Source organism: Elephas maximus, chromosome 2 (genome assembly GCF_024166365.1).
Source record: "Elephas maximus indicus isolate mEleMax1 chromosome 2, mEleMax1 primary haplotype, whole genome shotgun sequence".
In the NCBI taxonomy this organism is placed as follows: Eukaryota; Metazoa; Chordata; class Mammalia; order Proboscidea; family Elephantidae; genus Elephas; species Elephas maximus.
In genome coordinates, this window is record NC_064820.1 from 139943184 (window position 1) to 140231541 (window position 288358).

A 288358-nucleotide genomic window follows, 5' to 3' on the forward strand; every position below is an offset into this window, starting at 1 on the left:
ACTGAGTTTCGGTTTACAGCGATGGAAAAACCACACTGAGTACGGGTAGGGTTGCACAGTCGATTAACATAATTGCTATCAGTAAGTTGCACACCTGTAAAAAGTTGAATTGGCAAAAGTCATGGGATAAATATAGTTACCACAATAACAACAACAAAAAATGTTGCTGCTAAGGCTGCTTTTGTAAAACCAAACACAGCATGGGATTTGGTTCCTTGGTTTGAATGTTTAGGGTCATGGTTTCATGAGACATCCCAGTTATTTGGGCTAATAACGTGTTTAGTGTTCGTTTTACCTCCTAGTTCCTTCCATGATGCCTGAGGTCTTAAAAGCTTGCAAGTGGCTACCCAAGGCACAACAATTGGTCTCTATTTACCTGGAGCAACAGAGGAAGAAGGGGAGTCAGGAATAGGAGGAAATGGAATGTGTGGCTAATGGCCTCCATGAACAAGTGCCTCCTCTGCCATGAGACCAGAGCTGAATGGTGCCCTGCTGCCATTATCGAAACATTTTGATAAAAGATTCTATAGAAGAATACTGATCAAAAAAGGAAAATTGCAGAATTTCAAATTCTCATGGTCTCCAGACTTTCTGGAGCCATGGAGGATGGGTACAACACTGAAACTATTCCCTGAGATAACCTTTAAACTTTAAACCAAAAATATCCCTTGAAGTCTCCTTAAAATCAAAGAATAGTTAACTAGTAAAGAATGTCTGCCTTGAGCATTATGCTCTTTTAAGAACTATAGATATGAGATCAAATTGACAACAGCAACTCGAAAGATTAGACAGGAACGTTAGGGAGCAGTAAGTTTTTAACAGGGGAGTAACAACTCAGAAGAGGAGGGTGAATCCATTTTTTAGTCATTACAGCCTTTCTTTTGTTGGCCTGTAACTGTCAAGTACATCAGCTCCTTTACTGACTACGCAGGCACTCACTGTGGGACCTCTATTGGGAAAACAACTGTACCTTAAACTGCTATCCTAAAGCACAAAATACAGTATTTCATTTCATTTTCATTTTTGAAGAGGTGAAATTTAGGGAGTCATATTTTGGTTTGTTACCCGGAACGCTTTCAAGGGAATTCCCTTACCTCTCCCAGTGACGTTACATACAGTCACATGTAGCCCAGCACAGAACGAACTTTTCCCCCTTGTTCAGGCGAAATGGCCTATTGGGCGGGGACCAGTGGGCTCCTTCCCATCCTACAGCGGGGCGGGACCTCGAGCTTAGGCTTCGGACCCGCCCCCCGTACGTGGCGTGCGTGCGTAGCGTTTTGCGAAACGGGCCGGTTTCTCCGGCGCGTGGCGCCCCCCGGCGGCGGTGGGGCCTCAATGCGACGGCCAGACCTGAGAGCCTGCCATGGAGTCGCAGAAAGAGGCCCTAATGGCCGGGGACCCCGTCGCGCGGCCGCCTGGGGACTTGACGTGTCAGACCCCGAACGAGGAGGAAGAGCAGGAGGGATGCGTGGCACCAGCAGTGGCTACCCTGGGCACGGAGGCGGACGGCACCAGTGCGGACGGGCTTTGGGAGCTACCCGTGGAACCGGGCGAGCGGAGGCCCGAGTGCAGTCGCTGCAGGTGACCGCAGGGCCGGGGGCGGGGACTTAGCTGGCGGCGACTTTCGGAGTAGGCTGCGGCGCCCCCTGCCGGGGTGGCGGCCGTGGCGCCGGCCCTGGTAGCTCTGTGCACGGGGCGGTGGGGTCCGCTGGTGGGCATTACAATAAAGAGCCGTTTTTCCAGGGTTATTATTATTTAGTGTTACTTCAAGCAAGACATTGAGCGTGTCATGGCATGAGCGGACATAAGTTTGGTTTTCAAGAAACTTAGAGTCTATGATAATAATACTCGTAATTTACATTTTTTTCTGTGTAAGTTTTGTAGTTATCACACAGAAAAGAAAATGGATTGGAGAAAAGAGACAAGCAAGGCGCCTTTCGTGTTATTTAAGGTTGTATTCTGAATTCATTCTCGAATATTTATTGAGCACCTGCTTTGTGCCAGGCACTGTGCTAGGTACTGGGAATGCAGCGATGAATAAAGCAGACTTAACCCCTGCCCTCATTGGGACACACAGTCTAATGAAGAGAGTTTATTAAAACAAGCAGCAACAGCTAACATTACTGAGTGCTCACAATGTGCCCAGCCGTTTAGGTACTTTTTGGATTACCTTAGTGTACTGGCATACTTCAGGATTGTGAGGGTTGCCTCCCCTGCTTATTTGAATTTTATGCTATTCAGATACCCCGCTGTCTTTACCTACTTGATGTTCAGGATCATTTCTCTGGTAACTGAAGTTCTCCAGGTACTACCTATCTCTCTGTTGCTCTTCACAATTAGCTTAGCTATTAGATAGTGCCTCTGCTTCCTCACCTCAGAATTATTCTGCCATTTGTCATCAATTCCTACAATGCATTGGGTCTTACCGAAGTCACCAGTAACCTCCATGAAACGAAATATAACGGATTCTTTCTTGTTCAGTTTTTACTAGACCTCTTGGCAGCATCTAATAATTGAATGTTCACTTCTTCAAACAGTCTCTTTCTTTGGCTTCTCCTTGATTTATCTAACTGCTGTTTCCTAGTCTCTGCCTTTTTCTATCCTAACTTTTCTAACTTGAAATGTTAGGCTTCCTCTGGTTTTGATCAGAGGTCCTCTTCTCTGCCTGCCCTGCACTCCTCACAGGTGATCTTTCACATCGTCATGGGTAAGTCATCACCTACCCTCCAGTATCTCCAGCCCGTACTTGTATCCTGTGCATCAAACCTATGTATTCCCTTAACAGGTATTTATTGAGTGCTTTGCTAATTTCTGTCCATGCAGTGATACTTAGACAGAGGCCATTTGTTCCTGTATATTTGATTGAACTAAGAAGCATGTTCCTCATTTGTGTTATTTTTTGTTTTACTGGCTTGTCTAATCTTTTTCTGAAAAGTGGGCTTTGGGAATGGTTTCAGTTCTGCTTTGCAGAATGTCCAGGCCATAGTTTTGGAGGTTCCTCCTGTCTCTGTGAGACCAGCAAGTCTGATCTTTTTTTGTGAATTGGGATTCTGTTCTACATTTTTCTCATGCTCTGTTCGAGACCCTCTATTATGATCCCTGTCAGAGTGGTTGTTAATGATAGCCCGGAACCATCTAGTTCTTCTTGTGTTAGGCTGGTGGAGTCTCTGGTTCACATGGTCCTTTAGTCTTCAGGCTAATATTTTCCTTGTGTCTTTGGTTTTCTTCATTCTCCTTTGCTCCAGATGGGATGAGACCAGTAGACACATCTTAGATGGCTGCTCATAAGCTTTTAAGACCCTAGACACTAGTCACCAAAGTGGGATGTAGAACATTTTCTGTATGAAGTATATTATGCCAGTTGACCTAGATGTCCCCTGAGACTGTGGTCCCCAGACCCCAGCTACTTGGTCCCTCAAAGTGTTTGGATGTATCTAAGAAACTTCTATGCTTTTGCTTTGGCCTAGTTGTGCTGACTTCACTTATATTATGTGTTGTCCTTCCCTTCACCGAAGTTGACACTTGTCTCCTATCTAGTTGATGATTTCCCCTCTCTCTCCACCCTCGTAACCATGAAAGAATGCTTTTTACTGTGTTTAAGCCTTTTCTTGAGTTTTTATAATACTGATCTCATGTAATATTTATTCTTTTGTGACTGACTTATTTCATGCAGCATAATGCCCTCCAGATTCGTCCATGTTGTGAGATGTTTTGTGGATTCATCATTGTTCTTTATCACTGTATAGAATTCCTTTGTGTGTATGTACCATAATTTGTTTATCTATTCTTCTGTTGTTGGGCATTTAGGTTGTTTCTATCTTTTTGCTATTGCGAATAGTGCTGCAATGAACATGGGCGTGCATATGTCTGTTCATGTGATGGTTGTTCTCTAGGGTATATTTCTAGGAGTGGAATTGCTGGATCATACAGTATTTCTATGTCTAGCTTTTTGAGGAAGTGCCAGAAAAGGTTTTGCAAAGTGGTTGTACTATTTTACATTCTCACTAGCAGTGCATAAGAGTTCCAGCTTCCTCACACCCTCTCCAACATTTGTTAATTTTGTGTCTTTTGGATTAGTGCTAGTATTGTTGGGTGAGATGGTATCTCAATGTAGTTTTGATTTGCATTTCTCTAATGGCTAATAATCACGAGCATTTCCTCATATGTTTGTTAGCCACCTGAATGTCTTCTTGGGTGAGGTGTCTGTTCATATCCTTTGCCCATTTTTAAATTGGATTATTTGTTTTTTTGTTGTTGAGGTGTTACTGTATCTTGTAGGTTTTAGAGATTAGACCTTTGTTGGATATGTTGTAGCCAGAAGTTTTTTCCCAGTCTGTAGGTTCTCTTTTTACTCTTTTGGTTAAGTCTTTTGATGAGCATAAGTACTTAATTTTTAGGAGCTCAAAGTTATCTGTCTTTCTCCTGGTGTTTGTGCATTGTTAGTTATGGTTTGTATCCTATTTATGCCATGTATTAGGGCTCCTAGAATGCTACCCATTTTTTTCTTCCATGATCATTATCGTTTTAGATTTTATATTTAGGTCTGTGATCCATTTTGAGTTAGTTTTTATGTATGCTGTGAGGTAAGGGCCTTTTTTACAGATAGACATCCAGTCATGTGAGAACCATTAGTTAAAGAGACAGTCTTTTCTCCATTTGACAGACTTTGTCAAATACCAGCTGCTCATAGATGGATAGATTTATTTCTGGGTTCCAAATTCTGTTCCATTGGTCTATGTGTCCATTGTTGTACCAGAACCAGGCTGTTTTGACTGCCGTGGAAGTATAGTACGTTCTAAAATCAGGTAGTGTGTGGCCTCCCACTTTGTTCTCCTTTAGTAATGCTTTGTTTATCTGGGACCTCTCCCCTTTCCGTATGAAGTTGGTGATTGTTTCTCCATCTTGTTAAAGAATGCTGTTGGAATTTGGATTGGGATTGCATTGTATCTGTAGACCACTTTGGATAGAATTGACATCTTCACAATGTTGAGTCTTCCTGTCTGTGAGCATGGTATGTTTTTCCACTTATGTAGTTCTCCTTTGGTTTCTTACAGTAGTGTTTTATATTTTTCTTTGTATAGATCTTTTTTTTTTAATAATTTTCATTGAGCTTTAAGTGAACGTTTATAAATCAAGTCAGTCTGTCACATATAAGCTTATATACACCTTACTCCATACTCCCACTTACTCTCCCCCTAATGAGTCAGCCCTTCCAGTCTATCCTTTTGTGACAATTTTGCCAGTTTCTAACCCTCTACCCTCCTATTTCCCCTCCAGTCAGGCGATGCCAACACAGTCTCAAGTGTCCACCTGATACAAGTAGCTCACTCTTCATCAGCATCTCTCTCCAACCCATTGTCCAGTCCCTTCCATGTCTGATGAGTTGTCTTCAGGAATGGTTCCTGTCCTGGACCAACAGAAGGTTTGGAGATCATGACTGCCGGTATTCCTCTAGTCTCAGTCAGACCATTAAGTCTGGTCTTTTTATGAGAATTTGGGGTCTGCATCCCACTGTTCTCCTGCTCCCTCAGGGGTTCTCTGTTGTGCTCCCTGTCAGGGCAGTCATCGGTTGTGGCCAGGCACCATCTAGTTCTTCTGGTCTCAGGATGATGTAGGTCTCTGGTTCATGTGGCCCTTTCTGTCTCTTGGGCTCATAGTTGTCGTGTGACCTTGGTGTTCTTGTTCTTCATTCTCCTTTGATCCAGGTGGGTTGAGACCCATTGATGCATCTAGATGGCCGGTTGTTAGCATTTAAGACCCCAGACGCCACATTTCAAAGTGGGATGCAGAATGTTTTCATAATAGTATTATTTTGCCAGTTGACTTAGAAGTTCCCTTAAGCCATAGTCCCCAAACCCCCGCCCTTGCTCCACGGACCTTTGAAGCATTCAGTTTATCCAGGAAACTTCTTTGCTTTTGGTCCAGTCCATTTGAGCTGACCTTCCGTGTATTGAGTATTGTCCTTCCCTTCACCTAAAGTAGTTCTTATCTACTATCTAATCAGTAAATAACCCTCTCCCACCCTCCCTCCCTCTCCCTTCTCATAACCACAAAAGTATGTGTTCTTCTCAGTTTATACTATTTCTCAAGATCTTATAATAGTGGTCTTATACAATATTTGTCCTTTTGCCTCTGACTAATTTCACTCAGCATAATGCCTTCCAAGTTCCTCCATGTTATGAAATGTTTCACAGATTCGTCACTGTTCTTTATCGATGCGTAGTATTCCATTGTGTGAATATACCACAATTTATTTACCCATTCATCCGTTGATGGACACCTTGGTTGCTTCCAGCTTTTTGCTATTGTAAACAGTGCTGCAATAAACACGGGTGTGCATATATCTGTTGGTGTGAAGGCTCTTATTTCTCTAGGGTATATTCCAAGGAGTGGGATTTCTGGGTTGTGCGGTAGTTCTATTTCTAACTTTTTAAGAAAATGCCAGATAGGTTTCCAAAGTGGTTGTACCATTTTACATTCCCACCAGCAGTGTATAAGAGTTCCAATCTCTCCACAGCCTCTCCAACATCTATTATTCTGTGTTTTTTGGATTAATGCCAGCCTTTTTTCTTGTTGGAGTGAGATGGAATCTCATCATAGTTTTAATTTGCATTTCTCTAATGGCTAATGATCGAGAGCATTTTCTCATGTATCTGTTAGCTGCCTGAATATCTTCTTTAGTGAGGTGTGTGTTCATATCCTTTGTCCACTTCTTGACTGGGTTGTTTGTCTTTTTGTGGTTGAGTTTTAACAGAATCATATAGATTTTAGAGATCAGGTGCTGGTCAGAGATGTCATAGCTGAAAATTCTTTCCCAATCTGTAGGTGGTCTTTTTACTCTTTTGGTGAAGTCTTTAGATGAGCATAGGTGTTTGATTTTTAGGAGCTCCCAGTTATCTGGTTTCTCTTCGTCATTTTTGGTAATATTTTGTATTCTGTTTATGCCTTGTATTAGGGTTCCTAACGTTGTCCCTATTTTTTCTTCCATGATCTTTATCGTTTTAGTCTTTATGTTTAGGTCTTTGATCCACTTGGAGTTAGTTTTTGTGCATGGTGTGAGGTATGGGTCCTGTTTTCATTTTTTTGCAAATGGATATCCAGTTATGCCAGCACCATTTGTTAAAAAGACTATCTTTTCCCCAATTAATTGACACTGGGACTTTGTCAAATATCAGCTGTTCATATGTGGATGGATTTATATCTGGGTTCTCAATTCTGTTCCATTGGTCTATGTGCCTGTTGTTGTACCAGTACTAGGCTGTTTTGACTACTGTGGCTATATAATAGGTTCTAAAATCAGATAGAGTGGGGCCTCCCACTTTCTTCTTCTTTTTCAGTAATGCTTTACTTATCCGAGGCTTCTTTCCCTTCCATATGAGGTTGGTGATTTGTTTCTCCATCACATTAAAAAATGTCATTGGAATTTGGATCGGAAGTGCGTTGTATGTATAGATGGCTTTTGGTCGAATAGACATTTTTACTGTGTTAAGTCTTCCTATCCATGAGCAAGGTATGTTTTTCCACTTATGGAGGTCCTTTTTAGTTTCTTGCAGTAGTACTTTGTAGTTTTCTTTGTATAGGTCTTTTACATCTTTGGTAAGATTTATTCCTAAGTATTTTATCTTCTTGGGGGCTACTGTGAATGGTATGGATTCGGTGATTTCCTCTTCGATGTTCTTTTTGTTGATGTAGAGGAATCCAAGTGATTTTTGTATGTTTATCTTATAACTTGAGACTCTGCCAAAGTCTTCTATTAGTTTCAGTAGTTTTCTGGAGGATTCCTTAGGGTTTTCTGTGTATAAGATCATGTCATCTGCAAATAGAGGTAATTTTACTTCCTCCTTGCCAATCTGGATGCCCTTTATTTCTTTGTCTAGCCTAATTGCTCTGGCTAGGACCTCTAGCACAATGTTGAATAAGAGCGGTGATAAAGGGCATCCTTGTCTGGTTCCCGTTCTCAAGGGAAATGCTTTCAGGCTCTCTCCATTTGGAGTGATGTTGGCTGTTGGCTTTATATAGATGCCCTTTATTAGGTTGGGAATTTTCCTTTAATTCCGATTTTGCTGAGAGTTTTTATCATGAATGGGTATTGGACTTTGTCAAATGCCTTTTCTGCATCAATTGATAAGATCATGTGGTTTTTGTCTTTTATTTATATGGTTGATTACATTAATTGTTTTTCTAATATTAAACCAGCCTTGCATACCTGGTATAAATCCCACTTGGTTGTGGTCGATTATTTTGTTGATGTGTTGTTGGATTCTATTGGCTAGAATTTTGTTGAGGATTTTTGCATCTGTGTTCATGAGGGATATAGGACAGTAATTTTCTTTTTTGGTGATGTCTTTACCTGGTTTTGGTATCAGGGATATGGTGGCTTCATAGAATGAGTTAGGTAATATTCCGTCATTTTCTATGCTTTGAAATACCTTTAGTAGTAGTGGTGTTAACTCTTCTCTGAATGTTTGGTAGAACTCTGCAGTGAAGCCGTCCGGGCCAGGGCTTTTTTTTGTTGGGAGTTTTTTGATTACCGTTTCAATCTCTTTTTTTGTTATGGGTCTATTTAGTTGTTCTACTTCTGATTGTGTTAGTTTAGGTAGGTAGTGTTTTTCTAGGAATTCATCCATTTCTTTTAGGTTTGCAAATTTGTCAGAGTACAATTTTTCGTAATAATCTGATATGATTCTTTTAATTTCAGTTGGGTCTGTTGTGATGTGGCCCATCTCGTTTCTTATTCGGGTTATTTGTTTCCTTTCCTGTATTTCTTTAGTCAGTCTGGCCAATGGTTTATCAATTTTGTTAATTTTTTCAAAGAACCAACTTTTGGCTTTGTTAATTCTTTCAATTGTTTTTCTGTTCTCTAATTCGTTTAGTTCAGCTCTAATTTTTATTATTTGTTTTCTTCTGGTGCCTGATGGAGTCTTTTGTTGCTTGCTTTCTATTTGTTCAAGTTGTAGGGACAGTACTCTGCTTTTGGCTCTTTCTTCTTTTTGTATGTGTGCATTTATCGATATAAATTGATCTCTGAGCACTGGTTTTGCTGTGTCCCAGAGGTTTTGATAGGAAGTATTTTCATTCTCGTTGCATTATATGAATTTCTTTATTCCCTCCTTAATGTCTTCCATAACCCAGTCTTTTTTGAGCAGGATATTGTTCGGTTTCCAAGTGTTTGATTTCTTTTCCCTAATTTTTCTGTTATTGATTTCCACTTTTATGGCCTTATGGTCTGAGAAGATGCTTTATAATATTTTGATGTTTTGGATTCTGCAAAGGTTTGTTTTATGACCTAATATGTGGTCTATTCTGGAGAATGTTCCATGTGCCCTAGAAAAAAAAGTATACTTTGAAGCAGCTGGGTGGAGTGTTCTGTATAAGTCAACGAGGTCAAGTTGGTTGATTGTTGTAATTAGGTCTTCCGTGTCTCTATTGAGCTTCTTACTGGATGTCCTGTCCATCTCTGAAAGCGGTCTGTTGAAGTCTCCTAGTATAATTGTGGAGGTGTCTATCTCACTTTTCAGTTCTGTTAAAGTTTGTTTTGTGTATCTTGCAGCCCTGTCATTGGGTGCATAAATATTTAATATGGTTATATCTTCCTGGTCAATTGTCCCTTTAATCATTATGTAGTGTCCATCTTTATCCTTTGTGGTGGATTTAAGTTTAAAGTCTATTTTGTCAGAAATTAATATAGCTACTCCTGCTCTTTTTTGCTTATTGTTTGCTTGATATATTTTTTTCCATCCTTTGAGTTTTAGTTTGTTTGTGTCTCTCAGTCTAAGGTGTGTCTCTTGTAGGCAGCATATAGACGGATCGTGTTTCTTTATCCAGTCTGGGACTCTGTCTCTTTATTGGTGCATTTAGACCATTTACATTCAGCGTAATTATAGATAAGTTTATGTGTTTAGTGCTGTCATTTTGATGCCTTTTTATGTGTGTTGTTGACAATTTCATTTTTCCACTTTTTTGTGCTGAGATGTTTTTCTTTGTAAATTGTGTGTTCCTCATTTTCATAGTATTTGACTTTATGTTTGCTGAGTCGTTATGTTTTTCTTGGTTTTTATTTTGAGTTATGTAGTTGTTATACCTCTATGTGGTTACCTTAATATTTACCCCTATTTTTCTAAGTAAAAACCTAACTTGTATGGTCCTATATCGCCTTGTATCTCTCTCCATGTGGCAGTTCTATGCCACTTGTATTTAGTCCCTCTTTTTGATTATTGTGATCTTTTACATGTTGACTTCAATGATTCCCTATTTTGAGCGTTTTTTTCTTTTTAAAATTAATCTTAATTTGTTTTGTGATTTCCCTATTTGAGTTAGTATTAGGATGTTCTGTTCTGTGACCTTGTATTGTGCCGGGTATCTGATGTTATTGGTTTTCTGACCAAACAATTTCCTTTAATATTTCTTGTAGCTTTGGTTTGGTTTTTGCAAATTCTCTAAGCTTGTGTTTATCTGTAAATGTTTTAATTTTGCCTTCATATTTGAGAGAGAGTTTTGTTGGATATATGATCCTTGGCTGGCAGTTTTTCTCCTTCAGTGCTCTATATATGTCATCCCATTGCCTTCTTGCCTGCGTGGTTTCTGCTGAGTGGTCTGAACTTATTCTTATTGATTCGCCTTTGTAGGAGACCTTTCTTTTATCCCTGGCTGCTTTTAAAATTTTCTCTTTATCTTTGGTTTTGGCAAGTTTGATGATAATATGTCTCGGTGATTTTCTTTTTGAATCAGTCTTAAATGGGGTTCAATGAGCATTTTGGATAGATATCCTTTCGTCTTTCATGATGTCAGGGAAGTTTTCTGCCAACAGATCTTCAGCTATTCTCTCTGTGTTTTCTGTTATTCCTTCCTGTTCTGGGACTCCAATCACACGGAAGTTATTCTTCTTCATAGAATCCCACATGATTCTTAGGGTTTCTTCACTTTTTTCAATTCTTTTATCTGATTTTTTTTCAGCTATATTGGTGTCGACTCCCTGGTCCTCCAGATTTCCCACTCTGCATTCCAATTGCTCGAGTCCGCTCCTCTGACTTCCTACTGCATTGTCTAATTCTGTAATTTTATTGTTAATCTTTTGGATTTCTGAATGCAGTCTTTCTATGGATTCTTGCAGCTTATTAATTTCTCCACTATGTTCTTGAATAATCTTTTTGAGTTCTTCAACTGCTTTATCAGTGTGTTCCTTGGCTTTTTCTGTAGATTGCGTTATTTCATTTCTGAGGTCATCCCTGATGTCTTGAAGCATTCTGTAAATTAGTTTTTTATATTCTACATCTGGCAATTCCGGGATTGTATCTTCATTTGGGAAAGATTTTGATTCTTTAGGTTGGGGAGTTGTAGAAGCAATCATGGTCTGCTTCTTTATGTAGTTTGATATCGACTGTTGTCTCCGAGCCATCACTAAGATATTGTAGTGATTTATTCTATATTTGCTCACTGAGTCTTATCTTGTTTTATTTTCTTTCAGTATACGTAAATGGGCTACTAGATTGCCCTGTCTTGACTGTTGTAGCCCTTGAGTCACTTATGTCTTACTACCAGCTGGTTTGGGCTGTTACCAGATATATAAGCCTAAGAGTCCATTCAGTATTCTTGAGTAGAATCTGATTTTGGGTCATCAAGTGTGTGGTGCAGACTGTCAGCTATCCACCTAGAGAAGTAGTGGTGATAGCTGTGTGCACCAGATTCTAGTAGCAGGAGGGGTTCACACTCTAGGGGGGACAGGATGCTCACAGGCTTCCCCCAAGTGCTAGTGAGGTAGGTGTGTCTCTATTCCTAAAGCACTTTGGTGGGTGGGCTCTGCAGCTGTACCTTAGGCCCCCAATGCAAGTACCTCTACAGATTGGTAGGTGTCACCCTCCTTAGACCCCTAAGGCAGAAGGCTAGGTGGTCTGGGGGGAGCTTCAGCCCTCAGTTCCCTGTTGTGGGTCAGTGAGGGCTCTATTAAATACGCAGAGGTATCAGACCTGGGAAACTTGTCTTTCCAGTAATCCACTAAATCATTTACAGTCAGATCCCTATCAGAAATGCCTTTGCATTATAATAGTCACCTTGTTCCTTGTAGGGATGAAAGCCCAAGACTATGGATCACATATGCTTGGCTGGAGCTAGTTCTGTGTTTTTAGTCCAATTCGGGAAGGATTTTTTTCCCTGGGTTTTTTGTAGCTGATTCTCTCAGGTCAGGTGAATGGGTTAGGAAAAGAGAAAAAAAAGAAAGAAAGAAAAACTGCAGAGCAGTTTACTCTCTGGCTCAGGAAATTCCAATGTTAATGAAGCCACCTGGGAAGGGGAGGGGAGGGTTCAGATAAATAGGAGAGAGTAGCACCCTGGAGTATACACAAAGTTACTTTTCTTGCTTGGGATGACTGTTTTATCTGAGATTCCTGTGTGCGCTGGCTGGGTAGAGATTGCCCTTGAAGGTCAAGCCCGCGTCCCATGCTTGTGCTGTCTCAGAAGCTGCGGTTAGTTCCTACGCTCCCAATCCAAAGCCCAGCGCCAAGGGTTCCAAAACCAGTCGCTGCGGTTAGTTCCTACGCTCCCAGTCCAAAGCCCAGCGCCAAGGGCTCCAAAACCAGTCGCTGCGGTTAGTTCCTACGCTCCCAGTCCAAAGCCCAGCGCCAAGGGCTCCAAAACCAGTCGCTGCGGTTAGTTCCTACGCTCCCAGTCCAAAGCCCAGCACTCCGGCTCCAAAACCAGTCGCTGCCTCCCGGTGACTTCTCCTCCTGTCGGCCGTGTCGCTGCGCTCCCTGTGTGCACTGGCTGGGCTTCCCCCGAGGTCAGTTCAGGGAGCTAGGGCTGCGCCCCGTGTTTGTGCTGTCTCAGGGTGCCGTGCTCAGCTCCCCTGCGCCCAGTCCAAAGTCCAGCGCCAAGGTTTCCTGACTGGGACGCTGGCTCCAGGCTCCGAAAACAGACTCTGCTTCCCCGTGGTCGTTCGTTCTCAGTCTCTGTCACTCAGGTCAACTCTTTAGATATGTGTTTGATGGTCAGGGTTTGTAGATTGCCATGTATGTGATCGATTCACTTGTTTTTCTGAGTCTTCGTTGCAAGAGGGATCTGAGGTAGCTTCTACCTAGTCAGCCGTCTTGGCCCCGCTCCTTGTATAGATCTTTTATGTCCCTGGTTAGGTTTATCCCCAAGTACTTTATCTTCTTGCAGGCTATTGTAAACGTTATTGATTTGATGATTTTCAAAGTTATCTTTTTTGGTGTAGAGGAATCCTACTGATTTTTGTATTTTAATCTTGTATCATGCAACTTTGCTGAAATTTTCTGTTAGTTCCAATGGCTTTCTTGTGGATTCTTTGGGGTTTTCTGTGTATAAGATCATATCACCTGCAAATAGGAATAGTTTTACCTCTTTCTCACCGATCTGCATGTCCTTTATTTTTTTCTTGTCTTATTGCTCTAACTAGGACTTCTAGCACAATGCCGAATAAGAGTGGTAATAAAGAACATCCTTGTCTGGTTCCTTTTCTCAAGGGAAATGCCTTCAGTCTCTCTGTTTTGAATGATGTTAGCTGATGTCTTTTCATAAATGCCTTTTATTTTGTTGAGGAATTTCCCTTCTATTTTGCTGAGTTTTTGTCAGGAATGGGTGTTGAACTTTGTCAAATGCCTTTTCTGTGTTGATTGATAAGATCAAGGGGTTCATTTCTTTTGTTTCATTTATGTGGTGGGTTACATTGATTGATTTTCTGATGTTGAACCTTCCCTGTGTGCCTGGTATGAACCCCTCTTGATCATGATGTATTATTTTTTTGATACACTTTTGAATTGTGTTGGCTACAATTTTGCTGAGAATTTTCATATCTTTGTTCATGAGGGATATTGTTCTGTAGTTTTCTTTTTTTGTGGTGTCTTTGCCTGGCTTTGGTATCAGGATTATGCTGACTTCATAGAATCAGTTCAGGAGTGTTGCTTCCTTTTCTGTGCTCTGAAATACCTTTTGTAGTATTGGTGTTAGGGCTTCTCTGAAAGTTTGTAGAATTCTCAAGTAAATGCGTGCAGGCCAGGGCGTTTTTTTGTTGGGAGTTTTTTTTTTTTTTTAATTACCTCTTTAATCCCTTCTTTTATTATGGATCTGTTTAGTTTTTCTACCTCATTTTGTGTTAGTTTAGGTAAGTAGTGTGTTTCTGGAAATATGCCTATTTCCTCTAGGTTTTCAGGTTTGCCGGAGTACAATTTGTCATAGCATTCTTTTTTATGATCCTTTTTATTTTAGTTGCATCTGTTGTAATATCACCCACCTCGTTTCTTATTTGGGTTATTTGCTTCCTCTCCTGTTTTTCTTTTGTCAGTTTGGCCAATGGCTTATTGATTTTGTGGATCTTTTCAAAGGACCAACTTTTGGTCTGGTTGATTTTTTTCAATTGTTTTTCTATTTCATTTATTTCTGCTCTAATTTTTAATATTTCCTTTCTTCTGGTGCGTGAGGGCTTCTTTTGCTGTTCTCTTTCTGTTTAAGTTGTAGTGTTAATGTTTTGATTTTGGCCCTTTCTTTTTGATATGTGAGTTTTTTGCTATAAGTTGACCATCTTAGCACTGCTTTTGCTGTGTCCCAGAGGTTTTGGTAAGTGTGTTTTTATTCTCTCATTTTGCTGTGTCCCAGAGGTTTTGGTAAGTGTGTTTTTATTCTCTCATTTAAACAAGTTGTTTAAAGGGATTGGAAAGCAACATTTGAAAATGTCATGGAGGGGTCTCAATAGGATGCTGAAAGAATAGTGTTTCAAATATAAATCCAAGGCTAAATTATCATGCTAGCTTTATCATATAGTTTTAGTCTATTCAGAACTGGTTATTATAAATAATATTTTATAAGTATATAAATTTTAATTAATCTTCTGTGCTCAGCAAAGTTGGGGACATTGGTTTTTCAGTGGTGAAATTCCTGCCTTCCATGTGAGAGACTCAGGTTCAGTTCTTCACCAATGCACCTCAGGTACAGCTACCACCTGTCTGTCAGTGGAGGCTTGTATGTTGCTATGATGCTAAACAGGTTTCAGTGGAGCTTTCAGACTAAGGCAGATTAGGAAAAAAGATTTACTTCTAAAAATCAGCCAGTGAAATGGTCCTATCAGCAGCCGATTATGGGGATAGTGCAGAATCTGGCAGCTTTTTAGTTACATTGTATGTGAGGTCGCCATGAGTCAGGGATGACTGGCAGCAGCTAACAACACCAACAGTGCTCAGCAAAGATTCATAAATTTTCTCTTTTAAAGATAAAAATGATGTGTTGGATTTTAGCTTTTTGCAGTTACATTTAATTAATACTTTAGGATTATAATCCATTCCACCATTTTTTCACTTATTTCTAGTGAAATATACTACCTTTTAAAAGCTCTTTACTCCTTTAATGTGCTAAGTATTTTATTTTAATTGACTAAAATACAGTTCTAAAAATATGGAGAATAGTTAGATGTTATCAATAAAATATAAAATAATTGATGACTTTTTATATCTTATTTCATCAGGCCGTTAAAGTTTTCTTAGTTCCCTGGGTGACCTTTTATACATCTCTGGTCATAATAATTTTTAAGATGCATTCTTAAATGTGGGTGATTAGTGAGTCACAGTTATTTGGCCATTTACTTAAACAGTTTTAGTTTCTTTTAATACATTACTGTAATTGTCACAATCTAAGGAGTTGCAGAAACTGGTTTTGTTCAGGAAGTACACACTGAATTTAACTCCTCAGCAGAATCTTACTCATTAGTAACACAATAACACTTTTTAAATATGAATGGAATTTTTTTTAAAGAAACCTAAATTTGTAATTTATAACAAGGTATAAAACAAAACAAAACAAAACAAAACAAAAACCTAGAAACTCTGTTGTCATCTAGTCAATTCCAACTCATAGCCACTGTATAGGATGGAGTAGAACTGCCCTGTAGGGTTTCCAAGGAGTGGCTGGTGGATTTGAACTGCTGACCTTTTGATTAGCAGCTGAACTCTTAACCACTGTGTTACCAGGGCTCCATTGCAAGGTTTAAACCTGTTGCCCCCGATTCGATTCTAACTCATGGTGATCCTATAGGACAAAGTAGAACTGCCCCACAGGGTTTCCAGGGAGTGGCTGGTGGATTCGAATTGCTGATCTTTTGGTTAACAGACAAGCTCTTAACCACTACGCCACCAGGGTTTCCATTACAAGGTATAAAGAAAAAAAAAAAAAATTTTTTTTTTTTTTTAATTACAAGGTATAGATTCTATAAATTTATTCTTTCTTTTATGGGTGTCTTGTTACAAAACCTGGCTATATACCATTTACCTCTTGGCTCCATCACTGTTCCCCCATTTGCAAACATAACAAATTAAATTTTTTTTTAGATAAAAACAAAATCTTGCTTGTTCTCCCCAGAGTATGTGTCATTAGAAACTATTTGAGAGGAAACAGAAAGGCTGAGAATCATGGAACATGGTTGATGTTCAAAATATTCAGTGAATAAATTGGCAAAATCCATTCATTCAACAAATATTTTGGAGAACCAACTTACAGATATAATGAGCAAACCCTGGTGGTGCAGTGGTTAAAACACTCAGTTGCTTACCAAAAGGTCAGCAGTTCGAATCCACCAGGCTCACTTTGGAAACCCTCTGGGGCAGTTCTACTCTGTCCTGTAGGGTTGCTATGGGTCGGAATCAACTCGATGGCAATGGGCTTTTTTTTTTTTTAAATATACATTATTGAAGATGGCACAGTGGTTAAGTGCTCGGCTGCTAACCAAAAGATAGGTGGTTGGAACCCACAAATTGCTCTGCAAGAGAAAGATGTGACAGTCTGCTTCCATAAAGATTTACAGCCTTGGAAGCCCTGTGGAAGCCCTACTCTGTCCTATAGTGTCGCTATGAGTCGGAATTGACTCTATGGCAATGGGGTTTTGGATTTATGCTTCATTGAATTTGGTCTGACTGAGCAGCAGGGTACATCAGTCATGGGTTGGTAGGTAAAGATGAAAAATGGTAGTTCCCAGTGTTATTAGTTTAAAATACTTGAGACTGTTGAATTGGTATCACCACTTAGAACTGAGAAACAAACTGTTTTGGTGAATTTAAAATCAACTAGATTATAGATAATTTTAAAGGTGAAAATTTCTAGAAGAAATTTAATTCTTTGTTTCTATCAAAAGTATCATATACCCAAGAGAAAATTCTTCATTTGTTCTTTCCTGTTAGTACAGAAAATATCTGCTTATTCTTTGAAGTAGCTCATTCATAATATACGTGGGAAGCTAACTGATTTATAATTTACTGTGCACAATAATCATATGTTCAAAGTTGAGCAAAGATGATGTATGTTAAGAGGGATTTTTTTTCTTAATTAAGTCCCTACAGAGAGTCACCAGTTTTAAAAACCACATTAGAACTTCCTAAATGTTTATTTTCCCCAAGAAAAATAAGGATTATATTATTACTCTCTATTAGACAGAAGTTTTCTTTAATGAACATCCAAGTGCATTAATTCCTTAAGTTTATTTGTCCCAAATGAATAATTTATAGTTCTGTTAATACTTTTGTAATGTAAAGAAAATATTCAGAAATAGCCTGGTCTAAAATTTTAAAATTTAACAACCTTTATAAGGAGTTCACAAGTTACAAAATGTTTTTATGTATACATTTACATTTAATGTGTAAGATAGCCTTGTGATTTAAATAGTATTATTCTGTTTTATAAGCAAAGACACTTTTTAGGTCAGAGCTGCCTTTAGCTTTCATTGCTGTATTACATATAATGAGCATTGTATGTAAATGAGCAACATCATTACCTTTGTTTTTCTAATACATGTACTAAATACTTGTAGTGAGATGTTTCTTTGCCTTCTAATCCATAGACTCTTTTCTTTTCTCCATTCCACTTTTAGTTATTTTGGGAGGAGCAAGTTTTAATTTTCTTTTTGAACGTCACGCCTGTATGTCCTGAATCCTTTACCACTATCTACATGTGATCAAGTTTTCAGATCTGTTGGTAGCTTCTCACTTTTTACTCAGAAAGGCAGATATGAAGATATTACTAAGAATTTATTTTTTCTCTGCTGTATTTTGTTTTGTCTTCTTTTCTTCTTCCCTTCCTGCCTCTTTTTCTTCCACCCTTCCTTTCTTTTTTCTTTCCGCTGTCTGTCTCTGTCTTTCTATTGGAAGCCTAGTCATATGGTTGTGGGAAAAGAGGAATCAAGTGAAGTAAGTGGACGAAGTTCCAGGATTACCCAAAGAGAAACAATTAAAATGTATGAAATGAGCCTGCTATCCTTGCAAGGGGTTAGAGGTCTGTTTGTTTATGTACACTAGCCATTTTCTTTATACAGTACTGTACAAGTTAATCATAGCATGTAGACTCCAGAGTTTGACTGCCTGGGCTTGAATTCCTGCTCTGTGACATTAAGCAAATTGCTAAATATCTCTGTAACTCAGCTTTACCAGCCATAAAACAGATAATGATGAAGTCCAATTTATCTGTTTTTTTTTTTCTTTGCGTGTGCTTTTAGTGCCATACCTAAGAATCCATTGGGAAAAACAACATTTTGAAGCTTTACCCCCTGTGTTTTCTTCTAAAAGTTTTATGTTTTTAGTTCTTATATTTAGGTGATTGATCCATTTTGAGTTAATTTTTATGTATAGATTGAGGTATGTGTCCAACTTCATTCTTTGCATGTGGAGATCCAGTTGTCTCAGGACCATCTGTTGGAGAGACTAGGTTTTTAATTTGTAATTCTGGAGAACTATTAGGGTTCTCCAGAATTACAAATTACACTAGGTTTTTAATTTGTAGTTCTGGAGAACTATTAGGTTACCTAACATGCTAAGAATTGGACTCTAATAGTGACTACTTTTATTTATTAAATTAATTCAGGTATAGCCCCTGATCAACTTTTCCTTTCATAATTACTTCATTTTTTACTTTGCTTTATATAATGTAATGTAATAAAGATATAAGACTGGCATTGTAACACATCATCATTTAATTTACATAAATAAAGTAATAAGGAAATGTTTATTTTTTCTGTTGAAAAGGTGTGAAAACCATATATTATGGGAGAAACCTTGAGGTGACACCTAGTCAGGCTTTTTCTTTAAAAAAAAAAAAGATTTTGTCTTTTCTGAATACAAAATAGGTAGAAAAAGACACACATTATAGAAATATATAATGAAGCATAACGTTTTCCAGTCTAAGACTAGAAAGAAGGACCTGGCAGTCTACTTCTGAAAAGCATTAGCCAGTGAAAACCTTATGAATAGCAGCAGAACACTGATATAGTGCTGGAAGATGAGCCCCCCAGGTTGGAAGGCACTCAAAAAACGACTGGGGAGGAGCTACCTCCTCAAAGAAGAGTCGACCTTAATGATGTAGATGGAATAAAACTTTTGGGACCTTCATTTGCCCATGTGGCGCAACTCAAAATGAGAAGAAACAGCTGCCAACATCCATTAATAATCGGAACCTGGAATGGACAAAGTATGAATCTAGGAAAATTGGAAATCATCAAAAATGAAATGGAATGCATAAACATCAACTGAAATGGACTGGTATTGGCCATTTTGAATCAGACAATCATATTGTCTACTATGCTGGGAATGACAACTTCAAGAGGAATGGTGTTGCATTCACCGTCAAAGAGAGCATTTCAACATCTACCCTGAAGTACCACGCTCTAAGTGATAGGATAATATCCGTACACCTACAAGGAAGACCAGTTAATACAACTATTATGCAAGTTTGCACACCAACCACTAAGGCTAAAGATGAAGAAATAGAAGATATATATCAGCTGCTGCAGCCTGAAATTGATGGAACATGTAATCAGGATGCATTGATAATTACTGGTGATTGGAACGCGAAAGTTGGAAGCAAAGAAGGATCAGTAGTTGGAAAATATGGCCTTGGTGATAGAAACAATGCTGGAGATCGAGTGATAGAATTTTGCAAGACCAAAGACTTCTGCATTGCAAATACCTTCTTTCACCAACATAAATGGCGACTGTACACATGGACCTCGCCAGATGGAACACACAGAAATCAAATTGACTACATCTAAAAGACTATGGAAAAGCTCAATATCATCGATCAGGACAAGGCTAGGGGGTGACTGTGGAACAGACTATCAATCGCTCATATGCAAGTTCAAGCTGAAACTGAAGAAAATCAGAGCAAGTCCAGAAGAGCCAAAATATGACCTTGAGTATATCCCACCTGAATTTAGAGACCATCTGAAGAATAGATTTGATGCATTGAACACTAGTGACCGAAGACCAGATGAGTAGTGGAATAATATCATACCTGAAGAAAGCAAGAAGTCATTGAAAAGATAGGAAAGAAAGAAAAGACCAAGATGGATGTCAGAGGAGACTCTGAAACTTGCTCTGGAATGTCGAGCAGCTAAAGCAAAAGGAAGAAATGATGAAGTAAAAGGACTGAACAGAAGATTTCAAAGGGCAGCTCGGGAAGACAAAGTAAAGTGTTATAATGACATGTGCAAAGAGCTGAAGATAGAAAACCAAAAGGGAAGAACATACTCAGCATTTCTCAAGCTGAAAGAACTGAAGAAACAATTTAAGCCTCAAGTTGCAATAGTGAAGGATTCCATGGGGAAAATATTAAATGACACAGGAAGCATCAAAAGAAGATGGAAGGAATACACAGTCATTATACCAAAAAGAGTTAGTCGATGTTCAACCATTTTCAAGAGGTAGCATATGATCAGGAACCAATGGTACTGAAGGAAGAAGTCCAAGCTGCTCTGAAGGCATTGACTAAAAACAAGGCTCCAGGAATTGACAGAATATCAATTGAGATGTTTCAGCAAACAGATGCAGTACTGGAAGTGCTCACTTGTCTATGCCAAGAAATATGGAAGTCAGCTTCCTGGCCAACTGACTGGAAGAGATCTATATTTATGCCTGTTCCCAAGAAAGGTTATCCAACCAAATGTGGAAATTATAGAACAATATTATTAATATCACATGCAAACAGAATTTTGCTCAAGATCATTCAAGAACAGGTGCAGCAGTGTATTGATAGGGAGCTGCCAGAAATTCAGGCTGGTTTCACAAGAGGATGTGGAACCAGGGATATCATTGCTGATGTCAGTTGGATCCTGGCTGAAAGCAGAGAATACCAGAAGGATGTTTACCTGTGTTTTATTGACTATGCAAAGGCATTTGACTGTGTGGATCATAACAAATTACGGATAACATTGCAAAGAATGGGAATTCCAGAACACTTAAGTGTGCTCATGAGGAAACTTTACATAGATCAAGAGGCAGTTGTTCAGACGGAACAGGGGAATACCGATTGGTTTAAAGTCAGGAAAGGTGTGCATCAGGGTTGTATCCTTTCACCATACCTATTCAATCTGTGAAGTTGTCAAGGATTTCGTTTTACTTGGATCCACAATCAACAGCCATGGAAGCAGCAGTTAAGAGATCTAGAGACGCAAAAAAAAAAATCAAAAGACACATTGCATTGGGTAAATCTGCTGCAAAGGACCTCTTTAAAGTGTTGAAGAGCAAAGATGTCACCCTGAAGACTAAGGTGCACCTGAACCAAGCCATGGTATTTTCAGTCGCATCATATGTATGTGAAAGCTGGACAATGAATAAGGAAGACCAAAGAAGACTTGACGCCTTTGAATTGTGGTGTTGGCGAAGAATATTGAATATACCATGGACCGCCAAAAGAATGAACAAATCTGTCTTGGAAGAAGTACAACCAGAGTGATCCTTCAAAGCAAGGGTGGTGAGACTGCATCTTACATACTTTGGACGTGTTGTCAGGAGGGATCAGTCCCTGGGGAAGGACATCATGCTTGGCAGAGTACAGGGTTGGTGGAAAAGAGGAAGACCCTCAACGAGGTGGTTTGACACAGTGGCTGCAACAATGAGTTCAAGCATAGCAATGATTGTGAGGATGTCTCAGGACTGGGCAGTGTTTTGTTCTGTTGTGCATTGGGTCGCTATGAGTTGGAACGGAATCAATGGTACCTAACAACAATGATGAAGCATGTGAAGCTCCCTTATAACAATCATGATGACCACCACTGCAGTGTAGTGAATTACTTAACATGGCCCTTCTAGCCATAGTCTTTGTGACTCCCATACAGCAATTGGGTGGGGCCGTGCAAATAGGGCATATGGACCTTAATGAGGTATGGTGGTGGTTGTATGTTGGCTTGGCTAGGCCATGATTCCCAGTATTGTGTGGCTGTCCCCCATTTTGTGATCTGATGTAGTTATCCTAATTATCCTCCATTTTATGTGTTGTAAATCCTAACCTTTGTATGTTAATGAGGCAGGATTGTCGGAGCACGTGACTGAAGTCCCACCCTTACTCAAGTCATCCCTTCCCTAAGGTGTGCCCTAATTACTACATATATATGTATGTATGTATGTGTGTGTGTGTGTGCGTATATATATGTATATACGCACACACACACACACACATATATGTGCTCTGGTAGGCCTCTCTTTCTCTCTGCATGTGGATCCTGTGTCATTGTCTGATGTCCGGTTCTTGGGACTTGAGCCAGTGGCCTGCCTTTTGACCTGCTGTTTCTGGGATTCACCAGCTTCTGCAGCCCCGTGGGCCAGCAGCCTGTCATATGGCCTGCCGATTTAGATTCATTGGCCCCTGCAGCTTTGTGAGTTAGAAGGAGCCTAGGCCTGATCCACAGATTTGGGACTTGCCAGCCTCCACAACTGTGTGAGCCATTTCCTTGATAGGGTTCTTGAGTTCTGTGAGATGTTGCTGCAAATTACAGAACCCCAAAACGGGAGGGAGAGTACTGAGGGGAGGAGTAGTAGTTGATGTTAGAGATGACAGAGTGATACAGCAATTTGGAAAAATTGGACATTTGGGACATCTTTAATCTCTGCCTCATAGGAATGAGCTTTGTGCTGATCCTTACAAAAGAAATTATTCATGTAACCACATACCCTTATTTACCAGATAACTGCCCAGTGTTTTTTAAACTTGAGCATTTACGTCTTTCTTTGAGGCTAAGTCTTATAACTTAACAAAATGGTAGAGAAACAACCTAATCCAGCTTGGTGTATAGGAAACTGATAAATATGCCAGGAATCATTATGGGATTTTGGGAGGACTCAAACCTCCAACCTTTAGGTTAGTAGCTGAGTGCTTAACTGTTTGCAGCACCCAGGAACTAAGATAGCTTGATGATCCAGGGAAAAAGGAATGCTGGTGATTGCTTCCAAACTATGCTGCTAGTTCTGTGAGTTTCCAAAGAGAAACAGTGGTATGTGCACAAGGCACGGTGGCAAGTGAGAATAAAGTGTTGGGATATGCTCCTCTATGAGTCTCTCATACTTCTTCATGTCTTTCTGGGTATGCTAAGAAATCAAGGCCCTGACTGTCCTTTACCTGGACCATTTCTCAGGGCTTTGCTTGCAGTAAGCAACCTGAAGGATATCTTCCCCCCAGTGAAGAGCAGGCTTGCTTACTGCTTATTGTAAAAGTGGTGATTCCCCAAGGTCAGTGTTGCCTCCTGTAACACAACCCACTGCGCATGCAGGCATCTATCTGGGTCTCCCACTTCATCCCTGTGAGACTTGGGAGCATGGGAAACCAATGTAAACATTTGTATTATTTGCGATGCCATGGATAATAGAGTCCTTTGTGTCTGATCCATGAGTCTCGTATTTTCCTACCGGCACCTATGAAATAGACTAACTTATTAGCTTTTATGTGGGGTGAAATGAAATCCCAGTATGTGACAAAAGGTACTACATTGTTTTTAACTTTCCTTGGGACTGTAATCCCTGATACAGAGTTTCTAGAAAGCTGGACCAGAACCTGTGACCTGGGAACATATGATCTAACCTGAGGTCCAAGGGAGGACCTTTCCCTTCTTGCCAACCCCAAATGTTATCACCGGAGACTAATTAGATAGCACCCGAACACAGAATAAAAGAGGGTAAAAGGAATGGTCAGGTCTGTCTCAAGGAGCATCTAGCCATCTGGAAGGAAGAAACAGAAGACAGAGAAGGCCAGCTTCCCCAGTAATGGGCCTATTATTACCATTTAGTGATATCAGTTTCTAGGAAATGCAGCTTAGTCAGTGTTTTGGAATTTAATCAACTCAATTAGATCAGTAGTGCCTCTTCTTGGGGAGGAAATAGGTAGCATGGCTTTTAGTCCAAATGGTGAGATTTAGTACTTTGGCATATGGCTTATGTAAGTATGATTTGGAATGAATCTTGTTCTATAGTCTCAGCTCATTACTGAGTAAACTCATCTCAGACTTTTCATTCTGCACGCATTTATTATATGTCTGCTTTACTGAGCTAGGTACTGCAGGTATTAAAATGAATGAAATTTGGCTATTACCATCAAGGAGTGTTATCTTTTTTTTTTTTTTTAATTTTTATTGTGCTTTAAGTGAAAGTTTCCAAACCAAGTCAGTCTCTCAGACAAAAACTTATATACACCTCACTATATACTCCTAGTTGTTCTCCAATTAGACAGCACACTCCTTCCCTCCACTCTATTTTCATGTTCATTCAGCCAGCTTCTGCCCCCCTCTGCCCTCTCATCTCTTCTCCAGACAGGAGCTGCCCACATAGTCTCGTGTGTCTACTTGATCCAAGGAGCTCAGTCTTCACCAGTATCATTTTCTATCTCAAAGTCCAGTCCAGTCCATGTCTGAAGAGTTGACTTTGGGAATGGTTCCAGTCTTGGACTAACAAAAGGTCTGGGGACCATTACCTCTGGGGTCCTTCTAGTGTTAGTCAGACCATTAAGTCTGGTCTTTTTACAAGAATTTGGGGTCTGCATCCAACTGCTCTCTTGCTCCCTCAGGGGTTCTCTGTTGTAGCCGGCGCCATCTAGTTCTTCTGGTCTCAGGCTGATGTAGTCTCTGGTTTATGTGGCCCTTTCTGTCTCTTGGGCCCACAATTACCTTGTCTTTGGTGTTCTTCATTCTCCTTTGCTCCAGATGGGTCGAGACCAATTGATGCATCTTAGATGGCTGCTTGCTAGCATTTAAGACCTCAGACGCCACTCTCCAAAGTGGGATGCAGAATGTTTTCTTAATAGATTTTATTATGCTAATTGACTTAGATGTCCCCTGAAACCATGATCCCCAAACCCTCACCCCTGCTACGCTGGCCTTCAAAGCGTTCACTTTATCATGAAACTTCTTTGCTTTTGGTTTAGTCCAGTTGTGCTGACGTTGCCTTTATTGTGTGTTGTCTTACCCTTTGCCTAAAATAGTTCTTATCTACTATCTAATTAGCGACAACCCCTCTTTCTCCCTCCCTCCCTGCTATCGTAACCATCAAAGAATATTTTCTTTGTTTAAACTATTTTTCAAGTTGTTATAGTAGTGGTCTAATACAATATTTGTCCTTTTGCAACTGACTGATTTCACTCAGCATAATGCCTTCCAGATTCCTCCATGATATGAAATGTTTCACGGATTCATCATTGTTCTTTATCGGTGTGTAGTATTCCATTGTGTGACTATACCATAATTTATTTATCCGTTCATCTGTTGATGGGCACTTTGGTTGCTTCCATCTTTTTGCTATTGTAAACAACGCTGCAGTGAACATGGATGTGGACATATCTGTTCGTGTAAAGGCTCTCATTTCTCTAGGATATATTCGAAGGAGTGGGATTGCTGGATCGTATGGTAGTTCTAGTTCTAGTTTTTTAAGGAAGTGCCGAATCTATTTCCAAAGTGGTTGTACCATTTTACATTCCCACCAGCAGTGTATAAATGTTTCAGTCTCTCCGCAACCTCTCCAATATTTATTATTTTGTGTTTTTTGGATTAATGCCAGCCTTGTCGGAGTGAGATGAAATCTCATTGTAGTTTTGATTTGCATTTCTCTAATGGCTGATGATCGTGAGCATTTCCTCATGTATCTTTTGGCTACCTGAATGTCTTCTTTAGTGAAGTACCTGTTTCTGTCCTTTGCCCATTTTTTAATTGGGTTATTTGTCTTTTTGTAGTTGAATTTTTGCAGAATCATGTAGATTTTAGATGCTGATCAGAAATGTCATAGCTAAAAGCTTTTTCCCAGTCTGTAGGTAGTCTTTTTACTCTTTTGGTGAAGTCTTTGGATGAGCGTAGGTGTTTGATTTTTAGGAGCTCTCAGTTATCTAGTTTCTCTTCTGCATTGTTAGTAATGTTTTGTATACTGTTTATGCCATGTATTGGGACTCCTAGCATTGTCCCAATTTTTTCTTCCATGATCTTTGTCATTTTAGATTTTATATTTAGGTCTTTGATCCATTTTGAATAAGTTTTTGTGCAAGATGTGAGATATGGGTCTTGTTTCTTTCTTTTTTTTTTGCAGATGGATATCCAGTTATGGTAGCACCATTTGTTAAAGAGGCTGTCTTTTACCCATTTAACAGAATTTGGGCGTTTGTCAAATATCAGCTGCTCATATGTGGATGGATTTATGTCTGGATTCTCAATTCTGTTCCATTGGTCTATGTGTCTGTTGTACCAGTATCAGGCTGTTTTGACTACTGTGGCTGTATAATAGGTTCTAAAATCAGGTAGAGGGAGGCCTCCCACTTTGTTCTTCTTTTTCAGTAATGCTTTACTTATCCGGGGCCTCTTTCCCTTCCATATGAAGTTGGTGATTTGTTTCTCCATCTCATTAAAAAGTGTCATTGGCATTTGGATTGGAATTGCGTTGTATCTGTAGATGGCTTTTGGTAGAATAGATATTTTTACAATGTTAAAGTGTTCATATCCATGAGCAAGGTATGTTTTTCCACTTATATGGACCTCTTTTGATTTCTTGCAGTAGTGTCTTGTAGTTTTCTTGGTATAGGTCTTTTATATCTCTGGTAGAATTTATTCTTAAGTATTTTATCTTTTGGGGGGCTACTGTAAATGGTATTGGTTTGGTGATTTCCTCTTCGATGTTCTTTTTGTTGTAGAGGAATCCAACTGATATTTGTATGTTTATCTTGTATCCTGATACGCTGCTGAACTCTTCTATTAGTTTCAGTAGTTTTCCTGAGGATTCTTTAGGGTATTCTTGTGTATAAGATCATGTCATCTGAAAATAGAGCTATTTTACTACTTCCTTACCAATCTGGATGCTTTTTATTTCTTTATCTAGCCTAATTACTCTGTCTAGGACCTACAGTACAATATTGAATAAGAGTGGTGATAAAGGGCATCCTTGTCTGGTTCCAATCTCAAGGGGAATGCTTTCAGACTCTCTCCATTTAGGATGATATTGGCTTTGTATAAATGCCCTTTACTATGTTGAAGAATTTTCCTTCTATTCCTGTTTTAAGGAGCTTTATCTTTAAGGAGAGACATGCACAGAAGCAATTAATTGCAATATGACGTGAATAGTATGTTTTAAGAGTGCTGAAGCGGGAAGAACCCACTGCCTGGAGCTTCACAAGGGAGTTGGTATTTAAACTACTCCTTGGTACCTGGCTTTTCTCAGTAGCATTGCTTCTGTCTTGAATTTTTACAGCCCTGTACTAACTGAAGTAGTTTTCCAACCTCCATTTTGTCATCTGTCCAATCCCTTTTCAGCAAAGTTCATTATATTCTTTTATTTTAAAATTTCTTTTTAATAGTAATTCATTTTTATTGACTTTATTAAAGTATCATTTCACACCAGGTTGGAAGAACTATTCCTTTCTATAGTTTGAAAAGCATTGTAATAGAAAACTATACAAGGTGAAAAGTGAAGCCCCTTCCCACCTTCCTGTGTTCTCCAATCCTCCACCAAAACTATCTCATTATTGTCTGCAGAGTTAATAGCATGGTGCCTGTCTTTCCAGATATATACACCTGTGTATGTTGTTACCACCACATGTCTGTCAGTTTCTTGTACGTGGTGGCTTGCATGTTGCTGTGATGCTGGAAGCTGTGCCACTGGTATTTCAAATACCTTTTCAAAAGATAGGCTAGTGGAGCTTCCAGACTAAGATGGACTAGAAAGAAAGGCCTAGTGATCTACTTCTGAAAATAAGCCAATGAAAACCCTGTGGATCACAACAGAATATTTTCCCACATCATAGACGATGAGCCCCCTAGACTGGAAGGCACTTAAAATACACAGTGGCTACAGCAGTAGACTCAAGCACACCAGTGATCGCGAAGACGGCACAGGACCAGGCAATGTTTCGTTCTGTTGTATGTTGGCTCACCTTCAGTAGGAGCCAGCTTGATGGCGAATAAAAACAATATGTCCGCCAAATGTCACCATACACCACAGATAGATCCCAAGTAAGCGAGGAGAAAATTACTTTGACTTGGAAATGGGGTATTTTACCAGCACCAGGTGTTTTATGTGAGATGTAAGGTAAAGCACCTGATATTTTAATTGTGTTTTTTTACTGGTAGGCAGAGTGGCAATAATACGGTTTATTCAATTAGTGTAGACTGTCAAACTCCATCTTCAGAGCCAGCAGCAAATATCTTGCATTTTATTGCCTTCTTTACTTTTCTTTTTTAAATTGTATTTTAGGCGAAAGTTTACAGTGCAAATTAGTTTTTCATTAATTGTTTTGGGACATTGGTTGCAATCCCTGCAATGTGTCAGCACTCTCCCTTGTCTATCCTGGGTTGCCTGTGTCCATTTGTCCAGTTTTCCTATCCTTTCCTCCTTTCTTGTCTTCGGTTTTGTACAGGTGTTAAATTTCTTGAGTGTATTAGCTTTAAGCTTCTGCTTTTGGCTCATGTTTTTCAGAATCTCAGGTTTATGTGTTTACCTCCAAGTGTTTTAATTCTAGTGTTGGGCCTTCTGGGGCCTAGGGCAGCTGGGTAGAATTATGTGTTAAAAATTTTCATTGAGCGTTAAATGATTATAACAGAATCAATAGAATATAGTGATTAAGGGCCTACGTTTTGGAGTTAGAACTGGATTCTAGCCACAGCTTTGTTTTCTCTTCGGAAAGTTACTTAACCTTTCTAAGCCTTGTTTCTTCATATGTAAATTAGGACACTAATACTACCCAGTCTTTGTGAGAGTAATGTCTTTGTGTCTGCCCAGAAATCTCATATTTTCTGCCAGACTAATTTGTTAGCTTTTAAGTGGGATGAAATAAAAATAAACTGTGTAATAATACCTAATTTTTGTGAGAATTAAGTGCAGATTAAGTTTTTAGCATAGTGTCTGTAACAAATCTGTGTGTTAAGTTCTTCCTCTTCACCTTCCTTTTTTTTCTGTCCTTCTCTCACTCTTCCCACTCTTTTCTTTCCTCTTCTCCCCTTTATTACCTCCTTCACCTCTATCCTCCCTCTTCCTTTTTTCTCTTCAGTGCTATTATTTATGAAGTTAGTTTATTTTGCTGCTAGCCAGTTTCTCTCCTGGTAGGGTTGTTTTTCTAGATTTAAAGGTTAAGATTGATTGGTTCAGTGCCTTTTTCTGTTTTTTAGTGGCCAAACATCTCAGAACAATACTTTTCTCTAGTTAGACAGTAGTAGAGCTTACAACGCTGGTTTCTGGGGATAGTCCCTGAGGTTTACCTTTTAAGCCTCAAATTTGGGGTAAAAGTATGTCAGAATATAAAATTTTATTATAGAAGAACTTTCTTGAGAAAGTTGAGTCATCACACAGGTAATAGTTGCAGATCTGGTTTTTCTTATTAAAGGTGCAGATTTTACTGTTGCTTTTTTTTTTAAATCTAGAATTTTTTTCAAAGTCAGATCTCAGAAAATTGTACTCTAGTGTCTATCTGTAGAATTGTCAAAATCAGATGATTTTATAGTCTTTAGAGCAAGTATCTGTAGCACAAGTTCTTCAAATATTGATAGATTCATCTTTCTTTCATTTCATGAAAAAATTTAGGATAAAATACAAGTGTCAGAGCCCCCAAATACTTGCCTGTGGGTGATTTTGTTACCGACACAGAAATTATATCCGGTGTTTGGATTGTTACTTGCAAAGCAGAGGACATACTACATAGCAATAGTGATAAATGTGACAAAAGGGACCTCTGGGTCAGCAAATTTTGAAGAAATATTTCTGGTTAGGAATTTTTCCCCCTTTACATATGAGACTGACTACCTAAGCTTCACTAATACTTTACTATTAGTATTAAGATTTTATTGTCCATATCTTTAACATTTTAGCTAAAGAACTAGTAATACTTGGTGGCGCAGTAGTCAAGAACTTGGCTGCTGCCCAAAAGGTTGCCAGTTTAGATCCACTAACCGCTCCTTGGAAATTGCGTGGGACAGTTCTGCTGTGTCCTGTAGGGTCGCAATAAGTTGGAGTCGACTTGACAACAGTGGGTTTGGTTTTTGGAAGGCAGTATAGAAAGATTGGAAACCCTGGTGGCATAGTGGTTAAGAGCTACAGCCGGTAACTAGAAGATCAGCTGTTCGAATCCACCTGCTGCTTCTTGGAAACTGTGGGATAGTTCTACTCTTTCCTATAGGGTTGCTATGATTCAGAATTGACTCGATGGCAACGGTTTTTTTTTTTTTTTTTTTTCAGACTATAGGAAGATCTGAGAGAAGCAGACTTTGAGACAAAGGTTTGAGTGTGAATACTTTATTTGGGAGGTTCAGGGAGCATTGGTTGAGGTGTACAGAAGGGTACTATGAGTTGGAATCAACTCGAAGGCAGGGGGAAAATTCTGAGCTATGTATCATACTAAGCAATTGGAGCTCAATCCTGTAGGGACACATAGGGAAACTCTGGGAAATAGTATAAAACATATGCCTCAGAATTATCCTCATAAGGCATAAGGGAGCCGAGGTTACTATCCACTCATTTCTGAAGTATGTGCATGCAGCACATCCTTTGAGGGTTCTGGAAGAAGTCTTTAGGCACAAAGATGTGGATACTGGCAGTTGGAAGTTAGCAGGGGCACATGGAAATGGTAAATCTGAGTGAGTGGTATGGATGAAGCCCTGCCTGTATCTGTGGTTGCATCCAGAGAAGTTTATCACGAATGTTATTCAGGACCCATTGCTAAAAGTGGAGAGATAACTGTGTGTGTTGATAAAATGTGCTTTAAAAAAGTAGGCATTTAAATTATTACTTTTCTCTTTTTGGCATACAAGCACCAAATTATATATTAAGGAAAAGAATTGAAAAATGAGTTGTGACATAAAAAATCGGTAGCACTATTATTTTCTCTTATGTAGTAAAGTAGCACTAGCCTAAACCTTAATATATTTTCTCTATCTTATGTCAAAGAAAATTCTTATAATTCTTTCTGAGCTTCTTTGAAGAAATAGACATTTATGTAAAATTAGGAGAAAACTGCCCAATAAATCAGGTATTCAAAATATATATTTTAAGTATAGACAGATTTTCATTAAGGGAAAGAGGAAGAAAGAACAAAGAATAGTTGGTCCACTTTAACCTTTTAACCTTGACTCCTTGCTTGTAAGGGTGGACATTTACACTTTAGTTGGCCAGTGGATAAGGAGCATAGAATTCTACCACGTATGGGACTTATAGGTTCAGTTTGATAAATCATGTGGATATTCTTTATTCATTCAATCATTATTTAATATCCAGTAGCCAATAAATGCACAGCTGGTGTCATATAAAAATGATTAAAAAATTGTCTTCTCCAGAATTTATAATGAGTCGAATGAGAGAGAAACATGGGACAAGTAGTCACATAACATATAAGACAGATTATGGAAGTATAAAGCATGAGTGATTAACTTAAGAAAACTATTTGCTATTTTTTCCATTTATTAATATTTCTATAAAAGGGGAGAAAAATAATAGGGTAACTGAATACCAGGTGCTTACTTTATCATTAAGATAAGATGAACACTTTTAGTTGATCTATCCCTTTGTCATCACAGTTTTATTAGGGTGCTCAAGTTGAAATCAACTCAATGGCAGTGGGTTTGGTTCTGGTTTTATAGAGCTATTATAGATAGTCGTGTCTCTGGACAAGAGGCTTTTATTCTCAGGGCATCTGACCCTTTGAAGGCTTCTTCAATTATAATAACATTCACTAATTTTTTTCTTAACTATAGACCTTATTGTAGGAACAAGCTAATCTCTAGGCCAAGGATCTCTAAATTATTTTGATCACTTATCCCAAACAAACAGGGATGCACTTCTGATAGGTATAGTTATTTATTTATAATTACATACATTTATTATATAGTAACATGATGTGCCTTATAAAACACACTTAAGGTATTAAAAAAGAAGGAGATAATGATGAAATATGCTATATTTTTTATTAAGTGTTAATTGTGATAGAGTCATCTTATTGTTATCCATTTTGTATTATTATCACAATATATATGTAGAATTAGGTTCATTGTTAACAATAGTAGATATAAATCTACTGTTCAAATACTCTTTTTGATAATTTCTACTTATTTTTACTTTTTGTCAGATTTGATTAGATTTCCTAACTCTGATGAAGAGTTAGAATACAGGGTAAGAAGCAGCTCTACTATATTCTTGTTGTTCTTTTGTGATTGTGCTGTTAGAATTTCTTCAGTATAGATTCTTAGTGGGTGTATATAGTTTCTTTGAAGGTGTCATTGTCAACTCTGTGTGTGGGTAAGTGCAGAGTATCTAACCTGTAGGAGTTATGGAACTCCTGCTCTTCTCTCAGGATACCATGTATCAGGATGACACATGGCCATCTGATATACTTACCAAGGAGGGAGTGTTAGTCTGTATACTAAATATTAAAACCTACTGCCGTTGAGTCGATTCTGACTCATAGTGATCCCATAAGATTCCCAAGGCTATAAATCTCTATGGAAGCAGACTGCCACATCTTACCCCCATGGAGCTGCTGGTGGTTTTGAATTGCTGACCTTTCTGTTAGCAGTCGATTGCTTTAACTGCTGTGCCACCTAGTAAAGCTTAGTTATAAATGGAAGTAATTATATTTTCTTCTTGCTCCCCATTGGATCATCTTACTTAATCCACTCACCGACTGCCGTCAAGTCGATTCCAACTCATAGTGACCCTATAGGACAGAGTAGAACTACCCCATAGAGTTTCCAAGGAGTGCCTGGTGGATTCGAACTGCCGACCTCTTCGTTAGCAGCTGTAGCACTTAACTACTACGCCACTAGGATTTCGCTTAATCCACTGGGAGACCAATATTGTAGGCTTGCCTCTGGCACAGGTCTCTGAAACTCTTATCTAAACATGTTTCTTCTCTTTTCAGAGTTACTTCCTCTCGTGCAACAGTGACGTTTTTCTAAGTGGATCCTTCTTCCATTCCTAGAGCCAGTATGGTAAAAGAATGTGGTAATAAAAACAGATTTTAAGGGTATAGTAATATTGTTGCTTTTACTTAGACCATTCAGATGTGGAACATATTCCACATTTTTCTTCTGTTTATGAGATGGAAGTTCATTATGGTATTATATTAATAAAGAAAAGTGGTTTCTTCTTTCACTGGTTATGTTAAATGCAGGTTCAGAAATTTCAAAACTATAGCTTACCTTCTAGATTATTTTAGTTTCTTTAAAATGACAGCAGAGGGCACTGTGGTATTTAGCTTTTCAAAACCTATGTTAAAATTAGAAAGTTGTTGACATTTTTATGTGTAATGCAGTATATCTGTTTAAGTAATTCAGTAAGAAGCTATGGTATTCTTTGTTCTTTGTTTTTCACTCTGTTGGGACTGTAAAATTTTGTTGAGTATTAGAAAATTTGAGATGTCCTACTTTTCTGGGCTCTACTTTTTTTTTTCATTTTTCTGGGCTCTACATTTCCTTTTATTTAGTGAGTAAAGGATATCCTTTAAAAATAGTAATTCTTGTAAATCAATTCTCTAATCCTTCAAGTTTGCCTATGTGAGATTATCTTGATTAAAATCAGTACTTTGGGAAAAATAGCTTTCGGTGAATATTGTGTAAGAAATTTATTTAAACTTTGGTGTTTTTTGTAGGTCCTAGCATCTCTAGTCCTGTGTCAGATGTAGTTTTATTAGCCTACCGGCTGTCAGAGATAGCACGCTGAAGGTGACAGATTATCTTGTACTATAGTATTCACTTCAGAAGTGAGTCAATCTTAGTCTGACAGGAAGCCTCCATATTTATTCCTGCATCCTTAATGAGAAAAGATGAAAGAGCTTACTTGATAAAATTCCCTTAAGGAAAATATTTGAAGATTCCATCAGTATCTTAAGAATATAATTAACTTTAATCGATTATACAGATTTTAAAGGAGATAAACACCATTGAGTGGAAAAACAGTATTTATGGTACATTGGTATATGTAGAGAAAGAAAATATCTCAGCTGTTACTTTGGTCATGCTATTTAAGTTCTACTCCTATAGGGTTGCTATGAGTTAGAATCAACTTGACGGCAGTGGGTTTTATAAGTTAGCTGAACACAAAAGCCATAGCATGATTACATTCTCGTGTCGCATTTATCTGCTATTCAGTAGTTATTCCCCAGACTTTCTTCGTGCCTTTTGGTTACCAGCTTTATGAAAGAGAAACTGAAAACCTGTGATGTGCCCAAGGCCACATAGCAAAACAATGGCACTGTCAGTGATAAATCTTAATAGTTATTTCCCAAACTGTGCCCAATTGGTGAGTTTATATTTCTTTAGATATTAATTTTTTTGTCAGATCTGTATAAATTCTAGAAGTAGTTTGATTTTTATATTAAAATGAATGTTCATTATTTATCAGTAATCAGTTTTGATGTATAGTTATCTGTTTTTAACCTGTCAACCATTATACTCTATAGGAAGCAAGGGGCTTTACTTTTAATCTTTCTAACACCAAACCAGTGGGAACGAAAAAAGCTCCGTGAGGGCAGGAATCTTTGTTTTATTGTCCCAAGTGCCTGATGTCTGGCACATGGTGTGTGCAATAAATATTTGAATAAAATTTGTTGAATTTGTAAATTATTTAATCCATTATCAATTTAAAATATTTAAGCCTTCAAGAGTTAGAAGGTTTTTTTGTCCATCGGGCAAAGATTTTAGATCAAGGAGATCAGATACTCTGCACTTACCACTAGTTTGCTGGGAGGTGCTGTGACAGTTGGAAACCTAGTCACCAGCATAATGCATGCGGAGCATTGTAGGGGAGGTAAAAAGTATGAGAAACATTGATGTTAAAGATAATAAGCACAAATTCATCTTAGAAAGTGACTTGCTAAATATAAAGTTGGTCAGTTGGCAAATTGTAAATTTTTTAAGAAAGTATTTTATTAGTTTGAAGTAATTGTAATCAGAATTAGTTCAATAAAGAGGACGTGCTTTAAAATAAATAGATAATGATGTTGTATGAGCATATCAAATCATGAGCCAAAGTAATTAGTTTTAACTGAAATCACAGTAATAGTGTTTGCACATAATATGCTTAGCTGTTTTTCCTTTGGTAAATATTTTCGTTAGTAAATATTTTTGTCTATTCTCTTATGTGCTGCAATTTATCAGAGTGATTGCAAATTATAACAAAGGGAGATCCAAGACTCTGAATTTCATTTATAATACAAACTAATTTCTTAAATATTATAGAGCAAGTAAAGAAAGTTTAAAATTTGATATTAAAGAAAATGAAGGGATGGCATGAGAAATTGTAGGAGAAGGAGAAAGGCATCCCAAGATGGAGGTAAGAGGGAATGTAACGGTATTAATTAATGTATTCAACAGTATTTTTGAGAACCTACTATGCTGGGTGCTGGTGATACAGCAGTGAAAAAGTTAGGCCAATCCTTGCCCCAGTAGCTTACTTACATCCTAGGAAAGGAAACCTACATGTGGATAATATAATGTCAGATAGCGATGCAGTACTCCAAAGAAAAATAAATCAGGTTCTTAAGGTCACTGTGAGTCGGAATCGATTCAATGGCAGTGGGTTTGGTTTTTTTTTTTTTGGAAGAGGATAGAGAGTGATAAAGAAGAGGTGGATTACTTTAGAAAGGGGGATTGGAGCAAAGACCATTATGAAGTGAACGATCAAGCCATGCAGATTATCTGAGAGAAGATACTAGGCAGAGAGCTGGTAATTAGCATACAAGACTCGTAGTCCACCTGAGCTGTACTGCAGTGCTAGACTGCTCCAAGGACTGCAGCTGCAAAGGAACACTTGAGCCTGCTCTAATACAAGCTGTGGCTCCTGGCCTAGATCCTTATGGTATCAAGTGTGGCCTATGGTAGTTAACAGGTTATAAGACTACTGGAGCTAGTTCGTGATCGGAAGGCCAAATTTTCAATTAGAGGGAGTTCGGTTAATCCTTGGTCTACAGCAGTGTTGTTTATTATTCTCTGATTACTTCTCACAAAAGTTCATCAGGGTTTGCCAATTACCAGGTGAAGATAGGATTAGATAATTGGGCAGGATTTAAATATGAATTTAATTCAAGTCACTTGGAAACACATCAGAGTGGACACCAGTAGGGCCTTGGTTCTCAAACTGTGTTCCTCTCCCCATTACCCTCCACCTTCCACCCTCACCCTCTAGCCCCCTCCAGCAGTACTAGCATCACCAGGGAACTTGTTAGAAATTGCAGATTTGCAGGCTCACCTTAGCAATCTGTAGTTTAAGGAGCCCTGCAGGTGATTCTGATGCATGCTGAAGTTTGAAACCATTGTACTAGAGGATAAAAAGTTGAACGGAACACCTGCTCTTAGAGGAGCCACTATCTAGAAGGGAGCGGCAGATGTGAAAATAAAATGTTGTAATATGATGTGGTCAAGTGTTAAAGTAGAAGTGAAAATAGACATATTAAGGAAATATGTAGGAATATAAATGAAAGACAATGAATTCAGCCCTTGGAGTAAGAGAAACTTGAAAACAAGGGAAGAGAGGAAGGTCCTGGAGTATAAACAACATGGTGGTGGTTAGGTACTGTGCTTAAAATAATGTGGTAAGTATTATCCTCCACATACTTGTGACTTAAGTTGGCTTTGTGGACTGGGCTAAGAATCTAACCAGTTCCAGATAACCAACGTTTGGAGCAGAGTTAGTAAATGTTTCTATTGGTTCCTAGATTTGAAGATAGTTTTATTTCTTTAGAGAGTTGTATTCTGTTATTTAGATTTTTAAAGCTGTATTTTAGAAGGCAAAAAATGTTTCAGTTTGATTTATTTTTTAAAATTAGTCTTCTTTGACATTTTCACTGAGCTCATTCACTGAGTCCATTGAGGATAAATTGTTCATTTTTGTAGAGTTTAAAAAGGGCAGTTTGTATAAAAGTTGATTTTATGATACCACTGAGGAGCTACAGTTATATTGAAGTTGTGAATGATTTTAAAAATGCCTCAGATAAATTGGAGTTAAATTCAGTTTAATAAAAATGCTACATAACACATTTATTGAATGGTATCATGTATTATAAAACATATAGTAATAGGTGGTTCATCTACTAAAGGTTAGAAATCAACCTTTTAGGTGAATGCTACTATGGCAGCATAGGCTACTAAGACTTTTGTCTGTAAAAGATTAAAGCAAAGGGTTTTGAACCCACACTTTTTCTTTTGACAAAATTTGAATGGAGTTAATAATAATAATAATAAAATTCCAAGTTGAACTCCATTCCACGTGTAGAAATACTACTAGGTTGTAACTACTCTGTTTAAACTGCCTGGTTATACTGGAGAAACACCAATTTTTACCTGACTTTTTTGTTGCATAATGTATTCAGTCTTTGGATCATTTTAGTTTGTGTTTTTGATAAAAGACAATTCAAGATTTTCAGCATCATTTTTACTAACCATATTCGATATATTTTTTATAGCTTAACTTTTATTATAATAAAATGATTTTTCGTGCTTTTATCAGAATTTGGGCTTTTATCTTCTTCTGGCATAAAGTTTTTATATATGATTCAGGAAAATATGTAGCCTTCTACTCCTTTCTCTCCTTTCTGTAATCATAGTCCTGAAATAGGGAATAGGTAAATATTATCAGTGCTAAAAGTTTTAGTCTAGATTGAAGATGCTGACTTTGACCTGGATGCAGTACAGCTGTTGCCTGAATCCAATGCCTTTTTAGGTATAGCTAGATGCTATGCCTAGTTTCTGATAAAGATCAAAGACCACAGCCTTCAGTATGGGTTACACTTCAACATAAAGGAAACAGAAATCCTCGCAACTGGACCAATAAGCAACATCGCGATAAAGAGAGGAAAATACGGAAGTTGTCAAGGATTTCATTTTACTTAGATCCACAATCAATGCCCATGGAAGCAGCAGTCAAGAAATCAAATGATGTATTGCACTGGGCAAATCTGCTGCAAAGGACGTTTTTAAAGGGTTCAAAAGCAAAGATGTCACTTTACCCGAGCCATGATATTTTCAGTTGCCTCATTTGCACGTGAAAGTTGGACGATGAATAAGGAAGACTGAAGAAGAATTGATGCCGTCAAATTACGGTGTTGGCAAAGAATATCGAATATATCATGGATTTCCAGAAGAACAAATAAATCTGTCTTAGAAGAAGTACAGCCAGAATGCTGCTTAGACGCAAGGTTGGTGAGACCTTGTCTCATGTACTTTGGACATGTTATCAGGAGGGACCAATCTCTGGAGAAAAACATCATGCTTGGTAAAGTAGAGGGTCAACAAAAAAGAGGACGAGACTCAATGAGATGGATTGACACAGTAGCTGCAACACCAGGCTTGAGCATAGCACGATTGTGAGGATGGTGCAGAACTGGGCAGTGTTTTGTTCTGTTGTACATGGGGTTGCTATGAGTCAGAATCAACTTGATGGCACCTGTGATTGTTAAGGTTGTGTATCAACTTGGCTGGGCCACGATTCTTACTGGTTTGGCAGTTATGATGTAGTTTGGCAGTTGTATACTGATGTGATCACCTGTATGATGAGATTTGATATAATGTGATCACCTCCATGATGGGATCTGCTGTGAGTAGCCAATTAGTTAAAAGGGAGTTTCCTTGGGAGTGTGACCTGCATCTGATATAGATGTGGCCTGCATTCAATATGGGTGGGCTTTCTGGCAAGGCTAGTGGGCTGTCACTCACTGTGTGTCCTGAAGCTGGCTCCTGTTTGTCTGACCTCCAGTTCTTAGGACTTGAGCTAGAAGCTTACCTGCCATCTTGAGTTCAGATCTTGGGATTGTCAGTCTTCGCAGCCTTTGAGCCAGAACCCCACTGTCTGACCTGCCAGTCTTGGGTCCACCAGCTCTTGTGGCTGCATGAATCAGGAGAAGCATCTGTCCTGACCCATGGACTTGGGATGTTCCAGCCTCTACAACTGCGTGAGCCATTTCCTTGGTATAAATCTGTCTATATATTTATATGCTTTACTGGTTTTGCTTCTCTAGAGAACCCAACCTAAAACACATCTAGCCACAACGAGATAGCTAGCTAGCTGCTGGCAAGTCGACTCCGACTTTATGTACAACAGAATGAAACATTGCTAGGACTTGCACCAGCCTCATGATTGCTGGCATGTTCAGGTCCATCACTGAGGCTATTATGTCATTCCATCTCATTGAGGGTTTCCGTTGCCCTTGCTGGCCCTCTACCAAACATGATGTCTTCCTCCATTCAGCTGAAGGGAAATGATCCTTCCTGATGACGTGTCCAAAGCAAGCAAGTTGGACAGTGTTCTGTTGTCATGTCATCTATAAGGTTTTCATTGGTTAATTTTTGGAATAGATCCCCGGACCTACCTTTATGTATGTTGTTGTTATTAGCTACTGTTGAGTCAGCCCTGACTCATGTCACCTCTATGCACAAAGGGATCAGACCACTGTGATTCACATGGTTTTCATTGGCTGATTTTTGGAAGTAGATCACGAGGCCTTTCTTTCTAGTCTGGAAGCTCCTCTGAAACATGTTCAACATCACAGCAACATGCAAGCCTCCAGTGACAGGTGAGGGTGGCTGCTCTTGAAGTGCAATAGGCAGAAATTGAACCCAAGTCTCCTGCATGGCAAGTGAGAATTCTTCCACTAACCCAGTACTGCCCTTTGCTTAGCTTTAGTGAAGAGTTAATCTCTAAATATTAATTATTTGATAATTTATTAGAATCATTCTTATTTTAGCATACTAAGGTTTTTTTTTTTTAGTGTTAAATATAGGCAAATATACATTCAGTGAAAGTCAGCAAATGTGAAAAAGAATCTGCATTTCAGTCGTTTCTTAATTTGTCTTCTAAGAACTTTTAAGTTTTTACAGTTTGTTGGGTATACAGTGGTATCTCATGATGGTTTAATTTGCACCTCCCTTACTAATTAGGTTGTATATAATTTTTTCCATTGAATTTTACATTTTTTAAAAAAATAGTAGCTTTATTAAGATATAACTTATATACCATAAGATTTATTCTTTTGAGTAAATACTCAGAGTTGTGCAACCATCACCACTATCTAATTTCAGAACATTTTCATTACCCCAGAAAGAAAGCCTGTACCCATTAATTGTCACTCCCCACTCATCGGTCCTACGAACCCCTGGAAATCACAAATATTCTTTGTCTCTTTGGGTTTGCCTATTCTTGACATTTCTTGTATGAAATCATGGCCTTTTGTGTATGACTTCTCTCATTTAACATAATGTTGTCGAGGTCCATCTATGTCATAGCATGTGTCAATACTTCATTCTTTTTGTTTTCCATACTTTATTTTATTTTTGTCTTTGTTGTTGCTGAACTTCATCCCTTTTTGTGGCTAAATAACATTCCATTGCATGAATATACCTCATTTTATTTATTCATTCATCAGTTAATGGACATTTGGTTTATTTCTACTTTTTTGGTTTTGTGAATGATGCAGCTATTGATATTTGTTTATAAGTTTTTGTGTGGACATGTTTGCAGTTCTCTAGGCTACTTACCTGGGAGTAGAGTTACTGGGGTATATGGTATCTCTATGTTTAACTTTTTGAGGAACTGCCAAAATGTTTTCCAAAGCAGCTACACCATTTTGCTTTCCCACCAGGAATAAATGATGAGTCCAAATTGACATGTTTGAATTGTGGCGTTAGTGAAGAATATTGAATATACCATAGACTGCCAAAAGAATGAACAAATCTGTCTTGGAAGAAGTATGACCAGAATGGTCCTTAGAAGCAAGGATGGTGAGACTATGTTTCACATACCTTGGACATGTTATCAGAAGGGATCATTCCTTGGAGAAGGACATCATGCTTAGTAAAGTAGAGGATCAACAAAAAAGAGGAAGACCCTCAATGACATGATTGACAAATGGCTGCAAAAGTGGGCCCAAGCATAACAACGGTTGTGAGGATGGCGCAGGACCAGGTGGTGTTTCGTTCTGTTGTGCATGGGGTTGCTATGAGTCGGAGCTGACTCAGCGGCACCTAACAACAAATTTCTCTATATCCTCACCTATACTTGTTATTTTTTGTTTAAAAAAAATTAAAAAAATTTTTTTTTAGATTTTATTATAGCCATCCTAGCGGGTGTGATGAAGTGGTATTTTGTTGCAATTTTGATTAACGTTTCCTGAACGACTAATGAACAACTTTTCATGGGCTTATTGGCCAATTGTGTATCTTCTTGGAGAAATGTCTACTCAAATCCTTTGCTGATTTTTAAACTGGGTTAGTTGTCTTTTTATTGTTGAGTTGTAAGAGTTCTTTGTATATTCTGAATACTAGATATTTACCAGATATATGATTCGTAGATATTATCTCCCATTCAATGGGTTATCGTTAAACTTTATTGATCATTTTCTTTGAAGCAAAAAGTTTTTAATTTTGATGAAGTTCGATTTATCTATTTTTTTCTTTGGTTCCAGGCGCTTTTGGTATCATATCTAAGAAACCATGTGTAAGAAATCTAAGATCACTAAGATTTGCTCATCTTCTAAGAGTTTTATAGTTTAGCCCTTACATTTAGGCCTATGATCCATTTTGAGTTAATTTTTATATTTGATGAGTTTTGAGTCCAATTTTATTCTCTTGCATGTAGATAACCAGTTGTCCCAGCACCAACTGTCATAACAGACAATTCTTTCCCCATTGACACCGTTGTCAAATATTAATTACACCATAAATGTATGGGTTTATTTCTAGACTTTCAGTTCTATCCAGTTGATCTATATGTCTATCCCTGTGCCAGTAAAACACAGCTCTGATTATTGTAACTTGGTAGTAAGTTTTGAAATTAAAAATGTGAGTCCTGCAACTTTTTCAGGATTGTTTTGGCTGTTAATGGTTAAGCATTTGGCTGCTAACCAAAAGGTCGGCAGTTTGAATCTACTAGCTGCTCCTTGGAAACCCTGTGGAGCAGTCCTACTCTGCCCTATAGTGTTGCTATGAGTCGGAATCGACTCCATGGGAACAGGTTTTGGGTTTCGCACTTCCATATGAATTTTGGGATAAACTTGTGAATTTCTGCAGAAAAGGCAGGTCTTATTATTTCCTTCTGAAATCTTCTTGTTTTGGGTTTAGTTTGGCTCTTCTTTCTCTAGATTATTAAAGTGAAAGGTTAGGTTATTGATTTGAGGTTTTTTTTTTTTAGTACAAGAATTTACAGCTCTAAATTTTCCTCTAAACACTGCTGCATTTCTTAAGTTTTGATATGTTGTGTCTTCATTTTCATTCATCTCAAAGACTTTTTTTAATTCCCATTGTGATTTCTTCTTAGAACCTTTGATTATTTAGGAGTGTGTTGTTCATACATTTGTGAATTTTCAAAATTTCCCCTGTTATTGGTTTCTAATTTAATTTCATTTTGGTCCAAGAACCTCCTTTGTATGTGTTCAATCTTTTAAAATTTATTAAGGCCTGTGTTCTGCCATATTCTGTGGTCTTAGAGAATGCTACATGTGCACTTGAAAAAAATATGTCTTCTACTGCTTTTTTACTGTTGAGTAGAATGTTCTGTAGATGTCTGTTAGGTCTAGTTGGCTTATGGTGTTGTTCATTTACATTAGTTTGTCAATCCGTTTACATTTAACTTAATTACTGATTAATTCAGGTTTATGTCTGCCATTTTATGTGTGTCTACTGTCATAGGTCTACCCATTTGCCTCTTCTTCCATATTGATATCTCTGATCTTCCAATCTTGCTCCTTCCAGTTTTCTGGCCAACCAGCCAAGCCATTCACCACTGTCCAGGCATTCAAGTATATGCTTAGATCTGACATCTCCCACAAAGTTGATAACTGGGTGAACTACTTGAAGCTCTGCATACAGGGAGGATTTCCCCTCACCATTGTTCTTCAAAGCTACCCACAACTGAAGCTGTAGCATTGTAGCTGTTAATTTTCAGCTTACTCAGGCCCAACTGCTTTCCTCTTTTGACAGCTGGTCAGAGGAAACTCCTTCAGAGGCCATAACTGTGAAGTGAAGGAGTGACATCAGTACACTAGAGATAGGTGGCATGGAGGTCTGGGCCACCTGTTCTTGTGACTTCCTTGTGCTTTGCAAGATCTAAATTATTTCAATTGTATGATGAATTGCTGCTGTGCCTACTCAACTTTATGACTAGTTAGTTTCACAGTCATATGGTGTTTCATGGTCAGGCATTCAGGACCCAGTAGCTGCTTTTTAAATTGTGAATAGTTTCCTGCTTTACATGGCATGTCTTTGCTTCAGAAGCCAGTGGAATATTGCCAGAGACTCAAAATATATAAGGGAAAAATTAAGTTCTTGCAAATTTAAAGTTGTTAGTTCACTAGTAAGTTGACCCTTTTGCCATTTTGCTGTGATCTTCTTTATCCACCCAAATACTTTTTTCCCCTTCATTTTTGTTTTATTTGATATTATTACAGCTATTCAGTTAATAACCTGAGCTGAAGGCCACTACATTTTGACTCTTCTGTGACAAGAGGAAATCATTATGGGTTAAGACAGTTTTTTTTTCCTCAGAAATTAATTTTGGGTTTGTACTAAGACGTTTTTTTTTTTTTTTTTTTACTAAGACATGAGGAAATGCTTAGTTGATACCTTCATTGATAATGACCAAAATTATTGTAGGTAATCAAATACTTACACTATGGCCTTAGAAAAATATCTCAGTCATCACTGAAGAAGATAATTTCCTGGTTTTCTTTCTTAAATTAATTTAAAATATACTCCTGAGTAACTGAATTAGGCTAGTTAAAGTGTGAGTTTATTAACTATAAACTAGTCAAAGCTAGGATGTATTTGCAAAAATACAGTGAAGATAACTTTGACATTGGAATAGCAGACTGATGCCATAATCCAGATGTAGATTTTGGTTACTTTTAATTTTTGAAAATAAAATGAAAAATTTGTCATCCACTTATTTGAACAGCATCCCCCACCTTCAGTATAAAAATCCGCATTCCATAGTGTGGCATTCCATGCTGTCCATAGTCTTTCTTTTCCAAATCACTTCTTACTGCTCCTCTGCTTCAGCTCTCTATGCCAGCCAAACTATTGTGCACAGTACAGACTAATGTATGAAACATATGTACATTTATAGTTATGTATGAAGCATGCAGTCACTATTTATTATGTTCTCTGAACTCTCTTCTGCAGGCCTAAGTCCATTTTTTGAAACTCCTCTCTCAAGTCCTGGCTTCTCATGAGAACTGCTCTGTCTTTGCTCCCCTTAATCATTTCCTTTCCTCTCTCTGTACGTGCATTTATCTGTATACATAGATACTACTTTGTATTATCTATCATTTTTGATATTTTCCCTGATTCACCAACTCAGTTGTAAATCTTTTAAGATTAAAAATTTTTTTTCATGTTTCATTTTATTTCCTGAGTGTGTATTTAGTAAATTTGGAAGAAGTTAAGGATTAATATACCAAAGGAACTCAAAGAAACAATATTCAGGAAGGAGTAGTCAATGGACTAAGAGAAATAAAATTCATGAAAAGTTGCTTGAAGAACATGTGGTTTGTCTGCTCTTCCAGAAATCTAAAACTGTATCTTTGGATCAAGTTAGATCAGTGGAAATCTGGTTATCTATCCATGTTGTATTGCCATTTGAAATATTGCTTTTGCCAGTTGCCTTTTGGTTTTATGCTGTCAGCGTAGATGAGCCTGATGAAACAAATTTCATTGTTGTGGAGGATTTTGTCGTTACATCACATGACGTCTTCTTTACCAAGACCGCCTGGGAGAAATGTCTGTTCTTGGTACCAAACATAGTTAGTAGTGATTTATGATCTTTATCTTATAGAATTTTAAGCTTTATAATTGACCCCACTTTTTATTTTTTCAGGTTAGTTATTGGAAAGCTTAAAGCCAAATATATACTTAACTATAGCAAATGAGGAAGGAGCCCTGGTAGATCAGTGGTTAAAGTGCTTGGGTGCTAGCCAAAAGGTCGATGGTTCGAATCCACCAGCTGTTCTGTGGGAGAAAATGTGGTGGTCTGCTTCTATAAAGACTTACAGCCTTGGAAACCTTATGGGATTGCTATGAGTTGTAGTCGACTTGGCAGTGGGTTTGGTTTTTGGTATAGCAAATGAGGAGTCCCTGGGTAGTGCAGACAGGTAAGGCACTTGGCTGCTCACTGAAAGGTTGGTGGTTTGAGTCTCCCCAGAGGTGCCTTGGAAGAAAGGCCTGATAATCTACTTCCAAAAAATCAGCCATTGAAAATCCTGTGGAGCACAGTTCTACTCTGACAGGAGGGGCTTTCATGAGTCAGAATTGACTTGGTGGCCACTCGTTGGTTATATATCATGATTTAAAAAAGTTAGTTTGTTTACGGAGTTTTCTGCTCCCACAGAAATCTGTAACTTCCATCCAGCTTGTTTATCTGATTGGATTTTTCAGTTCTCTGGTTCTTTTGATATGTGAATGTTTCCGTGCACAGGACTTTTTTTTTTTTTTAATTTTTTAAGTTCTTTCATGATCTTAGAATCATATAATTTACAGACATAGGTTGATATACAGTTGAATTCTACATTTTTTAAATGGCTTTGTCTGATCTACGGTTGCATTTTATAAAAGAAATTACTGATACTTGAGCAAGCATTTTACTCTCATAGCTTTGTATAAAAAAATCAAAATCCTAAGTTTCTAGAATTTAAATGTGCCTCATTCTGTTCATCCTGCCACTGAATGAAGAATCCTTTCTTATATCATCCGTGCTTCTCTCTCTTTGTCATAATGCCCAGTTTTATCTGTCACTGTCTGTTCCTCTTTGTGTTTGCTTGTTCTTATGACCATTGATCTCCAGCCCATAAATCTGCTCACATTCCTGAGAAAGAATCCAGTGAGAGACTGAACAGTCACACAGAATCATCTCAGAGGTCACCTGAAAGTGGGTATATTGGTTTTCCTTGGGTTAATCATCCACTCCATGTTCAGTACAGGTGGGGTGGGTGGTGTTTCTACCTCTGCCTAAGATATTATCAGATCTTTTCTTCAGCAGGAGCATAGACTTAGCAGTTTCTTGAAAGATGAGGCAGTAGATATAGCAGGTATTCAAACCACTTTATCCACACTCTATAGTTTATTAATATAAGCATTTCTAATCTCAGGTTAGAAATCCAAATGAATAAAATTCAGAGAAGAATTGGCAGTGGTCAAACTTGTGGTAGTAAATATGCTATTGGGAATTCTCTTTAATATCATGTTCACTTGTATATCATTGTAATGGCATGTAACACCTGCCTGAAATAGCGATCTGTTGTAAAAATTTGCTTCCATGATATACAGTGTCTGATACGTTTTATCTTACGGAAAAACATGTCAAATATGAGGCTTAATAATAAACCTTATAAGAATATCTGCCTATACACCTACTCCTCACTTATCAATTATCTCATTATCTGACATTTCGCATTTACAACAATATTAAACGATTATCTGAAGATTTTGTGCATTAATCACAGAACGCTGGCTGCGATATTAAGGTTATGTATCAACTTGGGAGGGAGATCCTGGTGGTGTGGTGGTTAAGAGCTACAGCTGCTAATCAAGAGGTCAGCAGTTCGAATCCACCAGGCGCTCCTTGGAAACCGTATGGGGGAGTTCTACTGTGTCCTATAAGGTTGCTATGAGTCGGAATTGACTCGATGGCAGTGGGTTGGGTTTGGTTTGGATCAACTTGGCTGGGCCATGATTATCAGTGGTTTGGTAGTTATGATGTGATTTGACAGTTATGTAATGATGTAATTTGGCAATGATAAAATTTGAGTTATGTAATTATGTAGTTATTTTCTATTGTGATCTGATATGGTCATACTACATTTTTTGCATAATGCCTACTTTTGTGTAACAACCTGGTCTTTGGAACCTAACCACGTTGGTTAAGCAAGGAGTAGGTGTAGTCACACAATATCTCTGAAGGATAGACAAGAAACTGGTAGTTGCTTACCCCTATGGAAGAGAATGTCCCAGATTGGAGTACTGAGGTAGGAGTACCCTTTTATTTCATCTGAATGTTGTACTGAGTATAAGTTCTACCTAAACAATAGTAAGGAACTAAAAAATAAAGCATAAAAATGAAGTAAATAACAACAAAAGGAAAATAAGTAAAGCAGATACTCTGTGGATATAATTCTAGCTTAATATAACTTTTTGTTGATTAATGGAGAAGTTTAATTAGAACTCTCCTGTAGATGATAATTATATTCTAATATTTTATCACCCTATTGTTCAAACTTCAGATGACTTAGAAGAGTTGCCAGGCTTCTCTTTGACATGAGATCTGTTATTGATTTGGAGTGCAAATTAGTAGAAGTATTGCTTCATGAATGAAAGGGCCATAATGACTTATGAGTATTCTTCCACTAAAGATAAATAGGATAGAATTTTTTTTTGGTACTTTTAATCCATATATATGGTAAAAAATTTACTTGAAATTTTTTCCAAATTCTCATTTCTGCAGTCTGATTACATTAATTCTTGATATTTCATTTTTAAAAGAATTCAGCTTTAGCACATATCTTTATACAACCAAATGGGATTATATTCAAGCTTCTGATTATTGTTGTATCATTGTATTTAAAAAATTGAAAGGTTTTCTTTTCTTTTTACCTTTAGCCGGCCTCAGAAAGTGTGTTTATGTCCATTTCTACCAGTGCATCCTCTACACATCTCTACCCACTTGTACATAATTCAGCATCCAGCAGAGGTAAGATTGTGTAAAATATACCATTTAAAATAGACTGAGTACATAAGAGGAAACATATAGATGAACATACTCCTCCTAGCTCTTCAGCATTTCTGAAAGTAATTGATGATGTAATGCTTTCTTTTTGGGAAAAAATATTTTATTTTACATATTATGTGAGAGTATAGGGTCATATACTTTATAGACAAATAACATTTTATAGAAACTGTGTTATTGAATAGTATAGAAATTTAGAACCACAAAAATTTTGTATAGAGACAAAATGAGATTTTGTGAGTAAAGAACTAAAAAGATCATTGTTTTCTTTATTTTGGATATAGCTTATGTTCCTTGATGTATTCTCTTGTTAAAGTAGAAGTATCTCTCAGCATGTAGTGTTATGAAATTAACGTGTAAGAAATTTTAGGTTTCTTTTAGATGACTAGAACAAATATGTATATTTTATAATTTATATATTATCATTAATACCACCACACAGAAGTAAAATTTTGCTGAAGATTGTTCAAAAGCAGTTACAACAGTACATGGAAAACTGAAAAGTACTAGAAATTTAAGCTGTATTCAGAAGAGGATGTGGAACAAGGGATATCATTGCTGACGTCAGATGGATCATGGCTGAAAGCAGAGAATGTTTAGTTGTGTTTTATTAACTATGTAAAGGCATCTGACTGTGTGGATCATAACAAATTATAGACAACTTTGCCAAGACTGAGAATTCTGAAACACTTAACTGTGCTCACAAGAAACCTCTACATAAATCAAGAGGCAGTCGTTCAGACAGAACAGGGGAATACTGCGTGGTTTAAGGCAGGAAAGGTGCACGTCAGGATTGTACCCTTTCACTGTACTTACTCAATCTGTGTGTTGAGCAAGTAATCCAAGAAGCTGGACTATATGAAAAACACAGCAGCAGGTTTGGAGGAAGACTCATTAACAACCCATGATATACAAATGACACAACTTTGCTTGCTGAAAGTGAAGAGGACTTAAAGCACTTATCAATGAAGATCAAAGACCACAGCCTTCAGTATGGATTACACCTCAGCATAATGAAACAAAAATCCTCACAACTGGACCAATAAGCACCATCATGATAAACAGAGAAGAGATTGAAGTTGTCAAGGATTTCCTTTTGCTTGGATCCACAAGCAATGCCATTGGAAGCAGCATTCACATCAGACAATCCATTGCATCGAGCAAATCTACAGCGAGTGATCTCTTTAAAGCGTTAAAAAGCAAAGATGTCAATTTAAAGAGTAAGGTTTACTTGACCCAAGCCAGTGATGTTTTCAGTCATCTCATATGCATGTGAAAGCTGAACAGCGAATAAGGAAGACTGAAGAAAAATTGATGCCTTTGAATTCTGGTGTTGGCGAAGAATATCCAATATACCATGGACTGCCAGAAGAACAAACAAACCTGTCTCGGAAGAAGTGCAGCCAAAATGCACCTTAGAAGCAAAGATGGTGAGTCTTCGTCTCACATACTTTGGGCATGTTATCGGGAGGGACCAGTCCTTGCAGAAGGACATCATGCTTGGTAAAATAGAGGGCTAGTGAAAAAGAGGAAGACCCTTGGTGAAATAAATTCACACAGTGGCTGCAACAGTGAGCTCAAACATAGAAAATAATTGTGAGGATGACGGAGGACTGGGCAGTGTTTTGTTCTGTCTTACATAGGGCCACTGTGAATTGGAATTGACTTAACAGCACCTAACAGCAGCAGTCAGTGCATGGTACAAAATGGATTTAGTGTAAACCAAAGTTAAAACTCATGATTTAGACGATCTTTCCAGTGTTTAAGAACTCAGAACATCATAGATTTCATTAAGCTTTTGAAGAAGGAATTTTTTAAATTTCTGGAACCATACCACTTGATATCAACATAAAGGAAACAAAAATCCTCACAATTGGACCAATAAGCAACATCATGATAAACAGAGAAAAGACTGAAGTTGGCAAGGATTTCATTTTACTTGAATCCACAATCAACACCCATGGAGACAGTCAAAACATGCATTCCATTGGGAAAATCTGCTGCAAAAGACCTCTTTAAAGTGTTGAAAAGCAAAGATATCATCTTGAGGACTAAGGTGCACCAGACCCAAGCCATGGTGTTTTCAGTCACCTCATATGCATGCAAAAGCTGGACAATGAATAAGGAAGACTGAAGAAGAACTGATACGTTTGAATTGTGTTGGTGAAGCATATTGCATATACCATGGACTGCCAAAAGAATGCACAAATCTGTCTCAAAAGAAACCAGAATGCTCCTTAGAAGCAAGGATGGCGAGATTACTTACGTCTCACATACTTTGGACATGTTGTCAGGAGGGATCAGTCCCTAGAGAAGGACATCATGCTTGGTAAAGTAGAGGGTCATTGCAAAAGAGGAATACCCTCCACGAGATGGATTGACACAGTGGCTGCAACAATGGACTTAAACAAAGCATCAATTGTGAGTAAGGCAGGACTGGGCAATGCTTCATTCTGTTGTGCATAGGGCCGCTATGAGTCAGAACCGACTTGATGGCACCTAACAACAACAACAACAACAAAAACAACAACATACCACTTGAAGATTTCACAAAAGTGTAGAAGAATTTAACCTGCCTTTTTCCTTTTTCCAATTCTGAAACATTTGTTTTTTTGTTTTAACTGTTAAATATCCCATTTGTTGGGCAACCATTCCTTTCTTCACTGTTAACAGCATACTCTTGCCAGGATTCTGACAATTTGGTCACTAGCATTATTTTATTGCATTTAAACTTGCAACACTGCTCAGCTCAAACTCATGTAAATAAATTTATATAAATAAATGCCACAGCATTTTTGGGTAACACTTGAATTTTGACAGTGAATACTGGTTTTCATTTACCAGTATACTTCCTATGGTATCATATGGGACCTTTTCATTATTGTGTGGTTCCAGATGTTAGGTGGCCTTTAAAAGGAAAATTGATTTGTGGCAATTTTTATGTTTTCAAATCTTTTGTTTTTCCATGCTGATCGACGGTTTAGATGATCTGTCCCTAATTGTGGGTGCTACAAATGTGTCTTATACATACACAAATACAGCCTTTTTTTTAAGTCCTTTGAGGAACCTCACTAATCTTCATCTAACTCAGTAACAGCGGACTCTGTTGTGCTTAATTTCAACACAGTGTTTTCCATAAAAGGATATGCCAGTTTGATGACTCCACATAAAAAATGATTAAAACCATTTAGGTGACTGGGGAAAGGATGACTTGGTGGAGTGGATGACGTGAAGATGATAAGATGGAACATTTCAGAGAGTAGGCATGGGTGTGGAAAATTGCTAAATGATAACAACAATATCTCAAAGAAACTTCACAAGAAAGGACATATTATCATGTTAAACTACTTGTTCTTTGTGAACAATATGCATGTAGCCATTATGATGTTAATATACTTTTTATTGATTTAACTAAAAATATTAGAAATGAGGGTGAGGTATTATGAGAGGCAGTAGTTATAAAGTACAGTACCTAAGAGTCAAGGCACTGGAGCCAGTCTGACTGAATTTACTACTTAATAACTCTATAAGCTCTGTAACTTCTGACAAGTTAATTTACCTTTCAGTTTCCCCTGCAGTAAAATGGAGATGACAAAAAATATCCTTCTTTTTTTTTTTTACAGTTTTTTTGTGAAAAGTAAATAAATCAACATACTAAAGCACTTAGAATTGTGTTTATTAATGTTAGTTATGATGACAATGATAATTAGTTTATAGATAATAGCTAAAATTGATAAATCAAGAAATAGCAAGACACTTATTATATAGAGGTAATGGAGACCTAGTGGTGCAGTGGTTAAGAGCTTAGGCTGCTAACTAACAGGTCAGCAGTTCGAATGTACCAGCTGCTCCTTGGAAACCTTATGGGGCAGTTCTACTCTGCCATATAGGGTTGTTTTAAGTTGGAATCGAGTGGATGGCAATGGATTTGGTTTTTATGAGTTAACTACAAGAAGAAATGCCTAAAGGAGTTAAAGTGATTGCCTCTGGGAAGTGGTCCTGAGGAGTATATCAGGGAATAGCTGTGGCATTTTTAATCTTTTGACACCATTTAACATATATGTATGTATTATGTTAATAAAAGTAATACAAGTTTGTGTTAGCCTCTTATGATGACAGGGAGGGGAGAATATTACATAAAACACTGAGAAAGTCTTAAAACCCTGCTCTCACCTATCTCCTCCTAGTCCCATTCGTTATATTAGCTGTTCCCAATCACTTTTCAGTCTCACAAGAACTCCAGCCTATTACATGTTCTTTTTAGTTAAAATTTTAACTAATTCCAACTCTACTGTTTCCTTTTTCAACTTTTTATTATGTACATCAGTTTAGCTACTGTTAGTGTCTTTAAATTCTCCTTTTTACGTGTATCATTTAATCAGCATATCAAAGATACAGGGGCAAAACGTATAACCACAAAAATACCCTTAAAAGCTATGTGCGTGTGGCTATTGTATATTGTTATTACATTTTTGTTTCTGTTATAGACATGAATAAATGTAATTACATGAGATATTAAATTCATTTTGAATTGCATTAGTAAATTTATAGATAATATTACCATCATTATTAGTTTGCCAAGTGAATTGGAATTCACCTGTAAGGCTGGGAACCCAGTAAACCAGATACCAAACCAGTTTTCTTTTTATATCTTTTTAACATTGGTTTTATAACATTAAAAAAAAAAAAATTAGTTTCTTGAAAATGGCTTGTTGTAACTGACTAAATGAATGTCATTCTCAAATATGACATTCCAGGTAAGGCTTTGATTTTATGACCAGTATTTCCAATTATGTTCAGTAAAAAGGTAGATTCTTATTGAATATCACTAATTGCCATGAAGAGTATATATTGAGTATAACAAATAACTAATTGCCATGAAAAGTTGGGAGATTTAGTAAGAGTTTTGAATTCTTGGGATGGGGTCAGTGATCAGTGGGAACTAGGTACCATTTTAAAATATTTCATTTTTGTTCACAAAAGCAGAGTCTACTAGATTGGTTTGAGTTAGTAACACATTTACTGTGTGTTGCTAACAATATATATTTATCATCTAGTTATTTTAGAAGAAAGAAAAAGTTCTCTATGTGCCCAGAAAATATTCTATTAAAACAGTATCAATAGTATTACAAACAAGTAACTACAATAAAATTTTCGCCACTAGTTCGTTCAGTCTCATATAATTAATTCCTGTTCTGTTGGATGTTGGGTTAGCAGTCTCCTGAAGTATTCTGCCTCTTAAAAGATTTTTGGAAATTCTGAATCAGCTAACTGGGATGGTCTGCAAGTTGTCTAAGAGATGCCATCAGAAGCCTGTGCCTCAGATTATTCTTCACAGTTAGTGGTTCGAAGTACCTGGTACAGCCTTTTTGCACAGGTCTCTAAGATGGTTCTGCATTGTTGAAGACACAAACTCTATCTAGCCTGTGGCTGCTTTTAGAGCCTTCCTTGGCAGACATCACATCACAGTGAAACAAAAACCATCTGTATATGCGAATTGTAGATGTAGATTGTAAATTTTCAAGTGTCAAAGATCTGATGATAATTCCCAACAAGAGTAATGCAACTGAAAGAAATTTAGTTGTTTCTGTGGCACAAAAAACAAGATAATAAAGCCTTCCAAAAAGAAAGTAGACAAAATGTTTTTAAGAGTAGTGATTAAAACAGTTTTTCAAAGAAGTCAGTGAATGTTATATCTTATTTACAAAAATGGATGAATATAATGTTTATATTAGAAAACATTTGAAATAGAACAATAATAATCCTGAGATTCAATACGCATAATATATCAAGATTTTGGATGTTATACAATAAGGAGCCTTGGTGGTGCAGTGGTTAAATGTTTGTCTTTTAACTGAAGGGTCGGCTTTTTGAATCCATCAGCCGTCCTGCAGGAGAAAGATACGGGAGTCTATTTCCATAAAGATTACAGCCTTGGAAACCCTGTGGGGCAGTTCTGCTCTGTCCTATAGGGTTGCTCTGAGAAAAAAATTTTTTTGGTATGAAAACAATATAATAAGACTAGCAAGACATTCAGTAAATCTGGCATAGGTGCAAGAGGCCTGTATTTTTATAAACCTCCAGTTACATCCCCAATTGAAAACTAGTGATCTAGAATATGTTAGCTTTAAACTGAAGAAGATTGTGACCAAGATAACATTTTGAATAATAACTGAAATTATGATTGAAAACACAATAGTGTCGTTGCCTAATATAAGGCCAAGTACTGCCAGGACACAATTAAATATAAACAAATATAAACATGGACAGTGAGGTCATTGATAAATCTCTATGAACTTCTTATACAGCCTATAATTTATGAGGTATTTCTAGTAATAGCATTTTACCTATACAAATTTAAGTTGGGTAAGGATGCTTATCTTTTCTGATTTGTGAACTCTTTTCTTATGCAACTCATCAATAGTAATATATCCAATAAACCTAATTATTTCTACCACCTTTTTATTTTTTTTTTAAATAAGGTGAAAGAACAAATCTTTGTAATCTTTCAGATGCCCTTTAGGAAACCTCAAAAGATAGTTGTAGGTGTAAAATATAACCAGAACATTGTATTTTATTTTAATTTATAGGGTTGTTTAGTTTTAGGATTTGATTCCGGGAAAGCAAAAATCATGAAGTTATCAGAGATTTGGACATTTCATTAAGATAGGATTGTGTTAAACAGAAGCTAACATGATTGAAAAGAGCTTTAGCATTTTCATAAGGAAGGAACATTTTTTGTATCCTTAAATAATCGAGAACATAATAAAGTTAACATAAAGCACAGAGAATTATCCTGGCAGCAAAGAATCTTTGTTATCTTTAAGTAAGTTACACAGAAGGAAAAGAAAAGAATGACTCTTTATATTGTAGATAAAGGCAATAAGCATAAAGCAAACTAAAACAAAAAACCTTTTGCCTTCGAGTTGATTCTGACTCATAGCGGCCCTATGGGATGAGCAGAATTGCCCCATAGGGTTTCCAAGGAGCAGCTGTTGGATTTGAACTGCTGATCTTTTGGTTAGCAGCTGAGTTCTTAACCACTGCACCACTAGGGCTCCAAACCTAATAAACAAGCCCATAAAAAGAAAGTGAACTTTTATAAGATTGTAATGTATTCCATTGTTCTTAAGACTTGAGTATTACAAATCAAGACAAACAAAATTGACTATTCAAGTTTTGTCTCTCATTATGCTCTTTAATATCCTGGAACAATTTGATACTTTAGGATAGATCTCAGGATGGCCATGAAGCCATAAATAATTTCATAATAATGTGAAGATGTTATTAACCTGCAATACATTTATCATTGCCCTTTTCAAATAAATCAATAAATTAAGCATTTAAAAAAATTTCAGTTTTACCTATGTGGTAAATAGCAATAGTTATGATCCCCCACAATTAGCTGTTTGGGGTCCTCAAAAGTTTTACGAGTGGAAAGGGGTTGGACGACCAAATTTAAAAACCCTAAAGCTGGTTTGGACCCTTTCCTTGAAAAACCAATACATACACATAGTTATATTTCTCTATCACTGTTGGTCCTATGTATAGGCTCAACTCTTTATAGTAATTATAACTTTTAACCAAAGTAATTATTTTCTCTTTCATAGATAAAATTGAGGAGTAGATAATTGAGAACTATTTATGATACGTTAGCATACTAGCAAGGCTCAGGAATACAACTGCCTCATCCCTTAAACAGCATCTCAAAATGCCAAAAATGAACATGTTCATGATGGATTGTGGATAGCATGATCCAAAGACGCTCTCTGTACCATATAAAAATAAGAAGCAAGCACGTATAAACTTAAATTTTGATTTGTAATCAGTGTTTCAATACTCTACCTCATTTAGAAATGATCTAGTTATCTATTAACTCAATTTAATGTCAGGTCAAAATTTAAGTTACCTAAAGTTCTAATTGTTTTCAAGCTACGTACTACAGAAACATAATTACTATTGAATTAAAGGTTTGCTGGAATAAATGACTCAATTTAGTTAGACACAAATTTATGTTTTTCCTAATCTTAAGCATTATATAGATTGCAGGCAGTCCTCAAGTTAAGAATGAGATCCACTCCAAGGATGCTTTAAGTCAAATTTATAGGTAAGTCGGAACAGGCACATGCGGTTCTTATTTAGAATTAATTTAGTGCAGGAGGAGCCCTGGTGGCACAGTGGTTAAAAACGTGGTTGTTAAACAAAAGGTTGGCAGTTCAGCCACTCCTTGTAAACCCTATGGGGTAGTTCTACTCTGTCCTGTAGGGTCACTATGAGTGAGAATTGACTCTGTGGCAGCGGGATTTTTAGTGCAAAAAAAGGCCGAAAGCCTTTTCAGTGATTTAAAAGCTGCACATGCAGAAAGCGAAGGTATTGTGATGAATTTCTTTCAAGTAAGGTTTAGTGTAATCTTTTCAAAGTAAGGGTAAATTTACATAACATTAAAGGGCAAGTACATGTTGCCTGTAAGTCAAACTTTCCCAACCTGGGATTCACTGTAATGTTATTTTCTTTGATGAGTAGCTTGAAAACACACCTGAGTGGAATAAAAATATATGCTTGTATTGTACTTAATACCGATAGATCAGAGAAAACATAAAAAAAAAAAAAAAAATTAAATCCAAATTATTAAACTATTCTCATTTGCCCAAGATTTACTTTAATTATGTCTATTTAGATTCTGAAAATATCGAGTTGTTCCTGTAAAAATAATATTTTTAAAGTATAGTATATTTAAAGAATTAATTCATTTTTCTTGTTTTCTGGAAATTTTAGGAATATTCAACTTATGTAAACACTTATCTCTATAAACTAATATAAGCTAATATATAAACAAATGAACAAAAAAAAAAAGACTAAAGAATCAGATTTTCCATTGTCTTTCACCAGAGAATAGATCTCTATAAACCAAATGGATTATGAAACCAATTCCCAATTATTGCTGCCACCAATGGAGGATACCTTATTATTTATCAATAAACAAGAAACATAAACAAAATACGAAATTTGTGTAGAAGAAAATGAAAATTAAAAAGACAGCGCCAGCAAACTTCTGTTGCTTCTTTGGATTCACTTCTAAGAGCCAAAAAAAGACAGACGTGCCTGACTTAAGCTGTCTGTGCGATGTAGCACACTTGAACCAAGTTTAGCCAGCTCTGCCTTTTGAATCCATTGGGCATCTCAGTGGAGCTTCCAAAGTGCTAAAGGACAATTTTCTTAAAAGGTAAAACCATGAGCTCATGAAAATATAAAATGAAGATGTGTCAAAGATTTTGATTTTTATTAATAATGAGGGATCTGGGAAGATGTTACAACTGGCTTAAAAGGGACTTCAAAGACTGGACACATTTATGGATCAAGAATATGTAATCAGTGTAAAACTGGCTTTTCTACATGGGGAAGGGCTATCACTCCATCAGACAGAGCTTGTTTTACCTGTCTGTAGGTATTATTTGCCATTGCTATTAGTTTTCTATATGTGAATGTTAATTTCTACAGTTATGAAATAGTCTAATGAAGGACAAAGGACCATATCCATATAGGTTCACATAATCTCTGGAGGCTCAAACATTCCATTAAAAACATCCATTAATCTCTCTTTTTCTCTTACAGTTTTTTTTTTTTTTTAGTTAAAAACAATAAACACAAAAAAATCAAACCTGTTGCCATCGAGTTGGTTCGACTCATGACAATCCTATGTGTTTCAGAGTAGAACTGTGCTCCATAGGTAAATGGATAATTTCTTTTGTATCAGCACAAAGCTGATTCATATGAGGCAGAGGTTAAAGATGTCCCAAATGTTCAACTTTTCCAAGCTGCTGTACCACTCTATCATCTTTAACATGAACTACTTACTCCCTTTCCCCTCGATACTCTCCCTATTTGGGTTCTCTAATTTGCTCACAGAGCTCAAGAACTATATAAAGGAAATGGCTCATGTGGTTGTGGGGGCTGGACAGTCCCAAATTAGTGGACCTACGTGGCTGCAGGAGCTGATGACCACAGTCAGACCACAGACTGCAGGCTCACAAGGCTATAGAAGCTGACAAATCAGGTCACACAGTAGGCTGCTGGCCCAAGGGTCTGTGGAGGCTAGCCAATCCCAGAATCGGCAGTTCAGACAGCAGGCCTCTGGGTAGGTCAGTTGATCATGAACAGGGTGTGGGATCCAGATGCAGAGAGAGAGGGCCTCGCTAGGACATACACATGTATCTTAGATGCAGACCACAACCCAGGGAAGGGCATAACTTTAAGGGTGGGGCTTGAGTCATGCCCTCCTGCAAAGCTGCAGCCTCAGACACGCTTAAAGCCATCCTGCCTCATCAACATATAGAGGTCAAGATCCACAACACAAGATGGAGGACAACCACACAATACTGGGAATCATGGCATTGCCAAGTTGACACATAACCCCAACCATCACAAGTTCCATAGGCCTTATTTGCATAGTCCCACTCAGTCATTGTGTGTGAGTCACAGAGACCATGGCTAAAACCCAAAAAACCAAATCCGGTGCCATCGAGTCAATTCCGACTCAGCTAGAAGAGCCATATTAAGTAATTTATTGCATTGCAAAAGGGTTTAAATTAAGACTTTATTTTTTAAAGCACTTTTATTTTTTTAATTATTATACTTTAGATGAAGGTTTACAGACCAAACTAGCTTCTCATTAAACAATTAGTACATTTTTTTTTTTACATGTATTGTTTTGTGACATTGCTTACCAACCCAACGACATGTTGCCACTCTCCCTTCTCTATCTTGGGTTCCCCATTACCAGCTTTCCTGTCCCTCCCTGCCTTAAAGTGCTTGCCCCAGGGCTATTGTTCTCCTTGAGTCTCATTTTGTTTTATGGGCCTATCTAATCTTTGGATGAAGGGTAAACCTTGGAAGTGACTTCATTACTGAGCTAAAGGGTGCCCGGGGGCTGTGGTCTCAGAGGTTTCTCCAGTCTCTGTCAGGCCAGGAAGTCTGGTCTTTTTTGTGAGTTAGAATTTTGTTCTACATTTTTCTCCGGCTTGTTGGGGACCCTCTATTATGATCTTTGTCAGAGCAGTCAGTGGTGGTATCCGGGCACCATCTAGTTGTGCTAGACTCAGTCTGGTGAAAGCAGTGGTAGTTGTGGTCCATTAGTCCTTTGGACTAATCCTTCTCTTGTGTCTTCGGTTTTCTTCATTCTCCCTTGCTCCAAACAGAGTGAGACCAGTGGAGTATTTCAGATGGCCGCTCACAAGCTTTTAAGATCCCAGATCCTACTTGCCAAGGTAGAATGTAGAACATTTTCTTTATAAACTCTGTTATGCCAGTTGAGCTAGATGTTCCATGATACCATGGTCCCCACAGCCCTCAGACCGGTAATTCTGTCCCTCAGGGAGTTTGGATGTGACCATGGAACTTCTATGACCTTGTCTTGGACAAGATGCGCTAGCTTCCCTAGTATTGTGTAGTGTCTTTCCTTTCACCAAAGTTAACCACTTATCTATTGCCTGTTTAGTGTTTTTCCATCACCACTCCTCCACTCCCTCATAACCATCAAAGATTGTTTCTTTTTGTATATAAACCTTTTCATAAGTTTTTATAGTAGTGGTCTGATACAATATTTGTCCTCTTGTGATTGATTTATTTCTCACTCAGCATAATGCACTCCAGATTCATCCATGATTTTAGAGCATTTTTAGGTTTATAGAAAAATTGAGCAGAAAGTGCAGAGAGTTCTCATATACCCTCTATTCCCCCACCCACAGTTTCCCCTCTTAACATCTTGCACTATCGTGGTACATTTGTAGTTGATGAACCAATTGATATTGATACATTATTCTTAACTAAAGTCTGTAGTTTACATTAAGGTTCACTCTTTGTGTTATATAGTTCTGTGCATTTTGACAGTTGCTTACTGTCATGTGTTCACCATTATAGTATCATACGGAATAGCATCCCTGCCGTAAAAATGATGTGCTCTACCTATTAGTCCCTCCCTCTCCCCCAAACCTCCTAGCAACCACTAATCTTTTCACTGTCTCTATAGTTTTGCTTTTTCCAGAATGTCATATACTTGGAATCATACATGATGTAACTTTTTCATACTGGCTTCTTTCACTTAGCAGTACGCATTTAAAGTTCTTCCGTGTCTTTTCATGGCTTCATAGTTCACTTCTTTTTATCACTGGATGCTATCGTATTTATGTACTACGGTTTGTTTATCCATTCAACTATTGAAGCAACTTCATTGCTTCCAATTTTTGCCAATTATGAGTAAAGATACTATAAACATTCATGTGCAGGTTTTTGTGTAGGTATAAGTTTTCAACTCATTTGGATAATTCCCTAGAAGCACAATTGCTAAATCATATGGTAAGCCTGTGTTTAGCTTTGTAAGAAATTACCAGACTGTCTTCCAAAGTGGCTGTACTATTTTGCATTCCCACTGGCAATGAATGAGAGTTCATGTTGCTACATATCCTTGTCAGCATTCGGTGTTGTCAGAGTTTTGGATTTTAGCTATTCTAATAAGTGTAGTCGTATCGCCTTGTTTTGATTACAGTTCCCCTAATGACCTGTGATGTTGAGCATCTTTTCATATACAGTACTTATTTGCCATCTGCATATCTTCTTTGGTGACATGTCTTGTTCAGATGTTTTGCCAATTTTGTAATTGGGTTGTTTGTTTTCTTATGGTTGGGTTTTATGGGTTCTTTGTATAACTTGGATACAAGTCCTTTATCAGATATATGTTTTGCGTATATTTTCTCCCAGACTGTAGCTTGCCTATTCATTTTCCGAACAGTATCTTTCACAGAGCAGAAGTTTTAATTTTAACGAAGTCCCACTCATCAATTTTTTCTCTTACGAATAGTGCTTTTGGTGTTGTATCTAAAAAGTCATCGTCAAACCCAAAGTCACCCAGATTTTCTCCTATGTTATCCTCTAGAACTTTTTATAGTTTTGTGTCTTACATTTAGGTGTATGATCAATTTTGCATTACTTTTTGTGAAAAATGTAAGCTGTGTGTCCAGATTACCTTTTTCTCCTTACATGAGTTTTGATAGGTTGTACTGTCAAGCAATTGGTCATTTCATCTAAGTTATCAATTTTTTTTTTTCAAGGTCTGGATTTGTTTTTTATTTGACATCAGATTATAGCTTCCAAATATTTTCTCCCATTCTGTAGGTTGTCTTTCCCCTTTGTTTTTTTCTTTTATCGTGCTTTAGGTGAAAGTTTACAGCTCAAGTTAATTTTTCATACAAAAGTTTATATACATATTGTTGTGTAGCATTAGTTGCAGTCCTTATAATGTGACAGCACACTCCCCCTTTCCACCCTGCATTTCTTCTGTGTGTTCAACCAGTTCCTGTCCCCTCGTATCTTCTCATTCTGCCTCTGGACAGGAGCCACTTATCTGGTCTCGTGTAGCTGCTTGATCTGAAGCACACTCTTCACGAGTATTATTTTATGTTTTATAGCCCAGTCTAATCTTTCTTTGAAGAGTGGGCTTCGGGAATGTCTTTAATTCTGGGTTAACAGCGCGTCCGAGGGCCGTGGCTTCAGGGGTTCCTCCAGCCTCAGTCAGACCATTAAGTCGTCTTTTTATGTGAATTTGAATTCTGCTGCACACTTTTCTCCTGGTCTGTCAAGGACTCTCTGTTGCGTTCCCTGTCAGAGCGATCATTGTAAGTTATCGAATTTGAGGGCATAGAGTTGTTCATAGTATTCCTTTACTATCCTTTTAATGTCCACGAGATCAGTTGTGATGGTCCATCTTTTAGTTCTAACGTTAGTAATTTGTGCTTTTTTTTTTTTTCTTGGTTAGCTTGGCTATAGGTTTATCACTTTTATTGATCTTTTCAAAGAACTAGGTTTTGGTTTCACTGACTTTTCTTCATTAATTTACTGTCTTCAATTTCATTGATTTTTACTCTAATTTTTCTTTTTTTTTCTGCTTACTTTGGATTTAATTTGTTCTTTTTCAAGTTTTCTAAGGTGAAAGTGTATATTATTGATTTTAGATCATTCTTCTTTTCTGATATATGCATTCAATGCTATGAATTTCCCTGTAAGCACTACTTTGAAACATCTCACAAATTTTAGTAAGTTTGTTTGTGACCTCAAGTTACTGATGAATCTAAATAATTGTTGATTTTCAGTTTGTTCAGCTTTTACCTTTTGAGGATAGGAGGGGCCACTTCCAAGGTCTTTACATGTCTGGTAATCACTTTTTATTTCAAAATCTTAACTTTTTTCGTACATGTGGCTCTCATTTCTGTTGAGCTGTGGTGCATTCTCATTCTTTTTCTTTGTATTCTTTTAGTTTATTTATATAGAGATTAAGTGAGCAATTGTATTCATTTTCTTCTTAGGAAATTTATATATAATTTCCTTAACAGTATAGTGTAGTGCTTTGATTTGACAGAAGTGATACTCTTTCAGAGTCCTTTGCTTAGTTCTGTTCTTCATTTTCCTACTCTGTTGTTGACATGATTTTTTTCCCTCTGTTTTATTAAGTAGGAAACCCTGGTGGTGTAGTGGTTAAGTGCTACGGCTACTAACCAAGAAGTCGGCAGTTCAAATCCACCAGGCAGAAACTCTATGGGGCAGTTCTACTTTGTCTTATAGGGTTGCTGTGAGTTGGAATAGACTCATTGGCAGCAGGTTTTTATTAAGTAATTGCTTCAATCCTTGTGGTAGGCAGAATAATAGCCCTGCAAAGACATTACATCCTGATCCTTAGTACCTGTCAATATGTTAAATTACATGCTACAGGGACTTTGCAGATGTGATGAAGGTTATGGATCTTAAGATGAGGTGATTTTCCCGAATTATCGAGGTGGGCTCAATCTAATCAGAGTCTTTAAAATAGAGAACCCTTCCTACTTTATTTAGAGTGACGTAATGGTGAAAGAAGAGGCAGGAGCGATTCAAAGTGTGGGAGGGAGTGAACTCTCTTTCTGGCTTTGAAAATGGAGGAAGGGGGCCATGAGCCAAGGAATGTGGGTGGCCTTTAGAAGCTGAGAATGACTCTCAGCTTTCAACCAGCAAGGAAACAGAGTACTGAGTCCACAACCACAAGGGTCTGAATTCTGCCAACAACCTGATAAGCAAGGAAATGGATCCTACCCTAGGTCCTCTAGAAAGGAATATAGATAGCCCTGCTAACCCCTAAACTTTAGTCTTCTGACATACAGAAATGTAAAATAATAAATTTATGTTGTATTTACCTCCTAAGTTTATGGTAATTTGTTATGGCAGAGACTGAAAATAGTACACTGCTTCTTTTTTTCTCTTTTTACCTTCAAATTATAAGTGTTCTCCAATGCTTTCTTCTATTTTTATTCCTTCAGAGAATTTGTACAGTTACAGTGTAGTTTTGCTAGACCAAACCAACCCCTAGAAGGTGGTAGAAAATTTGGAATTTGAGGACACTCGTATTAGTCTGCATTCTTTTTTTTTGAACATATTAATTCCATCTTTAGGTTTTGAAATTTCCAGAATAGCAAAGACTTATTAGTTTGCTTTTGTATTCAGTTGCTTGCTCACTGACTTACTCGTTCACTTGTTCATTCCACCAATATAGAACATTTAATATGTGCCAGGCAAAGTGCCTAGAAACATGAAGTTTCATAAGGTAAGATTCTCTGCCCCCAAGGAGCTTACAGTCTAATGGAGAAAAAGAGCTTAGCAAGTCAGCATTTGGTAAATGCTATGAAAGGGATAGCACAAGGTGCAATGGGTGCAGATGTACTATAAAAAAAAAAAAAAATTTTTTTTTTTTACTATACTGGCTGCAAAATCTGGTGAGGTTTTCGGAGGAAGGAGACTGTTAAGATGAGTTGTGAAAGACAAGTAAGAGTTAAAATGTGGTATACTAGATTTTAGGCCAGTTACTTAAAGGGTAAGTTTTAACTGTGTTTTGGGATCACTCCTAAATAATTTTATAGTGGAAAATGAGCTTCTATACATATCATTTCACGAAATCTTGATTGGTATTATTGAAGTTTTTCTTACATTTAATGAAAAGTTAGGAAAATAAGTCTTACCCCTGGTAAAATTTTATGTGAATGTTTGTAAGTCTTGTGGGGATTTTATTTTCTATCATCAGTTTAGATTATATATACGTATATATATATATATACACCATTGCCATTGAGTTGATTCCAACTCCTAGTGACCCTATAGGACAGAGTAGAACTGCCCCATAGAGTTTCCAAGGAGTGCCTGGTGGATTCGGACTGCTGATGTTTTGGTTAGCAGCCATAGCACTTAACGACTACGCCACCAGGGTTTCCTAAATATACGGATGTTTGTAATTGTTTTTTTTTTTTTTAAACATAGAATGAAAAATGTAGGTTGAAATGATAAATATAACAGTTTTATACATTTCCTAAAGGTAGGAAGCTTTGCTTTTGAAATTTAAATAGCAAATAGAAATCTGCAGTGAGTTACAAGGGAGAATCCAAATGTTATAAAAAGGTCATTTTATATGTCTGTTAATAGATTGCTATGAGAGAAATTTTTGAAATGCCAAGATTTCCTTGTTATAAAATAATACATGCTTCGTTATAGCAATTTGTAGAAGAAATACAATATCAAAATAAAACTAACTGTGGTCTGTAGCAGAAGACTTGGGGAAGTTATTACATAAAGTTATGAATCAAGTGTTCATCATAAAAGTTTTAAAACTGTGTTTCAGTAAAAATTGATATAACTTTTTAATTAAAGGAAAACAAAGTGTTGCGGACAGTTCCTCTACTAGCAGCATGCCTTCCCAAGGACAAGTGTAAAGTCAAGATTGGTCGTCGCTTCAGTGAAGAAAGGTAAATTAATGCTAAGGGTGATTTAAAAGAACTCTTTTTCACTCAGATCTTTATAAAGGTTTCCTTCAACTTTGTCATTAGATCCAGAACATAGTTCATTGGAAGTGGTCAGAAAATTAAGCTCTGTTCTTCCCTCCCTTCAAAGAAAATAATGCAAGACAAGCACAACAAAATGGAACAAACATACTGTAGCTGTATAATAGGTTCTAAAATCGGGTAGAGTGAGGCCTCCCACTTTGTTCTTCTTCTTCAGTAATGCTGTACTTATCTGGGATCTCTTCCCCTTCCATATGAAGTTGGTGATTTGCTTCTCTGTCTCATTAAAAAATGTCATTGGAATTTAGATCGAAATTGCATTGTATCTCTAGACCACTTTGGGTAGAATAGACATTTTTACAATGTTAAGTCTTCCTATCCATGAGCAAGGTATGTTTTTCTACTTATGTAGGTCTCTTTTGGTTTCTGCAGAAGTGTCTTGTAGTTTTCTTTTACAGGTCTTTTATATCCCTGGTTAGATTTATTCCTAAGTATATTATCTTCTAGGGGCTATTGTAAATGGTATTGATTTGGTGATTTCCTCCTTGAAGTTCTCTTTGTTGGTGTAGAGGAATCCAACTGATTTTCGTATATTTATCTTGTATCCTGATACTTTGCTGAACTCCTCTATTAGTAGTTTTCTTGTGTATTCTTTGGAGTTTTCTCGTATAGGATCATATCATCTGCAAATAGGGAGACTTTTACTTCTTCATTACCAATTCAAATGCCCTTTCTTTTTCTTGCCTTATTACTCTGACTAGGAGCACCAGCACAATGTTGAATAAGAGTGGTAATAAAAGGCATCCTTGTCTGGTTCCTGTTCTCAAGGGGAATGCTTTTAGACTCTCCATTTAGAATGATGTTAGCTGTTGGCTTTGTATAAATGTCGTTTATTATGTTGAGGAATTTCCCTTCTATTCCTATTTTGCTGAGAGTTTTTTACCATGAATTGATATTGGACTTTGTCAAATGCCTTTTCTGCACCAATTGATAAGATCATGTGGTTCTTATCTTCTGTTTATGTGATGGATTACATTGATTGTTTTTCTAATGTTGAACCATCCCTGCATACCTGGTATGAATCCCACTTGGTCATGGTGAATTATATTTTTGATACGTTGTTGAATTCTACTAGCTAGAATTTTGTTGAGGATTTTTGCATCTAAGTTCATTAGGGATATAAAAAAAAAAATTTAAAGGGATATAGGTCTGTAATTTTCTTTTTTTGTGGTGTCTTTACCTGGTTTTGGTATCAGGGATATGCTGGCTTCATAGAATGAGTTTGGGAGTATTCCCTCCTTTTCTGTGCTCTGAAATACCTTTAGGAGTACTGGTGTTAACTCTTCTCTGAAGTTTTGGTAGAATTCTCCAGTGAAGCTGACAGGGCCGGGCCTTTTTTTGTTGGAAGTTTTTTAATTACCTCTTCAATCTCTTCTTTTGTTATACGTTTGTTTAGTTGCTCTACCTCTGTTAGCTTAGGTAGGTAGTGTGTTTCTAGAAATTCATGTATTTCTTCTAGATTTTCAAATTTGTTGGATTATAGTTTTTTATAGTGTTCTGTTATGATTCTCTTAATTTCATTTGGATTTGTTGTTATATCACCCATTTAGTTTCTTATTTGGGTTATTTGTGTCCTTGCCTGTGCTTCTTTTGTCAGTTTGGCCAGTGGTTTATTGATTTTGTTGATCTCTTGAAAGAACCAGCTGTTGATCGTTTTAACTCTTTCAATTGTTTTTCTATTCCATTTATTTCTGCTCTAATTTTTATTATTTCCTTTCTTCTGGTGCCTGAGGGCTTCTTTTCATTCTCTTTTTCTGTTTGTTGGAGTCATAGGGTTAGTGATTTGATTTTATCCCTTTCTTCTTTTTGGATGTGTGCATTTAGTGGTATAAATTGACTTTCAAGCACTGCTTTTGCTGTGTTTTCATTCTCATTTGATTCAATGAATTTCTTTATTCCGTCCTTGATTTCTTCTGTAACCCAGTAATTTTTGAGCAAGGTGTTATTCAGTTTCCATGTGTTCTGATTTTTCTTTCCTTGCTTTTTCTGATACTGATTTCTACTTTTTTGGCTTCAGGGTCAGAAAAAATGCTTTAAATATTTCGATGTGTTGGATTCTGTTAAGGCTTGCTTTGTGGCCTAATATGTGGTCTATTCTGGAGACTGTTCCGTGTGACTGGAAAAGAAAGTATATTTGACTGCTGTTGGGTAGAGTGTTCTGTATATGCCTGTGAGATCAAGTTGGTTGATTGTGGTATTTAGATCTTCCGCGTCTTTCTAGATGTTCTGTCCTCCACCAAAAGTGGTTTGTTGAAGTCTTCTATTGTGGAGCTGTCTATTTCTCTTTTGAAAGCTGTTGGAGTTTGTTTTATGTATTTTGGAGCCCTGTCAATGGTGCATAAATGTTTATTATGGTTATGTCCTCCTGGTGTATTGACCCTTTAATCATTATATAGTGCCCTTCCTTATCTTTTGTGATTAGTTTTGATTTAAAGTCTATTTTGTCAGAGATTGATATTGTCACTCCTGCTCTTTTTTATTTGGTACTTGCTTGATATATATATTTTTTCCATCCTTTGAGTTTTAGTTTGTTTGCGTCTTTGAGTCTAGGTGCCTCTTGTAGGCAGCATATGGATAGACTGTGTTTTTTTAATCCTTTCTGTCACTTTTTGTCTCTTTATTGGTGCATTTAGTCCATTTACTTTCAGCATAATTATTGATAGGTATAAGTTTAGTGCTGTCATTTTGATGTATTTTTTTGTGTGTTGTTGACAGTTTCTTTGTTCCACTTAATTTTCTGTCCTGATTTGTTTTTCTTAATGTATTTTCATCGTTGTTGATTTTGTATTTGCTGATTTTTTATATTTTTTTCCTTTTTATTTTGGTGTGTAGGATTGTTAGTTTCCTTTGTGGTTACCTTTATATTTATTTCTGTATTTCTAAGTTTAAACCAATTTTTCATTTCTTGATATCGCCTTCACGTCCTCTGTATATGAAAGTTCTAGGACTACATTATTTAGTCTCTCTTTTTTGTTTTAGTGCTGTCGTCTTTTACATTTTGACATCTCTGTTTCCCTATTTTCAGTGTTTTAGCTTTGATTTATTGTTGTGACTTCCCTATCTCGGTAGATATTTGGTTGTTTTGTCCTGTATCCTAGTCTTGGATTGTTATCCGATATTATTGATTTTCTAACTGGAGCACTCCTTTTAGTATTTCTTGTAATTTTGATTTGGTTTTTACAAATTCTCTTCTGTTTATCTGGAAATCTGGAAATGCCCTAATTTCACCATCATATTTGATAGACAGTTTTACTGGATAGATAATTCTTGGCTGCCAGTTTTTTTCCTTCGTGGCTTTATATATGTAATCCCATTGCCTTCTTGCCTGCATGGTTTCTGCTGAGCAGTCAGAGCTTGGTCTTATTGACTGTCCTTTGTAGATGTCCTTTTGTTTATCCTTTGCCGCTCTTAAAATTCTCTCTTTATCTTTGGTTTTGGCAGGTTTGATTATTGTATGTGTTGATGATTTTCTTTTGGGATCTACCCCATGTGGGGTTCAGTGAGCTTCTTGGATAGATATCCTCTCATCTTTCACAATCTCAGGGAAGTTTTCTGTCAAGAAACCTTCAACAGTTCTCTCTGTATTTTCTGTTATCCCCCCCATTCTGGTAGTCCAATCACTTGTAGGTTATTTCTCTTGATAGAGTCCCACAAAATTCTTAGGATTTCTTCATTTTTTTAAATTCTTTTATCTGATTTTTCCTCAAATAAGTTGATGTCAAGTGCTTTATCTTCATTCTCACTAATTCTGACTTCCATTGCCTCAATTTTGATCCTGTGACTTTCTGTTGTTTCATTCTGAAATTTTATTGTTAATCTTTTGGATTTCTGTTTGCTGTCTGTGGATGCTTGCAGCCTCTCAAACTTGTCATTACGCTCTTGTATAACCTTTTTCACTTCCTCTGTTGCATTGCCTGTGTGTTCCTTGGCTTGTTGTGTGTTTTGCCTGATCTTGTCCTGATCTCTTGAAGAGCTCTGTATATTAATCTTTTGAATTCTACCTCTAGTAATTCCAAGACCTTCTCTTCCTGCAGGAGGTTTCTTCGTTCTTTGTTGTAGTCGCTTGCTGAAGCCGTCATTGTCTGCCTTTTATATGATTTGATATTGACTGTTGTCTCCGAGCCATCAGTAAGTTATTATAGTTCTTTATTCTGTTTGTCTATGGTGTCCTAGCTTCTTGTTTTCTTTTGTTTTGATATGCCCAAATAGGCTGGTCATGTGAGCTAGTTTGATTATTGGCATATTTGAAGCTTTCATGTCCTGTCACCAGTTGGTTAGAGCTGCTACTAGGTATGTGAGCCTAGAAGTCCATTTACTTTTCTTGTGTGAATTCAGCTCAGGTGTCCAGGTTGTCGTTTACTGAGTGTGTGGTGCAGGCTCTCACCCACAATCCGAGATAGGCAGGGCTACTTGGGGGGATTGGAGCAGGCACTGGTATCTTGCTGCAGTAGGGGGTCATGTGCTGAGCAAGGTAGGGGGCTGACATCTGTCCCTGAGTGCCTTAAGTAGACAGTGTGTCACTGTTCCGTAGAGCACGTAGGTAGTTGGGTTTTGTAGCGGGACATTGTGCACGGGATGCTGTTGGCTGTAAGGACTGGGAGGTACCACTTATTCTCAGACCCCTATCGTGGGTGGCTAGGTGGAGTGGGTGGAGCCACTAGTCCTCAGGCCCCTGATGTTGATAGGTGAGGATACTTAATGGACAGGGCTATGTCAACTGTCACAAATTTTCAACTCCCCCTTAGCTGTTGCAGTTGAAAAATAGGCTTCAGGTTTATACCCTGTTGTTCTGTGCCAGTGACGGCCTCCACTGCTCAGATGGGTCCACTCAGGTCTAAATGAAAAACCAAAAACCAGAAACCAAACCTGTTGCCATTGAGTCAATTCTGACTCATAGTGACCATATGGGACATCGTAGAACTGCCCCATAGAGTTTCCAAGGAGAACCTCATGGATTCGAACTGCCAACCATTTAGTTAGCAGCTATAGCACTTAACCCCTATGTCACCAGGATTTCCACCCAGTTCTCAGTAAGGGGTGAAAAGTATTCAAAGTCCATTGACCCCTTATGCCTGTGCCCAGGCAAAGGGGCCCCCAAGTGTCTGTCAATTTGTTGTACTGTGGGGCCTTGTGTGTTGCTGTGATGCTGGAAGCTATGCCACCAGTATTCAGATACCAGCAGGGTCACCCATGGAGGACAGGTTTCAGCTGAGCTTCCAAACTAAATCAGACTAGGAAGAAGGACCCTGCAGTCTACTTCTGAAAAGTATTAGCCAGTGAAAACCTTATGAATAGCAGCGGAACATTGTCTGATATAGTGCTGAAAGATGAGCCCCCCCAGGTTGGAAGGCATTCAAAAGATGACTGGGGAAGAGCTGCCTCCTCAAAGTAGAGTCAACCTTAGTGACATGGATGGACTAAAGCTTTCGGGACCTTCATTTGCTGATGTGGCACGACTCAAAATGAGAAGAAACAGCTGCAAACATCCATTAATGATCGGAACCTGGAATGTACGAAGTATGAATCTAGGAAAATTGGAAATTGTCAAAAATGAAATGGAACGCATCAACATTGATATCCTAGGCATTAGTGAGCTGAAATGGACTGGTACTGGCCATTTTGAATCAGACAGTCATATAGTCTACTATGCTGGGATGACAACTTAAAGAGGAATGGTGTTGCATTCATTGTCAAAAAGAATGTTTCAAGATCTATCTGGAAGTACAACGCTGTCAGTGATAGGATAATAGCCATACACCTACAAGGAAGACCAGTTAATACGACTGTTATTCAGATTTACACAGCAACCACTAGGGCCAAAGATAAAGAAATAGAAGATTTTTATCAGCTGCTGCAGTCTGAAATTGATCAAACATGCAATCAAGATGCATTGATAATTACTGGCGATTGCATGGGAAAGTAGGAAACAAAGAAAAAGGATCAGTAGTTGGAAAATACGGCCTTGGTGATAGAAACAATGCCGGAGATTGAATGATAGAATTTTGCAAGACCAACGACTTCTTCATTGCAAATAACTTCTTTCACTAACATAAACAGCGACTATACACGTGGGCCTCACCAGATGGAACACACACAAATCAAATTGACTACATCTGTGGAAAGAGACTATGGAAAAGCTCAATAACATCAGTTAGAACATGGCCAGGGGCCGACTATGGAACAGACCATCAATTGCTCATATGCAAGTTCAAGCTGAAACTGAAGAAAATCAGAGCAAGTCCACGAGAGCCAAAATGCGACCTTGAGTATATCCCACCTGAATTTAGAGACCATCTCAAGAATAGATTTGACACACTGAACACTAGTGACCGAAGAACAGATGAGTTGTGGAATGACATCAAGGACATTATCCATGAAGAAAGCAAGAGGTCACTGAAAACACAGGAAAGAAAGAAAAGACCAAGATGGGTGTCAGAGGAGACTCTGAAACTTGCTCTTGTGCATCGAGCAGCTAAAGCAAAAGGAAGAATTGATGAAGTAAAAGAACTGAACAGAAGATTTCAAAGGGCCTCTCGAGAAGACAAAGTAAAATAATGATATGTGCAAAGAGCTGGAGATGGGAAACCAAAAGGGAAGAACACACTCGACATTTCTAAAGCTGAAAGAACTAAAGAAAAAATTCAAGCCTCAAGTTGCAGTAGTGAAAGATTCTATGGGGAAAATATTAAATGACACAGGAAGCATCAAAAAAGATGGAAGGAATACACAGAGTCATTGTAACAGAAAGAATTAGTCGATATTCAACCATTTCAAGAGGTACCATATGATCAGGAACTGATGGTACTGAAGGAAGAAGTCCAAGCTGCTCTGAAGGCATTGGCGAAAAACAAGGCTCCAGGGATTGATGGAATATCAATTGAGATGTTTCAACAAACAGATGCAGCGCTGGAGGTGCTCACTTGTCTATGCCAAGAAATATGGAAGACGGCTTCCTGGCCAACTGACTGGAAGGGATCCATATTTATGCCTATTCCCAAGAAAGGTGATCCAACTGAATGTGGAAATTATAGAACAATATCATTAATATCACACACAAGCAAAATTTTGCTGAAGATCATTCAAAAACGGCTGCAGCAATATATCAACAGGGAATGCCAGAAATTCAGGCTGGTTTCACAAGAGGATGTGAACCAGGGATATCGTTGCTAATGTCAGATGGATCCTGGCTGAAAGCAGAGACTACCAGAAGGATGTTTACCTGTGTTTTATTGACTATGCAAAGGCATTCGACTGTGTGGATCATAACAAACTATGGATAACATTGCGATGAATGGGAATTCCAGAACACTTAATTGTGCTCATGAGGAACCTTTTCATAGATTAAGAGGTAGTTGTTTGGACAGAACAAGGGGATACTGATTGGTTTAAAGTCAGGAGAGGTGTGAAGTCAGGAAAGGTGCGTCAGGGTTGTATTCTTTTACCATCCCTATTTAATCTGTATGCTGAACAAATAATCCGAGAAGCTGGACTCTATGAAGAAGAACGGGGCATCAGGATTGGAGGAAGACTCATTAACAACCTGCGTTATGCAGGTGACACAACCTTGCTTGCTGAAAGTGAAGAGGACTTGAAGCACTTACTAATGAAGATCAAAGACCATAGCCTTCAGTATGAACTGCACCTCAGCATAAAGAAAACAAAAATCCTCACAACTGGACCAATGAGCAACATCATGATAAACAGAGAAAAGATTGAAGTTGTCAAGGATTTCATTTTACTTGGATCCACAATTAGCACCCATGGAAGCAGCAGTCAAGAAATCAAAAGGCACATTGCATTGGGTAAATCTGCTGCAAAGGACCTCTTCAATTTGTTGAAGAGCAAAGATGTCACCTTGAAGACTAAGGTATGCCTGACCCAAGCCGCGGTATTTTCAGTTGCATCATATGCATGTGAAACCTGGACAATGAATAAGACCGGAGAAGAGTTGACGCCTTTGATTTGTGGTGTTGGCGAAGAATATTGAATATACTATGGACTGCCAAAAGAATGAACAAATCTGTCTTGGAAGAAGTGCGTCCAGAATGCTCCTCAGAGGCAAGGAGGGTGAGACTGTGTCTTATGTACTTTGGACATGTTGCCAGGAGGGATCAGTCCCTGGAGAAGGACATCATGCTTGGCAGAGCACAGGATCAGCGGAAATAGTAGAAGACCCTCAACGAGGTGATTGACACAGTGGCTGCAACAATGAGCTCAAGCATAACAACGATTGTAAGGATGGCGCAGGACCGGGCCGTGTTTCATTCTGTCATGCCTAGGGTCGCTATGATTCAGAACCGACTCAACGGCACCTAACAACAACAGGCAAAGGGGCAGTGCCTGCTGTGAGGTCTTGGTTTAGAGGAACTTGCAGATTATTTTTTTCTCTTTGTTTATTTGTTACTTCTCCAAAGCCAGGAACCTGGCTTGGGTGCACATGAGAGAGGCACGTTCTAGAGGAGGAAGTGTTATTTTGATCCCTTGAGTAAGGTTAGACACTTGCACTTAACTTTGGCTGATTCAGTGCCGTGTCCTTCTGGCTCCGAGGACTGTGCAGGCTCTCCGCCACTTGATTTCTCCTGACATGGAAAACACATCCTGTGCGCTACTCCTTGTTTCAGCCTGTGTGCGCCAGCCGATCCAGTCTGCAGCATGCCATCCAAGTTAGGTCTGGCAAATTCTCGCTGCTAATGAACTGTTTCTCCCTCCCCCTGTCACTCAGCCCGACACCTCAACATTGTCTTTGATGTTCAGGGCTCCTGGATTGTCATATATAATTGATTCACTTGTTTTGGGGGTCTTTGTTGTAAGGGAGACCACAGGAAGTATCTGACCATTCCACCATCATGAGCACCCCTCCTTGGCTCTCTAGGTGTTTTTTAACTTTTCTCCAAAATGTTTGATAATTTTCAGTTAGATGATTTGGAAAATTTTTTTGGGTTTATTCCCAGTTACCTGGTGTTTTTTGGTTCTATTGTGAATGGAATTAAAAATGTTCACTTTCAGTTTTTTGACTCTAGTATCTTAGAGGCCCTGGTGGTGCAACAGGTTAAGTGCTCAACTTCTAAATGAAAGGTTGGTACTTTAAACCCACCCAGGAGCTTTGCAGGAGAAAGACTTGGCAATATGCTTCCGTAAAGATTACAGCCAAGAAAAACCTATAGGACAGTTACACTCGGCCACATGGGATCATTATGAGTTGGAATCGACTTGATGACATCCCATAGGAACAACAGTATATTTAAAAAACGTTGATTTTTGTATATTAACTCTGTATCTAGTGACTTTGCTAAATGTTACCGATTGGCTCTAGATATTGTTTTGTGGATTCAGTAAGTCTTTCTACGTAAACAGCACTATCATTGCAAATAGGGTCAGTTATACTTTTTCCTTTCTGATATTTATTCTTTTTATTCTTTTGTTCATGCTTTATTGCAATAACTAGGATCTCCAGTAATGTCCGTTATTTATGCAAATGTTTTGCACTCGACTGCTAACCTAAAGGTTGGTGTGTCAAACCTACCCAGCAGTAGTATGGAAGAGAGAGCTAGTGATCTGATTTCGTTAAGATTACAGGGTTTATAGAACAGTTTTACTTTGTAACACGTGGAGTTGCTGTGAATTGGAATTTACTTGACAGCAACTAAAAACAGTAACAGGCTTTACAATTCAGTATTTAATAGAAGTGGTGAAAGCGAGCATCCTTACCTTGATCTCAGTCTCAAGGACATTGCTAAATATGGTATTGGCTGCACATTTTTGTAGATGCCATTTATCAGTTTAAGGAGGTTCCCTGTTATCTAAAGTGCTGAAAATTTTTCTTAGGTGTATTTGTTGCCCCCCACTTGTCTGTCAGTTTGCCATACTGTGGTGGCTTGCATGTTGCTGTGGTGCTTGAAGGTATACTACCAGTATTTCAAACACCAGCAGGGTCACCCATGGTGGACAGACTTCAGCAGAGCCTCCAGACTAAGACAGACTGGGAAGAAGGACCTAGCAATCTACTTCTGAAAAAAAATGGCCAGTGAAAACCTTATGGATGGCAGCAAAATATTATCTGATATAGTGCCAGAAGATGAGCTCCTCAGATAGGAAGGCACTCAAAATATGACTGGGGATGAGCTGCCTCTTCACAGTAGAGTCAGCCTTAATGATGTAGATGGAATAAAGCTTTCGGGACCTTCATTTGCTGTTGTGGCATGACTTAAAATGAGGAGAAACAGCTGCAAACATCCATTAACACTCAGAATGTGGAATGTGTGAAGTATGAATCAAGGGAAATTGGAAGTAATCAAAAAAAAAATGAAATAAAATGCATAAAGATTGATATCCTATGCGTAAGTGAGCTAAATGGACTGGCATTGGCCATTTCAGATCAGACATTAATGTGATCTGCTATACCGGGAGTGGCAAGTTGAAGAGAAATGGCATCGCATTCATCATCAAAAAGAACATTTGGAGATCTATCCTGAAGTGCAACGCTGTCAGTGATAGGATAATATCCATACGCCTTACTATTATTCAAATTCATGCACTGTCCACTACTGCCAAAGATAAAAATTTGAAGACTTTTACCAACTTCTGCAGCCTGAAATTGATCAAACATGCAATCAAGGTGCATTGATAATTACTGGTGATTGGAATATGAACATTGGAAACAAAGAAGGATTGGTAGTTGGAAAATAGGGCCTTGGTGATAGAAATTATGCCAAAGATCGCATGATAGAATTTTGCAAGACCAAAGACCTCTTCAGTGCAAATAACTTTTTTCAGCAACATAAACAGCGACTATACACAGGAACCTCACCAGATATAATACACAGGAATCAAATTGACTACATCTGTGTCAACACGGCCAGGGGCCAACTGCATAATAGACCCTCAATTGCTCATATGCAAGTTAAAGTTGAAGCTGAAGGAAATTAAAACAAGTCCACGAGAGCCAAAGTATGACCTTGAGTATATCTCATTTGAATTTAGAGACCATCTCAAGAATAGATTTTACACATTGAACAGTAATGATCGAAGGTCAGATAAGTTGTGGGATGACATCAAGGACATCATACATGAAGAAAGCAAAAGGTCATTAAAAGCAGAGAAGAAAGAAAAGACCAAAATGGATGTCAGAAGAGACTCTGAAACTTGGTCTTGAAAGTAGAGTAGCTAAAGCAGAAGGAAGAAATGATGAAGTAAAAGAGTTGAACAGAAGATTACAATGAGCAGCTCAAGAAGAAAAAGTAAAGTATTATAATGAAATGTCCAAAGACTTGGAGTTAGAAAACCAAAGGGGAAGAACACATTCAGCATTTCTCAAGCTGAAAGAACTGAAGAAAAAATTCAAGCCTCAAGGTGCAATATTGAAGGATTCTTGGGGTAAAAAATTGAATGATGCAGGAAGTATGAAAAGAGGATGGAATGAACATACAGAGCCACTGTCGACATTTGACCATTTCAGGAATTAACATATGATCAAGAACCAGTGGTACTGAAGGAATAAGTGTAGGCTGCACTGAAGGCATTGGCGAAAAACAAAGCTCCAGGAATTGATGAAATACTACTTGAAATGTTTCAACAAATGGATACAAGGCTGGAAGCGCTCACTTGTCTAAGCCAATAAATTTGGAAGTCGGCTACCTAGCCAACTGGTTGGAAGAAATCCATATTTGTGCCCATTCCAAAGAAAGGTGAAATAATAGAATGCAGAAATTATTGAACAATATCACTAATATCACATGCTATTAGAATTATGCTGAAAATAGTTCAAAGATGGTTGCAGCAGCACATCAACAGGGAACTGCTGGAATATCAAGCCACATTCAGAAGAGGATACGGAACTAGGGATATCATTGCTGATGTCAGATGGATCTTGGCCGAAAGCAGAGAATACCAGAAAAGTGTTTATCTGTGTTTTATTTACTATGCAAAGGCATTTGACTGTGTAAATCATAACAAATTATGGATAGCATTGTGAAGAATGAGAATTCTAGAACACCTAATTGTGCTCACGCGGAGCATGTACAGAGGTCAATAGGTCGTCGTTCGAACAGAACAAGGGGATACTGTATGGTTTAAAATCAGGAAACGTGTTTGTCGGGTTTGTATTTTTTCACCATACTTAGTCTGTATGCTGAGCAAGTAATCCGAGGAGCTGGCCTGTATGAAGAAGAATGTGGCATCAGGTTTGGAGGAAGAGTCATTAACTACCTGCATTATGCAGATGACACAACCTTGCCTGCTGAAAATGAAGAGGACTTGAAGCACTAACTGATGAAGATCAAAGACTGCAGCCTTCAGTATGGATTACACCACAATTATAAAAATAAAAATCTTCAAAACTGGACCAATAAGCGACATCATGATAAATGAAGAAAAGACTACAGTTGTCAAGGATTTCATTTTACTTAGATCCACAATCAATGCCCATGGAAGCAGCAGTCGAGAAATCAAACAACATATTGCATTAGTCAAATGTGCTGCAAAGACCTTTTTAAAGTGTTAAAAACAAAGATGTCACCTTGAGGGCTAACGTGTGTCTGGCCCAACCCATAGTAATTTTAATTGCCTCATGTGCATGCAAAGCTGGACAATGACTAAGGAAGACTGAATAGAATTAACGCTTTTGAATTATGGCGTTGGCGAAGAATAGCAAATATAACATGGACTGCCAGAAGAATGAACAAATATATCTTGGCAGAAGTACAGCCAGAATGTTCCTTACAAGTGGGCATAGTGAGACTTCATCTTGCTTACTTTGAATGTTTTATCAAGAGATACCAGTCCCTGGAGAAGGACATCATGCTTGGTAAAGTAGAGGGTCAGTGAAAAAATTAAGATGAGCTGGCACAGCGGCTGCAACAGTGTTCCCAGACACAGTAACAATCGTGAGGATGGAGCACGACCAGGCAGTGTTTTGTTCTGGTGTACATAGGGTAGCTATGAGTAGGAACCTATTTGAATAAGAACAATGTAGTTACTGAGTTTCAACAAACGCTTTGTCTATTTCTATTGAAATGTAGTTCTGTTATCAATTCTGTAATATGGCAGGTTATATTGATTGATTTATGAATTTCAAATCCATTTTTTATTCCTGAGATAAAGCCTACTCGTTCAGAATGATTTAGTACTATTATTATTAATATGTTGTATACTATTGTATGTTACTTGCCAATGTTTTGTTGAGTATTTTGGTTATCTTGTTCGTGAGAGATTTGGAGTTGTTGGTTTTCTGGTAAAACTTATCAGGTTTTTGATTTAGATTTATGCTGGCCTTACAAAATGATTTGGTCATTTTCCTCTCCTCTATTTTCAAAAAGAAGTTATATATATGATTTCAAAAATTTCCTTTAGTATTTGATAGAATTTACCAGTTAAGCCTTCTAATCCTTAAATTTTAATTCGTGGGATGGTTTAGAATTATAAATGTCATTTATTTATTAAACATAATTCATATTTTTAATTTTTTGGGGGTGTCATATTTGGTAATTTGTACCTTTCAAGGAATTTCTACAAGTCATCTTAATTCCTGAATTTATTGTCATAGCATTGTTGGTAGGATTTCTTTGTTCTATTTAATGTCTGTAGAATTTGTAGGCTTTTTTTCCACTGATTTATTTTCAGAACTAGAGTGTCATGCCTTTCTTCCTAGTCTGAGTCTGGAAGCTCTTGTGAAACCTGCCCACCATGGGTGACCCTGCTGGTATTTGAAATCCCACTGGCATAGCTTTCAGCATCATAGTAACACGCAAGCAACCGTACTGTGACAAACTGACAGACATGTAATAGTCTTTTCAGTTACCTCATATGCGTGGGAAAGTTGGGTAATGAAATAGGAAGAATTGATGCCTTTGACACTGTTGTGGCCGCATAGAATATTGAATATACTGCCAAAAGAACAACAAATCAATATTAGAAGAAATACAACCTGAATGTTCTTTAAAAGTGAGATGGTGAGACATCGACTTGCTTACTGTATTTTTACACAGATAACACGTGCCTTCTACGTTTGTTTGCCAATCAGTGTCTCCCCCCATGAGGTGTTTTCATGTTGCTGTAAAAAGAAATTAGCATAGTGTGCTTAGAAAATACCTTGCAGGGTGAGGGAGCAGTTGGCAAAAAAAGGTAGAAGGCACTCATTATTTGCATAAACATGATACTTTGGACCTATTGTGAGGAAAGATCAATCTTTAAAAAAGTATATCATATTTGGTAAAGTGGAGAGCCTGCGAAGGTGAGGGATCCTTCATTAAGAATGAGGTGGATTGACACAATAGCCACAACAATGGACACAAACAGCAAAGATCATGAAGAAGTGCAGAACCAGACAACATTCTCTACTGTTATACGTAAGTTCGCTGTGAGTTGGGACCGACTCAGTGGCAATTGACAATAGGATTTGTAGTGATAGCCTCTTTTTCATTCCTGATTTAGTAAATTTGTGTTTTCTTTCTTTTTTCTTAATCTGTCTTTTGAAGAATGAACATTTGTCTTTGTTTTTCTCTATTATTGACATGTTTTCTGTTTTGTTTATTTCTACTTTTTATTGTTTCCCTTTTCTGCTTTTTTTGCATTTAATTTCTTCTTTTCATAGTTCTTCAAGTGGAAGTTTTAAAGAATTTATTTTAGACTTCTTTGTTCATATAAACATTTAAGGCTATAAACTTCTTTTATGTATGTTTTAGCTCCATTCCACCAACTTTATGTGTTTTTGTTTTCATTCAGTTCAAAATATTTTCTAATTACTCTTGTGATTTCTTGTTTTACCATATCAATTATTTAGAAGTGTGTTGCTTAGTTTCCAGATAGTTGAGAAAGTTTTATGTGCTTTAGTATTACCATTATAACATTATTTTAGTTTCTAATGTAATTATACTACATATGATTTCAGGTTTTAAAATTTTATTGATACCTGTTCTCCGGTTCAGCTTATCGTGTGTATTGGTGAATGTTATATACGTAGCAGAAAAGGCTGTGTATCCTGTAGTTGTTAGATGTAATGTTATACAAATATCAGTTAGGTAAAAATGGTCAATAATGTTCAAACCTGCCACATCTTGACTCAGTTACTGCGTAGTTTTTCCTTTCAATTAACAAGAAAAATGTGTGAAGATCTCCAAGTGTGATTATAGATTTGTGTATTTTTACATTTAATTCTTTCAGTTTTTGCTTCATGTATTTGGAAACATTTTTATTAGGTGAATATATATTTGATATTGTTTTGTCTTGATGAATTCTAGCCTTTTATCATTATGAAATGCTTTTCTTTATTTTTGATAATCCTCCTGGTTTTGACTACTATGTCTGGTGATAGTATTTATATGGTATAGTTTTTTTTCCAAACTTTTGTTTTCAACAGATTTGTGTCTCTATAGTTAAAAGTGTCTTCTTATTAACAGTATATAATTGGGTCTTGGTTTTTAAATCTAGCTTGACCATCAGTATCTTTTAATTGGAGAGTTTATTCCATTTACATTTCATGTATTTATTGTTGTGTTTAGTGTTAAATTACCCATCTTGATATTTGTTTTCTATTATTCTCATTAACCTCTTGGTTCTTTGTTACTCATTTACTTCTTTTGGGTTAATTGACTATTTTTAAAGTATTTCATTCTTTCTCTTTGTTGGTGTTTTAGGTTTGTCCTTTTTGTTTTGGTTAGTCTGTGGATTACAGTATGCATTCTTAATTTATCATGGTCTACCATGAATAAACATTGTATCATTAACTGTATAACTTAAGAACCTTAAAAAATACCTGCTGCTGTTGAGTTGATCCTGACTCGTAGTGAACCTATAGAACAGATAGAACTGCCCATAGAGCTTACAAGGCTGTGAATGTTATGGAAGCTGACTGCCACATCTTTCTCCCATGAAGCAACTGGTAGGTTCACAGTGTCAACCTTTTTTGATCAGCAACCAAGCACTAACCACTGGGTAACCAGAGCTCTTTATCAGAACCTTTCAGAAATGTAATTCCATATAACCCCTCTCATTTTTGTTCTGTTGTTTTCATATATTTTATTTCTAGATTACAGAAGAAACTGGGCGTCAGGTACGTGGGAAATTTTCATACTATCTTTGCAATAGTTCTTTAGATCTAAAACGTTTATTTAGATCTTCCTTAATTTTTTAATCAATGTTTTGTTGTTTTTTGCATATAGACCATGTACGTATTTTGTTAGATTTACACTTAACTATTCATTTTTGGGGATGTGGTTGTAAATGGCAGTTTCTTTTCTTTTCTTGTCCTGTTGCAATAGCTAGTACTTCATATATATGATGTTAAATAAGATTGGGAGAACATCCTTGCCTTGTTCCTGACCTTGGTCCACTTTCTCACTGTTAAATATGTAAGCTGTAGTATTTTGTAGATGATGTTCCGTATCAAAGTGAAAGGGAGTTACCCTCTATTCCTAGTTTGTGGAGAATTTTTTTTTTTTTTTTTTATCCCCCTTCATTGTGAGTGGATGTTGGATTTTGTCAGATGTTCGTTCTGCATTTATCTGATTTGGTCTTTTTTTTTTCTTCAGTTTGTTGATGTGGTAAATTAGGTTTGTTGAGTTTGAATGTGGACCCTGCCTTGCATACCTGCAATAAATTCCACTTGGTCTTGGTATATAATTATTTTTATACATTGTTAAATTCAATTTGCCAATCTTTTGTTGAGGATATTTGTATCTGTGTTTTTGAGCGATGTTGGTCTATAGTTTTACTTCCTTGTAATATCTTTATCTTTTGATGTTAGAGTGATGCTGGCTTTTAAGAATGAGGTAGGAAATATCCTCTCTGCTTTTATTATCTGGAAGACGTTGTAGACAGTTGTTTATCATGTGTTCCTTAAATGTTTGAGAGAATTCGCCTGTGAAACTACCTGGCCCTGGTAAAAAAAAAAAAAATTTAAGGTTACTAATGATTGATTAAATTTTTTAGAAACAGATATAGGACTCTTCATGTTATTTGTTTCTCCTGTGAGTTTTGACAGTTTCTGTTATTCAAAGAATTTATTAATTTCATCTAAATTATTCAATTTGTGGGCAATGAGTTTTTTGTAGTATTGCTTCATTACTGTTTTAATATCTTTGGGTTCAGTGATGTCCTCACTATCATTTTTGTTATTGGTAATTGTGTCTTCTCTCTTTTTTCCTTGGTTAGCTTGACTGGAGTTTTATCAATTTTATTGGTCTTTTCAAAGAATCAACTTTTGCTTTCGTTGGTTTTTTCTTTTGACTTCCTGTTTTCAATTTTATTCATTTCTGCTCTATTTTTTAAAAATTGTTTCCCTTCTTCTGCTTGCTTTAGGCTGTAATTTTCTTCTTTCTCTAGTTTCCTAAGGAAGAAGCCTAGGATATTGATTTTATATTGTTCTTCTAAGTACATGGTAGAGTTAAAATTATGTTACTGGTAGCAACTGGATAAAGGAATTAATGGACGAGAATAGTGAAGATTGGGAAGCCTAGGGAACAGTAGCAGAGTTGTACCTAATGAATGAATGAAGAGTACACAAAATTTTGAGTCTTTTAATTCATACTTTATTAACTAATTAGTGTTTCTATTTGATTAGGCAAGTAACTGCATAGAGGGGAACTTTCATTAGGAAATTCAATAAACATAATGAAACTATTTTTTCCCCACTAGCTAATAAATACCTTTTTTATTTTTTAGGGATCCTGAACTTTCAGCTGTTTGCCAAAAATCTGGTACATTAATATTATATCCAGGGGCTGAAGCTGCTAATTTGGAAGAATTTATATTAGATTCTCCTATTTATCCTTCCACAATCATCATCATTGATGGTACATGGAGCCAGGCCAAGGATATTTTCTATAAGAATTCCTTGTTCCGACTTCCCAAACAGGTAAACTAGTTTTTTTTTGTTTGTTTGTTTGTTTTCTAAACAGAATAAATACAAATGTATAATTATGTGTATTGTATATGTTTTCTATGAGGGGATGTACAGACATTTTTATATATTAATTTGGTGCCATTTATATGTATCTATGGAAACCCTGGTGGCATAGTGGTTAAGTGCTACAGCTGCTAACCAAGAGGTCGGCAGTTCAAATCCACCAGGCGCTCCTTGGAAACTCTATGGGGCAGTTCTACTCTGTCCTATAGGGTCACTATGAGTCAATTGACTCAACGGCAGTGGGTTTGGTTTGTTTTTTTGTATATGTATCGATGTGCGTACATAGATGTATGTGTGTAGAAAATTTTAAATTTGTCAGTTCTCAGTTCCTATTGCTAAACTTTACCATAGTTTAGGCATTTTGTTATATAGAGGGTCTCTCAGCCATTTAATCAGGGAAGTCTAAGGATGCATTATTTATATGTGTATTTTTTTAAGAGGTATATCATATTTTATACTCTTATCTAATTACTGTATTACCTAGTTCTTATTAGGAGTGACTGAATTTTTATGAAATACTCTTTTTGTCATTCATTATTGTCTTATGGTTTATGTTTCAGTTTGTTGATGTAATTAATTATGATGGTACCTTTTCTAATTTTGAACCATTCTTGTGTTCCTGGAATGGATTCTTCTTGGTCATATTATATTATTCTTTTGTATACTGATGAATCTTATATTTTATTTGATGGCATTGCATTATAATTTATATATGTTTTGTAACTTTATTATCAGGTTTGGGTACTAAGGTAATGTTAACTTCATAAAATAAATTGGAAGGATTTTGATAATTTTTCCATGGCCTCAAATATTTTAAATAATATTGGAATTCTTTGCTTCTTAAAAATTACATGGAAATTATTGATGAAATCACCTGGTCCTGGCCTCTCTGTAAATGGTAGCTTTTTATTTATTTATTGTACTTCAGGTGAAGGTTTACAGATCAAACTAGTTTCTCTTTAAACAATACACATATTGTTTTGTAACATTGGTTGCCAACCCCACATGTCAACACTCTGCCCTTCTCAACCTTGGACCCCCTATTACCAGCTTTCCTGTCCACTGCTGTCTTCTCGTCCTTGCCCCTGGGCTAGTGTGCCCAGTTATTCTTGTTTTGTTTTACGGGCCCCTCCAATTTTTGGCTGAAGAGTGAACCTCAGGAGCGACTTCATTACTGAGCTAAAAGGGTGTCCAGGGATCATATTCCTTGGGGTTTCTCCAGTCTCTGTCAAACCAGTAAGTCTGGTCTTTGTTTTTGTATGTGTGAGTTAGAATTTTGTTCTGTGTTTTTATCCATCTCTGTCCGGGACTCTCTATCGTGATCCCTGTCAGAGCAGTCAGTGGTGGTAGCTGGGCACCGTCTAGTTGTGCTGGACTCAGTCTGGTGGAGGCTGTAGTATTTGTGGTTCATTAGTCCTTTGGACTAATCTTTCCCTTGTGTCTTTGGTTTTCTTCATTCTCCTTTGTTCCAGATGGAATAAGACCAGCTGAGTATCTTAGATGGCTGTTCAGAAACCTTTAAGACTCCAGATGCTACTCAAAAATGGTAGCTTTTTAATCCCCTTCAAACTCTTCTATGGAAATTATTCAAGCTTTCTCCTCCTATTTGGGTCAATTTTTAATAACTTTTATGTTTCTCCAAGTAATTACCCTTCTAAGTTACTAATTTGGTTACTGTGTATGAGTACATATTTTTAAATAATTATTTTAATTTCTGAATGTTTTCTTATTTCTAAGCATACATCTAGACACACACACACACACATTGTTTTCCATTGTTGTTGTTGTTGTTAGGTGCCGTTGAGTTGGTTCTGATTCATAGTGATCCTGTATACAACAAAACAAAACACTGCCTGGTCCTGTGCCATCCCTACAATCGTTGTTATGCTTGAGCTCATTGTTGCAGCCACTGTGTGAGTCCACCTCGTTGAGGGTCTTCCTCTTTTCTGCTGACCCTGTACTGTGCCAAGTATGATGTCCTTTTCCTGAAACTGATCCCTCCTGACATGTCCAAAGTATGTAAGATGCAGTCTTGCCATCCTAGCTTCTAAGGAGCATTCTGGTTGTACTTCTTCTAAGACAGATTTGTTCGTTCTTTTGGCAGTCCATGGTATATTCAATATTCTTCTCCAGCACCACAATTCAAAGGCATCAATTCTTCTTCGGTCTTCCCTATTCATTGTCCAGGTTTCACATGCATATGATGTGATTGAAAATACCATGGCTTGGGTCAGGTACACCTTAGTCTTCAAGGTGACATCTTTGCTCTTCAACACGTTAAAGAGGTCCTTTGCAGCAGATTTACCCAATGCAATGCGTCTTTTGATTTCTCGACCAGTGCTTCCATGGCTATTGATTGTGGATCCAAGTAAAATGAAATCCTTGACAACTTCAATCTTTTCTCTGTTTATCATGATGTTGCTCATTGGTCCAGTTGTGGGGATTTTTGTTTTCTTTATGTTGAGGTGCAATCATACTGAAGGCTATGGTCTTTGATCTTCATTAGTAAGTGCTTCAAGTCATTTTCACTTTCAGCAAGCAAGGTTGTGTCATCTGCATAATGCAGGTTGTTAATGAATCTTCCTCCAATCCTGATGCCCCATTCTTCGTCATATAGTCCAGTTATTTGCTCAGCATATAGATTTTTCCATTAACAGACTCTAAAGAATTTTTTGTACTTTACCGGACCTTTAAAAGTACCAGTTTTAGATTGTTTATAATGTATATTGTTTTTTATTTTATTAATTTATGACTTTTTGATAAATTTTTTTTTACCCTTTTTAGTTTTTTTTTTCAGTTCCTTTTTTTATTTTTAAGATTTATACTAAGAGTACTTTCTTTGTTAAATGTACTAAGTTCCTTCTTTAATAATGAAGGAAGAGAAGACTATTATCTCCTCTGAGCCTAACGTTCATTGTACCTTATCGTTTTGAAGGGTTCTTTCATCTGTAGCATTGATATAACTTTAATTTGTTTTGATATCTTCTTCTATTCGTGCACTATCAGTGAGCTCTTAATTCCCAAGTATTATAATATTTTTGGTCACTGTTTTATATCTGGTTTTATTAGATTGTGATAAAAAAACAAAAACCATGACCTGTAATATTTTGAACATGTTTTCGATTTCTGTGTGAATAAGTACATGGTGGATTTTTGTACATGTTTATGAACATAAAAAACATAATTCTATAGGGATATAAGGGTTTATATTATTATCTTTTTAAAAATATGTTAGTTTTTTTTTCTTTTTTCTTTTTGGTGTACTTGGGCTGTTTGATAACTGAAAAAGGTATATGAAAAGCTTCTGTCTGTATACATTTTTTTCTTTGCCTTTTTTTTTTTATTAACTTTTATTAAGCTTCAAGTGAACGTTTACAAATCCAATCAGTCTGTCACATATAAGTTTACATACATCTTTCTCCGTACTCCCACTTGCTCTTCCCCTATTGAGTCAGCACTTTCAGTCTCTCCTTTCGTGACAATTTTGCCAGCTTCCCTCTCTCTCTATCCTCCCATCCCCCCTCCAGACAAGAGTTGCCAACACACTCTCAAGTGTTCACCTGATATAATTAGCTCACTCTTCATCAGCATCTCTCTCCCACCCGCTGACCAGTCCCTTTCATGTCTGTTGAGTTGTCTTCGGGGATGGTTCCTGTCCTGTGCCAACAGAAGGTCTGGGGAGCATGGCCGCCGGGATTCCTCTAGTCTCAGTCAGACCATTAAGTACGGTCTTTTTATGAGAATTTGGGGTCTGCATCCCACTGATCTCCCGCTCCCTCAGAAGTTCTCTGTTGTGCTCCCTGACAGGGCAGTCATCGATTGTGGCCGGGCACCAACTAGTTCTTCTGGTCTCAGGATGATGTAGGTCTCTGGTTCATGTGGCCCTTTCTGTCTCTTGGGCTCTTAGTTGTCGTATGACCTTGGTGTTCTTCATTTTCCTTTGCTCCAGGTGGGTTGAGACCAATTGATGCATCTTAGATGGCCGCTTGTTAGCATTTAAGACCCGAGACGCCACATTTCAAAGTAGGATGCAGAATGTTTTCATAATAGAATTATTTTGCCAATTGACTTAGAAGTCCCCTCAAACCATGTTCCCCAGACCCCCGCCCCTGCTCCGCTGACCTTTGAAGCATTCATTTTATCCCGGAAACTTCTTTGCTTTTGGTCCAGTCCAATTGAGCTGACCTTCCATGTATTGAGTGTTGTCTTTCCCTTCACCCAAAGCAGTTCTTATCTACTAATTAATCAATAAAAAACCCTCTCCCTCCCTCCCTCCCTCCCTCCCTCCCTCCCCCCTTCGTAACCACAAAAGTATGTGTTCTTCTCAGTTTTTACTATTTCTCAAGATCTTATCATAGTGGTCTTATACAATATTTGTCCTTTTGCCTCTGACTAATTTCGCTCAGCATAATGCCTTCCAGGTTCCTCCATGTTATGAAATGTTTCACAGATTCGTCACTGTTCTTTATCGATGCGTAGTATTCCATTGTGTGAATATACCACAATTTATTTACCCATTCATCCGTTGATAGACACCTTGGTTGCTTCCAGCTTTTTGCTATTGTAAACAGAGCTGCAATAAACATGGGTGTGCATATATCTGTTTGTGTGAAGGCCCTTGTATCTCTAGGGTATATTCCCAGGAGTGGGATTTCTGGGTTGTATGGTAGTTCTATTTCTAACTGTTTAAGATAGTGCCAGATAGATTTCCAAAGTGGTTGTACCATTTTACATTCCCACCAGCAGTGTATAAGAGTTCCAATCTCTCCGCAGCCTCTCCAACATTTATTATTTTGTGTTTTTTGGATTAATGCCAGCCTTGTTGGTGTGAGATGGAATCTCATCGTAGTTTTAATTTGCATTTCTCTAATGGCTAATGATGGAGAGCATTTTCTCATGCATCTGTTGGCTGCCTGAATATCTTCTTTAGTGAAATGTGTGTTCATATCCTTTGCCCACTTCTTGATTGGGTTGTTTGTCTTTTTGTGGTTGAGTTTTGACAGAATCATATAGATTTTAGAGATCAGGCGCTGGTCGGAGATGTCATAGCTGAAAATTCTTTCCCAATCTGTAGGTGGTCTTTTTACTCTTTTGGTGAAGTCTTTAGATGAGCATAGGTGTTTGATTTTTAGGAGCTCCCAGTTATCGGGTTTCTCTTCATCATTTTTGGTAATGTTTTGTATTGTGTTTATGCCTTGTATTAGGGCTCCTAGGGTTGTCCCAATTTTTTCTTCCATGATCTTTATCGTTTTAGTCTTTATGTTTAGGTCTTTGATCCACTTGGAGTTAGTTTTTGTGCATGGTGTGGGGTATGGGTCCTGTTTCATTCTTTTGCAAATGGATATCCAGTTATGCCAGCACCATTTGTTAAGAAGACTGTCTTTTCCCCAATTAACTGACACTGGGCCTTTGTCAAATATCAGCTGCTCATACGTGGATGGATCTATGTCTGGGTTCTCAATTCTGTTCCATTGGTCTATGTGCCTGTTGTTGTACGAGTACCAGGCTGTTTTGACTACTGTGGCTGTATAATAGGTTCTGAAATCAGGTAGAGTGAGACCTCCCACTTTCTTCTTCTTTTTCAGTAAGGCTTTGCTTATCCGAGGCTTCTTTCCCTTCCATGTGAAATTGGTGATTTGTTTCTCTATCCCCTTAAAATATGACATTGGAATTTGGATCGGAAGTGCGTTATATGTATAGATGGCTTTTGGTAGAATAGACATTTTTACTATGTTAAGTCTTCCTATCCATGAGCAGGGTATGTTTTTCCACTTAAGTATGTCCTTTTGAATTTCTTGTAGTAGAGCTTTGTACTTTTCTTTGTATAGGTCTTTTACATCCTTGGTAAGATTTATTCCTAAGTATTTTATCTTCTTTGGGGCTACTGTGAATGGTATTGATTTGGTTATTTCCTCTTCGGTGCTCTTTTTGATGCTGTAGAGGAATCCAAGTGATTTTTGTATGTTTATTTAATAACCTGAGACTCTGCCAAACTCTTCTATTAGTTTCAGTAGTTTTCTGGAGGATTCCTTAGGGTTTTCTGTGTATAAGATCATGTCATCTGCAAATAGTGATAACTTTACTTCCTCCTTGCCAATCCGGATACCCTTTATTTCTTTGTCTAGCCTAATTGCCCTGGCTAGGACTTCAAGTACGATGTTGAATAAGAGCGGGGATAAAGGGCATCCTTGTCTGGTTCCCGTTTTCAGGGGAAATGCTTTCAGGTTCTCTCCATTTAGAGTGATATTGGCTGTTGGCTTTGCATAGATGCCCTTTATTATGTTGAGGAATTTTCCTTCAATTCCTATTTTGGTAAGAGTTTTTATCATAAATGGGTGTTGGACTTTGTCAAATGCCTTTTCTGCATCAATTGATAAGATCATGTGGTTTTTATCTTTTGTTTTATTTATGTGATGGATTACATTAATGGTTTTTCTGATATTAAACCAGCCTTGCATACCTGGTATAAATCCCACTTGATCATGGTGAATTATTGTTTTGATGTGTTGTTGGATTCTATTGGCTAGAATTTTGTTGAGGATTTTTGCATCTATGTTCATGAGGGATATAGGTCTATAATTTTCTGTTTTTGTAATGTCTTTACCTGGTTTTGGTATCAGGGAGATGGTGGCTTCATAGAATGAGTTGGGTAGTATTCCGTCCTTTTCTATGCTTTGAAATACCTTCAGTAGTAGTGGTGTTAACTCTTCTCTGAAAGTTTGGTAGAACTCTGCAGTGAAGCCGTCCGGGCCAGGGCTTTTTTTTTGTTGGAAGTTTTTTGATTACCGTTTCAATCTCTTTTTTTCTTATGGGTCTATTTAGTTGTTCTACTTCTGAATGTGTTAGTTTAGGTAGGTAGTGTTTTTCCAAGAATTCATCCATTTCTTCTAGGTTTTCAAATTTGTCAGAGTACAATTTTTCGTAGTAATCTGAAATGATTCTTTTAATTTCATTTGGTTCTGTTGTGATGTGGTCCTTCTCGTTTCTTATTGGGGTTATTTGTTTCCTTTCCTGTATTTCTTTAGTCAGTCTAGCCAATGGTTTATCAATTTTGTTAATTTTTTCAAAGAACCAGCTTTTGGCTTTGTTAATTCTTTCAATTGTTTTTCTGTTCTCTAATTCATTTAGTTCAGCTCTAATTTTTATTATTTGTTTTCTTCTGGTGCCTGATGGAGTCTTTTGTTGCTCGCTTTCTATTTGTTCAAGTTGTAGGGACAGTTCTCTGCTTTTGGCTCTTTCTTCTTTTTGTATGTGTGCATTTATCGATATAAATTGGCCTCTGAGCACTGCTTTTGCTGTGTCCCAGAGGTTTTGATAGGAAGTATTTTCATTCTCGTTGCATTCTATGAATTTCCTTATTCCCTCCTTGATGTCTTCTATAACCCAGTCTTTTTTCAGGAGGGTATTGTTCATTTTCCAAGTATTTGATTTCTTTTCCCTAGTTTTTCTGTTATTGATTTCTAGTTTTATTGCCTTGTGGTCTGAGAAGATGCTTTATAATATTTCGATGTTTTGGACTCTGCAAAGGTTTGTTTTATGACCTAATATGTGGTCTATTCTAGAGAATGTTCCATGTGCGCTAGAAAAAAAGTATACTTTGCAGCAGTTGGGTGGAGAGTTCTGTATAAGTCAATGAGGTCAAGTTGGTTGATTGTTGTAATTAGGTCTTGCGTGTCTCTATTGAGCTTCTTACTGGATGTCCTGTCCTTCTCCGAAAGTGGTGTGTTGAAGTCTCCTACTATAATTGTGGAGGTGTCTATCTCCCTTTTCAATTCTGTTAAAATTTGATTTATGTATCTTGCAGCCCTGTCATTGGGTGCATAAATATTTAATATGGTTATGTCTTCCTGATCAATTGTCCCTTTTATCGTTATATAGTGTCCTTCTTTATCCTTTGTAGTGGATTTAAGTCTAAAGTCTATTTTGTCAGAAATTAGTATTGCTACTCTTCTTCTTTTTTGCTTATTGTTTGCTTGATATACTTTTTTCCATCCTTTGAGTTTTAGTTTGTTTGTGTCTCTAAGTCTAAGGTGTGTCTCTTGTAGGCAGCATATAGATGGATCGTGTTTCTTTATCCAGTCCGTGACTCTCTGTCTTTTTATTGGTGCATTTAGTCCATTTACATTCAGCGTAATTATAGATAAATAAGTTTTTAGTGCTGTCATTTTGATGCCTTTTCATGTGTGTTGTTGGGCAAATTTCATTTTTCCACATACTTTTTTGTGCTGCGACGTTTTTCTTAGTAAATTGTGAGATCCTCATTTTCATAGTGTTCGACTTTATGTTAGTTGAGTTGTTACGTTTTTCTTGGCTTTTATCTTGAGTTATGGAGTTGTTATACCTTTTTGTGGTTACCTTATTATTTACCCCTATTTTTCTAAGTAAAAACCTAACTTTTATCCTTCTATATCGCCTTGTATCACTCTCCATCTGGCAGTTCAATGCCTCCTGTATTTAGTCCCTCTTTTTGATTATTGTGATCTTTTAGCTATTGACTTCCATGATTCCCTGTTATGTGTATTATTATTATTATTATTTTTTTAATTAATCTTAATTTGTTTGTTTTTGTGATTTCCCTGTTTGAGTTGATATCAGGACATTCTGTTTTGTGACCTTGTATTGTGCTGATATCTGATATTATTGGTTCTCTGACCAAACAATATCCTTTAGTATTTCTTGTAGCTTTGGTTTGGTTTTTGCAAATTCTCTAAACTTGTGTTTATCTCTAAATATCTTAATTTCGCCTTCATATTTCAGAGGGAGTTTTGCTGGATATATGATCCTTGGCTGGCAGTTTTTCTCCTTCAGTGCTCTGTATATGTCATCCCATTCCCTTCTTGCCTGCATGGTTTCTGCTGAGTAGTCTGAACTTATTCTTATTGATTCTCCCTTGAAGGAAACCTTTCTTTTCTCCCTGGCTGGTTTTAAAATTTTCTGTTTATCTTTGGTTTTGGCGAGTTTGATGATAATATGTCTTGGTGTTTTTCTTTTTGGATCAATCTTAAATGGGGTTCGATGAGCATCTTGAATAGATATCCTTTCGTCTTTCATGATGTCAGGGAAGTTTTGTGTCAGGAGTTCTTCAACTATTTTCTCTGTGTTTTCTGTCCCCCCTCCCTGTTCTGGGACTCCAATCACCCGCAAGTTACCCTTCTTGATAGAGTCCCACATGATTCTTAGGGTTTCTTCATTTTTTTAAATTCTTTTATCTGATTTTTTTTCAGCTATGTTGATGTTGATTCACTGGTCCTCCAGATGTCCCAGTCTACATTCTAATTGCTTGAGTCTGGTCCTCTGACTTCCTATTGCGTTGTCTAATTCTGTAATTTTATTGTTAATCTTTTGGATTTCTACATGCTGTCTCTCTATGGATTCTTGCAACTTACTGATTTTTCCACTATGTTCTTGAATAATCTTTTTGAGTTCTTCAACAGTTTTATCGGTGTGTTCCTTGGCTTTTTCTGCAGTTTGCCTTATTTCGTTTGTGATATCTTGAAGCATTCTGTAAATTAGTTTTTTATATTCTGTATCTGATAATTCCAGGATTGTATCTTCATTTGGTAAAGATTTTGATTCTTTTGTTTGGGGGGTTGGAGAAGCTGTCATGGTCTGCTTCTTTATGTGGTTCGATATGGACTGCTGTCTCCGAGCCATCACTGTGAAACTAGTTTTTCCAGAAAATCCTCTAAAAAAGAAATGCAGTCAGATCCCTGTCAGAGTTCTCCCTCTGGCTCAGGCTATTCGGATGTTAATGAAGCCGCCTGGGGAGGGTGGGGGAGGGATCAGAGAGATAGGAGAGTAGCACCTCAGAATATAGCCAGAGTTGCTTGTCTTGCTTGGAATGACTGTTATATCTGAGATTCCCGCGGGCGCGTCGCCTATGTGTGCTGGCTGTGTGGAGATTGCCCCCGGGGGGTCTGGCCCGCTGGAGTCACGGTCAGATCCTCTGCTGCCAGCCCCACGTCCAGCGTCAAGGTTCCCCTACTGGGACGGTGCACTCCCAACTCCAAAATCAGTCGCTGCCTCCTGGGTACTCCCTGTCCCACCAGCCGCGTCGCCGTGCCGCCCCCGAAAATCGGCTGGGCTCCCCCCCCCGGGGTCAGCTCAGGCGAGCGGAGCAGCTCCCCGTGCCTGCGCCTCGACCGCGCGTCCCAGCTGGGACGCCGCTCTCCCTGCTCCAAGACCAGTCGCTGCCCCCTGGGGACCTCCCCCACTGGCTGCGTCGCCACGCTGCCCGCGTGAACCGGTTGGCCCCCCTCGGGGCTAGTTCAGGGGGATGGAGCAGCTCTCCGCGCCTGTGCTGTGCCTGTGCCCAGTCAAAATTCCGGCGGGACGGTTCCCTGGCTGGGACACTGCTCTCCCTGCTCCAAGACCTGTCACTGCCTCCCGGGGACTTCTCCCACCAGCTGCGTTGCCACGCCGCCCGCAAGAACCGGCTGGGCCCCCTCCCGGGGTTAGTTCAGAGGGGTGGAGCAGCTCCCTGCGCTTGTGCCATGCCCGCGCCCCGCCAAAATCCCGGCGGGACGGCTCCTCCGCTGGGACGCTGCTCTCCCCGCTCCAAGGCCAGTCACTGCCTCCTGGGGACTTGTCCCACTGGCTGCGCTGCCACGCCACCGCGCGGACCGGTTGGGCCCCCTTCTGGAATGAGTTCGGGGGCCAGGGCTGGGCCCCTTGTTTGTGCCATCTGCCACCCTGGGCTGTGCCCCAAATTGGGCGCCGAAGGTCACCTGACTGGTACGCTGGCTCCAGGCTCTGAAAACAATTGCTGCCTCCCCGTATTTGTTCGTTCTCCGTCTCTAAATCTGTGTTTGTTGTTCAGGGTTCGTAGATTGTTATGTATGTGATCGATTCACTTGGTTTTCCGAGTCTTTGTTGCAAGAGGGATCCGCGGTAGTGTCCACCTAGTCTGCCATCTTGGCCCCGCCTCTGTCTGTATACATTTTTAATGAAGTTATCCCTGAGTTTTTAATAGTTTTTGTGTTTTATATTTATCTGCTCTGTTGTTGGGTGATATAAACTGTGCACTTAGTGAAGAATAACAATGAAGCCTTTTCTTCTGCAGTTTTAATCTCAAATTCTTTTCTAGTTTTCATTCCCTTTGATAAAAATACAGGCATGGTTTTTAAATGAGCCTCAAATACACAAAATAATTAAAAAAAAAATAACTGACATATGGACTGCTTTGAATGGGCCAGACCCAATTGAAAAAAAACAAAAATTGAAGTGTACTTTAATTCTAAGTGTACTGGCTAATCTAATCTTCTTCCAAATCCCATGAGGTAAGTATTATTATCTTAGCTAACAAATGAGGAACCTGAGTCATGAAGATGTTGAATAACTTGCCTGAGATCATATAACTCTTTCACAGAAGAGCTGCAATGTTAACCCAACTAGTCTAGATGCAAAGCCTGTTGTCTTAACCACAGTGATATATTGCTTCTAAAGTGGAAAACTTCTATCCAGGGTATTTATATAGACTATCTCCTGTAGGTTCATCTAACTTCTAAAATAGTAGTTGTGTTTCACATGAGAAAAACTTATGAAAGGCATGAGTTCCATTAGATTATGACACATTCCAGATAAAATTTCACATTCATATTGTATTTAGGTATCTTCCAATATACAAAGAGATTTTAACAAAAGTTAATGGAAATGTAAATATATATTCTTTTATATATAAATGTAAATAATCTATATGCATGTTATATAGATATTTATATATAAATAGTATCTGGTGTGCAGTGGTTAAGACTTCAGCTGCTAACCAAAAGGTTGGCAGTTTTAATCCACCAGCCACTCCTTGAAAACCCTATGGGGCAGTTCTGTTCTGTCCTCCGGGTTGCCAGGAATCGCAATCAACTCAACAGCAATAGTTTTTTTTTTTAATATCAAAACCCACTGCTGTCGAGTCAATTCCGACTCACGTCACCAGGGTTTCCTTTTTTAATATATGTAATATATATATATGGAAACTCCGGTGGTGTAGTGGTTAAGTGTTACGGCTGCTAACCAAGAAGTCGGTAGTTCAAATCTGCCAAGCACTACTTAGAAACTCTATTGGGCAGTTCTGCTCTGTCCTATAGGGTTGCTATGAGTCAGAATCGACTTGACGGCAGTGGGTTTGGTTTTTTGGTTTATGTATATATCTATTTTGGTTGGTTTTATTATTATATATCTATTTGCATAGATATGTCTGCATCTGTAATCTTTCATTTGTGGTAACTACACGACTACCACAAAGATGAAGTAAATAGTCACATTTAAAAGATTCAAACCTATGTTAAAAAATATAATTCACTAAAAAGGAATTTTATATTTTAAATTGATGAGCAGGTAATGAAATGTGTAAATTAAATTTCCCCAACCCTACTGTGCCATACATTCCAATCACCTTTTTTTCTTTCAGTTTTTCAAATCAGAACCAAGTATAGGTGAATAATTATTTACTCCCGAGACAGTTAATGCTTTACCACCATAAAACAAAAGCAAAAGACTTAAAGGAAGCATCAGATAGATTTGACTACACCAGGGGAAAAAATCGTCATAAGCTAAACTGAAAAGGCAAATGGTTTTCTAGAAAAATATGAATCAGATAAAAGCTTCAGAGTTCTTAGAAATGAATAGGTAGAGTTCTTCAAATGAAGGTAAAATTTCCATTTAAAAGTAGGCAATATATATGAAAGCAAAGATCACAAAATAAAAAAGAAATATGCTTATAAAAAAATCAGTTACCCAAGTAATCAGATGAGAAGATCCTAATTATTAAACTTTTTGTGTTGAAATAACGTGAAACTTACAGAAACTAGTGAAATCTATACATTTATTCATTCTAATACACATCATGTATACAAACATGCACATGCTCACACCAAAAAAAGAACCAAACTCACTGCCTTTGAGTCAATTCCAACTCCTAGCAACTCTACAGGACAGAGGAGAACTGCTCCATAGGGTTTCTAAGGAAGTGATTGGTGGATTTGAGCTGCCGAGCTTTTGGTTAGCAGTCGAAGGCTTAACCCCTGTGCCACCAGGGCTCCCATGCTCACACACACACAGATATTCTTGTGTCAGTTTACCATAGCTACAAATAGGTAATTTGAGTTAATTAGTCTGTTATCTAAATATAATTTGTCATATTTCTTAGCAGTCCCTGAATACATATACAACACACCTGTTTTGTATAGATTTGTCTTAGCTATTGCTCTTAATTTAGTTAAGCCATTTTGTTTCTATAATGATGTAAAAATTTGCTCCAAATATGTGAGAGGAAGTGGCAGAAAGAAAACAAAAATCAGAATTAAATACCAGAGTTTTGATTTATTTATATATATAAATAAATATACCTTTCCCCCACTAATAAGCACGTACTGACAGATGTGTGGCTGATAACAGAGAATATCAGAAAGATATGTACTTGTGTTTTATTGACTATGCTAAGGCATTTGACTGTGTGGATCATAACAAATTATGGATAACATTTTGGAGAATGGGAATTCCAGAACACTTAATTGTGCCTGTGAGGAATCTGTACATGAATTAAGAGGAAGTCATTCGAACAGAACAAGGGGATACTGCATGGTTTAAAGTCAGGAAAGGTGTGTCTCAAAGTTGTGTCCTTTCACCATACGTAGTTAATCTGTATGCTGAGCAAATAATCCGAGAAACTGGATTATAAGAAGAAAAATGTGGCATCGGGATTGGAGGAAGACTCATTAACAACCTGCGTTATGCAGATGACACAACCTTGCTTGCTGAAAGTGAAGAAGAGTTGAAGCACTTACTGATGAAGATCTAAGACTACAGCCTTCAGTTATGGATTACACCTCAACATAAAGAAAGCAAAAATCCTCACAACTGGACCATCATGAAAGCAACATCGTGAAAAAGAGAGAAAAGATTGAGGTTGTCAAGGATTTCATTTTACTTGGATCCATAATCAACACCCATGGAAGTGGCAAGAAATCAAAAGACACATTGTATTGGGCAAATCTGCTGCAAAAGACGTCTTTAAAGTGTTGAAAAGTAAAGATGTCATCTTGAGGACTAAGGCGTACCTGACCCAAGCCATGGCGTTTTCAGTAGCCTCATATGAATGCGAAAGCTGGACAATAATGAATAAGGAAGACTGAAGAAAAATTGACGCCTTTGAGTTAAGGTAATGACAAAGAATATTGAATATACGATGGACTGCCAGAAGAATGGACAAATCTGTTTTGGAGGAAGTACAACCAGAATTCTCCTTAGAGGCAAGGATGGCAGGGCTACATCTCACGTACTCTGGACATATCAGGAGGGATCAGTCTCAGGAGAAGGGCATTATGCTTGTTAAAGTAGAGGGTGAGCAAAAAAGAAGACTCTCAATGAGATAGATTGACACAGTGGCTGCAACAATGGGCTCAAGCACAGTAACAATTGTGAGCATGGCCCAGGACCTGGCAATGTTTTGTTCTGTCGTGCATAGGGTCTCTATGAGTTGGAACCAGCTCATGAGCATCTAACAACAACAACAATAATTAAGTAACCATATGTAGACTTTAGATTTACCTAACAGAGGAATGAAAGAATTGTAATGTAAACCCACTAATTGGAACTCCTTTTAATCAGGATTTCTTATATATCCAGCCCATTTGGCAATGAATCTCTTCTCTTGGAGGAATTTTACAGCATTTACTAGGAATAAATCCAAGGTGAATTTGGAAATGTTTGTAGAGGCTGCTGGCTTTCTTCATGAACATATTTCCATGGAGTATGTGCATATCCTTGCTCTCCTGCTTTTAAAACTTCCACTAAAGTGTAATTTCTCACTCTTGGGAGCACTCAGTGGCTAAGACATTTTTATGAAAAGTTTTTTTGTCTCTACTAACTCTAGTGTGGACTAGTTTTTGTTATGTATTTGCTCTATTGCCAAATTCATCATTATCATTGTTATTTCATACAAAACTTCAATTTACTTTCATCACCAGTACTGGCAGTTGGCTTTTTTTTTCTTTTTAAATAACTTATTTACTTTTTGTTGTTGAGAATATACACTGCAGAACATACACCAATTCAACAGTTTCTACATGTACAATTCAATTGACATTGGTTACATTCCTCTAGTTGTGCAACTATTCTCATCTTCCTTTTCTGAGTCGTTCCTTCCCCATTAATATAAACTCGCTGCCCCCTAAGTTTCCTATTTAATCTCAAGTTGCTATTGTCACTGTGGTCCCATGTAGATAAAAAACCAAAACCAAACCCAGTGCCGTTGAGTCGATTCCAACTCATAGCGACCCTACAGGACAGAGTAGAACTGCCCCATAGAGTTTCCAAGGAGCGCCTGGTGGGTTCAAACTGCCGACCCTTTGGTTAGCAGCCGTAGCATTTAACCACTACGCCACCAGGGTTTCCCTCATATAGATAGTTCTTAAAAAAAGCATAATGTTCAAGGCAGATCTCTTTTTACTAGTTAAACTAAACTTTTGTTTGGTTTTAAGATTTCAAGGGATAGTTGTGGTTTAAAGTTCAAAGATTATCTCAGGGCAATAGTTTTGGGGTTCATCCAGCCTCCACAGCTCCAGAAAATCTGAATTCTGTGAGAATTTTAAATTCTGCTCTGCATTTTACCGCTTTTGTTCAAGATTCTTCTATAGAATCTTTGATCAACATGTTCAGTAGTATGCCTCTTTCCCTCACAAAAGAAGCAAATTTTATTACTTCAACAGTGTTAATAAGCAAAAGATTCTGGAGAAGTGAAGAACAGTGGTTAAGTGCTTGGTTGCTAACTGAAATTTGAAGGTTCGAGCCCACCCAGCAGTTCAGTGGGAGAGGGTCCTGATGATCTTCTGTAAAGATTACAGCCAAGAAAACCCTTTGGGGGCAGTTCTTCAATGTCACATGGGGTGGTTATGAGTCAGAATTGACTCAGTGGCACCCAACAACAACAGAGACCAATAGTCACTTATTGAATGTGGATTCTGAATAGCCTGTTCTACTTACTAAGTTAAGTGACTTATTTCTGTACTGTATCTCCCAGTGAATATGCTTTAAATTAGTGCCTCAAGAAAGTAATTTTTAGTTAACTTTCATTCAGAACAGTGATGGTTATATCCAGATTGCTGTATGCTACTATATCAGTGACTTGTTTTTTTTTTACCTTTGTATAATATTCATAATTTTGTTGACATAACACATCTACTAAATATGGGTCACGCCTTCTAGATCTTCCTAGCTCATTTGTTGTGGTATTGTGTACCCTTCACAGGCTATATGTAGCATTATATTTACATTTAATACTTGAGTTAACTTGAAAGGACATTACCTTCTATTTGATTTATGACTCTAAGTGATAGAACAAGAAGTGATTCAACTATTATCTTTCTATATGTAAAAGGTTAATTTTAAAAGAAATCATCAGAGGATAGTTTAAAATAATTCAACATGGAATTCTCTGCCTGCTTACTTCCATTTTTCCCTTGTTGAGTTCTTAATTGTGAACTTATTTATCTTACTGGGAGAAATATCTTAGATCTCTTGACAGCGAAGAGTATAATTTTTAAACTAGAAGGAATCTTAAAGATTAATAAACTCTCAGCATTTCAAATGTGAGGAAGCTAAAGGATAGCAAAAAAATGACCCTTTTTAGGTTGCAGCCAGTTAAGGGGAGAAGTAGGAGTAGAATCTGAGTCTCCTGCATTCTAACATAGAATATTCTAATGAAAAGAAACCTGGATTGAAATTTATTTGAAAGTTAACCTAATTTTATGATTTCATTTTGTCATGAACCATTTTATCTAACTTAATGCCTTACATTTAACACATTTTCATTCTCAAATATGGTTAATCAGGTAGAGGTGTACAGTAGGGGAATCTGACTAAGAATGTGCTCCACCATCCTCCTTAAAGTGTGGTCCATGGACAAGCAGCATTGGCCTCACCTGGGAGCTTGTTGGAACTGCAGAATCTTGGCTCCCGCCTCAGGTCTACTCAGAATTTTCATTGTAACGAGATCCCCATTCAAATATGGGAAGCACTCTTCTACTAGTTTCTGTTTTTTTATTGTGTAATCCTGAAACAAACAAATAGAAAAACCAAACCTGTTGCTGTCGAGTGGAGTCCATCTCATGGCAACCCTATAGGACAGAGCAGAGCTGCCCCATAGGGTTTCCAAGGAGTGGCTGGTGAATTCGAACTGCCAACCTTTTGGTTAGCAGCCAAGCTCTTAACCACTGTGCAACGGGGCTCCCTGATATAGACCACTTATCATAAATTCACCCTTTAAACGTGTACAAGCCAGTGATTTTAAGTATATACACAGTGTTTTGCAGCCATCACTATAATCTAATTCTAGAACATTTTCATGTTGTAGGTTTCACCCCAAGAAGAAATCCTGTACCCATTAACAGTGACCAACCTCCCCTATTCCAATCATCCCCGCAGCCCCACGGAACTACTAATATAGTTTCTGTCTTTATAGATTTGCTTATTCTATACATTTTATATGGATGAAGTCATGTAATATATGGCCTTCCAGTTTCTGCACATCTTCATAAGCACTTGTTTTTGTCTTTTTTTTTTTTTAATTATAACCATTCTAGTGGTGGGTATGAGGTAGTATTTCACTGTGATTTTGAAGCCAGCAATTTTCCTAATGTCTAATGTTATTGAGCATCGTTTTATTTGCTAATTTGGACATTTGTATCTTTTTTTGAGAAATATTTATTGAAATCTTTTGCTGATTTTTTAATTGGGTCATTTTTCTTACAGTTGTTGAGTTGTAAGAATTCTTTGTGTATTTTGTATACTAGTCCCTTATTAAATATATGATTTGCAAATATTTTCTGCCATTTTGTGGATTCTCTTTTTGCGTTCTTGATGGTGTTCTTTGAAGCACAAACGTTTTAATATTGATGAAGTCCATTTTCCCTTTGTATTTTCTTTTGTTGCCTGTCTGTTGTTGTTAGGTGTCATTGAGTTGACTCTGACTCACAGCAACCCTATGTACAACAGAATGGGACACTGCCCAGTCCTGTGCCATCCACACAATTGTTGTGCGTGAGCCCATTGTTGCAGCCACTGTTTTAATCCATTTGATCGAGGGTCTTCCTCTTTTTCACTGACTCTATTTTGCAAAGCATGATGTCCTTCTCCAGGAACTGGTCCCTCCTGTTAACACGTCCAAAGAATGTGAGATGAAGTATCTCCATCCTTGCTTCTGAGGAGCATTCTGGCTGTACTTTTTCCATGATGGATTTGTTCATTCTTCTGGCAGTCCATGGTATATTCAATATTCTTTGCCAACACCATAATTCAAAAGCATCAGTTCTTCTTTGGTCTTCTTCATTCACTGTCTCAGCTTTCGCATGCATATGAGGCGATTGAAAATACATCGGCTTAAGTAAGATGCACCTTATTCCTTAAAGTGACTTCTTTGCTTTTTAACCTTTTAAAGAGGCCTTTTGCAACAGATTTGCTTAATGCAATAAATACATTGATTTCTTAACAACTTCAATCATTTCTCTGTTTATCATGATGTTGCTTATTGGTCCAGTTGTGAGGTTTTTTGTTTCCTTTGTGTTGAGGTGCAATCCATGCGGAAAGCTGTAGTCTTTGATCTTCATCAGTAAGTGCTTCAAGTCCTTTTTGCTTTTAGCAAGCAAGGTTGTGTTATCTGCATAATGCAGGTTGTTCACGAGTCTTCCTCCAATCCTGATGCCCTGTTCTTCATATAGTCCAGCTTTTTGGATTATTTGCTCAGCATACAGATTGGATAGGTATGGTCAAAGTATACAATCCCATTGTGCACGTTTTCTTAATTTAAACCATGCAGTATCCCCATGTTCTGTTCATATGACCTCTTGGTCTAAGTACAGTTTCCTTTTGAGCACAATTAAGTGTTCTGGAATTCTCATTCTTTACAGTGTTATCCATAATTTGATATCATCCACACAGCCTAATGTTTTTGCATAGTCAATAAAACACAAGTAAATATTTTTCTGGTATTCTCTGCTTTCAGCCAAGATCCATCTGACATCAGTAATGATATCCCTTGTTCCACGTCTTCTTCGGAGTCTGGCTTGAACTTAGGGCAGTTCCCTGTTGATGTACTGCTACAACCTCTTTTGAATGACCTTCAGTAAAATTTTACTTGTGTGTGATATTGATCGTTCAATAATTTTCACATTCCGTTAGATTACTGTCTTAGTTATCTAGTGCTGCTATAACAGAAATACCACAAGTGGTTGCCTTTAACAGATAGAATTTTATTCTCTCACAGTTTAGGAGGCCAAAAGTCCAAATTCAGGATGCCAGTTCAGGGGGAAGGCTTTCTGTCTCTATCAGCTCTGGAGGAAGGTCCTTGTCATCAATCTTCCCTGACCTAGTTGCTTCACAGTTCAGGGAACCTGGGTCCAAATGATGTGCTTGCTCCTGGCTCTTCTTTCTTGGTGGTGTGAGGTCTCTCTGTCTCTCTGCTTATTTCTCTCTTTTATATCTCAAAATAGATTGATTCAAGGGATAACCTAATCTTGTAGATTGAGTCCTGCCTCATTCATATAACTGTCTCTAATCCTGCCTCATTAACATCATAGAGGTAGGATTTACAACACATAGGAAAATCACATCAGATGACAAAATAGTGGACAGTAACACAATACTGGGATTCATAGCCTAGCCAAGTTGACACACATTTTAGGGGGATACAATTCAACCCATAACAATTAGCTTTCTTTGGAATGTGTACAAATATGGATCTCTTCCAGTCAGTTGGCCAGGAAGATGTCTTCCAAATTCCTTGACATAGATGAGTGAGCACCTCTAGCTGCATGTGTTTGTTGAAATATTTCAGTTGGTATTGTGTCAATTCCTGGAGCCTTATTTTTGCCATTCCCTTCAGTACAGTGTGTACTTCTTCCTCATTCCCATCAGCTCTTGATCATATGCTACTTCCTGAAATGGTTGAATGTAGACCAATTCTTTTGGGTACAATGATTCTGTGTATTCCTGCCATCTTTTTTTTTTTTTTTTAATTTTTATTGTGCTTAAAGTGAAAGTTTACAAATCACGTCTGTCTCTCATACAAAATTTTATACACACCTTGCTAAATACTCCTATTTCCTCTTCCCCTACTGATACAGCACACTCATTCCCTCCACTCTGTCTTTTCTAGTCCATTTGGCCAGCTTCCAACCTCCCCCACCCTCCCATTTCCCCTCCAGACAGGAGATGCCAACATAGTCTCTTGTGTCTACTTGATCCAAGATGCTCACTCTTCACCAGTATCATTTTCTATCCCATTGACCAGTCCAATCCCTGTCTGAAGAGTTGGCTTTGGGAATGGTTTCTGTCTTGGACTAACAAAAGGTCTGGAGACCATGACCACTGGGGTCCTTCTAGTCTCAGTCAGACCATTAGGTCTGGTCTTTTTACAAGAATTTGGGGTCTACATTCCACTGCTATCCTGCTCCTTCAGGGGTTCTCTGTTGTGTTCCCTGTCAGAGCAGGCATCAGGTATAGCCGGGCACCACCTAGTTTTTCTGGTCTCAGGCTGATGTAATCTCTGGTTTATGTGGCCCTTTCCGTCTCTTGGGCTGATAATTATCTTGGGTCTTTGGTGTTCTTCATTCTCCTTTGTTCCAGGTGGGTTGAGACCCTTCCATCTTCTTTTGATACTTTCTGCATCATCCAATATTTTTCTCTTCAAATTCTTCAATGTTGCAATCCAAGGCTTGTCTACTACATGTTTTAGTGATCAGAGAAGAAAAAGTGGGGAGAAAAATATTGAAGGCCCTGAGTGTAAAGTCAAAGGGAATTTCAGATATGGCAGAAATGCTTAAGATTGGGTACCAAATGCTAGAAATAATTTTGGAAGTCACAAAGCTGTTATTGTGTTATTTATCAATTTAGTTCTATTTTACCAATATTTTTATAGTGTCATGTCTTAGTTGGAAACCCTGGTTGCGTAGTGGTTAAGTGCTACAGCTGCTAACCAAAGGGTCGGCAGTTTGAATCCGCCAGGTGCTCCTTGGAAACTCCATGGGGCAGTTCTGCTCTGTCCTACAGGGTCGCTATGAGTCGTAATCGACTCGACGTCACTGGGTTTATGTGTTAGTCACTTTTCTAAATACAAATGTTAACTCCTTTAATTCTCATAACAATTCCTTGAGATAGGCACTGTCTCAGATGCTGAAAGGTTTTATGGCTTAGACATTGTTAATAGTTTTTATTTTTTTACACCAAATTACTATATTTTATTTTTAGATAGATCCTTCATCTCTAACATGTTGTCATTAAAAGCATTTCTTTCTATTCTTTGCTTTTACAAATTCTTCAGTGATTTTGTCACGATTAAGCTGCTGAACAATATCTACTTCCATATATAATAAAGATAATGAATTGAGTTTCTTGAAACATTGTTATGTGCTCACTTTCCGTTGTGTCCTGACTGCTTGGTGTCTGTGGGTGTTTGCTTTGGACAATAGATGCTGCTGTTTTGTTGATTCCCTTGTTGTTGTTGTTAGGTGCCATCGAATCAGTTCTAATTCATAGCAACCCTTTGTACAACACTGCCCAGTCCCGCGCGGTCCTCACAGTCTTTGTTATGCTTGATACCATCATCGCAGCCACTGTGTCAATCCATCTTGTCGAGGTTTATCCTCTTTTTCACCAATCCTCTGCTTTACCAAGCATCATGTTCTTCCCCAGGGACTGGTCTTTCCTGATAACTTGTCCAAAGTACATGAGATGACCAAAGTACATGAGATGAAGTCTCTCCATCCTTGCTTCCAGGGAGCACTCTGGCTGTACTTCTTCCAAGACAGATTTGTTTGTTCTTCTGGCAGTTCATGGTATACTCAGTGTGCTTTTCCGACACCATAATTCAAAAGCATCAATTCTTCCTCAGTCTTCCTTATTCATTGTCCAGCTTTCACATACATATGAGGCAATTGAAAATACCATGGCTTGGGTCAGGTGCACCTTAGTCCTCAAAGTGACATCTTTGCTTTTTAACACTTTAAAGAGGTCTTTTGCAGCACTTTTGCCCAATTCAATATGTTGTTTGATTTCCTGACTGTTGTTTCCATGGATATTATTGTGGATCCAAGTAAAATGAAATCCTTGACAATGTCAATCTTTTTTCCATTTATCATGATGTTGTTTATGTTAATACGTTTTTGACAACTTATTAATCTATGGGAAGAAATAATTTCATGAACCCAGTAATCTACATTTGCAAGAGGAGAGAAAACCTGACGATTCACGATATGTGTGATAATGTGGGACTTATTAGCTATGTGTTGTCTTATAGAAACAGAAACTAAGGCACAGAGGTGTTAAGAACTTGCCCAAGGTCCCACAATTATAAATAGTGGAACTATTAGAGAATTTAAACATATTTTTTTAAAGTTTCTTTACCAAATACAATGTTGATATTAAAAGGTTGAAGGACCAGGGCTTCCAACTGGTTTATTCCAGTTTGAACCCCTGCTGAGAATTTGTATTTCCACTGCAGATATACTGAATCAGAATATACATTTTAACAAGATCTCCACGTGATTCTTATAATAAATTTTGAGACCGACTTCTTTACTAATGGGTCTTAGATTTGTCCCTAACCAGCAGCATTATCATCACCTGGGAACTTGTTAGAAATGCAGATTCTCAGCAGGGATTCCAACCTGAATGAATTAGTTTGAAGCCCTGTGAAGGACTAATCCTATCACAGAGAAGGACAAAAAAGAAAATGTGTGAGAGCACGGATAGCATGGGTTAGCGCAGGTTAGCAAAATTGTGCTGCAGTTTGGGTAAGCAGCTAATGGTAATCCAATATGATTTTTATACTGGGCTAGCATTAGGTGCTACCTTCAATGCCTATTTTAGGGTATTACTAAAATCTCAGAAATACATTAAATAGACTTTCTTTTTGTTATTTTAAAATATACTTGCCTCCGTACCTTTTACAAACATTTTATTCACTTTTCTTTGAGACATTAGAATTAGGCACACTTTCCCATTTTTAGATGGCAGTTATCAGCTATCATGTATGTCAGTGAGATACTGAAAACTTTTATAGCTTAGACATTGTTGATGCCTTTTGACAACTTATTAGAGCTATGGGAAGAAATAATTTCATGAACCCAGTAGTCTACGTTTGCAAGAAGAGAGGAAACCTGACGGATCTTGGTAAGTGTTATAATATGGGACTTACTAGCTATATGTTGTTGTTAGTTGGTATCTAGTGGGCTCTGACTCATGGCGACTTTATAACAGAATGAAACATTGCCTGATCCTGTGTCATTGTCATGATTGTTGGTATGTTTGAGTCCATTGTTGTGGGCGCTCTGTATTCTGAGTGCCTTCTATCCTAGGAGGCTCATCTTCCAGCACTATATCATACAGTATTCTGTTGTGATCCATAGGTTTTTATCGGCTAGTTTTTGGAAGTAGATTCCAGCCTTTTTTCCTGGTCTGTCTTGGTGTGGAAGCTCTGCCGAAACTTGTCCACCATGGGTGATCCTGTTGGTATTTGAAATACCCATGGCATAGCTTTCTGCATCACAGCAACATGCAAACCACCACAGTACAACAAACTGACAGCCGGGTTGTGGATTACCTGTATACGTAGATCCAATGCCCAACCGCTTATTGTCTATCCTTGCATAGGTTTGCATGTCCTGAACTCTAGGTGAATAAATATTGCATGCAGTTTTGCCTTTTATGATTTATTTTTTATCAAGGTATGAAGATGCTTTTAAATTTCGTTTACATTTTCAGGGAGTGAGTTCATGTCTGGCAGTAAATGTACTGCTTCCACTAAAATGTTTTAAATACTTAAAGTCTTATTTTTAAATACAAATTCTTATTTATTTTTTCTACTTGGCATTTGCTGAGTTTTTTACTTTTGTTTATTATTGCTATTTATACAGTTGAATTTTTAACTATGGATGAAAAAACCAATATGTACATTTCCTTTTGCTCTCAATAAAAATTTAGGTCACAGGAGTATCCTAGGATAAGCTCAGAGTTATATTTTTCATTTCCACAAAAAAGATCTTTAAATTCCAGGGCAGAAAAACCTATGTTGTATTTTGACATCACATGAAGTGTTTATGAAGTGTTAAAAAAAAAAAAAAAAAATTCAACCATTTACAGGCAAGAAAGATTAGGTACTTTTATTTTTCTGGAAAAATATTTTTATTTAATATTGTATTATTTATTCTACTTTGCCCTAATCATGTCTCAAAATCTGAAAATAAATATGTAGAATAATCTCAACATAGGAATACCTTTTTTCTGTGCATTGTGAATGGTTTAAGAATAAATTCTGCATTAAAAAAAATCAGCTTTATTGAGTTATGATTTACATACAATGAAATCATCATTATAAGTGTACAGTTTGATAAAATCTGACAAGTGTATACAGTCATGTAATCACCACCACAATCAAGATATAGAGACCATTTCTATCATCCTGGAAAGTTCCCTTGCATAAAGCCTGTATTTTTTTTTAACAGCATAAAATCTACCAAATACAGTATTTTATGTTTGCATTTAGAAATGTAATTAACTAAATAATACTATATCTACTCCTTATATATTAAAACAAAATCACATAGGATCAACTCTAAAGAATAGATTTTGAGAAAATCAGTACTAAGTTATTTGTATTACCCATTGATCCAGTTAGAGAAGTTCAATGAAGTGTTCATCTGTAGTCACATAGATAATGTGAGTTATTATATAATAGCTATGAGACTTGAATCTAGGTTTACTAATGCAGGGCACAGAAAAAAAGAGAGCTCCCTAATTCTCTTTATGAAGGTGATATTGTCATTGCAAGCATGGGTTGGGTTTGGTTTGGTTTGGAATTTTTACGGGAGCAAAGCTGCTGGTGGGTTGGAAACACTGATCTTTTGGTTAACAGCTGAGCGCTTAACCATTGCACCACCAGGATAGTGTAATAAATAATACCAAGATTTGACAATTACATATAAATATAAACAGACCAGTCTTTCTTATGAATATAGTTATAACATTTCTAAGTAGTATACTGGCCAAAAAAACTTATGACTCTATAAAAGGATAATGTTTTGTGAATTAGTACTATCTTTTAAAGAAATACAAAAAATTATTCAGTAATTGCTAAAACGATGTAATTGCTTGGTTGAGGCTGAAGAAGAATTCAATAAAATTCAAAATATATTTCTAATTAGAAAATGTCAAATAAGTAAGGGATAGGAGGATATACGCTTCCTTAACCTGTTTGTTGAAACAGGTGAACAGTTGAAGAGTACCTAAAGAAAAAGTTAATAATCCCCTCTGCTCTTCTTCTAAGTAACCCCCAGGCATTTAGAGTTAAAAGTATGTTCTGTTTGCTTCCATTTTTTTTTTTTTCTGTGCTCATATACAAATATGGAAACCCTGGTGGGATACTGGTTAAGTGCTACGGCTGCTAACCAAAAGGCTGACAGTTCAAATCCACCTGGCGCTCCTTGGAAACTCTGTGGGGCAGTTCTACTCTGTACTATAGGGTCGCTATGAGTCGGAATCGACTTGATGGCAATGGGTTTGGTTTTTTTGGTTTTCATATACAATATACCTACATATTTTCACAGATGCAGGATCCTTTGCCTCTTTTGACAAAAAGAAACAGGATGACATTATGTGTATTCCAATTTTCCCTTTCGTGGGGATATTCCTCCAAGTTAATGCATATTGATCGGACTTATTTTTTATATTATTCCATAGTATGAATCTATCATATGTTGATTTCCCTATGAAAATTTTGTGGATTACCTAATACAGTGAAACCTATGAGAGCTGGAACTTGATGGGACTGCCTTGCTTTTCTGGGTCTTGAAAGTTTTAACCCTGACAGGGTGCAGACTTACCACTTTTCTATTGCTTGTTTTAGTGGAAAATATTTGAATTTTTCTTTTCTGACACTTTTCCATCTTACACAAGTTCTGGCTTTCATAGGTTTTACTGTAAATTGTGTGTGTGTGCGTATATATATATGCTTGTGTTTGTGCTCTTTTTGCAGTGCAGATACTGATAAAGTAAATATCTTTGATACCTGTCATTATGTACTAGGGGACATTTTTTATGGGCTATGTTCTCAGCATTCAGATTACAAGCTCAAAGGGTGTGCACATTTAATATTTTAATAGTTACTGCTGCTAGGCTACTTACCACAAATGTAATGGCTCACATCTCCATCAGGAATATAAGAGAGTGCCAGTTTTCCCCCTCCATTTCAAGCATGGGAATACTATGAATATTTTTAATATTTGCCAGTTTTGCTGCCAAGTAATATCTCATTGATTTAGCTTTCTTTTTCCTTTATTAGTGAGGCTGAATGCCTTGTTAGGTTTATTAGCTGTTTGTATTTCCTCTTCTGTGAATAGTTTTAGTTCTTTATTTTTGCCAAAGCTTTTTTTGCAGGGAGGAGAGAAGGGGTTATTTGTCATTTTCTTATCAATTGTAGCCCTCTTAAAAAATTTTTTTTTCTGATAAGTAATATTAACTTTTTCTGTCATATGCATTACACTTATTTTATCCTAGCCTATTATTTGTCCTTGACTTTGTTTCTGACTTATTTTGTCCTATAGAAAATTTTAAATATATGTGGTTAGATTTTTCAGTCTATTTCTTTGTGACCTCTTGCTTTTCTGTGTTGATTAAGTCTTCCAAAGGTTATAGTATTATCCTAATTTTTAATATTATGTTTTTTCTTTTTTTATGCATGATTATGTTAACCCATTTATAATTTATTTGATAAATGAAGTGACACAGAGGGGTTCGACTTGTCAAGACTTTTATATGAGGAAGATGGGATTTTAAATAATTGGGGAAAATTATTCATGAAATGTTGTTGGGACAGTTGGTTAACTCTTTGGGGAAAAAGTCAGATTCGTTCTTTATACCATGTTTGGGAATAAAGTGTAAATGAATTAAGGAGTACAATGTTTATTTTTTTAAATGATAAATAGCTAAACAATGTCACTGCTGAGTGGGTTCGAACCTGCAACCTTTTAATTAGAACTTGAGTGCAAACCGTTTACACTACCCATGGTCCTGGATTGCCTTGTAACAGTAGAGAGGAAAGACAAATTATCAGATCTCAGGGCTTCCTATCACCATTTTAAACAATGCATCTTCAAATTGTTGCTGTTAGGTGCTCTTGAGTCGATTTAGACTCGTAGTGACCACAGGTGACAGAGTACAACTGCCCCATAAGATTTTTTAGGCTGTAATTTTTATGGGAGCAGATATCCAGTTCTTTCTCTTGTGGAGCTGCTGGATGGGTTTGAACCACCAATGTTTTGGTTAGCAGCTGAGGATCTAATTAGCCATTGTGCCACCAGGGCTCCTTAGTTTCAAATTGATTTATTTTATATAGGGCTTATGCCTAAGGTTTCACTTGTAGAATAAAGTGAAATGCCAGTATTTTGGGGGGAATTTAATAATATGAGACCATGATGTGCAAACATAAAGAAAGCATACTTAAATATAAGATGATTTTTGTCTGGTTAAAATAAACATAGATGGCAGAAGAAAAAAGAGGAATGACAAGCATTGCAATGTTTAGACGGTGATACAGTAGACAGCTGTCATAAGCATGGCCGCTTATCCTCTTCTGCGCTTTCCCTTGTTAAGAGCTCTATATGACAGACTTAGAGCTCAGAACTCTTAAGTTTGGAAAAAAAATGTTTTGTGAATTTTTGATTTTTGCATGTTTGGGACTTTTTGAGCACAGAGCTCCGTCACATAGGTCAAAGGATGTTTGAATGGTAAATATTCCTTAGAAGTTAAAGACTATATATTGGCCCAGAGCCGTTTGCTCACATTCTAAGGGTGCTAGACGTAACCGAAAACATAAACAAACTAGTTGCTGTCAAGTCAATTCTGAATCATGGTGGCCCTTGTATTGCAGTATAGAACTGCTCTCCTTAGAGTTTTCATGTCTTTGACCTTTTGGAAGCAGATTGCCAGGCCTCCCTTCTGAAGCATCTTTAGGTGGGTTCAAACTGCCAGCCTTTTGGTTAGTAGCCACCTAGGGACTGCATGACTGTTTACAGTGTTTAGATTCGAAGGGTAATAAAACCCAGAGCCATTTGCTTATACTTAAAAGGTTATAAAAATCCTAGGTACCATCCCTTCCTCTCCGTAGAGAATATTTGTTTACCTTCTCTCTGGAGGGGAGGAAGAGTAGATGTGCCAGCAGTTCCTATATAAGCTCCTAGTTTACTAATTCCTACATTCCTCTCCTTTGTTTCAAACATCCTCTTCACATGCACGTGACATCTGCCCTCATCATGTTACCCTGTAGGGGGTTGGGGAAACTGGCACAAGATGTTCTGTGATTAACTAAAAATCTGTCTCTGATTGAAAAAACATTGTGTTTTCTGTCAAGGTAATTACATAAATACAGATATAAAAGCAGTATCCAGTGTCTCTTGCAGCTAGAAGGCAGGTATATCTCTGGCAGGTGAGAGGAGAGTAGGCCCTCTGTGAGGCTGCTGTTTTTAACATATGGGTGGTGGCAAAGGTGTCTGGCTTATGGTAATACCAGTAGCAGCAGCAACTGTGGTTCCTGGTGGTTACAAGGTGAAATTCTTTCATATATATATATATATATGTGTGTGTGTGTGTGTATATAAAATTTTATTTTGTTATTGAGAATATACATAGCAAAAACATACACCAGTTCAGCAGTTTCTGCATGTACCATTTAGTGGCATTGATTACATTCTGAGTTGTGTAACCATTCTCGTTCTCCTTTTTCTCAGTTGTTCCTCTCCCATTAACGTAATAAATTCACTACCCCCTAAAATTCCTGTCTAATCTTTCAAGTTGCTGTTGTCAATTTGATCCTACATAGATAGTTCTTAAAAGAGCGTAATGCTCAAGGCAGACCTTTTTTTCCTAGTTAAGTTAAACTATTGTTTGGCTTTAAGAAGACTTCAGGGAATATCTTTGGTTTAAGCTTTAAAGATTATCTCAGGGCAATAATTTCAGGGTTCATCCAGGCTCCGTGGCTCTAAAAAATCTGGATTGCATGCAAATTTTAAATTCTGCTTTGCAATTTCCCCCTTTTTAAAAGGATTATCCTATAGAATCTTTGATCAAACTGTTCGGTAATGGTAGCTAGGCACAATCCAGTTCTTCTGGTCTCACGGCAAAGGAGGCAGTTTCCCATGGAGGCTATTAGCCACGCCTTCCATATCCTCCTCCTATTCCTTACTCTCTTTCCTCTTTTGTTCCATGTGAATAGAGACCAATTGTTGTGTCTTGGATGGCTGCTTGCAAGCTTCAGGACACCAGGCAATATGCATCTGAACTAGAAAGTAGAACAGAAGCACTAGATATGTTATTAGGCTGGGATGTCACATGAACCATGACCCTAAAACTAAACCTCCAAACCAAGAAACCAAATCCCATGAGGTTTTTGGTTGTACATAACCAGCCTCAGCAGCTACTTTTGTTGTTGTTGTTGTTGTAAATACATCTATCACGTAAAGTTTGCTAATTCAGCATTTTACAGGTGTACAACTTATTGACGTCAATTACAATAATCGACTATGGAGCTCTAACCTTAAAGTGATATTTCTATCACCGTTAACCCCCGACTTTCCCCCTCACTCCCACCTCTTTTGTTGTTGTTAGGTGCTGTGGAGTTGGTTCTGACTCATAGCAACCCTGTGTACAATAGAACGAAACACTGCCTGGTTCTGTGCCATCCTCGTAATTACTATGCTTTAACCCATTGTTGCAGCCACTATGTCAGTTCATCTTGTTGAGGGTCTTCCTCTTTTTCACTGACACTCTGCTTCACCAAGCATGGTGTCCTTCTCCAGGGACTGGTTCCCCCTGGTAACATGTCCAAAGTATGTGAGACAAAGACTCTCCATCTTTGTTTCTAAGGACCATTCTGGCTGTACTTTTTTCAAGACAGATTTGTTCGTTCTTCTGGCAGTCCATGGTATATTCAATATTCTTTGCCATTATCTTAATTCAAAGGTGTCAGTTCTTCTTCTGTCCTCCTTATTCATTGTCCAGCTTTCACATGCATATGAAGTGATTGAAAACACCATGGCTTTGATCAGGTGCACCTTAGTCCTTAAAGTGACATCTTTGCTTTTTAACACTTTAAGGAGATCTTTTGCAGTGGGTTTGCCCAATGCAGTGCATCGTTTCATTTCTTGACTGCTGCTTCTGTGGGCATTGATTGTGGATCCAAGTAAAATGAAATCCTTGATAATCTTTTCTCTGTTTATCATGATGTTGCTTATTGGTCCAGTTGTGAGGATTTTTGTTTTCTTTATGTTGAGGTATAATCCAACATAAGTCTGTAGTCTTCAATCTTTATCAGTAAATGCCTCAAGTCCTCTTCACTTTTAGCGAGGAGTGTTATGTCATAATCACTAATAAACTTTGTTCTCTGTACATTTATCTTTTCTTGTCTTCTAATTTAAGTGAGGTCATGTAATATTTGTCTTTTTTGATTGACTTATTTCGTTCAGTGTAGTGTCTTCAAGTTCCAGCCATATTGTAGCATGTATTAAGATTTCATTTCTCCTGCTGGCTGAGTAGTATTCCATTGTATTTATGAATCAAATTGTGTTTAGCACGGTCAAATTCTTTTTTTTTAATCTTTATTTTGCGTTAGGTGAAAGTTTACCGAGCTAATTGTTGTTAGGTGCTGTGAAGTTGGTTCCGACTCATAGCAACCCTGTGCACAACAGAACGAAGCACTGCCCGGTCTTGTGCCATCCTTAAAATCGTTGTTATGCTTGAGCTCATTGCTGCAGCCACTATGTCAGTCCACGTTGTTGAGGGTCTTCCTCTTTTCCACTGACCCTCTGCTTTGCGAAGCATGAATGTTCTTCTCCAGGTACTGAACCTTCCTGACAGCATGTCCAAAGTATACATAAGATGCAGCCTTGCTGTTCTTGCTTCTAAAGAGCATTCTGGTTGTACTTCTTCCAAGACAGATTTGTTCGTTCTTTTGGCAATCCATGGTATAGTCATTATTATTCACCAACATCACAATTCAAAGGTGTCAGTTCTTCTTCTGGCTTCCTTATTCATTGTCCAGCTTTTTTAGTTTCTCATTAAACAATTAATACACACTTTTTTCGTGACACTGTTTGACAACCCTGTGATGTATCAACACTCTTCCCTTCTTGACCTCAGGGTCCCCATTTCTATTCGTCCAACTTTCCTGTCCCTTCTGGCCCTCTCATCTTTGCTTTTAGACTGGAGTGCCAATTTAGTCTCATATACGTGGCTGAATTATGTGTGTTAGAGTTTGTTTTATAGGCCTTCCTAGTCTTTGGCTGAAGGGCAAACTTCAGGAGTGACTTCAGTACTGAGTTAAAAGAGTGTTAGGGGTCCATACTCTCAGGGTTTCTCCAGTCTCTGTCAGGCCAGTAAGTCTGACCTTTTTTTTTGTAAGTTTCAATTTTGTTCTACATTTTTCTCTCACTCTGTCTTGGACTCTCTATATGAAGGTCAAATTTTTGATGCAAGAGGAGTGTTGCCATTGGTGGCAGTAGCAGTTGGAGTAAAGCTGAGTTCTTGGTATTTGAGGATTGGCAGAAATAAGATAATAGTGTCTTCATCAAATCAGTTCTGTGATATGGCTTTGTGTATCGCTCCTGAAAATTTAGCTTTGAGTATATTTCTCTCATCCTATCAGTGGTACCTAATATGTTTTAATAAATCCCTGTTCTATTTAAATTTGACAGATTATATCAGCTTTTGGTAAGTAAGAAAACTAACCTTTATCTCTGGGTGGTCAGATTGTCCACCCAGATGTTTCTTACCTTTTATTTTCAATATGTTTTCAGTGAGTGGTATATTACTTGTATACTTAGAAAAAGAAGTAAAAAGACCAAAAGTTCTCAGATTTCTTAACTTCAGAAAATCGAAATAATGAATGTATTAGTTTTTGAAATGTATTTTACTCTTACATACAAACATAGGTGTACTTATTTTGATAAATTCTTAATACAGCTTAAAAGCCAAAAATGTAGGCTGTTTTCCCCTTTCCTATTGTTTCTTTCCATCTGTTTTATTGAAAGGGACCACCATATATTAAACTGACCTGCCCTTTTTGTAAGATTTTTTTTTCTTTTTGAAGCCCTGGTGGCACAGTGTTTAAGAGCTACGGCTGCTAACCAAAAGGTTGGCTGTTCAAATCTACCAGCTTCTCCTTGGAAACTTTATGGGGCTGTTCTACTCTGTCCTGTAGGGTCGCTATGAGTCAGAATCGACTTAACACATGAGTTTGATTTTTTTCTTATTTTCATTGAGTTGGTAAGACAAGCAAGTCAAAAGATTATAACTTCTGCACTGTCACTGTCTTGTTATAGCACATTCAGCAGTTAACTTAAACCTACTCATCTCTAATTTAGGGATTTCTGCTCTATGTAACCTGCCTTACTACTTTGTTTTGGGAGTCAAATTCTATGTGTATATAAAACCAAAAACTCATTGTCATTGAGGCAATTCCAACCCATAGCGACCCTGTAGGACAGAGTAGAACTGCTCCGTAGGGTTTCCAAGGAGTGGCTGGTGGATTCAAACTGCTGAACTTTTGGTTAGCAGCTGAGCTCTTAACCACTGCGCCACCAGGTCTCTGTGTGTGTATATATATATAAGTAATTTTACAAAATTAGTTTAAGCTTTTCTTTTTATTAGTTTAAAATAATTTTTATGACGCCCAAATTAGGATGAAAGGAGAGATCCTCAAATTTCCTTTGATTTTCCTAAGCTTTAGGTTCATTAAAGAGTATAATTTGTGATTAGTTTTAATTCTGATGGGGACAGAAAGGTCAGCAAGGGAGCATTGCTCTGAGTCTTTCCTAATGCTAGTGTTTATGACAGCAGTTGAGGATTTGTTGTATTTAAGTTGAAGAGCTACTCATTTTATTGTGAGTCATACAGTGACTAATATTTATCATTTTAGGTATATAGAGAAGGATCATGGTACATTAGAATTGAAAGATGGCTGTATAAGATTAGACCATCACAAAATAAATAAGGAAAAATAATCTCTGTGGAAATCTTGTTTTATGTCTTGGATTTAAGTACTATCTTTTAATAGACTAGGGTATATTATAAATTTGGGTGTGGGCTCTTTTTTGGTGATTGCCAGTAAGCAAATAATAACGATAATAATAATAAATAATAATAGTAATAATGAACCACATATCCTTTTTAGTTCTGATTTTGGAGAAAATGTGAGTAAGCATCGGCAGATGACAGGCAAGTTGGATAGACATCACAGTTGGCACTTTTGCCTACTTAACCCTTTTATCGGAAACCCCAGTGGCGTAGTGGTTAAGAGCTACGGCTGCTAACCAAAAGGTTGGCAGTTCAAATCCACCAGGTGCTCCTTGGAAACTCTATGAGACAGTTCTCCTCTCTCCTATAGGGTCCGACTCTGAGTCGGAATTGACTCAACGGCAGTGGTTTTTTTTTTAACTCTTTTATCCAGCAATCCTTCTGCTGTGGTTCTGAATGCTGCCGTGAGGTATTAGCTGTGTTTCTATCAACTAAAACCCAAACCCATTGCCGCTGAGTCAATTCCGACTCACAGCGACCCTAGGTTAGAGTAGAACTGCCCCGTAGAGTTTCCAAGGAGTGCATGGTGGATTTGAACTACTGACCCCTGGTTAGCAGCTGTAGCTCTTAACCACTGCCCCACCAGGGTTTCCTTCTATCATCTAGTTGGCCAAAATCCTCCTTCCAACCAGTTTCTCACTTATTTTGAATTTGAGTGGTCTCATCTAAGGCCCTCTGTCAGTAACTACTTGCCCTTCATTTCCATTCCCTCCCTATTTGTTATGTATTCAGCATAATCTTTATCGTGGGGAGTGCTCATTCAGATTGAATTACAGTTGTAAACGTGCTTATGTTTAGCATTTCAGTATTTCCACTTACTTGCAGAATTATCTTCTTGTATATATATGCATACACAATTAGTCAATCTTGATGGTAAAAGACAGGGTGACCAGCTCCAATCCTGAGGTAATTTAGAAAAACTATCAGCCATTCTCCCTTTCACTCACATTCCCAGATGAAATTCCAAGTGATTAGTTTAAGTTCTGGGCTTCTACTCATACATGGAGATGAGTTCAATCAAATTTATTAAATTTCAAAGATCAGCTGACATTTCTGTTACATTTGGGGGCTTATCTTGCATAATGGCAATCCTTATTTTATTTCTGATTTTAGTGAAAAGGCTTCTAATATTTAACCACTGAACATGATGCAGGTTTTTTCCCCATTTTTTTTAGCAAAATATATATTTCTGATTTATAAGAATTTTTTAAAAATCAAGAATGTTAATGAATTTTATAAAATATGTCTTTAGCACCCATGGTGATAGCCATATATGGCTTTACTGCTTTGACTTAATAATTTAGTAAATTATAGGAATGTTTCCTAATATTGAACTGTGCTTACATTCCTAGAAGTACTCTCTTATCAGTCCTGTGTTATTCTTTTAATATTTGCTGGATTGCCTTTACTAATATTTCATTTTATGTTTTGCTCGCTAATTAAATTGTAAGTTCCATGAGAGCAGAAACTGTGCTTGTCTTATTTATTATTGTAGCCACAAGCCTTGCAATAAATATTTGAGAAATTAAGTAATGTAACTGATACAGGTGAAAACCACCAAGTACAACTGTCATGGACCTTTTTGCATCAAATAAGAAGCATACCTAAGGACAGCAGGAGGACAAAATTATTAACTGTGAAGATATAGACAGATATTAGTACATGTTAATTTATTTCATTTACATTTACTTTCTAATATATGCTTGGCTTATATCTTATTTTCTAACGCTCTTTTGCATTTTCTTTCCTATGAAAATGAAAACAAAACACAAAGTATATTACAAGCCTATTCAGCAGTCTGTATTAGTGTGTTGTTGTTTTCATTCAAGTTTATAGTCATTAAATTATTATTATTGTTACATTGTATAGCTTTCTTTGAAGGATTACAACAATTACATTTGATTTTATAATCAGGTTTACCACAGCTATTTAAATAGACAATTCCATGTTTAAATCATTTTATTGTTCCCTACTAATACCTTTTTTCTGTAGTCTCAGTTTTTATTACTTCTTACTGTTATTCACTTTTTTAGTTAGATAGACTACATTTTTTAAACAAAAATTTCATAAAGTATATGTTTGATATACTTCGTAAACTCTTATGTGTTTGAGAATATCTTTTTTCCTGTGACAACTGAAATGCAACTTGATTTAGTATGTAGTTCTTGGCTAACATCCTTGTTACTTCAAAACTGTAGGCTGTACTCAGTTATTACAGATCTACATTTTCTGTCTGAACGCTTTTAAGATTCCTTCTTTCCGTCTTGAATTTTCATAACGTCTACAGAATATGACCTAATGATTATCAGTTGTTCTTGAATAAAGCGAACCCTTCTGATCTGCAGATTATTTTTTTCTTCTCAATTTTTTTTCTGTAGTATCAGGAATTTCATTTATCCACATGTTAGATCTGCATTGTTTTCAACATCTACCATCCTCTCCGTAATCGCTTTTACATCATTGTCTCTTCATATTTGAATGATTTTTCACATGCCTGTTTTATGTTTTTTGCTTTGTTCTGCTTTTTAGAGTGTATTATTGCTTTTATTCCTTTTTTTTTTTTTTTTGTAGAGTAAGCCTTCCAATGCGCTCCCTTTATAGTCTTTATGGTTGCTCATTTATTCACTCACTAATTCATTTGTTCATTAACTCATTCATGCAACAAATGTCTTTTGAATGTTTACGATACTTCATTATCCACTCTGATTGTTCACAGTTTTATTAATGAACTAGATAAGACCTAGCCTCTACCTTCATAGAACTTACAGTTTAGAGATAGAGATAACATTTACTTAGATACCTACAAACATTTATTGACAATGTGATATTCTTGTCTCCTCCTACCCCCAGCTCCCTTTGTTATTGCTGTAGGGTTCACTGCATTGGCCCTGGGCTAGATTTTGTTGTAGACTTACTTTGCTTGGAATATGGGCATTTTTATCTGGGCCTATTCTTTAAACAAAGATAGTATAAATAGAATCTCAGTTTACTTGGAAGCACTGTTTTATACCTTCGCTTATAGCTTCAGGGCTTACATATTGAAAGGAAGAAAGAGCACGGTTATTACCTTTATTTTTAATATAGTATTACGTTGAAGATAGCTGACCTGAAAATTTTGGTTTGGACATCATAACACATAAGATATAGTATGTAATATGGGATGCAAGACATTGGAAGAAATAAATGATCTTTAAAAGGTGTATCTAACTTAGAAAACTTATTTAAAGTGACTAGAGCATGATAATCAATTAAATAATATATTAAGTACAGGTAGTCCCTGACTTACGATGTATTTGAATTTACAATGAACCGTTTTTTTTTTGGTACATCTTACCGTTAGTAGTATGTACTACATACAATGTTGCAGTATGTAATTTGCAGGTGTCATCATATCTATAAGTTTATGCATAATGTTTCCAATCCCCAAAGACAAATAAAGATTGCATTTATAAAGATACTGATAGTGAAAGACAATAATAATGAAAACTAAAAAAATGAGGTAATTGACTTAAGTCAGAACCAACTTACAATGGAGTCATCGGAATGGAACCCTGTCGTAGGTCAGGGACTACTTGTGTCTGTTTTTATTTTGCATTGGTTAAAAAACATCTGAGTTTACCTGAAAACTAAAAAACAATGGCTATATAAAATCTTAAATATTTAGAGATATAGACACAGTAAATACATTTTTCTTATGAATTTGCACATTAACAGAATTTTCAATGCAAACTCATTTCTCAGCAATGGCAAAAAAAATCACTAGTAAAAGAAATAAATTTTTATTTCTTCAGAAGCTTCTTGTTGAGCTTTTAGAAATATATAGGAAACTACTTTTCATAAAGATATTTTATAATAGTATCTGTAGAAAGCAGAGGAGAGGATGATGCAGTAGTCCTTTTAAAAAGATTGTCATCCACATCTACTTGTCTTTGTTTTTCCTTTTCACATTTCTTTTTTTGCCATATGTTGGAGTATCTCCTACTTTGTGGTAGATACATAGCCTGTTGTCTTAGGTTGGATTCTCTAGAGAAGCAAAAGCAGTAAAGTATATAAATATATATAGAGTTAGATTTGTATTAGGGAAATGGCTCATGTGATTGTAGAGGCTGGAACATACCAAGTCCATGGATCAAGATAGAAGATTCTCTTGATTCATGTAGCCGCAGGGGCTGGTGAACCCAAGATTGGTTGGTTGGAGAGCAGGGCTCCTGCTCTCAGGCTGTGAAGATCCGCGAATCCCAAGATCTGCAGATAAGTTGATAGCTCAAGTCCCAAGAGCTGAAGGTCAGACGAACAGGAGGCAGCCGCAGGATCCAGAGTGAGCAAAAAGCCAGACATCTGCTTATATTTGGATGCAGGCCACACCCCCAAGGAAACTTCCTTTCGACTGATTGGCTACTCACAGCAGATTCTCTCCTGGGAGTGATCACATGTAAATACTGCAAATCATGGCCCAGCCAAGTTGACACACACTATCAGACATCGCACCTGTCACAGTAATATTTTTTTTTACACTGAAATTCTGTTTATTGATTAAATTTTTCAACTTGCACATTTAACACAACGTACCTTTCATATGGAAATACTTTCAATGCTATACCTTAGAATGAACATTTTCTGCTAGTTACATATATATATATATATTTTTTATCACAATATGCATTTTCTGAAGAATACAGATGTATTTTTATTTTTTCACTTAATGATGCAACACACAAATGCTGACAATATACATTCACATATAACTTTTTATCTTTCATTTACAATCAAAAGATTGGTGAATCTAGAGGTATTGCTGTAATCACTATACGGAGCATACTATGTTGGTATTTCAGTAGTTTATTCCAACCCATTCTTCTTTTATACTCTAAAACATCTTCATTATGTTGTTTGATGAGACAGGCCCAGAGGAAGGCTGTGGTGCCCAAGGTCAGGCCAATTTTCAGCCAGTCCGGCTTGCTGTTTGGCGGCTCTCGAACGTAGAACTTTGACCGAGCTGAAAGGCTGCTCTGGAGCCAGGCCGGGGCCAGCAGGCGGGAAAAGCGGCGTAGCAACGTGGACAGCGCCATCTTGCCGGCCGGGCTCCGCCTCCCCCAACAGTAATATTTTTGATCTGCTCTTTATCATTTGTATTATCTTGCCGATATTGTTCTGATTGGTTCACTCTTACATCTTTGATGTCATTAGTAGCCCGGTAAACACACCATTGCCATGGTTTCATTGTATGGATCTTTCTGGTGAATAGACTCCTGGACAATTTTCCCTTGTAGTTTGTATTCTTTCTTCAACTGTTCAGTGTCCTGAGTGTGGTAGAAAGAAGATAAAATCATGGATTGCTATAGCTTTGGTGCTTTGCTCCCATGGTGTCTTCCTAGATTTCTTAACCACTGCATTTGAGTCAGTTACAGTGGGTTTGTGTCTTTAATATTTGCCATGGAGGAATGCACCTCACATTTTCCTTTGCTACTTCGTTTAACATTTACAGCTGTTTTGGAGAGAAGTTGAGTTAGAATGATGCTTCTTGGCTTCTGATTTTTTTTTTTTTTGGTAGGCTCTACTATGTTTATTTCAAGATGTGCACCTTTGTTCTTTGGCTGTGGGGTAAGCTTTGCCTAATTCCTTACCTCTCCAGAATAGGAAACTGGGTCAAAAAAGCAAATTGCTGCTTGGGCAGTTTCTCTTCAAGCCTTACTGCCTCTTCCAGACTACTGTGTGAGTAGGACCTCCTACTGGGAGTGCTTTCCCTTCCCTAGTCTCCCACACCTTGTCCACATTCCTCTAAGCTAGGGGATATTAGAAGAATTCTTAAGAATTTCTTCTACTTAGTAACTCTAGCCCTGAACTGTGCTTACAAACTAAAGAGTTATTGGCACCAACCCTCCACTTTCATTTTGGTCCAAATCGAATTGTATCTTGTTGATAACTTTGGTATGTTTCATTTGTGTTTTCCTAGTTTCAGTATAGATTAATTTATTCACTTACTAGTTCGTACTTTTACGAATTTCATTTTGAGCTCAAGATATATCACTCTAATGATGTAAAGCCCCAGTGAATGCTGTTGTTTTCTGATGGCATTTACGGTTGTCTGGGAAGTAAAGATAAAAATAAACAGATAATAAAGAAAATATTGTCATAAATGTTGTTAAGGGAACAACAGAGTGCTGAGATATTAAATATCAGAAGGGAGAAGACATTTCAGAGGGGGTGACATTTATGCTAAGTCCTAAAAGATGAGGAGGAATTATGAAGAAAATTGAGGAAAACATTCCAGTAGAGTAAACTAATATAAATAAAGACCCTGAAGTAGAAAAAATTGGCATGTTTGAGGAAATGAGTTAAGCGAAGACCAAGTGATTGGAGCTTAGTGAGACAGGAGCAGAATGAGTCAAGATGCAGTTGTAGGGATAGGCATGGGCCAGATATACGGCCTTGCATGCTAAGGTAATTAAGTTGGGATTTTTTTCTAAGGGTAGTGTGAAGCCACGGCCATTTGTCGTTTTTTGCTACCCTGCGTACAATTCTACCTTCTCTGATAAAGTGCTCTGAGTTTGCTTTGGTTGGAAATCACCCCTGTTACTTTCAGTCCATTTATTTTTTTGAACATTTAATTGTGTTTTAGGTGAAAGTTTACACAGCAAATGAGTTTCCTATTCAACAATTCATACACAAATTGAATTACATCTGTGACATTGGTTACTTTCCTTACAATGTGTCAACACTCTACTCATTTCCACCCTGCCTTCCCCATTTCTATCCCTCCAGTTTCCCTGCCTCTCCTTGCCTTCTCATCTTTTCTTTTGGGCAGATGTTGCCTGTTTGGTCTTGTATAGTTGATTGTTCTAAGGAACACCTTCCTTATGGGTTTTACTGTTTATTTTATATTCCAACCTATTATATGGCTGGAAGGTGACCAACGGGAGTGGCTTCAGTTTCAGGTTAACAGGCTGTCTTAGGGTGACAGTCTCTGGGGTTCTTCTGTCAGTCCAGTAAGTCTGGTCTTTTTTGTGAATTTGAGTTTTGTTCTACACGTGTCTTCCACTGTAACTGGGACCTTCTCTTGTGTCGCTGGTCCCTACTATTGGTAGTGATAGTTGGGCACCATCTAGTTCTTCGGGCCTCAGACTAGAGGAAACTGTGGTTTCTGTGGGCCATTAGTGCTGTGAACTAATTGCTTCCTTGAGTCTTTGGTTTCCTTTACTCTCCTTTGCTCCAGACAAGAAGAGACCAATAGTTGTATCTTAGATGGCTGCTCATAAGCTGAAGCCACTCCCAAAAAGACCCCAGATGCTACTTAACAAACTAGGATGTAGAACATTATCTTTGTGAACTGTGTTATGCCACTTGACCTAGATGTCCCCCAAGACTGTGGTCCTTAGCCTTCAGGCCCAGTAACCCAGTCCCACAAGGTGTTTGTATATGTCTAAGAAGTTCCTATAACTGTGCCCCCATTTGCTCTATTATCCAAACCAAAAATCAAACCCAGTGCTGTTGAGTCAATTCCAACTCATAGCGACCCTACAGGACAGAGTAGAACTGCCCCATAGGCTTTCCAAGGAGCGCCTGGTGGATTTGAACTGCTGACCCTTTGGCTAGCAGCTGTAGCACTTAACCACTACGCCACCAGGGTTTCCTTGCTCTGTTATATATGTGAATATATATGTAGCGCATCCAAATATGTATATACAAATGCTCACAACTATACCTATGTATGCACACACGTACTCACATACATCCTCCCATGCCAGTACAGCATACATATCTACCTGTGTAACCATTTGCAAATTTCTGGTTATTACTGTTGTTGTAGAATTGTATATGTTATAGCATTTACTGTAGTTATCTTTACTCTTGTGTACCTCTCAGTGTCTTCATTTGCCTTGGTCATGTTGTGCTGACTTCTTCCATATTGTATATTGCCTTTCCCATCATCAGAGTTAACACGTGTCTACTGTCTAGTAAGTGGTTCTCCGAATTCCTCCCATACGTGGTAACCATCAAAAAACATTTTCTGTTTGTACACCTATTCTTGACTTTTTATAAAAGTGGTATCATACAATATTTGTCCTTTTGTGATTGACTTATTTCGCTAAGCATAATGTCCTCCAGTTTCACCCGTGTTATACAATGTTTCACGGACTCATCATTCTTTATTGTTGCATAGTATTCCACTGTATGTATGTATGTCCATCTGTTGAAGGACAATTATGTTGTTTCCATCCTTTTGCTATTGTGAATAACGCTGTAATTAATATGCATGTGCATATGTCTATTCGTATCACTGCTCTTATTTTTCTAGGATATATACCTAGGAGTGGGATTGCTGAATCATAGGGTATTTCTATTTCTAGCTTTTTGAGGAGGCCTCATACCGTTTTCCATAGTGGTTGTACCATTTTACAATCCACCAGTCATGTATAAAGAGTTCCAATCTCCCCACAATTTTTTTTTTATCAGTGCCGTTTTTGCTGAGGTGAGATGGTATCTCATTGTAGTTTTGATTTGCATCTGTCTAATGGCTAATGATCTGCTGCAAAGAACCTCTTTAAAGTGTTGAAAAGCAAAGATGTCACCTTGAAGACTAAGGTGCACCTGACACAAGCCATGGTATTTTCAGTCTCATCATACACATGTGAAAGCTGGACAATGAATAAGGAAGACTGAAGAAGAATTGACGCCTTTGAATTGAGGTGTTGGTGAATAATATTGAATATACCACAGACTGCCAAAAGAACGAACAAATCTGTCTTGGAAGAAGTACAACCAGAATGCTTCTTAGAAGCAAGGATGGTAAGACTGTGTCTTACAGACTTAGGACATGTTGTCAGGACGGATCAGTCCCTGGAGAAGGATATCATGCTCGGTAAAGTACAGGGTCAGCAGAAAAGAGGAAGACCCTCAACAAGATGGATTGACACAGTGGCTGCAACAATGGGCTCAAGCATAACAACAATTTTGAGGATGGCGCAGGACTGTTCTATGGTACATAGGGTCACTATGAGTCGGAACTGACTCGATGGCACCTAACAACAACAACAACAGTGGCTAATGATTGCAAGCATCTCCTCATGTGTTTGTTAGCTACCTGAATGTCTTATTTGGTAAAGCCCTTTGCCCATTTTGTTGTTGTTGTGCAATCATTTCTTTTTCTCTAAAAATTGTGTTTTAGGTTAAAATTTACAGCACAGATTAGTTTTTCATTCAAAAATTTTATACACAATCTTTTTTGTGACATTGTTTGCCAACCCTGCAATGTATCAGTAGTCTCCCCCTTTCTCTTTCTACCCTGGGCTCTCCGTGCCTATTCATCCAGTTTTTCTCTCCCTTCCTGCCTTCTTATCTTTGCTTTTAGACAAGTATTGCCCATTTGTTCTCGTATACTTGATTGAACCAAGAAGCACGTTCCTCATGTGTCATTTGTTTTATAGGCCTGTCTAATCTTTGGCTGAAAGGTGGACTTTGGGAATGGATTCGGTTCTGAGTTAGCAGGGTGTCCATGGCCTATAGTCTAGGGGGTTCTTCCAGTCACTGTCAGACCAGTAAGTCTGGTCTTTTTTTGTGAATTTGAATTTTGTTCTACATTTTTCTCCCACTCTGCCCAGGACCCTCTACTGTGATCCTTGTCATAGCAATTGGTGATGGTGGCCAGGCACCATCTAGTTCTTCTGGGCTCAGGCTGGTGGAGGCTGTGATTTCTGTGATCCATTAGTCCTTTGGACTAATATTTACCTTGTGTTTTCGGTTTTCTTCATTCTCCTTTGCTCAGAACATGCTGGGACCAATAAATGTATCTTACATAGTTGCTTGCAAGCTTCTAAGATCCCAGATGCTACTCAGTAAAGCAGGATGTAGAACATTTTCTTTATGAAATATGTTGTGCTAATTGATGTAGAAGTCCCCTGGGATCATGGTCCCCAGCCCTCGGCCCCAGTAACTCAGCCCCTCAAGGTGTGTGGAAGCTTCTATGCTTTTCTGTTTTACTTCTTTCTTACCAATTTGCATGTCTTTTATTTCCTTTTCTTGCCTTATTGCTCTGGCTAGAACTTCCAGTACAATGTGGAATAAGAGTGGTGATAATGGGCTTCCTTGTCTCGTTTCCATTCTCAAGGCGAATGCTTTCAGTCTCTCTCCATTGAGAATAATGTTGGCTGTTGGTTTTGTATAAACACCCTTAATTATGCTGAGGAATTTCTCTTCTATTCCTATTTTGCTGAGAGTTTTTATCAGGAGAGGGTGTTGGATTTTACCAAATACCTTTTCTGCATTGATTGAGATGATCATGTGATGCTTTTCCTTTGTTTTATTTATGTGGTGATTACATTGATTGATTTTCTAATGTTGAACCATCGTTGCATCCTTGGTATGAATCCCACCTGATCTTTTTTTTTTTTTTTTTGATATGCTTGTGTATTCTGTTGATGAAAATTTTGTTGAGAATTCTTGTGTCTATATTCTTAAAGGATATTAGTCTACAATTTTCTTTTTTTGTGGTAACTTTACCTGGCTTTGGTATCAAGGTTATGCTGACTTCATAGAATGAATTAGGGAGTATACTTTCCTTTTCTACATCGTGGAATAGTTTGAGCAGAATTGGTATCAACTCTTCTCTGAATGTTGGGTAGAACTCTCCATTGAAGCCACCTGGACTGGGGCTTTTTTTGTTGGGAGTTTTTTTTCAATGACATCTTTAATTTCTTCTTTTGTTATTGGTTTATTTGAGTTTTCTGCCTTTGTGTTAGTTTAGGTAGGTAGTGTGTCTCTAGAAACTTGTTCATTTCTTTGAGGTTTTTAAAATTTGTTAGAGTACAATTTTTCATAATATTCTGTAATAATTGTCTTTATCTTGGTTGGTTCTTTTGTAAAGTTGCCCATTTCGTTTCTTATTATGGTTATTTGCATCTTTTCACTTTTTTCCTTTGTCAGTTTGGACAGTGGTTTGTCAATTTTATTGATCCTCTCAAAAACCAACTTGTAGTTTTGTTGATTCTTTCTATTGATTTTCTATTTCCTTTATTATTTCGTTTCTTATGGCGACTGTGGACTTCTATTGCTGTTCCTTTTCTGTTTGTTCGGGTTGTTGATTTTGGATCTTCTTTTTTTGATGTGTGCATTTATTGCTATAAATTTTCATCTGAGCACTGCTTTTGCTGTGTCCTGGAGGTTTTGGTATGTTGTGTCTCCCTTCTCATTTGATTCTAAGAATTTTTAAATTCATTTTTAGTTTCTTCTTTGACCTGGTAGTTTTCAAGTAAAGTGTTACTCACCTTCCATGCATTCAATTTTTTTTTCCTTGCTCTTTTTGTTATTAATTTCTAGTTTATAATGTTATGGTCAGAGAGGATGCTTTGTATTATGTTGATGTTTTTCAATTTATTGTGTCTTGCTTGTGGCCTAGAGTGTGGTCTATTCTGGAGAATGGTCCATACACATTGTAGAAGAATGTATACTGTCCTGCTGTTGGGTAGTGTGTTCTGTATGTCTCTGCGGTCAAGTTGATTGATTGTGTTATTTACATTTTCTGTATCTTAGTTGTTCACAGTTTCTTTTTCCCACTTAATTTTTTGTGCTGAGTAGATTATATATTGTCTTTTCCTTATATTCATTGTTGATTTTGTTTCTGCTGAGTATTTTTTTTCTTGTATATTATTTTGATGCGTAGGATAGTTTGTCTCCTTTGTGGTTACCTTATTATTTACTCCTATTTTTCTAAATTTAAACCTAACTTTTATTTCTTTGTATCACCTTGTTTTCCTCTCCATATGAAAGATCTGTGACTACACATTTCTTAGTCCCTCTTTATTCTAATGTTGTCTTCTTTTACATAATAACATTGCTCTTTCCCTGTTTTGAGCATTTTTTTATTTTGATTTATTTTTGTGTTTTCCCTGTCTGGGTTGACATCTGATTGCTCTGCCCAGTGTTCTAGTCTTGGGTTGATATCTGATATTATTGATTTTCTAACCAGAGAACTCCCTTTAGTATTTCTCGTAGTTTTGGTTTGGTTTTTATGAATTCCCTAAACTTGTGTTTATCTGGAAATGTCCTAATTTCACCTTCATATTTGAGAGACAGTTTTGCTGGATATATTATTCTTAGCTGGCAATTTTTTTCCTTCAATTTTTTATATAAGACATCCCATTGCCTTCTTGCCTGCATGGTTTCTGTCAAGTAGTCCGAGCTTATTCTTATTGACTCTCCTTTGTAGGTGACTTTTCATTTATCCCTAGCTGCTCTTAAAATTCTCTCTTTATTTTTGGTTTTGGCAAATTTGATTATAATATGTCTTGGTGACTTTTAAAATCTATCTTATGTGGAGTACAATGAGCATCTTGGATAGATATCTTCTTATCTTTCACGATATCAGGGAAGTTTTCTGCCAACAAATCTTCAACAATTCTCTTTGTATTTTCTGTTATCCCTCCCTGTTCTGGAACTCCAATCACTTGTAGGTTATTTCTCTTGATAGAGTCCCACATGATTCTTAGGGTTTCTTCATTTTTTAAAATTCTTTTATCTGCTTTTTCTTCAAATATATTGGTGCCAAGTGCTTTATCTTCAAGTTTACCAATTCTGCTTTCCACTTGCTCAACTCTTTTCCTCTGACTTTCTGTTGAGTTGTCTACTTCTGTAATTTTATTGTTAATCTTCTGAATTTCTGATTGCTGTCTGTGGATTTTTCCAGCTTATTAAATTTTTCATTAAGGTTATTATTCCTGAATAACCTTTTTAATTTCTTCAGGTGCTTTATCTATGTGTTCCTTGGCTTGTTCTGTGTATTGCCTCATTTCCTTCCTGATGTCTCAAAGGGTTTTGTGTATTAAGCTTTTGTATTCTGCCTCTGGTAATTCTAGGAATGCACTTTCGTCTAGAAGATCTCTTGATTGTTTGTTTTGAGAGCTTGTTGAGGCGATCATGGTCTGTTTCTTTATGTGACTTGATATTGACTGTTGTCTCCTAGCTGTCTGTAAGTTATTGTATTAGTTTATGTTTCCTTGGAAACTCTGGTAGTGTAGTGGTTAAGTGTTACAGCTGCTAACCAAAAGGTCAGCAGTTTGAATCCGCCAGGTGCTCCTTGGAAACCCTGTGGGGCAGTACTACTCTGTCCTGTAGGGTTGCTATGAGTCAGAATTGACTCGACGGCAATGGGTATATTTGCTTACTGTATCGTAGCTTCTTGCTTTGTTTTGTTTTGATATGCCCAAATGGGTTGCTTAAGTGAGCTAGCTTGATTATTTTCACCTTTGGAGCTCTGACGTCCTGTCCCCAGATGGCTTGTGCTGTTATCAGGTATATCAGTCTAGGAGTCCATTCAATTTTCTTGCATGAATTCAGCTCAGATGTCCAGGTAGCTGATCATCAAGTGTGTGGTACAGGCTCTGTCCTACAGTCTTAGGGGGCAGAGGTGATTGGTATAGGTACTAGTATCTGGATGCAGCAGGGGGTCACACTCTGAACAAGGCAGGGAGCTGAGAATCATCCCCCACGTGTCTGTGAGGAAAGCATGTCCTTGTTCCCTAGAGCATACAGGTGGGTGGGTTCTGCAGACGGACTATGGGCACCCAATGTTTTTGGTTGTGAGGACTGGGAGGTACCAGTTATCCTTGGACCCCTGTTGCGGGTGGGTGGGTGACCTGAGTGGAGCCACCAGTTCTTAGACCCCTGATGTGAGCAGGTGAGGACCTTATTTAATAGGCAAAGCAATGTCAAACATCAAACACCTACCTCTCCACTGCACAGCTGAAACAGTTATAGTCTGCCAACAAGGGCCTGTTCCCCTGAAACAGACATGTACAGTTCCATGCAGAGGGGAAAGGTGCTCAAAGTCCACGGACCGTTTATGCCTGGACAAGAGCTGCTTCTGTCCTGAGCTCCCCCCAGTTAGTAGAGCTGGGAAATTATCTTTCCCCCCAATTGCAAATTTATTCCTTCTCCAGGGCCTGAAGGATGGCTCTGGGCACTCAACAGGGGCTATCTCCGGCCCAGAGAAATCAACAGCCGCTGAAGCCAGCTTGGGGGTGGGGGGGTACAGTAAAATAAATGCAAGTACTAGCTTTTACTGAGAGTGCTGTTCTTCTCTGGTTCTGGAGGTGTGAGTAGGCTGTGTGGCTGGCTGCTTCTCCCTGAGGAAACTGCTGTGGAACGCTACCACCAGCCTGCCGCAGACACTCCTGGGAATGGTGCCTGAGGGCTTCTGGCGATTCAGGTCCAGTAACTCCTCTCTGCTTCTGAACCGTCTTTTCCTCCCCCTGCCCCTCAGTTTGTTTTCTGTTCTTGCCTTTGATGTTCAGGGCTCCTAGCTTGTCATAAATAATACTCTTTTCACTTGTTTTTTCAGGTCTTTGTTGTAAGAGGGCTGGCCAGAAGTGTCTGTCTATTCTGCCATCTTGGCCCCGCCTCCCGTCTATATCTTTGTTGAGTTTCTTTCTAGTTCTGTCCATCACCTAAAGTGATGTGTTAAAGTCTCCTACTGTTATCATGGAACTGTGTATTTCCCTTTTCGATTGTTTTTTGATGTGTTTTGGTTCTCTCATTAAGTTCATAAATATTTATTATTGTTATGTCTTCTTGGTAGATTGAGCCTATAGTCATTATATTACGTCCTTTTTTGTCTCTTGTAATGGATTTTGACTTAAAGTCTATTTTCTCCAAAGTGATTATTGCTACTCCTGCTCTCTTTTGGATACTGTTGGCTTGATATATATATATGTGTGTGTGTGTGTGTATATATATATATCTCCTTTGATTTTCAAGTTGTTTTTGTCTTTGTGTCTGAGGTGTGTCTCTTGCAGGCAACATATCCATGGTTAATATTTTTTATCCATTCTCCCACTTTCTGTCTCTTGACTGGTGCATTTAATCCATTCAGTGTGATTAATGAGAAGTATGAATTCATTGCTCTCATTTTGTTATAGTTTTTTGTGGTGTTATTGTTATCTTAGTTCCTCTTAATTTTCTGTGTTGAGTTCTTTTTGTATATAATTTTCTTATCAATTATTTTTGTGTTTGGTGAGTCTTTTTGGTTTTCTTATTCTTTATTTTGGTGAGTAGACTTATTACTTTTCTTTGTGGTTATCCTGAAGTTTACCTTAATTCTTTTAAAATTAATGCAATCTGTTGTATTTTGAAATCGCCTTGACTTCCTTCCCATTCTAAAAGTTCTATAACTACACATTTTATTCCCCCTTTTTGTTTTGAAGTTGTTGTGTACAGCTTAACTTCCCTGGTTCCCTGTAGTTAGTTTTTTAGCTTTATTTTGCTTTCACAAATTTTTTGTCTGCATTGATATCTGGGTGATGTTGTCATGTGTCTTCATTTCAGGTTGTTGTCTGATATTGTTGATTCTGTATCTGAAGGACTCCCTGTAATATTTTTTTTTTAAGGTTGGTCTGGTTTTTACAAATTCCCTTCATTTCTAAAGTCAGTTAACTGGGGAAAAGACAGTTTCTTTAACATATGGTGCTGGCATAACTGGGGTATCCATTTGCAAAAAAGTGAAACAAGACCCATACCTCACACCATGCACAAAAACTAACTCAAAGTGGATCAAGGACCTAAATATAAAATCTAAAACGATAAAGATCATGGAAGAAAAACTAAGGACAATGCTAAGAGCCCTAATACATGGCATAAACAGTATACAAAACATTACTAATGATGCATAAACACCAGAAGAGAAACTAGATAACTGGGAGCTCCTAAAAATCAAACAACTATGCTCGTGCAAAGACTTCACCAAAAGAGTAAAAAGACTATCTACAAACTTGGAAAACGTTTTTAGCTATGACATTTCTGATCAGCATCTGATCTCTAAAATCTGCATGATACTGCAAAAACTCAACTACAAAAAGACAAATAATCCAGTTAAAAAATGGGCAAAGGATAGGAACAGCCGCTTCACTAAAGAAGACATTCAGGTAGCTAACAGATACATGAGGAAATGCTCACGATTATTAGCTATTAGAGAAATGCAAATCAAAACTACAAGGAGATTCCATCTCACTCCAACAAGGCTGGCATTAATCCAAATAACACTTAATAATAAATGTTGGAGAGGTTGTGGAGAGACTGGAATACTTATACGCTGCTGGTGGGAATGTAAAATGGTACAACCACTTTGGAAATCGATTTGGCACTTCCTTAAAAAACTAGAAATAGAATTACTGTACAATCCAGCAATCCCACTCCCCGGAATATATCCTAGAAAATTAAGAGCCTTTACGCGAACAGATATATGCACACATATATTCATTGCAGCACTGTTTACAATAGCAAAAAGATGGAAGCAACCAAGGTGCCCATCAACAGATGAATGGATAAATTATGGTATAATCATACAATGGAATACTACACATCGATAAAGAATAATGATGAATCCGTGAAACGTTTCATAACATGGAGGAATCTGGGAGACATTATGCTGAGTGAAATTAGTCAGTTGCAAAACGACAATTATTGTATAAGACCACTACTATAATAACTGGAGAAATAGTTTAAACAGAGAAGAAAATAAATCTCCGACTTCTTAGTTATTGCTTTTAGGAATTGGACCACTAGATCTCCACCCACTGGCTGGAATCTTGTTCCAAAGATAGGTCCATGATAGTGCCACCTGACTCTTATCTTGCCCTACTCACTAGTTGGAGTGTTTCTAGCTGTTAGCCATGGTGATTTGCATTGTTGGTCACACTGTTTTGAGACAGCCCTACAACTTGGTCTCACTCATATCCACCTTCTTTTCCTTAATCGGAACATATTGAAATTAAAGCCATAGTAAGAACTCTCATGCTGTTTTCATTAGGCCATTCTATTTCCTTAGGATAACCCTAGGCTATTAATTAGATGTAGAATCTTTGCACTTCTCATGTTTTCATCTATAACTTCTGAGCTATTCTGATTAAAATGAAATTGAGAGTTCGGAATCTCTTTAAAGTAGTAATTCTCAATTTGGAGTTGAAAGGAGTGGTTAGAGCCTGAGGTATACATGTGTGAGTTACTTCCAGATAAGTAGTTAAGCCAGGCTATGGATGATGTTATCTAGAATGCGAATATAGAGTAAGAAGAAGAGCGTTTAAGATTGGGCCTTGAGGAATGCTAGATTTAATGGCAGGGGAGAACATTGAAACCACAAAGGTGACGAAAATGTGTAGCCAGATAGGTAAAAGTAAAACCAGGAAAGTCTTTTGCTTTGAAATGAAAGCATGAGAAGAGAGTGTCACCATAGTTGAAGGCTGATGACAGGTCAATTAAGATAAGGACTGAGAAGAATCCATTAGTTTTAGTGACATGATGATCATTGTTGATTTTAGTAAGACCTGTTTTAGTGGAGAGATTTTTTTCAAATAAGGGAGATTTAAGCATGTTTAAAAGTCATTGAGAAGGATTTAGTTGAGAGGCAGGGGTCAAGTGTATCATAGAGTTAAATGATGTTGGGTAATATATAATGTTTCTCAGAAAGCAAAATGATGGAATTTAAATCACATTTAGAATAGGAGAGAAGCAGGAGTATGATGGGTCCAGAATTTTTAAGTTTTAAGTGTCATTTGCAGAAAAGTACTGTATTTGTTCATTCACCACCTATGAGTGCCTACTGAGAATTCAGTAGTGAATAAAGCAATTTCTCCATCATTATGGAACTTATGTTCTAGTGGATGAGACACACAATAACAAAATTAACACATAATTATGTAATATAATGTGAGGAAGTGATAACTGTTAGGAAAAGAAAAATTAGAATGATTCACAGATGAAGTCAAAGAGTTGAGTATGATATATTGGTCAGAGCGAGAAAGTAATACTTGAACAGATTTCTAAATGAAGTAAGAGAATGAGCCATACAATGACATAGAATGTTTCAGATAAGGGAAATAGTATGTGCAGAAGCCCTTAGATGGTATGTGCTTGGTAAGCTTGGAAAGCAGTGAACAAGGCAGAGTGGAGGGACATGAGTACAGAGAGATAAGCAGAAGCCAGATCATGTAGGGCATTATAGACCATGTTCAGGACTTTGGATTTCATTGTGATAGAAAGCTCTCAGAGGATTAGGAGTAAGAGAGCAATATGATCAGAATGACTCTTTAAAAAGGGCACTCTGGTTGCTGTGTGGAGGATAGAATATACTGGGTCCGGAGAGGAAAGAAAGAGTCTAGTTATAAGCCTTTTGAAGGAACCTTGGTGAATTGGCTTGGGCATATTATATGATATGCAGCAGTAGCTGTTGAAAAGATGGAAAATGGTTTTATTTTGGATTAATTCTTAATGTAGTGTCAGTAGAATTTATGTATGGATAGATGTGGCCTTGTATGCAAAAGAGGGGTAGAAAATAATTTCAAGTTCTTTGAGCATTTGTGTGTATGGAGATAGCTTTTACTGAGTGGAAACAGTTAAGATCAGGTTTTGTTGAAGATGGAATCAGTCTTCTCTGTGAATGAAGTGAATTGGTCATCTACTGAGAGTGATAAAGGAGGAGGTGGAAGTGTTGGTTTTCAGAAATGTGGAGAATTTCTCATGATTTATCTATGATCTTTTTTTCCTTTTTCACTTCTTTTTGTTTAAATTTTGTTTTTTCCTCTTTCCATTCTTTTTCTTCTCAGTTGGTTTTCAAGTTATATTTACATATTCTTTTTATTCTTGTGTAGGTTACTGTAGAAATATAAGTGTAAAGTTAATATCTTTACCCTCCTCCTGATTGACAGTATAACCTTGGAACATTTTAACTCAGAATACTCCCACACCCATATATAGTTGGCAGTTTGAATCCACCAGTCATTCCTTGGAAACCCTATGGGGCAGTTTTACTGTGTCTTATAGCGTTGCTATGAGTTGGAATCAACTTGATGGCAACGGGTTTTTTTTTTTTTTGGTTGTCCTATACAGTCGTTACGAGTCGGAATCGACTTGAGGGCACTGGGTTTTTTTGGGTTGGGTTCCAGGACTTAAGCTTTTTTTTTTTTTTTTGAGTCCCAAAAATCAGTCATCTTTTGGGTTTGTTTTTATTTTATGTAGTCAGTATTTGCTTAACCATATAGCGGAAACCCTGGTGGCGTAATGGTTTAAGTGCTATGGCTGCTAACCAAGAGATCGGCAGTTTGAATCCGCCAGACACTCCTTGGAAACTCTATGGGGCAGTTCTAGTCTGTCCTATAGGGTTGCTATGAGTTGGAATTGACTCGAAGGCAGTGGGTTTGGTTTTTTTTTTAGCCATATAGCTGCTATTTTCCTTATTACTAACATAATAGTAAAAAAGATCCTTGCATGAATGACTATTGCTAGTAAAAACTCTCAGTTTTCTCTTTCTGAAAACAACTATATTTTACCCTCATTCTTAAAAGATGGCTCGGCTGAATGTTGGTTGCTCTCCTCTGAGAAGCAGACATGTGGAGGAGACTCCTGTAGGAGCCACGTATGAAGGATAAAGGGTAGTGAGCTGGAGAAAACAGGGACAGCATTCAGACCAATGCAGACTTGACACCTTGAAGAGGGGAAGTAGGAATGATTGAGTAGGAAGTGTATCTGATGGCAGTTCTAAATGCATTTTTTTAAATTAATTTTAATTGTGCTTTAAGTGAAAATTTACAAATCAGGTCAGTCTCTCATATAAAAGTTTACATACACCTCGCTATGCGCTCCTAATTGCTCTCCCCCTTTAATGAGATAGCACAGTCCTTCCCGCCGCTCTCTCTCCTTGTGTCCATTCAGGTAGCTTCTCGCCCCCACTGCCCTCTCATCTCCCCTCCAGACAGGAAATGCCAACATAGTCTCATGTGTTGAGTTGATCCAAGAAGCTCATTCTTCACCAGTATCATTTTCCATCCCATATTCCAGTCCAATCCCTGTCTGAAGAGTTTTTGGGAATGATTTCTTCTTGGGCTAACAGACGGTCTGGGGACCATGACCTCTGGGGTCCTTCTAGTCCCAGTCTGACCATTAAGTCTGGTCTTTTTACGAGAATTTGGGGCCTGCATCCTGCTGCTTTCCTGCTCCCTCAGGGGTTCTCTGTTTTGTTCCCTGTCAGGGCAGTCATCAGTTGTAGCCGCGCACCATCTAGTTCTGGTTTCAGGATGATGTAGTCTCTGGTTTATGTGGTCCTTTCTGTCTCTTAGGCTCATAATTACCTTGTGTCTTTGGTGTTCTTCATTCTTCTTTGTTCCAGGTGGGTTGATACCAATTGATGCATCTTAGATGGCCACTTGCTAGCATTTAAGACCTTAGACGCCCCCTCCAAAGTGGAATGCAGAATGTTTTGTTAATAGATTTTATTATGCCAATTGACTTAGATGTCCCCTGAAACCATGGTCTCCAAGCCCCTGCCCCTGCTATGCTAGCCTTTGAAACGTTCAGTTTATTCAGGAAACTTCTTTGCTTTTAGTTTAGTCCAGTTGTGTTGACCTCTCTGTATTGTGTGTTATCTTTCCCTTTACTTAAAATAAAACTTATCTGCTATCTAATTAGTGAAAGCCCCTCTCCCTGCCTCCCTCCCTCCCCCTCTCATAACCATCAAAGAATATTTTCTTCTCTGTTTAAACTATTTCTCGAGTTCTTTTGCAACTGACTAATTTCACTCAGCATAATGTCTTCCAGATTTCTCTATGTTATGAAATGTTTCATGGATTCATGAAACATTTCATAACATAGAGAAATCTGGAAGACATTATGCTGAGTGAAATTAGTTTATCGATGCATAGTATTCCATTGTGCGAATATACATTATTTATCCATTCATCCATTGATAGGCACCTTGGTAGCATCCAACTTTTTGCTATTGTAAACAGTGCTGCAGTGAACATGGCTGTGCATATATCTATTTGTGTAAGGGCTCTTATTTCCCTAGGATGTATTCCAAGGAGGGGGATTGCTGGATCATATGGTAGTTCTATTTCTAGTTTTTAAATGAAGCTCTAAATCGATTTCCAAAGCAGTTGTACCATTTTATAGTCCCACCAGCAGTGTATGTGTTCCAGCCTCTAATCTCTCCAACATTTATTATTAAGTGTTATTTGGATTAATGCCAGCCTTGTTGGAGTGAGATGGAATCTCATTGTAGTTTTGATTTGCATTTCTCTAATGGCTAATGATCATGAGCATTTCCTCATGTATCTTTTAGCTACCTGAATGTCTTCTTTAGTGAATTGCCTGTTCATATCCTTTGCCCATTTTTTAATTGGGTTGTCTTTTTGTAGTTGAGTTTTTGCAGTATCATGTAGATTTTAGAGATCAGATGCTGATCAGAAATGTCATAGCTAAAAACTTTTTCCCAGTCTGTAGGTCATCTTTTTACTCTTTTGGTGAAGTCTTTGGATGAGCATAGGTGTTTGATATTTAGGAGCTCCCAGTTATCTGGTTTCTTTTCTGCATACTTAGTAATGTTTTGTATACTGTTTATGCCATGTATTAGGGTTCTTAGCATTGTCCCTAGTTTTTCTTCCATGATGTTTATCGTTTTAGATTTTACGTTTAGGTCTTTGACCCGTTTTGAGTTAGTTTTTGTGCATGGTGTGAGGTATGGGTCTTGTTTCATTTTTTTGCAGATGGATATCCAGCTATGCCAGCAGCATTTGTTAAAAAGACTGTCTTTCCCCGTTTAACTGACTTTGGGCCTTTGTCAAATATCAGCTGCTCATATGTGGATGTCTGGATTCTCAATTCTGTTCCATTGGTCTTTATATCTGTTGTTGTAACAGTACCAGGCCGTTTTGACTACTGTGGTGGTAGAATTGGTTCTAAAATCAGGTAGAATGAGGCCTCCCACTTTGTTCTTTTTCAGTAATGCTTTACTTATCCAGGGTCTCTTTCCCTTCCATATGAAGTTGGTGATTTGTTTCTCCATCTCATTAAAAAATGTTGTTGGAATTTCAATCATAATTGCATTGTATCTATAGATGGCTTTTGGTAGAATAGACATTTTTATGATGTTAAGTCTTCCTATTCATGAGCAAAGTATGTTTTTCCAGTAGGTCACTTATGGTTTCTTGCAGTAGTGGCCTGTAGTTTTCCTTGTGTAGGTCTTTTACATCTCTGGTTAAGATTTATTCCTAAATATTGTATCTTCTTGGGGGCTACTGTAAATGGTATTGATTTGGTGATTTTCTCTTCGAAGTTCTTTTTGTTGGTGTAGAGGAATCCAACTGATTTTTGTATGTTTATCTTGTATCCTGATGCTCTGCTGAACTCTTCTATTAGTTTCTGTAGTTTTCTTGAGGAATCTTTAGGGTTTTTTGTGTATAAGATCATGTCATCTGCAAATAGATATACTTTTACTTCTTCCTTACCAATCTGGATACCCTTTATTTCTTTATCTAGCCTAATTGCTCTCGTTAGGACCTCCAGCACAATGTTGAGTAAGGTGGGGACAGGGGACATCCTTGTCTGCTTTCTGTTCTCAGGGGGAAAGCTTTCAGAATCTCTCCATTTAGGATGATGTTGGCTGTTGACTTTGTATAAATGCCCTTTATTATGTTTAGGAATTTTCCTTCTGTTCCTATTTTGCTGAGAGTTTTTATTATGAATGGGTGTTGGACTTTGTCAAATGCTTTTTCTGTAGCAATTGATAAAATCATGTGGTCCTCGTCTTTTTTTTTTTTTTTATATGGTAGATTACATTAATCGCTTTTCTAATGTTGAACCATCCCTGCATACCTGGTATGAATTCCACTTGGTCATGGTGAATTAATTTTTTGATATGTTGTTGAGTTCTATTGGCTAAAATTTTGTTGAGGATTTTTGCATCCAAAGTTCATGAGGAATATAGGTCTGTAATTTTTTGTGTGGTGTCTTTACCTGGTTTTGGTATCAGGAATATGCTGGCTTCATAGAATGAGTTTGGGGGTATTCTCTCCTTTTCTATGCTCTGAAATACCTTTAGTAGTAGTGGTGTTACCTCTTCTCTGAAAGTCTGATAGAACTCTGCAGTGAAGTTGTCAGGGTCAGGGCTTTTTTTTTGTTGGGGGAGTTTTTTGATTACATTTTCAGTCTCTTTTATTATGGGTGCATTTAGGTGTTCTACCTCTGTTTATATTAGTTTATGTAGGTAGTGTGTTTCTAGGAATTCATGCATTTCTTCTAGGTTTTCAAATTTGTTAGAGTACAGTTTTTTGTAGTAATCTGATATGATTCTTTTAATTTCAGTTGGCTCTGTTGTGATATTGCCCATCTCATTTCTTATTCAGGTTATTTATTTCCTTTCCTGTTTTTCTTTTGTCATTCTGGCCGTTGATTTATCAATTTTGTTAATTTTTTCAAAGAACCAGCTTTTGGTCTTGTTAATGCTTACAGTTGTTTTTCTGTTCTCTGTTTCATTTAAATCTGCTCTAATTTTTATTATTTGCTTTATTCTGTTGCCTGAGGGTTTCTTTTGTTGCTCTTTTTCTGTTTTCAAGTGGTAGGGATAATTCTTTGATTTTGGCCCTTTCTTCTTTTTGTATGAGTGCATTTATTAATATAAACTGACCTCTGAGCAGACTTTTTTGAGCACAGTATTGTTCAGTTTCCATGTGTTTGATTTCTTTTCCCTGGTTTTTCTGTTATTGATTTCTGCTTTTATGGCCTTATGATCTGAGAAGATGCTTTGTAATATTTCAATATTTTGGATTCTACAAAGACTTGCTTTATAACCTAATATGTGGTCTATTCTTCAGAATGTTCCACGTGTACTAGAAAAGAAAGTATACTTTGAAGCTGTTGGGTAGAGTCTTCTGTATATGTCTGTGAGGTTACTTTGGTTGATTGTGGCATTTAGATCTTTCGCATCTTTATGAGCTTCTTAGTGGATGTCCTGTCCTTCACTGAAAATAGTGTGTTGAAGTCTCCTACTATAATTGTGGAGCTTTCTTATCTCACCTTTCAGTGCTGTTAGAATTTATGTGTCTTGCATCCCTGTCATTGGGTGCATAAATAGTTAATATGGTTATATCTTCCTGGTAAATTTTCCCTTTAATCATTATATAGTGTCTTTCTTTATCCTTTGTGGTGGATTTAACTTTAAAGTATATTTTCTCAGAAATTAATATTGCCACTCCTGCTCGTTTTTGATTGTTGTTTGCTGGATATATTTTTTCCGTCCATTGAGTTTTTTTTTTTTTTTTTTGAGTTTTAGTTTGTGTGTGTCTCTAAGTCTAAGGTGTGTCTCTTGTAGGCAGCATATAACTGGATTATTATTAATTTTTTTATCCATTCTGCAACTCTCTGTCTCTTTATTGGTGCATTTAGTCCATTTACATTCAGTATACTTACAGATAGGTGCGATTTTAGTGCTGTCATTTTGATGCCTTGTTTTGTCTGTTCTTGACAGTTTCATTTTTCCACTTACTTTTTTGTGCTGAGAAGTTTTTCTTTGTAAATTTTGTGTTCTTCTTTTTCATTGTAGTTGAATTTGTTTTTGCTGAGTCTTTATGTTTATATTGGTTTTTATTTTGAAGTATGGGATTGTTAGTCTTCTTTGTGGTTACCTTAATATTTACCCCCATTTTTCTAAGTATAAACCTAAATTGTATCTCCCTGTATCGCCTTGATTTCCTCTCTATATGGAAGATCTGTGCCTCCTGTATTTAGTCCCTCTTTATTGATTATTGTCATGTTTACATAATGACATCAATGATTCCCTGTTTTGAGCATTTTTTTAAACCTTATTTTATTTTTGTGATTTCCCTCTCTGAGTTGATATCAGGATGCCCTGTTCTGTGTCCTTGTGTTGTGTTGATATCTGATATTATTGAGAATTCCCTTTAGTATTTCTGGTAGTTTTGGTTTGGTTTTTGCAAATTCTCTAAGCTTGTGTTTATCTGTAAATGACTTAATTTCCCCTTCATATTTGAGAGACAGTTTTGCTGGATATATGATTCTTGGTTGGCAGTTTTTTTCCTTTAATGCTCTATAGGTGTCATCCCATTGCCTTCTTGCCTGCATAGTTTCTGCCGAGTAGTCCGAACTTCTTACTGAGTCTCCTTTGTAGGTGACTTTTCGTTTATCCCTGGCTGCTCTTAAAATTTTCACTTTATCTTTGGTTTTGGCAAGTTTGGTAATATGTGTTGGTGACTTTCCTTTGGGATCTACATTGTATGGGGCTCTCTGAGCCTCTTGGATAGATATCATTTTATCTTTCACGATGTCAGGGAAGTTTTCTGCAAACAAATCTTCAAAAATCCTCTCTGTATTTTTTGTTATCCCTCCTTGTTCTGGAATTCTGACCACAGGCAAGTTATTTGTCTTGATAGAGTCCCACATGATTCTTAGGGTTTTTTCACTTTTTTAAATTCTTTTATATGATTTTCCTTCAAATATATCAGTGTCAAGTGTGTTATCCTCCATATCACCAATTCTACGTTTTGGTTCCAGAATTCTGCTCCTCTGACTTCCTATTGAGTTGTCTAATTCTGTTATTTTTTTGTTAATCTTTTGAATTCCTGAATGCTGTATCTTTATGGATTCTTACAGTTTATTAAATTCATCACTATGTTCTTGAATAGTCTTTTTAATTTTTTCAACTGCTTTATCTCTGTGTTTCTTGGCTTTTCTGTACATTGCCTTATTTCATTCCTTATGTCATCCCTGGTGTCTTGAAGCATTTTGTATATTAATCTTTTGTGTTCTACATCTGGCAATTCCAGGAATACATCTTCATCTGGGAGAGGCCTTGATTCTGTGTTTTGGGGGGTTGTAGAAGCAATCATGGTATGCTTCTTTACATGATTTGATACCAACTGCTGTCTCCAAGCCATCTATAAGTTATTGTAATAATTCATTTTATATTTGCTCACTGAGTCCTATCTTCTTGTTTTGCTTTGTTTCAATATACCCAGATTGGCTACTAGAGTGGGTTCACTTGATTTTTTTGAAGCACTAATGTCCTTTTATCAGATGGTTAGAGCTGTTACCAGGTATATGAGTCTAGGAGTCCGTTCACTATTCTGAAATAGAATCAACTTAGGTGTCCTGATAATTGGTCACCTAGTGTGTGGTGTAGGCGCATACCTACTATCTTAGAGGAGTAGCGGTGATGGTTGTATGCACTGGTTTCTGGTAGTGGCAGGGAGGTCACACTCTGAGGAGGGAAGGGTGCTGAGAGCCTTCCCGAAAGTGTCAGTGAGGAAGAAGAGTCTCTGTTCTCTACAGCATGCTCTGGTGGGTGGGTTGTGCAGCTGTACCTTAGGCACCCAGTGCATATATCTGTAAATACTGGTATACACCACTATCCTTAGAGCCCTTTTGCGGGTGGCTAGGTGACGTGGATGGAGCCTTAGCCCTCCAGTCCGTGCTGTGAGTAGGTGAGGGCTCTGTTTAATAGGTAGAGTGGTATCAGACCTCCAAAACCTGCCTCTCCACCGCACAGCTGAAACAGTTACAGTCAGACCTCTAACAGTTTTGCCTTTGCATTATGATAGCCACCTGGTTCCATGCAGCGGTGAAAGCCAAAGTCTGTGGATCACTTATGCCTGGACTGGAGCTGCTTCTGCTCTGATCTTCCAGTTTAGGGGAGTCAGGAAAATATTTTTTCCGTTTGTTAATTTGCTACTTCTCCCAGGCCAGGAGAATGAGTCAGAAAAAGCTCAGCACTTCTATCTCAGGCCTAGGAAATCACTTGTTAATGAAGGTGGCAGGGGCAGGGAGGAGAGGGATCAGATAGATAGAAAAGAGTACTTTCAGGAGGAGCTATTAGATCCGCATGCGGTAAAATAGGGAAAATCACTTATCTTGTGTTGATAGCGCTGAATCTTGTGTCAAGGTTCCAGAAGCGTGTATAGCTTGTGTGCGCTGGCTGGGTCCCAGCCGAGATTGCCCCAAGGGGTTAGGGCTGTGTCTCATGCTTGTCCTGTCTCAGGAAACTACCATCAGCCCCACCACATTCGTGCTAAAGAAGGGAACCAAGGAATTGGAGCTGAGGCGCTACGCAGGCCCAGGAATTCGTCGCTGCTTCTGCATGGCCTCTCGCTCCCCTGCCACTCAGGTTGATTCCTTAGTTCTGTGTCTGATGGTCAGGATTTGTACATTGTCATGTGTGTAATCAATATACTTGTTTTTTCAGGTCTCTGTTGCAAGAGGGTTCAGCAGAAGCTTCTGCCTAGTTAGCTGTCTTGACCCCACCTCCTAAGTGCATTTCTAAGACAGGTTCAGCCAGGCCAGTAAATCCTGAAATCAGAGTTGGCCATTGGAGGAATGCTGTATCTCCCAGGAAAGGGCCTGAATTAGTACTATTGATTTACTTAGTTGTTGGTTGGAAGTACCCTGCTGGAAGTGTGGCCTTGCTGTAAACACAATGGTGAACTGACCGCTGGCACCATCAGGTAACTATGCTGCCTGCAACAGGGAATCTTCATGACACATTTCTGTAGCTGCCACAACAGTTACACAATTTTTGTTTGATGGTGATTTTTCTCTTAGTACCAGAAAATGCTGTTTCACTTCCACTTGTGGATGGTATGCCACCTGGGCTCCCTGAAAATATCTAATAATGTGAAATGACTTTGTATGTATCAGTTACAGCAACTTCTAGTGAGCCATATTTTGATACTGATGGTGTTTAGGACTCTAACTGCTTGCATTCTTTCCGAGGAGTACATTATTCAAAGTTGTTTTGCATAACCACAGTTGAGAGTAGGCTGTGAGCAGCAATGTATGCAACGTAGACCTTTCTTGCAACAGCTTTCACAATTGGCAAAGGTATTGCTAGAGAAGCACTGCATTAAATTGGCCCAGTGGACACAATTAATTTCAGAGAAGGAAGAGCTGTTTGCATAGCAGGCTTACTTAGCATAGTTAGGCAGCTGGTATGATTATGTGCCTCAATTACAGGGTATGGTGGGTAAAAACTGCCTCTGTTTATGAAGGGATGGGGATTTCATAGTGGAAACAGATGGCCAAAAAATACTTGACCTTCTAATACTTTGTCATACTAATGATGAAGACAAATTAAAAAAAAAAAAAGGAGTCAGAATTTTTTTATAAGTACAGAAAACAACCTGAATACAAAAAAAAAAAAAAAAACCTAATGAAATTTAGCCAGAAAAAAGAAGACAAAAGATCTGTTTCATTACATCTAGAATTACTAATGAAAACTCATTATTGGCAAAATAATTGTGTAAATATGCTGGCGTTTTTCACCTCGCAGACTTTCGCATTTAGCACCTCCACATATTTCTCGTCTAATCACCTACCTACCCAAAATGAACATTTTGAAAACCACTTTTAAAAAATAATTTATTTTATTTGTATTTTGTTGTTGAGAATGTACACAGCAAAACATACACCAATTCAACAGTTTCTACGTGTAAAATTCAGTGACATAGATTACATTCTTCGAGTTGTGCAACCATTCTCATCCTCCTTTTCTGAATTATTCCTCCCGCATTACCACAAACTCACTGACCTCCTAAGGTTCCTATCCAATCTTTCGAGTTGCTGTTGTCAGTTTGATCCCTTATGGTTAGATCTTAACCACTTTTACCTATTCATTAGACTTCTTAATTGAAGAGGGTAAAGGTGTATCCTTTCACCATACTTAATGAATCTGTATGCTGAGCAAATAATCTGAGAAGCTGGATTGTATGAAGAAGAATGTGACATCAGGATTGGAGGAAGATTCATTAACAACCTGCGATATGCAGATGGCACAACTTTGCTTTTTTTTTTAAAAATAGTTTTCATTGTGCTTTGCGTGAAAGTTTACAAATCAAGTCAGTCTGTCACACATAAACTCATATACACCTTACTACATACTCCCATTTACTCTCCCCCTAATGAGTCAACCCGCTCCCTCCTTCCAGTCTCTCCTTTCGTGACCACTTTGCCAGTTTCTAAGCCCCTCTACCCTCCCATCTCCCCTCTAGAGAGGAGATGCCAACATAGTCTCAAGTGTCCACCTGATACAAGTAGCTCACTCTTCATCAGCTCTCTCCAACCCATTCTCCAGTCCAATCTATGTCTGATGAGTTGTCTTCTGGAATGGTTCCTGTCCTGGGCCAACAGAAGGTTTAGGGACCATGACCGCTGGGATTCTTCTAGTCTCAGTCAGACCATTAAGTCTGATCTTTTTATAAGAATTGGGGGTCTGCATCCCACTGTTCTCCTGCTCCCTCAGTGGTTCTCTGTTGTGCTTCCTGTCAGGGCAGTCATCAGTTGTGGCTGGGCACCATCTAATTCTTCTGGTCTCAGGATGATGTAAGTCTCTAGTTCACGTGTCCCTTTCTGTGTCTTGGGCTCATAATTACCTTGTGAGCTTGGTGTTCTTCATTCTCCTTTGATCCAGGTGGATTGAGACCAGTTGATGCATCTTAGATGGCCACTTGTTAGCATTTAAGACCCCAGACGCCATACTTCAAAGTGGGATGCAGAATGTTTTCTTAATAGAATTTATTTGGCAATTGACTTAGATGTTGCCTGAAGCCATAGGCCCCAAATCCCCGCCCTTGCTCTGCTGACCTTCAAAGCATTCAGTTTATTCAGGAAACTTCTTTGCTTTTGGTCCAGTCCAGTTGAGCTGACCTTCCCTGTATTGAGTATTGTCCTTCCCTTCACCTAAAGTACTTCTTATCTACTATCTAATGAGTAAATAACCCTCTCCCACCCTCCCTCCCTCTCCCTTCTCGTAACCACAAAAGAATGTGTTCTTCTTAGTTTAAACTATTTCTCAAGATCTTATAATAGTGGTCTTATACAATATTTGTCCTTTTGCCTCGACTAATTTCACTCAGCATATGCCTTCCAGGTTCCTCCATGTTATGAAATGTTTCACAGATGTATCACTGTTCTTTATTGATACGTAGTATTCCATTTTGTGAATATGCCATAATTTATCCGTTCATCAATTGATGGACACCTTGGTTGCTTCCATCTTTTTGCTATTGTAAACAGTGCTGCAATAAACATGGGTGTGCATATATCTGTTCACGTAAAGGCTCTTATTTCTCTAGGATATATTCCGGGGAGTGGGATTTATGATTTTTATGGTAGTTCTATTTCTAACTTTTTAAGAAAACGCCAGATAGATTTCCAAAGTGGTTGTACCATTTTATATTCCCAGCAGCAGTGTATAAGAGTTCCAGTCTCCCCACACCATCTCCAACATTTATTATTTTGTTTTTTGGATTAATGCCAGCCTTGTTGGAGTGAAATGGAATCTCATCGTAGTTTTAATTTGCATTTCTCTAATGGCTAATGATGGAGAGCATTTTCTCATCACGTATCTGTTAGTCGCCTGAATATCTTCTTTAGTGAAGTGCATGTTCATAGCCTTTGCCCAATTTTTAATTGGGTTGTTTGTCTTTTTGTGGTTGAGTTTTGACAGAATCATATAGATTTTAGAGATCAGGCGCTGGTCGGAGATGTCATAGCTGAAAATTCTTTCCCAGTCTGTAGGTGGTCTTTTTACTCTTTTGGTGAAGTCTTTAGATGAGCATAGGTGTTTGATTTTTAGGAGCTCCCAGTTGTCTGGTTTCTCTTCATCATTTTTTTGTAACGTTTTGTATTGTGTTTATGCCTTGTATTAGGGCTCCTAAGGTTGTCCCTATTTTTTCTTCCATGATCTTTATCGTTTTAGTCTTTATGTTTAGGTCTTTGGTCCACTTGGAGTTAGTTTTTGTGCATGGTGTGAGGTATGGGTCCCGTTTCATTTTTTTTGCAAAAGGATATCCAGTTATGCCAGCACCATTTGTTAAAAAGACTATCTTTTCCCTGATTAACTGACACTGGGCCTTTGCCAAATATCAGCTGCTCATATGTGGATGGATTTATATCTGGGTTCTCAATTCCGTTCCTTTGGCCTATGTGCCTTTTGTTGTACCAGTACCAGGCTGTTTTGACTACTGTGGCTGTATAGTATGTTCTAAAATCAGGTAGAGTGAGGCCTCCCACTTTCTTCTTTTTTAGTAATGCTTTACTTATCTGGGGCTTCTTTCCCTTCCATATGAAGTTGGGGAAACCCTGGTGGCGTAGTGGTTAAGTGCTATGGCTGCTAACCAAAGGGTCAGCAGTTCCAATCCACCAGGCGCTCCTTGGAAACTCTATGGGCAGTTCTACTCTGTCCTGTAGGGTTGCTGTGAGTCTGAATCAACTGGATGGCACTGAGTTTGGTTTTTTGGTTTTTATGCAGTTGGTGATTTGTTTCTCCATCACATTAAAAAATGTCGTTGAATTTTGGATCGGAAGTGCATTGTATATATAGATGGCTTTTGGTAGAATAGACATTTTTACTGTGTTAAGTCTTCCTATCCATGAGCAAGGTATGTTTTTCCATTCAAGTAGGTTGTTTTTAGTTTCTTGTAGTAGTACTTTGTAGTTTTCTTTATATAGGTCTTTTACATCTTTGGTAAGATTTATTCCTAAGTATTTTATCTTCTTGGGGGCTACTGTGAATGGTCTTGATTTGGTGATTTCCTCTTCAATGTTCTTTTTGTTGATGTAGAGGAATCCAAGTGATTTTTGTATGTTTATCTTATAACCTGAGACTCTGCCCAACTCTTCTATTAGTTTCAGTAGTTTTCTGGAGGATTCCTTAGGGTTTTCTGTGTGTAAGATCATGTCATCTGCAAATAGAGATAATTTTACTTCTTCCTTGCCAATCCGGATGCTCTTTATTTCTTTGTCTAGCCTAATTGCTCTGGCTAGGACCTCTAGCACAATGTTGAATAAGAGCGGTGATGAAGGGCATCCTTGTCTGGTTCCCGTTCTCAAGGGAAATGCTTTCAGGCTTTCTCCATTTAGAATGATGTTGGCTGTTGGCTTTGTATAGATGCCCTTTGTTATGTTGAGGAATTTTCCGTCAGTTCCTATTTTGTTGAGAGTTTTTATCATGAATGGGTGTTGGACTTTGTCAAATGCCTTTTCTGCATCAATTGATAAGATCATGTGGTTTTTGTCTTTTGTTTTATTTATATGGTGGATTACATTAATTGTTTTTCTAATGTTCAACCAACCTTGCATTCCTGGTATAATCCCAGTTTGTCATGGTGGATTATTTTTTTGATATATTGTTGAATTCAATTGACTAGAATTTTATTGAGGATTTTTGCATCTATGTTCATGAGAGATCTAGGTCTGTAATTTTTTTTTTTTTTTTTTGTGGTGTCTTTGCCTGGTTTTGTCCCTTCTTTTTTTGATGTGTGCATCTATTAGTATAAATTGACCTTTGAGCACTGCTTCTGTTGTGTCCCAAGGTTTTAATATGATGTGTTTTCATCTCATTTAATTCCAGGAATTTTTTTTATTTCATCTCTGATTTCTTCTTTTACCGAGTGTTTTTTAAGTAGGGTATTATTCTGTTTCCATGTAATTGATATTTTTTCCTTGCTCTTCCTGTTATTAATTTCTATTTTAACGATGTTGCAGTCAGAGAAGGTACTTTGTGTTATCTCAGGGTTTTGGATTTTGTTGAGGGTTGCTCTGTGGCCTAAGATGTGGTCTGATCTGAAGAATGTTCCATGTGCATTGGAAAAGAATGTGTGCTTTGCAGCTGCTGGGTGGAGTTTTCTATATATATGTCTCTGAGGTCAAATTGGCTGATTGTGCCCTTAAGCTCTTCTTTGTCTTGGTTGAGTTTATTTCTAGATGTGCCATCTTTTACCGAGAATGGTGTGTTGAAGTCTCCTACTATTATTGTGGAATTGTGAATTTATGTTTTCAGTGCTGTTAGAGTTTATGTATTTTGGAGCCCTGTCATTGGGTACATAGATGTTTATTATTGTTAAGTTTTCATGATGGGTCATCCCTTTAATCATTATATAATGCCTTTATTTGTCTTTTATGGTGAATTTTGTTGTAAAATCTATTTATCTGAGATTAGTATTGCCCCTCCTGCTCTTTTTTTAGTAGCTCTTTGCCTGACGTATTTTTTCCATCCTCTGATTTTTAATAAACTTATGTCTTTGTTTCTAAGATGAGTCTCTTGTAGAGCATATTGATGGATCCTGTTTTTTAATCCATTTTGTTACTCTCTATCTTTTATGGGTGCATTTAGGCCCCTTATGTTCAGTGTATTATTGATAGGTGTGAGTTTATTGCTGTCATTTTGTCGCGCTTTTTTTTTGGTGTGGTGCTAACATTTTCTTTGTTCATCTTACTCTCCTGTGCTGAATTCCTTTTGTTTGTGATTTGTGTTTCATTTCTTTTGTTTTTGTAGATTTTGTTTTACAGAAACTTTGTGTTTTTCTTTATTTTGATGAGTATGTTTGTTAACTTTCTTTGTGGTTACCTTGAAATTTACCCATATCTTCCTAGGTTTGAACCAGTGTGTTATTACTTGGTATCGCCTTGCCTTCCTCTCTTTTAGAAAGTTCTATACCTACACTGTTTATTTCCTTTTTTATTGTCATGACGTTATTGTCATTTACAGATTAACCTCTCTGGTGCCCTGTTGTTAATCTTTTTGTTTCGAATAGTTCTTGAGAATTCATTTCCTAGGTTGGTATCTGGCTGGTGCAATCTTGCATCCTAGATTCAGGCTATTGTCTATTCTCAAACTGGAAGACTCCCTTTAATAATTCTTGTACATTTGGTTTGGTTTTTTACATATTCCCTTAATTTCTGTTCATCTGGAAACGTCCTAATTTCACTAGCATATTCGAATGAGAGTTTTGCAGGATATGTTATTCTTGGTTGGCAATTTTTTTCTTTCAAGGTTTTATGTATGTCGTACCATTGCCTTCTTGCCTGCATGGTTTCTGCCAGGTAATCACAGCTTAATCTTATTGTTCTCCCTCTGCATGTGACTTTTTGTTTTTCTCGAACTCTCAGGATTCTTCATTCATCTTTGGTTTTAACCTTGGTAATTTTCTTTTAGTGTCTGTCTTATGTGGAGTTCACTGAGCTTCTTGGATGGTCATCTTTATATCTTTCATGATATTTGGGAAGTTTTCTGTCAGCAGTTCTTCAATGATCTTCTGTGCGTTTCCCGTTTTCTCCCCCTGTTCTGGGACTTGGGTCACTCGCAGATTTTTGCTTTTTATTGTGTCCTACATAATTCTCAGGTTTTCTTCATTCCTTTTTTTTCTCAAAGTTGTATCCAAGTATTTGTCTCCAATTTCATTGATCGTGTCTTCCATTGTTTCAAACGTGCTTCTCAGACCTTCTATGGTATTGTCCGTTTCTGAAATCTTGTTTATCTTTTGGAATTCTGATTGTTGTTTTTGTATGATTTCTAGTTGTGAGTTTAATTTGACATTTTGTTGCTGTATTCCAGAATTCTTCCATTTTTTGTCTGTATTTTACATGAATTTGCCTACCTTTTCCGTGAATTTGTTCATTTTTTCCTCATTTTTGTCTGCTTTTGGCTTCAACTCTTGGTAGCTCTGAATATTAGAGATTTGAATTCACTATCAGGTAGTTCTAGTGCCTTTTCTTCCACTGTAATGTCATCTGTTGTTTGATTTTGGATGCCTATTGGAACCATCATGTCATTTTTTTTGTTTTGATGTTGTCTGCTGTGTTTGGAAAGTAGTTATTTTCTTCATTTATTGATTGTACATTTGTTTGTCTTGCCCTGCTTTTTTGCTTTATTTGGTTATGCCTTAGTAGGCAGGCTAGGCATTCATTGTTGTATGGTCGAGTGTGGGCAGGATACTTTTCACCTACTTGTCCAATGGGCAGGGTCAATCGCTCAGCTCTGGTGCAGCAGGGCAGGTCCAGCTGAAGAGGAGGAGCTGGGATGGGTTGTTTGAATGGGCGAGTTGGGGTTTAGTGCAGGGCAGTTTCTCATAGGCCATGCCTGTGCTGCCTGGGGGTGTGTTGTTCTGTGCATGGTGCAGGTAGGCAGGAGGAAAGGGTGAGGTTGTGATGTGTGGAGCTAAGATGGACTGGGAAGGAAGAAAGAGAGGAGAGAGAAACAGGAACCACAAAAACAAACACACAAACAAAAAACATGCTGAGGGAGCTTGCTGTTGTAGTGGGGAGACAAGAAACTGAGAAATGAAGAAAAATAATAAATAAAAATTAAAAAAGAAGAAATGCCCCCAGGTATTTCACCGGTGCCTGGAGAGGTGGCTCCCAGGCTTTGGGGCACAGCCCGTTTAGGTGGGGTGGAAATGGCACACAGCGCCAGGTATCTAAGAGGCAGAAAAAGAAGGAAAGCAGAGAGAGCTGAGAAACTGAGAAATGAAGAAAAAAAGGGAAAAGGAAAAGATAAAAGAAAAAATAAGTAAATAAAAAAAAAAAAAAAGAAAAGCCCTCATTGATTCTACATGTGGCTGCTCAGATCTGGGAAGTGGCTCCCAAGTTACACAATACAGCCTGACCAGAAGGAGCAGAGACAGCACACACTGCCAGGAAAAGGAGGTAAGTAGAGACAAACGAGAAACTGAGAAATGAAGAAAGACAAAAAGGAAGAAAGAAAAAGAAAAAAATTAAAAAGAAAAGCCCCCAGGGGTCCCACTGGTGTGGCTTTGAGACCAAGGAAGTGGCTCCCAAGCCACTCAATACAGCCTAGCTAGAAGGGGCAGAGATGGCACTCAGCACCAGGTATTCAGGAGACAGGAAGAGAAGGTAAGTAGAGAGAGACGAGAAACTGAGGATTGAAAAAAGAAGAAAAAAAAAAAAAAGAAATGGCCCCATGGATCCCACTGGCATAGCTGTTTAGGCCAGGGAAGTGGCTCCCAAGCCATGCAGTGCAGCCCAGCTAGAAAGGGCTCCAAGGCTGAGAAAAGAAAAAGAAAACAAACAAAACAAAAGGCCCTGGGAATCCCACCAGTATGGCTTCACAGACTAGGGAAGCAGTTCCCCAGCCAGGTGGTACTTCAGAGCCTGTAAAGAAGAAGGGAAGATGGCACATGGAGCCAGGTGCTCAAGAGAAAGGAGGGAGAGGAGGTAAGAGGCAGGGAAGAAACCAAAAGGAACCAAAAAAAGCAACACCAGCAACAATGAAACAGTACTGAAGGAGCTGGCCCATGTGGGCAGGGCAAATCCAAGCAGCATGGTGCCAGCATCTCCTGGGCTGCAGTCACTTGGCCCATTGCGAGGTGGTGGAGCCCAAGCAGTGGAAGAAGGGTGGGAGGGTGGGAAAGCGTGTATCACTGATTACCAGGTGCTCTGTCTCCAGCTGGGAGCTTTGTGAAGCTGCTTTCCCATACTCCCTGCCTGCTGATCTCCAACATGAGTCCAAGATGGTGAATTCATGCTGCGTTAGCTGATAGGGAACCTCTGCTTCTATCTCTTCTTGCTCTCCGTTCTGTTTTGATTTCTTATGCCATTCGTTGCTTGGTTGAGTTATCTCTTCATTTTATGCTTAGGGTTCCAGGATTGATGTTTGTCTCTGGTTTACTTAGTTTTTTGGATCTTTGCTGTGGAGGGATGGCATGGTGCTTCTGTCTATAGCACCATGTTGGCTCCGCCTCTGAGATTATAAACAATTTTAAAGTAACAAAAATATAAATACTGTGGTTAATAAAACAATTTCTGTGGTTGTTTTATAGTCTTTTATTTTTAATGCTAACTTTATATAGGACGTGAAGTATCTTAGAAATGTGAATGAAGTAGTATAATTGATCATGAAACACTGGTTTGCTGTGATATCAAGCATGTACCTAATTATTGGATTGATATATGAAAGTTTTAGTATCTTCATCTTGATGGTAGAGTAAATGTTGTTGTTAAGTGTGCTTCTGACTCATAGCAACCCTATAGGACAGAGTAGAACCCCGTAGCCCCACAGGGTTTCCAAGGAGCAGCTGTTGGATTTGAACTACTGACCTTTTGGTTAGCAGCCGAGCTCTTAACCACTGTGCCACCAGGGCTTCAGAATAAATATTAGTGTATATGTGTGTATACACACACACACACACACACGTGTGTGTGTGATTAGATTAAATGTAACAGTTGTAGAAAGGTTTTTGTGACGTCTTGTATGACTATCCAATTAAAAGAATGCATGACATTTATTCCCTTTAGAAAATTTTTTCCAAATGAGTTCTCTGAAACTGTCACTTTGAATTAAGGCCTAATGTTTGGGAAAGATTATTTATGTTCTTGATGTAGATTTCAATAATAATGCTGAGTTTTGCTATGTTGAGTTTTTCCTATATCCCAGAGGAAATTGCTAAAAATATTTAAGCTTTTCAGATTTCTCATTATAAAAATGACATTAAAATTACATAGAATAAAGGCAAATAATTTGGAAACTCTATCAGCCAGTTCTACTCTGTCCCATAGGGTCTCTATGAGTCAGAATCGACTCGACAGCACTGGCTTCTGGGTTAGGAAAGGATTAGATAAGAAGTACATATTTTATAATTAAACATAGTTTGTATTTGCTTTGTAGTATCAGGCATTTTATTTTTACAGATATTTTAGCTTAAATTGAGATGTATTCCTTTTTCTGTACTGTGCAGAAGTTGCTAAATTTTAAGTTTTCTTATAGGATTTGTGGAAACCCTGCTGGCGTAGTGGTTAAGTGCTACAGCTGCCCACGAAAGTCTTGGCAGTTCAAGTCCGCCAGGTGCTCGTTGGAAACTCTATGGGGCAGTTCTACTCTGTCCTATAGGGTCACTATGAGTCCGAATCGACTTGATGGCACTGGGTTTGGTTTTTATAGGATTCATGTGCCATCAAGAGATATTTCCTGCTTTGTAAACTTACCAGACATCCCCCAAATAGGTAAATGATGACTAGTAATATTTGTTTCCCAGTTCTAACTTTTCTATATAGAAATTAATAGTTGATTAACACAGCTGTTATCAACTTCATATGTTTAAATTCAGACACATTTCTAATATTTATACAGTTCCTTTCTCCACTTCCCATTTCCACACCTCTTTTCTTAAAAAAGTCACAAAAAAACATAAATGTAAATATTAACTGCTGAGTTTGGTGTAGTAATTTTCTTAGCTATAGTTATTTATTTGCTAATGATTGTCATCAGCATTTATTAATTCAGCCAGTGTTTATTGAGCATCAGCTACTGTGTTGGGCACTGTTCTAGGTGCCAGAATACAATGGTAAGTAAAACAGACAGTCCATGCCCTAACAGAGCTTATATCTTGTGTGGGAAATTGACATTAAGTAAACATCTGCTCAAATCAATGTATAATTACAAATTACGGTAAATTCTGTATATAAGTAATATTTTCAAATGAGGAATTTGATTGGATTTGGGAATTCGGGAAGACTCCTCTAGCATTTGAGAACTGAAGTTGTAGTTAGGCAAAGAGTGGTATGAAGAAATTTCCATACCAAACTTACTCTGGCTGGTATGTAGGGAGGGAGGGAGAGTGGTACCAGTGGAATGGTCATGTTAAACATTTTGCTCCCTGGCAAGCTATGGAAAGATTTTAATCAGAATAACAATGTGATTCAGTTTGTTTCTTAAAAACATCACTTGACTAATGTGTAGAGAATGATTTATAATAAGACTACAGTGAACCAAGGTGTCCAGCTAGGCATTTGCAGAGATCCAGGAGAGAGATGGTGGTGATTTGGAATTGAGCAGTTTCTCTGGAGTGAGTTATTTTACAGATAAAATTCATGCTAATAGTTACATTTTTTTTTTGCGTATGTGTCCCTGGCTTGGAATGTTGACCTTGTCTAATAGAAAGAGAACTAATTAACACACATGGAGTTAGGTTCTAGATATTGCCAATAAATTTAAAATTAGGAATTTGATTGGAATTGGGAATTCAGGAAGACTCCTCTAGCAGCTTTTGTATGAATTAAGAAGGTGATAGGAATCTTAATAATAGTGAGCTAAACTACAGGAGACACTTCCATTAAGCAGATGTTGAAAAACAACATAACAATAAACCACAATTTGTTAAATGTTGTATATCATCATAGTAATATTTTTATTGTAATTAATGCTTTCTACAAAGAAGTGTGGAATTAACTTGCTACTCTTTTGTTTAACCATCTAATAGAATTTTCATTTAAGTCATTTGAAATGATGAACAATGAGCTTTGGGACAGTTTAGTTTTAATTTGAAATCTTTTCTACTGAATAGAAAAGAAATTCCTGTAATTTGATAAGAATTCTACACTGTGTGTTCTTCTCCCATATTCTTTGTAGTTATCAATGTCTGATCACTTTATTTTGGTAATTCCTTAGCTTTATGTTTGTCACTAAAAATTAATTCACTTGTCAAATTCAGTATCTGACATTCGCATATTTTTGATACTACAAAGTTGACAAAATCATGCCATCTACCTGAGGGGAATATATTGTATGTCATTAATGGCTATTATGCAGGACTTTATGTTGTCAAACTCTGTTGAAATAAATTAATCTAAGAAACTCCCAATTCACTCCTTGGATTTTTTTATCTCTCTTGGTATAAGAAGATAATTATTAGAATCAGTATAGATGTTGTCTGTTATCTCAATATGTTGTCTTTACTTGAGTATACAATAGTCTTAATAAAATTAAAGTCCATAAACTTCAAAATATGATGCCCATTATAGTTTTCTTTAATACCTTTTCAGATCTCAGATAAAATGGTTATTTGAGTTTTAAAAACCCAGTAATAAACAGCTATATTGAGCACTCTGTTCAACTGACAGACAAGATATTAATTTGGGGTTACAACTTGGCAGATTATTGTTCTTTAAATAACAGTGAAATACTGTGTTTGCATGTAGACCTATTTGACATTGTATGTGTACCGTTTCCTACTTTGCTGTGTAGAGAACATGGAGGGCACACATGAGATTTAATCAGAGCTCTGAGAGTGCCCACTTGACAGGAAATAGAGAATTCAAGATTCTTACAACCTCAGGGAATCTTAAGAGATAGGTTTAAACCCATATTTCATATATTAGGAAAGTGACAAACCAAAAAATAAATAACTTACCCAAGGTCTCACAGCTGCTGACTACAACTATCCTGTTTCCCAGTTTGATTTCAGTGTTTTCCATAGTGAAGAAAACTTCTATTGATAGGGAGGGAACATTTATTGAGCTAATACATATCATGAGAATTTCTAATAACATATTTTATTTTGAGATATGCATAAGGTATGTGCGTAGAATTTAGAAAATATTTTTAAAAAGTTAGCACTCATGTAACTGTGACCCACTCTTGTAACTGCGACCCGGGTCAAGAATAGAACATTGCTGACACTTCCAAGAAGCCCCCTGCTCCATCACATGTTACTATCCTCTCCACTACTCCCTTTCTTACCCCCAGAAGTAATCGTGTGTGAACTTTATGGTAATCATCTCTTTGCTTTTATTTATTTATAGATGTACCTGCCTCAAAATAATATAGTTTTACCTATTTTTGAATTTTATATGCTATATGTGTTTTTTTTATATGTGTTACTTTGTATCTTGTTTTTAAATTTTTTGTTCAATACTATGTTTTAAAGATTCATCCATGTTGTATATAGTTGTAGTTTGTTAACTTTTATTGCTGTATACTATTCCTTTTTGTGAATATATCACAATTTATCTATTCTATATTTGATGGACATTTGGGTTTTCAGCTTGGGGCTGTTATGATAAGTGCTATCTTGAATATTCTTATCGATAAATCCTGATACACATGTGCAAGGGTTTCTCTCAGTTTAGACCTAGAAATGAAATATAAAACTGAGTAATGAGTGTTAGACCTTGGAATGGAGGACCTTAGGCTAGGAATTCAGATAGCTTGAGAGCATAGCGGGCAGGTGGAGGGGCAGGGGTGTGAGTCACTGACTGCAACTCCCTACAGAGACTGCAATGCACTGCTCAGGTTGTGAAATAAGACTGTACAGATTCAGATATTATCTCCACCGTGGCTCATTTTGGAACCTTGAATAAGTTACATCATCTCTCTGTGTTTTGTCTTCCTCATTTGTAAAATGAAGATAATAACAGTACCTGATTCATAGGCTCTTTGTGAGAATTAAATGAGACAATACACATTCATCATTTAGAATAGTAGTGGCCAATAAAAGTACGGAACTTTGCATGTAAGCAGCTAAGCCTGTGCTAGAAGCTGCATCTTTCTCTTGCCAAAGATGGAGTCTTTCCACTAACAGATCATATTATTGAACTAAACTAAGGGAATAAAAGGAAAGAAGTAGATTGAGTGATTGGAGCGAGAAGAATAGATTTAGGGCTTCCATTTCAAAGGGTAGCTCATGTAATGAATTTTGCTTATGAAAGATCATAGAAGTAAGGCTCCTCTAGAAAGGAGGATGTTTATGTCTCTTCCAGTGGTAAAGACTTAGGGATGCTACTAACTGGAAGTTTATTTCAGCTGGTTCTAGACTAGAAAATAGATGGATTTTCCTAAAAACCTACAAGGAAGCTGGTCAAGTGATTGGAAAGTCTTGTGGCTTTTAATAATTTAGTGAGAAGCAAAATAGTTTTAAGTAGTAATGATAATTGGCTTAAAGTAGACTATGTAGCAAATAATCACCATCAAATTATAAAAATACGATCTTAATATGGGAATGAATTAAAATGTTTTAATTTTTGTTCTTTTTAGTTTTGCTTTGTTTCACAAATGAATTAACTAACTTACGTTTTTTAGTAAATGATTTTTAAATAAATAGTATATGTTACATTATGAAACATAAACCATGGCATCGTATTTCTTTGGATATTTTGTTGTTTTTTAGCCCTTAAGGCCATTACTGAACCACTAAACATGCTGTGTCACACCAAATTTTAGTGACACACATCACTTACGGTGACAAAAAAATAGCTGAAAGTACAAGTAGGAAGGAGAAATTTGAAAAAGCCCTTTTAAGGTACCTAAACAGTGATCTTAGCCATGAAACTGTTACTTGGTATTCTTAGATATTGAAGATATATTTAAGATTTAATTCAAGAGTAGGAAGGAAGGCATTATAACAAATAAAGAGTTTCTAGGAATTCAATTTTAGTTATTTCAGAGAACCATTGAAAAGATCTGAAGCTAATCTAGAAACAAGATCTGAAAGAGTTGGCTGTTTCCAAAATAGAAGTTGTATTACAGACCCACAACCTATACCAGGAGAGCTCTGAACCAACCAATGAATTTCCTCTTTCTAAAGTAGAAGTTATGTTAAGAGCACTCAACCTATACCTGTAGGGAAACAACTTCCAAAAAGATCAAAATTACTGAAGCATCCTTTGAGTCCATATAGCTTCAATAATGTGGATATTAAAGTAATTTTTAGATCTAAGAAATATTAGGATTTCGTAACTGAAAGATAGGTTTTGACATAATCAGGCCCAGCTGTCTGATTTTATAGGTGGAAGGGGGAGGGGAACTAAGAAACTAAATGACCTGGCTGAAATTCATTGATCAGTGTCAATTTGATATAGAATTAAGACTTTTCAATAGATCCTGTTTCTAGATGCTACATTTTCATCATATGTTAAGTGCTTTCCTTTCTTAGAATAGTTAATTTTGCCTTGAAATTAAAAAAAAAAAATTTCAAGAAAATAAGGCACTCTCTCTTCTTTTAATTTTATTGGTGAAAATATACTTAGGAAAACACACACCATTTCAGCAATTTCGGCATGTACAATTTAGTGACATTGATTACATTCTTCAAGTTGTGCAACCATTCTCGCTATCCTTTTCCACATTGTTCTACCATCATTAACGTAAACTCACTGTCCACTAAGCTTCTCATTTAAGCTTTTGAGTTACTGTTGTCAGTTAGATCCCAAATAAATAATTCCTTAAAAGTGCACAATGCTCAAGGCAGACATATTTTACTAATTAATCTAAACTGTCGTTTGGTTCAAAGACTTTGGGTATAGTTTTGGTTTGAGATTTATGGTTTAAAGATTATCTCAGGGTAATAGTTTCAGGGGTTCATCCAGCCTCTATGGTTCCAGAAAGTCTGGATTACATTGAGAATTTGAAATTCTGTTCTGCATTTTTCCTATGACTTCTCTAGAAGATAGACAACAGGGTTTCTTTCAACTCTTGCTCATTTGCTCAAGTGTGTGAAGGGAGGTGGAATACATAAGCAGAAAAGGAGGAGCCATGAGAAGATTGCATTTACATATGCTAATAACATATATGTTAATATGACAGATCTTAACTGTATGCTCTTACTATATCCTGGTTACTTCACAATTCCTGGAGGGTTGACTTGTGAAATATATTATGAAGTCTTTTAATATATATGATAAATTTCAAATTTTGAGTTTTCTTACAGTCATAAGGGCCACAATAAGAAAATTCTTACCTGAAAAACAAACTTCTTTTAAACAATCAAATTCATTCCAGCAAGCAAAACTCACTATGAACTTTGCATGTTTCCCAAATATTTTGTTGTAATCAGAGGTCTATTATAAACTCCTCCAGTGAAGACTTTAAATTACATATTTAAAACAGTAATTAGCTGTACTCTGGTCTACTAGTTGGCTTGATGAAATATCAAAGCTGTTAGTAATTATAATCAACATTATGAATTATTCTTACAGTTATTTAATCTAGACTAACCTTTTGTGACTGCTTGTGCTTCTCAACCGTTTTCCTCCATCTCTTTCCCTCCTTGCATCTCTTTTCAATCTTTTCTCTTGGCAGAAATGCAGAGCAAATTTAATATCATCATACTTAACACATTATTAGTTGAATCTGTTCTCTTTACTTCCTTCCCTCCCCCACACTTTCTGAGGGAAGGAAAGGATACAAGTTGTACAGGAGAATTCTTTGAACAAAAAAGCAGAGTACCATATTTTTTCGCAAATAATGCCCATGTTTTAAGTTTTTCGCCAGCTGCACATCCCCCCACACGTTATTTTTGTAAGTGTGCTATGCCAGTTTTCTTTTTTCGTTGTTGCCTAATTTAATTTCTAATTCTGGTCACGTGGAAACTTCACATAAGTAGGCATTGATTTTAATTACTTTAAATTTAAGCCAAAAGTATTTACCAGTAGATCAAAAGTTATATACAGAATTTAACTTTTGTAATTTCCTGATAAAATATCGTCATCATTCCGGTGAATGGAGCAGTGAGATGGATACTGTGTTGAAACCAAAGAGTATGAATGCATGAAGAACTACAAAAGTAACATTTTTGGACTACTTTTTTTTATATATATTGCTGTGTTATTAACGCTTAAACATCATTATCACCAAACCCCATGCTTACATATTTTATTTAACAAGTGAAGACTGAAATTCTCATCTACCTGCACATCCTTAAATGTGATTCTGATCAGAGTGTGGGCTACGGATATGGCTTTATGAGTATAAGACTGCTTGAGTTTCATTTAATTAAAATAGGAATCAAAAGGCTAAAATGTTGATATTTAGTTTTTCATTGGTTTTCTCATACCTGACTGTCTCAATAATCAGGTCTAAAATATAATCTCCATGGAGAAGAGTATATGCAGTATGCTACTTTATATCTAAAAAGGGAAGATACACCCACACATACACACACAAACGTGTGTGTGTTGTGCGTGTCCCTTGGTATTTGTACATACTCATACACACAGGCATACACCTGTCCGTTTAAATAATGGAAGGATATCATAAAATAGTAGACAAAAACAATTGTCAAATGATTCTCTGAAGTAATTATAACATTTTCACTCCTACCTCAGTGTTTAAGAGTTTCATTTGTCCCATATTCTTGCCATTTGGTAGTGTTAGTCTTCTTGATTTTAGCTGTGTTAGTAATTGTACAAGGGTATCTTATTGTGGTTTTAACTTACATTAAATTTTATTGAGTGTTTTTCATGTTCCTACTTGCCATTCTTATATTTTCTTTTGTGAAGTGTCCATTCAGTTCTTTTGCCTGCTGTGAGGGAGTTACTAATTTAAAAAAAAATTAAATTCTTTTTGTTTTTGTTTCAGGTGCAGTTAAAAACTAGCATTTCTAGCCAGTATGTAATACGAATGCAGCCAACTAATAGTTGCCTTTCTACACTGGAGTGTGCAGCTGTTGCTCTTTCCATCTTAGAGAAGAATAATTATATACAGGAGGTACGTCTTTGGAAGGTTATAGCTTTTGAAAGTAGGAGTTTGTTTATATTTTATGTAGAAAATTTAGAAATGTGTAACTTGTTAAATTTGTAATTCAAGTGACAAGTAGAATGTATCTGTGATAGCAAATTTATGTACTTTTAGAACCTTCTTCCCCCCCTGGTGTTTTTCTATGTTAGTTTAGCATTCCAGATTGCATTATTTAAATATTCATATTAAGCTGTGCAAACAGCATTTGTAATATGCTAAATTGAATTTAAGTAGCACAACATTAAATAGTTTTTTTGGATAAATTTTTCTTTTTAGAATTTTGTATTTCTCTCTTTCAATATTTTGTATTCTTTTGTACCCAACTTTTAAAAAATTTTTAATTAACATCTGCAACAACATATACACACACATAGACATACACTAAATACATACATACACTGGTGCTTTTATTAAGGGAGTATACCAATTTTCTGTTTATGTTATTCTCCTTGATTGTCTTGGTTAGACTATAAATATTTACATTTTTTAAGGAACAATGCCTGCCTAATATGAAAAGGTTATAGCCTGCAATTATTGTTTAATTTTCGTGAAAGCCTGGTGATTTCACTTATAATTAATAATCAACAAAGAGTAATGTTTTGGTGTGCTCACCGACACCTCGGTCTTTTGGGACATACAAGAAACTTTGCACTTAAGGGAAAAGAAAAACTAGCTAAATATAATTAAATTGTTAAGGTATTTAAATCATTGGAATTTTCATAAATATAACTGGTGAGGAAAAGTCAGAAGATTATGAGTATAACTAAGTGGAGTTTTATATCTGTCCCCCTTTCTCACCCCCCACATGAAAGGACTGTTACCTGCCTTTTTTCTCTGTCTCTTATTTATACACTCTGGTTGTGTTCATAAGAGCATTCTCCAGCCATGAAGGGAACTTTAGTAATGGAAAAACAGCTCACGTCACAGTGACTGGGTTTGTTATCAAGACATTAATCCCAAAGAGAACACAAAACCTCAAGAGCAAGGAGTGCTAAAAATGAATTGCAAGCATTGAATTGCCTTTCCCTTACCTACCCTCAGCTATAGAAAACCCCAGAGTTGGAGACTCTCCTTTTGAAAGAAGTAGGCTTTCATGAGTAGGCTTTTTCTTTGTGTTTGTGTGTGTAGACCTTGTCTTAAAAAAAAAAAGGTCTAGGCAATTTCTCTTTCCCTTTTCTCCCTCCTTTGAGAAAAAAACTTCACAAGGGACCCCTAAGATCCTTCCCCCAAATGACCAGAGTACTCTCAGACTCTTCTGTTTCCCCCGTAATTAACTACTCTCATATACTTGGCTGTCAACATAGCACTTACACCCTTCAACTTGTCTTTATGGGTTTTCATTTGTTTGGTTTTTTACCACCATCCCTGTATATTCTTGAGCAAAAAAAAAAACAAAACTATACTTTTTAAATAGATGTCTTAAAGGAAAGATGAATCCTAGTGCTATTGTTTAATCTGGCTTTCTGTATAATCTCTGTACCCTCCTTTTTGTTGATATAAAATTCTAGGATCAGAAAGCAAAAGCCAGCAGCAGACCTAGGACCCATTGAAAGTTTAAAATATGGAAGGAAAAATACAATATACTTTGGCTATAGATTTAAAACTTGCTTTTCTCTCCTTCGAGTTCAAGAAAGAATCTTCTACAAGTGTATATTTCTAATTCCCACCACAATTTGACTGGAATCTTTACTGTAATCCTAAATGTAAACTTTAATATGCTGATAGTGATGGTGATGATAGTAATAGTAGTAGTAGTATAATAGGGTTAGGGTCAGGCATATTGTTTGTAGTACTATGGCTACTACTACTTGTACTAATACTACCATTTATGCTGCCACCACTCCCCCAGCCCCAGTTTCATAAAGTATATTATTCTTTTTGTTTATTTTAATATTTTATTTATTTTTGGTGGCAATATACACAGCCAAACATACATCCATTCACAATTTCTACATGAGCAGTTCAATAACGTTGGTTACATACATCACATTGTGTCACCATTCTTGCTCTCTTTACCCACATTGTTTCATCATCATTAATTTAGGCTCTCTGGCACATAAAATTCTTATCTGTGCTTTAGTTACCATATTTTACACAAATAATGCACATGTTACACGTTTTTTGCCAACTGTGTCCCCCAATGAGGTATTTTCCTTACGTACATAAAAAAATCAGCATGACACTCTTATGAAACTATCTCAGGGAGGGAGGGCAGCACGGATTGGCAAAGAAACATATAAAGGTGCATTATTTACATAAAAATACAATAACTCTTGTCAGATTAGGGAGCTTTGGTGGCACAGTGTTTAAGTGCTTGGCTGCTAACCTAAAGATCAGTGGTTCGAACCCACCATCTGCTCCATGGGAGAAAGATGTGTCAGCCTGCTTCTGTAAAGATTACAGCCTTGGAAACCCTATCGGGTAGTTCTGCACTGCCCTGTAGGATCACTATGAGTCGAAATCGACTCAGCGGCAATGGGTTTGGGCTTGGGTTGTCAGATTAGGCTCATATAGATAATTCTTTGTAAGAGCATGACACCCAAGGCAAACATTTTTTTATTAATTAGGCTAAACTATTGTTTAGTTAGCTTAACAGTGACTTTATGGAATAGTTTTGGTTGAAAACTTAAAGATTATTTCTGGGCATTAGATTTGGGGGTTCCCCCATTCTCAATGTATCCAGTAAGTCTGGTTTCCATATGAGTTTGAAGTTCTGTTCCATGCTTTCCCTCCTTTTGATTAGGACTCATCTGTTGGGTCCTTGATCAAAATGTTTAGTAATGATAGCTGGGCACCATCCATTTCTTCTGGTCTCATGGTAATGGAGGTAGTAGTTTATGGAGGCAGTTAAACCTATAGACCATTTCCTTCTCTGATTCCTGGGTCTCCTTTTTCCATTGCTGTTCCAGATGAATAGAGACCAATTGTTGTATCTTGGGTGGCCTCTCACAAGCTTTTAAGACTTCAGGTGCTACTCATCAAACTAGGAGGTAGAAGAGAAACTGAATAGAGCCATGAAACCATGACCCTAAACCTTCAAACTAAGAAAACTAATCCATGAAGTGTTAGTTGTGCCTAAGTAGTATCAACAGGTGCAGCTTTTTTTTTTTGACTGCTGTTGTAGTTGTAAAATTATGTAAAAGAACTTATTTACCATTTCAGCCTTTTTTTTTTCCCCCTAGTATACAACTTAATGGTAATTAGTCTGGTTGTGTAACCATTTCCCTTCCCATTCCTATTGCTGTTGAGTCAATTCCGACTCATAATGACCCCACAGGACAGAATAGAACTGCTCCATAGGGTTTCCAAGGCTGTAATCTTTATGGAAGCAGACTTCCACATCTTTGTCTCATGGAACAGTTGGTGGGTTTGAATCACCAAACTTTTGGTAAGCAGCCAAGCACTGAATCACTGTGCCACTAGGCCTCCCCATTGTCTTTAGTTGATGCCAATTTTCCTGTCACCATAGACAAAAATTCACTACTTCCCAGTGAGTGATTTCCTGTCCCCCACCCCACCCCGGCAGTCCCTATATAATTACCTATTCTTGTCATTTCATATCCATGAGACCATACAATATCTGTCCTTTTGTGATTATTTCACTCAGCATAATTTCTTCAAGGCTCATCCATGTTGTGAAATGTATTAAGACTTCATCTTTCTTTAAGGCTGAGTAGTATTCCATTGGAAACTGTGGTGGGAGGCGTGGGGTTGCTATGAGTCGGAATCGATTTGACAGCAACGGGTTTGGTTTTTGATTTATTTACCACATTTTGTTTATCCATTCATCTGTCGATGGGCACTTGGGTTTGCACCTTTTTGCTATAAAATTTATTATTCTGGTACTAATTAATGTACTTTCATGGCAGGAAACTGATCAAGTGTTTGTAATTGCCCATTTCTTACCCTCTGTTTTGTCTTGATAAAGCTTTAGTCAGGCTTCTCTCCTGTCCACCTTAACTTTAGCTTGTTTGCAAGCCAACGTGCTCCTGTATCTACTTATCCCTAGAATAGGGAGACCATAGTGAGATATATTTCCTATCAGATCACTGTCATGATCCCTCTTGCTTGTCCAACTTCCCCTTAAAAGTTTCTGTTAAGCTTTGTTCATCTCTCTCTGCAAAAGAAAGCCTTTTTCTGTTTGATTTTGACATGCTTGTGATTTTCTGAGATTGGAGCATTTGCCCTACTGCAGTAGTCTCCCCTTTTGAATAAAATTTCTCCTTATCTGAGTCCAGATCTGCTTTTATTTGACAAAAGGTATTAGCCAGGTTCTATTTTACAAATATTCTAGATAGCACAAGTATCTAGGATGACTTCTTTCAAAGTTGACTGAGAAGGAACTTTTTTAGAAAACAAACTGTAACATTATAAATTTAGAACAACTCTTTTAATATTGTTTTTGGGTTTCATCTCCATCAATGTATTTATTTTCACTTTTTATCAGCTTTTTCAGTACTTGATACAGCCAGAGTGTTCTTTGATGACATAAACTAAAAATTGACATTACTTCTTGCTAGATTGGATGTGTTTTATGATATAATATCTTTAAAAAAAAAAGTGAAACAAAAGGAGGCAGCCTGTTTTGTGATTTCTGTGAGACTAGCAAAAAATCTTATATTCTGAGTATAGGATCTAACAACAGGCAAAATTTAAAATATAGAATGGTGACAGGACCTATTATCTATTCAGCTTTTATCACTTTTTCTACAAATCACTTTGAACATAAAACCTGGAAATAATTGTTAAGTCCTAAAAACCCAAAAAAAACCAGCACCATCAAGTCAATTTTGACTCATAGCAACCCTATAGGACGGAGTAGAACTGCCCCACAGAGTTTCCAAGGAGTGCCTGGCAGATTCGAACTGCCGACCCTTTGGTTAGCAGTCATAGCACTTAACCACTACCCCACCAGGGTTTCCTGTTAAGTCCTAGTGCTCTTATTTCCATTGCTTTGGTTGCCAGGAGTAGTTATACTACAGTGACCGGAAGTATAAAAAGGATGTGATTTGGGATATGCTAATAAGATTTTTTTTTTTAATAAGATGGTTCGCCAGGCAGTCCTTGGAAACTCTATGGGGCAGTTCTACTCTTTCCTCTAGGGTCGCTATGAGTCGGAATCGACTCGACAGTACTGGGTTTTTTAATAAGATGGTGGGTGGGAGCATGAATAGAAGTGCGTAATGAAACATCACAAATGCTTATTATACAGATGGCAAAAATAGGCCCTCAGCCAATTTATACTAAACGTTGCTTTCTCAGTGTGGGGTCCCTAATTCCAACCCCTTACAGTCTAGCTAAAATTAAAAATTAGCACATTTCTCTGTGATGCACAATTTCTACCTATTCTGAATGTGGCGTTTTCTCCCCTTCCTGGAAAGGAATGCTATGACGTACATTTCCCCTCAATAACCACTAATTAGGGGCATTGTAATAAAACCTGAAGATGATGGAGGAGAGTAGGTAATTTTCCAGCTGGCTTCGTTCTATAGAGTTCGGGTTTCTCACAATAAAAATCCTTGTTAGTCTGTGAATTAATCTTCATCCTATATTCTAGAGTTAAAATTGTGCCAGCACCTGGAAGTGGCATAATATGGAGCCATAGCTATCTGGAAGTAGAGTGATAGGGGCTTTGAAGTAGGTTTTGAATTACAACTTCATCACTTACTATCATCACTTTTTGCAAGTGAGCAATTCACATAATCTCTTTGTGCTTATTTTCTTATATGTAATATACAAAAAAAAAAAACTACCTCATAGGATTGTTGAGATAATTTTTGTTAATTGCCTGGAACATAGGCACTGAAATGTTAATCTGTCTGCCCTTCCTTGCCCCTTTGATCTTTGCCAATAGATTGAAATATTAATGAAACCTTGAATTGTTTCAGTGTATATACAGGCCAAAGTGTTCCTAGGAATGATGTTTCAGATCCATTATAGAACCACTGTGTTCAGTCTCTTAAATAGTATGTAGTCATTTCCTCTCCTGTTTTAATGCATTAAAATAAAAATGTGAGAACATACCTAGAAATTTTCTATAATAATGTGGTGCAGAACTTTTCCAATATGTTTGTCTTTTTTTTAGTTAGTGTTTATCAGTTAGGAATCATGTTTGGCTGTGCGTAACAGAGCCCTTAAACCAAAAACCAAACCAAACCCACTGCCGTCCAATCGGTTCTGACTCGTAGCAACCCTACAGGACAGAGTAGAACTGCCCCCATAGAGTTTTCAAGGAGCATCTGGTGGATTTGAATTACCAGCCTTTTGGTTAGCAACCATAACTCTTAACCATTTTGCTACCAGGGTTTCCAACAGAGCCCTTACTAAATGGCTAATCAGAACGTTTTGGGTTTGTTTTTTCTCCTATAAATAAGAAATGCTGAGGTGGACAGTCTAGGGCTGTTAAGGCAGCTTACCATGAACATCTGAGACCCAGACTTCTGTGTTTCTCTCAGTCATTTTATGTATTCAGCTTTAATCCCTATTCTGATGGCCTAGTAGTCACATGATAGTCACCACACATTTAAATCATGTTCCTGGTAGGAATAGTGTCTCTGGGAGTCCCACCTAAGGCCTTCCACTTATAGCTTGTTGGATAGAGAACTTTATCATGTAGCCAGTGTAGTAGTGGTATCTGGACACGTTGCTACCTTAAAAAAAAAAATTGGATTCTTTTAATAAGGGAGAAAAGAAAGAATATGGAGAAGCAACTGCCAGTTACTGCCACAGTTTGTAAGACTTCATTGTAAATTAATGTTATTAAACTTTTTTTTATACCACTTGTATAATTTTTATAGAGATACTGTGAAATGTTTTTAGTTAAAGCTATCGTTTTTTTTTTTTTTTTCCTTTGTTCCTTGTATGTTCCTTTAAGGTTTGGTGTCTGCTCAATCAAGTTTTTGCCATTCTTTTTTTTTTCCTAAATATATTTGTTGTTGTTGAGAATATGCACAGCAAAAACATACACTAATTCAAGTCTCTACATGCACAATTTAGTGATAGTGATTACGTTCTTCTGCAACCATACTCACCCTCCTTTTCTGAGTTGTCCTTCCCTCATTAACATAAGCCCACTGTTCCCTAAGGTTCCTGTCTAATCTTTCAAGTTGCTGTTGTCAATCTGATCCCATATAGATCGTTCTTAAAAGTGAATAATGCTCAAGTCAGACATTTTTTACTAGTTAAGCTAAACTGTTGTTTGTTTTTAAGATGACTTCAGTGGATATTTTTGGTTTAAGGTTTAGAGATTATCTCAGGGCAATAGTTTCAAGGTGTTTATCCACTAACCATGGCTCCAGAAAGTCTGGAGTCCATAAGAATTTGAAATTCTGTTCGGCATTTTCTCCCTTCTGATCAGAATTCTTCTGTAGAATCTTTGATCAAAATGTTCAGTAATGGTAACTGGGCACCTTCCAGTTCTTCTGGTCTCTAATGGCTAATAAGACTCTTTTCATGTGTTCGGTGGCCATTTGAATGTCCTCTTTGGTGAAATGTCTATTCAAGTCCTTTGCCCATTTTATGATTGGGTTATCCTGTTTTTGTTGTTAAGTTGTCAAAGTTTTACATATATTGGTTGTTAGATTCTTGTCAGATATATGGTTTCCAAAGAGACTCTCCTAGTCAGTAGCTTGTTTTTTTACTTTTTTGGTAAAATCTTATGATGATCAAAAGTTTTTAGTTTTTATTAGGTCCCATTTATTTATTTTGTTTTTTCCTGTTTGTGCTTTTGTTATTGTATTAGATCATCCATTGTTGAAAGCTAGGGATTACACTGTTGCCCCTGCTTGTTCTTCTAAGAATTTTATGGTTTTAGTTTGCACATTTAGGTACTTAATCCTTTTTGAACTTGTCTTTGTGCATGGCGTGAGGCATGGATCCTGTTTCATTTTTCTGCATGTGGAAATCTAATATGCCCATCAGCATTTGTTGAAGAGGCTCTTCTTTCCCCATCGAATGGACTTAGCACCCTTGTCAAAAATCAGTTGACCATAAATGTCTGAGTTTATTTTTGGACTCTCAATTCTATTCCATTGGTCAGTGTGTCTACTGTTACACCACTACCAGGCTGTTTTGATTACTGTTGCTGTATAGTATGTTTTAACATCAGGAAGTGTGAGTTGTCCTACACTGTTCCATTAAGCATAAGGTTGACTGTTGGCTTTTCATATATGCCCTGAAACATATCGAGGCATTTCCCTTCTATTCCAATCTTTTTTAGGGTTTTCATCAAGAAAGGGTTTTGATGCTTTTTCTGCATCCGTAGAGATTATCATGTGGTTCTTTTCCTTTGTTCTATTGTTGTGGTGTATTATGTTGATTAATTTTCAAATGTTGAACCATCCCTGCATTCCTGGAATAAATCCCACTTGGTCATGGTGTATGACTCTTTTAATATGATGTTGGATTCTGTTTGCTAGTATTTTGTTTGTTTTAGGATTTTTGCATCTATATTCGTAAGAGATACCACACTGTAGTTTTCTTGTGGTGTCTTTGTCTGGTTTGGGTATCAGGGTTATGTTTGTTTCATAGAATGAATTGGGGGGGGGGCATTATTTTTTAAATGATTTATCAGGACTCTCAGGCCCAAGACAGAATCTGACCCAAAATGAGTTTAAAACACTAGCGTAGTGTTTTGTTTTTTTTCTTAATTTTTGAATTTGAATGACTTTAGATAGGACATGTACTTCAGTTCTGTTACAACCTCCACCATTCCCTGTTGTCTTATAGGTCCACCCAGTTCACATGTTTATGTTACATACCTGAACCTATATGTATTTGAATTTAGGCAGATACCTTTACCATCTAAATTATTTCAAATGCTTGAAAATATGAATATCTAACCCTATACATGGTCCAAGAACTAGTGCTGAGGGAATTAGTAAACCACTTATCCAGTGCTGCTGTTATCTGTTATCAGTTGTCAGCAAGCTTGGATCAGTCTGATTGAAGCTGAATTAATTTGATGTGCTTGCCTTGTACCAGAAAGTTTCTTTTAGCCTGTTTGTAACAGAGATTAAATTATTTTAAGTGGCAACCGTTTTTTTGTGGTGCTTTGAATCAATTAATGTATAAAACTAAGTTTAGACTTTATTATCTTTATGGAAAAAGAGTATTTGTGTCTTTTACTATAATTCCTTAGTGGTGTGCAAAGTATGAATTTAAAGGTAATATTTGGGGGGGGCTGTTTATTTAGAAGTTGTTACATATTTATCAGAATGTCTATTGCTTTTCATAGTTAACAAGCCAATAATAGTAAAAAAGAAACATACTAACCCCTGTTTCTGAAAAACAAAAATCTAGGTGGACTATCACTACTACTTGTCATGGATACTTTATATCTTTTTTTTTCCTTGCCAGACTTTGCTTCGACCTCTTCAAGCTTTATGCTCTTTCCAGCTTCAGCATGGTGCTAAAATTCGCCTCAGCAAGGAACATCTTCTGAAAAATGGATTATATCCTAAACCTATGCCAAAGAACAAACGCAAACTCAGGAAAATGGAACTGTTAATGAACAGCGTTAAAATTTAGAACAGTTGTTCCTGTGGTGCTAGTTTACTTGTCTGCAGCTGAAAATACCACGTTAGATTTTCATACAGTTTGACTCTGTGGGTTTTTGATTGCTTATAAGAAAAAGGAGAGTTGTATACTAATCTTGCCTAGAAAAATGAAGTAAACCAAATAGCCATAAAAACAAAACAAAAATTCACTGGCTCAGTGAAAAACAAGATTTCATACTGTATTTGTTTTTGAAAATGTGCCTCTAATACATTTTTTTCAAATCCATAATTTAAAATGCAATTAGTAGTTGAGCTGAGTTAGAAATTACTGTTTACAAAACAGAAGGAAATTGTGGCTGATCAGAGTAAGATTGTTTCCACTAACATTTGTTGGTAATTAGGTGTAGACCTGTAATAGAGGATACCTGCACAACTTTGCAATCTTGTTCATGAACTTTATGATCTGAAATAAGTAACAAAAGAAAATAATGATAATCAAGTAATTTTGATTGAACTTGTTCATTTCAATAAAAAAGAAAACAGAATAATGAAATTAAGTATTCTTTAGGGGACTAAACTTGAACTTCGCTGGAGCCCTGGTGGCACAGTGGTTAAGAGCTATGGCTGCTAACCAAAAGGCTGCCAGTTCGAATCTACCAGCTGCTCCTTGGAAACTGTGTGGGGCAGTTCTGCTCTGTCTTATAGGGTCACTGTGAGTTGAAACCGACTCACCGGCACGTAACAACAAGGACAACTAATTAGTGAATATAATTTTAAAATAGACCACATTTTCATTTGCAGTCACTCTGGATAAGTTTTTATTTTTCAGTATTCATTGGAAAAGTTTATAGAGTCAATGATAAGCCAGTTTAGTTGACATTTTCATATTTAAATAACTGAAGTAGACTATAATATAGTTGTAATTTTGAGAACATATTTCTGTAACTAGGGCATTTACATGTTTTTAATTGGCAAAAGCTTTCAATTTGAGAGAAAAAAAATTCTCTCCCACTTGAGCAAATATTCACTGAGAGTTTATATAGGAGACATGTATGTAATGTACATTTATGTTTAACTTAAATCTGCTACAATTATATACACATTTTGGCAAGAAGAGGTCTCTATATTTTGTTCTTTATTTATTTATGACATTTAGGGTTTCCAGCATCCAGCCCTAACTTGTGAAGGTCAAAACATGCAAGTTAAGAGTAAGTTTGATATATATTTTATGTGTATGTGTTACATAAGGAAACCCTGGTGGTGTAGTGGTTAGGAGCTATGGCTGCTAACCAAAAGGTCAGCAATTCAAATCCACCAGGTGCTCCTTGTAAACCCTGTGGGGCAGTTCTGCTCTGGCCTTAGGATCACTAGGAGTCAGAATCAACTCCACAGCAGCAGGTTTTTTTTTTTTTTTTTTTTTACATAAGCACACACCAGTTGTTATTTGTCGCAGTTTTCTTGCTCATTAATTTGTTTACTGCTGACCTAGATTAAAAAAAAAAAAAATCCCTTATTAAAAGCTATGATGCTGGTCACAATTAGAAAGCTAATGAATGTTTGGACAAACTATGCAGAAAATATTTTTAAATGTTAAAAATTAAGTTTCTGTCTTCCACTGTTGGGTTTTTTTGGATTTAAAAACAAGTTAGCACATTTATAGTCTAAAACACCTAATACTGAACATTTATCTAGGTATAATACAGAAGAAATAGTATATAATAATAATTGTTTCTTAACAGATGGGTTAAAATCATCTAGCAGTAATTTTTTTATGTTGAAATTAAATGTCACAAATTTCCTTTATCCATTCTTATTACCTTTTTTAAAGAAAATTCCTACATAAGACACTATTTATATCTCAAAATTGGTTGCTTTAACTTGTGTTGGTTTTTAAAAGCAATTGCTACTTTTATTTTTCAAAAACATTTTAGAGTATTTTTGAACTTTAAGCTTAAAATTTAGTGTTTTTGGAAATGTGTAAAATTTTCTTTAAGAAAGTATATATAATTTTCAAATTACCCTTCTACTAATTTTTATGGACCTCTTAAGGTGATTTCATTTGTTTCATCTTCTTTTGTATACTGTGCTTGTCATATCTGTCACCTGCTTTCATTAAGCAGTTTTAAGTTTTTTGAACTATTATTTTTAGTTGTTAAACCTTTTCCAAGTGCGTAGCAGTATGTATTTTAACTACAAATTTCATCTGGCTTTTGAAAATTGTTTTTTATTGTATTAGTTGGCTTTTAAATTGTAATGCTTTGTATTTGCCTGATTTGTCTGGAGTAGTTCAGATTTTTGCATTTGTAGCTGATAGTAGATTTTACATATACGTTCTAAAAAGCATTTTGAAGGGGGTAGATTGTTACCTGAGTTGTTAGTTACTCTGTGTAAGTCAGAGGATAGTATTATCTCATACACAAAGTGACAGTGCTTTTAGTCAGCTCATTCATGGTGGGTTGAGAATCGCTGTGTGTAATGAATGATATTATTTTGGGAGTTTCTCTTACACGTGACTGGTGAGGAGAGTTGAGAACTACAGTGTATGAAATAAGTCACTGTGCTTGTTAGCTTTCTATAGCTTGGTCACAAGTCCTCTTGTATGGAGCATGAGAGTTATGTTAGGAAAAATTATCTTCCCTGTCTTTAGGTCTTCAAACCCAACTTTGTCCTTAGCCATAACCATTACAGTGTTCGGGCATTTTTAACAAAATTTACAGAGGAGCGAGCTTCTCACTATCACCATTGCTAGTGGGTTATGTAGAAGAGCACTTCTGCGTAACTGCTGCAGTTCTTTTACATACTCCCGTTTATTGCCCCAAATAGGCCCTTTAAAACATGATGATGTATTAGAGAATCCTGATGCTGATGCCAATGGTATAGAAGTAAACCGCATTGATGTTATAAGTAAAAACATAGGTCTAACTTAATGAACTCAAAAGTTTTATGTAATAGTACTTAACTTTACCATGGAGATTTATTCCTGAAAAATAGGTATGAAAGTATATTTTTATAAAGAAATAATTGTGTTAGATGTAATGAAATTTTTCACTTTAATTGCATCCCATCAACCCATCTTTTTGTCGAATGAATAGCTACTTTTTAATTTGTCCAGCCTAAGTTTTCGCTTACTGGATTTGTTTAAAGCATATTCTCTGTCCTCTCCTTTCACTTTCTTCCTCCTTCCCAGGTTCCTTCTCTTTCTCTCTCATTATCCCACCATTCACTTTCCTTTCCCACTGCCCTTTTCCTGTGAACTAGCTTTTGTTATTTTTGAAAATTATTCACGTGTCCTTACATAAACATTTTTCTTTGTAAAAGATCCTGTGGTGGTCTTGACATTACAATTTTATATTTAAAATTTGTGCAGGAAATTAAGTAGTGCTCCCTGACTTTTTAGATCATACTGATTACTTTGCTCCCTTGTTCTGTTAAAACTAACTAAAGCATATTAGAGAAACAAGTAATATTAATAAATGTTTTAATAATCATTTGAATTGACAGCATAAGAATAATTTTTTAAAAACCCCTTTCAAAAGTAAGAGATTAAAAAAAAATGAAATTAGATATCCTTTGAATAAGAATTTTTTTTTTAATTTAGAAGTTTATTAAGGAATTAAAACATTTTAAAAAGTATATCTGCTTCAGGATTATTTTCATCTTAGATGTGCTCCTTTATTTTGCATTCTAATAGAATTTACAAATTTTTGTCTCCAAATATGTTATTTACTAGATGCAATATCTCTTCCATTTTTGTCTAAATGTAGTTTTATGGGGAATATGAAAATGGGCAATTTACAATATGACCATTAAAAAAAAAAATTTAGGTTTTATAAATGCAATTGTGTACTATTTTAGCTTTATTAAATAATTTTATTTCTTAAGTTGCTTTGTTCTTGGTAAAATCAATGGAGAAACATTGTTACATGCAAATGTAAATTTTCAATTTCTGGAATTGTTATCTATAATTATAGAAGTGAAACCAGTATTCTAACATTGTATTCTAATACTTTTTTAGTAACTCTCAGAACTCTTGCAGATTAAAATTCTGCGTGACAAACAATGACAAATACTTTTACTCAGGACATATATGGTCTTCTATCTATATAAAAAATTAGTGAATAAGGTAAAAGAAAAGATTAATAGAAGTAATGATTATCTTTAACCTAAAATACGTTAACAAAGTGACTAATCCTTTAATTTATTAAGTGCTTACTCTGTTGTCTTTAGCTGCCTTCGACTTAGCCTCATGTGTGTTAGGGTAGATCCGTGCTCTGTAGGACTCTCAATGGCTAATTTTTCAGAAGTAGTTTGCCAGGCCTTTCTTCTGAGGTACCTCTTGGTGGACTCAAACCTCCAATCTTTCATTAGCAACCTAAGACTTAACTGCTTGCTCTATCCAGGGACTGTTCTCAGTAGGTTAAAGTAGGAAAAATGGATTATAATGTCACTTTTCTTTTTTCACTTTTGCTAATTGATTTCATTACTTTTAAGAATATCGATCATCATCTTAGCCTAGAATATATTAATGTCTTTGCTGATCGGATATAATAATAGCTTTTACTTAAAATTAAGTAAACATTTTTTATAATATTAAATAATTCAATACATTACTAGTATAATTTTAACTCCATTTCCATTTTAAAAGAAGTCATTAATGGCTGAATAGTTATTTTGGATAATTTTTTTACTATCTTTTGTTGATAACAAAAGTTATTTGAAATTTTTTTAAATATAAGTGATGTATTTTGTTGATTCTTAATAATCCCATTATTAAAATATAATGATATTTAATTTTAAATATATAACTGTACCTAGTGTTCAGCAGCACAGAGCAGAGTCCACTGGGTAATACTGTTGTTTTTTTAAGATAGGTACTGTTAAGGATAGAGATATGGATAGATCGGTGGAATTCCTTGAACTCAAAATAAGAGGTGATTTTCATCTGATTACATTCTTTTTTTTTTTCTGTCAAGAAAGTAGCAAAGTCATCAGCTAAGTGATGGGAGAATATTGAGATGTATGTATGGACAGTAAGAGGACTTGAAGAGAGTGGATTTACTAGAGAAGAGAATAGGATTATTTGGCACCATTGTGTGCCCTGCTTTTATGTATGATTATAAAGTTGAAGTCGATGTGGTCAACAAGGTTATATGATTTTTTTTTTTTTTCCACGTTCTGCTGTGGTGGATAGTCCTAGAATAAGCAAATAATTTGTGTTAGTGTGTTGTTAGAGGAGCAGAAGGGAAGGAGAAAAGCTAAGAAAGTTAGGGGTAATATGGTATAAAGATTTAAAAAAAACCCAGTTGCCATCAAGGTGATTCCAACTCATAGTGACCCTATAGAACAGAGTAGAACTGTTCCATAGGGTTTCCAAGGAGCAGCTGGTAGATTTGAATTGCCGGCCTTTTGGTTAACAGCTGAGCTCTTAACCACTGTGCTACCAGGGCCCCAGTATAAAGATAGGACATAGAATCTAGGCTAGGAAAGGAGGACCCCTGGCCCATTGATATTGAAAAATTGATTAGAGGTCTAAATGAGGTCAGAGAATTATTGGAGTGAGGATAAGCTGGAAGGTAGGGCTCAGAGTCAAGGAAGTTTGAGATTTGAAAGATAATATAGTTATTACTGATGACAATATTCAGTGTGTGACCATAGAAATAATGCTGAGGTTTGATAGAGGAATAGATGTTCAGAGGTAGGATAGTCAAAGAATCAAGAGGCTATGGAATTGGTGGATTACTTATAGGATGTGGAAGTCCCCAGGAATAATAAGAGTAGTGGTGGAAAGAGGGACAGTGAACTAGGTGCCAAATTCATCAGTGAGTAAGGGGAGGTGACTGGAGATTAATAGACAGTGTCAACAAGGAGGGTAAGGGTAATAAAGTCTGCCAGTACATTTCAGAGGGGTTGGGGGGGGGTTAATGAAAAAGGCGGAGAGAGAGTTGGGAAGTGACAATGACTTCATCAAAGGCTACAGGAGAAACAGTACCTTCAGGGGACAGCAGGCATCAGTTATGGTGAGGGAAACAGATGGAGAGTATACTGATTGATGATTAGGTTGATCATCTAATTTATCACATAAACTAGGACACTTTTGTCTATTGGATGAAATACTAGAAAAACAGTAAAATCACCCAGTAATGGGCAAACACATAGTCACCCTATTGATGACTGACCATGAATTTGAAAAGATGAAGTGGAAGGATTTGCAAGGGTAGGAAAAGTCGGAAATGGTATATACAGTGAAGCTTATTGGTAAGCACATATAATGATAGATAATCTCGGGGTGGGGGAGGTTGCATTTCTGATTGGGCTGAAATGACTGAAGACATAAGGCATGATGGGATTCATTCTGAGGTTAGAACATGCAGCAAGTCTTTAAATCCTAAGGCTGATTATTTATGGGGAAGGAGTGGACGTTGGAATATAAAGAGATTGAAGGTCGTATAGCAGACTATGGGTATAAATGAGTCCTAAGCAGTTCTGAAAACAGTTTTCATTTTGGATTATAAAGTCTGATCATTTAAATATCTTATTTATAATAATTTTAGATATTTAGGCAGTTTTACTAATAATACTAATATTTTAAAGGATTCAACTTTTCAAAGTGCTTTCATATATTTGCCTCATTTAATGATACTTTTGTGCCACTTGAAGTTTTAGAATACTTTCAGCACGTACACAGCAAGCTATCTTCAGCTATCTGACCTGCTGCTGGCTCAAACAGAAGATACGCTAGAAAATCTGTAGAGATCTAAGAAGAGGGGAATTTGGCCAAACCACATGGGCTTGAACTAAGAAAGCTAATCTGGCAGGTAAGTAGTCCTAATTAGGAAGTTCAAAGAGGCGTGGCAAAGCTGAATCTGACCGGGCTGGTATTGTATAAAAGACCTTGTCTGGTGAACCCTGAGTACCGAAGCTAGAGAGCAACATGGCTTGTTTTTAAAATGATCCTTCTGCTGTGTGGAAAATAGATGTTATGGGAGGTTAGTGGGTAAATAGGAAGTCACATTAGGATTCTGTTGTAGACCATTTAGGAGATGGCTTGGACTAAGGTGGTGGCAGTGGTAATTGGGATAAGTAGAAGAACTGAAGATAAAGTGAAAGGCTAAAGATGAGTCATAAATATGAAAAGCAAAATTTTAAGGTAATAATAGAGTAATCTGTATTAGAATAGTCCTCCCACAAAAACCAATTATAAATTATATTTTAAAAAAACTGAAGACAGAAATTTGAGGTTTTGTTTAAAACAAAGATAGTAAAAATTGATTTATACATTTATAATGTATAAAGAAGTAAAACATATGATGATAATAGTACAAAAGATTCTAATGAGTGTAAAATTGACCTGAGATTACTATTATATGGCTTTTGCCCTCATGGCACTTCCCAGTGCATATAGTATGGGGTAGGTAGGACTGAGAGCAGAGTTTGGGATTGCTAGAGTAACTGGAAATTGTCGTGAAGGGGAAATCTTGGAATAGGGAGAGCCCTAAAATTTGCATGTAATCTGCTCTGAAATTTTTGGTTGACTCATGAATTCTGCATGAGTGGGTGAGATTGTAAGAAGCCCCAAAAGAAAACAATAGCTGAAAGGCTGAAAGAGTCCTGCCAAGTTAGAGGAATTTGATATACACTTCAGGTTGTCCATTCAAACACGTTGAAGGGTTACACTTTTGGAGAAAATACTAATTCTTAGAACAAAGTGATTAGTCCTAGGACTAAAGAAAAAGTTGAAATAGATCCACGCTAACAAAGTGTGAAATCAAGCCTCCCCAAGTTCAAGGTGATCTGACTGCCAGAACAAAACTCAACACTTTTCAGAGGAAGGCAGCAAATCCAGAATCTCTATAATGTATTATTCACGATGTCCAGTATACAATAAAAACATATTAGACATGTGAAATTAAACCTGGTCAAGAGAAAAGCCAGTCAATAAAGACAGACCTTCAAATTATATACATGTTGGAATTAGTAAACAAGGACTTTCATTTAGTGGTGGTAAATATGTTAAAGAGTTTATAGGAAAAGATGAGTAAAAACAGGAATTTCAAGGGAGAATTTGGTGTGTACACACACACACCCACACTCATATATGCGAAGTGGGAATATCAGAACTGAAAGGTAAAATACCTGAAACGGGAAATTAATTTTTATTAGATGGAATTAACAGCAGATTGGGTACAACACAAAAAATAAGCATTGGTGGATTTAAAGACGTCTGTAGAAATCATTCAAACTTAAGCAGAGGAGAATACACTTGAGAAAAAATGAACAGTTTCTCAATGATGTGTGAAACATTTTCCAGCAGCTAGCATGTTTAATGGGACAGGACAGAATATATCAAAAATAAATATTTGAAGAAACAGTGACCAACAGTTATCCTAATTTGATAAAAAAAAAATAGTAATCTGCAGTTCCAGGAAGCTCAGCAAACACCAACCAGGATAAATACAATGAAAGCCATACTTAAGCATCAAATTGTGGGAAACTGATGATGAAGGGGGAAAAAAAATAGTAAAAAGATAGAAAATATACATACAGAGAATAACCATAAGAATGATACCTAATCTCACCCAAAACAATGGAGGCCAGAAGACAACAGAAGGCATTTTTAATGTGCTGAAAGGAAAAAAACAAAAAAAAAAACACTAGAATTCTATATCCAATAAAAATTTCTTTCAAAAACGAAGGCAAAATAAAGATATTCTTAGTAAAACAAAAGCTGCGAGAATCCCTATCCAGCAGACCTGCGTAAATGAAATTCTAAAGGACATTCTTAAGCATGAAGAGAAATGATACCAGCTGGATATCTATACATATAACAGGAAACAACACTATACTATAGAAAACCACTGGAAATGGTAGGTGTGAAGGTAGTTTTAAGACTGTTTTTCTTAAATTTTTTTTTTTTTAATTTTTATTAAGCTTCAAGTGAACATTTACCATTCCAGTCAGTCTGTCACATGTAGGTTTACATACATCTTACTCCCTTCTCCCACTTGCTCTCCCCCTATTGAGTCAGCCCCCACAGTCTCTCGTTTAGTGCCAATTTTGCCATCTTCCCTCTCTCTATATATTCCCATCCCCCCTCCAGTCAAGAGTTGCCAACACACTCTCCTGTGTCCACCTGATTTAATTACCTCACTCTTCATCAGCATCTCTCTCCCCCCCACTGACCAGTCCTTTTCATGCCTGATGATTTGTCTTCGGGGATGGTTCCTGTCCTGTGCCATCAGAAGTTCTGGGGAGCATTGTCTCTGGGATTCCTCTAGTCGCAATCATACCATTAGGTGTGGTCTTTTAATGAGAATTTGGGGTCTGTATCCCACTGGTCTCCTGCTCCCTCAGGAGTTGTCTGTTGTGCTCCCTGACAGGGCAGACATCGATTGTGGCCGGGCACCAACTAGTTCTTCTGGTCTCAGGATAATGTAGGTCTCTGGTTCATGTGGCCCTTTCTGTCTCTTGGGTTCTTAGTTGTCGTGTCACCTTGGTGTTCTTCATTCTCCTTTGATCCAGGTGGGTTGAGACCAATTGATGTATCTTAGATGGCCGCTTGTTGGCATTTAGGACCCCAGGCGCCACAATTCAAAGTGGGATGCAGAATGTTTTCATAATAGAATTATTTTGCCCGTTGACTTAGAAGTCCCCTCAAACCATGTTCCCCAGACCCCAGCCCCTGCTCCGCTGACCTTTGAAGCTTTCATTTTATCCCGGAAACCTCTTTGCTTTTAATCCAGTCCAATTAGGCTGACCTTCCTTGTATTGAGTGTTGTCTTTCCCTTCACCCAAAGCAGTTCTTATCTACAGATTGATCAATAAAAAGCCCTCTCCCTCCCTCCCTCTGAGTGTTGTCTTTCCCTTCACCCAAAGCAGTTCTTATCTACAGATTGATCAATAAAAAGCCCTCTCCCTCCCTCCCTCCCTCCCCGCTTTGTAACCACATAAGTATGTGTTCTTCTCCGTTTTTTCTATTTCTCAAGATTTTATAATAGTGGTCTTATACAATATTTGTCCTTTTGCAACTGACTCATTTCGCTCAGCATAATGCCTTCCAGATTCCTCCATGTTATGAAATGTTTCAGAGATTCGTCACTGTTCTTTATCAATGCGTAGTATTCCATTGTGTGAATATACCACAATTTATTTACCCATTCGTCCGTTGACGGACATCTTGGTTGCTTCCAGCTTTTTGCTATTGTAAACAGAGCTGCAATAAACATGGGTGTGCATATATCTGTTTGTGTGAAGGCCCTTGTATCTTTAGGGTATATTCCGAGGAGTGGGATTTCTGGGTTGTATGGTAGTTCTATTTCTAACTGTTTAAGATAATGCCAGATGGATTTCCAAAGTGGTTGTACCATTTTACAATCCCACCAGCAGTGTATAAGAGTTCCAATCTCTCCGCAGCCTCTCCAACATTTATTATTTTGTGTTTTTTGGATTAATGCCAGTCTAGTTGGTGTGCGATGGAATCTCATCCTAGTTTTAATTTGCATTTCTCTAATGGCTAATGATCGAGAGCATTTTCTCATGTATCTGTTGGCTGCCTGAATATCTTCCTTAGTGAAATGTGTGTTCATATCCTTTGCCCACTTCTTGATTGGGTTCTTTGTCTATCTGTGGTTGAGTTTTGACAGAATCATGTAGATTTTAGAGATCAGGCACTGGTCTGAGATGTCATAGCTGAAAATTCTTTCCCAGTCTGTAGGTGGTCTGTTTACTCTTTTGGTGAAGTCTTTAGATGAGCATAGGTGTTTGATTTTTAGGAGCTCCCAGTTATCTGGTTTATCTTCATCATTTTTGGTAATGTTTTGTATTCTGTTTATGCCCTGTATTAGGGCTCCTAGGGTAGATCCTATTTTTTCTTCCATGATCTTTATCGTTTTAGTCTTTATGTTTAGGTCTTTGATCCACTTGGAGTTAGTTTTTGTGCATGGTGTGAGGTATGGGTCCTGTTTCATTCTTTTGCAAATGGATATCCAGTTATGCCAGCACCATTTGTTAAAAAGACTATTATTTCCCCAATTGACTGACACTGGTCCTTTGTCAAATATCAGCTGCTCATATGTGGATGGATTTATATCTGGGTTCTCAATTCTGTTCCATTGGTCTATGTGCCTGTTGTTGTACCAGTACCAGGCTGTTTTGACTACTGTAGCTATATAATAGGTTCTGAAATCAGGTAGAGTGAGGCCTCCCACTTTCTTCTTCTTTTTCAGTAAGGCTTTGCTTATCCGGGGGTTCTTTCCTTTCCATATGAAATTAGTGATTTGTTTCTCTATCCCCTTAAAGTATGACATTGGTATTTGGATTGGAAGTGCGTTATATGTATAAATGGCTTTTGGTAGAATAGACATTTTTACTATGTTAAGTCTTCCTATCCATGAGCAGGGTATGTTTTTCCACTTAAGTATGTCCTTTTGAATTTCTTGTAGCAGAGTTTTATAGTTTTCTTTGTATACATCTTTTACATCCTTGGTAGGATTTATTCCTAAGTATTTTATCTTCTTGGGGGCTACTGTGAATGGTATTGATTTGGTTATTTCCTCTTCGGTGTTCTTTTTGTTGATGTAGAGGAATCCAAGTGATTTTTGTATGTTTATTTTATATCCTGAGACTCTTCCAAACTCTTCTATTAGTTTCAGTAGTTTTCTGGAGGATTCCTTAGGGTTTTCTGTGTATACGATCATGTCATCTGCAAATAGTGATAGCTTTACTTCCTCCTTACCAATCTGGATACCCTTTATTTCTTTGTCTAGCCTAATTGCCCTGGCTAGGACTTCAAGTACGATGTTGAATAAGAGCGGTGATAAAGGGCATCCTTGTCTGGTTCCCGTTCTCAGGGGAAATGCTTTCAGGTTCTCTCCATTTAGAGTGATATTGGCTGTTGGCTTTGCATAGATGCCCTTTATTATGTTGAGGAATTTTCCTTCAATTCCTATTTTGGTAAGAGTTTTTATCATAAATGGGTGTTGGACTTTGTCAAATGCCTTTTCTGCATCAATTGATAAGATCATGTGGTTTTTATCTTTTGTTTTATTTATGTGATGGATTACATTAATGGTTTTTCTGATATTAAATCAGCCTTGCATACCTGGTATAAATCCCACTTGATCATGGTGAGTTATTTTTTTGATGTGTTGTTGGATTCTATTGTCTAGAATTTTGTTGAGGATTTTTGCATCTATGTTCATGAGGGATATAGGTCTATAATTTTCTTTTTTTGTAATGTCTTTACCTGGTTTTGGTATCAGGGAGATGGTAGCTTCATAGAATGAGTTGGGTAGTATTCCGTCTTTTTCTATGCTTTGAAATACCTTCAATAGTAATGGTGTTGTCTTCTCTGAAGGTTGGTAGAACTCTGCAGTGAAGCCGTCTGGGCCAGGACTTTTTTTTGTTGGAAGTTTTTTGATTACCGTTTCAATCTCTTTTTTTCTTATGGGTCTATTTAGTTGTTCTACTTCTGAATGTGTTAGTTTAGGTAGGTAGTATTGTTCCAAGAATTTATCCATTTCTTCTAGGTTTTCAAATTTGTTAGAGTACAATTTTATGTAGTGATCTGATATGATTCTTTTGATTTCATTTGGTTCTGTTGTGATGTGGTCCTTCTCGTTTCTTATTCGGGTTATTTGTTTCCTTTCCTGTATTTCTTTAGTCAGTGTAGCCAATGGTTTATCAATTTTGTTAATTTTTTATAAAGAACCAGCTTTTGGCTTTGTTAATTCTTTCAATTGTTTTTCTGTTGTCTAATTCATTTAGTTCAGCTCTAATTTTTATTATTTGTTTTCTTCTGGTGCCTGATGGATTCTTTTGTTGCTCACTTTCTATTTGTTCAAGTTGTAGGGACAGTTCTCTGATTTTGGCTCTTCTTTTTGTATGTGTGCATTTATCGATATAAATTGGCCTCTGAGCACTGCTTTTGCTGTGTCCCAGAGGTTTTGATAGGAAGTATTTTCATTCTCGTTGCTTTCTAAGAATTTCCTTATTCCCTCCTTGATGTCTTCTATAACCCAGTCTTTTTTCAGGAGGGTATTGTTCATTTTCCAAGTATTTGATTTCTTTTCCCTAGTTTTTCTGTTATTGATTTCTAGCTTCATTGCCTTGTGGTCTGAGAAGATGCTTTGTAATATTTCGATGTTTTGGATTCTGGAAAGGTTTGTTTTATGACCTAATATGTGGTTTATTCTAGAGAATGTTCCATGTGCACTAGAAAAAAAAGTATATTTGCAGCAGTTGGGTGGAGAGTTCTGTATAAGTCAATGAGGTCAAGTTGGTTGATTGTTGTAATTAGGTCTTGCGTGTCTCTATTGAGCTTCTTACTGGATGTCCTGTCCTTCTCCGAAAGTGGTGTGTTGAAGTCTCCTACTATAAATGTGGAGGTGTCTATCTCACTTTTCAATTCTGTTAAAATTTGATTTATGTATCTTGCAGCCCTGTTATTAGGTGAGTAAATATTTAATATGGTTATGTCTTCCTGATCAATTGTCCCTTTTATCATTATATAGTGTCCTTCTTTATCCTTTGTGGTGGATTTAAGTCTAAAGTCTATTTTGTCCGAAATTAATATTGCTACTCCTCTTCTTTTTTGCTTATTGTTTGCTTGATATATTTTTTTCCATCCTTTGAGTTTTGGTTTGTTTGTGTCTCTAAGTCTAAGGTGTGTTTCTTGTAGGCAGCATATAGATGGATCGTGTTTCTTTATCCAGTCCGTGACTCTCTGTCTCTTTATTGGTGCATTTAGTCCATTTACATTCAGCGTAATTATAGATAAATAAGTTTTTAGTGCTGTCATTTTGATGCCTTTTCATGTGTGTTGTTGTCCATTTCATTTTTCCACATGCTTTTTTGTGCTGAGACGTTTTTCTTAGTAGCTTGTGAGATCTTCATTTCCATAATGTTTAACTTTGTGTTTATTGAGTTGTTACGTTTTTCTTGGCTTTTTTCTTGAGTTATGGAATTGATATTCCTTTTTGTGGTTACCTTTTTATTTACCCCTATTTTTCTAAGTAAAAACCTAACTTTTATCCTTCTATATCGCCTTGTATCACTCTCCATCTGGCAGTTCAATGCCTCCTATATTTAGTCCCTCTTTTTGATTATTGTGATCGTTTATCTATTGATTTCCATGATTTCCTGTTATGTGTATTATTTTGTTTATTTATTTATTTTTTAGAATTAGTCTTAATTTGTTTTTGTGCTTTCCCTTTTTGAGTTGCGTTGATATCAGGACGTTCTGTTTTGTGACCTTGTATTGTGCTGGTACGTGATATTATTGGTCATCCGGCCAAACAATCTCCTTTAGCATTTCTTGCAGTCTTGGTTTAGTTTTTGCAAATTCTCTAAACTTGTGTTTATCTGTAAATATCTTAATTTCTCCTTCATATTTCAGAGAGAGTTTTGCTGGATATATGATCCTTGGTTGGCAGTTTTTCTCGTTCAGTGCTCTGTATACGTTGTCCCGTTCCCTTCTTGCCTGCATGGTTTCTGCTGAGTAGTCTGAACTTATTCTTATTGATTCTCCCTTGAAGGAAACCTTTCTTTTCTCCCTGGCTGCTTTTAAAATTTTCTGTTTGTCTTTGGTTTTGGCAAGTTTGATGATAATATGTCTTGGTGTTTTTCTTTTTGGATCAATCTTAAATGGGGTTCGATGAGCATCTTGGATAGATATCCTTTCGTCTTTCATGATGTCAGGGAAGTTTTGTGTCAGGAGTTCTTCAACTATTTTCTCTGTGTTTTCTGTCCCCCCTCCCTGTTCTGGGACTCCAATCACTCGCAAGTTATCCTTGATAGAGTCCCACATGATTCTTAGGGTTTCTTCATTTTTTTAAATTCTTTTATCTGATTTTTTTTCAGCTATGTTGGTGTTGTTTCCCTGGTCCTCCAGAAGTCCCAGTCTACATTCTAATTGCTCGAGTCTGCTCCTCTGACTTTCTATTGCGTTGTCAAATTCTGTAATTTTATTGTTAATCTTTTGGATTTCTACATGCTGTCTCTCTATGGATTCTTGCAACTTGTTAATTTTTCCACTGTGTTCTTGAATAATCTTTTTGAGTTCTTCAACAGTTTTATCAGTGTGTTCCTTGGCTTTTTCTGCATTTTTCCTAATTTCATTTGTGATATCTTTAAGCATTCTGTAAATTAGTTTTTTATATTCTGTATCTGATAATTCCAGAGTTGTATCTTCATTTGGGAAAGATTTTGATTCTTTTGTTTGGGGGGTTGGAGAAGCTGTGATGGTCTGTTTCTTTATGTGGTTTGATATGGACTGCTGTCTCCGAGCCATCACTGGGAAACTAGATTTTCCAGGTAGTCAGCTAAAAAAAAATGCAGTCAGATCCCTATCTGAATTCTCCCTCTGGCTCTGGGTATTCGGATGTTAATGGGGCCGCCTGGGGAGGGTGGGGGAGGGATCAGAGAGCTAGGAGTGTAGCACCACAGAATATAGAGCTGAACACCGTGTTCACGCTCCGCCCCCGTCCGCCAAAATCCGGGCAGGACGGGTCCCCGGCTATGACGCTGCTTTCCTTGCTCGGAGACCAGTCACTTCCAGGGACTTCTGCCTCTGGTGCGTGGCACCGCTCGCGCGCACTGGGTGGGCGTTCCCCGCACGAACGGTTGGGCCCATCCCCAGGGTCTATTCAGGCGAATATAATTGGGCCCCACGGTCAAGCCCCGCCCGTGCGCGCCCCCAAATCCCAGCGGGACGACTTCCCGGCTGGGACGCTGCTTTCCCCGTTCCTGGACCAGTCACTTCCTCCCGGGGACTTCTCCTTCCGGTGCGCCACACCTCTCGTGCGAACTGGGTAGGCGTCACCCGCACGGCCAGGTGGGCCCGCCCCCTGGGTCAATTCAGGGGAATAAAAATGGACCCCGCGCTCACGCCCCGCCTGCGCGCCCGCCCAAATCCCAGCGGAATGGCTCCCCGTCTGGGATGCTGCTTTCCCCGCTCCGAGACCTGTCACTTCCGGGGATTTCTCTCTCCGGTGTGCCGCGCCACACACGTGGACTGGGTGTGCGTTCTCCCGCACGAACGTGTGGGCCCCGCCCCGGGGTCACTTTAGGGAAATATAGCTGACCCCCCCCCGCTCACGCCCCGCTCGCTTCTCGCCTAACTCCCGGCGGGATGGCTCGCCTGCTGGGATGCTGTTCTCCCCACTCCCAGATCAGTCACTGCCTCCCGGATGCTTCTCCCTCCGGCTGCGCTTCTACGCCACCTGCGCCAACCAGCTAGACTTCCTCCGGGGATGGGTTCGGGGGGAAGGGGTGGGCCCCCCTTCTGTGCCATCTGCCCCCCTGGGCTCTGCTCCAGATCGGGCTCCGAAGGTCACCTGCCTGGTACGCTGGCTGCTGGTTCTGAAAACGGTTGCTGTCTGCCCGTATTTGTTTGTTTTCCGTCTCTAAGTCTGTGCTTGTTTTTCAGAGTTCGTAGATTGTTATTTATGTGATTGATTCCCTTGTTTTTCTGAGTCTTTGTTGCAAGAGGGATCCGCGGTAGCGTCCACCTAGTCGGCCATCTCGGCCCCGCTTCTGTTTTTCTTAAATTTTTAAAAATCATTTGTTTAAAACAAAGATTGATTTATACATTTATAATATATAAGTATATAAGAAGTAAAACATGATGATAATAGTACAAAAGGTTCCAATGAGCGAAAATTGAAATAATGCTATTGAAGCAGTACTATATTAATTGACAGTTGACTACATAAATTAAAGAAGCATGTTATAATCCCTGTTTAATTCGAAGTTGTCGCAGATTTCATTTTACTTGTATCCACAATCAACATCCATGGAAGCAGCAGTCAAGAAATCAAAAGATGCATTGTAGTGGGCAAATCTGCAAATGACCTCTTTGAAGTCTTGAAAAAGAAAGATGTTACCTTGAAGACTAAGGTATGCCTGACCCAAGCCGTGGTGTTTTCAATTGCCTCATATGCATGCAAAAGCTGGCCAATGAATTAGGAAGACTGAAGATGAATTGATGCCTTTGAATTGTGGTATTGGCAAAGAACGTTGAATATCCCATGGACTGCCAAAAGAATGAACAAATCTGTCTTGGAAGAAGTACAACCAGAATCCTCCTTAGAAGCAAGGATGGTGAGACTACATCTCACATTGAACATGTCATCAGGAGGTATCAATCACTGCGGAAGGATATCATATTCGGTAAAGTAGGGGGTCAGTGAAAAAATGGAAGACCCTCAATGAGGTGGATTGACACAGTGGCTGCAACAATGGACTTAAGCATAACAATGATCGTGAGGATGGCGCAGGACCAGGCAGTGTTTCATTCTGTTGTTTGGAAGGTTACTTTGAGTCAGAATTGACTTGACAACAGGTTTGTTTTGGTTTGGTTTAGTCACATTTCAAGCGATCAGTAGCCATATGTGACCAGCGTGTTCGACAGGACAGGTATAGAATATTTCCATCATCGCAGAATATTATGTAGCACTTCCCTAGAGCAATCATTAAAAACAGAAATACAAAGAGTGTAACTAAAAATTTTTTTTAAAAAAATAGAAGAAATAAAATGAAATGCTAAAACATTCAGTCAAATGTGAAGAAGACAGGAAAGGACAAATAAGAACAAAGAACAGAACAATTAGAAGTCAGATAGCAAGGTGATAGATTTAAAACCAATAATTGGAGCTATGGTGGCACAACGGTTAAGAGCTTGGCTGCTAACCAAAAGGTTGGTAGTTCGAATCCACCAGCTGCTCCTTGGGGGCAGTTCTAATCTGTTCTATAGGGTCACTATGAGTCGGAATTGACTCAACGGCAGCAAATTTGTTTTTTGGGGGGGTTTATATCAATGATTACATTATGTGTAGACGGACTCTTTGAAACTGGATAGAGGTAGTGGGTGCACGATATTATGAATGTACTAACTGGTACTGAATTGTTCACTTTAAAATGGTTAATTTCACCTCAATTAAAAAAAATTATTATTGGAAAAGAAGTAAATGAACTAAACATTCCATTAAAAGACAGAAACTTCTAGTTTCTGGTTTGACATCCAAAGAGCTTAGAAGTCATCGCTCCATCCTCACAATAAGAAAAAAGCTGGACAAATGAAAACAATCTAGAAATAGAGTTGCCAGTTTAACCAAGTTGACTATACAATGACCACACACAGTCCGCGGCATTCATACACACCTCTCTTAACTATATGTAATTTCTAAGTAGGGACAATAGCAAAGTCTTGCTTATTCACGGTACAAGTGAAAACATGTCAATCTTCTCCCTGGAAAAGAATACAAAATTCCATGCCATTTTATCTTCGGGGTATGTTAATTTCTCATCTAGCTAAGTCTCACTGCACTTTGGATATATTGTAACTTAAATACTGAGCTATAATACTAACCGGTATTAAAATACGTTGGATAGAAGAGGAATGGGAGAAAGGAAAAATAATTCACACACAGACACGCTTACATCAAAGTAAGACAGAAATATTGATAGCTATTATAGCCCTTATTTCTGTAAATGGTCATGTAGCTTTATACCTTTCTTCTTCTACCTATTTTGTATTTTCCTTGCCCTCAGCAAGCACCTTAGCTAGTTGTTGTTCCTTGACCCTAAATTCCACTCCTGAAAGGTCTGTGCCATTAACAGACCTGCTTCTATTGGGTTCTTGTAGTCTTCCATTAATTTTTATCACAGGTCACGTGATAAAAGTTATTGTCTCAGAGGATCTCTTGCATTGTAGACATACTCCTCTTTGCCTCTAGTTTGTATTAGCAACCCAGTTTCCCTTGTTAGTCAGGATCAGTCACTCCAGTCAGTTTGTAACCCTGTTCTTTGCCTGTTGGTTCTCTTTCATGAGGAATTCAAAATGGCTAGGTGGAAGTCTCAGTTCCCAGTTTAATGGAACAACTGTTGTGTCTTCTGGTAGAAGCAGCTGGAGCAAACCAGCTGAGCCTAAAGTTTCAAGACAGGAAACAAAAATTTTGGGGTTAAAAATTAGAGGAGTCATTCCCATTTCCAGCCCCTGATTCCTGAGGCCATGAATTCTGGCTGTGGAGAAACAGCTTGTGTTATTGGTTGCTGATTCAGAACATGTACTGCATTCTGGAGGACATTATCTCAGCCCTATAGTTATCCCACCTGGTGCAGTAACTGAGTTCTCAAATGGTCATTCCATCATTTTATCAGGCCAGCTGCTTCAGGGTGATAAGGAACATGGCAATACCAGTGAATTGCATGAGCATGAGCCTGTTGCCAGGCTTCATTTGCTATAAAATGAGTTTCCTGGCCAGAAACAGTGCTACGTGGATATTATGGTGGTGAATAAGACTTCCTATACATACACAGATGGTGGTTTTGGCAGAAGCATTGTGGAAAGAACAGACAAATCCATGTCCAAGGTAAATGTCTGTTCCAGTGAGAACAAAGCAGTGCTCTTTCTATGATGGAAGTGGCCCAATGTAATCAACCTGCCACCAAGTGGCTGGGTGATACAGCTGTGGAGTGATTTTATACTGTGGACTTTCTTAGTTTTAGTCTCTGCAATTGGCATAGTGGGCCTTCATCAGTAATTGTAGCCAGATTTCTTTGGCTAATGGAAATCTGTTGCTGAGCCCAGTTTCCATCCCTGCCTCTGGGTTCACTTAGTTCATGAGCCAATTGGAAAAAGGAAGGGATGACCAGGAATGAGACTGACTAAACCACAGAATGGGGTCATCTTGTCCACCTGATTATTAAGATTCTCTTCTATTGAAGTTGCTCTTTGGTGATCATTAACGTGGGGTACAAATATCTCACACTTACAGTTATCTGTTGCTTCATAACACACCACCCTAAACTTAGTGCTTTAAAACAAGCATCATTGATTTACTCATTATTTTGCAAGTGGTATTGGGCTCAACTGGACTGGCCTCAAGCGGGCGGTTCCTCTGCTAGTCTCACTGGGGTTGTTCATGCAGCTTCAGTTATCTGGAGGCTTGACTAGGGTTGGATAACCCAAGATGGCTTTATTTTTTCTTGTCTCAGTTAGAATGGCTGAGATAGCTGGAAGCTGTCTAGACCTCTCTCCATGTAGTCTGTCCAGAGTGTAGCCAGCTACTTTACATGAGTCTGAAAGGAGAAGCTTCCAGGCTTCTTGTAATCTGGGTCCTGGAATTCACACAGCATAATTCCCACCACATTGTTTCAGTCAAAGGAAGTTAAGGGCAGCTAAGATTCAAACAAAAGGAAGTAAATTTCATCTCTTGATGAAAAGAGTGGCATGCACATCTAAGAATGGAGGAATTGTTGACAGCCATTTTTGTAGACAGTCTACCTCAGTTCACCCTCTGGGTGCAACGGTTCATGTCTTTCCCACATACAAGGTACACTCGTCCTTCCTTTGACCCCCCTTCCCCTCCCCCCCCCCAAAAACCATATGTAATTATGGCATCAGGCTCAAAGTTCAGGATCCCTGGATCAACATCAGATCTGGAAGCAGATGAAGCTCCTGAAGTATGGTTCCTCATGATCTGGACACCTGAGGACTATTAAGTTATCTGCTCCCCACATGCCCAACATAAAAGGGTGAGATAGGATAACCACAATACCAACCAGTTGCCATGGAATTGATTCTCACTCATGGCGACCGCACTTGTTTTAGAGTATAACTGCGCTCCGTAGGGTTTTCAATGGCTATGATCTTTCAGAAGCAAATCACCAGGACTTTCTTCTGAGGCACCTCTTGGTGAGTTCAAACTGCCAGCTTTTCAGTTAGTAGCTGAGTAGTTAACCATTTGCGTCACCCAGGGAGTATGTATGTGTATTTATATTAAGTGTATATGTATGTGTATGTACACACATAAAAAAAACCCATTGCTGTCGAGTCGATTCTGCCTCATAGCGACCTTATAGGACACATACATATATATAAATATATACACATACACATGTATTAGTTATAGATATATGTAGTAAGATATTACTTTTGTATTATATTGTGCACTACTTTCTTTTAAAAGTACTTCCAAAATTTTAAATAAAACAAGTATTATATACTTAGATTCTACGGTGTTTTGAGTGCATTATTTCCTTTAATCTTCGTAATAAACCCTATGAGTTTATTATATATATTTTATATATATAAATAATTTAAAAAATGAGGAAGCTGAAACTTTTTAAGTTTCAAAAATTTTAAAGAAATTGCCAAGTCACAGCAAACTGGTAGTGTAAACAGCATTTAAACTTTGATTTTTATGCCTCTTGAACACTCCCAATTAACTATCACACTTTACTTCCTGTGCTACATGGTAAATTGCCCTAGATTATCAGCATGCGTCATATCCTAGTTTTATGACACTGGTAAGCCTACAAGTACAGCTCTGTTAGGACTCTGTCAGACTCATCTCCTGTATACCCAAATATTTATTTGAGTACAAGAAAATGGATCCCAACTAAAAGTCGTAACTGGGACATAAGCCTAAGGATAGGCAGCAGTGAAGTCGAAATGTGTGTACAATTTATGAAGATTTACAAGAAATACTGATGTAAACTACAGAGGGATAGTGTTGCCTTTTCTTTCTCTTACTACCAAGTATTAAATATCCATTTCTTTATTCCTCAGAATGAGGAAGTAAACTCAGATGTATAATCTTTCTGTCCCTTACGGCCTTTGTCATCATCCTGCCTGCTATCTTAACACCATGGCCCCCAAGTTCCCTACCTCCACATGTTCAGTGACCTCTTCCACTTCTCTTCGATCTCCCAACCCATCATCTCATATTCCAATTTAACACTTGGAACTTGATAATCACTTTTTAATCTCACAACCTCCCTTCTTCCATCTTGTTCAAGTAATTTCACTATAATCATGCTTTGACCTCATCAGGACTTTCGGGTCATGGATTTCTGTATTTTCCCTCACTGTATGAGACCTTGACTTTCTTCATTTTCTAATCAATCTTATTTATCATTCATTCACTGATATGTTATCAGGAGGGATCAGTCCCTGGAAAAGGACATCAAGCTTAGTAGAGGGTCAGAGAAAAAGAGGAAAATCCTCAACAAATTGGATTGACACAGTGGCTGCTACAATGGGCTTAAGTGTAACAACGATTGTGAGGATGGCACAGGACGGGGCAGTGTTTCATTCTGTCATACGTAGGGTCGCTATGAGTCAGAATCGATTCGATGGCACCTAACAACAAACAAAACAAGTTGTCAGCCACTGTTCTAGGCACCAGGGATATAGCAGTAAGCAATCAGGTATCCTTGCCAATATCCTGAAATTCTGTGCCTCTCTGTCTTTGATCCACACCATCTAGCAAAACAATTTTCCTGGGTGGGCCCAGCTACTCACTTCTTCATGCCAAGTGTGCTGAAAAAAGTTATCAAAGAGGGCACATTGAGGATATTACAAATTCATGATCAATATCAAATAGAGCCACCACATTATCCAATAAAAATTTATCCTACTTCTCTCTTAAGTCACTCTCTTGCTTTTCTCAGTGATTCTTCCCACCCTTCTCTTCTTTCGTCATGTACTCTCCCTCGTTATAACTGTTGTTTTCAGTTTCTGAGAGGTCTCCCAATAACCTGCCTCTTCTGGCTTAGATTGTAAACAATACGATAAAAAAAAAAAAAAAGAGTAGAAATGGAAGCCAACATATTATTTTACTACTAAGAATGTTTAGTGAATATAGTTTAATCGAGAAATAAATGAATCTCTTATCTACACTTCAGAGTCAGGCACACTTGCCCACCCAGCCCTGGGCAGTGCTGGACCAGGCAGCTTCCCAGCATGGGAGGCCTGCCAAAGTAAGATTTACATCACAAATTCTCCTTCTGTAGGCAAGTCCACTCCCAAGAGAAGGAAAGAGTTCTGAACTGAACTACTCATGCCTAGGTATTCTTCCCAAATTTATTATTAGATAAAGCGTTTCACTTTCCCTAGGGCACAGTGAGAAAAGGGTAAATGAGAGGCCTACTGTGGGTTTAGGGTAAGGGTATTAGGGGGTAGAGATATGTCTGCATATAACACCTTCAGTGGCTTCTCATTGCACTTAGAATAAAAGCATAATATGTAATAAAATATTCCGTATGGACGACTCCTACCTACATTATAGCCTCATATTGTCCATATTTTCTTCTTCTCTGTTTCCTAGCTATAGAGGCCTTTCTTTTAGACCCTTGCATTTGTTCCCTCCCACCACAGAAGTTTTTGCACATGTTGGTGTCTTTCTCTGTAATGCATTTCTTTCCTTCTTTGCCTAGTTAATGCCCGACTTATCCTTTAGATCTTGGTTTAGTTACAACTTTCTCAGGAGAGCCTTCCTGACTAACGTCCTCAGATCAGATAGCCCCATTATATATACTTGCATGGTATTATGTTCTTCTCTTTAGTACAGTGGTATTTATTTGGTTAATTATTTTATTAATGCTTGTCTCCTTTTCCATCAGAAGAAAAAAATTTTTTTTCTTTAATGAAATGTTAGTTCTGCCAAGTTTTTGTTCACCATTGTGTTCTCAAGAGTCTTGCATAGTGCTTAGCCCTTAGTGCTCAATATGTGTAGTTGTTGAATTAATGAATAACAAACGAATGGAATGGCTTGTATAAAACCTTTTAGATGTTGCTGTTTAAAATCTCTTGACTTCATATTTGTTTAGGATGGGGTACTTGTGTTAGAATAATCATGTTGCAAAGACATAATTATCTGAAAGAATTTTCTTTCTACTATATAGAAGTCCCTTTTTGCACCTGGAGATACCTACATAAAAGAGATTATCCTGAATAATAAAATAAACGGTCTCTCTTTCTACATTTCATAAGATGATTTCTTTTTCTCTAGTCCATCTCCTGGGAGCCATGAAGACAGTCTTGCAAAAGGAAAATTTCTTGGGTTTTCAATCTTGAAAATTTATTAACAACTGTAAAAGAACAGTAGAACTTATATTTCTTTAGAATGGTGAAGAACATACTGTTCTTGCTAGTCTTGCTAGTTGCATATGATAATTATTTGAGAGTTAAGATGCATACAATTTGTCTACTTTCAAATGGTGTTAAATATGCTTAACACTAAAATATACTTCCACTAAAATCATTAGTGAACATAAAAAGTATCTTTATAAATCAGATCACATTTTAAACGGTGACTGCACTGCTTCAGGGTCATCAGAATGGTTACTTTTATAATGGTGTATATCGAAAAAATCTAGCTGTTTGGATTTTCCAATGTTTTGGATTTTACGTAGGAGAATTTGACAGTGGTAGGGTGTTTTCATGTAGATACTTATTCCAAAAATAAATCTTGCTCTTAAAAGAAAAAAGCCAACTTGTACAACCTGACCATACAGTTAGTTCCCTTTTTGTGGTTATAAAATGTCTACTAGAAAAAAATAGAATGTTAATCTCAGGCAAATGATTCTGTTATTTTACTTTTAATCACAGTGCAATAGTCTCTAATAAATCCTTTAATCCTGTCTGGGTCTTTATAAGGAAGATATACAACAGTAGCATTTTATACATACTTGTTGGATTCAATGTTTGTCTCAATCCTTGTGATCTAGTTATTCTTTAATTCATCACTGTAGAAATCATGTCATATCCACTTCCTTTTTGAGTGGGGAATGGAATCTGATTTTTCCTCTGGATCCCTGTCAGAACTGAATAAAAAGCTTCATGAGATGCTCCTTATGAGAAAATTAACTTTCTTTTCTTAACCTATTTCACTTTACCATCAGAATAAAGCCCAGAAAAAGGAATGTGATATATGTTGACAGGGACTTCCTGCAGAGAAAATGTTCCAGTTAACTTGCTGATTTCTACAAGAAAATGCCTTGCGTAGTGCATAATTCAAGTAAGAGAGCAGCAAGGGATTGGGCTGACCAATGAGGAAATCGTGTTGGAACCAAAATATTCTATGTAAAATGTATGATATTCTTAATGCTCATGTTTAATTATTAATAAACCTAGTCCTGAGGGTTGTCTTTGAAACACAAGTTCAGTGACCTGACAGGCATTTCTGTATGCCATAATTAGAGCTGTCAAAACAATCTCTTTAAAAATACAACCAGAGGGAGCTTGACTGCTTGCTGTCTGGAGTTGTACCACTGTTACTTGATGTGGATACAGAGTTGCCCCAAAAAGAAGCTAAAAAAATGCTTTCTGGCTGTAAGCACAGCACTATATGTAACACGCACACACATGCATGAGCACGCACATACCAAAGAAAGTGACATTTTTTTCAAATGGTGAATTTTCTTTCTTTAATTATTTAGATACTGGGGGGTGGGTATGAATAAATAGGCCTAGCCAAAAAAGTTTCTGAAGAAAAATGTAGAAAAACATTTCTGAAATTGAATCAGGGAAAAAAGAAACCTCAAATCCATTGTTACGGAAGAGAAAATAGGGTGATATCTGAACAATCCTAAAATAAATGTTTTTAATAATTTATTTTTGTTGTTGAGAATATATACACAGAACATACACCAATTCAACAATTTCTACATGTACAATTAGTGACATTGATTACATTCTTCAAGTTGTGCAACAGTTCTCACCCTCCTTTTCCAAGTTATTCCTCCCGCATTAACATAAACGCACTGCCCCCTAAAGTTCCTATCTAATCTTTCAAGTTGCTGTTGTCAGTTTGATTTCATAAAGATAGATCTTAAAAGAGCACAATGCTCAAGGCAGACATTCTTTACTAGTTAAGCTAAACTATTGTTTGGTTTTAAGAGGACTTCAGGGGATATTTTTGGTTTAAGGTTTATAGATTATCTCAGGACAATAGTTTCCAGGACCCCTCCATCCTCCATGGCTCTGTGAGAATTTAAATTCTGTTCCGCATTTTCCTCCTGAAATAAATTTTTATTAATGGACTTTGTCCATCTGACAGAATGACTTTTAATTTCTTATTTTAGGACTACATAGAATAACTCAAGGAAGTAAGTGAAGAAATGGCTCAGAGATCTCTAATCTCTTCTTCCTGCAAAACGTTTTGTCAAATGATCAAAACCTGAAATTTGAGTTTTCTGATTCACATGTAAAATTCTTATTATGCTTTTCTAGGATCCCACTAATAAGCCATGCAAAATTGCAGTATTTTACAAGATATAGTTCTTTCATCGACTTGTTCCTCTTTCAACTTATTTGTCCATTTATTTTAAATAATGGCAAATGTATTATTTCTAATAATTCAGAACTATTCTTTTTTATTCTTAAAGTGAATTATCCTAATTTTATTATAAGTCAGGCTCCTGGTTGTCAGATTTTAAAATTCCGATAAAAACCCTGCAGCAGATTCTGCAGCAGCATCTCAAACATAATGTCAATGGTGAAGCTTTCCACTCCTTTTCAGTAGGAAATGAATGGCAAAATCTATATCATAATATCAGGTACTTTGGGTGCTCTCAGCCTGTCTGACTTGCTCAAAAGTCAGGAAGAGCAAAGAGAAACATTGGTCCCTGCAATATGCTGAATTTTAAAATGTGTATGCTGCCCTTTGAGGAAAAAGCCAAATTTGTTGCTGAAGGGATTTACACTTAAAATCTTACTGTTTGCTTCCCAATTACTTCCCTGACTTTGTATTGTGCCTGTCTCTGGCTGAGTGCCAAAGATGGGCCTACTAATGGTTTCCCATTGTGTTAGGGTGCAGGAGTCACCGCAACCCAAGGAGAACTATTAGAGAAGAACTATTAGTCAAGACTAGCAGAACGAAGAGTGGAGCACCAAAGGGCACTTGACAGTTACATTAGCAGTTATGCCACGCAGAAGAAACAGAGTGAAGCCATGAGCAAGCAGACTAACGTGGATCCTTCCCGTGCAGAGGGGGTGCTCTAGATCACGCATATGCTACCCAGGATCCTAGTATCTTGTGATCTATATCAGGGAGGACTGGCTGCCTCTCTTGATGTGGGTTTTTCATCACTGTATCTCTCAAGCTCCTGATGAAAAAACAGCTGTGCACTCTCAAAAGTGTCAGAGTTTCCTTCTTGACCAAGGGGGAAATAAAGTAGTCACTGGCCCACAAAGGGATTGTCTAGGTGGTGCGCGCAGTTAATGCATCCACCCAGTGGCATCACTAAAATTGGCGTCATCCCTTCATGGACCTCCTCCCGTACTAGACCATACAGAATCCTTAGTAATGTTTTTGTACTAATGTTATTTGTAAATGATAATTCCCACATGTGGGTCCATCTTTTCCTTTAATTACTACTTCATTCTCAAAAAAGTTATTGGTTAAGGTTCACAAATACTAATTACCACAATATTGTAGCTAAAATACCGGAAAATTTGACAATTAGCAATGAAGACAATAGTGTGTGCTTCTAACACGTGTAGACAAATCCACACGATTCAAAGAGTCGTTGTAATTGGGTAATAATGACAGCTCTGACCAGGGTGCATGAGAAGATTTAAAAAATAAATTAGCTGAGAGTTTTAGCCTTGTAGGTATATTAATACATGTAAACTGGGCTTATAAAAATGTTTTTGTTATAGCAAACTACAGGGATGTTTTTATAGACAGTCATTTTGATGTCACCTCCTCTGACAGTGTCACCCAGCATGTTTCACACTTCTCGTACCCTGCTAGTGATGCCACTGAGTTCACTCACAGGCACCTTGGAAGAAAGGCCTGGCAATCTACTTCTGAAAAATTAGCCATTGAAAATCCTGTGGAGCACAGTTCTACTCGGACACACATGAGGTCACCCTGAGCCAGAATCTACTCGTCGTCAACTGGTTGATCTGCAAAGACACCTATAAACAAGAGGCAGCAGGAGAGAAGAGGGTCATAATGGTAGTATGGAGGATGAGTTTAGCTTCCTAAAATGCTGCATCTATTGCCACCAGTTTCAAGACTAGCCAGTCCCTCCCCTGAGTCACACAGATTCCTTCATGAAATACTCATGGCATAAAATTTTTATAAAATTATTAAAGTGATTTCTTAATGAAAAGACCTGCTCATATACATCCCAAGAAAAAGCTATCCCTTTTTTTAATCAGAGTAATCAGGTTGGGGGGTTATGCATATATGCTACAATATTTAGGAATCTTTTTAGAATTGCATCCAGAACCTAGATCATATTTTATTGCATATTATTAAAGGTAAAAAAAAAATCTCTTGATTGTTGATTAAAATATTTGAACATTTTTGTTCAGAATAGGAAGAAAATGTAAATCAATCTAACTTTACTGTGAAAACATGGTGATGAAATTATAGCTCGTTTTATTTGAGTAACAAAATTCCCAAACATGTCACCATTCATGTGCATCAAGTCTAATCACCCATGTAGCATTAATTCTTCATGAAAAATTCCACTGATTTGAAAGAAAAAGTCAACACTTATATTACTTATGAATCTGGCACTTGCACATTGCAAAGCTTTCGGGTATTCAGGATTTCCTCTGATTTGTTTCATTACTGATTTTCTGTAGCACTAAATTTTTTAGCCAAAAAAAAACCTTTCTTTGCTCAAAGTCTGTGACAAAATAATTGGTAATATTTTCATGTTAATTTTATTTCACAGTTATCTTTCTTTTCACCTAAATTCAACTCTTCAATTATCCAGTTTGTTTTAATGAACTAAGTTTTATCTTTTCAACATACTCATGGATCTTGCGGGTTTATAAACAACTTATCTGTTCAAACATAATTGTGGACTTCTCTTGCTTTAAACTCTCAAGGTCAGCCCAAAGACCTTTACCTTGAGATTATTTCATCTGCATAAGCTTATTTTAACAGGTCAAAATATTTTTCAAGCAAAACTTATTATTTTTCAACCAAAATAATAGTCATTTTATGCTGACCTGAAACAACAGGAATGCACAAGAACAATAACAAGACCTACTGACTGGCCAATCTTGAAGAGGTAGCTGCAGGGACTCTCTTCATCCTCCTCATCTACAGCCTAAACCTACAAAATGAAATTCTCCTTTCATCCTTTCTGTAAAACCTCATCTAGGACCACTTAAGGACCTCCCAAGGTAGGAAGACCGGATGGCACACCCAGGCTCGTCACAGTATCTGTTAGAGAAAACCTAGAGGGGGAGGAGCAGTAGCAGGTGTGTAGTTTTCTATTGCCTTTTACTGCCTACAGCAGTGCACAGAAATGTAGCAGGTTTGGATGGCAGGCTCTGGACAAGGGGCTCAGCCTTTGGAATATGGGGCTTAGAAGATGCATTCTTGCATGAAGCACCAGTTTCTCCTCTAGCACGATCATGAGTGGGGGTCTAAGCCTTAGGGTTACAGCTGTATGACATGGCAGAACTTTGCCTCCAGCCCTGTTCTATCACCTCAGCATTTTATCCCGATGTCTGCCAAATCATCTGTCTGCAGAAGAGCAGCCATGCCTCTGTAAAGCTTCCCTGCATTCCCAGCCTAGTTCACCCTCATCTCTGGTGTGCTATGGTTGGCCCCTGAAAGAAGAGAGTGAACACTGTCTTAGTCCACTTCTAATTATGACCCTGCTTCCCTCCCAGTCATCAGTCCTGAGAAAGGTGGTAGGTGGGACGTAATTCTGTGGTAATTCTTGCTTCAATTTTGTCACAGATTTATTCAAAAGGGTTGCTCATTGATGGTAGAGTTGGAAGGTTATGATAAACCATTTCTTTAGATATGGCAGACTAGTAGCTTATGGACTAACGTGTTTTTTTTTTTACAACCTGCATAGCATTTAAATTCTTTAAATTGATAACATTTAACACTGGGGATCTCACATAAAAATCTAGATTTCTGGTTTCTCTCCCAAAACTAAAAGATTTAGCCTCACTTGGGCCCATATTCTTTCACAGGAACAGTGAGCCCGAGGCCAGTGATTCACAGGTGGTCATCAGTTTCCACGTATCCCTGGCCTATCAGTCATTTGTGTTTCCTGCCTCGCTTTTGTAGTCATTTGAGCCTGCAACTCTTGTTTTAGGATCTTATTGAGTACCTACACATAACTCCTTGTAGGCAAAGACCTTACTGAGTAAGGCATTTTCCTGCTTCTAACAGTCCTCTTTAAATTGTTTATTGTGGGCATATTTGCTGATACCTTGCTCTCACCATGTCTGTCTGATATAAGGTGCAAAAATGGAACTGATTAACAGTCATAAGAATCTTGTTTTGTCTACAATATTTTTCAGATTTTTTTGTGAATGTGGAAGTTTGTTAGATGTATCAGTACAAACCTTTTTGGTGGAAAACAGTTTTATTTCAAATAAACCAATTAGCTTGGCCCAGTCTTTTTCCCTTGTGACTGAGGCAGAATTAGCGAGAACATACCCTGCTGCTTCTGTCTACACATAAAACGTTTACATACTTTTGATTGCATCTGGAGTACTTGAGGAGAAATCGCTTTGTGTAGGAACAATTATGAAACCACTTTGAAGGAATGGTGTCTGTCTTGAACAGACATCAAGGATTATATAATAAAAAGAATGGACAAACTCTTCAAAAGTTGATTAGTTGTATCGTAAAGGACACCAGAAAGAAGCAGCACTAGATCTAATCGATCCCAGATTTAGAGGCTATTCACCTTACATTGTTCTTTGCATTTCCCTGATACGTTTATACCTGGGGGAGTCAGGGATGTTGAAGATCCATGCCAGAAACTAAAGCAAAAGTGCTTGTGTTTCTGTTGCTTTCTTGTAAATCTGAAAAAATTTTATGGGAGACCTTAATACTTGCTTTATTTTTACTCCTAATTTGAAACAAGGTGTTATAAACATGTTACAGAGTGAGCATCTTGGGGAAGTATTCTGATTTTAGATGATGAATGTAACTGTTATAGTGGCTGGATTTTCTGGAAAGCCTCAAGAGTAGGATGAGTGTGGAGCAGCGTGGAGAGAGAGAGAGACAATAACCCAGGTACCCCTGAGATGAAACAGTAGGTAGGTGAAATGCCAAGCCCTCTATTTCTCTGCTGCTACTGATATTTGCATTTTTTGAGAGTCTCTGGAATTTCTATGTTGGGTAATTGATCAAATCAGCAAGAATCATGCAAAGTATGGGGCAAATCATGGTTTCATTGACTTTTTGAAAACTGTTTATCTGAATATGAAGTGGCAAATGGGGCAGAGCTGCATCCAGACTGTAGACAGTTCATTTCCAAGGCCGTGGTGATCATTTAAGTGTTGATTGAAGTCTTCAAGGACTGCTCAGAAATACATGCTTTTTTTATTTTCGGTTTCTGGCAGTATGTTAAGTTGCACTGCATTTTGGAGTAATCAATTGCCTTTCATGATGAAATCAAAGATAAATCATTTGAGCTCTTAATGTGCAAATTTTTTTTATGAAGTCATCACAAATGATTATATTCCTGCAAAACACTCCCACTTATAACATGAAGACATAAACATACTGATTAGCTTACTTGGTTAGTCACAAAACAATTCAAAGTAATGACAACACATTAATGGTAAACAGTGTGCTGCAACATATATTGGTTTGTTCTATTTATTTTTATACTAAACATTAAAGGGGAAAAAATTAGGAGTTTAGAGGCTGATCTTTGATCGAAATAGTTGCTAATATAAACGTGGCTACTTGAAAAGAAAAAATGCAAGATAGGTAAAACCTCATCACGCTCCAGACCATCTTCCTGGAAGCCTGATATCTGAGAAAAGGATCATTCTAATGCACTAGTCATAGGAATGCTACTGAAATAGGGCTTCCAACCCCTGCTGAGAGTTTGTAGTTCTAACAAGTTCCCAGGCAATGCTAGGGGCCAATTCTGAGAACCACTAGTAAAAAGTAGAGCAGTGGTTCTCAAAATTCATTGTACCTAAGAATCATCTGGGGATCTTGTTAAAATGTAGATTCTGATTCAGGATATCTGGGGTGGAAGTGCATATTCTCAGCAGGGGTTCAAACTGGGATGAACTGTTCTGAAACCCTATACACTGATGTAGAAATCATCATGGTTTTGAGCCTGAATTCAATAACAGGGACCAATTGCTCTAAACTAGTTTCAGGTATAAAGATATGATCTTATTAATCTTTGTGTCCTCTATTGCCACACAATAAATATTACCAAATAAATAACAAGAAGAATAAATCATTTCTTTGGATGCTAAGATTCTGGCTCAGTGTGATGATACCTGTCAATTCAGACAAATTTAAATATATTACTGAATGCCCAAAATTCTGGGTTACTTAGGTAATCTAAAAATTCATATAGCTAAGTTAAGAAGGCAACTTTAAATCCTCCTGAAAGCCTTATTCTTGGAGGTAGGCCTAATCCTAGAAGGAAAGAAGACTGAGGAAATTACCCTGTGTGCTTTATCTTTCCTACCCAGCATTTTTATCTGGGCAAAATCGGGTTAATATAGTCATCAAAGAAGCTTCTGAAAAAATGGAGTAAGAGTATGAGGAATGGGAGGAAGTCATAAGTCATACTTCCAAATAGAATTCCAGTGGAAGGGAGGAAGGACCAGTTTTGCTCAGTTTGCTTCGTTTGCAGTAGGTGTTTTGTGGCAGATTTGTGATGGAGTCCCAGATCTTCTCTAACCCTCGTTTCTGGAGCTTCCTTCTCCCTATGGGCTTCTCATGGGGTCACTTCAGTTCAGTGGTTGTGACCCGGCAAACTAAGACCAGAGGTCCAAATCAGACCCTACACGTGTTTTTTTATAGCCTTCAAGCTAAAAATAGTGTTTTCATTTTTAAATGGTTGAAAAAAATCAAAAGAAGAATAATGTTTAGTAGCATGTGGAAATTATATGAAATTTAAATTTCAGTATCCATAACTACATTTCTGTTAGAACACAGCCACACCCATTAGTTTACACGTTGTCTATGGCTGCTTTCATGCTACAACAGCATAGGTAAGTATCTGCAAGATACTGTATGTTTAGGAAAACCCGAAGCCTAAAATATTTACTGTCTAGCCCTTTGCAAAAAAAGTTTGTGAAGCCCTATGTTTTGTTTTTTTTTTTTAATCAAAGGATGGAATTTAGGAAGAGCACCCTGATATTCTTTCTCAAGATTTGGACATTAGTAGCATAAAATCACCTGTGGAAATTGAAAAAATGCAGATTCCAGGATCCTAGGGTGGTACTTTCTACTGAATAGAAACCTATGGAGCTAGGACTATGGAGTCTGCATGTTTAACTAGCTCTCATGGTGGTTTTTCTGAATACCGTGAAATGAGAATCTCTGCTTTATGCAGGGAAGGCACACTGGTCTCCTGGATGCCCACAGCAGACTTCATCTATCTGGCAGACTTCCTGGCTCTGCAAGAAACGTCATTTAGAGATTATTCGAGATAGACTGGAGCATTGTCTCTGTATTCTACATCTTTCAGTGATCCCTTCTCACTTGCAGAAGTCCTAGGAACCTTTGTTATTCCACTAGGAGCTTATTTGTCTTATTGTGTAAAGCATTGATCTCTAAAATGTGCTGAGAGGACACGTAGTGGGGGTCTGCAATCCCCTGACTTCAAGAAAAAAAAAAAAAGAGGTATTAATTTTTCCTGTAATTTAATTTTTATTTTGTGAATGAAATATATATATTTGGCTTAAAAATGAAAAAAGTTTATAGCAGAAAAAATGTTCTCCAACTACACACATTCCCACCCTGATTTCTTTTCTCCAGAGGCAGTTTCTTGTGCCTTTTACCCCTATATTTCCAAATCATTCATTCATACTATTTCCTGATTTCTTTATTTTAGACATTATCTCTTACTTCTTCTTATGAAATATGAGGATTTAGTTCAATGTTCTTACTCATACTCTTCCCTTACTGCCATTCTCTGAGTATGGTTATATAAAAATTTTAATTAATTTAATATTCAGTGTTTACATTGTTATGGTAATGAGAATATTGTTCACAGCTGACCACAAAGTGTACTATGATTATATTTCATTTCTTGTACAACTTATTATTTTTCCCTCAATTAGTTTTCTGTTAATCACCCCCCAAACTTTCCTTTAGAATTGTAAAGCTCCTTTCATTATGCTCAAACATGTCAGTTCCATGTTTTTCTTAGAGACATCATTTTTCAGAGCCCTTTGTCTCCTGCTCCAGGTTGGACTGGCTTCTCTTTAGAGCTGCTGCATCGCTATCCCCCTTTGACTTTTCTTCATCATCTTTCCTGGAATTTCCTTTACCTTCCTTCTTTGTTGGTTTCTTACTTTCCTTGATGTCATGTATTCCTTTTTCTTGATTCACTCCCTCACTTTAATGGATTCCATTCTCCAGTAGCTTCCTAATAAAAGGCATGTGGGAGAGGAGTTTTTGTCTTCATAAGGCATTGTTTCATCTACTTCAATTTCTAGAGTTGCTATTAGTAAATCAAAAGCCGTGTTGATTCCTGATCCTTTGTTTCTCTCTGGAGGTTTTTATAAATGCCCCTCTTTCCCCCAGTGATCTGAAATTTCAGTATGATATGCCTTATTGTAGGGCTTATTCACTTATTGTACAAGGCACTTGCTGGTTCCTTTCAATCTAGATATCATTTTCTTCAGTTTTGAAAATTTTTCCTTGTATTATTTTTGGCTTAGTTCTCTCTCTGTTCTCTCTTTCTGGAACTATAAATTAAATATCAGACCTCCCTGTGGTACTATAAAGTAAACCTGATGTCCTCTGCCAGGATGTATAGGTTGGAGTGGACTGTGAGGGGAATCATCTAGCAACATGGGGTGGGGATTGGGTTTCCCAACAAACCCTCAAGATTTTTGGCTCCACCACCAAGACTTCTTCTACGTGGTGCCCCTAGTTTCTAAGTCTTTCTGTGAATCCATGTGGTAAACTGACTTGCTTCCTTTTACTTCCCTCACACTTCCTTCTTTCCACCATGACTTACAAAATTTCAGTTTTCTGTCATCTCTAAATCTTTTACTGTTACTTTTATAGGTTGGGAAGAAAGTAGTGATAAATGTATATGTACAATGAACTATGTTTAACCAGTGGTATAGAACTTCGATTTTTTCAGTAATCTTATTAAAAATTTATACTGGTATATGTCTTATGGTAGTGAAGTGACAAATGTAAATAATTTACATATTATTTACTTTGAGGCTGTGCTCACACATTTACTGTTAGAGTGTCAAAAAATTTAGAGACTAATATTAAGGATGTAGTGTTAAATTTTTGAAAAATCTTCATATATAAAAATAGAAGCTGAACTGAGCCTTCCTTAAGTCAGAAATATTTAAAATGTTTGCAAAGGCAAAACATAACAAGTTCAGATACACGGCTTCGTATGCACACAAAAACTAAGTGTACTAGGTTAATCACATGCATTTCCAGAAAGTACCACTGGGCGGAAATTTCAAGAATCATATTTAGCCCCAGTTTATGGGAAAATTTTATCATAATTACAACTGCTCAAAAATGAAATGTGTTGCTTTGAGTTTTTAAATTTCATTTTAATAAGTTGTTTTTTTCCTCTTTCTTTCATCATGCGTATTTATGTCTGGTCTCCAGAGATATTTTACATAAACTTTATCTTTTGAATTATTTACTAGGCTAGAAAAGTTCCAAAGTCCCTCCAAAGTCTAATATTCTGTTGTTTAATATCAGGTCTAAAGTTAGAAAATACCATACTATCGTCAGTTTTGAATAAACAAAACAGAATCGAGAGTAATTGTTATGTGTATAATGTATTTTGTAATTTTAACTTTGTCTTTACTTTTTATAGCTGAAGATTTATCTCATTGTCATGACTTACAATAGGTGTTCTTCAACAGAGCTTACACAGACCTTGACACTTTCAAAGCAAGACCTTGTCTTGGTGGGAAAGACTTCTGTTCATTTCACTGGGTTATCTTTCATGTGAAACAAAAGTAATTAGATGTCTGACTTTAGTAGTATAGTAATAAGTCTTATCTTGAGGACACCTAAGGTTTATGTAATACCCAAGATTAGTTAATTAGACTAATAAAAAACAAGGAGTCAATTTTATGGGTCTACATGAGTCGGAATTGACTCGAAGGCACTGGGTTTACATGAGTCAAGCATTTGATTATCCTGAGAAAACAGTGATCTGGCTCTTTACACTGCAGCTTCCCTTTAGCAATGAATTAACTGCTGAACTCTTGTTCTGTTGACCCTCACTAATTTTGTTGCATAGTCTGTCATTCCTTATCTGGAATAAGAGGGAGACTCTTCTGTAAATATCAACAGTCGATGAGGTTAAGGGGGCTCTGTTTATTCTGGTGCCAGCTATTGGTCATAGGGTGTATCTGTGTGGAGGGCCAGCTTTGGAGCTTGCTGCATGGCAAATTTCCCAAGACCAAATGACAAGTTATGGCTCTCTTTTACATACACACACTTGGTTGAATAGCCAATATTAGCACGGAGTTTTACAAACTAAAATTTGATTTTGTCTTAGACAATTATTTTTTATTTTATATTCTTACTAATGCCGGATCCTGCCTTTCTGTGGAAATGAAGTTTAGAGACTCAGTGATTAAATTGTTCTTGGCAGCTAAGTATTAGCCGATGCTATTTTATTTTATTCTCAGTCTTAACATATCAAAGAACTTTAGTGGCTTGTTTAAATGAACAACTTTGGATCTAATACTTTAATTAGCATAAACAATTAGTATACCCACTTAAAAGCTATTGCTGCTAATTTCATGCTATTTGTTGGATATTTTTTGATCTCTATATTCATTGCCCATATCTTTTAAGATTTGCTTATTGGGTTCAGTCATATCAGATTGTGCATTGCTGAAATAATCTTATGAACCACTTTCTTAAACACTGCTGAAATATATGATGAGTTATACATTAGACAGACATGGAATGAGGAATTCACTGGAATGGACTTACTGCCAAATGAGTATTTAAAATGTGATGTGGTCTAACTCTGCTGAATAATTCTCCTTAACCTGATACCTTATCACTAAGGTCAAACTTATACACCTATGATGCCATAAGATACTGCAGAAATAAGTTGAATATTCTAGAGAACACAGACTTGCTTCTGTCCTGATTCTCTGATGTAACGTCTATAAAGTGGGGATGTTGTTATTAGGTGTCGTCGAGTCTATTCCAACTCATAGCGACCCTATGTACAACAGAATGAAACACTGCCTGGTCTCACACCAACCTCAGAATGGTTGTTATGCTTGAGCCCATTGTTGCAGGTACTGTGTCAGTCAATCTCTTTGAGGGTCTTCCTCTTTTTCGCTGACCCTCTACTTTACCAAGCATGATGTCCTTCTTCCAAGGACTGGTCCCTCCTGATAATATGTCCAAAATATGTGAGATGAAGTCTCGCCATCCTTGCTTCTAAGGAGCTTTCAGGCTGTACTTCTTCCAAGACAGATTTGTTTGTTCTTCCGGCAGTCCATGGTATATTCAATATTCTTGGCCAACACCATAATTCAAAGCGGTCAATTCTTCTTTGGTAGTCCTTATTTACTGCCCTGCTTTTGCATGCATATGAAAAAAAAATGCATAGGAGGCAACTGAAAATACCATAGCTTGGGTCAGGTGTGCCTTAGTCCTAAAAGAGATATTTTTGCTTTTTAACACTTTAAAGAGGTCTTTTTCAGCAGATTTACACAATGCGATGTGTCGTTTGATTTCTTTTTTTTTTTTTTTATAATAACTTTTATTAAGCTTCAAGTGAACGTTTACAAATCCAATCAGTCTGTCACATATAAGTTTACATACATCTCACTCCCTACTCCCACTTACTCTCCCCGTCTTGAGTCAGCCCTTTCAGTCTCTCCTTTCTTGACAATTTTGCCGGCTTCCCTCTCTCTCTATCCTCCCATCCCCCCTCCAGACAAGAGTTGCCAACACAATCTCAAGTGTACACCTGATATAATTAGCTCACTCTTCATCAGCGTCTCTCTCCCACCCGCTGACCAGTCCCTTTCATGTCTGATGAGTTGTCTTCAGGGATGGTTCCTGTCCTGTGTCAACAGAAGGTCTGGAGAGCATGACCGCCGGGATTCCTCCAGTCTCAGTCAGACCATTAAGTTTGGTCTTCTTATGAGAATTTGGGGTCTGCATCCCACTGCTCTCCTGCTCCCTCAGGGGTCCTCTGCTGAGCTCCCTGTCAGGGCAGTCATCGATTGTGGCCGGGCACCAACTAGTTCTTCTGGTCTCAGGATGATGTAGGTCTCTGGTTCATGTGGCCCTTTCTATCTCTTGGGCTCTTAGTTGTCATGTGGGCTTGGTGTTCTTCATTTTCCTTTGCTCCAGGTGGGTTGAGACCAATTGCTGCATCTTAGATGGCTGCTTGTTAGCATTTAAGACCCCAGACGCCACATTTCAAAGTGGGATGCAGAATGATTTCATAATAGAATTATTTTGCCAATTGACTTAGAAGTCCCCGCAAACCATGTTCCCCAGACCCCCGCGCTTGCTCCGCTGAGCTTTGAAGCATTCATTTTATCCCGGAAACTTCTTTGCTTTTGGTCCAGTCCAATTGAGCTGACCTTCCATGTATTGAGTGTTGTCTTTCCCTTCACCTAAAGCAGTTCTTATCTACTGATTAATCAATAAAAAAACCCTCTCCCACCCTCCCTCCCTCCCCCCCTCGTAACCACAAAAGTATGTGTTCTTCTCAGGTTTACTATTTCTCAAGATCTTATAATAGTGGTCTTATACAGTATTTGTCCTTTTGCCTCTGACTCATTTCGCTCAGCATAATGCCTTCCAGGTTCCTCCATGTTATGAAATGTTTCAGAGATTCGTCACTGTTCTTTATCGATGCGTAGTATTCCATTGTGTGAATATACCACAATTTATTTACCCATTCATCCGTTGATGGACACCTTGGTTGCTTCCAACTTTTTGCTATTGTAAACAGAGCTGCAATAAACATGGGTGTGCATATATCTGTTTGTATGAAGGCTCTTGTATCTCTAGGGTATATTCCGAGGAGTGGGATTTCTGGGTTGTATGGTAGTTCTATTTCTAACTGTTTAAGATAACGCCAGATAGATTTCCAAAGTGGTTGTACCATTTTACATTCCCACCAGCAGTGTATGAGAGTTCCAATCTCTCCGCAGCCTCTCCAACATTTATTATTTTGTGTTTTTTGGATTAATGCCAGCCTTGCTGGTGTGAGATGGAATCTCATCGTAGTTTTAATTTGCATTTCTCTAATGGCTAATGATCGAGAACATTTTCTCATGTATCTGTTGGCTGCCTGAATATCTTCTTTAGAGAAATGTGTGTTCATATCCTTTGCCCACTTCTTGATTGGGTTGTTTGTCTTTTTGTGGTTGAGTTTTGACAGAATCATGTAGATTTTAGAGATCAGGCGCTGGTCGGAGATGTCATAGCTGAAAATTCTTTCCCAATCTGTAGGTGGTCTTTTTACTCTTTTGGTGAAGTCTTTAGATGAGCATAGGTGTTTGATTTTTAGGAGCTCCCAGTTATCGGGTTTCTCTTCATCATTTTTGGTAATGTTTTGTATTCTGTTTATACCTTGTATTAGGGCTCCTAGGGTTGTCCCAATTTTTTCTTCCATGATCTTTATCGTTTTAGTCTTTATGTTTAGGTCTTTGATCCACTTGGAGTTAGTTTTTGTGCATGGTGTGAGGTATGGGTCCTGTTTCATTTTTTTGCAAATGGATATCCAGTTATGCCAGCACCATTTGTTAAAAAGGCTGTCTTTTCCCCAGTTAATTGACACTGGTCCTTTGTCAAATATCAGCTGCTCATACGTGGATGGATCTATGTCTGGGTTCTCAATTCTGTTCCATTGGTCTATGTGTCTGTTGTTGTACCAATACCAGGCTGTTTTGACTACTGTGGCTGTATAATAGGTTCTGAAGTCAGGTAAGGTGAGGCCTCCCACTTTCTTCTTCTTTTTCAGTAGTGCTTTGCTTATCCGGGGCTTCTTTCCCTTCCATATGAAATTGGTGATTTGTTTCTCTATCCCCTTAAAATATGACATTGGAATTTGGATCGGAAGTGCGTTAAATGTATAGATGGCTTTTGGTAGAATAGACATTTTTACTATGTTAAGTCTTCCTATCCATGAGCAAGGTATGTTTTTCCACTTAAGTATGTCCTTTTGAATTTCTTGTAGTAGAGCTTTGTAGTTTTCTTTGTATAGGTCTTTTACATCCTTGGTAAGATTTATTCCTAAGTATCTTATCTTCTTGGGGGCTACCGTGAATGGTATTGATTTGGTTATTTCCTCTTCGGTGTTCTTTTTGTTGATGTAGAGGAATCCAAGTGATTTTTGTATGTTTATTTTATAACCTGAGACTCTGCCAAACTCTTCTATTAGTTTCAGTAGTTTTCTGGAGGATTCCTTAGGGTTTTCTGTGTATATAATCATGTCATCTGCAAATAGTGATAACTTTACTTCTTCCTTGCCAATCCGGATACCTTTTATTTCTTTGTCTAGCCTGATTGCCCTGGCTAAGACTTCCAACACGATGTTGAATAAGAGCGGTGATAAAGGGCATCCTTGTCTGGTTCCCGTTCTCAAGGGAAATGCTTTCAGGTTCTCTCCATTTAGAGTGATATTGGCTGTTGGCTTTGCATAGATGCCCTTTATTATGTTGAGGAATTTTCCTTCAATTCCTATTTTGGTAAGAGTTTTTATCATAAATGGGTGTTGGACTTTGTCAAATGCCTTTTCTGCATCAATTGATAAGATCATGTGGTTTTTGTCTTTTGTTTTATTTATGTGATGGATTACATTAATGGTTTTTCTGATATTAAACCAGCCTTGCATACCTGGTATAAATCCCACTTGATCAGGGTGAATTATTTTTTTGATGTGTTGTTGGATTCTATTGGCTAGAATTTTGTTGAGGATTTTTGCATCAATGTTCATGAGGGATATAGGTCTATAATTTTCTTTTTTTGTAATGTCTTTACCTGGTTTTGGTATCAGGGAGATGGTGGCTTCATAGAATGAGTTGGGTAGTATTCCGTCATTTTCTATGCTTTGGAATACCTTTAGTAGTAGTGGTGTTAACTCTTCTCTGAAAATTTGGTAGAACTCTGCAGTGAAGCCGTCCGGGCCAGGACTTTTTTTTGTTGGGAGTTTTTTGATTACCGTTTCAATCTCTTTTTTTGTTATGGGTCTATTTAGTTGTTCTGCTTCTGAATGTGTTAGTTTAGGTAGGTAGTGTTTTTCAAGGAATTCATCCATTTCTTCTAGGTTTTCAAATTTGTTAGAGTACAATTTTTCATAATAATCTGAAATGATTCTTTTAATTTCATTTGGTTCTGTTGTGATGTGGTCCTTCTCATTTCTTATTCGGGTTATTTGTTTCCTTTCCTGTATTTCTTTAGTCAGTCTAGCCAATGGTTTATCAATTTTGTTAATTTTTTCAAAGAACCAGCTTTTGGCTTTGTTAATTCTTTCAATTGTTTTTCTGTTCTCTAATTCATTTAGTTCAGCTCTAATTTTTATTATTTGTTTTCTTCTGGTGCCTGATGGATTCTTTTGTTGCTCACTTTCTATTTGTTCAAGTTGTAGGGACAGTTCTCTGATTTTGGCTCTTTCTTCTTTTTGTATGTGTGCATTTATTGATATAAATTGACCTCTGAGCACTGCTTTTGCTGTGTCCCAGAGGTTTTGATAGGAAGTATTTTCATTCTCGTTGCTTTCTATGAATTTCCTTATTCCCTCCTTGATGTCTTCTATAACCCAGTCTTTTTTCAGGAGGGTATTGTTCATTTTCCAAGTATTTGATTTCTTTTCCCTCGTTCTTCTGTTATTGATCTCTAGTTTTATTGCCTTGTGGTCTGAGAAGATGCTTTGTAATATTTCGATGTTTTGGACTCTGCAAAGGTTTGTTTTATGACCTAATATGTGGTCTATTCTAGAGAATGTTCCATGTGCGCTAGAAAAAAAAGTATATTTTGCAGCAGTTGGGTGGAGAGTTCTGTATAAGTCAATGAGGTCAAGTTGGTTGATTGTTGTAATTAGATCTTCCGTGTCTCTGTTGAGCTTCTTACTGGATGTCCTGTCCTTCTCCGAAAGGGGTGTGTTGAAGTCTCCTACTATAATTGTGGAGGTATCTATCTCGCTTTTCAGTTCTGTTAAAATTTGATTTATATATCTTGCAGCCCTGTCATTGGGTGCATAAATATTTAATATGGTTATGTCTTCCTGATCAATTGTCCCTTTTATCATTATATAGTGTCCTTCTTTATCCTTTGTGGTGGATTTAAGTCTAAAGTCTATTTTGTCAGAAATTAATATTGCTACTCCTCTTCTTTTTTGCTTATTGTTTGCTTGATATACTTTTTTCCATCCTTTGAGTTTTAGTTTGTTTGTGTCTCTAAGTCTAAGGTGTGTCTCTTGTAGGCAGCATATAGATGGATCGTGTTTCTTTATCCAGTCTGTGACTCTCTGTCTCTTTATTGGTGCATTTAGTCCATTTACATTCAGGGTAATTATAGATAAATAAGTTTTTAGTGCTGTCATTTTGATGCCTTTTTATGTGTGTTGTTGACAATTTCATTTTTCCACATACTTTTTTGTGCTGAGGCGTTTTTCTTAGTAAATTGTGAGATCCTCACTTTCATAGTGTTTGACTTTATGTTAGTTGAGTCGTTACGTTTTTCTTGGTTTTTGTCTTGAGTTATAGAGTTGTTATACCTTTTTGTGGTTACCTCATTATATACCCCTATTTTTCTAAGTAAAAACCTAACTTGTATTGTTCTATATCGCCTTGTATCACTCTCCATATGGCAGTTCAATGCCTCCTGTATTTAGTCCCTCTTTTTGATTATTGTGATCTTTTACCTATTGACTTCCATGATTCCCTGTTATGTGTATTTTTTTTTTTTTAATTAATCTTAATTTGTTGGTTTTTGTGATTTCCCTATTTGAGTTGATATCAGGACGTTCTGTTTTGTGACCTTGTGTTGTGCTGATATCTGATATTATTGGTTCTCTGACCAAACAATATCCTTTAGTATTTCTTGTAGCTTTGGTTTGGTTTTTGCAAATTCTCTAAACTTGTGTTTGTCTGTAAATATCTTAATTTCGCCTTCATATTTCAGAGAGAGTTTTGCTGGATATATGATCCTTGGTTGGCAGTTTTTCTCCTTCAGTGTTCTGTATATGTCGTCCCATTCCCTTCTTGCCTGCATGGTTTCTGCTGAGTAGTCAGAACATATTCTTATTGATTCTCCCTTGAAGGAAACCTTTCTTTTCTCCCTGGCTGCTTTTAAAATTTTCTGTTTATCTTTGGTTTTGGTGAGTTTGATGATAATATGTCTTGGTGTTTTTCTTTTTGGATCAATCTTAAATGGGGTTCGATGAGCATCTTGGATAGATATCCTTTCGTCTTTCATGATGTCAGGGAAGTTTTCTGTCAGAAGTTCTTCAACTATTTTCTCTGTGTTTTCTGTCCCCCCTCCCTGTTCTGGGACTCCAATCACCCGCAGGTTATCCTTCTTGATAGAGTCCCACATAATTCTTAGGGTTTCTTCATTTTTTTTAATTCTTTTATCTGATTTTTTTTCAGCTATGTTGGTGTTGATTCCCTGGTCCTCCAGATGTCCCAGTCTGCATTCTAATTGCTCGAGTCTGCTCCTCTGACTTCCTAGTGTGTTGTCTAATTCTGTTATTTTATTGTTAATCTTTTGGATTTCTACATGTTGTCTCTCTATGGATTCTTGCAACTTATTAATTTTTCCAGTATGTTCTTGAATAATCTTTTTGAGTTCTTCAACAGTTTTATCAGTGTGTTCCTTGGCTTTTTCTGCAGATATCCTAATTTCATTTGTGATATCATTAAGCATTCTGTAAATTAGTTTTTTATATTCTGTATCTGATAATTCCAAAATTGTGTCTTCATTTGGGAAAGATTTTGATTCTTTTGTTTGGGGAGTTGGAGAAGCTGTCCCGGTCTGCTTCTTTAAGTGGTTTGATATGGATTGTTGTCTCCGAGCCATCACTGGGAAACTAGTTTTTCCAGAAAATCCGCTAAAAAAAAACTGCAGTCAGATCCCTATCAGAGTTCTCCCTCTGGCTCAGGCTATTCAGATGTTAATGAAGCCGCCTGGGGAGGGTGGGGGAGGGAACAGAGAGATAGGAGAGTAGCACCTCAGAATATAGCCAGAGTTGCTTGTCTTGCTTGGAATGACTATTATATCTGAGATTCCCGCGGGCGCGTCGCCTATGTGTGCTGTCTGTGTGGAGATTGCCCCCGGGGGGTCTGGCCCGCTGGAGTCACGGTCAGATCCTCCGCTTCCAGCCCCACGCCCAGCGTCAAGGCTCCCCTACTGGGACGGTGCACTCTCGACTCCAAAATCAGTCGCTGCCTCCCGGGGACTTCTCGTCCCTCCAGCCGCGTTGCCGTGCCGCCCCCGTGAACCAGGTGGGCCCCCTCCCGGGGTTAGTTCAGATTGGTGGAGTAGCTCCCCGTGCTTGTGCCGCGACCGAGTGTCCCGGCTGGAACGCTGTTCTCCCCGCTCCAATACCAGTCGCTGCCTCCCGGGGACTTCTCCTACCGGCTGCGTCCCACGCCGCCCGCGCGACCCGGATGGTCACCTTCCCGGGGTTAGTTCAGGGGGTGGAGCAACTCTCCGTGTTTATGGCGTACCTGCGTGCAGTCCAAATCCCTGTGGGACGGTTCCCCGGCTCGGATGCTGCTCTTTCTGCTCCAAGATCAGTCACTGCCTCCCGGGGACTTCTCCTAACGGCTGCGTCCCACGCCGCCCGTGGAACCGGCTAGTCCCCCTCCCGGGGTTAGTTCAGGGGGGTGGAGCAGGTCTCTGTGCTTGTGCCGTACCTGACTGGTATGCTGGCTCCAGGCTCTGGAAACAATCGCTGCTTCCCCGTATTAGTTCGTTCTCCGTCTCTAAATCTGTGTTTGTTGTTCAGGGTTCGTAGATTGTTATGTATGTGATCGATTCACTTGTTTTTCCGTGTCTTTGTTGTAAGAGGGATCCGAGGTAGCGTCTGCCTAGTCCGCCATCTTGGCTCCGCCTCGTTTGATTTCTTGACTGCTGCTTCTGTGGGCATTGATTGTGGATCCAAGTAAAATGAAATCTGTGACAACTGCAATCTTTTCTCTGTTGATTATGATGTTGCTTATTGGTCCAGTTGTGAGGATTTTTGTTTTCTTTATGTTGAAGTGTAATCCGTACTGAAGGCTGTGGTCTTTGATCTTCATCAGTAAGTGCTTCAAGTCCTCTTCACTTTCAGCAAGCCACGTTTTGTCATCTGCATATCACAGGTTGTTAATGAGTCTTCCCCCAATCCTGATGCCTCATTCTTCATCAGATAGTCCAGCTTCTTGGATTTTTTGCTGAGCATATAGGCTGAATAAGTATCGTGAAAGAATACATCCCTGACCCACGCCTTTTCTGACTTTAAACCATGCAGCATCCCCTTGTTCTGTTCAAATGACTGCCTCTTGGTCTATGTACAGGTTCTTCACAAGCACAATTAAGTGTTCTGGAATTCCCATTCTTCACAATGTTATCCATAATTTGTTATGATCCACACAGTCGAATACCTTTGCATAGTCAATTAAACACAAGTAAACATTTTTCTGGTATTTTCTGCTTTCAGCCAAGACCGATCTGACATCAGTAATGATATCTCTTGTTCCAGGTGCTCATTTGAATCCAGCATGAACTTATGGCAGTTCCCTGTCGATGCACTGCTGCAATTGCTTTGAATGATCTTCAGCAAAATTTTACTTGCGTGTGATATTAATGATATTGTTTGATAATTTCTGCATTTTGTTGGATCACCTTTCTTAGGAATTTGCACAAATATGGATCTCTCACAGTCAGTTAGCCAAATTTCTTGAAATAGACAAGTGAGCACCTCCAACGCTGCATCCATTTGTTGAAACATCTCAACTAGTATTCTGTCAGTTCCTGGAGGCTTGTTTTTCACCAAAGCCTTCAGTGCAGCTTGGACTTCTTCCTTCAATACCATTGGTTTTTGATCATATGCTACCTCATGAAATGATTGAACGTTGACCAATTCTTTTTTGTACAATAAATCTATGATTTCCTTCCATCTATTTTTGATGCTTCCTGTATTGTTCAGTATTTTCGCCATAGAATCCTTCAGTATTGCAACTCAAAGCTTGAATTTTTCCTTCAGTTCCTTCAGCTTGAGAAATGCCTAATGTGTTCGTCCCTTTTTTCTAACTTCAGGTCTGTCCACATTTCATCGTAATACTTTGTCTTCTCAAGCCACCCTTTGAAATCTTCTATTCAGCTCTTTATTTCATCATTTCTTGCATTCACTTTAGCTACGCCATGTTCAAGAGCAAGTTTCAAAGTTTTTCTGACGTCCCTTTTGGTCTTTCCTTTCTTCTCCTGTCTTTTTAATGACCTTTGGCTTTCTTGTGTATGGTGTCCTTGATGTCTTTCCACAACTCATCTGTCTTTGGTCCTTAGTGCTCAATGTGTCAAATCTCTTCTTGAGATGGTCTCTGAATTCAAGTGGGATATACTCAAGGTTGTATTTTGGCTCTCATGGACTTGTCCCACATGCCTGTCAGTTTGTTGTATTGTGGTATCTTGGGTGTTGCTATGATGCTGGAAGCTATGCCACTGGTGTTTCAAATATGAGAAGGGTAACCATGGTGGCCAGATTTCAGTGGAGCTTCCAGACTAAGACAGACTAGGAAGAAGGACCTGATGGCCTACTTTTGAAAAAACTGGTCAATGAAAATCTTATGAATTGCAGTATAGTGCCTGGTATAGTGCCAGAAGATGAGCCCCTCGGGTTGGAAGGCACCCAAAATATGACTGAGAAAGAACTGCCCCCTCAAAGCAGAGTTGACCTTAATGACATGGATGGAGTCAAGGTTTCAGATCCTTCATTTGCAGATGTGGCCTGACTCAAAATAAAAAGAAACAGCTGCAAACATCCATTTAAAATCAAAATGTGGAATGCACAAAGTATGAATCTAGGAAAATTGGCAGTCGTCAAAAATGAAATGGACCACATAAAGATCGATATCCTAGGCATTAGTGAGCTGAAATGGATTGGTATTGGCCATTTTGAGTCAGACAATCACATAGTCTACTCTGCTGGGAATGCCAAAGTGAAGTGGAATGGTATCACATTCATCATTAAAAAGAACATTTCAAGATCTATCCTGAAGTATAAGGCTGTCAGTGATAGGATAATATCCATACACCTATTAGAAAGACTAGTTAATACAACTATTATTCAAATTTTCACACCAACCACTAAGGCCAAAAATGAGGAAATTGAAGTTTTTTTTTTTTTTTTTTTTTACCAACTTCTGCAATCTGAAATTGGTCAAACATGCAATCAAGATGCATTGATAATTACTGGTGATTGGAATGAAAAAGGTGGAAACGAAGAAGGATTGTTAGAAAATATAGTCCTGGTGATAGAAATGATGCTGGAGATCACATGATAGAATTTTGCAAGACCAACTTCTTCATTGCAAATACCCTTTTTTCAACAACATAAATGGCGACTATACACATGGACCTCGCCAGATGGAATACGCAGGAATCAAATCAACTACGTCTCTGGAAAGAGTCAATGGAACAATCAATTGCTCATATGCAAGTTCAAGCTGAAGTTGAATAAAATTAGAGCAAGTCCACGAAACCTCAAAAAAATGGGGATATTAAGAATTTAGCCCTCCTCTGAGTCTGAAGAACTTCCTTTCTTAGTTCTCTCCAATATCTACCTTTACACTAACTAGATCAAATCATGTGCAGGGTCCTGAACATGTTGTATTATTTCTCTGGATCTTTATAGTTTCCTCTACCTGTACGAATCTTTTTCTTCTTAACCTGTCATTTTTAAAGACTAAAACCAAACCAAACCAGTTGCCATCGAGTCAACTCTGACTCATGGCATCCCCATGTGTGTCAGGGTTGAACACTGCTCCGAAGGGTTTTCAGTGGCTAATTTTTGGGAAGTAGATTGCCAGGGCTTTCTTCTGCAGCACCTCTAGTGAACTAGAACCTCTAACCTTTCAGTTAGCAGCTAAGTGCTTTAACCCTATGTACCACCCACGGACTGATTTTTAAGGCAAAGTTTTTGTATTTTCTTTCTTATAAAGTCTCTGGTTAACCAAAGTAGAATACATAACGTTTTCCTCTGAGCCACTACCTATCAAATATTACAGCCCTTATCACACTATATAATTATTTTATTAGCATGCAAGCCCGCCCTTTAGGATTGTGCACTATAAGTGCTCAATAAATTTGAATGAGTGCTATGTATCAGTTATCAATTCCTGTATAACAAACCCCCTAAATCTATGATTGAAATCAACACTGATTTGATGATTTGTCTGCTTGGTCTTGCTTGAGCTTACTCAAGTGGCTGCAGTCAGCTGGCGGCTTAGCTGGAGTTAGATGGTCTAGTAGGGCTTAGTTTAGATGTCTTGCACCACAAAGGGGATACTTGGAATGACTGAACTCTCTCTCCTTGTAGTCTTTCACCTGATTGTGGGAAAATCTCAATGGACAGGTGCTTATAAAGCCTTGCCTGTGTCATCATGTTTGCTGATGTTCCATTGGCCAAAGCAGGTCATGTGACAAGCTCAGCTTCAGTGTGGGCGGGTACCATGCACAAGCCTGGATGTCAGGAGGCATGGTTCTTTGGGGGCCACTAATGTAACAATCTCACACATGCACCTACCTCCATCATCTAACTGTTAAAGAGCTATTTATCCTTCAAAACTTCTTTTGATCATTTTTTTTTTCCTTCCAAGAGCCTTCTCTGTCCTCCCCAGGGTTTTTCTTACATGTTTCCGCTGCACACGGAGTAGTTGTCTCTTATCTGCCCTGAGAGCAACAGTGATGTTCTTATCAAAAACTTGGAGAGCATATTCCTTTATACTCCACCGTGTTCCAAAAAGTTTTAAGAAATCAACTTGGAAATAGAAAACATAAGGTCACCTTGGAAATTTTAACTGTATAACATGTAATATAGAATTTAATACATATTGTCTCCCAGGTTAAGTCAGTCCTTACTGAATGTATTGATATACCCAAAAGGAATATATTGTTTCTCAAATTTCAATTTTGAAAAGATAAACAAACAAACAAAAGATGTTGTACTCTGTGCTGTGAAGGGTTCATGGAGAAGGGCACTGTTACGTGCTGTGGGGATGAAATTGTTGCAACTGTTCTGTAAAGCAATTTGACTATCTGTATTGAGATCTTAAAAAGTTCTTACTTAGTCAAGTTCAGTGATTCTACTTGGAAAAATCATTCTAAGGGAATAATTAGGGATGACCGTGTGCAAATATATTTATTGTTACATTTCTACAGTGAAAAGTGAAAACAAATAGGGAAAATGAAATTTTGGAAAAGTCCTATAATGGAATATTACAACTAATAAGAAGTGGTCTAAAAAGAAATTTTAAGAACTTGGGAAATTTCTCACAATGTATAATCTAATAATTCAGTTCTCTACAGAGAATTAATTCAATTCTATAAAACACTGTACAGGTATAAGTGTGTGTGTGCGTGCATGTATATGTGTGTGTTTGTAAATAAGTATGTGTTCAGTGATCAACAAATGTATTGAGCACCTGCCATGTACCGGGCTCTCTACTTGGCACTGGGGCTTATTGGGAAATAAGGGAGATGTGGTCATTTCTCTCACTCTGCTTACACATTAGTGGGAAAGACAGATGTTCAACAACACTGGCTGGAGTAATAGCCAGATTTACATTGAAAAAGGATCAAGAAGAAAATGGAGCAAGAGAGCTTGGTTGTTTGAAGAGACTGAGCAAGTTCTGAGATGGGATAGTTTTTTGGTGGGTAGGGAGAATTATGGGTGTAAGAGAGTGAGAATGAGCCAAATGAGGTAAAAGGATTTTCAAGAGTTTATGCTAAATCTATTCCTCCTTTGTCCTTTTTTTTTTGCAAGAGACTACTTCAAATATTTAAGTTACTTTTCAATTATTTTGAATGTTGACTTGAAATATCTTCGGATATAACACCATGAAGGCATGGGGCATTGAAGAGCCCCCAGCTTACTATGGGATGCATGTGTGTGTTTGTGTGTGTGCACCTATGTATATGCATATATATATCAATATCTATATATCTGTCTTTACAGATGTAATAAAGATTGGGGGAAAATATATTCAACAATTTAGAAGGTTATTATGGGTATTTTTACCTTGTTTTTAATTTGTCTAATCACAAAATTGTATGCATACATTTTATTAAAATTTTTTAAAAAATGAGTTAATGTAGAAGGAAGTCGGTCAGCAGGGAAATCATGCCCTTCCGTTGGCTGAGGGTAGGGAGGCTATTCTCTTAACTATTCAGGTCTCTCTATTGTGGAGATGAGTGCCTCATATTGTCGTAGCCTGAAGTCATCAAACATGGGTTGCATTCAAATAATTCCCCCCCCCCCCTTTTTTTTTTTTAATTCTCTTACTCATCCAAATATTCTTCTGAGTTTAGCTGGGGCTAATAATGTGTTGGTAGATCTGTCTTCAGAGGCAGAATGTCAACTCAAGTCCTCTGGTCCGTGAAACATAATACAATGCTGAATTCCATTGTAACTAGTTGTAATGGATTGAATTGTGTCCCCTCAAAATATGTGTCAACTTGGTTAGACCGTGTGTGGTTGTCCTCCATTTTATGATTTTCCTATGTGTTATAAATCATAATCTCTGCCTGTGGTTAAAAGGATTTTACAGTGGGATGTAATACTCTTGCTCAGGTCACCTCCCTGAGCCAATGTAAAGGGAGTTTCCCTGGGGTGTTGTGGCCTGTACCACCTTTTATCTTTCAAGGGATAAAAGGAAAGGAAAGCAAGCAGAGAGTTGGGACCCTCATACCACCAGTCAGGAGCAAAGCATGTCCTTTGGACCTGAGGTTCCTGCGCTGAGGTGCTCCCAGACCAGGCGAAGACTGATGACAGGGACCTTCCTCCAGAGCTGACAGAGAGAGAAAGCCTTCTCTTGGAGCCAGGGCCCTGAATTTGGAATTCCAGCCTACTGGACTGTGAGAGAATAAGCTTTTCTTTGTTAAAGCCATCTACTTGTGTTATTTCTGATATAGCAGCATGAAATGACTAAGACAATAAAAAAAATTAGAATTCTGGATTATTACAACTGGTGGGCTTGGTTAATGTAAATTAATGTCTCAGAGACAGATCCATGCTCAGTATGCCGACAAAATCATATTTCTGAACTTTCCTGGGGAAGACTAGACCATGTACTGGGAAATTTACCAAGGTGGGCCATCTTAAGAAGCTTCTTGGCAGTTAGTCCTGTGGTCCATTCTGGCAATACTAGGACCTGAATATATGCTCATTTTCTTTAACATTCTACAGTATTTACTTATTCTATAGACTCTGACCTGTTTTCTTATTTTCTTTACCACAGGGTGGAACCTTTGAAGATAGATATTCCTTCTTCATTTTTGTGTGCATTTAGCACCTAGCACAGTGTCTGGTATAAAGTATACATTGAATTAATATTTATTGAATGAAAACATATACATCAATTGAGGTTAGTTACAAATATATATATACACATATACCTATGTATACACACACAAATATAGATAGCTTTTGGATCATCTACTCTTTTGGATTATTTATATCTTATTTTATGTACATTAAATTAACCTTATAATTAAATAACTGCATTGGTAAACTATAATTCTGTCTTTTCTTCCCTGTATAATCATCTTTGTGAGCAGTGTTGCAGTGTTATTAGAGGTGGGCAATATTTAAGGATGTGTTAGTCCATAAACACCCGCCACTATTCTGGTCTGACAAAGTGTCACTTATAAGAAATGACAGGGTTGGGTAAGTCATTGTAGCTAACATAGGAAGTTGGTATATCTGTGGATAAAGCTTAAGTCTATTATAATGACATTTTCTTTTGTTGTTTTAAAGGTCCACCCTCCATTTAAAAAAAAATCTACAGAATGAATGCATTGAGGCGTCAAGAATGAGGAGAGGATTGGCATTTTCTGCCCTTCTCCGTAAAACAGATTGAAGCAGATGGGAAGAAAGGTAAATGCCTGTGACCTCCTTTAAATAGGCCTCTGTTGAAGTCATTTGGAATGAAATGAGGCCTGGCGTGAAGGGTCCTCTGGGAAGCCCCTCAGGTTTCCCCTCATTGGAAGGGATTTCTTTTTCACTCTCAGTAGCTCTTTTGTGCTCTCAGGAGGAAAACCGCTAATAAGCTTAGGTACTAACAATGGGCTCCAAAAGTATCCTGCAAATTTCACACATTTCATTTCCATGACACTGCTGGATGGCATTTCTTCAGCTCCAGCAACCGTCCACACCTCTGGGGAACTCAGGCAGAGTGGTGAGGTCAAGCCTACACTGAGCAGGCTTTCTTCGTTTCAATAGATACTTTATACCCATTCAAAAAAGAAATTCTTTAAAGGCATTCCCCATTGCAGGGCACATTAGGTCTACTTTGCAGAGAGAAATCCAGCCTGGACCAGGCCAAGGGGGATTAGGCTGACCTTGCAGACGAGTCCCTGGACTGACTCTAAGTTTGATGTGGGGTGGCTTGGCTTTGAAACTGACAACCTAACATGTGGTAAAATTACACTAACCCTTTGTACTGTGCTCACATTGGTGGATATAGGGATGTGTCTGAGATATGTTTGACTGTCTTACCCAATAGACAGGGTTTTTGTGTTGTGTTGGTCTCCTAATCACTTTTTAAACTACTTCTATATATTTTATGATAGTAGACCAAATGTAATAATGAAAATAATCCCTAAAGTATTCCAGAGAATAATTTATGAATTATCTACCATTTCATATTGACTGTTTTCAGTCATCACAAATTTCAGAGAAAGTTTTTATTCTAGAGGAAATGCTTCTATCAAAGAAGAAAATGTCGTACTCTGATACGAGTAAGAACAAAGAGTTTTATTGAGGAACAGCAACTTGAGTTGGGGAGCAAAAAGCAAAAGTACGAAATGCACAAACGAGCATGCAGAGCAAGGGTGATTTTATACATTAAGTTCAGGAAATTCCATAAGGTTTAGTGAGACCACAATCTGTAATGCGATATTTTCTGAATACTAGTTAATTAACTTAAAAAATTTTTTTTATTGTATTTAAAGTGAAAGTTTACAAATCAAGTCAATCTCTCATACAAAAATTTATATACACCTTGCTATATACTCCTAGTTGCTCTCCCCATAATGAGACAGCACACTCCTTCTCTTCACCCTGTACTTATGTGTCCATTCACCCAAATTCTGTCCCCCTCTGCCTTCCCATTTCCCCTCTAGACAAGAGCTGCCTACATAGTTTCATGTGTCTACTTGATCCAAGAAGCTCAATTCTCACCAGTATCATTTTCTATATTATAGTGTAGTCCAATCCCTGTCTGAAGAGTTGGCTTTGGGAATGGTTCCTGTCTTGAGCTTGAATACTAGTTAATTAACTTTTTACATTACATGTTTTCCTGATAACAATCTGTGCACATATTTTTGGAGAGCAGACCTTTGATATTCTGGCCACATACTTTCTGAGAATAATCACAAGATTTCTTTGCTTACCGATAAGTGGTGAATGTTAATCCTGATAGTAAGCCTGGCCTGAATGCCTCAGAAAATTTTTAAGTCTGCGAGAACATTCTCCCCTTTTAATCAACCCCCCACTAGGGAGTATAGGTCACCCACACTGGAGTAGCATTTCTTCTGCAAGGACTCTAGATCATTAACTTCTGGAAGACTAAATCAGGGCATGGTAGACCCTAGGACTTTGTTCTGGGCTCAAGATATCTTCATCTTGCCATGCAAGAGAGCCTCATCCTCAGGGTATGCTGACACTTAATGGGTTATGGCAGCAAAACAAGGCTACATTGGAGGAAAAATTTCCGTTCACTCAGGCAACAGAGATCAAAATGTGGCACCCTGAGAAATAAGGAGCGTTCAGAAAAGGTATCTAAAAGGTTTTATAACAAAGGAAAGAATGTTTCAGATTCGGTGTGGCAGATTATAAATTTCTTCTAAATACATGACTCTGCATAGTAAGGGAAATTTTTGGTGTAGACAGGCATTTTGTACAGCATTGGTAAAGCCTACGATAATTACTTTGACAATTAAAATAGCTACTCTAGTTTGTAATATAGAATACATCTAGGAACCGATGCCATCAGGTAATCAACTGACCAGATTATAATTTGGTATGGGAGATACTAACGGATCTGAACTGTCATGTCTGGATCATACGAGGATGACAGATCCAAAAGTTAGTCAAGTTACCAGCACTAGCTACTGACCTAGCTTAAGAAAGACATTTTCTGTCCAAACATTAGATGAAACTGCTAGGAGGAAAGGAACAAAAATAAGGTTTCGTGATACATCAAATTACCAGGAAATAAGATCACAGGTATATAATAGGCTAGTAACATAAGAATAGCTATAATTACAAAGCAAAGTCCATAAAATTCAGCCAGATGTATGAAATCTTTTTCCATGATCTTGGGATCAGCCATCTACCTCAGATGTCATCTGTTTCTGGCCACTGGGACATTTTAAAATGACTTTTAGTTTTCCAGAGGGTTGACAAGACTTGGCCTTCTTTAATTGTGACAAATGGATTCAGTTTTTAACTCCCTGCAATTTGGCAGGACGTGGGTTAGTGAGGAGAATTAGATACGGCCCTTTCCAACGAGGCTAAAGTGAGTCATTTAATTGATGCCTGTTCCAATACACATAGTCTCCTGGGGCAATGTTAGGCAGATTTTGGGATTTTAACTTCTGGTCATCAAAGGCTTCTTTAGCCTTATAGTAATTCTTTTAGTTTACTCAGTCCTATGTAGTTAATTTTGGTCCCATGCAGTTCTGGATCAGTAGCAGTCTGAAAACCTCATCAGCTTCTACATAAGAATTCTAGAAATTTTGATTTATTCTAATTGTATCCATGTTTGAAATACTATAGTCCATTTTTGTGGAAATATTTTGGTCAAGTGTTTTCAGTGAATCAGCAAAGTAAAACTTACCTACAGGTGACAACTTCAAAATGTCCGTGTTTAACTTATAATAATAATTTTTTTTAAGTGAAAGACCTGATAGGAATTAGTTACAAAATTAATAGAAAGCCAAATAAAGTCAATTTAAAAGAAGCTTTAGGCAAAAATATTTCTAAATATAATGATTAACCTCATTTTCAAAGAGCTTTAGATATGACACATAATAGTCTTGAGACATAATACTGAACAGTCAGGATATCTCAAGAATAAACCAAGATTATCAAGAATCTAAACATCTGAATAGTAAAAAAAACTTTATGGGTAAATGATGTGAATTCTTCAATGAAACCCATTGGCCTTGATGATGCTAGATTCAAAGTAAACAAAATTGTGATCAAGTTAATAATTGAAATAACATATTAAATAAACCTTTTTATCATTTTCTCTTTATAAAACAGAAACAAATCTCTTATGGCTTCCTACAAAGTTTCAGAATTTGTCAGGTGTTTATCACAGGTCACTGAAGAATAATACTTGAGTTATTTAAACAGAGATCTTAAAGGTAAAAACCTTAGCTTTTTCTGAAGCCATGAAGCCTGGTTTTTTGACTCAAGAATTTATTCTGTTGAACTCTTGCAATTAGAAAGTATACCAAAGTGGCCACTGATTTAACAAACTGTCATTAGGGAGCTCAAACAAAAAGCCAAATACAAACAAGACCTAGACCCATAGTTCTTGGCTATGTACCCAGCCAGAGTTGCTCAAGGAAAATCAGCTGCTTTCTTGGATTCAGCATACCCCACACTGAGACAGTCCTAATGCTATGATTCGCCAAACTGACAAATAAATATTGGAGTTTTCCATGCTGCAGAAAAACAAACTTTTACTTGAAAGAACCAAAACAGATTCTAGGACAAGGAAACAAATTCTTCAATAAAACTTGAAGCACTATCAATGCAAAGAGAGCAGAGCTTGGATTTGAGAGGTTATTTACCTTGAAGAAATTCCTGAGTGCTCACGGAGGTGAAGAGCCCAAGCAGCTGGGTAGGTACCAAGGCCCAAATCCTTGATTCTTCAGGGGTTGCTTCAGGCAGTGTACCTTCGAAATCCCACTTCTGTTGCCAAATATGTCAAAGAAGAAAATCTCATTCTCTGATAGGAGTAAGAGCAAAGAGTTTTATTGAGGAATAGCAACTTGAGCTGAGGAGCACAAAGTGAAAGCATGTAGAGCAAGGGTGCTTTTGTACCTTACGTTGAAATTCCACAAGGTTTAGTGAGACCACAATCTGTAACGCAATCTTTTCTGAATACTAGTTAATTAACTTTTTCCATTACATGTTTTCCTGATAACTATCTGTGCAAATATTTTCTGAGAGCAGACCTTTGATATTCTGGCCACATACTTTCTTAGAATGATCACAAGACTTTCTTGCTTACCCGTAAGTGGTGAATGTTAATCCTCATAGTAAGCCTGGCCTGAATGCCTCAGAAAGTGTTCAGTCTGCTAGCACATTTCAAAGTAGATTTCAGTGAAAAGACACTAAGGAAATTTTAAGGGAAAAAAATAAGTAATATTTTAGTGAGAAAAAAAAGTTAAGGAATATTTAGTGAGAAAAATAGTCCCTAATTTGGAGTCATAGAAGGCAAGAAGAAATAGCTCAATGTGATTTAGATTATAGCTGCAAAAAAACAGAAGCCTTGTGTTCAGGAAGAATTCTAATTCCTGACATTAGCATCAGAGGAAAGCAGGATTTAGAGATACAAGTGAAAAGTATTAGCTGATGCACCATTATATTGGCTCCATAAATATTTATTTCCACATGGTACCATCTCGTTTGTCTGAAATCATTACAGCTAGTGGTTTTAATGGTTATTAACAGAAAATGAACACAAATGGGCATAAGCAAAAGGGATATTTAATGACTATTGAAAGTTAAAGACTAGTAAGTTGGGCTGTTTAATAAAGGGGCTCAGACTGTATCACCATTTCTCTCGATCTCTCATTTCTTCTTCCCGCAGTTGTTTTCCCTCTTGGTCAGCAAAAGGCTGTATCTGTCTCAGTCTCACACCCTCACTATCCTCTGCCTTTTTTTCAGTTGATCCTGTAAAACTTATGAAGCTCACTCTGATTGGACTGATTTAAGTCACAGGCTCATTTCTGAACTTTGACTGTGATGTAGGAAAATATGCACTGGTTGACTTAAACCTTATTGATTGGCTCTTCACCCGGGGCTTGGGGGTAGAGTCCTGAATAGGCTACATGGACTAAAAGAACAGGGATAAGCTCTCAAATGAAAATCAAAGGCATAAGAAGGGGTAATGGAAGTTGGAAGGTGGGGGTAAGTTGGGTCCTTGCATTTTGCAAAAGGCAAACATCCAATTTTTAGTTTGAAGGATCTCAGGTAAAGCACCTAATCTTGGAAAGTTTATGCTTTATGAATAAACAAACTATCTTCTTTCACCTGTTCTGTTAAAAAAAATTTTTTTTCAAATGATTGAAGAAATTCACTGAGCTAATGCACATGCATTTTGCTATTGTCAAAGAGATGTGAAATAAAAAAAAAAAAACAGTGGTTTTGGGCTGAACTGTTATGTGGTTTGCCTTTGGGGCCCTTACACATCTCCTTCAGTTGTGCTTCTCCGGGGCCTCATCATCTACCTGTCCTTGCTTCCAGATACCCAGGGCTCTCAGGCCACCCTGCAGTCTGGCTTTTCCCTGCTCTGCCCACAAATGCCCTCCATCCCCAGGCAGTGTATCATGCCATGCCATTAGTTTGCTTCTTTGTGATAGAACCTTGTTGCCTTCCATCTGGAATTGCATCAGAAATGCCATATCTAGAATATAGACTTGCTTTGTGATATTAACTCCTCCCTGGGACTGCTGATTCTTCTCCCAGGATTCCTAGTTTTGTTACCTTCTCCTCTCTACCTTTGGAGCTCTATCTCCCAGTATTCTGCACTGCCCACCCAACCCTGTAGCTATTGTGGAAAACTGATGAAGTTATAATACAGAACATGGTAAATGCATATGAATGGCACAAAGTATTTTGCAGTACAGGAAGATTCATGATTTGAACATGTTGCTGCCAAGAGAGTACTCATTTCACTCAGTCTTCACTTTTCTAAGCTAAAAACATCCCATCCCTCCTAGGATAGGATTACAAGAGTCTTCATCATTCTGGTCTTTCTCTTCCAGGAAAATCCACTTTGTCAATGTCTCCTTGAAAATTTGGTGTCCAGAAAGGAACAAAATATAGGCAGCATGAGAGTTCACATAAGTGTTTTATCATCCAGTACACATTTCTCCATCTCATCCACAAGGATATCATGGGAGATTTTATAAAAATGCCTTGCTGAAACCAGATTCTTCAGGTCAAAAAGGAAATGAAGCTATTTGACAAAGCATATGGACAAACACATGCAGCAAAATTTACATAGTACCACTTAACTGTGGCCCCTAAAAAGTAGTAGTGTTTATTTTCTGTAACTGATCTCATCTTATCCTCAATCCCATATTCTACTGGGTAAAAAATCTAAAACTTACCAATTCTTGGTAACTTGGTTTCTTCGTCCCTTCTGTTTTTAAACAGTCTCTTTTAGTTAGGTCAGTGTCTTTCAGATAGATATTCATTCAAATTCAAAATTCAAACTTCCTACCAGAAAGGATTTCTCTTCTTTCAATTATTTGCCCCTCCGCTTCCTGCTGCCTAAGGTGGTGTGTATGTATCAGCGTATGCCTCCTCAAGGTGATCACTGTAGGGTAGCTGGTCGTCCATGACTGGGTCTTTGTGCTGTCTTGGGGTCTTTGCTGGTCATTGTAGAGATGGTCCTTATCTCTCTTGATCAGCGAGTGTCCTGCTGGCATCTGCTGTAGGGAGTCTGTAGCTGGTGAAACCCTCATCAGGCTCAGTGTAAAGCATCTACCTGCCATGAATCATAGCCCCATCTCTCACCCTAGAGGATCCAAGTAAAAAGTGATGACTTGTGAGATGTTGATTGCGTGGAGCTGAGAATGGGCAGTGCGTTTCAGGCTGTTAATTGGCACAACTTGGAACAGCTGCTGTAGTTCTGGCTTCAAGAAGAGCCATTCCTAAATCCAGCCCTGAAGCCCACAGTCCATTTTCAGCTGGGAGTTTGGAGGTGGGGAAGGAGTTGTCCATAGGAGCCCTTCTGCAAATATTCTGGGACCCTAATGTGGAAATCTGGTTTTTGTCGTGTTTTAGAAGTGCAGAGATCTCATTTTAGATGCCCATCTTTCAGGTTGTATTTTGTGAGAGCAAACCAACTGTTATAATCATGGAGACCCTGGGGCAGAGTCAACAGAATACAGGCTTTGGAGTCTGAACTGAATTTATTTCTACCAACAACTTGTGTGATCTTGGAGAAATATCTGAACTTTTCTGAACCTCAGTTTCATAATCTGTGAAACAGGGATAGTAAATACCTATCTGGTTAAAGAAAACAGTATACATCAGTAAATGGCAGTTATAATTGTAAATAATAATAATCTAAACATAATGCTTTTTGTAAAAAAAAATTCCAAAGAGATAAGCAGCTTGCTTTTTACCGTTGGTTGACTTCATTAAGTTTGACATTTCTCACTAATTCAACCATTTTTCTTTGAGACAAATGCCTTTTCCTCCTCAGAATGATACATTTCTTCCTCTTCCTGACGGAGCCCAGAGGATCCTTGTGAACATCCTTCCACTACCTCCCCTCAGGGAATCCGGCCCTTGCTGGACCCTGTATCATTGCCATCATCATTTGGCCCTGGGAGGACTGGCCTCCCCTCGTGGCTTGTTGACGTCAACTCTGAGGATGTGCAAGATGGATTAAGAAAAGGCCTTTAATAGTTTTTACTTTTCAGGAAGACATTGTTTTTCAAATCAGAAGGAAAAAAGATTTAGCACAGGGAGGCCAGGCCCATATCTCTGTCAAGGGAGAGACAAGTAAACTCTCGCTTTTCCCCCAGGCCCTCATATATTTCCCTCTGGGCCTCACTTCCCTGTCATTCCTTAAGCCTTCCCTTCCTGATTTTCCTCTCAGCCTGGCCTGCTCTGTTCTGTATCCAGTGTGTGAGTGGGGTGAAGTCAGGGAAGACAGAGAGCTCCTGTTTTGGGAAGAACAAGACCAGTTCTATTCTGAAATCTTGTGTGATAATGTAGGAGAGCTTTTCCCAGCTTTTCTTTTCTCGTTTTTATTTACTTAATCTAATTTCTGCAGCAAGAGTTACAAAACAGAAGAGCAACTGGCATTGCTACCAATCTTTGGCTGCAAAAACACTCCCACGGGTAGCATGACAGCCTTGCTAAAAATACCTGGCCTAGCACCTAAGAGTTGTGTAGGCCTTCCTTTTCACTGTATCAGGGAAAGTGACTCCAAATAATGATTTGTCCCCTGGCTTCTCTAAGGGCTTTCCCTTTACTTGGATAGCTGTCTTTGGGGGTGCTGGGAGAGCTGAGTGGGAGTGGAAGCTAAGTAGTATAGTCAGATCTCTCTTGCTGACTATTTTTGGAGCTAAGAATTAAGGTTGGAAGTGCTCTTGTGTTTCCAGAGTGGCTAAACAGTACATACAGCATTTGCAGTATAGGTCAATTCAAAGGCAACTTGTTCTGGGCTTTTCATAATCTGTGAAGATCTCTAAAGAGCCCTGCCAGGTCTCTTTTTCAAGAGTCCATGATTCTAAAATACACATTGTTCGCTGGCTTGGGGAAAATGAGGCCAAGGTGTGATCAGGGACATGCAATACAATCAAATGACCAGAAGGTGGCACTGGTAGTATTTGTAAGGTGTCACCACAGAACATTAGGTAAATGCTGCAGCGCTTGCTTAGTCTAAAAGTGAAACAACTGTGTTTTGTTAACACCATGTCACACAGAGTTTTTGTGTGGATCTCTGCTTTTACCCAAACGATCGCAGCCTACTTTTCTGCTGTGTTAGGAGTGTTAGAATGAATTAAAAAGCTGGAAGATTTTGTCTGTTGAAGTTTGCTCCATGTGTTTATGATGCTTTCTATTCTTTGAAGCTTTGACAGGGCAGCCCCAAATCCTCTGGGAATTAAGAGACCCTTTTATTTAGCAACTGTTCTCCCTGCCCGCTTTGCCCATTTTGGAAATGTTCCAGAAGTCTAGATGCAACGTCGTTACTATCTGCCCTGTCAAACTTTTTCCTTGTCAAGGCTTTTAATATTCTTTATATGAGTTTAATGTAAAAGGCACCAAGTTAATGCTGCATTCGCATGACTAATAGATTGCCTCATGAATAAGTAACTCTGCCTATATATTTTTAATAGTAAAAGAACTTACTTAAAAAGGCACTTGAAAGCCACTGAGAAACTTGGAAGAAATTCAGCAAGAAGCCTCTCTCTGCCATTTTGTTTAGGACAGCAAGAATTTCCAGAGAAAGAAGTTGGCGTTAGTCCTATTGATGGTAACATAGAAACCTGTCATTTATCCACTTGCTTGTAGCTTTCCGGAACAAGGGGCTGCTGGTAAACCATGGAACTAAAGCAGAGGTCTGTAAACTTTTCTTTAGAGGGCCAAATAGTAAATATTTTAGGCTTTGTGGGCCATACACTCTCAGTTGCAGCTACTCAACTCAGCCGTTGCAGTGAAAAGCAGCCATAGACAATATGTAAATGAGTGGTCATTGTTTTGTTGCAATAAAACTTCATTCATAAAAACAGGCAGTAGACTGGATTTGGCCCATGGGCCACGTTTTGCAGACCCCTGAACTAGAGGAAGGGAAACTTAGCTTTTTACTTGTCTGATATGGACATTTCCTTTTTGATTCTCTTGTTTTGCTAGGATGGTAATTGAGTGTTCTCCAGATGTGTTTGGCTTAGTCCTAATAGATTTCCCACTGACTATTTCAGGAACAAAAGGAGAGGAGCATGTTCTGTTTCTGCTGTGTCCACTGCAAGGAGGGAAAATCATTGCCCAAAGTAGGAAATGATAGCTGTTTGTTCCACCTCCTCCTCGGTTCTCATAAAGTAAGGATTTTGTGTTGGGTAAAGTGGATTCAGCATAATCTCCTGGTAGCATTCTGTTTGGCCAACAACTATCCTTTAGAATAGAGGTTGACACTATGATCTGTGGGTCAAATCTGACCTACTGCCTGTTTTGATAAATAAGGTTTTATTGGAACACAGCCACACTAACTTGCCTTCAATTGTCTATGGCTACTTTTGTGCTATAACAGTAGTTGCAACAGAGACCATATGACCTACAAAACTTAAAATCTCTAACCCTTTATAGAAAAAATCTGCTAATCCCTGCTCTAGAGCAGAGCTTCTCAGTCTCTGTGATAAAGGACTGATTTTTTCTTTTTCTTAATCCATCGTGATGATGTGTGGTTCTACTGCATATGACTGGTAGCAGCTTGTGCCATATGAGACTCACCATACCAGTTTCAACCCCACACTGATCCACTCCCTATTGAAGGAGATAATTCCACTGCTCATGTCCTTGGATGTGGCCACAATGTTAAGTGCCTATAAAAGTTTTAAAATGTTAACACGGAAATTCTGCATTTTATCTAGTAGTGGACAAGGCTAGACAGTTCACAGAGCAGCAGGATGGTTCTAGAGCAGTGCAGCTCAAAGTGTGGCCCTTGAACCATCACTGCCACTTGAGTACCTTGCTAAATTGCAGATTGTGATTCATTCAGTAAATCTAGGTGGGGATCATCATTCAGAATCTCTAACAAACTCCTAGGTGATGATACTGCTTGCCCATGGACCATCCTTTGAGCGGCGCTGCTGTAGAGATTTTTCTAAAGAGGTCAAGTTACACATCAAATACAACCATGTTCACAAAATGGCCCTGATTTAATTATGCCCATTTTACTTAGAGAAAGGAAGCAATTTGCATTGCGCAACCAAAAATGAAACGCAGATGCCATTAACCAAGGGTGTGCCTAAGAAATGTAGACTCCCTTACCCTACCTCATACATAGTATTTTAACCTGGAAGTCAACTGTCCTAGTGTTGACACCAGCATTGCTTCCAACTTCACTGAAACTGAATCAGTAGTGATATTGATTTTAGCCTGTTGAACAAGTGTGGGACTTAAAGAGAAATGCAAATTGCTCTTAGCGACCCCCTTTCCTTCATTTCCTTATTATGTGTTATTTGGAGAGTCTCCAAATCTTCATTCCAACTTGCAAGACATTGAGAATGAATATGCCAAGCAGGAAGTGGAATCCTTTTTACATTCTTGTAACATTAACACACTAAAATTATACTTAAGTAAAGAAATCACCAGGCAAACACCTTTTTGTGTCATTTGGGGGCACTGTAGTAGCCGCATATGACAGACTTTATTGGATTTGCATTTAAAGATTTATGTCACTAAAACTGACTCTGCTTGTTTTCTCCCCTCCCTTAGCTGCTGTTTATCAGGAGCTTTTTGTGTAGTTCAGCTACTGCTTATCAGTTTAAACGATCTGGGCTACTGAGAAGAACAGAAAAAGAGGCTAATAAGGGAAGCTTAACTTCCTGGGTTGCCTCCTATGAAAAGTTATTTAGGAACCAAATCTTATTTAAAACACTCACCCCACATGGTTCATCGAAAATGCTGATGGTGTTTCCTCATCAATTTTACAACAAACATTGCTTTGCTTTTGTATGTAAAATATTGTTCCATAATTTTCCTTTTCAGAAATCAGTTTCTATTGGAATTAGTTCATAATATATCAAAGCAAAGTTGTAGCAACATTTCCTTCCAAGATAAAGTGCCCACCTAAGGCAGAGTCATTTGTATCCGTTTCTTTGTAGGCAGCCCCCTCTTTCTCTTCGTATTACCTTGGCTGCTCTTATGTTTTCTTTTTAATGGTTTTCCAGACATAAAAATGTCAAAACCATGACAACGTTTCCCTGGTAGTTTTGCCAGTGTTGGAGTAATGTCACAATGACATTTGAGGTGAGTGATTCTAAACTATTGACAAAACACATCTGTGTTATTTGTGATGCTTTGTGTGTTGAACATATGCCCTAAGGTGGTAAGGGTTAAAATATAAGCATCCTTTCACTTGAATTCTCAGAATATTTCATCCTTGGAAAACTGTCAAAAAGATTTCCATAAGCTAAGAGCTTAAATTAGCCAATAAGAGTCTAAAAAGAGGAGCAGAAGGCACCCACAACTCAAAGTGGCCAAACTTTTTTTCTCCTTCCCTGTCATGGAATGTGACTGCCACCCTCCTGTATGCGCTTGTCATTGGCTTCAGGTCCATCCACCAAGGTATCCTACATCCATGTCATTTCCTTTCCTTCATCCCACTCTACTCAGTTGCTTCTCCTCACTTTGTGTCTCAATATCCGGTATAGCTCCTGAGTAGTCCCACACCTAAAGTCTTACTCGTCCCATGTCCTCTTGCTGCTAAAGAATGGTCTGTTTGAAATTTAAACCCAATTATGTCATTCTCTTTCTGGGATTTCCCATCACCGAAGAGAAAATGTTTTATCACCTCCACATGCTCCACTAGACCCTCCACTGTCAGGCTCTCCATCCTTCTCCCTCTCCACCTGCCACCACTCCCTGTATTGCTCTTCATACTCCTGAAAAACTACACATAGTTTTCTGAAATATGATGCTGTTTTACACCATGGTTTATTTGGTTATGATTTTCTCTCTGCCTGTAAGACAGTATTTTTTTTTTTTTGTAAGACAGTGGTTCTGAATCACAGGTGATTTTGCCCCCAGGAGACATTTGGCAGTGTCTGGGACATTTATGGTTGTTAGAGCTGTGGAGAGGTGGGTGGAGAACTGCTATTGGCATCGAGTGGGTAGACATCAGGGATGCATTGGGAAGCCTCCCACAACAAAGATCTATCTGGCCCAGAAGGCCAATAGTGCCAAGATGAGAAACCTTGCTCTGCTCTTAAACTTCTAGCAGGATAAATTTTACTTTCCAATTATAACTTATGTACGGCATTCCCTCTTCTAGCAAATAGTCCTTGATCCTTTCTCTCCTAGGCTTGGTATAGTGCCCCTCTATCTGTGTCATGAAAGTGTTCGCTATATATACCTCTACCATCACTGCATGCTGTTGTCATTGTTAGGTGCCTTCGAGTCAGTTCCAGCTCATAGCGACCCTCTGCACAACAGAACGAAACACTGCCCAGTCCTGAGCCATCCTTACAACCCTTGTTATGCTTGAGCTCATTGTTGCAGCCACTGTGTCAATCCACCTCGTTGAGGGTCTTCCTTTTTTCCTCTGACCCTGTACTCTGCCAAGCATGATGTCCTTCTCCAGGGACTGATCCTTCCTGACAACATGTCCAAAGTACGTAAGACGCAGTCTCACCATCCTTGCCTCTAAGGAGCATTCTGGTTACACTTCTAAGACGCATATGTTCATTCTTTTGGCAGTCCATGGTATATTCAATATTCTTCACCAACACCAGAATTCAAAGGTGCCAATTGTTCTGCAGTTTTCCTTATTCATTGTCCAGCTTTCACATGCATATGATGTGATTGAAAATACCATGGCTTGGGTCAGGTGCACCTTAGTCTTCAAGGTGACATCTTTGCTCTTCAACATTTTAAAGAGGTCCTTTGTAGCAGATTTACCCAATACAATGTGTCTTTTGATTTCTTGACTGCTGCTTCCATGGCTGTTGATTGTGGATCCAAGTAAAATGAAATCCTTGACAACTTCAATCTTTTCTCCATTTATCATGATGTTGCTCATTGGTCCAGTTGTGAGGATTTTTGTTTTCTTTATGTGGTGGTGCAATCCATACTGAAGGCTGTGGTCTTTGATCTTCCTTAGTAAGTGCTTCAATTCCTCTTCACTTTCAGCAAGCAAGCAAGGCTGTGTCATCTGCATAACACAGGTTGTTAATGAGCCTTCCTCCAATCCTGATGCCCTGTTTTTCTTCATATAGTTCAGTTTCTCGGATTATTTGCTCAGCACACGGATTGAATCGGTATGGTGAAAGAATACAACCCTGATGCACACCTCTCCTGACTTTAAACCAATCAGTATCCCCTTATTCCATCCGAACAACTTCCTCTTGATCTATGTAAAGGTTCCTCATGCGCACAGTTAAGTGTTCTGGAATTCCCATTCTTCGCAATGTTATCCATAATTTGTAATGATCCACACAGTCGAATGCCTTTGCATACTCAATAAAACACAGGTAAACATCCTTCTGGTATTTTCTGCTTTAAGCCAGGATCCATCTGACATCAGCAATGATATTCCTGGTTCCACGTTCTCTTCCGAATCTGGCTTAAACCTCTGGCATTCCTTGTTGATGTACTGCTGCAACCACTTTTGAATAATCTTCAGCAAAATTTTACTTGTGTGTGATATTAATGATATTGTTCCATAATTTCCACATTTTGTTGGATCACCTTTCTTTGGGATAGGCATAAATATGGATCTCTTCCAGTTGGTTGGCCAAGTAGCTGTCTTGCAGATTTCTTGGCAGTGAGTACTTCCAGCGCTGCACCTGTTTTTTGAAATGTCTTAATTGGTATTCCGTCAAATCCTGGAGCCTTGTTTTTTGCCAATGTCTTCAGTGCAACTTGAACTTCTTCCTTCCGTACCATTGGTTCTTGGTCATATGCTACTTCCTGAAGTGGTTGAACATTGACCAATTCTTTTTGGTACAGTGACTGTGTATTTCTTCCATCTTCTTTTGATGTTTCAGTATTTTGCCCATAGAATCCTTCACTATCGCAACTCAAGTCTTGAATTTTTCCTTAAGTTCTTTCAACTTGAGATATGCCAAGCGTGTTCTTACCTCTTGGTTTTCTATCTCCAGGTTTTTGCTTATGTCATTATAATACTTTATTTGTCTTCTCGAGCAGCCCTTTGGAATCTTCTGTTCAGCTCTTTTACTTCATCGTTTCTTCCATTGGCTACACAACATTTAAGAGCAAGTTTCAGAGTCTCTTCTGACATGCATTTTGGTCTTTTCTTTCTTTCCTGTCTTTTTAATGACATTTTTCTTTCTTCATGTATGATTTCCTTGATGTCATTCCACAACTCGTCTGGTTCAATCATTAGTGTTCAGTGTGTCAAATCTATTTTTCAGAGGGTCTCTAAATTGAGGTGGGATATGCTCAAGGTCCTTCTTTGGCTTTCATGGACTTGCTCTAATTTTCTTCAGCTTCAACTGGAACTTTCAAATGAGCGGTTGATGATCTGTTCTGCAGTTGGCCTCTGGTCTTGTTCTGACTGATGATATTGAGCTTTTCCATTGTCTCTTTCCACAGATGTAGTCGATTTGATTCCTGTGTTTTCCATCCGGTGATGTCCACATATATAGTCACCCTTTCTGTTGTTGAAAAGAGGTATTTTCAATGAAGAAGTTGTTGGCCTTGCAAAATTCTATCATGCAATCTCTAGTGTCATTTCTATTACTAAGGCCATATTTTCTAACAACCAATACTTCTTTGTTTCCAACTTTTTCATTCCAATCACTAGTAACTATTAATGCATCCTGATCGCATGTTCAGTCAATTTCAGCCTGTAGAAGTTGGTAAAAATCTTCAAGTTCTTCAGCTTTGGCCTTACTGGTTGGTGGGTAAATTTGAATAATAGTTAGATTAACTGGTCTTCCTTGCAGGCATATGGATATTATCCTATCGCTGACAGCGTTGTACTTCAGGATAGATCTTGAAATATTCTTTTTGATGATGAACGTAATGCCATTCCTCTTCAATTTGTCATTTCTGGGATAGTAGATCATATAATTTTCCATTTCAAAACAGCCGATACCAGTCCATTTCAGCTCACTAATGCCTAGGATGCAAAAGACCTCTTTAAATTATTAAAAAGCAAAGATATCACTTTAAGGACCTGACCCAAGCCATGGTGTTTTCAATCGCCTCATATGCATGTGAAAGCTAGACGTGGAATAAGGAAGACCAAAGAATTGATGCCTTTGAATTATGGTGTTGGCGAAGAACATTGAATATACCATGGACTCCCAGAAGAACAAATAAATATGTCTTGGGAGAAGTACAGCCAGAATGCTCATTAGAAGTGTGAATGGTGAGGTTTCGTCTACATACTTTGGACGTGTTATCAGGAGAGACCAATCCTAGGAGAAGGATATCATGCTTGATAGAGTAGAGGCTCAGTGAAAAAGAGGAAGACCCTCAATGAGGTGGCTTAACCCAGTGGTGCAACAGTGGGCTCATAACAATAATTGGGAGGATGACTCAGGCCCAGGCAATGTTTCACTCTGTTGTACATAGGAACACTATAAGTCAGAACTGACTGCATGGCACCTAACAACAACAACAATGCCTAGGATATTGATGTTTATGTGTCCCATTTCATTTTTTAAAAAAAAAAAATATTGTGTTTTAGATGAAGGTTTGCAGAACAAACTAGCTTCTCATTAAACAATTAGTACACATATTGTTTTGTGACATTTGTTAACAACCGCATGACATGTCAACACTCTCCCCTTTTCGACCTTGGTTTCCCCTCTACCAGCTTTCCTGTCCCCTCCTGCCTTCTTGTCCTTGCCCCTGAGCTGGGGTGCCCATTTAGTCTTGCTTTGTTTTATGGGTCTGTCTAATCTTTGGCTGATGGATGAACCTCAGGAGTGACTTCATTGCTGAGCTATAAGGGTGTTTGGGGGCCATTTTCTCAGGGTTTCTTCAATCTCTGTCAGACTGGTAAGTCTGTCTTTTTGTGAGTTAGAATTTTGTTATCCATTTTTCTCCAGCTCTGTCCAGGACGCCCTATTATGATCCCTGTCAGAGTAGTCGGTGGTGGCAGCTGGGAATCATCTGGTTGTGCTGGACTCAGTCTGGTGGAGGCTGTAGTAGTTGTGGTCCATTAGTCCTTTGGACTAATCTTTCCCTTGTGTCTTTAGTTTTCTTCTTTCTCCCTTGCTCCAGACGGGGTGAGACCAGTGGAGTATCTTAGGTGGCCACTCACAAGCTTTAAGGTGACACTACTCACCAAAGTAGAATGTAGAATATTTTCTTTATAAACTATGTTATGCCAATTGAGCTAGATGTTCCCTGAGGCAATGGTTCCCAGAGCCCTCAGTCCAGTAATTCGGTCCCTCAGTAAGTTTGGATGTGTCTATGGAGCTTCCCAGAAACCCTCGTGACGTAGTGGTTAAGAGCTACGCTGCTAACCAAAAGGTCGGCAGTTCAAATCCATCAGGTGCTCCTTGGAAACCCTATAGGGCAGTTCTACTCTGTCCTATAGGATCGTTATGTGTCAGAATTGACTCAAAGGCAATGAGTTTGGGTTTTTATGGATCTTCCATGACCTTACCTTGGACAAGTTGTGCTGGCTTCCCCAGTATTGTGTACTGTTTTACTCTTTACCAAAGTTTCCACTTATCTACTGTCTATTAAGAGATTTTTCCCTCACAGCCCTCCCCTCCCTCATAGCCATCAAAGATTGTTTCTTTCTGTGTGTAAAGCTTTTTTGTGAGTTTTATAATAGTGGTCTCATGCAGTAGTTGTCCTTTTGTGATTGATTTATTTCACTCAACATAAAGCCCTCCAGATTCATCCATGTTGTGAGATACTTCACAGATTCATCATTGTTCTTTATTGTTGCATAGTATTCCATTATGTGTATGTACCATAGTTTATCCATTCATCTGTTGATGGGCACCTAGGTTGTTTCCATCGTTTTGCTATTGTGAACTATGCTGCAATGAACATGGGTGTGCATATGTCTATTCGTGTGAAAGCTCTTATTTCTCTAGGATATATTCTTAAGAGTGGGATTGCCAGCTCATATGGTATTTCTATTTTTAGCTTTCTAAGAAAGCACCATCAAAAACAAAAAAATCAAACCTGTTGCCGTCAGGTCAATTCTGACTCATAGTGACCCTAAAGGACAAAGTAGAACTGCCTCATAGATTTCCAAGGAGCGCCTGGTGGATTGAACTGCAGACCTTTTGGTTAGCAGCCATAGCTCTTAACCACTATGCCACTAGGGTTTCCCAAGGAAGCACCATAGCGTTTTCCAAAATGATTGTACCATTTTGCATTCCCACTAGCAGTGCATAAGAGTTTCAATATCCCTGCAGCCTCTCCAACATTTTCTGTTTTTTTGATTCATGCCTGTAATGTCGGGATGAGATGGTTTCTCACTGAGGTTTTGATTTGCATTTTTTTTTTTAATGGCTAGTGATCACGAGCATTCCCTCATGTATGTGTGAGCCGTTTGAATATCTTCTTTGTGAAGTGTCTGTTCATATTCTTTGCCCATTTTCTAATTGGATTATTTGTCTTTTTGTTCTAGAGGTGTTGGATTTTTCTGTAGAGTTTAGAGATTAGAACTTTGTCAAATTTGTAATAGCCATTTTTTTTCCCCAGTCCGTAGGTTCTCTTTTTACTCTTTTGATGAAGTCTTTAGATGAGCATAATTGTTTAATTTTTAGACTATCCCAATTATCTAGCTTATCTTCTGGAGTTTGTGTGTTGTTAGTTATGGTTTGTGTCCTGTAAATGACACGTATTGGGGCCTCTAGCATTGATCTTATTTTTACTTCTATGATCTTTACAGTTTTTGGTTTTATACTTAGGTCTTTGATTCATCTTGAATTAGTTTTTGTATATGGTGTGAGGTATGGGTTCTGTTTCACTTTTTTGCAGATGAACATCCAGTTTTGCCAGCACTATTTGTTAAAAATACTGTCTTTTCCCCATTCGATGGCCTTTGGGCCCTTGATGAAGATCAGGTGACTGTAGGTGATTGGATTTACATCTGGGTTCCCAATTCTATTCCCTTGGTTAATGTGTCTGTCATTGTACCAGTACCATGCTGTTTTGACTACCATAGCTGTCAGGTGAGGTAGTGCAAATCCTCCTACTTTATCCTTCTTCTTCGTTAGTGCTTTAATTATCTGGAGACTTTTCCCTTTCCATATAAAGTTAATGATTAGTTTTTCCATCTCTTTAAAGAATGCTGTTGGTATTTGGACTGGGATTGCATTGTATTTGTAGGCTACTTTGGGTAGAATTGACATTTTCACAATGTTGAGTCTACCTATCTGTGAGCATGGTATTTTTTTCCATTTATGTAGATCTCTTTTGGTTTCTTACAGTAGTGTTTTGTAGTTTGTATAGATTTTTTACATCCCTTGTTAGATTTATTCCTAAGTATTTTTTTTTTTTTTTTAGGGCCTGTTTTAAATGGTATTGTTTTCCTGATTTCCTTTTCGTTGTTCACTTTATTGGTGTATATGAATCCAAGTGATTTTTTGTATGTTTATCTTCTATACTGCTACTCTACTGAGTCTATTAGTTCCAGTAGTTTTCTTGTGAAGTCTTTTGAGTTTTCTATGTATACTATATCATCCACAAATAGGGACAGTTTTATTTATTCCTTACCAATTTGGATGCACTTTATTTCTGTTTCCTGCCTTATTGCTCTAGCTAGAACTTCTAACATAACGTTAAATAGGAGTGGTGATAAAGGGCATCTTTCTCTTGTTCCTGTTCTCAAGGGGAATGTTTTCAGCCTCTCTCCATTAGGATTGATGTTGGCTGTTGGTTTTGTATAGATGCCCCTTATAATGTTGAGAAATTTCCCTTCTATAGCTATTTTATTGAGAGTTTTTATCAGGAATGGGTGTTGGACTTTGTCAAATGCCTTTTCTGTGTCTATTGAGATAATCTTATGATTCTTTTATTTATGTGGTGGATTATGTTGATTGATTTTCTAATGTTGAACCATCCTTGCATACCTGGTATGAATCCCACTTGGTCTTGGTGTATTTTTTTTTTTTTTGTTATGATGCTGAATTCTATTGTACAGAATTTTGTTGAGAATTTTTGCTTCTATATTCATGGGAGATATTGTTCTGTAATTTTCTTTTCTTTTTTTTTGTGGTGTCCTTGGTTGGTTTTGGTATTAGTGTTATGCTGGCTTCCTAGAATGAATTTGAAAGTATCCCTTCCTTTTCTATGTTGTGAAATAGTTTGAGTAGTACTAGTATAAGCTCTTCTCTGAAGGTATGTTAGAATTCTCCAGTGAAGCCATCTGGGTAGGGATCTTTTTTTTTGGAAGTTGTTTTTTTTTGTTGTTGTTGTTACTTTTTTAATCTCTTCTCTTGTTACGAGTCTGTCCAGATTTTCAACATTATTTTGTTTTAGTTTGGGTAGGTAGTGTGTTTCTAGAAATTTGTCCATTTCCTCTAGGTTTTCAAATTTTTGGGAGTATAGTTTTTCATAATACTCTGTTATGGTCCTTTTTATTTCTGTCGCGTCTGTTGTGATGTCCCCCATTTTATTTATTTGGGTTACAAGTCCTCTCCTTTTTTTTTCTTTTTTTGTCACTTTGGCCAGTGGTTTGTCAATTTTGTTGATCCTTTCAAAGAACCAACTTTTGGTTTTGTTGATTCTTTCTATTGATTTTCTAGTCTCTACTTCATTTATTTATGCTCTGATCTTTATTTTTTCCTTTCTTCTGGAGGCTGTGTGCATCTTTTGCTGTTCTCTTTCTATGTGTTCAAGTTGTATAGCTAATGATTTGATTTTGTCCTTTTCTTGTTTTTTGATGTGTGCATATATTGCTATAAATTGACGTCTGAGCACTGCCTTTGCTGTGTACCAAAAGTTCTGGTACGGTGTGTTTTCATTCTCATTTGATTTCCAAATTTTTTTTATCTGATCTTAGATTTCTTCTGTTACCTAATGGTTTTTAAGCAGGGTGTTATTCAGTTTCCATGTATTTGATTTTTTTCCCTTGCTCTTCCCATTGTTAATTGCTACTTTGATGGCATTGTGATCTGAGAAGATACTTTGCATTATCTCAGTGTTATGGATTTTGTTGAGGGTTGATTTGTGGCCTAAGATATTGTCTATTCTGGAGAACGTTCCATATGTGTTGGAAAAGAATGTGTACTTTGAAGCTCTTGGTTAGGGTGTTCTATATAAGTCTATGAGGTCAAGTTGGCAGATTGTGTCCTTTAGATCTTCTATATCTTTGTTGAGTCTGTTTCTAAGTGTTCTGTTCTTTACTGAGAGTGGTGTTTTGAAGTCTCCTACTATTTTTGTGGAACTGTCAGTTTGTCTTTTCACTGCTATTGGAGTTTGTTTTATGTATTTTGGAGCCCTGTCATTGGATGTGTACATGTTTATTATGGTTATGTCTTCCTGATGAATAGCCCCTTTAATTCTTATATAATTCCCTCCTTTGTCTTTTATGTTGGGTTTTGTTTTAAAGTCTATTTTATCTGAGATTAGTATTGCCACAGCTGCTCTTTTTTAGATAACGATTTACTTTATATATTTTTTTCCATCCTTTGATTTTTAATAAATTTACATCTTTGTTTCTAAGATGTGTCTCTTGTAGACAGCATATTGATGGATCCTGTTTTTTTTTATCCATTCTTTCACTCTCTGTCTCTTTATAGGTACATTTAGTCCCTTTATGTTCAGTGTAATTATTGATAGGTGTGAGTTTATTGTTGTCATTTTCTAGTGCTTTTTTTTTTTTGTGGTGCTGACGTTTTCTTTGTTCCTCTTACTCTTCTGTGCTGAATTCCTTTTATTTGTGGATTTTTTTCATTCATTTTGTTTTTGTAGGTTTTGTTTTTACTGAGACTTTATGTTTTTCTTTTTTATTTTGATGAATAAGTTTGTGAACTTTCTTTGTGGTTGCCTTGAAATTTATCCTTATCTTCCTAAGTTTGAACCAGGCTTTTATTACTTGGTATTCCTCTCCATTAGAAAATTCTGTAGCTGCACCTTTTATTCCCTCTTTTATTTTTCTGATGTTGTTGTCATTACAGATTAACCTCTCTGGCTTCCTGTTGTAAATCTTGTGATTAATCCTTCAGGGTATCTGACTGGTGCAGTCTTGCGTCCTAGATTCAGGCTGTCATCTGATGTTGTTTATTCTCTTACTGAAGGACTATGTTTAATAATTCCCGTAAGTTTGGTTTGGTTTTTAAATATTCCCTTAATTCTTGTTTATCTTGAAATGTTCTATTTTCACCATCACATTTGAGCAAGAGTTTTGCAGGATATATTATTCTTGGTTGGCAGTTTTTTTGTTCAAAGTTTTTTATATGTCATCCCATTGCCTTCTTGCCCTCATGATTTCTGCCGAGTAATCAGAGCTTAGTCTTATTGTTTCCCTTCTGTATGCGTCTTCTCATTTTTCTCAAGCTGCTCTCAGGATTCTTTCTTTGTCTTTGGTTTTAGTGAGTGCGATTATGATATGCCTTGCTGATTTTCTTTTGGGGTCTATAGAATGAATATAAATATGGGATTTGTTGAGCTTCTTGGATGGTCAGCTTTTTATCTTTCATGATATTAGGGAAGTTTTCTGTCAGCAATTCTTCAATGATCCTCTCTTTGTTTTCTGTTTTCTTTCCATTCTGGAACTCTGATCATTAGAAAAATTTTGCTTTTGATTATACCCTGCAGCATTCTCAAGATTTCTTCATTTTTCTTTGTTCTTTTCTCTGATTTTTCCTCAAAGTGGTATCCAAGGATTTGTCTTCAATTTTGCTGATCCTATCTTCTGTTATTTCAGCCCTTCTCCTCAAACCTTGTATGACACTGTCCATTTCTGAAATCTTGTTGTTTATCTTTTGGATTTCTAATTGTTGTTTTTGTATGATTTCTAGTTGTGAGTTTATTTTGACATTTTGTTCCTGTTTTATTTTCCTGAATTCTTCCATTGTTTTGTCTGTCTTTTCCATGATTTTTTTCTGTATCTTCCATGATTTTGTCTGTTTTTTCCTCATTTTTGTCTTCTTTTTCCTTCATCTCTTGGATAGTTCTGAATATTAGAAATTCAAATTCCCTATCGGGTAGTTCCAGTGCCTTTTCTTCTACTGGAGGGTCATCTGGTGTTTTATTTTGGATGCCTACTGGAATTATCCTGTCCTTTTTATTTTTTTTTAAATGTTTTGTTATTGCCTGCTGTCTTTAGGACATTCAGTAATTATTTTCTTCATTTATCCATTGTAGTTTTTTTTTTTTTTTTTTTGCCCTTTTTTTTTGGTTATGTCTGGCTATTGGGCTGGACATTGCTTGTCGTTTGCTTGTCTGTGGGCATGATGTTTCTTACTATCTTGTCCAATGGGCAGGGTAAGTTGCTTAGCTGTGGTGCAGCAGGGCAGGTCCAGCAGAGGGGGAGAGGCTGGAATGGGTCATTTGTGGCATGTACTGGGGCCAACAGGGTGGGGCTGGGGGGTCAATGCAGGGCAGGTTCTGGTAGACTGTGCCTGTGCTGCTCTAGGGTGTGATGCCCAGTGCATGGTGTACATAGACAGGAAGGAGGGGGGAGATTTTGACGTGTGGAGCTAAGTGGAAAGTGTGGAGAAAGAGGAGAGAGAAACAGAAGCCAAGAAAAAAAAAAAGTGCTGAGGGAGCCTGCTGTTGGAGTGGTGCAGACCCAGGGAAGCCATGTGCTGGTGGCTTCCTAGCTGGACGGTGAGGCACAGCCAGTCAAGATGGGACTGATACAGCACATGAGAAAGACAGAGAGAGAAAGGCACTTATAACCATGCGGTCAGGAAAAAGGAATGGAAGGAATGTAGAGACAGACTAGAAACATAGGGGGAAAAAAGACAAAAAAAGATGCCAGGTGGTTGGGAGGAAGAAAAGGAAGGGAGGTAGAAAGAGATAAGAAATCGATCAAAAAAGAAGAAAGAAAAAAAAAAGCCCGAAAGAAGCCCAATGGAAGCAGGTCCCCAGCCAAGTGGCGCTCCTCAGCCTGTCAAGAAGGAGCAGAGATGGCACACAACACCTGGTGTTCAGGAGAATGGTAAGGAAGGAAAGTAGAGATAGACAAGAAATCAAGGAAAAAATGCCCCAAGGGAGCCCACCAGAACTGGTCCCTAGCTGAGCAGCACTGTACAGCCTGTCAAGAAGGAATACAGATTGCACCTGGCACCAGATGTTCAGGAGAAGGGTAAGGAATGAAAGTAGAGAAAGAAACTGAGAAAAGAAAAGAAAAAGAAAATGCCCCGAGGCAGCCCACTGCTGTGGTGATGTGGACTGGGGAAGTGGCTCCCCATCGCACAGCCCATCTAAAAGGAACAGAGATGGCAAACATTACCAGGTGTTCAGGAGAAAAGAAGGGAAAGATGGTAGAGAGAGATACGAAATCAAGAAAATAGAAAAAAAAAAAGTCCTCAAGGGAGCCCAGTGGCTTGGAGGCATGGACCGTGGACCAAGTGGCACTGCACAGCCTGTGTAGAAGGAGCAGAGATGGCACACAGTGCCAGTTATTCAGGAAACAGGCAAAGAAGGAAAATAGAGAGGTGAGAAACTGAGAAACAAAGAAAAACAAAAAGGAAAAAAGAAAAATATGTCCCCAGGGAGCCCAATGACTTAGTGGCGCATGCTGGGAAATGGTTCCCTAGCTGAGTAATGCTTCACAGCCTGTGAAGATGGAGTGGAGATGGCACATGGGAGCCAGGTGTTTGAGAAAAAGAAAAGGAAGGAGATGAGAAAGAGAGAAGAAACCAAAGGAAGCTGAAAAAAACCAACAACAGCAACAAAAAAATGGCACTGAAGGAGCCAACCGGTGTGGGCGGGGCGAATCCAAGAGGCAAGGATCAACAACTCCCTGGCTGAATGACCACAGCTCACCAGAAATCAGCAGAGGCCGAGCAGGGGGAAAAAGGGTAGGAGGTGGGAAAGCATGTATCGCTAGTTACCGGGTGCTCTGTCTGCTGTTGGGAGCTCCATGAAGCTGCCTTTCTGTATTCCCTGTCTACCGTTTTTGGGGGCTGAGGAGTCCAAGATGTGGAATCTATGTTGCATTAGCTGATAGGGGAGCTCTACTCTGTATCTCTCTTCACTGTCTGTTCTCTGTCGGTTTCTTATTCCTTTCAGTGCTTGGTTGAGTTCTTTGTCCCTTCATTTGACAGTTAAGGTTCAAAGACTGACATTTGTCTCTGTTTTACTTAGTTTTTCGGTTCTTTGCTGTGGAGGGACAGTGTGGTACTTCCATGTATAGTGCTAAGTTGGCTCTGCCCCCTCTGCATTCCATTTCATTTTTGATAATTTCCGATTTTCCTAGATTCATACTTCATATGTTCCATGTTCCGATTATTAATGGCTGTTTTCAGCTGTTTCTTCCCATCTTGAGTCATGTCATTAGCAAGTGAAGGTCTCAAAAGCTTGACTTCATCCACGTCACTAAGGAAAACACTGCTTTGAGGAGGCAGCTCTTTCCCAGTCATCTTTCGAGTGCCTTCCAACCTGAGGGGCTCATCTTCCGGCACTGTATCAGACAGTGTTCCACTGCTATTCATAAAGTTTTCACTGGCTAATTCTTTTCAGAAGTAGACCACCAGGTCCTTCTTCCTAGCCTGACTTAGTCTGGAAGCTCAGCTGAAACCTGTCCACCATGGATGACCCTGCTGGTATTTGAATGCCAGTGGCATAGCTTCGAGCATCACAGCAACACGAAAGTCACCACAGTACGACAAATTGACAGATGCATAGGGGTATATATATATAATCAAAAGAATTGCCAGAGGATTATATATATATGTATGTATATAAAATCCAATCCATATATATGTATGTATGTGTATGCATGTGTGTGTATACACATACACATACACACATATATATGGAGCCCTGGTGGCATTGTGGTAAAGAGCTCAACTGCTGACCAAAAGGTTGGCAGTTTGAATCCACCAGCCGCTCCTTGGAAACCCTATGGGACATTTCTATCATGTCCTATAGTGTTACCATGAGTTGGAATCTGCTCAACGGCAATGAGTTTTTTATGTATACATATTCCATTCTTTTCTATGTTCTTATTGTTAGTATAATAAATTGACCAGAACCACTTAGTCTTATCACCCACAGTTTCTATTTCTTCCTTATATTTCCCTAAACTCCTTGCCTACATGTATATATATATATATATATATACATGTATGTATGTGTGTGTGTGTGTATGGAGCTCTGTTGGCACAGTGATTAAGAGCTCAGTCTCCTAACCAAAAGATCTGCGGTTCGTATTCACCAGCTGCTCCTTGGAAACCCCATGGGGCAGTTTTACTGTGTCCTGTAGGGTCGCCATGAGTTGAAATTGACTCAGTTGCAAGCGGTTTGGTTGATTTTATATACATATATATATGTATATAAAATCCTCTGGCACTTCTTTTGGTTTTCCCTTACCAATTTCCAATTTCAGAATAATAAAACTGCTAAGATATTATATTTGGGTTTTCTACAGGATCGTTAGATAATACAATGATTTGATCTTTCACCTTATAAAATGAGTGATGATAGAAACAATTAGGTTTGTTTGGCTTTCTTCAAATTTTAATTAACCCCAGATTATTATTATACTTCTTTTGTAGTTTCATAGTTCTTTTGTTTACCAAAGGAGGCCTGATGGTGCAGTGGCTAAGTCCTCGGCTGCTAACCGCTAGCAGCTTCATGAGAGAAAGGAGTGGCAGTCTGCTTCTGTAAATTAGATTTACAGCCTTGGAAACCCTATTGAACAGTTCTACTTTGTCCTACAGGGTTGGTATGAGTTGGAATCTACTCAGTGGCAAGGGTTTTTTTGGTTTGCTTACCAAACTTAGGAAACCCTGGTGGTGTAGTGGTTAAGCGTTACGGCTGCTAACCAAAGGGCTGGCAGTTCGAATCTTCCAGATGCTCCTTGGGAACTCTATGGGGGCAGTTCTACACTGTCCTATAGGGTCGCTATGAGTCAGAATTGACTCGAAGGCACCGAGTTGGGTTTTCTTGGTTGGTTACCAAACTTAGGACAAAAACTCTTACGAATTTAAATAGAGTTAAAACAAAACAAAACCCACTGCTCTGAAGTTGATTCCAACTCGTAGCAACCTTACGAGACAGAGCAGAACTGCCCCATAGGGTTTCCAAGGCAGTAATTTTTACAGAAGCAGACTTGCCACATTTTTCTCCTGCGGACTAGCTGATGGATTTGAATTGCCGATCTTTTGGTTAGCAGTGCAGCACTTAAACCACAGCACCACCAGGCTCCTTAAAGAGAGTTTAAATTTAGCCTTCCTAAATTAACTATATATGAGTAAAATATGTAACATAGGTCTCAATGCTTGTGGACAAATCAAATTAAAAAAATACTTATGTTTAAGAAAAAAGGCTATAAGAATACTGTCTACAATTGATTTTGTTTGTAGGCTTCAAGAATTTGGTCAACAGGACATTCATAATACACTTTATGATGCAAACGAAAAGGCCCTGAAATTTGTCACTGTACTCCCTACTTTTTTTACTCCCTATCTGCTCTTATTCCCAGGGTAATGATTGATCAAATCCTTCAAAATTGATTTTGTGTCATTCCTAAATAGAGGATTCCATTCTCTTTTTATGTTTTTATTGCTAGTGTAATAAATTGACCAGAGCCACTTAGTCTTATCACTCAACAGGTGTTTCTGCTTCTTCCTTATATTCCCCTAAAGTTCTCTGCCATAAGCTAAAGATCAGGATTTGAGAATTTGGAAGGAACAGCTAGAGATTCAGTACCAGAAACTTTTGACTGTTGATAATACAAGAAATATACTCACAGGTATTGCTGCGAGGTACAGGTTCTCTGTGATATACAGTAATACATTTATAGGTACTTGTGACTGAGTTAGAATTTCTAGAATGATTTCGGTCCATGGCACAAGACAATGTGAAGTGGATGGCTTTTGCCCTAAAAGATAACTCAGATGCTTTATCACTGCACAACTATGAACAAATCTTCTTTAATTATTACCTCCATTTTATAGCTAAGGAAACTGGGGCTCAGGAAATACAAGGAACTTGCAAAAGTCATTAGTTACTGAGTGACAGAACTAAAAAGTTGAGGACTTAGGTTTATCTGATGCCAGCTTTTGTTTGTTGTTTGCGTTTTAAGTGCATGTATTGACAATATGGCTGGAGGAAGCAAAGATCCTGGATGGCTCCTGAGGGACTGGGACAGGCCGCAGGTGGAACACTGGGACATCCAGAAATTGGTTTGAAGGTTCCTGAGAACTACCTCAGGGCTCAGGGAAGAAACCTGAGCTGTGAGGCAGGGAAGAATTAGCCAAGTTTTATCTTTTAGTGTTGCTAATTTTTTTTTAATGGTGAGAGTATGGAACAGTGTTTAGGGAGTGGGGGTTCCCTCACACTTTGCTTGGGGGCTTTCAAGGATATCCTGGTTCAGAGACTAGTCTGATCCTACTTCATATGATCATGGGATCACTAGCTGTTTGGTTTTACTTTCTGAATACAAAGGAAAGTATGCCTGGCCTCATTATAATAATGCCAATAAGATGTTCTTAAAGCCAAAAGACCAAAATCACCAACCTTACTCATTATAATTGCCACTAAATTAGTTGCTGATGGTATGTTAAACTGCTGGTGACACTTGAGAGAAACACCAGCAAAGACAGTTTCTGTATCTTTTAAGTGATGAAGACAGCAATATCAACAAAAATAGCAACAACGATGATAATAATTAATACTTGTATAATCCTTACCGTATGACAGGCACTGTTCTAAGCATTTCCCATCTATTAACTCACTGAATTTTCATAATAATCTACAGGCAAAGTATGGTTAGGGATTTCTGTGAAGTCACATGGGAGGAAAAGGTGGAATGAAGATTTGAGCCTATAGTCTTAAACATTTTTTTTTTAATTATGCCATATTAATTCTCATATACATATTTTCAAGTCAAAATCAAAGAAAGAACTAATGTTATTTAGGGTGAAGTATGCTGAAAATAAATAACTTTTGCCATATAAGAAGTTCTTAAGTTTAAAATATATCTTCCTAATATTTTAAAAAATTATTTTAAATATTACCCCCAGATTTTACAATACTAAAAATATACTATTTGTAGGAAGTACAAGTCTTTAGTGTATTTCCAAAGAACTTTCACATTTTTTTGCATGAGTGAGACAGAATTGACTTCTGGAGCTTGCAACCAAAGAACCCTAACTGGTACTCTAACTCTCTGATCTTGTCTTGCACTACTCTTGTCTTTGCTCTTCATGTTCCATGCACGCTCCCCTTCCTTCAGTTCCTTGATCAAGCTGTACTCCCTCCTACCACAGGGACTTGACACATGTTATTTCCCGTATGTGAATTCTTTTCCACTTCACTTGATAATTTTCATTCTTCCTATTGAGGATAAATGCTCCTTTCTCTGGGGAATCTTCCATGGACCCCAAATGTGATCAGTTTCCCCTGTTATATGCCTTCAGAGCGCAGAGTTTCCCCTGTTATATGACCTCTATGTGGTCATCTGATGAATATGTTTCCACCCATGAACCTAATCCTCAAGGAAGGCAGCTACCATGCCTTTTTCTGCTTACTCTTTGTCCACAGAGCCCAGCACTCTATTGGACACATTGTTAATATTTATCGAATGAAAGAATGGAACTAAATGCTTAGATACCTTCAGATAGTGCTACAGAAGCTAAATGCTATAGGAACCTTAGAGTAAGTAGAGAAGAGAAGCTCAAACCACACGTGACAATTTTCCATGAGCTCCTGACCAGGAGTCAAGATAGCCCTCTACCTGGCTAGGTGATAGGGTCTGAATTTTAATTCCAACTGCTTTATGATAGACACTGAATAGGATTCTTCAAGTAGGGTGTGCTGTGACAAGTGCATTTGAAGAGTGGAAGTGTGTTTGAAGAGTGGTTGGATCATCTTTTCAAGTCAGAGTGCTTATTTTCTGATGACTCATGGCCTTTTCAAGGATGTCTGAACACACTCATTGTCATTATTATGAGCATGGCAATCACAGAAAAAGGACATGAACCAGTTTAGAGGACCTGAGGGAGAGAGCCTATGTGCAGGTCTTTACCTGGGTGATTTTTGGTTGCTGCTTAGGGCCATGATCTTTATTGATGCTGGGAGCTCTATTGGTAGATCAGCCCCTGCCTTAGGGTCTGGCTCTTCACCCCAATACATGCTTCCCTTATCCCCTTTTACTATGCAGGTTGCAAAAATTCTTTGATATGGTGTACTTACTGAGATAACAACATTTGCCAATTCATTTTTCACGTGTACCATTCAGTGACACCAATTACATCAATCATGTTTTCAGCCATTACCAATGCCCATTGCCAAATTTTCTGTCACCATAAGCAGAAACTCAGTGCTTCCCCTTTCCCCTTGAAATAGTGATTTCCCCTTTCTCCCTCCCTCATACCTCTGGTAACACTATTAAACTCTGACTTCTATATATTTGCCTATTCTAGGTATTTTGTATTCATGAGAGCATAAATATTTGTCCTTTCGTGATTGTATAGCATTTAAAATTAACATTTATTTGTTGCTATACCTCAGAGGAGGGTGGGGAAACATCATAATCTCCATTTTATACACAGGAAAACTGAGACAAAATAAACAATAACTGCTGAAGACAGATACAGAACATATGGCTGCTGACTTTAGGTTCATTGCTGTTTTCTGCCATATCATTAATTTAAAAATGTTTTAAACTCTTCATTTTCTTCTTTTTATATATATTCTTATCTCTATTTATATCCTTATCCATTTTCAACTCATTGCAAAAAAGATCTGAGTGATGGCTATATAAAAGATTCTCGGGGATATATAAAACAATAAACCAAATTCTCTGTCTTCAAGCTTATAATTTGGTAGGAGTACAGGTGGGGTCAAGATAATATCACTCTGTTACTCAGTCTTAATAGAGTTGAAATAAAGCTTATGCTAGACTTTGTTTCTCTTACATCCCGTTCTTTCAGCATTATATATTTCTTATATACCCATTCATCTATCTGACACCAAGCCAGGTTATTAAAAAAAAAAAAAAAAAAACTATGAGAAGCTCTGGCTGACAAATGACTTTGTCTCCCTCTCTCATCTTGACCCAGAATGAGGGGCAGGTGGCAGTTGAACTTGAGATGGGTCTTAAACTTGGAACCATAAAATAATTATTTATTGATACTTTAATGCAACTTGATAACCTATCAAGGAAGTTCTCTGATTTTTGTCTTTCACTCCTGCCAGCTCATCATGAACAAAACAAATGAATGCTCACTCTCTGTAGTACAGACTGCTGGTTGGTTGCATGTCTCAATATCCAATATGGCCACTTGGAATAAAGAATGTATTTCTGGCTTTTTTTGTAACTAGTCTGACTGTGTGACTGTGCTTTAGCCAATGAGATGTAATGAAAGATTTTGGCAGCCCCGGAAACCTTAGAGACAGCTGACATGTACTTTTTTCCTCTTTCTTTCTGTTAGCATATAGCCAATGCACAGCAGTAACCTTGGGCCACAAAGTGGCATGCGAATGTTGGTGGGGCATTAAAAGGCCGAGCCCTCCATACCAGCTCTGGGGAATATCTCAGGGTTTCTTTTAAGAGATAAAATATAAGTGTGTCTTGTTTAGGCCATTGTTGTTTTGGAGTTTCCATCACAAGCAGCTGGACCCAGTCAGTCCTAAGTAAACTGCCCCACTCTATTGCCTTCAGGAGTGATTCTAAGTGATTCTATTTGTTCCTTGAGAAAAACAAACAGGATCTTTTTGTGTTTCTAGGGTCTGGCTATCTGTAGGAACAAGCCATCAAACACTATTATAAAAGTTAGCTAGCAGATATGAATAATTCTTTTTGTTTCAGAAACAGGAAGGGAGAGCTTAAGAGGAAAATGAAAGGAATTCCAGGAATTAGGAAAGATTTCTGAGGGCTGGGAAAGGAGAGCAGGGTTTAAGGTTTCTGCTAGTTGTGGAGATCTGATCTCACCGGGAAGCAATGCCTTTGTGATGTAGGAATTTCACATGGGGATGGCCATACGGGAGCCCATGTTTCCTTGGCACTATCTCAGGAGCTTCACTGAGGGTTCCCATTACTGAGCGTGGCATAGAGGGAATAGGACTGTGGGCAGAGTCATTTCCATTACCTTAGACTGAGGGCATCAGTGACCAAAATAAAGTACTAGCCCCTGCCCCATTTTTCTGGACTTTATAGCTCTAGGTTTCTTGTTTGAAAGAAGAGCAGATAATCCAAAAAAGTGATTTTTCTTGGATTTCTAAAAAAAAAAAAAATTTTTCTGTGGGGGGTACTGAGCCAGATGTGGATCAATTTGGAAACACACAAAAAAGTTGTGTTTCTTGCTCCTCATGGAGCAATTTACACCATTAGAGTAGAATAAATGTTCATGTTCTCCGTTTCTTCTTCATTGAAAATCCACGAGGTATTTCTTAATTCAAAATGTGCATCTTGTTTCAGCATTCGAGTGCAAAAGCATTTAGGATAAACTTTCATAGAGAAAATTAATGAATTAATCAATTCAACAAATATTTATTGAGCTTATACTTTGTGCCAGGCACTGTTATAGGCCCTTGGCATTCATTAGTAAGTGAAGATAAACCCCTACCCCCTTTGGAGCTTACCCTCTAGCTGGAGGGCAGATGATAAACATAATACATTACTAAATAAAGTATGTTAGAAGGTGATTTAGTAGGAACCTCAGAGGGAAGAGACACAGCATGCTTCCCCCTACCCATGACTACTTTAAACCTAGAGAGAAGAGAATCTATCTGTGTTAGATACCAAATAAGAGAATGCAGTCCAGAGCATTTTAAGAAAACGGCTCTTTTTGTTTATAAGCTTACATACAGAATTCCTGAAATTGTCCAAAACTGTACTCTTAGGTATTACTGAAAACCCTGCCAAAAGTCACAGATTTGAGGAGCAGACATTTGCTCCCAGATACTTTGCAGCTTATAAACAGAGCAGCCCATTGACAAGAGGTAAAGACATAAAAATGCAAGAGGTGAATGAGTTCCTTGCTTTCCTGAGGTTATGGCTGTGGTGACTTGAGGTGCTAGTGACAGTCTCCAAGGAGAGAGACTCATTTCCTTAGACCTTTGAAATTTTTCCTGTTACATGAAACTTCCTGAAATGTGTGTGGATTGAGAACGCTCTCGTCTGGTAGGCTAAGAGTGATTGTGTTGTGTATTGGCTTTAATACAGGCCAATGTCTGAACAGTGAGGATTGCTTCGCAGGCTCCTCTTGGGATGAGCCTGCTGGATTTGCAGTGTTGGTTTCAGTAGGAGTCTCTGAGAGGAGGGGTCTAAAGAGAGAATTTGATGTTATAGGAAAGATAGAATCATTAAGAAGTGTGAGGCTATAGGGCAAGGCTTAAGGGTTCTTAGTTACCTGGGGCTGCTGAAACAAAACATACTACAAGTAACCCACAAAAATCCAGTGCTGTCGTGGCTTTAAAGAACAGAAATTTATTTTCTCACAGTTTAGGAGGCTCGCAGTCCAAATTCAGGGCATAGCTCTAGGGGGAAGGTCCTTGTTTATTTCAGCTTCTAGTGGCTGCCAACAATCCTTGGCATTCCTGGGCTTGTAGATGTATCTGTCTCTGTTGTCTGTCCTCAGTGTGTGTCTCTGTATCTATTCTGCTCTTTTTATAACTCGGAAGTGATTAGGTTTAGGACTCACCCTACCCTGGTATGACCTCATTAACAAAACAAAATGGATTATATACACAAGTACACGGGCCAGGACTTCAATGCATATTTTGAGGAAACATAATTCAACCCACAACACTGATCATCTTGGAAAATGGAAGTTAGAAGAGATAGGCTGGAAAAGGGGTGAGCTGTTGCCATTATTTAATATATCCAGAGCTGAGTGAGGTCTTCTAGGTCAGGGGGCGTGTTCAAGAGATTTATAGGGTACAAAAGGCTAGAAATGAGGATTTTCTGCTTAGAGTTGAGGGAAGAAGTTTTGATATAGAACTGAGAGCTGAATCTGAGGGCTAGCAAAGAAGACAGGGAGTCTAAGGTTTGCAGGCTATGAACTCTGCAGCAAAAGAGTATTTCAATCCGTCCTTGAAGGGTTACTAAATTAGCAGCTGAAACATATGCCACATTTTGGCCATGGGCACTGCTGTCCTAAAGAGAGATGCTGCCTTTACCCTGCATGTGGGTAGCTCAGGGTATGAAATAGTCTGTCTGCACAAAGTAGCAGTCAAAGTGTCTCTGGAATTTTGGATTCAACGTAGACATTCAATCAAGCTGCAGTTCAGTGGCTCCCTCATCTTTTGGTTATTTTGTCTTCCAATGAGTAACCAGAAAATGTTTTTCTTGACATAATACTATGAAAAGTTCATACCTATACTTTGTAACTTTGTTTTCATATATAGCATTTCGTAACTTAAAAAAGTTTCATGTGCTTATAAAGAGATTAATTTTACCCTTAAACAAACAAAAAAACTGAGCTTAAAATTTGGAAATGCTACTACTAAGTGGCAGATGCTTCATTTAAACCACAAGATTTAAATTTTTCCCAAGATCCAAATGAGGTTCTTGGTTTAAGCTTGGTTTAAGCTTCCTTGTATATCTGTTTCTATAATTAAATACATGTATACTTTTTTTTTTATACATGCACATGTAAATATACACACACAAATACATCACATACACTGTTATTAGGTGTCATTGAGTCAATTTCGACTCATAGCGACCCCATGTGACAGGGTAAAACTTCCCCATAGGGTTTTCTAGGCTGCAATCTTTATGGTAGCAAGTATACACCTTTGTAAAACATAGTTGAACACTGGAAACCTTGAAAAGCTAGCTGCATTATGTTTAAAACTGTACTTTACAGCAATTTTCTAATGAAATAATTTGACACACTTTCTACTAAACATTTTTATCTGTCATCACTTTTTCTAATTTTAATATATTTCACACCCAGACTTGGATTACTGAATATGATTTAAAGCTCACCCTACCTTCCTGGGGTGATTTCTTGACTATGGGACTTCAAGCTCTTGGATCAAAGCTTTGCTATATCTCAGCAGCTGTCTTAACTCCTCTAGAGAGAGCAGTTTCAGTCCTTCCAAGCTCATCAAAAGAAAGTGTTAGTTTGCCTTTCTCACACCCCTGCTCTCAGAACATCTGCTTCCAGTCTCCCATACGCAGGAGCTTAACAGGAGAAAAGTGCCTTAATAGAGGGTGATTCTGTTGAGAGGATAAATGCCCTTTTGATCAGGTTTTCTTCAATCCATGAAAGCTTTCTTGCCATTTTGCTCTTGAAGTGTTGAGAACAGTTGATAAATCATGGTGTACTGGGAAGAATGCTGCACGAGGAATTAATGACAGCCCAATTAATAACAGCTCATTTCTGTCATGAGCCAATTGGGCTCTTTGGGAAAACTGCGGTTTCTCTGCTTCACTGTCTCTTCATCTGTTAAATGAGCCAGACAGATATTTTCAGCTTAAATTCCTACACAGTTCTATGGTACTAATCCATTCCTGACCCTCCTTATTCATGCTTATCTTCCATATGTATAATAATTTTTCCCAACTCATAGCTGACTTCAGTCCTAATAATTACTTTGATATGTAAACTTTTCTTTGTAAAAATTGAAATTACTAGGTTCCTGAGATTAACCAAACAAAACCTCTGGAACAAATGTAAACAGGTGACTCAGATAAATTTTATTATATTTTTTGCTGTAGATTCTTTTACTCTTGTGTATTTATCAGATGTTTAGTTGAAGAGTTGTCATTATATATTAATGCACTATATTGTTGAGAACTTGGTCAGAAACATTCACTACAGTGCTACGAAGTTTCTTTGAAACTGAAACAAAGTCATATGAATAATAACTAAGAAATTATTTTAATAAATGCAAATATAATTTCTAAAAAGACATATTTGTTGGTCAGAAAAAAAAAAAAAAAACAGTCCTGAGAGTTTCCAGCTATAGTGGAGTTGAGGACACGAGTGTGGGTAAGGTATTGTAGGAAGAGTGGGCTGAGCAACTGAGAAACTCCAGTTACCCTTACTGTTTATGGGATTGGCAGAGGAAGAGGTGATCTCAAAGAAGACTAAGAGGAAACAAAAGATATAAGACAAAGCAGAGGAGACTCCTGTCAGAATAGCAAGATGGGAGAAACTGTCAGCAGGTGGGACTGGTCAATACTGCAAAATATTATAACAAACTCCTTGCAGTCCAGTTGATTCTGACTCATAGCAACCCTGTAGGACAGAGTAGAATTGCCCCATAGGGTTTCCAAGGAGCACCTGGTGGATTTGAATTGCCAGCCTTTTGGTTAGCAGCTGTAGCTCTTAACCACTATGCTGCAAGGGTTTCTAAAATATAAGGAGGTCACATAAAATAAGGACTTAAAGGATCATTGGTAGGAAGAAATATACTCAAGCTACAGTAAATGAGGTTTATGTTGAGGATGGAGTTTATGGAATTTTGTGTAAATTCAGGAACAAAGACCAGAACATAACCAGACTTCAAAAGGACTTTGAAAGCTACCAGAAACCAAAGCAATTCCTTCCACCCTTTTCTCAGGGACCACCTCTGACCATCTGATTAGCTATCTGTCCTTACCTTTCTCTTTATATATGGCCATAGTGGCTGACCTAGTTCCAACTTTTCATGACCTCCTAGGTCCATTGTCTCCTCACCAACTTCCAACTGTCCTTTGATCTTGGTTCAAATTTGTAAAAGAGAAAACTTGGCCAAACTCTTCTTTTTTGAGACTTTACATGCAAGTCACAAACTTTGGCAAACACTGTGGTTGGCTGCCTTTAGATCAGAAATCGTCTGGGTAATCAGTTGTGACGGGGTTGGGGAGTTCCTTGGTGGGAGATCTGTGGTTGAGAGCACAGCCAGATCTACTTAACAGAGCGTGTAGGCCATGCCACAGCCAGTTCATTCAGAAGGAGTAGGGTTTGGACATTTTAATCTAGAAGGACTTTGTATAGCAGACAAGTTGACTAGCTTGTCCAGTACATGGCCCATTCAATTTAGTGACTAAAGTACATATGTAATTTTAGAAAGAATGCTTTCAGTAGAATGGAGTAGGTAGAAATCAGATTATAATAGGATGAGGAGCGAATGGAAAGAGTGCAAGGGAATGCTCATAAAAAACTCATTACCATCAAGTGGATTCTGACTCATAGGGACCCTATAGGTAGAAATGCCCCATAGGGTTTTCAAGGCTGTAATCTTTAGAGGAGCAAACTGCCACATCTTTCTCCCTTGGAGCGGCTGGTGGGTTTGAACTGCTGACCATTCAGTTAGCAGCCAAGCCCTTAACCACTGTGCCACCAGGAATCCTTGCAAGGGAATGCAGTATGTATAAACTATATTTTTTCAGGCAGGGAGAAGGACTAGGCATATAAGGGAAAGAGAAAAAGATGGAAGCTAAGGAAAGATTTAGGCTTGAAAAGGACATTTTAAAAAGATTGAAAATATGAGAGTAATTTTTAACATTTTTTATGCTGGATGGAATAACAGAAAGGTTGCAGATAGAGAATGATTGATGGAGTAAGTTTTATGAGATGGAGACAAGTGGAAGAATACATTTTAGATGACAGGAGGGAACACCTTTTTTTTTTTTTTTAACAATATAGGAGGAAAGACATATTAGTCAGGATAGGCTAGATTATGCTGCAATAATAAACAACTTCAAAATCTTAGTGGTTTAAAAAAAAGTTTAATTGTCACTCATACTATATGTCTACCTCTGCTGCGCTCATCATAATCACCCTAATGGAGCTAAACATTGACAGTTTCCATGCCAGAGGGAAAGAGACCTCAGAGGGAAAGAGGTCTCCCATGGCAATGAAATGTTCTGGTTTCAAAGAAACACGTATCATTTTCCCCCATAAATCATTGGTAAGAACTAGTCAACCACTATCTAAGTGCTAGGGGCCCCCATAATGTGGCCCTAACAAATGCTGGAAAGGTAGACAGTTGGGATATTTGGTAAATAGTCCTAATACTACAAAAAATAAAGATGGTGAGAGTGAATGTAGGTAATGCTGTGAGTGGCTGCTGAGAAATTCAGGGAGTCCTGTAAAGCAGAAAGTGAAGTATACATTGACAGAGAGAGAAGAGTTGCTGAAGATTTGACCTAGTTATTGGGAGAGGGACTAATTAAGGGTATAGAGATGGAATGTAGGTTATTCCTGTGAATTTGTGGTGACATGATTCTGCTGATTCCTCAGTTTTCTCTGGTAGTATTTAGGAGGTCAGCTATCAATGGGAAATGTGGATGGCTGGTTGATCTAGGATACGGTTTTGCTGGGCAAGTGCAGCAGAAGGACAGTTGGATAAGTGAGTTGAGAATATTAGTAAGCATATGGTTGAATGATCTAGGCTAATAGGAAAGGTGATGAAAGAGCAAAGGATGGTTGCATTAGAGAAAATGGAGGAAAAACAGGACAGGTTAACGTTAAACACATTCCCATCTGAGTGGCTAAGAATTGTTGAAGATAATGAGTCACTTAGAATGCTTTGGGGAGCACTTATCAGACAAACCTACTACATACCTGTAAACCATGAGGACTTTATTTGTTCACTTAATAGAAGTGTAGAGATAGACCTTTCTAGGATAGTTTCAGTGACTTGGTGATATTATCAAGAATGCAGGTCCTTTTCTCCTGTCCACATTGCCAACCTCAGTACATTGATTTTCCTTTGTAGACTTGCTGTCTCATGGTTGCAAAATGGCTGCCACATCTCCAGGCAGCATATCCTCACATACAAATAAGAAGAGAGGGAAGGGGACAAGAGATCTTTGTCCTTGAATTTCTCTCCCAGTATTCTGGTGGGCTAGAGAAAATACTTCTTTTATCTCTCTTTGATAAGAAGTAGTGCACATGCTTACTTATAGGCCAATCATTGGCTAAGAGCGATGGATTGTCCTGATTGGTTTTACATTGATCATGGCTTTTCCTGTGAGAGTGGGCATATGGTCTCTGAACAACACTGGGGTTCTGTTGGCCAAAGAAGATGGGGGATATTGCTATTACAGGAGTAATAGTGGCTGCCACATATAGTATCCTCTTTTCTAAGTGAATGATAAAACTACATGCCTGGGATGCAAAAATTACCTGGTAAGCAAGGTAGGTACGCACGGGTTTACTTATGCATATTTACTAATCTGTAGTGAACAATTTCACTTGGTGAAGCCCATGTGAAATTGTTCACTGCAGATTAGTAAGTAAACACAAGTAAGCCCATGCCATACCGTGCTTTATTAAGCTGGTGCATATCATGTTTACTGGTTAATCTGCCCCTGTGCAAAATAATTACCATTGCTTATTCGGATTAAAATAAAATTTGTAGATACGACTTTGAGCTAGCTAAAAAGTTTCGTCAAGAGGAAGTTATAAGAACATCACATAAAATTTGAATTCATTTTACAAAAAGTCGATCTAGCCCCCAGAACACCTAATGTTTCTTGGGTAATACCTGCTAGTTGGAAGAATTTCTCTTGATTGATCCATGCAGCTCATTTTTCTCAGCATCTTTGCTCTCTCTCCTTTCAGGCTGTTCTTAGTTAAACTGACTACCACAAGTCTAATAAAATTCTGTGTCATTATGTAAATAAAAATATATGTATAGTAAATGTTTACTAACCTAGATTACTTAAAAAAAAATCTAATATATAAACTTGCTTCCCCGCTTAATTTTTTACAGAAATGCTTTATGATATGAATATATACACACCCAAATCCGGATCTCCTATAAGGCACCTGAACTTGAGCTCACTGTGGTGTCAGATATTGTTTTACAAGTTCTGACATCTATATCGATACTGACAGAAAGTTTGTTTGTTTTAATTCTTTCCAATTTGAATGGAAACAGTGTAGAATTTACCAACATTGTTCAACTCGATGGCACTGACTTTGAAATTTCAATATGAATCTCAATTTTTGGGTGCCTCTAGGGATTGAAACATGGAAGACTCAGGGAGCTTAAGTCGGCCGTGCTAACTCTGCTGCTGCGATGCCATGCGGCATATGTAATTATTTAAGCACATCTTTCTCCACTACCTGAAACATTTACCTGTTAAAGGGCCAAGGTGCTCTTTAAGTGGGCTAACATAACTTTTTAAATAACAACTTTAAAATGCCCTCCCCATGCTCTGTCTCAGTGTTTAAACTAGCTTTGTCTTATTTGTCCTTAAAAACAGATTTTTTTCCTTATCCAAGAACTTGTATTATTGTTTCTTTTTCCATGGCTTTTTCTCTCTTCACAGATTACTGGCTGTGAAACCAAAGGTTGACTTAAAAAATCACATTCATACTCCAAGTCTGCAGGTTGCTTCTGTTACTCCCCTGCTCTCTAAGTACACACATTCTCAATCCCCCAGATTTCTAGAAAACGTGCTGGACCCTGGGTCTTCACGCTGCATCAGCCAGAGGCCCAGTGAGAAGGTGAACTCTCTGGAAGGGCACGACACCAAAGTGCATGCTCAAAGTGCATTTCGTGAGTAGTGATCTAACTTCAAAATGCAGATGCCGTATTTGAAAAATGAATTCTGGCTGATTACATTTAGGGCTTCCAAAAGTTAGATGCATGAATGCAGGGTCTTCCTCTGAGCACCCACAGCACCAGGCACATTGCTCCTCCATTGCCATATGTTGCCCGAAGGCGGCAATTTCTTAAGAGCAGCTGATTTTTTTTTTTTTTATATTCTCAGCATCTAAAAAGGTGCTGGACACAATGAAAATGCTCAGTAAAGTCTCACAGAATAAATGAATGATTTAGGATCTATGGAATTTTCTTTGGTTGTGAACTGGATATTTCTGCCCTTATTCCTTCTATATTTTGTTCTGAGAGCCACAAATGCCACGTTTCAGTATTATAATTTCTGTTTAAAATTAACTTGTGCTCATGTACAGCAGTCATTATAATGTGAACCTGATTCTCCTACTCAGACTTTCTCCACTCCAATTTCTAGGATAAGTCCAGGGAGACAGATTTTTCCTGATATTTGCATGTTACCACTTGAATTGTTCATTCAGCTCTGGCCTTACATCGGCCAAATTTGTGGTTTACCATCTTGGCATAATTTAACAAATTATGATGTTAATCAACCACCCGTCAGTTTGTTGTACTGTGGTAGCTTGTATGCTGCTGCGATGCTGGAAGCTATGTCCTCAATATTCCAAATACCAGCCAGGTCACCCATGGTGTACAGATTTCAGCAGATCTTCCAAACTAAGACAGACTAGGGAGAAAGCCATGGCAAATTACTTCCGAAAATTAGTCAGTGAAAACCCTATGGATCGCCCAGAATGTTGTCTGATACAGTGCTAGCAGATGAGCCCCCTAGGTTGGAAGGCACTCAAAATACACAGTGGCTATGCAATTTTTTTTTTTTTTTATGCAATGGACTGCATCATACTAACAATCATGAAGATGACGCAGGACTGCATAACATTTTGTCCTGTTATACCTAGGGTCTTCATGAGTTGCAGATGACAGGACGGCAACTAACAACAATAACAATGAGCTTATTAGAATTTGCTGGATCACCAGTGTCTAAAACTCCATCAATGAAGATGTATTCAGTTGATCAAGGCATTACTTTTTATTATTATACTGCCTTCATGACCTCCCCCAAAGGGTAGCACACTTGCCTAAAACAGAACATGTTGGTTTCATAATCCCTGCTTCCGCCAGCCATGATGACATGTGGTCTCGAGCTACCCATGGATCAAGTGGGTAAGAGAGCTGTGGGATCATTGCTCTACTGGTCCTGACCCTTGGTCAGTTTGCTGTGCACAGTCAGCCCTAGAATGTCTACATAAACATCATCCCTCTTGGAAGGGAAGCTTTGCTGTTTACCAGCTATAAAAGCACAGTGCACAAGGAGTCTTCTTCTCCATGTGTCCCCCTCCCGCTTTTCCATCCTTCTATAAATGTTTGGCTGGCCAGAGTTCTCCCACCAACCCTTCCTCCAAATGACAAACATCAACCATCCTTATGAGAAATGATGTCTCAGAATTTTAACACATTTAAATCTAACTGAAATGTTTTAAAGGTAAACATATGTGAAAGTTTACTTTGCACAGCAACAGTTTATCTGAAATGGAATTTTGGGAATTGAATTTTTGGAAACATAAATGTATTTTAAGTACTCTAAGGGAAATCTTTACCTAATGGAACCCAGCAATATGACCTTTAGATGAAGGTAAAGAATCCTTTTTAAGATACAAATAACCATGAATTTATCTATTCTGTGAGTTTGGAATTGAAAGATAGTGTCTCCCTCTCTCTTTCTCTATCTTTTTAATCTTTGACAGTGATATTCTTCTGTCATGTAGAAATTCGAATTATATTCCTATTACACCATTGGGGTTATTTCCAAATTATGAGGCATAAACCTGAATTAATTCTCAAAATCAATCAATCAGTCTCTGTCTCTCTCTCTTTCACACACATACATACTCCTGCACACTTAAGACATAAATGCACTTATAAATTATACTAACATGTGAAGTGTGGAAGGGAGGGTTGGGCTAATTAAGGCTGAGTACTGAAGGAGGCCAAGAAACTTGAGGAGTATTGAAGAGTGAAAGTTGTAACTGACAAAATGATTTACAGGGGAATTTATCAGGAAGTCAAAGCCTATTTTTTCTAAGTAGTCCTTTGTTGCCAGAGTAAGTGATATTTTCATTTAAAAAAAAAAAAGAAAAGAAAGTATATGGGCAAGCTCATTGAATATCTATTATGAAGTTCCCTTTTCTTATTAATACTCATTTTGTCATCTTTGATTACATAATTACTCAGACTAGTAAAGAAACTGGGACATAGAGGGTAGCTTCATGTTCCAAGTCCTTAGACACTTCGTTGCATTTTCCTGTCCCCACACTGCCAGGGATCTCAGTGGGAGGATCTTGACAAATGACTATTGTCCATCTAAATGAAATTAGTACCATGTTGTGCTGAGCACAGCTTCCCCTGACATAGAATTTGATTTGTCTCCTGTAAGTCTTGTAGATTGCAGAGACAAAGAACAATGCAAATGAAACCTAAACAAAAGGTGCCAGTAGTGTGTCTCCTGTAAAGAACACAATTGCTGCAGAATGAGGAGAAGTGATAAATGCATGTAGGAGTCTCTTTTTATTTGCTTTGCATTATATTTGGAGTCCCTGGGTTGCCCAAAATGGTTAAGTGCTTGACTACTAGCCGAAAGGTTAGTGATTCAAACCCATTCAAAGCTGCCTCAGAAGACAGGCCTGGTGATCTGCTTCTGAAAGGTCACAGCCTTGAAAGCCATATTGAGCAGTTAGGAAACCCTGGTGGTGTAGTGGTTAAAGTGCTATGGCTGCGAACCAAAGGGTCGACAGTTCAAATCCTCCAGGTGCTCCTTGGAAACTCTATGTGGGCAGTTCTACTCTGTCCTATAGGGTTGCTATGAGTCGGAATCAACTCGATGGCACTGGGTTTTGGGTTTATTCTGCACGAATGGGATCGCCATGAGTCAAAACTGACTTGACAGCAACTAACAATAACAATATGATCTTATCCTCCTGGATTTGAGTCCTTCATAAAAAAAAAAAAGGGATGCAAAATCCAGAAAATAACAATAGTGTTTAGGATTATTCTGGATTCTATTTCTGGCAATCCTAAATTACTGGTGGAGCAAAAAAAAACACCAAAATTTCTCATGGAAATACTATCCTTTATGCATTTTGGTAAACATAGTGATACATTATATTTTGTGATGGTTGTAACAGAGAGATACTACAGGCTTCCTGAAATTATCATTCTTAAATAACCACAGTGGACGGGAAATATTTTGTAACATTCTTTTAAAGGATATTAGTATGACTCCAGTTTTATGTACAAAAACATAATAGATGATATTAGGATATTATAACTGATGGGAAAGTATTGGGTTAGTTCACATACAATATTGGGAAAATAAATTAAAGGTAGACCTCCTCCCCCCTTTAACATCTCATATATCAAAAAAAAATTACAGGGAGGTGAAAGAGTTAGGTATAAAATATGAATCCATGAAACATACAGAAGGAAACATAGGATCAGTTGATATGAATGGTGGTATTTGATCACTACTTCTTTGATGGAAATAGGTAAACACTGGCTAATTCAGAGTATCTGGATGGTATAATTTTGAGGAAGTTGAAAAGAACACCTTGGTTCATGGAAATAGCTTAGTCCTGATGCTTGGTTAAGCATTATCCCAACTTATCAGTCAACCAGACATTAATTACATATCAGCTGAGCATTCTGAACTGTGCAAGATGCTGCATATATAACCGTCAAAGGACCAGAAAAAAAAAAAAAAAGAGATGAGTTTTAAAGAAATATGTCCTTTGATGGTTTCTTTGGTTCCCCAAGGCTCCAGCTCTGATCCAACTTATCTCATAGCAAAAAGTTGGCCCATAATTCTCAAATTTAGTGGAGGAAGTCATGGAAAGAAGAGAAAAATTCACAAGCTTTTGAGTTTTGTACATTCACAAAAATCTGAAATCTTAATCCATTTCTACAGATGAGTTAGCTTGTCTTTGAAATAAAATGGTTGCGGCGATAACCCTAGGGAGATACATCCTGAGCCCCCAAAATGGCAAATATAAAGATGAGTCATTCATCATGGGGCAGTAATGTCTCTATACTCCAGTTTGTTTGTTTTTTTTCTCCTTAAGGGATCCAATATCAAATATCTTATTCCACTGTCAGAATCTATATTTTGATTTTGAGTGGAGGCAATGTAGTCAATGACTGTACATATGAGTTCAATAAGGTTTGGTGAGGCTACCAAGCCTAGTTCAGTTATGATTCTGATTCCAACTAAAATCACTAGTGAAGTGGACATTTTATATTTTGGTTATGCAACTTTTTTTTATTCATTCATCCATTTGACATATACCATATGCCAGACACTACTGTAGGTGCTGAAGACACAATGGGAATGAAAAACTGGTTCAGTCCCTGCCATTATGGAGCTTGTAGTATAGTGGGGGAAACAGAAAATGACAACTGTCATGAGTACTGTAAAAGGAAGATTCTTGATGCATAATGCAGGCTTGGCCTAGTCCAGAGATTCCGAGGGCTTCCTGAGTAAGAGACAGTGGACCTAGGATTTAAAGGGTGAATGGTGGGAGTTGACTAGGTGGGTAAAGATAAGAAGGAAAATAGCACGGACAAAGGCCCTGGGGCAGATGGGAAATACACATCCGATAAACTGATAGGCAACAAAAGTGATAGAGTATACAGGTGTATGAAGGGAAAAAAGGCTAAGAAAGTAGAGGGAGCTTGGTAGGCTCAAGGGATTTGATCTTGGTTATAAGCCATGAAAAGGTTTTAAGCAAGAGGAGGCTATGAGAGGATTTATATTTTGAAAAGATTTCTCTCGCTGAAGATTAGAAATAACAATAAGTGTGTATAACCTGTTGCCATCAACTTGATTCCAACTCATAGTGACCCTGTAGAACTGTCCCACGGCATTTCCAAGGAGGAGCTGGTGGATTTAAACTGTTGACCTTTGGTTAGCAGACAAGCTCTTAACCACTGTGCCACCAGGGCTTCTAAATATATGTTGTTGTTGTTAGGTGCCATCGAGTTGTTTCTGACTCATATCAACTCCATGCACAATAGAACGAAACACTGCCCAATCCTGCGCCATCCTTACAATCGTTGTTATGCTTGAGCCTGTTGTTGCAGCCACTGTGTCAATCCACCTCGTTGGGAGTCTTCCTCTTTTCTGCTGATGCTGTGCTTTACCAAGCATGATGTCCTTCTCCAGGGACTGATCCCTCCTGAAAACTTGTCCAAAGTATGTAAGATGCAGTCTCACCATCATTGCTTTTAAGGAGCATTCTGGTTGTACTTCTTCCAAGACAGATTTGTTCATTCTTTTGCAGTCCATGATATATTCAACATTCTTTGCCAACACAACAATTCAAAGGCATCAATTCTACTTCGGTCTTCCATATTCATTGTCTAGCTTTCATATGCATATGATGCAATTGAAAATACCATGGCTTGGGTCAGGGGCACCTTAGTCTTCAAGGTGACGTCTTTGCTTTACAACACTTTAAAGAGGTCCTTTGCAGCAGATTTGCCCAGTGCAATGTGTCTTTTGCTTTCTTGACTGCTGCTTCCATGGCTGTTGATTGTGGATCCAAGTAAAATGAAATCCTTGACAACTTCAATCTTTTCTCCATTTATCATGATGTTGCTCATTGGTCCAGTTGTGAGGATTTTTGTTTTCTTTACGTTGAGGTGTAATCCATACTGAAGGCTATGGTCTTTGATCTTCATTAGTAAGTGCTTCAAGTCATTTTCACTTTCGGCAAGTAAGGTTGTGTCCCCTGCATAATGCAGGTTGTTGATGAGTCCTTCTCCAATCCTGATGCCCCATTCTTCTTCATATAGTCCAGCTTCTCATATTATTTGCTCAGCATACAGATTGAATAGATATGGAGAAAGGAAAAAACCCTGATGCACACGTTTCCTGACTTTAAACCACTCAGTATCTCCTTGTTCTGTCCGAACAACTGCCTTTTAATCTATGTACAGGTTCCTCATGAGCACAATTAAGTGTTCTGGAATTCCCATTCTTCTCAATGTTGTCCATAATTTGTTATGATCCATACAGTCGAATGCCTTTGCATAGTCAATAAAACACAGGTAAACATCCTTCTGGTATTCTCTGCTTTCAGTCAGGATCTATCGGACATCAGCAATGATATCCCTGCTTCCACGTCCTGTTCTGAAACCAGCCTGAATTTCTGGCAGTTCCTTGTTGATATACTGCTGCAGCCGCTTTTGAATGATCTTCGGCAAAGTTTTGCTTGCATGTGATATTAATGATATTGTTTGATAATTTCCACATTTGGTTGGATCACCTTTCTTGGCAATGGCATAAATATGGATCTCTTCTAGTCGGTTAGTCAAGAAGCTGTCTTCCATATTTCTTGGCATAGATGAGTGAGCACTTCCTGTGCTGCATCTGTTTGTTGAAACATCTCAACTGATATTCCATCAATTCCTGGAGACTTGTTTTTCACCAATGGCTTCAGTACAGCGTGGACTTTTTCCTGCAGTACCATTGGTTCTGATCATATGCTACCTCTTGAAATGGTTGAACATCGACTAATTCTTTTTGGTGTAATGACTCTGTGTATTCCTTCCATCGTCTTTTGATGCTTCCTGCGTCTTTTAATATTTTCCCCATAGAATCCGTCACTATTGCAACTCAAGGCTTGAATTCCTTCTTCAGTTCTTTCAGCTTAAGAAAGGCCAAGCATGTTCTTCCCTTTTGGTTTTCTATCTCCAGCTCTTTGCACATGTCATTATAGTACTTTACTTTGTCTTCTTGAGCTGCCCTTTGAAATCTTGTTTAGTTCTTTTACTTTATTATTTCTTCCTTTTGTTTTAGCTGCTTGACGTTGGAGAGCAAGTTTCAGAGTCTCCTCTGACATCCATCTTGATCTTTTCTTTCTCTCCTGTCTTTTCAATGACCCCTTGCTTTCTTCATGTATGATGTCCTTGATGTCATTCCACAACTCATCTGGTCTTCAGTCATTAGTGCTCAACACATCAAACCTACTATGTCGGGAATGACAACTTGAAGAGGAATGGTGTTCCATTTATTGTCAAAAAGAACATTTCAAGATCTATCCTGAAGTACAGTGCTGTTAGTGACAGGATAATATCTATACGCCTACAAGGAAGACCCGTAAATATGACTATTATTCAAATTTATGAACCAACCACGAAGGCCAAACATGAAGAAATTGAAGATTTTTATCAGCATCTACAGTCTGAAATTGATCAAACATGCAACCAGGATGCATGGATAATTACTAGTGTTTGGAATGTGAAAATTGGAAACAAAGAAGAAGGATTGGTAGTTGGAAAATATGGCCTTGATGATAGACATAATGCCAGAGATCGAATCATAGAATTTTGCAAGACCAATGACTTCTTCATTGCAAATACCTTTTTTCACCAACATAAACGGCGACTATACACATGGACCTCGCTAGATGGAACACACAGGAATCAAATCGACTACATCTGTGGAAAGAGCTGATGGAAGAGCTCAATATCATCAGTCAGAACAAGGCCAGGGGCAGACTGTGGAACAGACCATCAATTGCTCGTATGCAAGTTTAAGCTGAAACTGAAGAAAATCAGAGCAAGTCCACAAGAGCCAAAATATGACCTTGAGTATACCCATTAACCCACTGCCAGGTATCCCACCTGAATTTAGAGACCATCCCAAGAATAGATTTGATGTGTTGAACACTAAATGTATATAGGGAGACCAATAAGAAGCTATGGCAATAATTCAGGTGAGAGATGATATAACTTTGAGCTTGGGGTGTTAGTGGTGGAAATGGAGAAAAGTGGACAGATTCTGGACTGATTTAGAAGATAAAATCCGTGGGAGTTGGTGCTGAAGAGGAAAGGTCAAGGGTAACAGAATATCTAGGCCCCACCACTTCACCTGTCTTCTGGTTGATTAAAATGCATTTACACCAGAGCTGACATGCCCTTTTGTATGTTTTTCTCTAGTTGCACTTAGCTACTTGCATACAGATGAAAAGAAAGCAAATAGTTGAGTTCATCCAGGGATAAGTTCTTGCCAAGCTGGCGAGACAAAAATATAAAGACGGCCAAGGAGTAAAGGTTATTAGCAGGAACCTTGCAGCGATTTTGGATCATAAAATGTATGCTTTATAAAGAGGGATCTGAGGAAAAGAGGGCACTGATGGATACCACCAGCCACCACTTTGCTACTCTTACCATCCTCCTTTCTTAGTATGATTTTTAGGGAAAAAGTCATGTAAAAAAACCTTGTACATGTGTTTCAAGCCTCTTAATTCTTTGGACTCATACAGGAGTTGCACAAATTGTACTTACTTCAGTATTCTTAATTTATCACTTCAATGTCTCTCCTATTCTTCCCCTTAAAATAATTTGGCACAATGCAGCATTTATAAAATTGTAGCAATGATAAGTGAGAAAAGATGGAAGGAGAAGGAGAGAAAGGTGAGAAGCATAAAGGGAGAGTAAAGAAGAGGAGGAATAAATGAGAGGAAAGAGAATGGGAAGACATCTCCTATGCCAATATGAGCTAAGAAAAGCAGACTAGAGAATAAAGGGACAGGAGAGATGGAGGTGATGAGTACATGGTGTGGAACTAGGTCCTTCTTTCAATCCTTGACATCAAGGTGTAGTTCCCTGGCTAGAAGCCAGATTGATCATCAACCTAGGACCTCTGTTGCCAGGACCCCGAGACCCTTGGCCCTATTCTCTGTCCCCAGTGTCCTGAATACGCGTTCTCCTTTCAGCAATCTTGGATGGCATCCCCCCTACCACGCTTTTTTCTTTAATATTTAAGGACTTGGGCCTCTTTGTATGTCAAGTCCTGAGTTTCCCCTGGCCATTCTACTCTCTAGCTAAGCTGGAAAACCTTTCCTCTATGCAGAGTCCAGGCCCTTGTCCAACTCTGGTTTGTAGCTGATCTTCTCACTTGAGCTAATTTTTCTGTTTCCCTGGCCAAATATTGGCCATTACCTCAAATTGCAGTCTTGTGGCTTGTGTAGCTTGCATTCTGTTGAGGTGTGGCCTTTTGGGAGTTTTCTCTGATGCCTCACAGATTCCTTGGAGTGAAGGCCTCCCAGACCTCCACATTAAAAGAAGACTTTGTCTTTCTGTGGCCAGAAGTCCAGCCTTTCATTCTTTCTCCAGCTTGTTTAGGAATGCCATCCCACCTCATCCTACTACAGCCCTGACTGGTTATGATCAGCCTCCTGAACAGATGAAAACTACTTGGCTTTCTCCTAGTTTGGAGCCTTTCTCCTTCTATCTACGCCATCCCATCACCCTGAGTGGTTGCTACCCTGAGAGGTAGCAGTGACTGCAGAATGACAAGATGGAAGTTAGGGAATTCTGTGCCTTCTATGAGGTTAGTGCCATCAGCTCAGAGTTAACTATGCAAGGGATGAAAGTAGCTAGCTACTGAAGAGCAAGGTGTACATGTTCAAATGGTTGCCATATAATTCACTGGGTAATTAGCACCGTTAGTTCGATTCACAAGGCTTTTACAATACTCAGATTGTTCTGGCTGATTAAAATTTTTAGTCTCTGGTTGCAGTACCTGGTGTGTTTGAGAAGGTCATGTTCATATAGTCCAGTGTAGAAATACTTCTTTTTGAGTGGGACTGCTGAGATTGTAGGTAGAACTTCAAGATCCAACTCCAGTGACAATATTCAAAATGCAATTTTTTTTTCATTCCTTTGCCAATTGGACATCTTTACCTTTCAAACTACTTTCCATTCAGGTGAGTACTTTCTTTTATTCTCACTCTTCAATAGGCAAAATCTGCCTGCCTAGTACGGACAGGCTAAGAGAAGCTGAAGAGAGGTAAGATACAGAGGGCATTTCACCCGAACAGAAAAGCTGGGCATTTATCCTTGAACACTGCCAGCTGAGTATGCAAAAATCTAGCCAGGCTGCCCAGGGTAGCTGATGCTCTTGCTCCAGAATTGCTTAACGGGCCCACAGAAAAAGTCACCCAGAGGTTCTTCCTGCTTCCTTCTGGCCCTCTCCATGCATTTTATTTTGGCTTCCTCTATCTGTCTGCCCCTCTGACACATTTAACACACTAGGTTCTCTCGTGAATACTTCTCTCGTAGTCTTTTCGATTTCTTTAGCATGGCTTGTTGTGAAACTTCAAGACTGCAAATCTTTAGTTGTGACTTTACTTTGGTCCTGGGCCAACACTTTTCCTTTGAAAGAATCTTCTTGTATAAATACATTAAAACTGCTAAAGGAATACTCCTCACGCTGATATGGGGAAGACAGAGGGCTGCTCACTCAAGAAACCGAGATTCCCAAGGAAGACTGGTTGGCCTCCTGCCTGGAAGATTGCTGTTAATGCTGAACCACAATGGCTTAAGTACCCACCTTTGTCTTTAGTAAACAAAGACTGGGCATGTCAAATGGACAATTTTTGTTGGATAAATCTTATCAAAAGGAAACCCTGGTGGCATAGTGGTTAAGTGCTACCGTTGCTAACCAAAAGGCTGGCAGTTTGAATCTGCCAGGCGCTCCTTGGAAACTCTACCAGGCAGTTCTACTCTGTCCTATAGGGTCGCTATGAGTCGGAATCGACTCGACAGCAGTGGGTTTAAATCTTAGCAAAGGCAAAAAGTTGTAGACCAGATGGATCAAGAAACAGAGAGACTGGATGTAATTTATGAATCTTATTTTTTGTATTTTGAATTTAATTATCTATCACTTCTAATTCATATGTGTTGCTCAAATGTCAAGTGTGACTCCACAATTCTAAATTTCTACATGGTAATTGGTAAACAAATATAAACATACTCTGAGTATGAACTGTATTATCAAAAGTCATTAATATACTTAGTAGAAAAAAGCCAACTTTGTTGTCAATTCCAGGCTAAATGCTTATTCACAATCATTATTTTTCTAATTTCAGGGGAACAAATTCTAATTCAGAGAGTTGGAGAGTGACTTGAATACCGTGAGAGAACTAGAAGTAGGAGGGGAATGTAGGTCCTATGCCCAGCCCTCTTAAACAGCTACTAAAATTCTCACCTCTCCCAATACTCATATTTCTAATTTTTAAATTTTTACTAGAAAAAATCTTTGAAATGCCAAAGGAAAATTCAAATTAGAATTTGTTTTAGAAATTAGAAGATTCTAATTTGCAAGTTATTTCATAATGAACAGTTTTACGTTATGTTGGAATTTGGATGTAAACTTCTCAACACCAGTAACCTACCGTTCTGGGTGGATGATCAATGAGAATAACCATATATGTTACTTTCTGTCATGACCTGAAGTGGGAGAGACAATAGACTTATCAAATATCTAGAGTGAAAACTTCAATTTAAAAGCTAATTCTTAGGAAGTCAGCATTTCCCATAAAATTCCCTGTACCATTGCCTTTATGACCCTGACTGAGAAGGTGTTCTAAATTCATCTGTTAAGTGAAGGAAGGAAGACTTATCTGCTAGGGTGGAGGATGATTTTTCCAGCTCCTTCTTTGCCAGTTTTCACAATAGCTGCAGCAAAGAGCCTGCTGGCAGCTACCCCCAGTGCCATGAATGGGCTTTATTTTTCAGTCAGGGAACTCGTGACCCTTGATTGGTGGACTTCAGTGGCTTAGTGTTTGATGCACATACTGGAACTGAGGAAGCCTGGGTCTTACCCACTGAAGGGAAAGAAATACTCTCATCAGAGTCCCACTGGGGACTGTTGCTCCAGAATCTTCTATGGTGTTGTAGAACTGCCAGTCACCTGTGATTCTGCACAGGGAAAGAGAAATGCATACAACGTGAACTAAAAAGCTATGAGGACAGAAGATATATTAGGCTTTCCCAATCATTTCCAGCACTGCAAGTGTTTAATAAAAACCTGTTGATCAGTTGATTAAGATGCACAACCACACTAAGGAGGATTTTACTTATAGACTAACTGTATTCTAAACATCTTGAGGGAAAGAGCTGTGGATAAAGACCACTGGACTTGAACAGCAAGTCAATGCCAGTTCTGGATTGAGGAGTCTCTTGGGTACAGAAGGGTGAAGTATCATCAGGTCAGTATCTAGTCAGTATCTAGTTAGAGTATGGTTCAGTGAGGTGCATTTAACAATCAGGATTAGAAACCAATAAAGTGAAATATCTGCAGTGAAAATTTGCATATTCCTTCATTGTATAATTATCAACTAGGAGCTTTCTGGAATTAGATCTGGGGTAATAGCAATTAGCTCAGTGTTTCCTGAGAGTGGGATACATAGCACCAGGGTATGAGAAATGACTTCAGGACACATGGACTGACATTAAATAACTTTGAACCTTCTAGTGAGAAAGTTATTCCTATTTCAATTTTTTAAAATTCTTTTGATGACTTTGAGGAGGAAGCCTCAATTGGGGCTGGTCTGTAACTTTTTATACCTCTCTAATATGTGCTAACCTCCTCATAAAGAAAGAGGAGGCCTCAGGCCAGAGCCTTTATCAGGTCAGTATCTAGTTAGAATTTAATACCATTGATTTATTTTTATTGTATGTATTTATTTAGACTAACCTGTTTTACTTTACACTATGACATGTATCTGTTCTCTATTTCTCTTTTTCTGCATATATACCCATATAGCTGTGCATATATATATAAAACCCATTGTCGTTGAGTCTATTCTGACTCACAGCAACCCCATGTGTTGCAGAGTAGAAGTGTGCTTCATAAGGTTTTCTTGGCTGTACTCTTTAAGGAAATGGATCACCAGGCCTTTTTTCCATAGCACCATTGGGTGGGTTCCATGTGCCAACCTTTAGATTAGTAGCTGAGAGTGAACTGTTTGCACCTTCTGGGGACCTATATTTAGTTAGAGCCCAAACCTGTTTAGTTTAATCAATCAACAAATATTGATTGCATATTTGCTGTGTTTTGGGAAATCAGCAAAGTGCCACAAAGTTGAGCTCATATTCTTTGCCTGGCTTCTTTTTATTTTACTTTTTATTTTTGCTTGTTTTCTACTTCTGGAGGCTCCTCTCATATGTATATGCATATATTTATGTATATGTTGTTATTGTTGTTATGTGCCATGGAGTCAGTTGTGACTCATAGCTACCCTGTATACAGCAGAACAAACACTGTCCAGTCCTGCACCATCCTCAAAATCATTGCTATGTTTGAGCCCATTGTTGCAGCCACTGTGCCAGTCCATCTCATCAAGGATCTTCCTCTTTTTCGATGACCTTCTACCTTACCAAGCATGATGTCTTTCTCCAGGTACCGATCCCTCCTAACAACATGTCCAAAGTACTGAGAAGTCTCACCACCCTCACTTCCAAGGAGCAGTCTGGCTGTACTTCTTCCAAGGCAGACTTGTTCATTTTTCTGACAGTCCATGGTATGTTCAATATTCTTTCCCAATACCATAATTCAAAGGCATTGATTCTTTTTCAGTCTTCCTTATTCATTGTCCAGCTTTCCCATGTATATGAGGTGATTGAAAATACCATGGCTTGGGTCAGGAGCACCTTAGTCCTCAAAGTGACATCTTTGCTTTTGAACACTTTAAAGAGGTCTTTTGTAGCAGATTTGCCCAATGCAATGTATCCTTTGATTTCTTGACTGCTGCTTCCACGAGTGTTGATTGTGGATCCAAGTAAAATGAAAACCTCGACAACTTCAATATTTTTTCTATTTATCATGATGTTGCAAATTGGTCCAATTGTCAGGATTTTTTTCTTTATGTGGAGATGCAATCCATACTGAAGACTTTAGTCATTGATCTTCATCAGTAAGTGCTTCACGTCCTCTTCAATTTCAGCAAGCAAGGTTGTGTCATCTGCATATCAAAGGTTGTTAATAAGCCTTCCTCCAATCCTGATGCCCTGTTCTTCTTCATATAGTCCAGTTTCTCAGATTATTTGCTCAGCATAAAGATTGAATAAGTATGGCGAAAGGATACAACCCTGATGCACACCTTTCCTGACTCTGGACCATGCAGTATCTCCTTGTTCTGTTCGAACCACTGACTTTTTTTTTTTTTTAATTAACTTTTATTAAGCTTCAAGTGAACGTTTACAGATCCAATCAGTCTTTCACATATAAGTTTACATACATCTCACTCCCTACTCCCACTTGCTCTCCCCCTCTTGAGTCAGCCCTTTCAGTCTCTCCTTTCCTGACAATTTTGCCGGCTTCCCTCTCTCTCTATCCTCCCATCCCCCCTCCAGACAAGAGTTGCCAACACAATCTCAAGTATCCACCTGATATATTAGCTCACTCTTCATCAGTGTCTCTCTCCCACCCGCTGACCAGTCCCTTTCATGTCTGATGAGTTTCTTCAGGGATGGTTCCTGTCCTGTGCCAACAGAAGGTCTGGGGAGCATGGCCGCCGGGATTCCTCTAGTCTCAGTCAGACCATTAAGTTTGGTCTTTTTATGAGAATTTGGGGTCTGTATCCCACTGATCTGCTGTGCTCCCTGTCAGGGCAGTCATCTATTGTGGCCGGGCACCAACTAGTTCTTCTGGTCTCAGGATGATGTAGGTCTCTGGTTCATGTGGCCCTTTCTGTCTCTTGGGCTCTTAGTTGTCATGTGGCCTTGGTGTTCTTCATTTTCCTTTGCTCCAGGTGGGCTGAGACAAATTGATGCATCTTAGATGGCCGCTTGTTAGCACTTAAGACCCCAGACGCCACATTTCAAAGTGGGATGCAGAATGATTTCATAATAGAATTATTTTGCCAATTGACTTAGAAGTCCCCGCAAACCATGTTCCCCAGACCCCCGCCCTTGCTCTGCTGACCTTTGAAGCATTCATTTTATCCCGGAAACTTCTTTGCTTTTGGTCCAGTCCAATTGAGCTGACCCTCCAAGTATTGAGTGTTGTCTTTCCGTTCACCTAAAGCAGTTCTTATCTACTGATTAATCAATAAAAAAACCCTCTCCCACCCTCCCTCCCTCCCCCCCTCGTAACCACAAAAGTATGTGTTCTTCTCAGGTTTACTATTTCTCAAGATCTTATAATAGTGGTCTTATACAATATTTGTCCTTTTGCCTCTGACTAATTTCGCTCAGCATAATGCCTTCCAGGTTCCTCCATGTTATGAAATGTTTCAGAGATTCGTCACTGTTCTTTATCGATGCGTAGTATTCCATTGTGTGAACATACCACAATTTATTTACCCATTCATCCGTTGATGGACACCTTGGTTGCTTCCAACTTTTTGCTATTGTAAACAGAGCTGCAATAAACATGGGTGTGCATATATCTGTTTGTGTGAAGGCTCTTGTATCTCTAGGGTATATTCCGAGGAGTGGGATTTCTGGGTTGTATGGTAGTTCTATTTCTAACTGTTTAAGATAACGCCAGATAGATTTCCAAAGTGGTTGTACCATTTTACATTCCCACCAGCAGTGTATAAGGGTTCCAATCTCTCCGCAGCCTCTCCAACATTTATCATTTTGTGTTTTTTGGATTAATGCCAGCCTTGCTTGTGTGAGATGGAATCTCATCGTAGTTTTAATTTGCATTTCTCTAATGGCTAATGATGGAGAGCATTTTCTCATGTATCTGTTGGCTGCCTGAATATCTTCCTTAGTGAAATGTGTGTTCATATTCTTTGCCCACTTTTTGATTGGGTTGTTTGTCTTTTTGTGGTTGAGTTTTGACAGAATCATGTAGATTTTAGAGATCAGGCGCTGGTCTGAGATGTCATAGCTGAAAATTCTTTCCCAGTCTGTAGGTGGTCTTTTTACTCTTTTGGTGAAGTCTTTAGATGAGCATAGGTGTTTGATTTTTAGGAGCTCCCAGTTATCGGGTTTCTCTTCATCATTTTTGGTAATGTTTTGTATTCTGTTTATGCCTTGTATTAGGGCTCCTAGTGTTGTCCCAATTTTTTCTTCCATGATCTTTACCGTTTTAGTCTTTATGTTTAGGTCTTTGGTCCACTTGGAGTTAGTTTTTGTGCATGGTGTAAGGTATGGGTCCTGTTTCATTTTTTTGCAAATGGATATCCAATTATGCCAGCACCATTTGTTAAAAAGGCTATCTTTTCCCCAATTAATTGACACTGGGCCTTTGTCAAATATCAGCTGCTCATACGTGGATGGATCTATGTCTGGGTTCTCAATTCTGTTCCATTGGTCTATGTGCCTGTTGTTGTACCAGTACCAGCCTGTTTTGACTACTGTGGCTGTATAATAGGTTCTGAAATCAGGTAGAGTGAGGCCTCCCACTTTCTTCTTCTTTTTCAGTAGTGCTTTGCTTATCCGGGGCTTTTTTCCCTTCCATATGAAATTGGTGATTTGTTTCTCTATCCCCTTAAAATATGACATTGGAATTTGGATCGGAAGTGCGTTAAATGTATAGATGGCTTTTGGTAGAATAGACATTTTTACTATGTTAAGTCTTCCTATCCATGAGCAAGGTATGTTTTTCCACTTAAGTATGTCCTTTTGAATTTCTTGTAGTAGAGCTTTGTAGTTTTCTTTGTATAGGTCTTTTACATCCTTGGTAAGATTTATTCCTAAGTATTTTATCTTCCTGGGGGCTACTGTGAATGGTATTGATTTGGTTATTTCCTCTTCGGTGTTCTTTTTGTTGATGTAGAGAATCCAAGTGATTTTTGTATGTTTATTTTATAACCTGAGACTCTGCCAAACTCTTCTATTAGTTTCAGTAGTTTTCTGGAGGATTCCTTAGGGTTTTCTGTGTATATAATCATGTCATCTGCAAATAGTGATAACTTTACTTCTTCCTTGCCAATCTGGATACCTTTTATTTCTTTGTCTAGCCTAATTGCCCTGGCTAGGACTTCCAGCACGATGTTGAATAAGAGCGGTGATAAAGGGCATCCTTGTCTGGTTCCCGTTCTCAAGGGAAATGCTTTCAGGTTCTCTCCATTTAGAGTGATATTGGCTGTTGGCTTTGCATAGATGCCCTTTATTATGTTGAGGAATTTTCCTTCAATTCCTATTTTGGTAAGAGTTTTTATCATAAATGGGTGTTGAACTTTGTGAAATGCCTTTTCTGCATCAATTGATAAGATCATGTGGTTTTTGTCTTTTGTTTTACTTATGTGATGGATTACATTAATGGTTTTTCTGATATTAAACCAGCCTTGCATACCTGGTATAAATCCCACTTGATCAGGGTGAATTATTTTTTTGATGTGTTGTTGGATTCTATTGGCTAGAATTTTGTTGAGGATTTTTGCATCTATGTTCATGAGGGATATAGGTCTATAATTTTCTTTTTTTGTAATGTCTTTACCTGGTTTTGGTATCAGGGAGATGGTGGCTTCATAGAATGAGTTGGGTAGTCTTCCGTCATTTTCTATGCTTTGGAATACCTTCAGAAGTAGTGGTGTTAACTCTTCTCTGAAAGTTTGGTAGAACTCTGCAGTGAAGCCGTCCGGGCCAGGGCTTTTTTTTTGTTGGGAGTTTTTTGATTACGGTTTCAATCTCTTTTTTTGTCATGGGTCTATTTAGTTGTTCTACTTCTGAATGTGTTAGTTTAGGTAGGTAGTGTTTTTCCAGGAATTCATCCATTTCTTCTAGGTTTTCAAATTTGTTAGAGTACAATTTTTCATAATAATCTGAAATGATTCTTTTAATTTCATTTGGTTCTGTTGTGATGTGGTCCTTCTCGTTTCTTATTCGGGTTATTTGTTTCCTTTCCTATTTTTCTTTAGTCAGTGTAGCCAATGGTTTATCAATTTTGTTAATTTTTTCAAAGAACCAGCTTTTGGCTTTGTTAATTCTTTCAATTGTTTTTCTGTTCTAATTTTTTTTTTAATTCATTTAGTTCAGCTCTAATTTTTATTATTTGTTTTCTTCTAGTGCCTGATGGATTCTTTTGTTGCTCAGTTTCTATTTGTTCCAGTTGTAGGGCCAGTTCTCTGATTTTGACTCTTTCTTCTTTTTGTATGTGTGTATTTATCAATATAAATTGGCCTCTGAGCACTGCTTTTGCTGTGTCCCATAGGTTTTGATAGGAAGTATTTTCATTCTCGTTGCTTTCTATGAATTTCCTTATTCCCTCCTTGATGTCTTCTATAACCCAGTCTTTTTTCAGGAGGGTATTGTTCATTTTCCAAGTATTTGATTTCTTTTCCCTAGTTTTTCTGTTATTGATCTCTGGTTTTATTGCCTTGTGGTCTGAGAAGATGCTTTGTAATATTTCGATGTTTTGGACTCTGCAAAGGTTTGTTTTATGACCTAATATGTGGTCTATTCTAGAGAATGTTCCATGTGCGCTAGAAAAAATTACAATCACAAAATGGAGGACAACCACAGAACTCTAGGAATTATGGCCTAACCAAGTTGATACACACATTTTTGGGGGGCCATAATTCAATCCATCACATATGTGGCTGGGCATCTGTTTTAGTATCTCTCCCCCTCCCCCCAGTAATCAATACCTTTTGAGAAAATCCTGAATGGTTGATGAGAGTTGGGAGGCTGGTTAGTCTAAAACAGTGGTTCTTAAATTTTTACCTGTATAAGAATCACCTGGAAGGCTTATTAAAACAGATTGCTGTGCCCCAACCCTAAGGTTTTATATTCCATAGGTGTGGGGTGGAGCCAGAAAATTTGACAAGCTCTCAAGTGACGCTAATACTGCTGGTCAGAGAACCACACTTTGAGAGCCACTGGATTGGAACATTCTGAAGAGCTCTACAAAATTATATTGTCTAACACCAAATGCCAGCCCAACAGAGTTTCATCTAGAATGTAGCAAAAACATTCACATATATACATCAAATAAAAATGGAACTTATATTCTTAATTATAATGTTCTTGAGAGTAGTCACCACTTTTTTTTCACCTGTGTATCATCTATAGTAGAACTGAGAATCAAAAGAGCAAGGTAAAAGCTAACATGAGTGGATATGGGTGGTGTCATTGAATATCTGGAAATATGTACCAAAATATTGCTACATCCAGGCAAAAAGGTTCAAATAGTGATTAGCTTCGGAGTCTAGTAGTTGTGATAGTTTCTTAAGGGAGTTACCATTCATCTAGCCATCAGTCAGCCCCACCTTTGGGTATATTGATCAACCCTATTGCTTTCCTAGTCACAGACAGAAGAGATCAAGTGTGCTGAAATGAAGGTTTTGACCACTGGACATTTGAGTGAGAACAAATGAAAGCACTTAAACCTCTAATAGATTGAAGTAAAAAAAAAAAAAGTTTCTTTTTTTTTTTTTTTTAAACAAAAGACGGCAATTCAAGAAGGGAGAAGATGGCTAAACAAGTCAACACATCTTTAATCAGAGCCCACAATCACACATCTAAGATACGGGAGTCTTGGTGTTGAAGAGGTAATTAGCCATAGAGAACAGGTGGCATCTTCTCACCTGGAAGAAAGGAAAAATTATCACTCTCATAATTCTTGGACTTCTCATACCTTAAGTGTTATTAAATTAGTTACATAGGTGGCTAGGTTTAGAGCTAAGCTCATCTCTATATAACAGGTTTTATTGTTCAGGAATATGCAACCTGTTCTTAATTCTTTTGCCCATTCTTTAAGGAGCACATTGTCATACTTTTTATCGTGCATTACCATCAGCCTAATGGGGGCAAGGCCCACAAAATTCAGTAAAAACTTTGTAAATGCTATCATTATGTTAGGATTCATATATTGTTCAGTGAGGATGGGATGAAGCAGAGCAGGCAGAGTGGGATTTTGAAGTGCATCATGGACAGAAGGCACTCAAGAACTAGAGGAAGTAGAGGAGAGAGAGGAATAGATAGCCAGAAAGTTGTGTGGGAGGGAAGGGGTCAAGGCTTTGAAATACAAGTCTTTGAACTTGGATTTTTTTTTTTTTTTTACAGTACACAGTATTTTTACCACTGTGTAAGTAAAAACTAGTAGCTTATGTTTGGGGGAATGAAGAGCAACATAGAATTGGACCGTAAACAACTGACTCATAAGGGAGAGTCCAAACACTTGGTAGAATCTGGTTTTGCAATACTTTATTCTGTCATAAATTAAGTAACAGCTTACTCTCTCTACTCCATCGCCCATATCAGCATTGCTAGTGCAAATGCAGAATATGAAGCATTGGCTTTATTTGATATTCTCTTCCCTTTTAGGACCTCATGTTCTTCTCTTCTGAAATCCAAGGCACTTGTTTAGTGGTTTTGAGTTTCAGTTATCAAAACTAAATTCAAAAGACAAAATCAATGTCACCACATAATAGTTTGCCAACATGATCCATTTATTTGCAATGCTTAAAAAAGTTCACCAGAGAACTCAGCACAGTTTGAATTTCTATAAGTGATTGCCTGGCATATCTGATACCCAAACAGAGCTTTTTATTCTAGCTAATCTCTTCCTGAGATTACTTTTCAGCTATTTACTTGGGAAAGGGCTGAAATGTCCTAAGTTTCTAACTATGTGTTGAGGGTGAATGTGAATATTGATGCAGAAGGCTAAAAATGTGAGTTTATATTTTTGATATTGTTGTCTGTTATAATTCCTTGGGCTATACATTTAGGAACAAGAAACGAAGTGCCTTAGGTGGTTCCATGGTTATCACAGCCACACCTTCTCAGTCTTGGAAAGCACAGACAGTAACTCTACGATGGTATTTGTGCTACAAACTTACTTTTACTTTGCAAACTTTTAGGTAGTTATGCTTGGGGCTCCATTTATAACTATTTTAGCCAAGTGATAGATGGGTTGTTTCCATCTAAGGTGTGCTATTCATATGAGAACTAATCACTCTTTATCAAAATTTATGCAAATATACCCAAATTAGATTTATTAAGGTGATGAAAGAGCATAGGAACTTTTTAATGGGTAACAATGCTGTGCATTATCTAAATGCAAGGCAGATGTAATGATGCATTAGAAAAGCCGAGAAAATTTAATCAGTGTCAAAAAAATATAATGAAATGGTTGTTTAAACACTGTAAAGCTAATGTTAGAGTAATTACTTCCCATTGAGCAAGGCATGGAGCACATTACTCAGGCTCTGTTTGATTAGTCATCCTGCTTGCAACATCTGGCCCTTTGATCCATTTTGATTTTAACTACAATTTCTAAACTTCCCAATTTAAGTTTTAGAATAAATGAATAAATTAAACAACTTCTGTAGGAGACAAAGTTTTTACTATCTCACAGCAGATTAGAACTCTACCTCTGGGTCACTCTCCCATACCCTATCCTCTACCCCATGTCACCCTTCCCTCTCTGTCACGAAAGTGAAACCTGAAAGTGGGAATGGTGGACTCTCTTGTTCCTAATTAGGTGGCAAATACTTAAAATATTTTACTTTGGTCCTCCTTATGTGGTCTTTCTCTTGAGGTACAGATGTAGTAGAGGTGGTTTTTAGAACAATGATCTTCTTATCAATAGGTAGGAGAGGCATGGAAATAACAGCTTATGAAAACTAATAGTTCTGCTTTTCTTTATGAGAGCTAACATGTTTCTTGTAGAAAACTTAGAAAATACAGTTAAGCATAAATAAAAAAATAAGTATCACCCATAACCCTATTGCCCAGAAGTGAACATTATTAATATTTTGGGAGGGTTTCTTTCTGATAGCTAACAGTTAATCTACTATATTCTACTCACTCTAGTTCTCTAATCTGACAATCATATAACTCAGAAATTAGCATTGTGGTTAAGAGTATAGGAGCTGGAGTCAATTGTTTGGGTCTAAATCTTGACTTCACCCTAGGCAAGTTATTTATTCTCTTGGTGCCTCAGTTTTCCCACCTATAAAATGAAGATAATAATAGTACCTACTGGGTGGTACCCCCACGCATCTGTCAGTTTACTGTACTGTGGGGGCTTTTGTGTTGCTGTGATGCTGGAAGCTATGCCACTGGTATTCAAATACCAGCAGGGTCACCCATGGTGGGCATTTCAGCTGAGTTTCCAGACTGACACAGACTAGGAAGAAAGACCCAGTAGTCTACTTTGGAAAAGAATTAGCCAGTGAAAATGTTATGAATAGCAGTTGAACATTGACATAGTGCCAGAAGATGAGCCCCTCAGGTTGGAAGGCACTCCAAATATGACAGGGGAAGAGCTGCCTCCTCAAAGTAGAGTTGACCTGAATGACATGGTTGGAGGCAAGCTTTTGGGAGCTTCATTTGCTGATGTGGCATGAGGCAAAATGAGAAGAAACAGCTACAAACATTCATTAGTAATTGGAATGTGGAATGCTTCTGGGAATCATCCAAAATGAAAGGGAACACATAAACATCGATATCCTAGGCATTAGTGAGCTGAAATGGACAGATATTGGCCATTTCGAATCGAACAATCATATGGTCTACTATGCCGGGAACGACAACTTGAAGAGGAATGGCATTTTATTCATCATCAAAAACAACATTTTAAGACCTATCCTGAAGTACAATGCTGTCAATGATAGAGTAATATCCATATGCCTACAAGGAAGACCAGTTAATACTATTATTCAAATTTATGCACCAACCATTAAGGCCAAAGATGAAGAACTTGAAGATTTTTACAGTCTTTTGCAGTCTGAAGTGGATCGAATATGCAGTAAGGATGCACTGACAATTACTGGTGATTGGAATGCGAAAGCTGGAAACAAAGTAGAAGGATTGGTAGTTGAAAAATATGGCCTTGGTGATAGAAACAATGCTGGAGATTGCATGACAGAATTTTGCAAGACCAATGATTTCTTTATCACAAATACCTTTTTTCATCAACATAAAGGGTGACTATACACATTTTTTTTTTTTTATACACATGGACCCCACCAGATGGAATACACAGTATTCAAATTTGTGGAAAGAAGCTATGGAAAAGCTCAGCATCGTCAGTCAGAACAAGGCCAGGTGCCAGCTGTGAAACAGACCATCAATTGCTGATACGCGAGTTCATGTTGAAGCTGAAGAAAATTAGAACAACCACACCAAAGCCAAAGTACAACCTTGAGTATATCCCACCTGAATTTAGACATCCTTTCAAGAATAGATTTGACGCGTTGAATACCAATGACCGAAGACCAGACAAGTTGTAGAATGACATCAAGGGTATCGTACATGAATAAAGCAAGAGGTCATTAAAAAGACAGGAAAGAAAGAAAAGACCGAAATGGATGTCAGAAGATACTCTGAAACTTGCTCTTGATCGTTGAGTAGCTAAAGCGAATGAAAGAAATGAAGTAAAAGAGCTGAACAGAAGGTTTCAAAGGGCGGCTCAAGAAGGCAAAGTATTGTAATGACATGTGCAAAGACCTGGAGATAGAAAACCAAAAGGGTATAGCATGTTTAGCATTTCCCAAGCTGAAAGAACTGAAGAAAAAATTCAAGCCTCGAGTTGCAATAGTGAAGGATTCTACGGGGAAAATATTAAATTTCACAGGAAGCATCAAAAGAAGATGGAAGGAATACACAGAATCACTATATCAAAGAGAATTGGTTAACGTTCAGCCATTTCAGGAGACAGCATATGACCAGGAATCAAAGGTACTGAAGGAAAAAGTCCAAGCTGCACTGAAGACATTGGCAAAAAACAAGGCTCCAGGAATTGACAGAATACCAACTGAGATGTTTCAACGAATGGATCCAGCACTGGAAGTGCTCACTCATCTATGCCAAGAAATTTGGAAGACAGCTACCTGGCCAACCGACTGGAAGAGATCCCCATTTATGCCCATTTCAAAGAAAGGTGATTCAACTGAACGTGGAAATTATCAATCAATATCATTAATATCACACACGAGTAAAATTTTGCTAAAGATCATTCAAAAGCAGCTGCAGCAGTATGTTGACAGGAAACTGCCAGAAATTCAAGCCAGACTCAGAAGAGGACATGGAACCAGGGATATCATTGCTGATGTTGGATGAATCCTGGCTGAAAGCAGAGAATATCAGAAAGATATTTATCTGTTTTTTATTGATCATGCAAAGCATTGGACTGTGTGAATCATAACAAATTATGAATAACATTGCAAAGAATGGGAATTCCAGAACACTTAATTGTGCTCATGATGAACCTGATCATAGATCTAGAGGCAGTTGTTCGAACAGGTCAAAGGGATATGGCATGATTTAAAGTCAGGAAAGGCATGCGTCAGTGTTGTATCCTTTCACCATACTAATTCAATCTGTATGCTGAGCAAATAATCCAAGAAACCGGACTATATGAAGAAGAACAGGGCATCAAGATTGGAGGAAGTTTCATTAACAACCTGTGACATGCAGATGACACAAACTTGCTTAAAGAGGACTTGAAGCACTTACTGATGAGTATCAAAGATGAGAGCCTTCAGTATGGATTACACCTCGACATAAAGAAAACAAAAATCCTCACAAGTGGACCGATAGGCAACATCATGATAAACGAAGAAAAGATTAAAGTTGTCAAGAATTTCATTTTACTTGGATCCACAATCAATACTCATGGAAGTAGCAGTCAAAAAAATCAAACGATGCATTGCATTGGCCAAATCTGCTACAAAAGACTTCTTTAAAGTGTTGAAAAGCAAAGGCGTCACCGTGAAGACTAAGGTTCGCCTGACCCAAGACTTACTGTTTCCAGTCGCCTCGTATGCGTGTGAAAGTTGGATGATGAATAAGCAAGATCGAAGAAGAATTGACGCCTTTGAATTGTGGTGTTGGCGAAGAATACTGAAAATATCATGGACTGCCAAAAGAATGAACAAATCTGTCTTGGAGTGAGTACAACCAGAATGCTCCTTGGAAGCAAGGATGGCAAGAATGTGTTTCATGTACTTTGGACAAGTTATCAGGAGGGATCAGTCCCTGGAGAGGACATTATGCTTGGTAAAGTGGAGTGTCAATGAAAAAGGAGACCCTCAATGAGATGGATTGACATGGTGGCTGCAACAATGGGCTCAAGCATAACAACAAGTGTGAGGATGGCACAGGACCAGGCAGTGTTTCATTCTGTTGTACATAGGGTTGCTATGAGTCAGAACTGACTTGATGGCACTTAACAACAACTGGGTGGTGTAAAAAAGTCAGTGTGTTTGGCTGCTGACCCAAAGGTTGCAGGTTTAATTCCACCCACAGGTACCTTGAAAGAGAGGCCTGGAGGTCTACTTCTGAAAAATTAGCCACCAAAAATCCTACGGAGCACAGTTCTACTCTGACACATAGATTGCTATGAGTCAGAATTGACTCAATGGCAGCTGGTAAAACTGCTAATTTCATATTGCTGTGAGAATTAAATGGAATAATATATGCAATGGATTTAGAACAATGTCAAACACATACGTGTTTATAAATGTTAACTATTACTACTGCTGTTATCAGGACTACTCTCTAATTGCAATTGTATTCTGCACATATATTTATAGCATACCTTTCCCATTCAGCAATATAGTGTATCTGTCTTCTGTGTCAATAGATACCCTTTTACAATATTTTTTTCTAATAGATATGTTGTATGAAACACTGGTGGCGTAGTGGTTACGTGCTGCACCTGCTAACCAAGAGGTCAGCAGTTTGAATCCTCCAGGCGCTCCTTGGAAGCTCTATCAGGCAGTTCTACTCTGTCCTATAGGGTTGCTATGAGTTGGAATCAACTTGACAGCAGTGGTCTTTTTAGATACGTTTTGTTCCATCATAAAGGCATACCACACTTTATTTATTTAACCAATCCCTTACTGATGAGTTTTGGAGTTGTTTACAGTTTTTGCTTTTATAAACTATGTTTTCTTAGAATATTCTTAGAATTGCTGGATCGAAATATATGAACACTTTAACATTTTTTGACACATTTAGTAAAATTACCCTCTGCAAAGATGTCAGCTTTTCTTTTTCTCTCTTCTCTCCCCACATTGGGTATTAGCACATAGAAGAAAAAAAAAAAAAAAAAACCTTAACAATTTAACAGGTAAAAAGTGGTATTTTAATTTGAATTACAATTTTCCTATATTCTGTAATTTTCTTTTATGTCAATTTCCTAATCATATTCTCTATTCAATCTTTTATATTTTGAACTATAACCATTTTTTAAAGCTTTTACCTCTGCAGATAGTTTCCCTAGTTTATAGTTTGCTTTTAATCTTTTAATATGGTGTTTATTTTGGTTATATAGAAACTTTAAAAGTTTTATGTAGTCAAATCTGCCATTACTTTTGTTTATGATTTCTAGCTTTGGTGTCAAGTTTAGAGAGCTTACAAAA

General features: G+C 37.8%; 2 protein-coding genes across 3 annotated transcripts; one reads left to right on the forward strand and one right to left on the reverse strand.

Moving 5' to 3' along the window:
• Positions 1-1273: 1273 nt before the first annotated feature.
• On the forward strand, positions 1274-171947 carry DTWD2 (DTW domain containing 2). 2 transcript variants are annotated; one of them, XM_049873607.1, is made up of 7 exons: positions 1274-1581; positions 47825-47915; positions 64665-64759; positions 80877-80900; positions 82511-82703; positions 160555-160683; positions 170071-171947. In XM_049873607.1, exons 1-7 carry the CDS (start codon positions 1364-1366, stop codon positions 170239-170241), a joined length of 921 nt encoding a protein of 306 aa, XP_049729564.1. In that variant the 5' UTR covers positions 1274-1363; the 3' UTR covers positions 170242-171947. The 2 variants fall into 2 exon arrangements, with proteins under 2 accessions (XP_049729564.1, XP_049729565.1); XM_049873608.1 differs by lacking the exon at positions 80877-80900.
• Positions 120624-120934, reverse strand: LOC126069938 (NADH dehydrogenase [ubiquinone] 1 subunit C1, mitochondrial-like). Its single transcript, XM_049873610.1, has one exon. It carries the CDS (start codon positions 120932-120934, stop codon positions 120632-120634), a length of 303 nt encoding a protein of 100 aa, XP_049729567.1. The 3' UTR covers positions 120624-120631.
• Positions 171948-288358: the final 116411 nt, after the last annotated feature.

Coding starts and splice junctions, on each gene's coding strand:
- DTWD2 (XM_049873607.1), top strand. CDS start 1,364: ATGGAGTCGCAGAAAGAGGCCCTAATGGCCGGGGACCCCGTCGCGCGG. Junction 47,916..64,664: donor TAATTCAGCATCCAGCAGAG/GTAAGATTGTGT, acceptor TTTTAATTAAAG/GAAAACAAAGTGTTGCGGAC. Junction 160,684..170,070: donor AGAATAATTATATACAGGAG/GTACGTCTTTGG, acceptor TTTCCTTGCCAG/ACTTTGCTTCGACCTCTTCA.
- LOC126069938 (XM_049873610.1), bottom strand. CDS start 120,934: ATGGCGCTGTCCACGTTGCTACGCCGCTTTTCCCGCCTGCTGGCCCCG.